Here is a 266,683-nt window from a genome sequence, read left to right on the forward strand (position 1 = left end):
TGATTGAAACCCAAAACCCCACTGGCTGCATCCAGCCCATGAAGGGAACCCAGCCAAGGGAAGGAGGCAACCTAATCCATGCAAGGCCAAGGGGTCCTATCCCTTGGGAGTGCCCCTGGGGCTAACAGGCAGCTTGGGTGCTGCCCTGCCACCGTGCCAAGTCTCAGAACGCAGTGCATTGCTGTCACTCAGAGACATTTGTCTCCAACATGGCACCAAGGGTTTCTGCCCTGTTTCCTGTGAGTCCCAGGCAGTGCCAAGGCAGGGGAGCAACAACGATGGCGAGCTGCAGCTTGTCTGTGACCCACTCCAAATGTACCCAGCCTTGGGGAAGTGAGTGTGTTTTCCTGTGCATCTGCACCCCACTGCAGACAGGCCAAGCCCCGTCTTGGGGCAGCCCTTGCTCTCCCAGTCTCCTCTCCCTAGAAGTGGGGCATACCCGGGAAGGATGGATGACCATTGTTTTGTAGCCTGTCCCTGCTCCTTGCTTCTCACCCCAACCCCACGTGGTTGTGTCCCTCTTCCACCCACCCTTGATTCAGCTCTACCCTAGTCCTATCAGGCACTGCGTTTGCCTGGTCTGGAGCAGGGTGCGGGCTGAGGGGTGCATGGTGTGGATTGCACGGTGTGGGGTGCAGGGTGAGAGTGCGATGTGCATGGCAGGGGGCACAGTGTGGGAGGTGCGGGGTGTGGATTGTGGGGTGCGGGGTGCGGATTGCCGGGCGCAGAGTTCGGAGTACAGGGTGCAGATTGCGGGGTGCAGAGTTCGGAGTACAGGGTGCAGATTGCGGGGTGCAGAGTTCGGAGTACAGGGTGCAGATTGCGGGGTGCAGAGTTCGGAGTACAGGGTGCAGATTGCGGGGTGCCGGGCTGGGTGCAGATTGCCGGGTGCAGATTGCGGGGTGCTGGGCTGGGTGCAGATTGCCGGGTGCAGATTGCGGGGGGCGGATTTCGGGGTACAGGGTGCAGGGTGCGGATTGCAGGGTGCAGAGTTCGGGGTGCAGGGTGCAGATTGCGGGGTGCTGGGCTGGGTGCAGATTGTCGGGTGTGGATTGCGGGGTGCCGGGCTGGGTGCAGATTGCCGGGTGCAGAGTTCGGAGTGCAGGCTGCAGATTGCGGGGTGCCGGGCTGGGTGCAGATTGCCGGGTGTGGATTGCAGGGGGCGGATTGCGGGGTACAGGGTGCGGGGTGCGGATTGCCGGGTGCAGAGTTCGGAGTGCAGGGTGCAGATTGCGGGGTGCAGGGTGCAGATTGCGGGGTGCTGGGCTGGGTGCAGATTGCCGGGTGTGGATTGCGGGGTGTGGATTGCGGGGTGCCGGGCTGGGTGCAGATTGCCGGGTGCAGATTGCGGGTGCTGGGCTGGGTGCAGATTGCCGGGTGCAGATTGCGGGGTGCCGGGCTGGGTGCAGATTGCCGGGTGCAGATTGCGGGGTGCTGGGCTGGGTGCAGATTGCAGGGTGCAGAGTTCGGAGTGCAGGGTGCAGATTGCGGGGTGCAGGCTGTGCGATCCTCCGTGCCGGCAGGGGGAGCCGGGCGGGCCGGCGCGGGGCGGTGGCGGCCATGCAGGTACCGGGTGGGTGGCGGGCTCGGGCGGGCTCGGGTCGGTGCCGCCCGGGACGGGGGTCCCCGGTGCGGCGGGGGTCCCGGCCCGGGGCGGGGTTTTGCCGGCGATGTGCGGTGACGGCGGTGCCCGCAGGTGGCGGCGCAGGGCTCGAAGGCGGCGGCGCAGGAACTGGTGAAGTTCGTGAACCGCAGTCCCTCGCCGTACCACGGTAAATAAACACCGCCCGGTGCCCTCCCCGGCCCTCTCCCCTTCCGCGGGGGCGGCCCTGACGGCTGTTCCCCCCGCAGTGGTGGCGGAATGCCGCAGCCGGCTGCTGCAGGCCGGCTTCCAGGAGCTGAAGGAGACGGAGCACTGGGACGTGCGGCCGGCGCAGAAGGTGGGCCCGGCTGGGACGGGGCAGCGGGAGCCGCGGGTGGACGGGGCTCCTCGCCGCTCACCTCTACCCCTCTGCCTCCAGTACTTCATCACCAGGAACTACTCCACCCTCATCGCCTTCGCCGTCGGCGGCCAGTTCCAGCCCGGCAATGGGTTCAGCCTGATAGGAGCCCACACCGACAGCCCCTGCCTCAGGGTAAGGTCGCCCGGTTGGGTGCTGAGTTCTTTTCTGGGGTCCTCCGGTTTCAAGCCACAAGCAAAAACTATCCTGACTACCCCTGTGCCCTGCAGCATCATTGTCGGCTCCCTACATCTCCCAAATCTGTCACCCAGAGCAGCCCCTGCATTGCTCTGCCTGGTGCTGTCTCCTCTGTGTCCCCTGTCCTGCAAAGCCCCTCACCGCACCCTGTGCTGGCAGCATCAGCGATGAGGCTCTGGGCACGTGCTGCCCACTTCCCACCAGCTGCTCCGTGGTGCCAGCAGTGACACCTCTGCTGTTGCCCAGGTGAAGCGTCGCTCTAAGCGGGGACAGGTGGGCATAGTGCAAGTTGGTGTGGAGACCTATGGAGGGGGCATCTGGAACACCTGGTTTGACCGTGACCTCACCGTGGCCGGGAGGGTGATCATAAAGGTGAGTCTGAATTTTGGCACACACGGTCGCATAGCTGTGTGTCTGGTACTGGGTCGCTGACCCCCACACGCAGTGGGACCTGCTGCAACCTCTCAGCTCGGCAGGCCTGGCCGCAGAAGTCCTCCTTGTGTTTCAGGACCAAGCCACGGGGCGCCTGGAGCAGCGTTTGGTACGTGTGGAGCGGCCCATCCTCCGCATTCCTCACCTGGCCATCCATCTGCAGCGCAGCATCAATGAGGGCTTCGGGCCCAACACTGAGCACCACCTGTAAGGCCGGGCTCAGCCCCAACCCCTGGCCACCCCTCGGGAGGGCTGGGACCCAGCTAGAGCGAAGCCCCGCCTTAGCTCTCCCTTTGGCAGCCGCTTCTTGCAGTGGGGAGATCTGCAGTGGCTCTTAGCCCCATGGAGTCCTTCCAGGAGATGCTTCCAAGCATAGGATTTGGGAAAGGACACTGGGGTGTCCTGAGGTGGCACAATAGATTTGTATTTAAAATATGCATTCTTGCTCCGTTTGGCATAGCAATCACTCCCTGGAGGAGCAAGGCAAACAGCCCAGGAAGGGTTGGAGGTGTGTGACCCAAGCAAGTGAGGTGAGCAAAGCTCTGGGAGCTAATGTTGCTGACCCCCACAGGGTTCCCATTCTGGCCACTGCAGTACAGGAGGAGCTGGAAAAGGAGGTGCTCATGGAGTCTACACCTTGCAGTGCTGCAGCCCAGGTGAGCTGTATGCCAAGGATCAGCAGGGATGCTTGCAAGTACCTCATACTTGTCACCTTTGAGTCCTGAGGGACCTGCTACCAGGTTCCCCTTCTCCTTGTGTACTGCTGGTAACCTTTCACACTGCCTCACAGTTGTGTACACAGCACATCTGCTCATCCATCTCTCTCTTCTCACCCTTGCCTGCAGCCAGTGTGGAAGGGGTGCATCTCCTTGAGGAGGCAGGGCAGGGAGGGGGCTAGCACAGGGGCATAGGGCTGTCCTGGGTGAGGTGGGGACTTGAACACAGGACATGTTAGTAGGAAAGAACACTGTGCCAACATAAGCAGTGTCAGAGACAGCTTTGCAAAGGGAAACTGGGAGTTTCTCCTGTCATCTACTGCCTGTCCTGCCCACGGCTCTGCTTTCTTCCCAGGCAGAGCGGCATAGCCCTGTTCTTCTTTCCCTGATCTGCCCCCAGCTGGGGGTGAAACCAGAGCAGATTGTGGAGCTGGAACTATGCCTGGCAGATACACAGCCAGCGGTGAGTAAGGGCAGGAGCATCCCTCTGTCTGCGTGCAGCCTATGGGCTGGCACTGCACAGGTGCTACCTGGCACACGTCCTCTGCCTGGTGTGTGCCAGGGCTGGGAGCTGAATGGAATGAGAGGGAGCTGCTCCTGAGGGGCAGACATAAGGCTACTGGAATGGAGAATCAGTGGCAGGGACTTTTTGGTGACCCAAAGCCTGTGCCCTACTCCTCTTGGCTCTCTGCAGACAGTGGGTGGTGCCTTCGATGAGTTCATCTTCTCCCCCCGTCTGGACAACCTGCACAGCTGCTACTGCGCCTTGCAGGTGAGAGGGGAAACAACCTGGAGGCTGTAGAATGACCCCCACCCAGCCCAGCTCAGCTTTGGGCTGGCCAAAGGCTCTGCAGGGAGTTGTGTTCTTGTGGAATGGGTCTAGATTGTTGGAGGACCTGGGGTTGGATGCCCCCTTTGCTGGGCATGTGGGGTTCCCAGCAGCTTTCAGGGGTGACTCCTGCTGTTGCTGGGCAATGTGTGTGGCCACAGCTCCCTTCCTCCGTGCTTTGGTCTCTCCTGGGGGATTTCCCGATGGCTCAGTCCTGAGATTCCCAGGATGGAGTGGCACTCAGGCTGGTGTCCATTCCCCCCTAACCCTGCAGGCCTTGATTGACTCATGTGCAGCACCCTCATCCCTCTCCCAGGAGCCCAATGTGCGTCTCATCGCGCTCTATGACAATGAGGAGGTGAGCAAGGGGCACAGCTGTGGGGTGGCTGGCATCAGAAGGGACTCGGTGTTCTCTGCTCTTCCCCAGCCATGCCTAGCAGGAGAGAGATCTCACACCCCAGTGGAGGAGGCAGGCATTTGCTTACACCCATATGGAGCATGGCCCAGGCAGGGTGGGAAACACTGGTGTGGTAGGAAGCTGCTTTGCTGGCTTTAGGGAGCACCCTGTCACCCATCTGGCCCATGGTGCTGCAGGATTGTGCTGATGGTGATCCTTGGCAGGTAGGGTCAGAGAGTGCACAGGGCGCAGAGTCCTTGCTCACAGAGCTGGTGCTGCGCCGGATCTCGGCATCGCCACACAACCTGACAGCCTTCGAGGAGGCAGTGGCCAAGTCCTACATGATCAGTGCTGATATGGCCCACGCTGTGCACCCCAATTACGTGTGAGTAGTCTGAGCCACGGCACAGGTGAGAGCAGCCTGCCCTGCCACCTGTGGGACGTATCCCCATCACTCCCCAGGTAGTAGACACAGGACAGTCCTTGTTGCTGCAGGGAGGGAAGGCTATAGTGGGAAACTCTTGCTTCTCTTTTGCAGCGACAAGCATGAGGAGAATCATCGTCCAGCCTTCCACAAGGTGAGGGCAGCCCTCTGCTTTGGTCTAGGATGGTTGCTGTCTGTCTGTCCTGCAGCGCTGTGGATTGCCCAGCTGCCCCCAGGGTACAACTCGGGTATTCAAATGGGAAACCTTTATCCTGCAATGGGATTTAACTATGCCACACGTCTGATGTTAATCACTTGGGATCCCAGTCTTGTCTGTGGAGCTTCTCCCTGCTCTGAGCTGGGGCTGTCCCCATGGAAACAGTCTCCCCATCCCAATGGGCTCACCCAGGAAAGGGAGAATGGACTGATACGTTGGGGTGGAATGGCATTGCCTGGGCATGGGTGTTTCCTATTCCTGGGTCCCATCATGGGCCCGTGGTGCCTTCTTTTGTGCAGGGCCCTGTCATCAAAGTGAACAGCAACCAGCGCTACGCCTCTACAGCTGTCACTGAAGCCGTAATCCGGGACATTGCCGCCCGCGTGGGTGTCCCTCTGCAGGTGAGCAGGGCTGGGTGAGCCCTCCTTGAACATCAGGAGTTTGGGCTGCAGCCCTGCCCCTGGGTTCATCAGAGGGGCCCTGTGCCAAAGCTCCACCCCTGCTACCACGTCTGACCCCACTGGGGTCTTGGTGCTGCCTGTTGCTCTGGGGCTCCAGCTCCAGGACTGCCTCAGGGAGCAGGCTGGTGAACAGGATGGGAGGCTGGCCTGAGCATGTCCTATCTCTGGAGCATTTTTTGAACCCTGGCATGGGTTGGTGCTGCTTCCCTGTCCCATGTCACCTCCCTTAAGGGCTGAGGGCCCTTGTGGGAGCCATGGGGCAGCACGTAGAACTGCTGAGGTCTTGCCTCCATGCAGGAGTTCATGGTGCGCAACGACACACCCTGTGGCACCACCATCGGCCCCATTCTGGCCTCCCGCTTGGGGCTGCGTGTGCTGGACATTGGCTGCCCGCAGTTGGCCATGCATTCCATCCGGGAGATGTGCTGCACTTCAGGAGTGCTTCAGAGTATCACCCTCTTCAAGGTGAGCCCTGTGTCCCCCAGCTTGTGCTAAAGCCTGCTCCCTGCTGCTCTACAACCCCCACATCCCCGTGTCCCCATCCGATCCCTGCTTTGGGGCTGAGCCCAGCCATCCCACAGAACTCCCCAACTCTCTAGAGCAGCTCGGGTACTGGCTGCTTCCGGAGGTGCCCCCTCTCATCCCAGCCTTCCCCAGTGACTGCCATCCCTAAGTAGTTCCTATGGCAACCGGTGCTAGCCTTGAGTCAGCGATGGGTTACTATGGCGACATGGTTCTGCTTTCTGCTAGTAGCTGCCTACTATGACGCTGTGACAGGGAGCTGCTGCCTGCCCCCACTGCCTGTCACCCCACCCCACACCGCCTTGCTCAGCCCACCCCGACAGCCTGTCTTCTTCCAGGGCTTCTTCGAGCTCCTACCGACGGTCAGCAGCAGCCTGGTGGTCGACTGAACATGGCGGAGAGGGAATAGCAGTGGGTTTAGTCCTGGGGCCATTAAAGCATTTCTGTCTCTCCAGCAAGTGGTCCATGACTGGGGCTGGGGCTGACGTACGTGGCTCCGCCTGGGGACTCCCATGGCTCCCACCTGTGCTCTCCCCTGGAACTGTGAGCAAGACCTGTTCACTCATCTACAGTGCCTTGTTGAGAGGTGCTGGGGGTCCCAGCTAAGGGGCAGAACAGGGCTCGGCTCCTGCCTGGGGAGAGCTGGCGGGAGGCTGCCGGCTGTAGCAGCGCTGGAGCCGCCCCTTTCCTTAGGGATGAGCCTGCCGTGTGCTCTGGGATCTGCCAGCACCACCCCTGGAGCTGCTCGCCGGGGCCGGGGGCTGCCCTCTCCCCGCGGCCGGTCCCCGGGCGGTGCCGCCGGGCGGGGCACGAGGGTGCGGCTCGACGCTCGCCGCTCATTGGGCGGCTCTCAGGGGCGTGTCCCACGCGGGAGCCAATGCGGCCGCAGGGCTGGGAAGGGGCGGGCGCTGATTGGCGGGGGCGCTGCTGGCGCTCTGGCACACCCCCGGGGGGCGCGGCTCGCCCCCGGAGACGCTGCGATTGGTTCGGCGCTCCACCGCCTCTCCCCGGAGCGAGGCGTGATTGGCTCCGCTGGACAGCGGGGGGCGCGGCCGCGGCCTTGAGGGCAGCCGCGCGGGTCTGTGATTGGCTGAGGCGCGGAGGGGCGCGGCTCCGGCGGCAGCGCGCGGCGCGCCATTGGCGGGGCGGTGGCGGCGGGCGGGGCGCGCGGCGCGGCGGGGCGCGGGTTGGCGGCGGCGGCGGGGGCGCGGCCGGCGGGTGCGCCATGGTGCGGCCGTGAGCGGAGCATGGGGCGGCGGCTCCTCCGGGCGCTCCTCTGCCTCCTCCTCCTGGCCGGCCGCGGGCAGCTGCGTGACGGCGCCGCCGCCGCCACCGCCGCACACGGTGAGACCGCGACCCCGGGCAGGGCGGCTTTGCCCCGGGCTGCGCGAGGGCCGGAAGGAGATTCCCGGGGAGTGGCGGGGCACGGGACTCCGAGGCCGGTGCGGTCGCCGCCGCCGTAGGGTGTTGTCACGGCGTGCAGCGGCGAGTCCGGTCCCTGGCGGATAGCGGGACAGGGCGGCCCGCGACCGGCACCGCGGGTGCGCCACTGGCACCGGGGGCGCCCCTCTCCCGGGGCCGGCGGGTGTGCTAATCCCGGGGCACCCCGCCGGCTGTAGAGTTGCCACCCTGCGGGCCCGAGAGCCAGCAGCTACGGGACGGGAGCAGAACGGTGCTTGCTCATGGCCGGGGCAAAGCCAGTGCCTGGGGCTGCCGCAGGGTGGGAAGCCCGGGCCAGCGACCCTAAGCGTGGCTTCCTCCGAGACCGTGCCGCCCTTTAGCTGCCCTCCGCCTCTAAGTGCGGCCCGCCCGGGCCGGTGCACCCGCTCTTCTCCTGGTCGGTTCTTGCGGTCCGTGCTTGGGGCTCTCGGGAACCCGAGCGTCGCTGTCGATAGCAGGGCTGCAGCCCCACGGCACGGCACGGCCCCGGCTCCGCTGACTCACTATCGGGCGCCCGAGGCTGCTGCGCCCCTCGTCCTGCAGCGGCCCGGGAGTGCCGGGATGGATCCGGCTGCACCTCGGGGTCCCGCTGCCCCCGGGAGCGAGCGAGGAATGGTGCCGGGACGGCTGCGGCCGAGCACCGGCCCGGCCGGGGGAGCCTCCCCTGTGCTGGGGCCACCGCCCCTCCCGGCGGAGCGGGGCGTCTCGGCGGGAGAGCGCTGCGCCGTTTCAGCACCGCGGACAGCGCCGGCCCTGCCGCCCCGGCCCGGCCCGGTCCCCCGCTGCCGCCGAACCCGGGTCTCCGGGTCTCTCTCCCCCGGCAGCGGGATCCTGAGCCCCGCACCTGCGTGGCCTCCGCCCCGGGGGACGCTGGCCCCTGGGTGTTGGGGTTTCGAGGACCCTCATCCCCACTAGCCCCCTTCCCCCGCGGCGGGCTTGACGGGCCCCTCCCTCCCCTCCCCCCGGTTGTTTTCTCGTTCCTTCCTTGCCATCCGGGGCTGAGTCATCGCCTGCTGCCGTCTCGCTGCTGACGGTCTTGGACCGAAACGGGGGGGGAGAGGAAAGGGGAAGCCACCCCCTGCCCAAGTGCTGCCCGCCGGAGGGGTTGGAGAGCTACACGCCCCACAGCCCCAACACCGCTACATCCATGCTTTGGGGTCCGCCTCGCGGGGAGAGTGGATTCCGGTGTCACTGGGTTGCATCCCTTCCTCGTAGTACCACATGTAGGAGGGCAGCAGATGTGGTTTTGCAGGTCTCTGCTGCCTCAGTCTTACCTAACTGCCAGCACCCCAAAAAACTCCAGGCCTTCCCCACGGTCCAGAACCAAGGGCGTACTTTCTATACAGCCCCCATCTTGTCTCTGAGGGGCAGAAAAGACTGGCACCGAGCCTCTGGGCTACAAAGCTGTGTCCCCTCCCACCATCACCACATTGCATCCCTGTGCTGCTTTTCCGGAGCGTAGGGATCTCCCAAGCAGCTGGTGTTGAGTAAATTCCATTGGAGTCTTCCTTGGATGCTGTGCTGACTGGCCTGTCTGTCTGTCTGTCCCAGGCTGCCTGTTTGACCGAAGGCTGTGCTCCCCGCAGGAGGTGTGTGTGCAGGGTAAGTGGCCAGCAGGGGTGCAGGGATCCCCTCTCCCTTGCCACGTGTGTGTGAAGGCTACAGGGGTGCCTTGCAGGGGAACCTAGGGTGCAGTGCAGGGGGGCAGGGCAGGAGAAAGGTGGGGCTGTGTCTGGAGATCTTCACATCGGGATGTTTGTTCATCCGGTCCCGCTGTCTCCCTTCTCTCGCAGATGGGCTGTTTGGGCAGTGCCAGGTGGGCTCCGTGCAGGACAGACCCTACTTCCAGGTCACATCTCCTGTGCTCCAGCGTCTGCAGGATGTCTTGCGGCATCTCATGGCACAAGGTGAACGGGGGAGCGTGGGGGAAGTGGCTGCAGCCCTGTAGGGAGGGGGGTCAGGTAGAATTGCCTAGTGGCTCTAGAACTGTCTAAGGTCCTGCTGACCCAGGGGGGCAGGGTGGGCTGAGGAGGAATGGGGTCAAACCCGGGCCATGGGACACAGGGTCAGAATATCAGGATGGCATCCCATGCACTCACACCATGGTTCCCAGGCTGCCCCATGTCTCACAGCCTCCCCCCATGGCAGGGCTCTCGTGGCAGGATGGCATCACCCAGTATGTGATCTCTCAGGAGATGGAGCGCATCCCCCGCCTTCGCCTGCCACCCTCGCTGGAGCCGGTGGCTAGGGACAGGTAGGACAGCGCCAGCAGAGCTCAGTGGAGCAGCTAGGGCTTTGTCCACCAAATGGGGTTTAGGGGATGGACCTCCCCCTTTACCCAGGTGAGTTACCCCAGCACTGTTTGCCTCAAGGTTCCTGCCTCTCCGCAGCGAGTCCCGGCGAGCCCCACTAGCCCCAGACCCCGGCCTTCCAGCAGCTCAGCATTTGGAGCAGCCCACACCACTGCTGTTTTCCCCTCTGGTGCAGCGCTACCTGGAGCACGTCCTGCTGCCTTCCCCCCCCCAGCTGGGCTACGAAGAGGCTCTTCTCAATCCCTACTCCTACCACAAGGTAAGCTGGGGGGTGAGCGCCTCCATCTGGGCAGAAAAATAGAGATTGGCAGGGAGTTGCTGCACTCCCAGCACCTTTCTGCTGGTGCTGGGGTACCCCCTGCCTTCACCATGGGGTGACAGGGGACCTGTGGGGTTTGACATGTGTTTTGGTTGCAGTTCGGCTATCAGGATGGTGCTCACCAGCATCCCGGCAGCTCAGCCAGGCAGAGTTCTGAGACCTCCTCACTGCTGGGCCGGGTTCCTGCCCAGACCCTTTTTGGGGCTGGCCCTGTGCCCTCCTATGGTGGGCAGCCAGGAGTGGATGGGGGGCATCTTTTCCAGGACTTGGGCATGCTTTCCCTGCCCAGAGAGAAGGCTGGCCGCCCGGACCCTGCCAGCACCAGGCTTCAGCACAGCTTGCGACTCCCCAGTGACTACAGAAACATGGAGGAGAGGGAGCAGCAAGCACCCCTGGCTGCCCAGCCACCCTCTGCACAGACGGGTACCTTGTTCTCCAGCCAGCCACCAACCCTTTTCCTTATCCTGTACCCACAGTCACGAGTTCCTCGTGGCTCAAACTTTCCCTCTTCTTTGGGTTTATGCCCATGGGCAAAATATACCTGCAACCTCACCTGCTCCATCTGCTTCATTCCTGGCCCCTGGTCTCCATGTGGATGCAGAGCATCCAACATGATGCTATGTCCTCTTGCAGATGCTGCCTTGAAGAGACTGGCTTCTCTCCTGGCCAGCTATGGCCTGGGGCTGCCAGAACTGAGTCCCCAGCAGATAAGCAGCCTATCCACCCTCCTCCAGCTGCTCCAGAGCTCTGGTGAGCTGTGTGCAGGGATGGGACTGGCAGCAGCAGGTGCTAGCATGCCCTGTTTCAGGGTAGGGAGTGTTGCCTTTTGGGGTGGGTGCTGCAGGACCTCTGTCTCTCTCCTTTCCAGGTGTTACTGGCCCTGAAGTGCCCACAGCAAAACGGGTGGGTTTGCAGCAGGGTGATGCTGGAGGAGGTTCCATGCCACAGGTGGGATGAGGGGGAGGAGACATTTCCCCAAGGCTCTCCTCAGAGATTCCAGCTTCTCCCTTTTCCTTCTTTCAGGTGATGGAGGGGAACATGCAGCATGGAGAGGAGCCAGTGCCCCCTTCCTCCACAGTGCCACCTCCCAAAATCCCAGCCAGCAGCTCTCCAGGGGATGGAACAAAGGGCAGGGCAGCATCTTCACCGGCTCCCCGGGCTGAGCCACAGCAGGGACACAGTGGGGATGTTCTCAGCCCTGAAAAGCACATTGTGGTGGAGAAGAAGAGCTACACAGAGATGAAGGACAGTGGGGCACAGCAGGGCATGCGGCCACTAGATGAATATGGCTACATCATCACAGACCAGAAGTGAGAGCTGGGGGTCAGACAAGGGGGTCTGCATGTGTGAAGGGTCTGTATCTCCCCACCAACAGCTGTCACAGCTTCACATGCTTGACCAAACCTGTTGGGTCTGTGGTAGGGTCGGGTTTCTGTGGGGTCAACTCCCCTTGATCCATTTTCTACCCACAGCCCTTGCTACACCCCAAAGCCTTCCTTTCCCAGCCCCCACCAAGGCCAGAGCTCAGTGTTGCAGGATGGCAGGCTGGAAGTGTGTGTGCACAAGTGTCTCTGTGCACACTCGTGTGCAAGGGGGGGTCAGCTCACCCTCAGCACCACACATTGCCACACTCTTACCTCCTGCCTTCTCCGACACCTGCTCTTGCTGTGTGCTTGGGACTCCCTAAGCTGCCTGTCCCTGTTCTCTGACTATGGGGTGCACGGGGCTGTCCCCTCACCCCTGACACCCCCTCCTCACCCTGACACTGTCCCCACAGGCCCCTGGGACTGGCTGCTGGTGTGCAGCTGCTGGAGCTCCTAGCCAAGCACCTCCACCTCTCCACTGCCAGCTTCATCAACATCAGGTGAGGGGACTGGTACCATGGGGTGCTGCTGCCTCAGCCCTGGCCATGCTCAGCACTCCCAGGCAGGGGGACAGGAGGGACTGGGATGTAGTGAGGGTGGGGATGGCATTTCCAGGTCTCACACTGTGTCCCCCTCTTCCTGGCAGCGTTGTGGGTCCTGCGCTTACCTTCCGCATCCGACAGAACCCCCAGAACTTTTCACTGGCAGATGTGGCCAGACAGACTGGTGAGTTGGGCAGTGTCCCTCTGATCTTGTTCCTCTCTTCCCTCCCAGTTGTGGGGTGCCCCTTCCCAGGGACCAGGAAGAGAGGACTCCTACCATACATCCCTCCACCTTGGGCTGAACTGGGGAGTGAAGTGGGCAGCTGTCAAAGCTGTCCTTTGGCTCTGTTTCTGGAGGGTCTCTTGTGTGGAGGGGAAGCATGCCTCTGACCATTTCCTCCCTGTCCACAGAGCAAGTGAAGGGAGAGCTGGAGCATGAGCTGGGCCTGAAGATTGTGCAAACCGGAGTGGGAGAGGTAGGAGTGAGCAAGAGTTCCGTCCCTTGGGGCTGGGGTGGCCGGGGATAGGGGAGTGGGGATGCTGCCACTGGGTACAAGCCAGGAGCCCCCAGCCCTGGGCTGCAAGGGCCTTTGTGAGTGAGCTGTCCCTGCAGGTCTGTGGGGCAGCTGAAGAGTAGAGGAGACTGGGCAGTGTTTGGGATGCTGTGTTTGAGATAGACTCCAGTCCTGTGTTGGAGGACTCCTGTTGGAGACTGTTCCAGTCCTGTCTGTCCATCATCCCCCTCCACGGCCTGGCAGCGCAATCCTGCCCAGGGCTCTCAGCTCTTTGGAAAACAAAAGCTCCAGTGTTTGAAGGTGCTTTGAGAGGGACTCCCAGAGGCTTTTCTTCCCTCCAAGACTGGGGGGCTGCAGGCTGTATCCCTCAAGGCTCATCCTCACCCTTGCTTCCCTCCAGCCTGCACACCCATCTCAGCTGTGGCCTGGACATTCGAGCACTGGGATGTTCCCAGAGCACCCCACAAACTATAGCTAGGCAGGCAAAATGCCATCGTGTCCCCAGAGAATGGCAAAGCAGCTGGAGGCAGGCATGGAACAGGAACCATCTGTTCAGAGAGAGGTTACCCCTCCCCGTGCTCCTCTGGGGAGCCACAGGAACAGTCTCCTGGGGCAGGGAGCAGGGGTTGGAGACAGGGACTAAGCCTAGCTCTCGTATTTGCAGCCTGAGGAGGAAAAATGGTGTAGCACATCCCCAGCCCAGTGTCCCCATTTCTCACTTCTTGTGATATGGCTGTAGTTGTGAGCAGGGAAGGAGGAAGGAAGAAAGGGGGAGCTTTGGAGGAGGCCATGAAGAAGGGGTGGCCTGGCCACTGAGGCATCCTGTCTCTATCAGCAATATGCAGAGTGTGCCTATGGCAATGCCTTTTGATAAGGCAGATGGCCAGAATTGGGAGAGATGTCAGAGATGACAGAAATGGAGCTCAGAGGAAGCTGAAGCAGCTTTGCAAGCCCCCTGACCTTCCCAGTTCTAACCAACTTGTGCTTTTCCTTCATTCCCTCCTGGGTCTGGGACTGGTGCAAGATTTGAGGAAGAGGATGAAGGGAGGCAGGGAGACAGCAAGGCCTGGGCAGGCCTTGAGGGAGAGATCCCTTCTGTGCCCCCTGGCTCTGCTGACACCTCCAGGGGCTGCAGGGCTGCTCCTGCTTGGGTGCCCCGGGGAGCTGGGAGGTGCAGGGCCTGGTGGGTGCCCTGGCTGCAGGACTGGCTGGACCTTGATGGCAGTCAGCTGCTGAGGGGCAGGTGGCAGCAGGGACACCTAGGCTGGGGACATCCCCAGGCGATGATGATGATGATGATGATGTAGTTGATGATGGTGCAGTGTTCCCTCGGTAACCTCATCAGGCTGATAGCCAATGGGAGGCTGTGGCAATGAGGTAATGCAGGGCTCTGGCAGCTCATTGGGCACAGGATGTTTGAATTGGTGATGCCTCAGCATCCCTGTGCTGCCCTAGCTGGACCTAAGCAGTCATGGCATTAACAGGAAAGTCTTGTCCAGCAAGGCCTGAGCAACATCCTGTTCCAGCATGGGACTGGCATAGATTGGGGTGTCTCCCACAATCACAGGGAAGGAGCCCTAGAGACACTACCTGCAAGGTGGCAGGGGCTGCTCTGTGACCTATCTGAGGAGGCCAACAGGGAGGACTTGTCCCCTAACTGCTACAGCTGGGATGGTACCAGCAGTACCATCCCCACCCTGCCTCCCTCACTGTTCTGCTGTGGAGCAGTGGCTTCAGGAGAGAGCCAGGCTCAGTTGGGAAACTCTCCTGGAAGTAGTGCACCCAGCGCTGCAGTTGCTTATCTTACACCATTAACTCCTTGGGTTCCTCAGAGCTGCCTTGTTGATCTCCAGCTGGGCAGAAGGAGGTCATGGAACCAAAGTTCTAAGGGGCTACTGCCTGCCTTGTAGAAGGGCAGTCCAGGCTGGGTCTGTCCTCAGGCAGCAGCCCTGAGTGCTGGAAGAGGGGAAATAGGAAGTTACTGCCACCTGGGCTTGGCCAAGCTCCTCCAGCTCCAGGGACACCACTGTAGCAGTCCCCTGTGTGACACGTAGGTGGGTGCACTCCACCTCACCCCAGTGACACCAGCCCTGCCCCAACTGGCGGTGCTGGGAGAATCAGCAACCTCAGGAAAGGGAAGAAAGAGCCCTTGCTCTGTTTTGACCCCCAAGCAACCCCAAATGTGCTGCAGAATAAGGTCTCTGCTCCCCTCAGCCCCATGCTAACTAACGCTTACCTGGCTCGGTCCCCAGCGAAATGAAGCTGCTGCCTACTCACGCCCATCCCGCTTTGGGGATGGCTTCCACTCGGTGCTGCTGACCTTCATCGCACTGGCCTGCCTGGCTGTGGTTGCCATCGCAGTGTCTGCGGCCTTCTGCCTCCGGCGCCATGCCAAGCAGCGGGAGAAGGAGCGCCTGGCTGCCCTGGGGCCGGAGGGTGCGGCCGACACCACCTTCGAGTACCAGGTAGGACCCTGCGGGACGTGGGACCCCGCAGGATGCGTCTCTGCCACGCGTCAGCGTGGCTCGGGGTGCGTGGAGCTGCCCTGTGGCAGCGTTGTGGCCAAGGGACAGGGCTCTTGCTGGGCTTCCCCAGGAGCTGTGCCGCCAGCACATGGCTGCCAAGTCTCTCTTTGGCCGCACTGAGGCACCGGCGGCACCGGCGGAGACTTCGAGGGTCAGCAGTGTCTCGTCCCAGTTCAGCGATGCTCCACAGCCCAGCCCCAGCTCCCACAGCAGCACGCCCTCCTGGTGCGAGGAGCCTGTCCAGTCCAACATGGACATCTCCACCGGACACATGATCCTGGTGAGCCAGCCTGGAGGGGTGCCAGCCCCCTCCCCAGCCCTGCATCTGCCCCTCTGCTGCTGGGCTGACTCCCACCCCTCTGCCCCAGGCCTATATGGAGGACCACCTCCGTAACAGGGACCGGCTGGCCAAGGAGTGGCAGGCGCTCTGTGCCTACCAAGCTGAGCCCAGCATCTGCTCCGTTGCCCAGAGTGAAGCCAACCTGAAGAAGAACCGCAACCCTGACTATGTGCCCTGTGAGCATCCCAGCCACCTGCCCCAAGGATCAGCCCCAGGGACCAGCTGTCCTGCTAGAGCAGGGTGTGGGGCATGGGAACACTCAGGGCTGTGGCTGGTTGCAGCATTAGTGTGCCTGCAACTCCTCTAGCCACTCACCAAACCTGGCCTGTTCCCCCAGATGATCACGTACGAATCAAGCTGAAAGCCGAGAGCAACCCATCCCGCAGTGACTTCATCAATGCCAGTCCAATCGTGAGTGATCACTGGGGCCTGCTGCCCTGCCACCCTGCTCCTTGATGTGCCCAGCCCAGGTGAGGTTTTCACTCTGGGATAGAGCTGGACTGAAGTTACATCCCTGAGGGCTACAGATGTGAGCTTTGTGCCTGCCCCATTGCTCAAACAATTGTTAAATCTCATTTTCCTCCTGGCTGGGGCACCTGAATCTCCCTTCCCAACATTCCTATAACTCCTGGAGTATCTCCCTACTCTTTCAAATGTCACCAGCCCCTGGCTGAAGAGCATGAAGTCTGATATCCCCTTTCCTGCTCCAGATTGAACATGACCCACGGATGCCAGCGTACATTGCCACACAGGGGCCGTTGTCCCACACCATTGCTGACTTCTGGCAGGTGAGTGTCACACAGCTCTGCCAGCCCATTGGGGTCCCTTTGTGTGCTGGCCCAAAATGGGTCACAGGGGCTTGGCTGCTCTCCCTCCTGGGCTGTCCCCCAGCAGTGAAACCCCCCTTGCCTTGCCCACAGATGGTGTGGGAACATGGCTGCACCGTCATTGTCATGCTGAGCCCCCTGGCCGAGGACAGTGTCAAGCAGTGTGACCGCTACTGGCCGGATGAAGGCTCCTCTCTTTACCACATTTATGAGGCAAGTGTGGCAGGTAGCCTGGGGCATGGAGCATCCTCCAGCCCCTGTTCCCCTGAGCACAGCCCCCTTGCTCAGCACTGATGCCCACTGTCTGCCTCACTTGAGCAGGTAAACCTGGTATCAGAGCACATCTGGTGTGAGGATTTCCTGGTGCGCAGCTTCTACCTGAAAAATGTGCAGTCGCAGGAGACCCGCACCCTGACGCAGTTCCACTTCCTCAGCTGGCCGGCCGAGGGCATCCCCACCACCACCCGGCCCCTCCTTGACTTCCGCAGGTGAGTGCCCACCTGGCACTGTGCCAGCCCTTGGGGAGCCAGTGGTGATCCCAAAGCAGGCCACTGATGGGCAAGGACATTGCTGTCGCGATGATGAGGGTCAGGGCCGTGGCATGGACAAGGTGCAGGGACTAGGAGCTGCCATGGATGGGAAGGAGCAAAAAAGACAGGTTTTGCCAACTTGGGATGAGGCTCAATGGAGTTTGGTGGCCAAGAAACCTCTGGCTAAGATTGCCAGGGCTCTCCAGCCTTCACAGTGAGGGTGGGAAAGTGCTCTTCCCCAGAGCTGGCATGGAGGGAAGCATTGACTGGCACCTTCCTCAGCCATGGGTGCAAGAAAAAAATCCCCAGAGCCAGCCTTAAACCAGCTGTGACCCATTGCTCCCAATGCCCTACAGCCAGTGGTGGATCCCCAGCTAGCCCAGGGCAAGAGCTGCAGGACTGGGACTGCTCCCAGGAGACTTGCCTGCCCAGGTCTTTAGGTCCCTGGGTGGTGGTGGGCTCTTGCCAGGCACAGGCTGCTCACTGTCCCTAGGTTGTGTGGGGCAAGGAACCCAGCCTAGGGCAGCGGGGGGTTCTCTGAGCATGTCGCCCTCCTCTCAGTCCCGCTCACGCTCTCTCTCTCTCTCTGTCTGTCTCTGTCTCTCTCTCGCAGCTGCCGGCGTCATTTTTGTGATTTGCAGCTAGTAATCTGGCTCCAGTTGCATAGTCACAAAAGTGATCGTTGGCAGCCGTGCCTGCTGCATGGAGCATGCCAGGAGCCCCACCGGCGCCTGGCCCCCAGCTTCACGCCCCACCGGACCAGAGCCTCTCCCTGGGGGTCCTGCCACTGCTCCCCTCCCCAGGCTGGGCACCTGAGGAACTGAACTCCTCTCCCTGCCCCGGCCACTTTCCACTTGTGGTCCCCATCCCATGTCCAGCACCATTGTGGAGGCAGGAGGAGCCATGAGCGGGACCCCCAGGGCCACATCATGGTGTGCCGCTGCCCTGCCTCACTGAGCACAGCAAGGGACACCTAGCACAGCCTTGACCCTGGCACAGCAGGGCACTGATCTGTTCCCTCTTATCCTTGCAGGAAGGTGAACAAGTGCTACCGGGGTCGCTCCTGCCCCATTATCGTGCACTGCAGGTACTGCAGGGGATGGAGGGGCATTTGGGCTTGAGGGTGACTGAAGGCTGGGTACCTGCTGCCCAGGACCAATCCCATTGGAACCAGCTCCCCTGGACCAAGCCTCTGTGTTTTGCAGTGACGGTGCAGGCAGGACTGGGACATACATCCTTGTCGACATGGTCCTGAACCGCATGGCCAAAGGTAGGTGCAGGGAAGCACCGTTTCTGGCCTGTCCAAGAGCTTGGCCTGTAAACTCCTCTCCTAGCACCCCTCTCTCCCTCTGCCCCAGGGGTGAAGGAGATAGACATAGCTGCTACGCTGGAGCACATCCGAGATCAGCGGCCTGGTATGGTGCAGACCAAGGTACGCCCCAAACTGGGGATCCTCTCCCTCCCCATAAGCATGCATAGCCCCTGGGGCTGGGCTGGCAGGGACCCTCACTCTGCTGCTGCTGTGCTCCTGCAGGACCAGTTTGAGTTTGCACTGACAGCTGTGGCTGAGGAAGTGAATGCCATCCTGAAGGCACTGCCGCAGTGATGGTGAGGAGCCCTCTCTCCCCCCTCTTGTCTGCCCCCTGCCCTGCGCTTCGCACTCTCCTCACTGGCCTCTGGGGCTGCTCTCCCTGTAAAATGGTGTCTGTGCTTCTGGCTCTGTTCCCCCTGCCCCCAGGCGCCCCTTCCCATCTCCCCAAGGACACTGACCTCAGGCCCTCTGTGTGCAGGAACCCCATCACACCCACTGTCACCCCAGAGGGGACAGGGCTTGTGGCCCCTAAGCCCTGTGGTGGGGGACACCAGGTGGTGCTGCTGGGAGCTGGCAGGAGGACTCCCCAACCTGTCAGCTCTTTTGTGTTAGCCCTTGTCATTTCCTGTACCCATGTGGGGGGCAGAAGTGGAGGCAGGGGTCCCCTCCACAGTTGGGGGGAGTATGGGGTGCAAGGGGGCCTGGCCCAGCCCCACTCCAGGTCCTATTTGTGTGCTCCCTGCCTAGTCATTCAAGCAGAAGAAAAATTTCTAGAGAACTATAATTTTGTATCTTGATGTGAATAAAGTTCTTGTGTCACGTTCGTGCAGCTGCAGCCAGGCCTGGCCTCTGACTGTGTGTACTGGGATGGCACAGGGAGGAAACATCACGGTTGTCCATCTCTATCCCTGCACTCGGCAACTGCCAGACAAGTACAGCTCACCGCAGGCAAAGATGAGAACCCTGCATCCCCAGCCCAGAAAAACCCCACAGGCAGAAGCTACTGCAAACAGGTTTATTGACAGCTGTTAGCAGAAGGTGGTCAGAGAGAGGGGGCTAGAGCGAGGAGGAGGGCAGAGCCCAGCCCTGCTGGCTGAGCCCAGCCGTGCTGCCCCTCGCTGCGTACAGCCAGCACCCCCCCAGCAGACTAATCTACAGCAACCCCCCATCCCCACCCTCTCCACCACGCTGTGGTGCCCAGGGCCTCTCCCCACAGCCCCAGGTATTGCTCGGCCACAAGCCCTGTCATGCCCCCCCTCACCGCATCCCACGGAGCCAGAGGGTGCTGGGGGAAGGGGGTGGCAGGGGGTGGCCGTGCAGGGAGAAAGCGGAGTCCTGGTTGGGAGAGCCTCCGTGGGCGAGTGGGCGTGCGCAGTCCCCGGGCGCAGCAGCCTCAGAACACACCTGGGGAGACAAGCGGAGGGGGGTACACAACAGCACCTGTGAAATCCTCCTCGGCCATGGGCTGGGGAGAGGCAGGGATGGAGGGAGGAAGGACACAGGCAGAGGAAGAAGATAGCCAAGGCAGAACTACAGGCACCGGAGAGGGTAGAAACACTTGTGAACATCACAGAGGGTCACTTCTGCTGCTGTGGGAAGCAAGGAGAGACAGTGCCCTGGAGGGTGTGCAAGGCATACGAAAGGGAGTGACCAGGCAGAGTCTGCAAGGAGACAGGAGGAGGGAGTACAGGCAGGAACAGCATCCAGAGGGAAGAGACAAGACACAAGGCACCAAGCAGAGGCTATGTGTGCAGCCCTCCTCGCAAGGAGGGGAGCTCAACTCAGCACTCCCCGCAGCCTGGGCAGGGGCAGGCCGCAGCCAGGGAGGCACCTGCTGGAGACCCTGCCAGCCTGCAGGGCTGGCAGGGAGAAAGGGGCAGGCACAGCCAGAGCATGCCTGCCCATGGGCCCCCCATGCTTCCAGAAGCCAGGTCAGGGAGCTGCCCCTCTTCCTGGGGCCCCATCAAGGAGGCTCCTCTTCAAGCCACTACCTCCAAATCTGGGAGCCTCCAACACTGGATGCCACTAGCCATCCACTCACCTGAGCAAGGAGGAAGGGCAGAAGAGACCCCCTCCCTTGCTAGGGGAGGCAGGAGCTGAGTTCCAAGCAGTGGGACTCCACACCTGCTTTCCTCTCCCTGCCCCATGCTCAGAGCAGGGGGCAGTGCCACAGCTTCACTCTGGGGGCAGGTTCGTGCCCCACTGTAGCAGAACTGCTGGCCCCCTGTGGCTCCTGCTCCAGCCTCCCCCGGGCACCACGGGATCTGCGGGTGGAGGAGGGGCTGCTGTGGCTGCCCCCCGGTGCTGACAGGGAGCCGGGGCTGTGCCCACCTGCTTGGTGGTGCCCCGCAGCTTCCATCTCAGAGAGGCTGTAGGCCATGGCCAGCTGCAAGTCCTCATCCTCATCCTCGCTATCCGTGTAGAGGCAGACAGGTGAGGAGCTCGAGGTGTGGTGTGGGGCCGGTGCTGGCGGTGAGGGGGGCCGTGGCCTGGGGAAGGCTTGCTGCTCCCGCCGGCTCAGCTCCAGCCCCAGCGCCATGTCATCAGGAACACCTGCAGGAACAGGAGCAAGGGCTGGAGGAATCATCCACTCCAGTTCCCCAAAGCCGGTGTGGGGCCCTGGCACCTCCAACCCACCCCACCAATACTTAAGAGCAGAGCTCCAAACCGGAGCCAATAAAGGCTCAGTCCAAAAGAAAGCCTGGATGCAGCACCTCCCAGCCACCCCTAAGGGAAAGGGCACTGATCTCAACAACTCAGTCTGCAGTGCCACTTCTCACCATCGATGTGGATCGACTTCAGCTCCCCATCCTCCTCCACTTCCACCCGCTCCCGCCCGTTCTCAATAATCCTGCAGACAGACAGACAAAACAGATGGACAGTCAACGGCCACGCAGCCAGTGCACCTCAGCAGGAAGTTGCAGGATTGGGAGCCTGCAGCTAGAGGGAAGTCTGTGGGAGCAAGGTGGGTTGGCACTGCCCTCACCTCTTGGTGGTGATACGCCTGCCGTTAACAAAGGTAGTGGAGGTGGAAACAGAGCGGAAGCCCATGCCTGCATCCGCACCAGAGCTGAAGGATGAGGCGAAGAAATCTAGAGAAGGGAGCAACAAGGTTGGTGCTAGGGTGGGTGGCAAGAGGAGGGACTCTCTTGCTGTGAGGAATGGCAGTGTCTCCTACCTGAGGATCCTGGGAAGGGGGAAAAGAAGTGGCCTCCCCCATGGTGCCGAGGGCCAGGTCCTCGCAGCTCAGAGAAGGGCAGCATGTCGTCTGAAAGGCAGGCCCCTCCCATCAGCATTACCCCATCAGCTTGTGAACCAGAAGCAGGGCACTGATGTGGGGACCCTCTGCCAGGGCCAGCCATGAGCTCTATCTCCAAGCTCAGCAGCTGCCCCACAGACAGCGAGATGCCCACGAGCCAGCCTCCCCTGCCCCACACGCACCAAAGAATTCAGCAAAGGGGTCTCGTCCACCAAAGAACTCCCGGAAGACGTCGTGAGCGCTGCGGAAGGTGAAGGTGAATTCAGGGGCCCCAGCACTGGCCCTGGAGCCTCCTGGTCCTGCTGGAGGGAAGACACTCATTCTTAAATAGAGCCCTGGGTGACCTTTCCCCTGCAGGGTGGGGAGCCCTGGTGGCACTGACCCACACCTTGTCTTCAGACAGGGATATATCCAGAGCTGTTCTAACCACCATGGCCCTACTCACCTGCTCCCATGAGTCCATCCTTGCCATAGCGGTCGTAGACATCACGCTTCTGCTCTGGAAGAAGAAAGGGGGCTGCAGGGAAGCTGGCTGCCAGGCTGGGACAGGAGCACTGACACTTCTCCCAACCAAGGGAGGTGCAGAACAGCAGGGAGCAAGAGGAAGCAGCTGGCACAAGCCCCTGCTACCCCAGCACTGCACCCAAACCCAAGTAACACCACTGGGCAAGAATGCAAAAGCTTCAGCCCCATTGGGGAGATCCCATTGTGGATGCCAAAAGCTCAGCATCTCTCCCAAGGGCTTTTTTGGGAGACATGTGAGGAAGTAACCACGCCCCACAAGCTATGTGCTAAAGCCATAGGGATCCACTGCCTCCTGGGGACAGCCAGGGATGCAACCTGGGTGAGCCCAGAAGCAGGACATCCCAGTGTGAACAGTCCCAAGGGCAGACACACACACACACAGAGACATCACTGTAGCCTCTTACTGTCCGACAGCACTTCGTATGCCTCGGCAATCTCCTTGAACCTCTGCTCAGCGTACTCCTTGTTGTCTGGGTTTTTATCCGGGTGCCATTTCAGCGCAGCCTTCCTGTACCTGCAGAGAGGGGCAGTGATGGGCATGCAGCAGTCCTTGGGGCTCTGGGGCCAGGAACCCACATCTGAGCATGCACCTCCCAGCCTGTGGGCAGGGGCACCCCAAGCCTGCTTCACCCAGCACCCTGCAGCCTCAGGCACCGAACAGGAGCTTCCTGGACTGGTTCTGCCTCCCGAGAAGAGTATGAGTTTTCATATACAAATAAATACGTATATATACACATATATAAACATATTTCTGCACACACACACCAATACACACAGACTAAATCAACAAAACAGAAATTACCCCAGAACTGCAGCACAACCACAGTACTGCAACATGTGTCCACCTCAGCTGCCCTTATTGATGGTTCTGGACAATGCTCACAGGTTTGTTCTGGAGCCTTCATGGGCTCCACTCTGAGTGTGCATGGACCAGGGGTTGCTAGGAGCCCTCTGGGGCCAGGAGAGCACCAGCAGCCATCTCCTCCCCACTGCAGCTAGATTAACCCATACTTTCCAGCTTCTCCCACTCACTCTTGGGAAGCACCCCATGGGGACCTCTGCCACCTGTTGGCAAGCCAGCAATCCACTGGCATTCCCCTCTGGCGATGCCTCACCCCAGTGAGAGCAGCAGCATCTCAGCAAGGCACCAGGCAGGAGTTGCAGAGATTCAGGAAGCTCTGTCAGCTCCCCAGTAGTACCTGGGGCACAGCACCAACCTGCACAAAGGGCCCACATCCCTAAAAGGGGACATGCTGCTCTTCACCCTGTGACCTCGTCCCCTGACTTTGATGCCAGCAGAGTCCCTGTGCCCCAACCATCTGCCATCCCTGCACCCTCTGGCAGAGAGAGAGGGGACCACTGACACTTGCCTTCCAGCTGACAGCAGGGAGAAAGGCACCAAACCCTACCAAAAGATGCCTTTGTACGGCAGCCCAACCCCGCTCTGGCATCCATACAAAGGAAACAAAGGCTGAATTGTCACCTCTGGAGCTGGGCCCTGTCCACACTGCTCCAAAGGGAGCCCCCGACTCGCTGGCACCAGGAGGGGGTGGCTTGGGGGACTGTGCCCCACAGGCAGGGGCACGCTGCCATACACTTACGCCTTCTTGATGTCCTCAGCGGTGGCATTGCGGCTCACCCCCAGCGCTTCGTAGTAGTCGACCATGACGTGAGCTGTCCCACGGGGTCGCTGCAGGGGGAGAAGGCAAAGTCAGGGGTCCACAGGCACAGCCTGGTAGTGCTGGGCGTGAGACAGCAAGGGCACGCTGCTTACCCTCTCCAGCCCCCCGGCCACCCCACTGCCTCCCGAGAGCAACTCAGTGCCACGCCATGCCCAGCTCCCCAGCCCCCTGCCCGCACCTGGGAGCACCTACAGCCCCACTCGGTGGGACCCGTGCTGCTGACACAGCGCCGTCCCTCCGGCGTCACCCCAACTTGCCCGGGCAGAGGGAAGGGGTCCCGCTGCCGGCGCCGCTCCCGGACCGCTTGCCCCGGGGGCTCGGCCGCGGGCCGGGGGGGCAGCGGGAGGGCGCGGCCCGCTAAGGTGCTTAGCGGCTGGAGCGGATTAAGGGCTCAGCGGTAACCCTCCCCGGGCACGCCGGGACACTTCCATCGCCCGGCCCGCTCCGGGTGGGGGACAGGAGCAGAACGCGGCCGTCGCAGCCCCCCGCGACCCCCCGGGGTACCGTCCCGCCCCCGGTACTCGCCCCCGGCCCGTGAGTCCCAGCTGACGGGAGGGCGGTGCTGCCGCTGGCACCGGCACCGGTACGGCGGCACTGGCACCGCCCCCCGGCCCGGCCGTAAACACGGCGCTCCCGGGGCCACCCGCTGCTGCTGGAAGTTTCCGTACCCCGCCCCGCCGCCACCGGCGGGCGGCCCTGGGCCGCGGCCAGCGGATCTGGGGCACCGGGAGGGGCGGTGGCGGCGGCACGGCGAGGGACAGCGCCGGCCCCGCTCCCCCCGTGCGCCACGGGCCGCCGCTCCCCGATGGTCCCTCGCGCCCCGCTCCCCTCGTCCCGCTCCGGAGCCCACCTGAGAGCCGCCGCCGAGCCCTCCCCGCCCGCCCGGGCCGCCCGCGGCCGGTGTCGCGCGTCCCCCGCGCCCGGGCCACCGCGGGCCTGGAGGCGGCGCCGCTGCGTGACGGGCGGCGGCCGCAGCCAACCGCGGCCCCTGACGTCACGGGCTCGCCGTTCGCCGGGTGACGTAATGGGAGACGCGTTGTGCCGCGAGCGCGGCCGCTCCGCCGATCGGGCCCGCCTCAGCCCGGTGTCCGTCCCCGCGCCTGCTCCTCCGCTCCCGGGGCCGCGCCTGGGCCCCGGACAGCGCCGGCGAGGTGCGGATGCGGCGGCACCGAGCTGTCCCGCTGCTGGCGGTGCTGACAGCGCACCGCACCGGGGCACGGCCGCAGCCCCCGGCGCCGTGTGCCGCTGGCGTCCCGCCGAGTCAGCTGCCCGGCCGGTGCCGCCGGGAAGGAGGAGCCGGCCGGGGGGGACAGCTGAGGTGACTCAGCGCTTTGTCGCGGCGGGGGACGTGACGGGGCGCAGCTTGCCCGACAGGCGGGCACGGGTCCCTGCCTGGCACCGGCAGCCGGGAGCGCCAGGGTGCCCAGGCCCCGGAGAAGCGGGACCGTGCATTAGGAGCTGCGTTGTTGACTTTTCTCGTTCATGACCCCTCAGCTGCTGCAGAGGGGCTGTGCTCACCCATTCTCAGGGTCCGGGGCGGTCTCGCCCACCTGCACCTCTGAGTGTGTCCTCGCCACGGAGATCTGTGATTCTCCCTCCCTTGGATGGGAGAAGGAGGGAGCTTGATCTCTCTGCAGGGGCAGAGCTTTTTGGATCCACTGCCACACCTACACACAGCAGGAATCTTCCTCAATTCCCATAAATTCCTAGCTGGGAAGGCTGGCAGAATCGGGAGGCCTGAACCTGAGACAGGCCATTCCCAGCACTCCTCCGGGACACGTTTCTGGACAGATATCCCCGAGAAGAGCCTTCCCCAGCCATGAGTCGTGTACCTGGGGTGGATGAAATGCCAAGGGCACCATCTCGTGTGTCAGAGGCATTTCTCTCTCCAAGGGATGGGAGACTATTGCCATCAGACAGCTACTTGATGATTTCCCTGAGCAACGGCTTGGAGTATTTCCTGCCACCGGGGACTTTCTCCTGAAGGCCACTGCAGCACTGTCCTCCTGTACCTGTTTGCCCACGGGCAGGGAGGGGGTCCCTGGGGGCTGCCTGTAGCCAGGGTGCTCTCCCCGCCTGCCAGGGGCTCTGCTTGGGCCCATCTGCCCGGCAATGGGTGCGGAGCCGGCATGGGCACTAGATGGAGCCACAGGCTGCTTCACAGGGATCCCATCCTGCTGCTGGGAGGGTGAGGAGGAGCCACCAGAACGTAGCCGAGTGTTGGCACCTTGCTTTTCTTTCCGTGGCTTTTGCAGCTGATGTGAGGACAAGGAGGCCCCCGAGACGACAGATCTCAGCTCAGTCTGTGCACACCGGTGGGGACGCCTCTGTGCTGGGACAGGAGAGAACTCCACATGCTGGATGTGAATCTGGAGCCGGGGGAGCACATTGCTGATGCCTTCATGGCAAAAGTTTCCTTCACCCTTGAGATCAGGATATGGAGTGAGGAGGATTGACACCTCCCCAATATTCTTAGGGGAGGCCGTGGAGAGTTGGGCAGTAGCCCACCACAGCACTGGTAGGAGAGGAGATGTGTATCAGCAACACCTCATCCCAGACCTGCCACAGTCACTCTGCTACTCAAACCTGGCAGCAGCCAAATGAAAGCAGCCCATTGCCCACCGGTGCCTCACCTTCAGCTGCAGCACCCTGCCCTCTTTGCCTGCCCTTTCCTCTTAGGTCTGCCTGAAGTCCTGATGTACCAACTTGGCTCACATCAGCTTTGAATCAAGCACAGACATCTTGAGTGTGTCTCAAGAAAACCCTTATTTCTTAACAAATTCTGGGGATGCCTGTCTTGCAAGCTTGTTTTTGGCTTTCCAGGGTCTCAAAAATGCTCATGAAATACTCTTGAGGCTTTCTGAGGAAAGAGGTTTTGGGCGAGCAAAGCAGGACCCCAACGGACCAAATGTTTTTATTCTGGTTACCCAATCTCTCAGGAAGCCAACAGGATTGCATCATAAACCTATGCTATATTATTATGCAAACCACAAATTAAGAGATATATTTTTTACAGCACTGCACAACATTTCAGCTTTTGATTTCCACAAGAAAACGCAAGCCCTTTCACAGCCTCAAGAAAACTGGCAGTTATGTACTGAAAAATTGTATTCTTGGCAATTTCTGAGCTATGAAGTGCTCAGCAAGTCGTGTGCCTGCTGCTCCCCTCATCTCATGCAGCTGATTCCCTTCCTCTTCTCCCCACTCCCCAAGGAAAGGTCCCTGTTCCTCGCAGTGGAGCTGCAGCAGGGGAGGAGCAGGAGCCAAAGCCACTAGGATGGAGTGAGAGAATTTGAGCAGAGTGAGGCAGGCTGCTGGGTGCCATTTCTGGGCCACCTTCCTCTGCCTGCCTGCTGCTAGGACAGATGGTGACGCTGGCCATCTCTTGGCATGGCCATAGCACCGGTGCAGCCCCCAGAAAAGGGGTCAATGGGAGCTCCAGGGCTTGCTCACCCCTGAAAGGGCTGCATCAGGGTGGGGATCCCCAAGTACAGGGGGGCTGGTGAAGAGCAGGACCCCTGTTTTAAAAATTCACCTTGGTTCTTTTACTCACAATCCTGCTGTCTCATCCAAAAAGGCCTGTCCACTCTCCCTAGCTTCCCTGCACAGCTAATTTGTTCACACCTTCATGTTTTTAATGCTGTGCATGTTTGGCTTGGTGTCCAGGCTCTCAACCACCTGCCCATCTCCTTCTTGTCCACTCTGTTCTCATATCAGCTGGCTGTTTTAGAATTGTACTGTCTAGAGACTAGGGAGAATCCGGGGAGGCAAAGTCATGCAGCTGCTTTTAGTTTGCATAGCAGAACAGAGAAGTGAGAAACAACAAAGTCAGGGTGACTTTTGTTCAAGCAGGGCGATGACTTTGAGCCAGATTGAGCAATGTGACAGACCCAGGCTGTGCGTCCCAGGCTCTGCCTTGCAGGGATGCTTGCGTGTGCTGACAATGGGGCTGCTGCCCCAGCCAAAACCCTGCAAAACCGAGGTGCTTGCAGATTTTAAATCAACAGAGTCAGAGGCTGGCAGAGGTGGCAGAAGCCCATGACTAAATAGGTTATCTATGATGAGCAGGCACACAGGCCAAGGGAGCAGCTAAGCTTCATGGCAGCAGGGTTTTACCACCATCCCTGGCACGTGGTTGGTGACAGGTTGGGCTGGATAACGCTGTAGTGCACAGGAGCAGAACACCCCAAACTCATCCACGGTGAAGCTGGGAGCTGCATGGCCTGGATCAGATCCCAAGGGAAGGGAGATGAAAAATAATGAATAGACTGATATCACACACCCCCTCCATATGCTAGGGAACCCTCCAGCTGCAGAGAGGAGCAGAAGCTGCAGCTGACACTGGACAGGAAGGGATTCTATTGTGAAGGAAATCCTGATTTTTCTCATGCACACCAACATGTCCATGCCCACATTTTCCTAAGCTCCACAACCCTCGTGTTCATCTGACTTGGCTAGGATTCTCTGCAGTGCCTGGTAGGACTGGGGTCACAGGCTAGGGCTAGGCTAGCTGCCACAGGACAGGGGTCTGGTCCTCACCATACCCTCCAGCTACAAGCCCAGCCATGGCCCATTGTCTTCACCTAGGCATGGCTCAAAGGCTAATAATGAGCCAAGAAGGAACAAATGAAAAAAAGGAGATGAAGTATATTCATTTGCATGAGAAGAAAACAAGAAAGAGGAAAAAAGAATGCCAGAAAGCAGTTTTCTTTGGTTTTTCATAGCCCACGGTGCCTAACTACCAGTGCAAGAGTGGAACCTTGGAGAGTGAGTGTCATTGAGTGCTGTGGATGCAAAGAGAAGACTGCAGTTTGGATACCATCTGTAGCAAACCCACATGTAACGCATTACCTGCTATAACTGACATTTGCAGTCTGTCAGGCCCACACTGAGAGTATTAGTGGGCCTAATTGAGGGTCTTGCTGAGCTGCTGATAGCAATTTTTAACAGAGCTGGGAAAACTGGGGTAATTCCAAAGGTCTGAAGAACAGACATCACTACAGGCATTAAGCAAATAAACTGGTTGACCCAGAAAATTCTAGATTACTGATAATACCAGAAAGAAATAACAGCAGAATTAATTTTGATTCTATCAGCAGAGAATTAAATGCTGAAAAATGTATTTACTACTGATATCCTTGTCTCAGGTAAGGAAAGTATTGCTTTGCAAACTTGTCATCACCTTCAGCATGATTACATGTCTGGCTGATTCACATCAACACTGCTGGTATGACATCCTCACTTGGAAGCTGGCAGGAGATAATGATAACAGTATTTGTATAAATCATGACATTGCTGCAAAGAAGGGTGGAACAATCAGTTTTCCGTGTCCACAGATGAAGGAAGCTCAGAGCTGCTGCTGCCGATGGTCTTTCGAGATCTACTTTTCATGTTGCCCCTGAATATTTGTCTTGGCATGCCAAGCCAGCCTGTTTTGCACCAAAGGCATCAATAGCAAATGTGTGCTTGTTAGCCAGGAGCTGTACTGCTGAAGGCCTTTGCAGTGGGGATCCCCAGGGCTGATTGCAAGGCCCACTGTGATAAGAAATCTTTACTAGAAAAAACTGGGATAGTGCTAAGCCTGGTAGGGTAGTAACTATTGAAGGGGACACTTAAATCTCAGAGACAGTTAAGAATTGACTAATTAAAAGGCCACATTACAGCAAAATTGCTTGAAGTAATTAATTTAACAATTTTAGGAAGGGGCAGACTTGTCACTTCTTACTCTGTACATCCTCTAGTCACCCTCACACCTTATCAGTGGTAGCGTGGGATTCATGTCAAGACCATTGATCAAACCACGGAAGCCAGCAGTGCCTGGCCGGAATCCCTGCAGAAGCCTAGCAGCTCTTTGCTAATGATTCACTGTTTCCAACCAGCACTTGGGTTCTGCTGGCTGCCTCACCAGGCACCACACCCTCCTCACGGCAAACCAGTTACATCCCTGCCTTTTTTCCTGAGCAGACCTGTCACCTCAATAATTGAAACCAGGATTGTTTGGCAAGGGGGTCTTCCATGTTAATCAGCACCTAATAAGGGTGCTGAGGGTGCCCCAATATATGCAGGAGTGCTTGGTGCCCAGATCTTGCCAGACTCTGCATCCTCCTGCCTGGGAGGTGGTAAAGCTCTCCAGAATGTGTCCAGTGCCAGGCTATTAAGTGGCAGAAGGAGAGTCACGCTGTCCAGGCCACACCATCGCAGGGAAGGGCACAGCAGCAGCCCTAGCTGTGCTCGGGGTGCCTGGAGATGGCCTGTGCTAATCACACGGGAGGGTCACACTAGGCATGAAAGTTCAGCAGACCTGCTCCAAGACCTTGCAACAGGGAAATTCTGCCAAATAGCTGTTATTTCACATGCACAGCCTCTCATCATCTGGCTTAACTCTGCTAGGAAGCTCTCAGGTGTGTGTTCGAGCCAGGCATCCTCAAGATGCCCATTGAACTTAAGGTCTCAGCCCAGGGACTTGAAGCTACTGGTTCCCTGCACCCAGGCCCTGGGATGGGCTCAGGGAGGACAGCCCTTATTTCACAATATCACATTCTGCAAGAAAACAACTCTGGGCAGGAGGACCCTAAATGCATCTTTCAGCACATTAACTGTTTCCCTCTGACATCCAACAGTGCTTGGCCAGCTGCCAGCACTCCCTTTCTACTTTTAACAGCTCTACAGCAATCCCAGGACTCCAGGCTAGTTTCTCCAGGCCCAGCCCGGCCCTTGGCTTGCCCTGGGGCCAATAAGCTGTTTGTATTATTATACAACCCACTGCCAGCTGTAAAACAAAACACCTTGCAGACATCTTTCCAGCCATGGGATGCTCAACTTCTCTCCAAAGGCCAGGGCACAGCAGGGTCATCATCAAGAAGCTTTTGTGACAGGAATTGTTTCCTTTCCCAGTGTGGAAAAACCACTGGCCATGGTTTATGTAGCTCAAACGGGGAGTGCACCTGCAGAGCTGCTCCATGTGAATCTGCCATGTCCCCTCTGCTGCCCAGGGGCTCAGCTGCAGTCCCACAGGCAAGACATGAGCTCCAAGGAGCAGGGGAAGTGGCAGCCACTTCTTGTCCCATCACTGCCAGCTCACAGGCATGTCTTTGGCACTGTGACAGAGCTGGCCACAGCTTTCTTGCAGTTCTGAGAACTCGTAAGACAGGAAGGCCTAAAGGGCTGGGCATGAAGACAACACCATGCCTACACTTCTGTCTGGTGTTTGGAGAGCCTCTTCAGCCTTATGGGGTAGCTCACATCCCTCCAGGAGTTCCTACCACCTACAACCTTGTAGAATTCATTGCACTTCTATTTCCAGGTATTCCTGCACTGCTTGTGCCATCACCAGCTCTGAGAGCTGATTGAGAAGAGGAAAAGCATCACTGGCACCTCCACAGAAGCCCATCAGCACTGCACACCAGTATTCCCTGAGAACATGGGGCCACCTCAGCAGGCTCAGTCCCTCTGTCACCCGCCTGGAGGCAGATTATTCACACCAGGCATGCTCAGAGCTCTGACATGAATTAGACAGGGGAGGTTTTATTTTGCTCCCGTGGGTGTGTAGCTGCCTTTCCCAGAAGATGAAGAAAGGCAGGTGACAGGGGCAGCCAGGGCAGCTGGCTCTGAGCCAGGAAGGCTGCTCACCCAGGGCTTGCTGTGCCTGAGAAAGAGCTCGTTCTGACTTGTCCTACAGCCCCTTTTAGCCTCGCAGGTTGGGGCTTGGCCTGCAGGGCTGCCTGTGTTCCAGGGAGTGCCTCCCCGCTCTTGCCACTGCCCCGTGATTCAGGGTTTAGGACTGTAGGGAGATCTAGAATTAGCTTCATTGTTTCTGTACCGAGGCACACGCTCTGGGCAATGCAGCAGGCGTTGCACAATTGACTTCATTATATCTGAACCAGCAATTATGCTGCTGTTGCTCAGCTGCAACAGAGAAAACGTCTGTCAGATCACTACTGTGCCCTACATCCCAGCAGGTCTCTAAGAGTAAATGCCATGTGGATTGCTGAAGATGTTCAATGAGGCCTTTATGGAGTCTCTGCTTGGTCTTCTGATACTCCCCATTCTTTCCTTGCAGTCTGTGGCATCCAGCCTTCCAGTCACCCTGTCTTCTCATCTCTGGATCTGCTCTACCTACCCCAGATGAAGGGTGAGGTACTCAGAGGACCCTTTCTGACCTAGACAAGGCATGCATATATTAAGGAGTGGCAAAGGGAGCATTATCTGCCCATCTCCATTCTGTGCTAGGATTTTTCAGGGTGGCAAAATACGTCCCAAATGCTGCTGTAGTAGAACCACAGCAGCACTCAGCCATCAGCAGCAGCCAGCTGTGCTTTAGGGACCCTGCACAATGGCTCAGTGGCATACTGCTGAAGCAGTTAGCATCACAGGGGCCCTGGTTGAACTCACAACATGCAGTCAAGCTCCGTGCTTTCAACAGACTTATGAATTTCACCAGCCAACCTTGTCCAGCCTGTGGCACTTCTGGAGAGCAAACTGCACAGGGCACTGACAGGCTGGAGGTACATCCTGTCTTCCCCAGCTGACCACACTGCTAAGAGGATTAAGGGCAGAGCAAGGACGGAGTAAGGGGTAAGCACAGATACAACCTCTTTGGGAAGCTCCTTGCTGAAGGTAGAGACACAGACAGGAGCCCTGTCCTGACGCACCCGTCACTATCTGGTGTATGCTTTAAAGTGGAGGGCACAATGAGCTTCCTTGCCAAACCCACAGCACAGCTGTGTTCTCTTCTACCTTCCCAAGAAGGGCATGTCCCCAAACTGCCCTGTGACACTGTTTACTCTGCCTGGAACAGATGGGGTGGAACTGAGGTCTGAAAATTGGGAACAATAGTTTGGGCTTTCCACAGCAAAGAGAGCAGGGAACTGGGGTGTGGATAGGAGGTACCAGGCTGGACTCTGAACTCATCTCCACAGTTTCAGCTCTGGGTGCTTTAGGTGTGGCAGTCTTTAACATACTTCTGGAAGACAGCTATATGAGAGGCTTTGTTTGAGTAACCGTGAGCTTTGCTCACAGGTGTTCCTGTACCAGCAGGTACCTCCCAAGAGCTGGCTGGTTTCCGATGGTGGCAAGTAGGGGCTTCACCTGCAGTGGGTAGGGCTCTGCCCCTCAGGTATCTTCAATGTTTTTCCCATCCTTCAACAAAGAGATGGTTGAATTCTGACTCTACAGCCTAGATTTTTCCTTGCTTGCTCTTTGCATCTCTCTGTTGCTGATGCTGGGTCTGACTATGTTTGGACCACCGATGAAAATGTTTCCAGTGCAGTTCTTGTCATCTTGTGATTTCTGATGTTGACTGAAAACGTTTGCAGGATCCTCTTAGATGTGTGGGTAACATCTCTATAAGAGAGGGGTCGCCTCAGGATAAATCCAGCCAGAGTGAGCTCAGTCTCTGCTGTGTGCTTTCAGGCTGCTGCTACCAGCATCTGGCAGGCTGCTGAGCAGTTGGGCACTGACAAGATGCAGCCGATTGGTGCTCCCTGGATTTACCCAGATGTTCTTAAGCATTTCAAAAAAAGCTTAGACATCTGTTTGGGCATTTCAGATCAGAGGCACGTGGGGATGCGCAGCTCCATATGACTCATGGCTCTCTTGTTAGTCATTCCCACTTTGATTGTCCAACAAAACAGCATCTGAGTGGGTAATTTCACTGTGAGCGCACATTTGCAGCAACGACAAACCAGGGACATTTCGGTCTCAGCTCTCCACCACCATGGTACCTAAACTGATCCAGGAGTTTCTTGAAGTATCACATGATTTTGCACCCCTAGGTACCACCAGATCATTATGTGAATTCAGAATTTGGGTGAAGTGCTACTCACTGCCTAGCTCTGCTTCCAACCACACTGCAAGGCATTCATGCTATAAATGCCCCAGAATTAACTGGCACCATGGAATTAAGGAGGGTTCTAAGGCACACCCAGTGAGAAGTGACTCCCTGGCATCCACTATGCATTACAATGAACACCTTAGTGAAGATTTTCACGGGGAAAATGATACCATCACTCCTTTTCACTCCAATTAACTTCTGGGGCTCAAATTCTGATGCCTCAGTGCTACCAATTACTCTCTCACTCTCATGGACTGTCTGCATCAGCATGGTCTGTGTTATCTAGTGATCTCTGAGGTCACTCAAAGGACATTTATACCACAGGAAGGCATTTCCAGAGTTATCCAGTCACCAGAGAATCCTGTGCAAGTTCAGAGACTCTCACTACCTGGGGCTTCTCTGTGGAAAAAAACCAACCCTCGATATTTTCCCATCAACTTGATTAAATCCACTCTGATCCTCTGGCTCAGCCATTTCTGCAGGTCTCAAAAATGTGTTGCTTAGACACCAGCACAGGCTTTGCAGCAGTACTCTCGCTTTCAGTCACTTTACACACGCTCATCACTGAAGGTGACACTTGCCAGGTGACTCAGGCACAAAGAAACACTATTGTGGGTGGATAATTTAGGTCCAGCTTTCAACTTTCAGATCAACTGAGAGATGACAGCACTTTTCACTGAAAACTCATTAAGTCAGAGTGCTGAGGCAAATGCAGGACTGGTTCTGCACTACAGTGGATGCTTTGAGTATTTTGGAGGGGGCAGGACACTGTTCATTGTAGTAAGGCCTGACATCAGTGAAGTCACTGTAAACTCCAATAAAACTTCTCCAAGGTGCTCCAAGCTCTCCCTACATTTCATTACATCTCACTATTCATTTAATAAAGCTTTCTGAAATCAGATCAAACCAGTGAAGGCAATGCAGAACCAGGATGGAGAAGTAGCCCTTTGACAGGGCATTCGACACAGCCCTGGGGCACAACTGTTCTTGAGGGGCTTGACACAAAGGACAGGACTGAGTTTTCCTGGTTTATTTGCAGTGATCTCCAAAGAGGTTAGGAGAATTTGGGCTCAACTCGGAAGGGTTTCCTCTACCAATGCTTCCTCTAGAAATTCTCCCAGGTGTTTCTCAAGAAGTTATCAGCACCTAAGTCCACCAGGAGGGAAGACCTGGGCCAAGTTCTTTGCTGGCTTTCCTGCTTCAACCCCCGAAGTCTCTCCTGGTTAGTGTCTGGATGGTGCCTTTCACCAGCAGGACACCAAGCCGGAAGGTGCCATCTCTGTTCTCGAGCAGAACCCCTCTGCCAAGACTGGCAAGCATAGCAGGAACAACACTTAACCCCAGTGCCCTTTCTCGAGGGCAAGACCGGATCTCCCGTGCCCAGTCAGGGGATGCTCTTCCCCGAACGTCCCACCAGTGCATCCCGCCAGGCAGCACAGCCCCATCTATGCAAACCTACGCAAATATGCTCAATGCACGCAAATCTATGAAAGCTCTCGGGGCCGTCTCGGGCGGGGCAGCCCGCCCCGGAGCGCCGGTGCCGCCCCCGGTATAAGGCGGTGGCGGCGCGGCCGTCCCGGCGTGCGGAGCTGCTGCAGTCCGGGGACAGGCAGGTCGTGCGGCAGCGGCGGCATCATGGTGAGTGCCGGCCCCGGCTGCTCTCTCCCTCCGGTCCCGCGAGTGCTCCCCGGAGCGCGCTGGGCTCCCCGGGGCTTCCCGGAGGGCTCTGCCGGGAGCCCAGACGTGCGGGAGTGCCCGCTGTGCTTGCCCTGCCTTTGCCTGGCTTCAGCCTCTTGCCGAGCTGCTCCCTCTCCGGCTCTCAGCAGCCTCCCTTCTTTGAGCATCCCCTTGTACCTGTGGCAAGGAGGCCACCAGCGAGCCCCGCCGGCTGCGGAGACCGGCGCTCGGGCGGACACGTCGCCTCTCATCCCTCTCCCTGTTATAAGAGTGTCGCTTCATGCCCGTGGCCCGCGGTGCCATCCCCGGTTGCGGGGAGTTCTCCCCGTCTGCCAGTCCCCCACGCTGCCGGCAGTAAGCTGTGCCTTCCTCCACCCACTGCTCCAAGAGTGAGCATCATTGTGCGTGGTCTTCCAGGCAGCCCTGCCGCCGTGGTCTTGCGGCGATCTCTGGCTCATGAGCTCTCCAGCTGCCCTGGAGAGCATCCCAGCCCCAAGGTTTCCTGGGCACCCTGCCTGCTGTCCCGCGGAGCCATGCTCCCAGCCCTTCCTGCGCCAGACTTTGCCGTGAAGAAGGCAGAGACTGCTGGCTGGTGACCAGCATTGCTGCCTCCTGGTGCTGCTGGGCTCTGCCCAGCCTATTGTCAGCACTGCGTCCCACAGAGCCGATCCTGGCTGCTGCTCGTTGTTGGGATGAAGTGCGGTGAGCAGCATAACCCCTTGCCACCTCCACGCTGATTCACAAGTTCCTTTTCCAGGGAGGAGTCCGCTCTCATCTCCTCTTCCTTGATGTGCTTGCATCTGTGCCAAGAGTTTTCTGTGCCCTTCTGTAGAGGATCCTGGAAGATTTAGCTCATGTCTTAAGTCCTCAGGTCTTACCCTTGGCTCCTTGTGTTACACAACGTTTATGGACGGGAGGGAGGGATAGGTGGGGTATTGCTTTGCTCTTCTCGCACCTCAGCTTTGGGAAAGGTGAGGAGATGGGCTTCTGCCTCTCACCATGGGGATCAAGAGCTTATTTTTTTGCTATCCCTCACTGTCACTGCTGCCTCTGAAATGCAGCACTGAAAGCAGTTTAGATGCAGAGAGCTGGGACATGCTGCGCCCTGTGCAACTTCCTGGGCCAGCACTGCCCTGCTCCTGAGTGCAAAATGTCTGCTTCCACGGCTCCCTGCCAGCTGACTCATAGCGAGCCACCATGACTCTGGAAATCCAGTTTGATTTGGATGCTCTTCTGACTCAGTTTTGCCTGATGACACATCCAAGTTCTTGGCAAGAGAAAGTCTAAGGCACTGAATAATTCTTATTCAAAACAACTGCTGGCTCTGGGGTACCTCATCTGAAGGGAGTGAGGTTGCAGAGCCCACCTGGGTTCTCCTGAGGGACTTGAGACTACCTGTAAAGCTGTGAGCTAAGAGACCCCCCCACTTCAGCCTTTCCATTGACTTCAAAAGTACAACTAAATGTTCCTCCTCCTCCAGAGCTAATTTAGGGAAGCTGAGCCTCAGAGCATGGCAATCGTTCATGTTTGTAAATCCCCTCTCTTGCAGGGCATCCATCCCCAGTGCCCTCAGCTCCCAATGTCCTGGGAATCCCAGGGTCCTGGTGGTGCTCTGCCATCTCAGCCTCCAGCTCTATTGCTGGAATTGCAACAGGGACAGTGCCAGATTCTGCGGGGCCTCAGCCCTTAAGCCATATGGATGTTTGGGCAATGGAGGAGATGCTCACTGCATGCTAGTGCTGTGGGTGGGGCCAGTCCAGGGGATGGGTGGCCTGGTATCCTGGGCTCCTGCAGATGGGTCTCCATCTCCTTGGGCCCCTGAGGTGGCCAGTGCAGTGATGAGAGGCAGGGCACTAGGTTTGGGAGAAAGAAGTAAATTGGAATGGACATAGGGCACCCAGGCACGAAGGCAGTGTGGCTTGTCCAAGATGGCAAGGGCCAGAACTGCCCTTCCAGGGCTGTGCACTTCCTGCAATGATTGCATTTCTGGTCTCTGCCGGGATCTGACCCTGCCTCCCCCTCCCCAGCGTGAGTGCATCTCCATCCACGTCGGCCAGGCCGGCGTCCAGATGGGCAACACCTGCTGGGAGCTGTACTGCCTGGAGCACGGCATCCAGCCCGACGGGCAGATGCCCAGCGACAAAACCATTGGTGGAGGGGATGATTCCTTCACCACCTTCTTCTGTGAGACTGGGGCTGGGAAGCACGTCCCACGGGCCATCTTCGTGGACCTGGAGCCCACCGTGATTGGTGAGTGCACCCTGGTTGGGCAGTGATAGTGGTCATTATTTCTGGGAATAACCATTGCAGGATGCTCCTGGGAGTGGTTCCTGCTACCTTTCCCCAGATGCAGTTAGCACATCTGTTATGCTGCTCTCTCCTAGATGAGATTCGGGGAGGCGTCTACCGCCAGCTCTTCCACCCTGAACAGATGATCACTGGCAAGGAGGATGCTGCCAACAACTACGCCCGTGGGCACTACACCATCGGCAAAGAGATCATTGATCAAGTGCTGGACAGGATTCGTAAGCTGGTAAGCGACTGCAGCAAGGGGATGTGCCTCCCTGGACTGGGGTCCAGCATCATTCAAGGGGTAGGAGTGTGGTGTGAGCTCTGCTGCACCTTGGGAGGAATCTGCAGCCACCCGAACAAAACTCTGAAATTTCCCTCCAGCCAAATCAGTGCTTGAGGTAACCTTACTTGTCTCTCTCCACAGGCTGACCAGTGCACAGGCCTCCAAGGATTCCTCGTGTTTCGCAGTTTTGGAGGTGGCACGGGCTCTGGATTCACCTCCCTGTTGATGGAGCGACTCTCTGTTGATTATGGCAAGAAGTCCAAGCTGGAATTCTCAATCTACCCAGCACCACAAATTTCCACTGCTGTGGTAGAGCCCTACAACTGCATTCTCACCACCCACACCACTCTGGAGCACTCGGACTGTGCTTTCATGGTGGACAACGAGGCCATCTATGACATTTGCTGCCGGAACCTGGACATCGAGCGCCCAACCTACACCAACTTGAACAGACTCATCAGCCAGGTTGTCTCATCCATCACAGCATCACTGCGGTTTGACGGAGCCCTGAATGTGGATCTGACCGAGTTCCAGACCAACCTGGTCCCCTACCCTCGCATTCACTTCCCCCTGGCCACCTATGCCCCTGTGGTTTCTGCTGAGAGAGCTTATCATGAGCAGCTGTCGGTAGCCGAGATCACCAACTCCTGCTTTGAGCCGGCTAACCAGATGGTGAAGTGTGACCCTCGCCATGGCAAGTACATGGCCTGCTGCCTGCTGTACCGTGGGGACGTGGTGCCCAAGGACGTCAACGCTGCCATCGCCACCATCAAGACCAAACGCAGCATCCAGTTTGTGGACTGGTGCCCCACGGGCTTCAAGGTGGGCATCAACTACCAGCCACCCACGGTGGTGCCCGGGGGCGACCTGGCCAAGGTGCAGCGCGCCGTCTGCATGCTGAGCAACACCACGGCCATCGCCGAGGCCTGGGCTCGCCTGGACCACAAGTTTGACCTGATGTACGCCAAGCGCGCCTTCGTGCACTGGTACGTGGGTGAGGGCATGGAGGAAGGGGAGTTCTCCGAGGCGCGGGAAGACATGGCCGCTCTGGAGAAGGATTACGAGGAAGTGGGCCTGGACTCCTATGAGGACGAAGAAGAGGGTGAGGAGTAGAGAACCTCAGCCTAAAAAGGACCACGCTCCTTCCCCGTGTTACCTGCAAACCCTTTGCAATAAACGGTTTCAGATCCTCCGTGTCTCCCAGTATCGGTTTATTGCCAGGTCAGGTGTGTGGTGACAGCTTCAGCCCTGCTACTGGTGCTGCTATGCTTCCTCCCAGTGCTCTGCTCCAGCTCCAGCTCCCCGCATAGGTAAGAGCCCCATACCAGAGGGGTATGTCCAGGACGCATGGCAGACTCTGGGAGGGTGGTGGAGCACATCCACCAAAGGGATCCTGGAGGAGTGCTGCTGATGTGATAGAAGTACCAAGCTTAGGCAGGGGGTCCTCTGTCTGGGACTACCTCTGCCCTCAGCCTACCCTGTTCTGTCAGTGCTCTGCCTTCCCCCTGGGGCATATGGCCCCACTCTACCTGGCCCAGATCATCTTCTGCATTGTCCCCATTCTGAGTCCTCTCACTGCCCTGCCTGGTGTTAAGTAGTCCCAGCATCAGTGCCTGGCTCCAGCTACAAACTGGAGATTTCTGTTACCCATTATCCAGTGTGCTTGTTCTAGAGATTAATTTTCCCTGCTTACCACTAATGCTCTAGCTATATTGACCCACAGGGGCTGTCCTCCCCTGCCCTCCTCCTCCCGGCATGCACCCGTGTCAGCTGGAGGGGAGAGTGGGGGCCAGCTCTGGCTGCTGGAGTGCAGCCAGGCACTCATCCCACTGCACAGGGCTGCTGGCACTGCTCTGCTTGCCTGTGTCTGGAGTGCCAGGCTCAGACTGAGTGGTGCCTGCTGCTGCTATGTCAGGGCAGGAGTCACTGCCCCTCACACCAGATGCTGCACTGATCTTATGTCTTTTCTGACTGTGGGGAAAGGAGGGAATTTGCTCCTTCAGAGTAATTCCATTGCTCACATCTCCCTGTGTCTTCACAGACATGACTGCCACCAGAAGGATGCAGGAGTTGAAATTTAACTTTTCTAAAAGTTATCCGGCACCTCTGTCCTGGAGAAGGGACCCAGTAGTGTCTCCTGGCACTCCACTGAGCAGCAGAGGCCCATCTATCCCCATGGCCAGGGAGGACAGCTGTGTGACCCAAGGCCCTGGCAACAAAGACAGAGCCCTCTCTACTCAGGCAGCATTCAAGGCCGATGGTCCAGGCATCCTCAGCAGCATGATCAGCCCTGGCCTTGGCAGGGGTGGCTGCACTGGCCAGGGCTCAAACAGAGCTGCTGCTCTCGATGTAGTCACAAGTTATTAACAGCAAGCAGGCTGCAATGACCCTTTTTTGGCAGCCCAGATTTGTAATGCAGATCTGCAGCCTCACGGGGTTGTGCAGCACTGCCTGTCTGTCCCCACTGGGAGAGAAGGGCAAACTTTGGCTAGAGCCTCCCAGAGCATCGATGGCAAAGGGAGGTTTGGGGGACAAAGTGGGCTCCTGAGTCTGATACGTGTCTCTATCGTGTTTCTCCTCCTTTCTCTTGTTCTAGAGACCCAGATGGACTCGGGGTCTCTCACATCCCTGGGGGAGCTGGTAGCAGAGCAGGTTAGGGATTGTTCTACCTGCTCTGCCTCGGGTGCTGGTGGCTCAGCACTGCCTGTCACCCCTGAGGGCTGGTCCGCAGGCCTCCTGCCGGCAGCCTGGACCGATGCCCCCCCACCACCTCCCGGCGGAGAAGGGCGAGCAGCTTCGGGCCCCGCACCTCGGGGCTCCTCCGCAGCCGAGAGGACCCCCCAGGCTCCCGCGGCCCCCGAAGGGGGTACTCCCTCCCCGCATGCAAGTGTACCCAAATAAGGGGGCGTGGCGGCACCGAGCCCCTCCCACCTATAAGAGAGCGCTGCGGCGGGGATTGCAGCAGCCGCAGCTCCGCGCCGAGCCCCGCCGCACAGAGCCGCCGGGACAGCCCGCACCACCCGCCGCAACATGGTGAGTGCGGGCCGGGAGGCGGGCACGGCGGCGGGGAGGGCGCCCGGCAGCCCCCCGGCAATCCCCCCGCAGCACCGTGCCCGGCGGAGCCGTCGCCACACGCCCCCTCCTTCCCGACCGTGACCTTGGGCAGCCCTAGCGGCCCCTGCCCGGGGCAGCCGCGCCCCCATCGCCCCGTGCCCCCCTCCCGCCGCCACCGGCACTGGGGCGCCCGCTCCCCCCGCCACCGCCGGCGCAGCGCGGGGGGGCGCTGGGGACAGAGGCGGGTGACCTCTCCGGTGGGGAGCGGTGGCCGCGGATGGACGGGAACAGCTGCCGAGGGTGGGGGCGGCAGCCGGGCACCGGGGCCCGGAGCCGGGCGTTCGGCGGGGCTCCCCCCGCGGCAGTGCGCGCCCCGTCGGGGCTGGCGGCGGAGAACGGGTGCGGGGGTCCCGTCCCTCCGGTCCTGTCCCGCGGGCGTCAGGCAGCGGCGGAGCGGGCTGGGGACGCTCCCCGAAGCGGGCAGTCGCCGCTGCCCTCGCCCGGGGCCGGAGCTGTCTATATTTAGCGGCTCAGGAGTGGGCCGGGGCCGTGCCAGAAGGCGCAGCGCAGCGCTCTGCCCGCCGCAGCGCTGGCCGGGCCCTGCCGGGGAACCTGCCCCCAGCTGCCCTCTCTTCCTCTCTGTGGCTGGGGCTGCTCTTGGACCTCCCGCAAGAAGCAGGAGCTCTTGTCCTACCCGGGCGCGGGACCGGGGCACGGACCCCATGGCGGCTAAGGGCACTGTGCAGTCAGGGAATGCAGGAGTGAATTGCTCCAGGACCTCGAGGCTGAATCGGGGTGTCCTGCTCAGGGAGGCAGGGATCCTAGGACTAGCAGAGGCAGGGTGCCAGGGACAGCAGAGAAGGGATGCTGGAGTAGCAGAACAGGCCTGCACCTCCTGAATGGGAGGGCATGAGGCACATCTGCAGCTCACAGCCTGCTTCTCAGCACTTCTGCCAACATGGGTTTTGCAGCACGGGGTTGGGACTGTGTAGCCCAGGGAATCTATATTGCCTCAGAAACCGCCGGTCTTCATTGCCAGGCTGGCTGCCACCTAGCACCCCTGCATCCACAAGGCTACTCACCCCACAATACTGCTTATCTGGTTCTGGAGCAGCAAACAGAGAGGTTTTCCCATGCTGATTGCCTCTCATGGGTTAAGTGCGTGCCCCTGTCAGCTCAGCTCCTCACTGGACTGCTGTTGTATGGGGAAGGGGCTGAGGCTGCCAGGCACCCCGGCAGAGTAGCTGGGCCAGGCTCTGCTCACCTTGCTGCTGGAGGACAGGCCCAGCCAGAGCCCATTGAGGTGGTGGCCCACAGCGAGGGCAGGGGCAAGAGGGATGCCAGAGCTGCCTCTTGATCCAGGATGGTGCCTGTGCATGGCTGAGGGCAATGCCAGCTATGGGGAGCCCCTGAGAGTGATGCAGGAGGTCACCCAGAGGAAAAGGTGCTCTCTGGGACCACTGACCAGAGCAGATCCAGCGTGGGTGACTGTGTGGCACTTGGCACCGGGAGGAGCCCTCCCTAGAGCAGGCAGGACAGAGCTGTGCCGGGATCTGACCCTGCCTCCCCCTCCCCAGCGTGAGTGCATCTCCGTCCACGTCGGCCAGGCCGGCGTCCAGATGGGCAACACCTGCTGGGAGCTGTACTGCCTGGAGCACGGCATCCAGCCCGACGGGCAGATGCCCAGCGACAAAACCATTGGTGGAGGGGATGATTCCTTCACCACCTTCTTCTGTGAGACTGGGGCTGGGAAGCACGTCCCACGGGCCATCTTCGTGGACCTGGAGCCCACCGTGATTGGTGAGTGCACCCTGGTTGGGCAGTGATAGTGGTCATTATTTCTGGGAATAACCATTGCAGGATGCTCCTGGGAGTTCACACAGCCTGAGGTGCCCCAGTGGGTGGGTAGCAGGCAGCTGGCACTCCTGGTCTTCTGACAATATCCTGCTCTGGATTCGACCCGAGGGCCCTTTTTTTTTTCCCAGGAGGAGCCACACACATGAGCACCTGCTTTTGTTCTTGAAGTGTCCTAGAGTCAGTGGTGCTTGTACCACATGTGCACAGAGAGAAACCAGCCCAACCGGCACGGCAGCTCCTGCCGCGCTGTGGGCAGGCAGCTCCCGAAGGCTGGGAGAAGCTGAGCTGCGCAGGGAGGTGGCAGCCACCTCCTGATGCCAGAGAAACCTGATGCTGGTGTTGGCTTTGCTGACGTGTGGGTCCTTGGCCGTGCCACGGCAGGCGGAGCCAAGGTGAGGGATGGCTGCTAGCGCCCATGTGTCTGCTTGGCGGCCGGCTCAAAGCAACAGCCTCCACTGGGCTCAACCTGCCCCTGTTCTCTCCTAGACGAGGTTCGGGGAGGCGTCTACCGCCAGCTCTTTCACCCCGAGCAGCTAATTACTGGCAAGGAGGATGCTGCCAACAACTACGCCCGTGGGCACTACACCATCGGCAAAGAGATCATTGATCAAGTGCTGGACAGGATTCGTAAGCTGGTAAGCAACTGCAGCAAGGGGATGTGCCTCCCTGGACTGGGGTCCAGCATCCTGCTGGGGCTCAGAACATGTTGCAAGCCGTGCTGGCCCTGGGAGGGATATGCAGCTGACCAGGGCAGGGATAGACCAGGTCCTGAAGGGACTTGTGGACAGCTAGACTTTCATAAAGAAATGTATCTCAGAGCAATCTCTGCTCATCTTTCTCCACAGGCTGACCAGTGCACAGGCCTCCAGGGATTCCTTGTGTTTCACAGTTTTGGAGGTGGCACGGGCTCTGGATTCACCTCCCTGTTGATGGAGCGACTCTCTGTTGATTATGGCAAGAAGTCCAAGCTGGAATTCTCAATCTATCCAGCACCACAAGTCTCCACTGCTGTCGTAGAGCCCTATAACTCCATTCTCACCACCCACACCACTCTGGAGCACTCGGACTGTGCTTTCATGGTGGACAACGAGGCCATCTATGACATTTGCCGCCGGAACCTGGACATCGAGCGCCCAACCTACACCAACTTGAACAGACTCATCAGTCAGATTGTCTCATCCATCACAGCATCACTGCGGTTTGACGGAGCCCTGAATGTGGATCTGACCGAGTTCCAGACCAACCTGGTCCCCTACCCTCGCATTCACTTCCCCCTGGCCACCTATGCCCCGGTCATCTCCGCAGAGAAGGCTTATCATGAGCAGCTGTCGGTAGCCGAGATCACCAACTCCTGCTTTGAGCCGGCTAACCAGATGGTGAAGTGTGACCCTCGCCATGGCAAGTACATGGCCTGCTGCCTGCTGTACCGTGGGGACGTGGTGCCCAAGGACGTCAACGCTGCCATCGCCACCATCAAGACCAAACGCAGCATCCAGTTTGTGGACTGGTGCCCCACGGGCTTCAAGGTGGGCATCAACTACCAGCCACCCACGGTGGTGCCCGGGGGCGACCTGGCCAAGGTGCAGCGCGCCGTCTGCATGCTGAGCAACACCACGGCCATCGCCGAGGCCTGGGCTCGCCTGGACCACAAGTTTGACCTGATGTACGCCAAGCGCGCCTTCGTGCACTGGTACGTGGGTGAGGGCATGGAGGAAGGGGAGTTCTCCGAGGCGCGGGAAGACATGGCCGCTCTGGAGAAGGATTACGAGGAAGTGGGCCTGGACTCCTATGAGGACGAAGAAGAGGGTGAGGAGTAGAGAACCTCAGCCTAAAAAGGACCACGCTCCTTCCCCGTGTTACCTGCAAACCCTTTGCAATAAACGGTTTCAGATCCTCCGTGTCTCCCAGTATCCCCCCAGCTGTATCGGTTTATTGCCAGGTCAGGTGTGTGGTGACAGCTTCAGCCCTGCTACTGGTGCTGCTATGCTTCCTCCCAGTGCTCTGCTCCAGCTCCAGCTTGCTACCTGTGCAGGTAAGAGCCCTGGGGTCTAGTCCCTGGTGCTGTGGCACACATCCCACCCCACTCGTTGCTCCAGCCAGGGGTGGGTACCGCTTCCTCGTGTGATATATGGCCCTGTGTTGTATCCTGGAGCTCAGGAGAGCAGATTTAGTCTGAGCAAGAAAAGAATAGCAGCTCTTGGGTCTTCTCCTCAGGTGCAGCCCAAGGGTAGGTGGGCTGGCCTGGAAAGACAGTTGTTGAGGCAGTGGGAGCAATCTGGCATCCCTGCCCCTGTGGTGACCATACAGGGCAAGGGGTATGCCTGGCTCTCTGGTGCAGTGGGTGCACCCTGCAATGGCACCCAGCACGGCACAAACCCCTGTGGCTGCTCTTCTGCTGTGTGAGGTGAGAGGATTAAAAGAGGGAAATGCTCCCTGTGAAACTGCTTGTCTGCATCTCTTTTTTTACCCCCTCTCCGTGGGTAGCCCAGCTGCTGGAGCCTCACTGAGCCCCTCCAGTCAAGGCTGCCTGCTGGGCTGGGGTGTCCTCAGTGCTGGGGTGGTTGTGCTGTCCCCATGCTCTGCATACCCCCACCAGAGCAGAGCTGCTGCTCCTGCCTCCCATGGTCTGGCAGCTCCCCGGTCTGGCCATCCACCTCCCTCTTCACAGGTAGCAGAGAAGTTCTCCCTGTACCCCTGCCACTGCCTGCCTGCCTGTGCTGATCCCTGCCCCGCAGTGCCCACTGCCAGAGGCTCTCAACAGCAGTGTCTGGCTCCAGCTGCAGCGTTGTGTTAGCTCCCAATAGGAGCATTCTGGGGCCAGGGATTAACTTTCCCTGCTTACTGCTAATGCTCTGGCTGTGCCGCCCTGGCTGGCCTCTGCTGCCCTTCCCCTCCAGCAACGCTTGGCTGCTTAACCCGGACAGAGCGCGCTGCTCTCCCCATGCCGTGGCAGGACCCCTCCCTGCAGACACGGACACAGCCACACCTCCGCAAGAACATACTTTACTTCAAACACAAGGCCACATCGGTGCCAAGAGCAGTAGCAGAGTGGGCACTTCCTCTGCCTCCCTCCAACACAGCACCGGGATCCGACCCTTAGGAACAACCCTCCTGGGACACAGAGCTGCAGAACAGCAGCTCCCATCCCCAGGAGGGGTCCCACAACATCCTCTTCTGCCACCCCCGGGGAAGGTAGCAGCTGGCAAGGGACCCACGTTTAGCAGCAGATCACGTATCCACAGCTCAGGGGCTCAGACCAAGGCCCAGGCAGCAACATCCAGGGCACAGAACACTCCAAATCCAACACACCTCTGGCACAGAGCAGCAGCTCTCCCCCAGGGCATCAATCCCCTCTGCAACAGGCCTGCAGGGCAGCAGGGATTAGGGCAGCTGCTTTTCCCCTGGCTCAGCCAGCATCACCACTGGAAGGGGATGGGATCAGATCTGTGTGGTGTCCTGTCCCACCGGTGCTGGTTGCAGCCCCTCCAGTTGGTGGAGGACTTCATTTATGCTGGGTCTCTCCTGGGGGTTCACTGTCATCATGGAGAAGAGCAGGCGTTGCAAGGCAGCCGAGTATCTGGAAGAAAGACAGCAAGGGAAGAACCCATGTGGTGCACGGGACAGGGCCCTGGGGGGCCACCCAGGAATGGGGTCACCCTCCCCAGCCCCTCACCTGGTTGTGGAGGGCAACGTGAGGGGGTTCTGAACTGCCAGAGCCACACTGTCACCCTTCTGGAAGATGGCATCATAGGGGCCCTCTCCAAACATCATGCAGTACAGCACACAGCCTAAGGACTGGAGAGTGGTGGTGTCAGTGCAGCCCTGCAGCAGTGGGATGGGGAGGGCCAGAGGGCTGGATCCTTACCCAAATATCTGTACGCTCATCTATGATGCACTGGCTCGGCACTGTGAAGAGCTCAGGGGCACGGTAGGAGATGGTGCAGCGCTGGGCAGCCCAGTCCTGCAGAGAGGAGTATGGGGTGAAGGGACTGGAGCAGGGACAGGCTTGTGGGGTGACATCCCAGACCACCCACCTGCACAGCCATGGCCTCATGAGAGCTGTTGACTTCGATGCGAGCTTGGTTCATGGAGCCCAGGTCCATCAGCACAGGCTGGTCATCCTCATCCAGCAGCACATTGGTGGGCTTGAGGTCCCTGTGGGGATGGACATCACTGAGTGCCCACTGGAGCCCCTGCCAATCCCCCCAGCCAGTCCTGCCACCCCTCACCTGTGTGCATAGCCCTTGCTGTGGATGGCTTGCAGCCCACGGCAGATCCCATGGAGGATGTGAAGGATCCGCTGCTCTGGCATGAAGGTGCCTTTCTCTCGCAGTGCTTCCACCTCTCTCCAGAGGGTTCCCCCCTGGCAAACACAAGCAGCTGGTCACCACGCTGCTCCTGGGGTGGTGGGGCAGTCAGGAAAGGCCCCCTCACCTTCACATAGGGCAGGAGAAGCCAGGCTTCGTGCTTGGCACCCTTCTCCACCATGCAGTGGGCCACCAGGCGCAGGATGTTGGGGTGGTCGAAGAGGCCGTGCATCTCCACCTCGTGGAGGGCGGCCTGGCGGTCTTCCTTGTCGTGGCACAGGATGCGCTTCAGGGCGTAGAAGCGCCCATCCCGCAGCCCCTCCACCAGGTCCACATAGCTGAAGCCCCTGCAAAGAGTCAAGAATAGCATGAGTTGGGGGCTGTGACATCCATGTTGGGGCCTTGTGCCCAGTCCCATCTATGAGCACCCAGGGGCGAGGGATAGAGGGCAGCAGGAATTCCCCAGGTATGCACATCCCCCCCACCCTTCAGGCACCTGTCAGGAAACCAGACCATCCCCTCTCTGTACGAAAAACCCCACTGGCACAATCATCCCCACTCTCATGGCTTCAACCACCCACTTCTGGGAATGACCGACCCATCCCTGTCACACAGCATGAGAATCATCTGTCATGCACAAGCACCCCCCCATGCCGAAGCATCATCCCTCGCCAGGCCCAAGTACTTCCCCAAGCCCCAAGGTGACCTGAGCTCAAGCATCTCCCCACCTTGCCCGAGCATCCTGAGCCTGAGCGTCACCCCAACGCCAAATCATCGCCCGTGTACAAGCACCCCCGTGCCCAAGCGTGCCCCCCGCACCCAAGCACTCCCCCCGTACAAGCACCCCCAAGCCCGCGCACCTCCCATGCCCGAGCATCCCCCATACACGAGCACGCCCGTGCCCAAGCATCCCCCCCTCTTTCCCGAGCATCCCTCCCGGAGCACGGGGACCCCCGCCCGAGCCCCCCGCGCTCCAGCCCGCCGCGCACCCCTCTGCCAGGCGGTGGAGCAGGAGGTAGCGCGCTCCCCCGAGGCTGACGGTGCCGCGGGAGCAGACGCACAGCGTCTGCCCCATGGCCCGCGCGTCATCGCCCGCCGCCGCGCGTCACCCGCCGCGTCACCGCGGGAGGGGCCGCTCCGCCTCCGGGCAGCGGGCTCGTCCTGCCCCGCTGCACCTCCCCGCACCCCTGGCACCGGCTCCAGCCCTCACCCCGGGCCGTTCTCCTTCCCCTCACCCAGCAGCAGCAGCCCTCCTATAAAAGCTGCAGCCGAGCTTCCCATCACCAGCCCTCAAACAGAACAATGAGCTCAATGGAAGGGTTCTGCCTGGTGGCGAAACTTTGATGAGGCTCCTTGTCCCCTCACTTTGTTTGTCTCTCAGCACCCCGCTGGGCACCAGGGGTTCATGTGTTGCGTTGTGCGGCGTTGTTTCGCCTGCATCCCCTGCTGGGCTGGGCTTTGCGGGGCTGATGCACGCCGGGCCAGATGTGGAGGGTCGGAGCCGCCCACCCCTTTCCCATGGTCCCGCCCCAGCTGCTGCAGCTGCGGGCGCTCGGCATCGGGAGGAGGAAGCGCTCGGCATCGGGAGGAGGAAGCGCTCGGCATCGGGAGGAGGAAGCGCTCGGCATCGGGAGAAGGAAGCGCTCGGCATCGGGAGGAGGAAGCGCTCGGGATCGGGAGGAGGAAGTGCCCGGCGCTGGCCAGGAGCCTTCTGGGCTCACTTGATGGTGCTGGCCACGTCCGGCTTCGTCCCCGGTCCCGGGCCTGCCGAGCACACGGCGACGATGGCGCTGCCGGCCCTCGCCCTGCTGCTGGCAGCGGGGCTCCTGCACACGCAGGTTAGCAAACGAGGGTGGAAAGTGTGGGAGAAGCGCACAGAACTGAGCTGTGAAGGAGCCGGTGGGACGCCTCCGGAATCTGCCTTATTTCCCGATCCGTCTCCCTGCTCGGCATGCTATAGATCCCTCCTGCAGCAGCCCATGTCCAGCCCCGATGTCCCAGATTACGTTCCCAGCTCCTTCCCTGCCCTCGCTGCACCCACCCCAGCAGCACCCGACCCCGCAAATGCCACCGGCTCAGCCGCCGGGTGTTTGATTAGCGGGGAGGTTCAGCTCATCCCTCCTGCTCTCCCAGAAGGACAATTTGGCACCAGTTTTGGGGGAGGACTCCTCCAAGAACCAGCCCCATCAGTGCTTGTCCCAGGAAGCATAGGAGGGGGCGGCTGGGCTCGGGGAGGTTCTGCAGCCCTCCAGCTCTGCCCCTTTCCTGCAGGCCTCCCCTTCGACACGCTCCTTCCAGCTGGATTATGAACACAACTGCTTCCGCAAGGACGGTGCCCCTTTCCGCTACATCTCGGGCAGCATCCACTACGCCCGCGTCCCGCGCCCTGCCTGGAGGGACCGCCTGCTCAAGATGTACATGAGCGGGCTCAGCACTGTGCAGGTGTAAGCCATGGCAACAGCCCTGATGGTGCACAGCCCACAGCCACCACGGGCTTTCTGGGATCTGTAGGAACAGAGACAAGGGTGTTGTCTGACGACAGGGAGCAAGGACCAACACTTGCACTTGGCTGTGACCCCCCCCCAAGTCACCTCTGCCAGACACAAGCATGAGTGTGGGCTAGTTCCAGTCCAGCCCGAGTTGCCATACTCAGCTCAGGCTGCAGGCCAGCTCCCAGAAGCAGAGGGAGCAGCTGGTGGGATGGCTCCTTGTCATGCTGGGGTGTTCTTAGCCCCTGCATGCTGATCTCCCCTCTCACCCCAGCTACATCCCCTGGAACTACCATGAGACACTGCCAGGAGTTTATGACTTCACTGGGAACCGGGATGTGGAAGCTTTCCTGGACCTGACAGCTGAGCTGGGACTTCTGGTGATCCTGCGGCCAGGGCCCTACATCTGTGCAGAGTGGGAGATGGTGAGCTCCCCAGCTGGCACAGAGGGGTGACGGGTGGTCTGGGGAAGGCACAGCAGGGCTGGCCCTTCGGGCTGTTGCACTGACCCCAGTGCCAAGCCTGCTGTGCCCAGGCTGCCATCCCACAGACCACTTGCCATGCTAGCATTGCTTTGGCCGATTTCAGCTCTGGGCAGGCCCAGGCTGCTGAGCAGTATCTCTGCCTCCCTCTCTGCCCTGTGTGTTTCTCCAGGGTGGTTTGCCTGCCTGGCTGCTGTGGAAACCAGACATCGTCCTGCGCACTTCTGACCCTGGTGAGGCTCAGCACAGGGCTCTGGCCACCATGTCCTTACAGCCTGGTGCCAGTCCTGGCATTGTCTCCACACACCTGCTAGCTCTGCCTGTGTGGTCTTTCCCATCATCTTCTCATCCTTTGAGAGCCCCAGAGTTTGTATTCCATCTCCACTTCCCCATCTCGCTTGACCCTGCCCCATCTGCTGTGTCTTCCTCCTGGCAGGCTGGCTGCAGGTGGGCTGAGGGGGATGCTGCAGCCAGCCCCTGCCCTGCCTCTCTCCCTCCAGCCTACCTGGCAGCTGTGGACTCCTGGCTCCATATCCTGCTGCCCAAGATCAAGCCACGCCTGTACCAGCAGGGAGGGAACATCATCAGTGTGCAGGTAAGGTGCTGTGAGGCCCAGCACTGTGCCCTTCTCTCAGTCATCTTTGGATGTGCCCCAGAAAGCCAACAGTATCCCCTACACAATGACCTTACCCAGCAAAGCTCAGATAAATCCCTCCCAACTTCTGGACCTGGATCTAAATCCAAGGGCTGGGAATCGGAGGTACCTGCTATCACCACAGCTGTGGTGTGAGACTGACAGAGCTGGAGCTCATGGTGGGACTGGAAGGTTGTGCTCAGGACCCACCTGGGGGTTGTCAGGACACCTGATGATCTCCAGAGAAAAGGGGGGAGGTTGATGCTCAGCCCTGTGGGCAGTGGGACCTGTCTGCAGCCCTGCCATGTGCACACTGCACACCAGTCCCTGCCCTGCTCACAGGTGGAGAATGAATATGGGAGCTACTATGCCTGTGACTATGGATACCTACGGCATCTGCTGGGCTCCTTTCGGGCACTGCTGGGGAGCGAGGTGCTGCTCTTCACCACCGACAGCACGCGAGCAGAGGAGCTGCGCTGTGGCACGCTGCAGGGGCTCTACGCCACCGTCGACTTTGGGCCAGGTATCCTGTGGGAGAGGAGAAGGAGCAGAGGGGGATGTGGGTCCCTTCTCTCTCCTGCTCAAACCTCCCACTCTCCACCTCCACAGGATCCAATGTGACAGAGGCATTTGGTGCCCAGAGACATGTGGAGCCAAAGGGGCCCCTGGTGAGCTTGGCATGGGTGCTGTGGGAGGAATGACCCGTGACAGCTTTAGGGAGGCAGAGGCGGCAGGCAGTGAGGCAAAGAGGGGTGCAGGTGACAGTGCCTTTCTCCTCCAGGTAAACTCTGAGTACTACACAGGTTGGCTGGACTACTGGGGCGAGGCACACGCCAGCACCAGTGCAACAGTGGTGGCCCGGGGGCTGGAGGACATGCTGCAGCTGGGAGCCAGCATCAACATGCAAGTAGTCAGCTGGCAGAGGGCACAGCCACCAGGGGAGTGGGTATCACCTCTTGCCTTCAGCCCGTAGGGATCAGGCCAGCAGGGCCTGTGGGGGCTGGAGGGAAGGGGCAGTGCCTGGTGAGCCCCTGCTGGGTCTGTGGGGTTGCTGACCAGGCTCTCTGGGGTCTATCATAGGTACATGTTCCATGGAGGGACGAATTTTGCCTACTGGAGTGGTGAGTAGAGTCTTTTCCTAGGGAGGGAGTGGCACACTGCAGGGCTGGGGATCTCTCCTTGGTCATCCCTAAGAAGCCTGTTTCAGGCTCTTGTTCTGTCTCATGAGGCAGGCTGACACACAGCCAAGGGCCCTTGAACCCATGCTTGTCTTCTCTTGGGGACTATCTCTTGGGGACTACTTTTGTGCCTATGCAAGGGCTCACACTTCTGGGTCATGCCCCACCACATTGCACTGGAGCCAGCCTGGGGCTGGGTTCCGTGCCTTGGGCTGTGCCAGAACCCCTTCCTCCAGCTCACACCACTTCCTTGTCCAGGTGCTGACTACAAGGACCAGTACAAACCAGTGACCACCAGCTATGACTATGATGCCCCCCTCTCGGAGGCAGGAGACCCCACCGAGAAGCTGTTTGCCATTCGCACGGTCATCAGCAAGGTAACAAACCTGGCAGGAATAAGGGGACAGTACTGGGTACCCCTGCCTGTGTACCAGCAAGGCAAGGGACATCTCCCTGCTTGCCATGGGGGGCAGCTGACAGTCTGCTGTTCAGTTCCAGCCCCTGCCACTTGGTCCGATGCCGCCTGCCACTCCCAAGTATGCCTATGGCAGGGTGGCCCTGTGGAAGGTGAGTGCCTATCCCAAAGGCTGTACTGCCCCAGCATGGCACTGCTCAACTGGCCAGCACCCATCCCTCTCTTTGTAGTATGCTGACCTCCTGGATGTCTTGGATGTGCTGTGCCCCTCTGGGCCCATCCAGAGTCAGTTCCCTCTCACCTTTGAGGCCGTAAAGCAGGTGAGAGGCTGGGTGTAGTGGTGGATGCTTGAGGTGATCTCCTGTCTGCCTGGCCCTAGCTCTGGGTCAGAGGAGTAGAGTTCACTTCCAGCTCCGTTTCCTTTCCTGTGCCACTGCACTGTGTCCTGCAGGCCCATGGCTTTGTGGTGTACCACACACAGCTGCCCTGGGATGTCCCAGACCCAGCCACGCTGGGCACTCCTCCCCACAGCATCTGTGACCGTGGCTACGTGATGCTGCAGAAGGTGAGGCTATGGGAGCACACACCAGTCCCTGGGATAGTGCACCAGAGGGCTGTGGGACCTGCTGGCAGCAAGACTGTGCTGTGCCAGGGCCTTGGGGACAGCCAGGGTGCCAAAAGCCATACTGAGCCTTTGTGGGGTAGCTCCTAGACCCAAATTTGCCCCCTTTAGGGGCAGAGAGCAGCCCTGGCAGGGCTGGCAGCAGGATGCTATGTGCCTGCTGGCAGTGTTTGGGGGTAGTGGGATCTGAACATGGGTCAGCAGCACTGAACCTTAGAACTCACCTTAAAACCACTGACTGTGGCTTTAGGAGTACCAGGGAACACTGGAGCGGGACGGGCAGACAACACTGCATGTAACGGGCAGGGCAGGGGACACCCTGGACATACTCCTGGAGAACATGGGCAGGATCAGCTTCGGGGCCAACACTAGTGACTTCAAGGTAAGGGGAGAGGGCCCTGCAGCTCCAGAGCAGATGGTCTGGCAACCCATGTGACCAAACACTCCCCCTACTGCCACCTGAGACAGAGTCCAGCCTTGGTGGGACCAGTCCCAGTCCTGCTCCCTGGTTCACCTCAAACCTGCCAAGATAGGGCTCAGACTGGCATCCTTCTCCCACGTATCCTGCCACAGCTGCCAGGGCCCTCTGTTCATCACACTTTCACCCCTGCAAGGGGAATGCACTCTGGGGTTGCCAAGTGTCCTGACTGTGGCAGATACTGCTGCTTCATTTCCCCTCCTGTTCTATCTCAGGGCTTGCTGGCAAACCTCTCTTTGAACTCCAGGCCTCTCAGCAACTGGCTGATCTATCCCCTGGCCATAGACACTGCAGTCCAACAGGGCTGGCCCCATGCTGCCCTCCCAAAATCAAGCAGTGGGGGCAGAGTGGGGCCAGCCTTCTACACTGGGACCTTTGAGACATCTGGCATTGCCTGGGACACCTTTGTGACATTCCCAGGTTGGAGCAAGGTAAGGCAGTGTACAACGGGGAAAGGGGATAAGAGTGGACCAGGACACAGTTCAGTCCCATCTCCATCATCTTTCAGGGGCTGATGTGGATAAATGGCTTCAACTTGGGCCGGTACTGGACCTGTCGTGGGCCCCAGCAGACCCTCTTTGTGCCTGGCTCGGTGCTGCACCATGGCCACCCCAACAACATTACAGTGCTGGAGCTAGAAGGGGCACCTCCCACTCCTCTCTTGCTCTTCCTTGACCGACCCCTTTACAACAGGACACTTGGCTGCAGCACCATGGCCACAGAGTAAACACTGCTGGGCACTGGCCTTGTCTCTCCCTGGGGCTGGGGAGAGGGCAGGGGGCTGATGAAGCAGCAGGGGGCTAAGGAAAGTGGCACAGGTCCTGGTTCAGACCTTTGGGGACTGTGTTAATAAGTAAAGGACCCAGGACTGAGCTTTATTTGCATGTCAATGCCACACTCATCCCAAATAGTTCCAGTGACCATGCTGACTCCAGCCGTGGCCAGGGGGTCAAGGCACCTCTTTATTGACAATGTAGGCAAGAGGAAATATAATGACTGAGATGCTGATGGCAGCCATGAGAGGAGAGGTAAAAGCACAGCCTTGAGGATGTCCACAGGCATGGCTGCAGGCAGCTCAGGGCTGCAGGGTCTGTATATGTCAGGATCTGTCCTTAACACCTACAGATAGCAATCCACGAGGTAGCCATGAGAAAAGCTGGCAGCAGGACCTGTGGCTGGACCGAGGCCACCAAACAGTCCCAGCCCCTCACACGAGCACATGGAGACCTCTCAACTGTTAACTTTGCCAGAGTCACCACCCAGAGTGATATTCATGCCCAGAGCCTTGCCAGAGCTGCCATGGAGAGTGACATGGCCAGCTCAGTCCCTCTGACCATCGCTGCTCCACAGGCTCTCTCTTGCTGCACAGCCAGTGCTCAGCCATGTCCCCACCACACCTGGCAGGTGGCAGCTGTCTCCAGCGCTAGGTGCGGCCAGCCTGGGCCCGGCGGTGGGTTTGCAGGCAGGCCGTGGAACAGAAGAAGAAGTCGAGGTAATGGAAAGGGATCCGTCCCAGTAGGGACTCTCCACAATGCCAGCAGCGGCTGCAGGAAAGAGCAGAGCAAAAGTGACACCATCCCCTGAGCAAAGGGGACACTTGCAAAAGTGTTAGAAGAGGAAAGGATTCCCTGCCTGGACTGGGACACAAGACACCAGCAGCATGAGGGAGCTGGGGCTCCTCTGGTCTCTCAGGGCTGGCCAGGACATGATCTCTGGGGGAGATGCTCTTTCAGACCACGATGTGAGGTACTTTGAGGCAGAATGAACACTGAGGAGCTTGGCCCTATAAAGGTTGTAAAGCCCCTGCCCAGATAAGCACGGGGAGTGCTGGCTGCCAACAAACCTGGTGGGGTGGCAGAGCAAAGTAAACAGGGACACAGGAGTGGCTGGGGTGTTGGCTTGCTGTAGATCTGGCTGCAAGTGGACCAAGTCATCCTTAGCAAAGTATTTCAGGGGAACAGGGCAAGAGAGGGAGGAAACTTTTATACAAGCACAACTGGGAATTGAGTGGGCAGGAGTAGCTTTGGACTGGAAATGAGAACTGGAGCAAGAAAGGCAGGGAACAACTGTGCTGACACAGGAGAATTTGTCTTCAGAGCCATGCTGCTGGGATGGTTACCTGATGTTGGCAGGAGTCGTGCCAGTGTCCAGCAGCTGTGCAGCCAACCTCCGCTCAGCAGCCAGTGCCCTCTGGGAAGCAGAGACAGCTCAGCCCCTGCAGCTCCTGGGAGCTGCTGTGCCCAGAGCCCACCACACCAGCACTGTCCTATCTGGGCTGGATCCCCTTCCCAATCCTCACCTTCTCCCTATCAGACAGGGCTGCAAACTGCTGTTTCTTTTCCTGCTCCTGCTCCCAGCGCTGCTGCTCCTCCCGCTGTGCTTGCTCCCGTTGCTTCCGCTGGGCTTTCTGTGCCCGCTTCTTCTCCAGCTTCTTGGCCTCCATCTCCTGTGTCAGGGGCCCTGGCACCTGAGGGCAGAGGGCAGGCAGCATCTCCCACTGAGCCTGGGGCAGCAGCACAAGCGGGAGAGGAGAGCTTTGCTCTGGGGTCCCCCTGCTGGTGAGGGCAGAGGGCAGGCACCCACCTTGGCACGGCTGTAGTCATACTTGTCTGGATGGACCACCATGAACTTGCGGAAGGCATTGCGGGTCACTCTGTCAGCAGAGACACAGTATGGGGTCCTCTCCTGTCTGTCCCTGTGAGACAAGGGAGACCAGTACACTCACACTGCCATCTTACTGTCTGCATCCCACTGGGCTGTGAGCCCCGAGGCTCCCCAGAGATGAGCAGTGTGTACTGCAGGCCCTGGCATCACAGCCAAGGAGGGGAAAGTTCCTTATTCCTACACCAGAACCCTCCAAATCTTTCTTGCCTCTCAAAGCCCCTGCATGGGGCTTTTGTCTCACAGCCCCTGGAATTGCCAACCAATAAACCTGGGTGCACTTTGAGGCACTGCCCACCTGCTGCCATGCCAGACCAGGCGGGCAGAGAGAAGGGTGGTTCAGCCCCTAGGCCTCCCATAAAACCCCCAGATGTCCCAGGTCATAGAGACCAATACTGGCTGTCCCAGGACAAGAGTAGCACCAGTTTCCTGTGGCTGAGACAGGAGTGAGTTGCTGGACTCCCACAGCAGGGGCTGTGAACCACTGGGTGCCCTGCAGGCACACCTGAGGGCAGGGTCTGCCCCCGCCTCCAGCAGCAGACACACAGCCTCAGCCTTGCCGGCCCGTGCCGCCACATGAAGCAGGGTGCAGCCACGCTCGTCCACGGGCTGGTTCAGCAGGGAGCGGGCCATATCCAGAGATTCCCCATCCTCACTGTCCCCTGGCAGGCCCCCGTCCTCTGGCACACCCAGGAGGTGCCGCAGTGTCCGAACATCCCCTGTCTTGCAGGCAGTGAACAGAGCATCACAGAGCTGGGTCTGAGGGTCTCCTGTGAGGGAAGAACAGGACAGGAGTGACAGCACTCTGGTCTGACTAGGGAACACACACAATGCATCAGCCTGCTAGATGGATTTGGGCACTGTGGGATCTCCAGCACCTTCAGAGTCTGTGGCAATGGGCTATGGCATTGCTAGGCACTGTTGGCAGCAGCCAAGTCCTCTCCTTAAGTAAGACCCACTCCAATTCTCCCAACACACCTGGCTTAGTCAGGTGCTGCCTGCTCCCCTTGGCTCCAAACACACAGTTCACTCAAAGGCACACGACTGCACTAAAGACTTCTCACACCCAGCTGTTTTGGGCACCTGCATGACGTGCTCTTCACCCCACTGAAAAGCCACCAGTAAATGGGACAGGCAGCCAGCCAGTGCAGCTCAGCTCCTGACCCCACTTACCTCCATTGCCCCAGGGAAGCAGCCCAGCCTCAGCCTCCCCCTGCAGCTCTGTCACTGGCTCCAAGCCAGGCTGCCCACACTGGTATCCAGTCTCTTCAGCACAAGGCCCTGCACAGGCAACACGTGGTGAGGAAGAAAGAGGGTCAGGGTCAGCCTGTATCCCAGCCATGACCTTCCTACACTGCACCTGCCAGTTCTTCCCCCTCACCTTTCTCCACCTTCTTATCTCTCTTCTTCCTCCTTTTGCGGTTTCGCTTGGGCATCACTTCAAACTCTCGGAGGTCCAAGGTCCCCAGTGTCACTTCCACAGTCTCCAGTTCCCCTGCAGGGCTTTCTTCCTCCTCTTCCTCCTCCTCCTCTGGGGCTGAGGGGGGTGATAAGACTGGGGCTAAGGACCCACACACACAGAACTAATCATCTGGGGCTCTCAGCCAAGAACACCCTGTCTTTCTCCTGTCCAGCCACGCTCTGAAGCTGCAAATCTGGCCCATACCATAACATCAGACCCCTCCGGCTTGCTCAGAGTCACATCTTCCTCCATAGTTCAACTCACCAGTTGTGTCCTCCTGCGGGGGATCCACATCTGCCTTCAGCTGCCTCTTTTGCCAGACCTTCCGGGGGGACCCAGTGATGTCCTCCAGTGGCGTGTCCTTCCCTGGGCAGCAAGGGTGCTCTTGTCATTGCCTGGGGACAGGGAGCACCCCATGTCTCCAGGGACTGAGGGCTGAAGAGCTAGCACCTCGATCCCATAGGGCAGCATGCCCTAATGCACAACGAACCATGTCACCCCACCTGCCCTGACCTACAGGCACGAGGGCTGGTCCAACTCACCATACACCTGCAGGCTGGCCAGCGTGCTGTGGACTCGCAGCACCTCTCGCAGGGTGGCCCTGCGGGTGCTGAGGGGGATGTGGCAGATGCGAGGGTCCCCTCGGGTGAGAAGTGGGTTCCTGCCACCAAAGAGCAGAGCACGATTTTGACGAGGGGCCCGGAGGAAGATGCGCTGAGCTTCATTCAGGTGCTGTGCCCAGGCTGCTAGGAGGTCCTGAATATCCTGGGGAGAAAAGGGAAGCTTTATGGAATCCTGAGCAAACGTAGTTCTGGAGCAGGGACAAATCCAGAACAGAGTAGCCTTGGTTGGGCTCTTTTCCAGAGCCCATTGCCCCTGCCATGCCCTCCAGCAGCAGTGTGGTGCCACCTGCCAGAGGCAGCCAGGCCCCCTCTCCCTGCCGAGAGCCCAGCGCTGCGGCGCATCCTCACCTTGAGCAGCGCAGCCTCGTTGTAGCGGCGCAGGGAGGCCCCAGCTGATCTGGGTGCTGACCCTGGGGTCTGGGCATCCCGAAGGCCCTGGGCTGTGCCTCGCCGTGCTCGCACCGTGTAGCGGTGGAAGGTCTTGTGCTCCTGCACCTGCAGGCTATGGAGAGGGGCAGGCGTGAGCAACAGAGCTTAGTGTGCATGACATCAATGTGAGAAAGTAGCTCCAGCTGACTGTGCCCAAAGGGACAATCCTGCTGTCCCCCTGTACTCACCCCCGGAACACTGCTCCTGCGAAGTGCCCGCCACCCATCATCAGCACAACCCAGCACGTGCTTGCACTGAAGCTTTGCAGTGATGCTGTCAGCTCCATCGGCTCCTCAGTGTCACCCTGATACACAGACACCCTTGCTAGCACCCATGGCATCACCTCCTTACCTCTTGCTGTCCCCAGGATAGAGACCAGCCTCTCTGTTAGCACCAGAACTGGGTTTCTGGGAGCACCCCAGAGCCAAGTAACAGGCCACTAACCAGTCTGTGGCTCTGACCTGGCACCAGAGTCCTTCCTATCACAGGAGGCAGGAGACTGTCAGAGAGACATCTACACCCCAGTGCCACCCACCTTTTCTGGAGTCCCTCCCCCAAAAAGCTGGGCTGTGACTTGCCTTCCCAGTGACCAGCACGCAGCGGTACGCGGAGATGAGCTGGCCCTTCGCATTGCGGAGCAGCACCTTGTGGGAGCGGGGAATCTGGGGGGGCCGGGCAGTGTCACTGACAGAGGGCAGCGACTCTGACTCACTGCTCACATCAGAGCTATCCGAGTCAGATCCTGAGATGCTGGAAACATCACCTGCAAGGAAAAGAAATGATGCAGTGAAACAAAGCAAAGATTAATGAACAGCCTCTGGGCTCCATTGCAGACAGTCCAACTCCTCACCTGCGCGGGTTTTCTCCTCAAACACCTCTGCAGGCAGTGTCTGGCGCCCCAGGAGTCGCTGCTTCAGGTTGAAACGGTGCCAGTCAAGACGGTAGTGCTCAGTCTGTGGAGCAAAAATGTATGAGCTGGCAGCACCTTGGTGGTCAATGAAAGCCATCACCACCAAAGGGCATGAGGTAACAGATCCCAAGGACTAAACTGATGCTAGGCTCCTTCAGTGGTCCTGACTCTAAAATCACAGTATATTAAGGAGTTACCCATGAAAGAGCTAACCTGAACAAGTACAGGTTTGTGCTACACTTACCCTTCACATCCAGTAAATGGTACTTTTAATTGATAAATATAGGGATATGGATAAAGTCATGAGCAGCAGGCAAACAGCCAGCACTAGGCTGCACCGTGCTGGGGCTGAGCTTCCACAGCAGGATGCCACCAGTCATGCCAGCCCCACTGCCTCTTCACACTGCTCAGCTCTGCTCACCTGCTCCTCCCGGCTCCCAAACACCTGCCCGCAGGTCAAGCAACACATCCTCTCTGCCACCTCGGTGACCCCATGGGCCTTCTCCTCACAGCTGGCTGCTGCAGGTTTCTCTGGAAGAACAAGGAAGGGCTGTGCACAGGCAGCCCCACAGGCTGCACTGCAAGGAGTAGAGCCTCCTCGGTCCCCCCTCAGCCAACCCCAAGAAACCTATGGTTGAAGAAGCTTCGGGGACCTGGGGGTGTCAGCAAAATAAAGTCCATCTACCCACCCGCCGGGTAGCTCCCATGGCCAAGCTCCGGGGTGATCACCCAAGCTGAGCTGGGGACAGAACAGCAAATCTGTGGCGGACACGAGTCAATTAACTTCCCTCCCCACGCACCGTGGCTCACAGGTGCCGGCTCGGCAGCACGCACATCCGCAGCGGCTCCGGTGACAAGGGTCAGCCCGTGCAGGAACTCCGGGTCCCGAGCGGCCTCAAACACGGACCTGCTCTCCGGCATCGCTACTGCTCCCGCAGGACGGGCCAGTCTGAGTAATGGGCCCGTCGGGAACCACCCGCCACTGACCGCCCGGACACCCGCCCCACGGGCCCGTCGCTCTGCCCCCGAGCCCTCACTGCGTCCGGGACCCTCCCGCCGCCGCCGCTGCCCCGCCAATCCCGCACAATCCGCCTTCCCCGAGCCGCTGCACGCCCGTCGCCGGCCCCCCGGACCCCGCTGTCCCCCCGGACCCCGTTGTTCCCGGACCTCGCTGTCCCCCCCGGGACCCCGCTGTCCCCCTGACCTCGCTATCCCCCTGACCCCGCTGTCCCTCCCGGGACCCCGCTGTCCCCCTGACCCCGCTGTCCCCCCCGGGACCCCGCTGTCCCCCTGACCCCGCTGTCCCCCCCGGGACCCCGCTGTTCCCCGGACCTCGCTGTCCCCCCCGGGACCCCGCTGTTCCCCGGACCTCGCTGTCCCCCCCGGGACCCCGCTGTCCCCCTGACCTCGCTATCCCCCTGACCCCGCTGTCCCTCCCGGGACCCCGCTGTCCCCCTGACCCCGCTGTCCCCCCCGGGACCCCGCTGTCCCCCTGACCCCGCTGTCCCCCCCGGGACCCCGCTGTTCCCCGCTGCCCCGCGCCCGCCCCGCCGCTCACGCACGGCCACCGCTGCCCGGCCCGGAAGCGCTGCTCGTCACATCCCGCGCGCCGCCGCGGGGCCCGCCCCCCGCGCTCCCATTGGCCGCCCGTGTCCCACCCCCCGCTCGCCATTGGGCGCCGTGCCCGCCAGTCGCCGGCGGGGCCGAGCGGGCCGGGCCGGGCCGCGCCGGGCCGGTGGCGGCGCGGGGCCCCGCCATGGCCCACTTCGAGACGCAGTACCAGCGCCTGGAGAGCTCCTCCACCGAGTCTCCCCCCGGCGGCGGCGACCTGCTCGTCCACGTCCCCGAGGGCGCCAAGTGTGAGCGATGGCACCGGGGGCTGGGGCCTGGCCGGCGGCGGGGTGCGGAAGAGGCCGGGGCGCAGGGGAGAGGCTGGACACCAAGGGGAGCGGGTGGCGGCTGCGGGGCTGGCCTGGGACCTCGGGTGCCAGGGGCAGCGGCGGAAGGGGTGGGTCGTGCTGGTCACAACACCAAGGGTGGGTGTGCTGAGGGTCCCTCACTCTGTGCTGCTTCTTCCTTCAGCTCCGTGGCATCACATCGAGAACCTCGACCTTTTCTTCTCTCGCATATCCTTTTGCAGGGCGAGGGTCAGCCCCTCCTCCCGGCTCTAAGTACAGGGAAAACATGGAGCTTCGTGTAACTCGGAGCTTGGCCAGCGTCAGCTCATTCCTGTAGGACACTAGACAGCTCCTGATGGGCTGACAGGACCCCCGCACTTTGGGATGCTGTCATTTGACACAGGCTCGTACAGGTGCTTCTAGGAATTCTTGGGCAAGTGACGATGGTACTGTTGTAGTTACAGTTAATGTGTTATATTCTTAACAGGATTTTATTGCTAGTGTGGCATTTACAATCAGAGTAGCACAGGATTTCTGTAGGAATAATCAGTGTAGTACAATTTATAAGTAGCAGAGAACAGAATTTTACAGTATCTCTTAGTCTGTGGTTTCTGACCATCTGGACTCTTTACAGATCTGGTCATATCTTAATATATGGTTTGCTGTATCAATATAATGTTCATAATATAGACTCAAAAATCACATAAAAGAATTTTAGTCATTCACTTAGCCCTCAGAGGAAGCAGATGACCATGGGTGTACCCCTGGCTACAGAGGGGTTCTGGGTCTCACTATCCACCAGCAGCTGTGATACAAGTTCCCACTTAGGATTTGTAACTCCTTGATTTTGTGGATAGTGCTCTGGGTGTTGCTAATACTTCCCTCTTCTGTGACAGGGTCATCACCTCTGTTGGGTTGGCCAGGTGCCTGGGACTTTCAAGGACAGCATGAAAGAGAGTAATCAGCCTGGTGCCAAGGAATCTTGGGGCTCGTAGGAAGGGAAAGCAGAAACCCATTTGATTTATCTACTTGGTTCACAGGACCTTCAGCGCCTGATAACTGGGAAAGGGTGACCCCCTCGGTGACAGAGAAGGGTTGCTTGCCTTATAAAATGGTGTTAGCTAACCTGGCCACATTGCTGGGGTCAGGAGCAGGTGCCAGGTGCCACTAAATGCATTTTTGTCTGTCTCTGTCTTGTCCTGCCCTGCCCCATCCACCATTGTGCAGCCTGAGTGCAGGCTGAGTTTCTGCTCTGTGCTGAACAGACCCCCACTATGGGTGTTGAGTGCAGGAAGAAAGGAGCATGAACAAAGCCAAGTCCTTCTACCCTAGCTGTGCTTTACCTGGGGAGAGTGTGTTTTCGTGGGGAACCAACTTGCTGGTGAGAGAGATTTTCTCTTGGTGGTGAAGGGAGACTTTGGCTGAGGAGCTGTGGGATACCAGTGGAACAGAAGGCTGTTTGTCCTTCATCAGAGAGCAGTCTCCATGCTGTTTTCCTTGACTGTAGCTTTCACGTCTATAACCTGCATCAGAAGAATGGCTTCACTTGCATGCTTATTGGAGAGATCTTTGAGCTCATGTAAGTGCAGGTTCCACTCTCTTGTGGCTGTGACAGCTGCTGAGGAACAGCCACAGGCACTTGCCAAGCTGTGTAGGTGGAAGGGCTCCTTTCATAATTGTCCTGTCTCCCCTTCATCAGGGTTTTCCATGCCCCAGACCTGCATTTCACTTTGAGGAGCCATTGCCTGTGAGCTTCCCTGCTGCCATGGCTGTGGGATTGCATCTACATGACATGTGACCCTGGCTGCTTCATGTTCTGTGGTGGAGCAGAAGGGTGATTCCCTCACAACACTTCTCTTTTTTCACAGGCAGTTCATCTTTGTGGTGGCATTCACCACCTTCCTTATCAGCTGTGTTGATTATGACATCCTCTTTGCCAACAAAGCATTAAATCACAGCCAGCATCCCAGCGAGCCCATTAAGGTGACTCTGCCTGATGCCTTCCTGCCTCCAAATGTCTGCAGTGCAAGGTAGGGGCATGTGAGCAACTTCTCTTGTTTTCTTAAGTACTCAGAGCTCCTGTCTGGGCCTGTATCCCACTACTTGCCTCTTCTTGCTTGCAGAATCCAGGCAAACAGCTTCCTCATCTGCATCCTGGTGATAGCTGGGGTTTTCTGGATTCACCGACTCGTCAAATTTATCTACAACATTTGCTGCTACTGGGAGATTCACTCTTTCTACATCAATGCCCTGAGGATCCCCATGGTAAGTCGCTGAGCCAGGGGCTGCATGCAGGGCTGCTGAGGGTCGTGGGAGGCATTTGCTGGGTGGTTGCAAGTTGCCTTCACGCCTCTCCTCTTCTCAGTCAGACTGAACGCTCTTCCCTCTGCTCCATAAGCACATGATCTCCTTTCAGCCTCTTCTCCAGCAGCCAGTTTATTCCATGTTAACCCTTCTCTGCCCAGTCTGCCTCTCTGCCTGCTGGCACATGCCTCTGCCATATGCCACACAATATGTGTACTCTCCAGCAGTGGCTTCTTCTGTGATGCCTTCCACAAAGAAGGCATAAGCAAGGATATCCTCGTAACTCCCTGGGGTGTGGACAACCTCAGCTTCCTTGTTTACTTGGGAGGCTTGGAGCTACTTAGTTGTGAAGGTCACATAGGAGATCAGTGTGTCACAGATGGGGTTTGAGGCTTGCATATACATCCTAGTCCAGAGTCCTCACTCTGATGAACAATATGAAAAGGCATGTGTGCATCCTTTGGAGGGATAAAGTGTCTTGAGAAGGGTGGGGTGAGCTGAAAGGCTTGGTTTGCCCCCACTTTTTCCATGGGCTCCCTCTGGGACACTGCTTAACTCCCATCATGTTTGTTTCTCCCTGCTGACTCCAAATGGCAGCTCTGGGAGGACCCATAGAAGCCTGGATCTGTGTTTATGCCTCCAAGGAAGCTGGTGCCTGAATGGCTGGTAAACAGTCATCTGTGCTAATCTAGGGGCTAAAGGGCACTGAGGCGAGGCATGGGGTTTGCCTGCTGCAGGCTGAAGTGGTGCCAGGAGGTTCCTCGTGTCCTGGTGTTGCATGCACTTTGTCAACACCCCGAAGTTTGTGCTGGGACCTGCTACTTCAATGGGCTCAGCCTGGCTTCCTGTGCCTGGATACTTCTTGCTCCTAATCTTGCTGCTTGTCCACCTTCCAGGCCACCCTGCCCTACTACACGTGGCAGGAGGTGCAGGCCCGCATTGTGCAGATCCAGAAGGAGCACCAGATCTGCATCCACAAGAAGGAGCTGACAGAGCTGGACATCTATCACCGCATCCTCCGCTTCAAGAACTACATGGTGGCCATGGTGAACAAGTCACTGCTGCCCATCCGCTTCCGCCTGCCCCTGCTGGGAGACACCGTCTTCTACACGCGTGGGCTCAAGTACAACTTCGAGCTCATCTTCTTCTGGGGTCCCGGCTCCCTGTTTGAGAACGAGTGGAGCCTGAAGGCTGAATACAAGCGGGCTGGGAACCGCCTGGAACTAGCTGAGAAGCTCAGCACTCGCATCCTCTGGATTGGCATTGCTAACTTCCTCCTCTGCCCGCTTATCCTCATCTGGCAGATCCTCTATGCTTTCTTCAGCTACACAGAGATCCTGAAGCGGGAGCCGGGCAGCCTGGGTGCCCGCTGCTGGTCTCTCTATGGCCGCTGTTACCTCCGTCACTTCAATGAGCTGGATCATGAACTGCACTCACGCCTCAGCAAGGGGTACAAGCCAGCTTCCAAGTACATGAACTGCTTTATCTCCCCGCTTCTCACCATCGTGGCCAAGAACGTGGCCTTCTTTGCTGGCTCCATCCTGGCTGTGCTCATCGCTCTCACCATCTATGATGAGGACGTGCTTGCGGTCGAGCACGTCCTGACCACGGTCACCCTGCTCGGGGTGGGCATCACGGTGTGCAGGTGAGGTGGGTCTGTGCTGCCCCCGTGCTCCTGGCAGCGCTGTAGGGAGCAGTGGGGCTGGCAGCAATCCATGTAAAGGTGCTCTTTGCTTGCAAATGGATGTGAATCAGGGGCATGGCTGGGGAGAGGCAGCACCAGGCTGGAGAAAGGGGGTAGTAGTGATCGTGGCTGTAGTGGTTGTATGGTATGAGGGTTGGTCTGGTTGGAAGGTTACAGGTGGAGCTGTGATATGGGCCAGTCACCCTGCCCTCCCAAGGTGACATCTCCCAGGAACCGAGGTGTAATGCTGTGATGTTTCCCTGTCCTATCCTGCAGGTCTTTCATCCCTGACCAGCACTTGGTGTTTTGCCCGGAGCAGCTGCTGCGAGTCATCCTGGCACATATCCACTACATGCCTGACCACTGGCAGGGCAACGCCCACCGCTACGAGACCAGGGACGAATTTGCCCAGCTCTTCCAGTACAAAGCGGTGAGCTTGGCTTAACTTTGGGGCCGGGGACTTGCCCCCATCCCTGCAGGAGGGAGAAGGTGCTGGAGGGCTCAACAGCTCCTGGACTCGTAGAGGAACAAGGCAGCATCCTCAGAGATACTCTACCCCAGAAGATAGAGGGCTACCTGTGGGGTCTGTTTTGGGATTGTGGGCTTTTTGACCCTCAAGTTTGTGCTGAACCCATCATCTCTGTGCTCAGGTCTTCATCCTGGAAGAGCTCCTGAGTCCCATCATTACCCCCTTGATCCTCATCATCTGCCTGCGGCCCAAGTCCTTGGACATTGTTGACTTCTTCCGTAACTTCACCGTGGAGGTGGTGGGTGTGGGTGACACCTGCTCCTTTGCCCAGATGGACGTGCGCCAGCACGGCCACCCTGCGGTAGGTCCTGGGCTAACCACCAGCATGTCTGGTCCTTTAAACCCATGAGAGACCCAAACTCACCACTCCTGGCAGCCCACAGCCCAGCCACTCACCTCTTGGTAGGGTGTCTGGGTTTGGCAACACAGGTCACCAGCTCCAGAAGGCTCTTGTGGCCCAGCTGTGATTATTGACCAGATCCTTCAGGAATCAGGCTGTGTCATTTCTTTGATGTCATAGCCTGTTTTCATAGCCAAGGGTTCTGTGTCCTCAGGAGAGTGGAATGGGAACATTCAGAAAGCATGAGCACTAAGAAACTGATGTGTTTGTGCTCAGGAGAGAAGCAGTCTAGAGGAAATGGGAATTATTTTCTATTATGCAAAATCTACGATGGAGAGAAAAGGGGTCTATCTGTTTTGTGTGCCTGGGAATTTAGATCAGTTGTCTAGGGAAAGACTTCCTAGTGACACAGTCATGAATTAGGAAGGAAGTGAACTCATTGTGGCAGGAAGCTTTTAAGAAGTATCATTTGTTGACTGTAATTTTTCCTGTCTGTGTGACTGTTCCCAGCTCCCCAGTTCCTTTGTAGCAATTCATATTCTGGGATGGAGGTGGAACACAATGTGCTTGTTGTTTCTTCTCCAGGCTGAGATAGCTGAAAGAGAGTGGGGACTTTTGGGGTAGCATCTGCTACATAGGGAGCCATGGCCTTGCATGGGCTGCGTGCTGCATGCTTTTCCCAGACTGATTGCAGGATTCCCAGGGCTGGCAGGGTTGTAAGGCAGATCCTGTCTCTCATTACCTGTCTGTTGTCCACAGTGGATGTCAGCAGGAAAGACGGAGGCCTCCATTTACCAGCAGGCCGAGGATGGCAAGACGGAGCTATCCCTCATGCACTTTGCCATCACCAACCCCAAGTGGCAGCCACCCCGTGAGAGCACAGCCTTCATCGGCTTCCTGAAGGAGCGGGTGCACCGGGACAGCAGCGTGGCACTGGCTCAGCAGGCTGTGCTCCCTGAAAACGCCCTCTTCAGCTCCATCCAGTCCCTGCAGTCGGAGTCAGAGGTGCCCAGGCTCAGGGCATATGTGGGTTGTTCTTGGGGTGCTTGCTACACGATGGCAAATTCATCTTCAGGCCCTCTGGGTAATTTTGCCCTTGCCTGGGATGTATCTGGGGATGAAAATGTGGTAGATCAGCATTATCTGGGACATTTCTGGGTTTTAGAGAAGGTAACAGGCTATCCTAGAGCCCTGTGAGGTGGGAGAGGGGCCAAAATAGCCCAGATCTGTGTGTCTGGTGGGATCAAGTCCTCCAACTCTGCACAGGACAGTGATTCTCTCTTTCAACTCTGCAGCCTCACAGCCTGATTGCCAATGTGATAGCGGGCTCCTCAGCACTGGGCTTCCACATGAGCCGGGAAGGACAAGCTTCCCGCCATCTCTCAGAAGTGGCCTCGGCTCTGCGTTCCTTCTCTCCACTCCAGTCTACCCAGCAGCCTTCCAGTGGCTTCCAGGCATCAGGAAGGGATGGAGAGGGAGCTCAGCCTCGTGGCGCCAATGCCATGACAGCCTCTGGGTAAGCTGCTGGCTAGAGAAAGGCAGCCAGACACCTTGGACATTCCTATAGCCTTTGCCCAAATGCCATCCTGTTGTGCTAGACACATGGTGGCATTTATCTGCAGCCTGGACAGCAAAGGACATTCTTAAGCAGAGTTAGACTCAGGTCTAGGTGCCAGGTGCTAAGGCTGGCCCCAAAGGAAAGCCTAAGGCCCTATTGTTCTCCTGTAGGTACCACAGTGGTGAGAGACCCCTGTGTAGGGAAGAGGCAGCGCCATAGCAGGGCTCGTGTATTTTGTGAGATGCAGCAGAGGGCATCTTCATACCCAGTTCAGGAGCAGATCTCTGTGAGCCTGACGTTAGAGAGGGGATGGGCAGTGTGGGGGCACTTGGGCAGCAAACACTACTGGTGTGTTCCATGGCAGTGCTGATGCAAGGACCGTGAGCTCGGGGAGCAGCGCCTGGGAGGGTCAGCTGCAGAGCATGATCCTGTCGGAGTACGCCTCAACTGAGATGAGTCTTCATGCACTCTACATGCACGAGGTGAGCAACCCAGAGCTGGGCTGGCCAGAGGGCCATGGAGCAAGGCAGCAGGACTGGGCTGCCCTGTCCATTGTGAGGAGAACACCAGGGTGTGTGCAGTGCCGCGGAGAGGGTGTGTTCGGGCATCTGGTTTCTCCCACACAGCTGAGTCACTCATGTTTTGGCCTGCAGTTGCACAAGCAGCATGCGCAGCTGGAGCCTGAGCGGCACACTTGGCACCGACGAGAGAGCGACGAGAGTGGGGAGAGTGCCCACGAGGAGCTGGACACCCAGCGGGGTGGCCCCGTCCCCATTCCCCGCTCTGCCAGCTACCCCTTCTCCTCACCGCGGCAGCCTGCCGAGGAGACGGCCACGCTGCAGACTGGTTTCCAGCGGCGATATGGTGGCATCACAGGTACGGGAGCCAGGGCAGAGGTCTGAGTTCAGGTCAGAGCTCTGTAACTGATACCCTTTATGGACTGGCACGAGCAGCCTGCCTGCTGCTAGACACTGGCAGTCCCCCAAGTAGCTAATCTAACTTCTTGCCTCTCTTGCAGACCCAGGCACGGTGCACAGAGCCCCATCACATTTCTCCCGCCTTCCTCTGGGAGGCTGGGCCGAGGACGGGCAGTCAGCGAGGCACCCAGAGCCCGTGCCAGAGGAGAGCTCCGAGGACGAGCTTCCACCACAGATCCACAAGGTAAGGGTGATGGCTGTGGCTGAGAGGGGCAAGGTGTATTCTGATGCCAGGTGCTGGCAGCTGGTCCCAGTAGGTGCCACATTCTCTCTCTGCCTTGCAGGTATAGCCTGGTAGACTGGGGAATCTCATGGGGCTTGCAGATTGGGAGCCACCTGGACAGCAGGATGTGGCATCGGCTTGATTCTTCTCCTGCCCTGAGTGGACATTTTGTTGCCATCAATTATCAAAGAGACAAAGCTGCCAGGCCAGCATCTTTGCTGTGGCACCTTGTGTCCAGCCATGTGTCAACACCACTCTGACTTGTGGGGTGAATGCGTGTGTGAGTACATACCTGTGTTTGTGTTCACATCTGTGTCGTCCATGTTGGAGGATCTCTGCAGAGGCTGTGGAAGCTGACGTGATGGGACTAGCAGTGAGGAGCTGCTGGTGGACTGGTTTGGAGGTGGCAGCAGCAGCTGCTCTTCAAAGGGATCTGAGATGGCATCAGCTTCATCCAGATGTGCGCCCGAAGCTGGGACCTGCCACCAAAATGAGGGCAGGAGTTGTTGAGGGTGGTCTAGCTCAGCCTGTAGCACCACACTGCCCTGCCTGCAGCCCTGAGAAGGTGCCTAGGACCATGTTCGTCCTCCCAGAGAGGACCAGTGTTGTGCCTCTCAGCCCAGAGCAGGATAACAGTGGGGCAGTCTCACACCCCTCTGTCCCAGCACCCTGCAGAGGGATGGGGCCTGGTGGCTACTGCTGGTATGAGTACAGATAGAAAACAGAGCTGGTGGGAACAGCTCTCCTTCGATCCAGGGATGCTGCAGCTCTTCCCTGACTCATGACAGCTGGCCCATTCTCTGCATGCAAGAAAGGGTCATTGGAGTGACACCACTGTGCCGGGGCAGCAGCATCCTCCCCATGTATGTCAGCCATGGGATGTGGGCTACTAGTGGGCCCTCCTGCAGTGCCAAAGAGACCCCAGTGTGGAGCAGCCCCGCATCTTCCAGGAGTGCTCACAGGCCCCTCAGAGCCCAGCCTGAAGGACTTGTGCTCTGTGTGTTGGTTCCTTTTCTCCAGGCACAAAAAAGGCCTTTTTCCCCATGTCCAGGTGCTGTTCTACTGGGTCTGTCCTGATGCAGCTGTTCCTGTGGAACTGGGCCTTTCCTTTTCCCCGGCAAATGCTTTGGTTCATCTCAAATCTTGCCCAGAGGTTCCCAGCTCCTTCTTTCCCCTGAAACCTTCCTTTTGCTTACAGCATGGTTTCAGCTGCTGTGAAGACCATATACCATGCAGCTCTCTCATGCCTGGCAGAGCAAGGAGGGGGAATCCTGACCCCAGGAAGGAGAGGCACACCTCAGCCCAGGTTTGGGATGGTGGTGGGGAATCAGGGTCCCAGCTGTACAGTGTGGCCCCAGACAAGACCTTCCCACCATCCTTCTGTTTTCCCTCTTTGCAGCTTCTGGGCAATTGCATCCCAGCTAACTCCTGCCCACGATTTACTTTCTATTCCCCTTGCCTCTGGCAGGGGCTGCTTGCTTTTGCCACGCCCTCTGCGAGAACTGCACATCCTGGTCTGCTGTCTCTGGAGTCCAGGGCCATCCCTCTTCTCCTGCCAGAGTTATTGCCCTCTGCCTTTGGGCCTGGGACAGCTCTAAGCCACTGCTGCCAGCACTTCTGCACCCAGGTAGCTGGGGCATGAGCAGGGCCAGGGGGCTTGCACAGGGACAGGCAGGTAGCAGGCTCTTTGTTGCCTCAGGGAGGGCTGGGCAGGGCTGGAGCTATGACTGCCCTGGGGTCTGTATGAGATCAGAGTGTTCTAAAGCAGAACTCAGGGTGGAGATCAGCTCTTCAGTGCTGGGGTCAGGACTCTGTGGACCCTGCTGGGGTCCTTCCATGGAAAAGTGGCTGCAACCGCTCCACAGCAGCTTCAGCTTGGGGCTGTCACAGCTTGGTGAAAGAAAGCAGAAAGCAAATCTCCCAAGAACCCAGATTTTCCAGTGGCTTCTCTTGATGCTCAGGCTGCTGCCTCCCCTCTCTGGGCCTGTGGGGCACGGTGTCTGGACTTGGTAATGGCGTTGCTGCTGGTCTGTACAGCTGAACAGCTGGAGGCAGTGCCCTGGGGCAGGGGTAAACTCTGGATCTTTCCCCGGGTTGGCAGGAGGGAGAGGCCAGGCATAGCAGGCCCAAGTCTTTGCCGCATGTTTTGCTTGTGTCGTGTCCCATGTGCATGGCGAGCCACTCTTCCTCATCTCCTCCTGAGATGTGCGGGCACGGGGGTCCCTGGGGAGTGCGCTATCGTACCCCCGTGCCCTCGCTGTACAGCTGTATAGCCGTCTAATAAAGATGGGGTGTATCATCCCTGCCTGTGTCCGAGTCTCCCTTCGCTCTGTGGTACCGTGTAGCCCACCTGGGCCCGGCCTGCGATGGCAGCAGAAGGCTGGGAGGAGCCTGCCGGCTGCTCCGGCGGCACTGGGAGCTGCCAGGAGCGCGTTCGGAGCCGCGGACGAGGCAGCGGCTATATTTATCCCCGTGAGGACAGTGCCCCGTCCTGCCTGACCTCTGGCGGGAGGCCCCGCGGGGCTCCAGGGGCTATCGCGGCCCCGCAGGGCCGGGCTGCCGGCGCCGATAAGCGACAGCCACCGGCCCCTCCCCATCCCCGGCGCTGCGGGGGAGGCCCGTGCCGCCCGGGGCTGGGCACCGGGGCCCGGGGAAGGGACACACGGCGGGCTCGCAGAGCCGGTGCCGGGAAGGCGGGCGGGCAGGAGCCGGCGGTGCCGGCGCGGGGCGGGGAGCGGGGCGGGGCGGGGCGGAACGGCGCTGGGGCCCGGCTGGCGGCGGCGGACGGCGGCGCGGGGCCCGCAGCGAGCCGAGGCCGGCGGCCCGGGGCAGGTGAGCGGGCGCGGCGGGGCCGACACGGCGGCCGGGCCGATACGGCGGCGACGGGGCTGCGGCCGCCTGTCCCGGGCCCGAGCGGCGCTGGCACCGCCCGGGCACTCACCCGGCGCGGCCTCTGCCTTGCCCTCCGCGAGTGTTTCCTCGACGTGCCCCTGTCTTTGCCCTTGCCTCTCCTCTGCACGGCCCCGCGGTTCCCGAGCATCCTCCGCATCCCCGCCCGCCCCCCCCCCACCCGCGCTCTCGCCGCTGCATCACTCCCGTTGCTCCCTCCCACTTGAGACCGGTCCCAGCTTCATTCTGCCTTCCTATCCCTGCGGCTCCCGCTGTTCTCATGTCCGAGGACATCCTCCGGAGCTCTGGGGAGCCCGGTCTAATCGTGCTCCCGTCCAGGGCACACAGCAGGTGTGGTGCCCGTGGCCATCCCCATGCAAAGCTGGCCCTGCTTGCCTGCACCGCTGTGTGTGCTGCATGCAGTGTGTCTGGTGTGTCCGTGTCCAGCCGTTCTTGCCCCTGACCTATGAGGGCCCTTGCTGCTTGGCCATGCCATCCCACTGTGAGTCCCTCTGTGCAGCCTGTACCGCAGCCCATCCTGAAACCTTGCCTCGGGCTCTCTTCTCTCCACAGCTGGTGATCTGCCAGGATGGCCGTACTGGGGGGCTACTGTGAGGGCAACAACTCCATCACCCAGGCCTGGGTCCAGCAGGGCTTCCAGCCCTGCTTCTTCTTCACGCTGGTGCCATCCGTGCTGCTGAGCGTCTGCCTGTTGCTGGGCGCCCTGCAGTATGCCTGCTACGCCCGCTTCAGCCGTGCCATGGAGCCCAAGTACATTCCCCGCTCTCGCCTCTACCGTGGCCAGGTCCTGCTGTCCCTGTTCCTGGCCCTGCAGCCCTTTGGTGGGCTGCTGTGGCAAGGAGTGGGGCTGAGACAGCTCTATGGGTATATGCTGCTGCATGCCTGCCTCTGGGCCCTCAGCTGGGGCTGTGCCATTGCCCTTCTGCAGCTGGAGCATACCCGGGTGCTGGCCCATGACCGAACACGGGGCCATGGCACTGTCCTCCTCCTTTTTTGGGCACTGGCCTTTGCTGCTGAGAACCTGACCCTGGTGTGCTGGAGGAGCCCTCTGTGGTGGTGGGCACTGGAGGACACCAACCAGAAGGTGAGCTGGGGGGCTGTGGCCAGGGAAAGGGGACGAGACACTTTTGGGGGTGGGAGGGACTGCAGCATCATGGTGTAGGGATGGATAATGCATATCATGACCTGCCATGCCCAGGTGTGTGTTTGCACCCACACCTCTGCCAGATATTTCAGTCCCAAGCCCAGATATCACACATCTCTCCATGCCACCACCCAGTTCAGGTTGTGCTTCTACCCGCCCAGACCCAGGTGCAGAATTAGGGGTGTTTCCCTGCTTCCCACAGCCCTTTGCCCTCATGTACCTCTTAGGGTAGGTTCACCTTGCGCCAGAGGGCATGGAGCCAAATGAGGCGGGGAGGAAGGAGGTCTGGGTGCTGCCTGAGATGCTGTGCTCAACAAGCTCCCACTGAGCTGCATGGGGTGTCCCCTGGCACACTGCACCCCATCCCCATGCTCTGTTCATTATCTCTCTCAGATCATAACCATCCCATGCTCAGGGTTGTGCTGAGGGCCACCTGAGATGCTGAATTCTCACTCTCCATTCAGGTGCAGTTTGGCTTCTGGCTACTGCGTTACATCTGCACGTTCATGCTCTTCATCCTGGGCATGAAGGCCCCGGGGCTGCCCCGCAAGCCCTACATGCTGCTAATCAATGAGGAGGAGCGGGATGTGGAAAACAGCCAGGTGAGTCCGGGGACTGAAGCAATTTTAGGATATAGTCAGGAAGGAGCTGGGGATAAAGTGTAAATACAGCTGCCCTGGGATCAGTATCTTCGGGACATGTGGGACATGTGGAACAAGGTTTAGGGCTGCCCCAGGCTCCCTGCTTGTTGTCACTAGGATGCAGTCCTGTTCGGAGGATGGAATGGGCACTCTGGAGTGGGGCTGATTTTCTTGGGGTGTTGTCCAGGGCCACTGCCAGCTGGATTGGAGTGCGGGTGCCAGGACAATGACTCCTTGGTCTGTTCTCCCCCAGCCACTCCTGACTGATGCCAGCAGGAACACTTCCACCTGGAAGGATTTCCTGAGGAAGCTGCGGTTGCTGGTGCCATACATGTGGCCGAAGGGCAACCACCTGCTCCAGGGGCTGGTGCTGTTCTGCATGGCACTCATGGGGCTGGAGCGGGCCATCAATGTCTTCGTCCCCATCTACAACAAGAACATTGGTGAGGCACCTGGAGCTTGATGTGTGAGGCTTGCCACAGGTTCAAAAAGTGCTGAGCTGCAACTTGGAGGGCTGCAGGGGTTTAGCAGGAGTGGAGCCCAGGGGATCAGGGTCCAGCATTGGCTGGTTCCCACAGGCACCCTGGAATGCTCCTTGTCCCTCCATCCTGACCCTTGGCATGCTTCCCACAGTGAATGAACTGACAGCAGGCGCTCCCTGGCACACCCTGGCCTGGACTGTCTGTAGCTATGTGGGGCTGAAGTTCCTGCAAGGTGGAGGTGCAGGTAAGGACCATTGGGAAGGATGGGGCACTGACTGACTGAGAGATGATATCAGGCATATCATACCAGTGCTGGGCTGGCCAGGGAAGCCCATATGCTCCATCACTGATACCTTCCTGGAATCAGCAACCTGGGCTGGTCCCAGGTTAGGAAGAGTGAGTGGGCTTCATCCCAAATCCCCCTTTCCTAGCTGGACTTTTGGAAGTCTTCTGCATGCCCCAGCAGGGCTGATCTCGGTTAACCTTTCCATGTTGCCCTGCAGGCTCCACTGGCTTCGTGAGCAATCTGCGCACCTTCCTGTGGGTGTGGGTGCAGCAGTTCACCAACCGGCAGGTGCAGGTGCGGCTCTTTGCCCACCTGCACGGGCTGTCCCTGCGTTGGCACCTGGGGCGTCGCACTGGTGAGGTCCTGCGTAGCGTGGACCGGGGCACCAGCAGCATCAACAGCCTGCTCAGGTCAGAGTGTGCCCATGGGGGCTGGGGGTTGGCCAGGCAGCCCCACCGAGCTGGGCTGATGCCCCATCTCCCCTCCCACCCCCCAGCTACATCGTCTTCAGCATTGTCCCCACCATTGCGGATATTGTCATCAGCATAGTTTACTTCACCTCGGTCTTCAGCGCTTGGTTTGGCCTCATCATCTTCGTGTGTATGAGCCTGTATCTGAGTGAGTGGGGGGGTCAGGGTGCAGAGCTGCCAGGCTGTGGGGTGGCAGGAACCTTCCAATGCAGCTTCCTCCTGTCCACAGCTCTGACCATCTTCATCACTGAGTGGAGAACCAAATACCGCCGAGACATGAACACACGGGACAATGAGGCCAAGTCCCGGGCCGTGGACTCGCTCCTTAATTTTGAGACGGTACTGTAGGAGTTTGGGGGGGGCACTGAGGACTGCTTGGGTGCTGATACCAGCTCTGCTCCTGTAGGTGAAGTACTACAATGCAGAGACCTATGAGGTGAACCGATTCAACGATGCCATTGTCAAGTACCAGGTACGGGGTTCTCAGCACCATTGGGGGCACCAAAGGGAGAAGAAGCCAAACCTCACAGGCACCTGTGGGGATGATAGAGATCACCATGGGTCTGGTTTGGAGGCAGCAGTATCCCACAGAACTTTGTCTCTTCCAGGTCTCAGAGTGGAATGTCAGTGCCTCGCTAGGCCTCCTCAACCAGACCCAGAACCTGGTCATTAGCCTGGGGCTGCTGGCAGGGTCCCTGCTCTGTGCCTACTTTGTCACCGAAAACAAGCTGCAGGTAAGGCTGGTGTCAGCCTGTGCAGACCCCTGCTGGGGTGGGGCCCTGGCACTGATGTTTACAGACCCCTATACCCTGTTCCTTTCAGGTAGGGGATTTTGTCCTCTTTGGCACCTACATAATCCAGCTCTACACGCCACTCAACTGGTTTGGGACTTACTATAGGTAATGCTGGGAGCTGCAGAGGTGCCTGGTGTCCCCCTCTCTGTGGGTGACTAGGTCGATATGTGCTTCCCCAAACCTTTTTCTCTGGTCTTTGCCCTCTTCAGGATGATCCAGAACTCCTTTGTGGACATGGAAAACATGTTTGAACTCTTCCATGAGGAACAGGAGGTGGGTGCCACCTTTTCTGGACCTTGCTCCCTCACTTGGCCTGTGGTCCTGCCCTGGGGATAGGTTGACTCTGAGCCTGCGCCTCTACTTCGACAGGTGAAGGATGTGGTGAATGCCAGCGACCTGCGCTTGGATGCTGGGCAGATTGAGTTTGAGAACGTTCACTTCAGCTATGTGGATGGGTAAGTGGTACTGGGCACAGGGTGGGGCCTGCTATGGAACCTGGCACTGGGATGTGGGGCTATGGAGTGGCCCTGAGCTCCTCTCCATGTCCCTCTTCCAGGAAGGAAATCCTGCAGGACGTCTCCTTCTCTGTGATGCCTGGGCAGACCCTGGCACTGGTGAGAACAGGACTTTGAGTGTGAGTTCACTGTGGGAGGGAAGGATGGGAGTAGAGAGACTGGAAAATAAGAAGATGGGAAGGACAGCCCCCCAGCAGGACCAGCCCTTTCCTGTCCAGCCCCTGGGAATTTGCCATCTCCAAGTCCCTTTTCCTTTGTGTGCAGGTGGGACCTTCAGGCTCTGGAAAGAGCACCATCATCCGCCTGCTCTTCCGTTTCTATGATGTACGGGGTGGCTGTATCCGCATTGATGGGCAGGACATCTCCCAGGTGAGGGGGGACGGCCTCCAAGGGGGACACACCAGCTCATCTAGGCCTCACAGCACTGCTTAGTGCAGGCACCTACACTTCCCCAGGGCAGGGGTGAGCACACAGCCCTACAGCCCCTTTGCAGGCTGATGGCTATGCCAGAAGGGGCAGAATGGGGCGACTCCAGGACCCCAGGCTGAAATGCTGGGTACTGACCAGGGCTCCCTAGGAAGGACTAGGGCACTGTCAGGGCCCCCCACTGCAGAGTGGAGATTCAGCTGAGCCTGTGGTGCAGGGCAGCCCTACAGCACATAGCTTGCAAGGAATGGGGCTCATGGCTGAGGGTAGGATTGGGTTTTGGAGGAGTCTTTGCATTGGGTGTGGGTCTGCCTGAGCCCTCTCCCCTGCCTCCCAGGTGAAGCAGGATTCGCTGCGTGCTCACATTGGGGTGGTGCCTCAGGATACTGTGCTCTTCAACGACACCATCGCCAACAATATCCGCTATGGACGGATCCTGGCCACTGACCAGGAGGTACAGGAGGCAGCCCGGGCTGCTGACATCCACGACCGCATCCTTTCTTTTCCTGATGGTGAGACCCCTGCAGTTCCTGCCATCCCATGGTCCCCTAAGACCTTCTAGCTGCCTTCACAGGTATCCTTGGGTGACAACTCCCATGGGGACACCTGTATGACTCTGTGTCTTGCTTTGCCTTTCCCTGCTTTCTCTCCAGGACTAGATCAGCCCCTGGACAGGGACAAGCGGAGGCTCCACCATGTGGCTGTGTGGCCACAGTAAGGCCTCCCAGGGCAGCAGGTCCCCATCTCCATTTCAGAGGGCACCAGCACATCATGTTTCTGCTCTTGTGCCTGCAGGATACAACACCCAGGTGGGAGAGCGGGGGCTGAAGCTGAGTGGGGGTGAGAAGCAGCGCGTTGCCATCGCACGCACCATCCTGAAGGGTCCCCACATCATCCTGCTGGATGAGGTAACAGCAGTGGCCCCAGCCCAGCCTTACCCAGCCTACCTCTATCCCTTCCACATGTTGTGTCTCCCCTTGCAGGCCACATCTGCACTTGACACAGAGACTGAGAGGAACATCCAGGCTTCTCTGGCCAAGGTCTGCACCCACCGCACCACCATCGTTGTTGCACACAGGTAGGGACGACGGGAAGGGCTGATCTGGGAGGTGCTGGCCAGACCCTGCAAGAGGGGCACACAGACCTGCCCCCTGCTCAGGAGGTGAGAGCCCCTGGGACTGCATCTCCTGGCACCATGCAAACCCTTAGAACTCCCTCCCTGCCAAGTCAGGGTAACACCTGCTTTTTCCTGCAGGCTCTCCACTGTGGTAGGTGCAGACCAGATCCTGGTGCTTAAGGATGGGCACATTGTGGAACGAGGGAGGTGAGCACAAAGGGAGAGCTGGGGGAGGGCATCCCCTTCCTGGCTCTGGGGCCAGCTCAGGACCCTGCATCTCTCCACTCTCCTCACAGGCACGAGGAGCTGCTGCAGAAGGGTGGCGTGTATGCTGGCATGTGGCTGCAGCAGCAGACCGGCGACGAGGGCGAGAGCAAGGAGCACTGCACTGAGAAGCCCCAGGGCAGCAAAAAAGAGTCATGAACATGACCAGGAGTTCTGCTGTGACACTGACTTGGGTCCAGGCCCCCACACTGCCTGACAGCTTTTTGCTGCTTGCAGCAGGGGCCCCAGCTGCCCTAGAGGTGCAGGGGCTTGGTTGGACACTCCACTATATTTGTACATGTTTCTTTTGCTGTTGTGCAGTTTCTTAAACCAGGTCCTTCCCAGCTCCGTGCCTGTGTGCTTTGGGCAGGGTACGTGCCTCTTGGCAGGGCAGGCAGGGTTAGTGCCTGTGCCCTTGGGTCAAGCGGCAGCTCTGCCACAAGGCTGAGCTCCTTGGGCTGAGGTGAGCAAGGGGTTGAGCAGGTGGTCAGCACCTGCCCCATCCCCACACAAAGGGCTGAGCTTGGCAGGGAGCTGCACCCCAACAGTAATGGAAGAGCAGGGCAGCTGGTGTCCCCTCACCCCTGTGCGTCCCCCCCTCCAACCACCATTGACAGAGATGTGCCACTCTGGGCTGGACACCAAGTGACTGCTCCCTCAGGTACCTCTGTACCTTGTGCTATGCTTTTATTTTCTCTCAAGCAGCACTTTGACAAGTCTCAGCCTTCCCTGGACCCAGCCTGAACCCCCCTCCCTCAGCTGCTCAGAGCAGGACAGCCCAGTCCTGTGCAGAACCAGGCAGAGCCCTGCAGCCAAGATCCCCCCCACCCAACCAGGCTCTAAGTTCAGGGCTTTCTTTGTAAGGAAGGGTTCTGTGCTATTGCTATCCAGGAGGGGATCCCCAGCAACACAGCTAGAAGAAGGGAGGCATTCCTACCCCAGCAGCATTTAAACAGGGCCCTGTTTAAGCTTAGGGCAGCAGAGAGCAGCCAGCAGCAGGAAGGCAGCTGCAACCATCCCATGTGAGCGATGCTGGCATTCAAGTCACTGCCAAGGTTACTTACTATATTAAACCAGAAGGGAAATGCAGCTCCATTCAGTCTCAGAGGTTGTGCCCCAGCCGAGCAGGGTAAGGCCCAATGTGCTCTTGTGCATGCAAAGAGTAGGGAGGCACCGAGGGTGTGGGGAGCGGGGAAGGTGCTGCCTTCATGCTGCTGGGAGGCTGCACATTCATCCACGCCATGCCCAGGCAAGAGACCATCCCAGCCACATTTGCTCTTTGCTGAGGGGCTGGCACGGCCCTCCCCACAGCATGGAATCCAGCCCCCCTCTATAGAAGGCAGCTACATCCCAGCTGTATGTCTGAGCATGCAGAGATGTCCCCACACAGCTCTCTCCCACAGTCCCAGCAGTGTTGGGATGTGGCTGTGGCAACTGTGGGTAAGTGCAGACCCTGGGCTGCTGCTTGCTTTGGTCAGTGTGTACCCAGCCCTGTCCTGTACAGTCTTCACCTCCCCAGGAGCATCAGCAAATTGCTGCACTAATTTTATATAGGTACTAGGGCTGAAGTGCCAATGTATATTTGGTGGCTTACAGCTCCCAGAGAGATAAGCTGTCCTTGGCAAGGGGCTCTTGGTACCAGTGTCCAGGCCAGAACCCCACGGGATCCATATGGGAGGCCAGAGCCGCTCCTTGAGTCACAAGCAGGATCCTGTGTCTGCTGGCACACCCTGCCTCACCTGCCTATGACATGCTGCAGTTTGATGGCTTTGAACTGTGCGCCTGGAACAGAAAGAAGCACACAGTGAGCAAGGGCAAGCAGGCTTCTTCCTATCTCCTACAAGAGGGCACATCCAGTGCTCAAGTTCTCACATCAGTGTGCTCAGCAGTGATGCTGCCACTGCCCCAGGCTGAGCCACCCTCCTGGTGAAGAAACCCAGGCCAGACAGACCCCAGAGTAAGCAGAACCCAGGGAGGCCCCCACCCTCACACAGCTAGGCCAGGATCAACCCCACGACAGGGCAGAGCCCATAGCCAGCCTCACCTGCCGCTGCAACTGCTGGTACTCGGCTTCGCTCGCTGACAGTGCCTGGGCCAGTGCCAGATCCTCCTCCTCCTGTGTGCTGCTGGGACAGTGGTGCATTGTGTGCCTCAGCCTCCCTCAGGCTCATGGGCTGAGTGCTCAGAGCCCTTCTGGGTTACAGCATCTCACTGCAACCCCCCAGCCTGTCTTAGGATAGGGAGCAACTGAGGATAACTTTCAACAGGCATGGGGCTGGGGAGGGAGCAGAGCATCCAGCTGGGGCAAGCAGCCAGAAATCTGGGCCAAGGAGAGCCATGTTAAGTCCAGTCTGTAAGAGGGTGCTTTTAGCAGCACTGGGCACTGTGCCTGGGGACATGAGCTCCTGGGTGTCCTCCATGAACACCTCTACTCTACCTATCACGCTCCAGCCAAACTGACAAGTGGTCAGACAATGGTTTGCCCTACTCTGTGTGTCAGTCACTGTCCCCTATGAGCACCCCTAGGGCAGAGGGCTTGCTTGCTGAACAGAGTACCCTGTTGGCTCTGGACTCTTCCTTTTTTCCTCTGTCAGCCACAGAGAGGCATCACATGGAAACATGTGCTGAGAGGAATGTTACCCCAGAGCCACATGATGCTTCCCAGGCACCTTTCACACACACAGGATGAGTGTGCACCACACCACACCATACCATGTGTTTTGGGGCTGTACCTTGGTGGCTGTGCTGAGCTGCGTGCTGACTCTGCCAGGGACATCTCCAGAGCTCGCTGCAGTGCCTCTTCCTCGCTCTGAAAACAAAACACCTTGTCACCAGCTTGGCCATGGTCAGGGGCAGGAGGCAGCCCTGAAGCACATGTGGCAGGTAGAGTACTTCCTAGCCAAGCGTGGGCTTCTCTCTCCAGGAGGCCAGACACAGCCAAGGTGAAAAACTGGGGCTCTAGACAGACTGGCAGAGCTCTCCCCCTGCCCAAGGGGACACATCCCTGCTTGCAGGATCGCCTTGGCAGGATTATGCCAAGAATACCAGTGGAAAGCAACTTCCAGTATTGTCTTTGCTTGTACTACAGAAAGACAACACCCAAATAAATGGCTGGTGCACTTTGTCCCTTTGGGGAAAGCTAAACACCAAGCACAGCTGAGAGCTGTCATTCGCAGCCACCAGAGTAACCTCTGATTTCCCACAGAGCAATCAGGATCGGCCTGCCAGAGAAGGCACAGCTAGGAGCATAGTCACCTGCAGAGTGTGGGCTAAAAAGCATTTGTTTCAGTCATTTCCTAGGGGGCACAGAAACCATCCCAAATGCCCAGGCCAAGCCACTCACCAGCCCATTCTGCAGCATGACAGCTGGAGGGGAGGTGCTGCGAGTCTGCGACACAGCCGCTCTGCCTCCTCTGCAAGCAGAAGAAAAGCTGCGTTATTGTCAAGGCAGGGAGCCCTGGTACAACTATCAGTCCTGCTGAGGCACAAGACGAAAGGAGCTGTCACTCTGGTGCTCCACAGAGAACCAAACTAAGCCTGGTCATGCTCACCTCAGAATTACAAGTCAGGCAATCACCTTACCTGGCACAGGCTGGAGAAGAGGAGCTGTCTGCTGGCCAGGCAGCTCCGCTGCTTGATGCAGTGACTAATTTGGAGGAGGATGCCTGGGCTCTGGTAACTGCAGCATGCCTAAGACAGATAGGACACATGTGAGAAACTGTTTCACCATCATGAGCAATTCCTAGGCATTGAACACCTGGGGATATCAAGCTGGGTAAGCGAGACACCTCCCTGGCTCCTCTTGTTCCCATGTTGTGGCTGTTATTCCCAAGAGTTTCAAGTGCTGTTTCTCTCCCTGAAACCCTGTACCAGGACAGGCAGAAACCACTGGCTACAGAATAAGGGATTGGGGAAAGAAGCAAGAGCAAAGCAGTCAGCACTGACAGCTTTTGCTGCGGGAGAGACCGTGCATATCAGTGTGCTTGGTGCTGCAGGAGGACACCTCAGCACACAAGGCAGGGAGTGTGAGAATGCAGCAGCCCCAGACAATGGGTCAGGAGGAGCTGAGCTTCTTCCCTGTCAGCCATCTGGCAATCACAGCCCCACCCCTCCCAACCTATGTGTTCTCAGGTCCTCACCCTGCTTTGGAAAGGGGATGCCCTGCCCCACTGCAGTCATGGTCCAGGGGGTGCCGGTGCTTGAGGCAGTAATTCTTGTGGCACTGGTCACAGATCACCTTCATCATCTCCTTCTGCTTGCAGCCAGGCTTCAAACACTTGTTGGTGAAGATCTGAAACATGACACGGCAGTGGTGAAAAGGAGCACATGCTGAGGGGCTGGGGCTGTCCCTTCTCTCCATACCAGGCCCTGGGCACTGACCAGCCCTCCCCACCAGTGTATCTTCTGCAAGGCTCTGAAGTTTGCCTCTGAATACTTCCTTTATAATTTCTTTAGATAGATCATTAGTAATTCACTGATGCTTCAGTCTCCACAGAAAAGGGTTTCCACAACCACAGAATGCACAGCAGGAGAAAGAATGCCTTGCCCAGGAACTTCTGCCTTCCATGCCAGTGCAGTGGGGATAGCCCAGAGCACTCCAGGGCATGCTGCTGGGTTGGATTTTTGCAGGGCCAGCTCCTTGCAGCAATTTAATCTCCTGGAAAGATGGGGAAGCTAATTGCAGATTGCATTTTCCTAATAGCAGCATGTAGTTTCCCATCCTTATGTCCCAGGTGGCTGCCCAGCCCCACTCCATCACCACCTTGTTCCCAGACTGCCTCCACAAAGCCCTGCAGATGCGCACACTTCCAGCTCGCCAACCCTCTCTGCCATCAGCCTGTGCCAGAGATAGCACTGGGCAGGGCTGAATCTGTGCTGTTTTAATCCCATTCCCATTCCAGAGACCTGGAACCAGAGTTCACCTGGTAGAGCCATGGGGTACATACCTTGCGCTTGCGTTGTGCAGGGTCAGACTTGCAGTCACGGTCAATGTGCTCACCCACCACAATATCAGGCATCTCCTCCCGCCTCACAGGGACTGGGGTGTTGCAGAGGGGACATACTGGGACCTGCACATCCTACAGAGACAACAAAAGGGAGCTGGGAACAGATAGCTGGCCAACCTTGAGTGCTGCACAGTCATCTCTTTCCCTTTCAGGACCTGCCAACCATGGCTTCCACAGCTTCAGCTGCAGTTTGAGATCCTGCTCATGACCCCCCAGCCAGCTTGCACAGCAGGTGCAGAGGCACAGGCATAAACTCTGGGAAGTGGATATGGTACGGCTGGGAGATGCCCAAACCACTTCACCCAGTGGGAGAGGGAGGGCTGGATGTTTGTGGCATTGAGGTGTATATCCTGGCTTTCAGGTACATCTTCAGACTCAGTACACATCCCAAGGGGGACTGCTCAAGTGACCAAAGTCACCACAGATTATTATGACTGGTGGCTAAAAAAGCTCAGCAGCTCCATGCAGGAGAGTGGATGAGATCTGCTTTCTGCACTTACCTTCTTGTAGGCAGAGGTGCAATCGTGCTGGGCATAAGCAATGTGGTCGGTGCAGAAGATCTGCTCACAGGCATCACACTTCAGGGGAAGGAAGTCTAGGGGCAGGATACGGCACGGGCAGAGAGCATGGAGATCAGCATTGCCCACCCGCAGCTCGGGGGCCTCCCCGGCTTCCCGAAGGCACCACAGTGACCCACGCCAAAGCCAGGGCCGCACCTCTCATCCCCCAGCACGAAAACAAAAGGGTGGCTCCAGGTCCATAGCCACGTCTTCAGAAATACCATGGGCTCTCCCTCAAAACGTGCCGTCCCCGAGATCAGGAGTAGCACCCTGAATCACACCGAGCTCCCCGTAGGCTGCCAGCCTCAAACCGGTGGGAAGTGATGCTGCCACAGCCGCCACGGGCTTCGCCCACCGGGATAACCGGGATACGGACCGGCCCCAGCGGCCCCGCCGCGTGCGGCCTCCCCAGCCTACAGCCCGGAGCTCCGGCAGCGGGGGTGCCTGCCCGGGCCCTGCCCCGCTATCCCCGGGCAAGAGCCGCAGCCCACCCCGGTAGAGCCGTGCACCCGGACAGAGCCCCCGGCCGAGACCCGGTCTTCGGCACAGCCAGCCAGCCCCGCTCCAGCGTGGTGCCGGCGGGCAGCGGGAAGGACCAGGGACTTCTCCGCCAAGGGCAGCACGGGCGACACGGCCCGCCCTTCCAGCCCCGCTACCGAGCGGCCGCCCGGCGCCGCCCCGCCGCCTCCCCGCAGGCCGGGCTGCCCGGTCCGCACCGCCCAGGCCCAAGGCCGCGGCCCTCTCGCCGGCGTGCGAGCCGTGCCCACCCCCCGCGTCCCCCCGGCGCTCACCCAGCCGCTGGCAGGCGGACCAGGAGCAGTGCGCGCCCAGGTCCGGGAACTCCATGGCGGCACTGCCGCCACCGGCACCGGCGGCCCCGCCGCGCCCGCTTCCGGCGGGGCGTCACGGGGCGGGCGCAGCCACAGCCCCGCCCGCCGGGACTCACCCCGCCCCGCGGCTCCGGCCGGGCCCCCGCACCCCTCCCTCCGCACGTCCTTCCTTCGGGAGCGCCGCTGGGACCCCCGGGAACACCAGCTCCTGAGATCTACCCCCGCGCTGGGGGAAGGCTCAGGGCAAGGCGGAGTCCACGAGGGCCAGCCCCAGAACCATCCTGCCCTGCCAGGCCAGCAAGAAGCGTCTCTGCTCCCATGGGACAGCTTAAACTTTTCCCTCCATCCTTCCTCCCCTGCCCCAAGGGACAAAAAGCACGGATTCTGCCGTGTAACAGAGCTCCTGGCTCTCTTCCAGTCACCTCGGAGTCTCCAGGGGCCATGCTACGATGCCCAGCAGAGCACAGATGGGGTGCGAGAAGGGTCAGTGGTGCGGAAGGCAAGAGATGCCACAGCACCAAGAAACTGGAGTACTGAACAGGGCCAGGAGTGAATTTCATTGATTGCAAAAAAGCCAACTCCATAGCCACCCAGTAACAGAACTCGAGGCAAGGGAATAAAAGCGGGTATCGCCCAACACCCTGTTCCAGCAGTGACACAAAAGACAGTAACAGTCTGCAGAAGAGGTCTCTTTGCACAACACCCATCTGCCCTTGTCCCCTTACTGCTACCCTCTGCTCCAAAGACCCCATTCCCTTTGCTCGCCCCTGAGAGCCACATTTGACTGTGCACCCCATCCCTCCCCCCAGACAAAACCAATGAAAGATAAAATTATTTACACTTTTAGCCATTTAAAAACCCAATAAAATAAGATTGCATATGTCCTACTGGGGATGTGGGTATTAGCAGCAGCTACAGCTAGCTCGGTACTCAGCGTGCAAAACAAAAGACAAACAGAAGACAGACCGAAATACTGCACCATTACTAGGAAGCGTTCGCTGGGGTTGGTGTTTCAATTGTGGCATAAGGCTTCTAGGAGCCAGCTCCTCCCCAGCTGCAGGGCCTCCTGCTCAGCCAGTGAAGGCAAGCTCTAGAAGGATGGAAAGGATTCATACACAGCACATTAACACTGATGCATTTCCATCCCAGTCAACACAAACATCTAAAAACCCACTGCACGTTCACTGTGTGAGTTTTTCCTTCTTTCCAGTGATGATAGAGGAAAAGGGGGAGCACAGGTAAGACCTAAGACATAGATGCTGCTGTCATCACTGCCTCCTCCTCATCTCCTTGCTTTGGCAGCTCAGCAAGCATGGGAGAGGAAGGAGATGGAGCAGCCTCTTGTGCCTCCTGCTCCTCACCAAACCCCAGCTCTACATCCATTTGCTCCAACTCCCCCTGATCCAGTAGCTCAAAGTCATCTGCTTCCTCCTCGTCCTCCGGTGAAGCTTCTGTCTCTGTCTCCACCACTTCGCTCTCTGACAGATGTGCTTGGAAGCTCAGTTTCTCTTCAGGCTCCGTGGGGAGGAACTCGGAGAGGGGAGGTCCCTCACTGGCCTCTGAGGACCGCAGGAGGGCAGAGAGGGTGTTCTGCACCGCTGTGGTGATAGCAGTGGTGACGATCTCCTCGCTCAGCGTGTTAATGCAGATGCCCAGGCCTGGGGCAGGGACAGTCTTTGGCTCTGCGTTGCCTCCTGCCACTTGCCCACTCCCATTGAAGTGCGTATTTACAAAATGGAGAGGAGACGCGAGGCGAAGGATGGAGAGGTCAGAGTCTGTGGCCTCTTTATCTGCTGAGTGCAGCTCACAGGCAGCATGGGCAAGCTCAGGACCCAGAGGCACATCAAATGCGTCTTCATCACTCTGTGGTCCCAGGTCTCTGGAATGATATTCTTCCACAGATGGAAACTCTGCCAGGTCCTTGGAAAATGACTCCTCTGGCTCACTGTGCAGGCTCTGCTGATCCAGGTCTGAAAGGCACCAGCATTAAGGCACAGGCTCCCTCGCCCTGACCTTCCACCCACCTTCCCCCAGCTGACACACCACAGCTGACTTTCAGGTACCTTCCCCATCTTTGGAGCAGAGCAGGAAGAAGTCTACAGTTATTCCCTTCTGCCAGTGGCATGATTTACACAGAATGTTTCTTTTGTGATCCTGTTCTATGTGCTCTGTGCTCACAGAGCACTTCCAGCTCATGCCCTCTGCATTTAGAGCTCCCCATTAAAATTCCCAAGGTCAGGGAAATTGTGCTTACATCACTTGCCTGCTCCTTCCCAGACACCCAAGTGACCACTGAGTGGTTACTTCCATGTTCCTCACAACCAACCAGTCCTTCTCTGAGCTAGTAAGTGTCTGGCCTGCTTCACCCACCATCATATATGGGTACGTGACTATCCTATTCAATTATTTCTGTGGGACGTTGTGGGTGCCCTTGCTCCCTTGCAGGAGTCACAAGATGGTATTGCTTTGTGGAGCAGCAATTAGAGGCTGATGTCCACTCAGGACCAGCTTATGATCAGCCATGAAGTCAGGGCATGCTGCACTGCTTTTCCTTCCTCCTTTCAAAGCATTTCCCATGCAAATAGCTAGGTTCTCTCCCTGTCTTCCCATTTGTAAGACCCATTGTTCTGGGCCAAAACACTGAGGATAAGGGGGTGGCAAGGTGTCCCATCATGTACCTTCAGAAACGTCCGTCAGTTGTGGGGTGGTAGCCCTTGAAACAGAAAAGCCCCCACTCTCCAGGATAGAAGCCTCCTCATCAGAGAGCTCAGAATCTGTGATTGACAGTGCTAGGGCAGTTTTCTTCACATCCACCTGCATGGGATGAAGGCAGAGAGACAAATTCCTGTGTGCCAAAGTACCCATGCCGCCTATGGGCACCTCCACACCTTCCAGGCAGAAGTCCTTGCTGGAGGGACAGTATGCTGGCAAAGTGCTCCCTACACTGGAGGGAAGGGCAGTCTCAGCTCTCTGGCTTTCCTGCAATAAACCACTGCCCAAAGGTTTGCCTGCTCTCAGTGAAGAACACAAAAGAGGCAGCACAAGATGGGATGAGACTGTAGGAGTCTAAGAAGGCTTTGATCCTTCTTCCTCTCCTGGGATTACCAAGGAGAACACCCCTTTCCTCTTGCATTCACAGAGAGCACAACAAAGCCTTCTACAAATAGCAGTGGTTTAAATATCCACATTCCTTTGGAAACAAGCTTCCCACCTCACAGCTCAGCTACATGCCCAGAGCTGCTGCTTGGCTTGTTTCTGTGGTCACAAATATAGGAAGGTCACACACAATCTGAAAGCAGAGAACTGTGTAAGAGTCACCAGAGCTGTTCAAACTCCCTTTTCCGGTTTTGAGGAGCCCCTGCACATTACAGCAGAGGAGTTAATTTCTTCAGGAGACACTCACATTCTCTGAGCATGAAGCATAACCATCAAAGTAACTCTGAGGTCAGCAGAAGGCTGGGGCATGGCTGGCCCTGCCCTGCTATGGCATCACCAGCTCTGTGGCATCGAATTCTCAATACCCAGATTAGAGACGATGGCCTCCATCAAACACATTCACTTCTCCCCTTAGAATTATGCAAAGAAGTGATTTATTGCTCTGCTGTGTGTTATCACTGTTGCTGTAAACAGACTACCCCCTGTCTCTCAAGCTGCTATAGACCAGAGAGGAGGGACTGTCTTCTGTTAAACTCTTTGTGCTCTTACCACTGGGGAGAAGCCTGACAACTCTGCTTCGCTCTCACTCTCCGTCTCTGCTGTTGGCTCATCACCTGCTGCAGGCTCACTCTTCCCTTGTCTCTCTGTGAGAAAAAGAAGAAAGGCTTTACATGACACTGAAGGAATTTTCTGCCTTTATACATTACTTTCCCCTACTTCCCCTGTGAAAGTGCACAGGGTTCCTGGAGACAAGCATAATCTGTTGCTCTCATGTACTGTTCTCAGGATCACCTGGGAGAACACAGTTGCTCTCTGCATAACCCTTACATTTCCAGCTCTCTTCCCCTGCTCCTCTGCAGCCTGTCACCACACAGGTTTTTTTGTGTGACACCACATGGTCTCCTATTGTCCTTTTGCTACTGCTCCACCCTAGGAATGCAGCATCAAAAAAAAGCTAAAAGGTGGTTCCTTACTCTTCTTCTCATGCTTGTGGTGCAGTGTCTCTGCCTTCATACTGTAGTCCAGTTTCATCAGGACAGGCTCCAAACGTGTATACATCTTCTGGATCAGCTCATGGTAGACCACCAGAGGCCAGAGCAGAATGCTGAGCACTGTGGACGTGGAATGCAGGGAGTGTGAGAGGCAGATCAAGCATAACCCAACTCTTCCTGTGGTGCCACTGAGAAAGTCTTCACGGAAAACACATCTCAATGGCATGTGCTTTCCCATCTGACTGCCTAAAAATCCTCATCCATGGCTCTTCTTACTCACTGCAGAGCTGTTTGATTAACCAGGTGTTACTGCCAGATCTTAGCATATAGATTTATGTTAAGATGAAGCATAAGCCCTTCTCTTCAGCCACTGCACCCTAGACCAAACATGCAACAGAAGCCCTGAAATGAGCTTAAATGAGAATTAAAACTAATTATTACCAAAACTTTTATACAGGTAGCTGCATAGAGCTCATGTGTTGATGCACTCATAGCAGAGCACTAGAACAGAGTTATTAGGGACTCGTGATGCAGTGAAAAAGGTCTGTTTACCCAACATGCAGCTTTGTTCACAACACTCTCAATATGGATTTGCCCACGTTAGGAACTGAGACTGTAACTTCCTACTTTCCTGGAGCCTCGGCCAGCACAGCCTCAGCAGTGGGGAACAGAGGGCACCAATGTTTTAGTCACGGCTCCCTCTCCTGCCTTTGCAGTCATACTGCAAGCATGCGCTTACAGAGACTTCCTGAAATACATTCCCTGTAAATTGATTCATCATCTAGCGCAGATCCGCTTGAGAAAACTACAAATCTGCTTTTACCAGCCTATCAACAGCACAGTTATGTCATGTCTTAGCTTAAGTCTGACAAGAGCACTGCTTATACTCACAAATGATGTAGGAGATCATTATGCCTGGAACATAGTGTCCAACTACAGCCAGAATCAGGCAGCCTGAACAGACACTCATGCAGAACTGAAGGAAGAGAGAGGAACAAACAGAAGTGACAAGAGGCAGAGATACATCTATGCAACCCATGCCAGAAACCCATTTAGCGCAACATGAGAGATGGTCCTAACCAAGTCAGTCAGCCAGCTCTGCACCAAGTACATTCAGGTGCTGACAGTCACAACTCAGACAGCTCGGCTGGGTTAAGCTGTAAGCATTAGAGGTTCAAGCGCAGGATGACCAAGGTAACCCAACGCCCCAATAAAACAAATCAAAACTTTATCAGTTCTTCATAAAGTAAATTACATTCCTTGAGGATATGATGGGATATTGCAAAGTGCCACTTGTACATCTCTCTGTAGAGCTCAGCACTTCAGCAAAAAACTGTACTGTCCTGACAGAGACAGGAATGTTCTACAGAGTCACCAAACGCTGTACCACTGCTGTGCCATAAACCAGCTGGCAGAAGCATTAGCAGAGCCCATGCTCCCATCAGACTAGGACCTTTCTCCTCTGGAAAAGGTGAAGTATAATGGTGCAGCCCTGATTGCTTGTCTTACATTCTCCTGGGGACAGGGAGTTGGAGGGGGGGGGGAAGTGAGACTAGACAATCTGCAAACCAGGGCATGGGTTCAGATATGGACTACATCCTGCAATTAAGAGTTTAATTCATAACAGAGACTATCTACAAAAGCTAGGGTTTCTCTATGGGTTTTGCTCACAATGAATTAATTTTTTATGGGCATCTTCAGACCTGGTCTTCTACTCCCTGTGACTGGGACAGAAAATGAGTAATAAGCAGTGTTAGAAACCCACTCCTTTTGGCACACTGAACACCAGGAAGACTGACACAATCCTAGTGGTTGGTCTGTCCTACTTTTTATGATGCTAAAGCAGTTCCTGTCTACAAATCCTTTCCAAACAACATACATCACAGCCATTAGGACATGTTTAATGACAAGTTTCCACAGCACTGCGTTTGGACTTTGCTAGCAACAATCTTGGCTAATGAAATAGGACCAGCTTAAGAATGGAACTCATGAAAGGGCCAGAGACTGTAGACTTCCCATTTTTTCTCCCCAGTCCCAATCTAAGAGCTTCCTTTGCACACTAAGAAATGAAATCAAGTATACAGCAAGCCATTCATAGGAGGGGTTAAATTCAACTCCAGTTTACAAATACTGGAAGTCAATTACTCATTATTTAAACTTCCCATGGTACAGAATCTGCAAGGAATGAACAGCAAATATTGGTCAGAGATAGCAATTGTAAAAATATTGAATTTACATTCTTCCATCTCTTAAGGCACTAGTAACGGAAATAAAAGCCCCTGCACAGAAGAGTAGGTATCTCCAGCTTACCTTGGCAGGATTTTGCCTCTTGTACTGTAGCAGTTCCTGCAGGTACAGCCTGAAGGTGACCCAGCTCTCTGCCAGACAGTGGCACAGCTCAGGGACACTGAGCAGGTGAGGCTGTGCCCCTGAAGTCACCCCCTCACTAGAGACAGACAAGAGCAAGAAGACAATCTTTGAACATGGTCTGTTTTCCTGGGGGAGAAGAACAGCTGCACCAGGAAGCAGAGTTCCCTACCAAAGGCTTGACAATACTGACTGCATTTTCAACTGAACTACAGAAGATTCTTGATTTGGAGAGTTTTTCCCTTCAACCAGGAACAAAGTCAAGACACCTGAGCAAAGCAGCAGCAGATACCATGCCACAGAATCCCCATGCCACAAGCCCAAGATGCAAAGCAGTTTACTCAAAGCCACACAGACAGAAGCACTGGAGGTGGAACTCCTCTAGCACCAAGTCCAAGGTAGACAGAATGTGGTGCTCAGACCTATAACCACAGCCAAGGACACAAGCCATGCCACTAGAGAGAGCATGTTCAGCCTGTGGAAGTCAGTCTCAGTGATCTCCTTCTCTCTGGAGGACTCTTAAAATAGTTCAGGACAGATCCAGGGAAGAAACCAAAGAGCTCCTAACATCAGAAGTACTTGAGCTTTACTGCAACTGAAAGAATACTAGCTTTCCCCAGAGTCTCAAACTGCAGCTCCTGAGCTGATAAGCAGCTACCAATGCAGAAGTCACTAGGGATGTTTCACAGCAGGAGCCATGCAGTTTATTGACAACAGAAAAAAGGACAGGTGAGATCACCATACTAAATTAAGGCTTTCCCACTCTCCCCATGGAACACATCTGTGAGCTTACCTCTCTCCTCCTGGCTCCTCTGATGGCTGTGCTGTAGAGAGAACACAGCAGATTAGTCAGCCAAGTAAAAAATACAACCTGACATTTTTACCAGTTGAACAGAGCAGAGCTGGAGATGTATCATCCTTAGCTAGGGATGCACCCTGGGGACCTTCTTTGTACTCTCACGCAAGCAGAAATCACTGGCTTGGAGCCTGAGCTGCAAAGGCTTTAGTGAAGCATGCCTGGAGACTTGGAGCAGTGGAGTACTGGTGTCTGGGCACCCCAGCACACCTTGCAACGCAACACACACACAGCAGGGCACTCATATCTGAGGTGTATCCTGGTGCTTACTTGGAGCTCTCTGCTCCAGGGATCATGCAGGTTTTGCTGGTGTCCCACATGTCTGTACAGTGCCATTCCCACAGTGCGTGCCAGCAATTGTCATTCAAAGGGGGCTGCCAGCACAGCTTTGAAGCTGGGCAAAGCTTCAGCTTCCATCTTGGAGCTAAACATGGCACCAGGAAGTCTGAGCTGCATTTCTCACTGACCAGCCCAGTCCTTGGCAGGATGCTATGTACAAATACCAGAGATGTCCCTGCTGTTTCCATCCTCTCTTTGTTAAGTAACAAATAGCAGTCTTGTGCATAATTTTCTAATTTTAGGGCTCTTTTATGCCCCCGACAGCCTTTTGTGCCAGGCAGATATAACTATACTCCTGAAGTCCATCACTCTGGTTAAGGACATGGGAAAGGCTGTCCCATTTCTCTCTGCACTGAATCCAATGATGATCAAACAGGGACTTAGCTCACGCAGTACTGAAGAGAGGAGTGTTGTTTCAATAGCAGAGGTCATGTATGATTATGCTCTGCTTTCAGATACACTGAGAAAAAAAATTTCTACGACAACTGAAATTCATGAGCCTGGTTGCTCACATATTTGGATACACATCACGGCAAGCTGACTAGTGTCTCAGGATGTACAGGGCTCAACCAAAGCTCTTTTATTAACACAGTCTTTGTAAGTCTCCTGTGTTTCACAATGCCCTGTTCATGCTGTGATAGCTCATTGAGGTCTACCCTCCTGTACCAGTCCACCCACTGTCCTAGATCTGGCAGGGACTGATACATTTTTGATGCTGTCTGACAAGCAGCAAACTTGGTGCATGAAGTTATAACCCTAACCCTGTCCACCACACTGCATGTCTACTATGTCAACAGAACTAAAATAAAGGAGGAGAGTTTAACCTCGGAGACCAGGCTTATAGTTAGAAATGGGCTAAAGAAACGCAACGGGTGCAAGAAGGGGTTTGAATCCTCCCTGGAGTCACCAGCCAGGAACAAAGCCCAAGAGTGGCAGTGGCTCCCTCAGGGAAATGCACCAAAGATGTGAATAACCATCACTGCAATACCCAGTGAGACTTCAAACTCCACCCAGCTCAAGCCACAGAAGAGGCCAACCGCTTGTAGCAGCCCTGCCACCTTCTCCCAAGACACAGGATGTTGGGCCAAGTCTGCCAGACTCCTCCTCCTGCTGCAGGCACTGCACCAGCCGGCTCAGTGCGCTGGAGCAGGAGGCCAACCACCCAGGGAGGAGGCGATTCTTTGAGAGCGTGACCCAGATTTCCAGTAATCAGGCCTGACAAGAGGAGTCAACTGCTCTCAGACTGGGCTGCCCATTCGCTCCTCTGCCCACGAGCATTTGGCATGGCGGCTAGGGCAGCTCACAGAGGGAGCTTGGGCTGCAGTGTGAATATTATGGATGCAGCTCCATCCTCACAGGGCAGCTGCTTCCCTCCTGCAACCACCATTGCTGTGTTTTGTTATTGTGCTCAGGAATCTAAAGCTGCTTAATCGCAGCACACAGAAATCCAGCTCTATCTCTAAGCCTCATCTATTACCTGCGCTAAATCACCAAATGCATTACATCTGGCACTGGCCAGTCTTTGAGGGCTGGCTACACCAGTTGTACAGTGTAACAAATGAGGAGCTGGGATGCTTGCCACCTCTGCTGGACAGATGTGCCAGCAACACAGTAAGTGGGATAGCACAGGAACCCCACTCCTCTCCGACTGGCTGCAGTCATCCAAGCCATCCAAAATACACCAGCAGAGGGAGTGAAACAATTCTCAGTTGATCCTGAAGGTTTCAGAGACACTTTGGGGAGCAGAACATTTCAGCAGGCTGCAGGGTCTTCACGTGATTTCAGCTATATGGCAAAACACAAGCTGTCTTTAGGATCAACAGTATGTTGATCCTGTAGTAGAGCAGTCTGCCTACTGGCCATCTCAAAGCACTGGAGTCTCAGACCAGTTGTAAGAACAGCCCAATCCCAAAAAACCTAGAGCATTTCCAACAGGAAATGGTCCCTTAGTTAAGGCATAACTCCATCTGTGCTGAAATACCGTCAAGCACCAGTATGACTAAGTTGGCAAGCAGGACACCCAAAGCTGGCCTCAGATTATCAATAACTGGCTGAAATATTTCTGTCAGCATTTCACACTGGACTGTGCATTAATACAAAACACTTGACACACACCAGATTCTTCTGAGAGATCAGACAGCCATGCAGGAGTTTAGGTTACATATTGGTACTGACAAATTATTCCTGATGGATTCCTTGGCTCTTATAGGTTTTCAATGCTTGTCTGAGAGACATTGTTCATCTGTGTGCAAACTTTAGCTAGGAGGCAGGGGCCCTTTTTAAGGACTACTAGCATTGAATTGCAACACAACTCCTCCTAGAGCTCTTCACACTGCACTCTCCTGCAGTGACCAAAACACAGCTGCCAAACAGTGATGCCACCAAAGCATCCCTACTTGATTCTCATTTCAGGTGAAACTGGAGATGCGCCCTAAGTCCTTAAATAGTATTTAAGTGGAACTCCATGTATATATTGAGAAAATACCCTGCATGGGAGCTGTAAATATTCGGATCTGTCTGAAAGGGCCTAGAAAGGTTGCACATCTTAGCATGACCCTAATCACAGTGTGGAATTGCAAAATACATGCCAAGGTTTTAGCATTCCTTCGGAAGTCATCTTATAAGCAGTCATCTGAGACATACACAACTGTCACAAGCTGAGGTTTGTGTGTGCACATGCTGACTCTTGAAGGTATGGTACTGACCCATCCCTCAGAACTCCAGAAAAAGCCAACAGGAAGCATTAAGGAAGTAAGCCAAAAAAGCACAGCTCTAACCCTAACCCTGCTTCAGCAGGAAGTGGGAGCCAAACAAGAACCCCTAAGTGTTCAGGAGTACCAATTCAATGGGAGGCCCCTCAGGAATGCAGAGCACCACTCCTTCCTCGTGGAAGCAAAGGAAACACAGACCAGTGGATCATGTCAAAATCAGGGCTGTGACCTAAAGAGGCACATCAGAAAGGTGTCCCTGTTCTCTGCAGCAGAAAAGCAGGAAGGCATGAAATATATGAAGACCACTGAGGAGAGGTGCAGTGGGATGTGCACTGACTTCTAGCAGACCTGATGGCATAGCATGAGCCTAATCCCTGGTGTTGCTGTTTTGTTTGCTTTTCTTTTTCATTCTTCATGGCTCTGCATCATATAAATTGATTTCAGTATGAATTTCCTATTTCTTCTATGACAACACAACTTTTACAGGCCAAGTACTTGGTGGAATGATTCCACCCCCACCTGCCTCAATGTCACCATTCTGTACTGGACACCAGGCTTTTGCATTTCTGGACACGTTTCAAGCGAGGTGGTTTGGGTTGGCTTTAAAGTATTCCCTTAAAAAAACAATGTGAATAAGCAGGAAATTAAATTGGCCAGTCCAGTTTAACTGCCTGGTTACCTGAACCACACAAAGCAAACAGTTTCAAGACTACATCTATAACATACCTAATCTTATCAGGATTTCTCTGAAAGCACCCTTTAAGTCAGTACCCTTTTAGGTCAAATAAAGGGCACCTTACAAACACACATATAGAGCGGCTTTCATTCAGAAACTCTGCCTAGAGTAGAGAGGCAGGGATGGAGGGCCCTGAGCTGCCTGTGAACAGTAGCACTAGATGCAGTAGGCAGGTCTGGGTTCCGTCATCTAATAAACTCTAAAGAAGGAGGTACTCAAAGCAGACAGCAGTAAATCCATGTCTATCATCTTTATGAGGCTATTCCTCTTGCTGCTTTCATGTCTAATGTTGGCACAGACCCTTCAATAGATGGGAAAGATAAGACAGGTGATCGCTGATTAGCTGGAGATCAGATGCTGTTCAGTACAGGTACAATACCCTAATTGTTGCTGCAGTCAGACCTCATCATCCACTCTGCTACCTGCCACAAGAAGTGGCTCTCATTTAACTTAACTAAAACCAATACTTTTCTATCCCCTCCTTTCCTTCCCTCAGCTCAGCTGGCCGCAAGTGCTCAGACTTGGAATGATCTTTTTGCCACATTTTCAGGAGAGAAAGGACACAGCAGAAACACATCATCCTGGTCACTAGCTTCCCTAGTAAGCTAGCTGGGCCCCTTCAGTCACTCTCAAAATTAGCCACTGCCAGAATTTCTCAGCACTGGGAGCAATTTTCCCAGCAATTAGGATACATCCTGATCCTCTGACACACACAGGTAAGAGGCAGCACCAGTACCTGGACCGCAGTTAAAGTAGGAATGGGGCTTACATGACTGCTGAGAGAGCCAAGGAAGGGCCAAAGGCATAGCCCAGCAGCTGGTAACACTAGAATCAAGTCACTATCTACAGTGCTAATCTTCACATACCTGAGAAATCAAACAGGAATCTGGGTTTCCACTTCTCCAACAAGAGGATGCCAAGAAGGGACATGCTGAGGAGAAAGAGGGGTCTCAGGGAGGTGGAGGAAAACAACCTAGAAATGAAACAGAAATTGTTAGACGGGGAAAAGACAGCAAATCATGGCTCTTCATGAGCAAATAGATATAGCTCAAAGCAGAAATACCCAGCTGCTATGGGCCACTGTAGCAAGCATTGTACTCTGCAGACACCTACCTACACCACAACACGTTCTCAAATGGTGCCTTTGCCCACCACCAGACAGCTGACTCCCAGCCATCTCCCAGTGCTTTCCTCCCCTGCTTCTGAGCTCCTCCCTCAGTTGCAAAACAAAGCTAATGCTCACTTGTACAAGTCTCTCCAAAGCCTCAGGGTGGAGGTTCTAGATAACAAAGACAAACTGCTGTAGCAGAAAACTGTTTGAGACTCAGAGTGTTTGCAGAAAACCTACATCCCATTTGTCACGGCAAAGTCCAGCCTTACATGCAGGTAATTCAGCTTGCCATTCTAGATGCCCCTTCTCTTATCACAAACCTCTCCCTGTTTCACCAGAGCCTAGCTAGCACTTAAATGGTTTAGTTGCTCACTTGACTTTATCATAAAACCTTTCATATCCCACATCCACACACTGGCACAAGCCACTTGCCAGCTCACACAATACTACTCACACACAGCTGTGCAATGCCACTCAAAGAGTTTATCTCCCCACTCCACAGAGATTTGACAGCAAAGGTGCCAGGGTGTCACCTATGCCAGCAGTGGCTATCTGCATTCATCCCTTTCTCTAGCTCAGAAGAGCTGCTTTCAAGTCACTCCAGAAAAAAATACCAAGGAAATACATTCACCTCTTTAATGAATATTCCTTTCAAGAAAGGAGGAGCAGTTTTGCTTTTTTACCCTGCTCCTCTTCAGTGACTATTTCCCAGTAACTAATGACAAATACACTGACGACTGGAGTCAGAGAATCTCACAGTGCAGAGCAGGGAGGGCTTCCAACCAAGTCACAGGTAAAGAACTGGAAGTGAAATGTGCCTCACTGGGCAGCATAGAACAAGAGCTGCACTTTCCATGGGCTCACAGCCCATGTTTAGCCTTTAACGAGCTAAACAACATTTGTACTCCTTCTCACTGAACACTGTAGCTTAACACATCATCTCTGGAAGAATCGCCTATTCTGTCTCATTTGTGTATTGCAGTTAAAAGATGCTGGCTGAATCCTCCATGGGACCCTAAATGATTTTTCCTCCTCTGTGGTATTTAAATCTCTCTTTGCTGTCCCATATTCTAGGCACTCTTTGTTCACCTCGACCTTTTCATGCATACTCCCTGGGCTGTCATTGTGTACTACCCCGTCATCTCCCCTACCACCTGCACCTCTCTCCTCCTTCTCACTTCATAGCTCTGCTCTCACACTTCTCAGCTGGTAGAGTGGTCCAAAAGTTTATGTATCTGGCTACCACGTACACTTCTGATAATCACACGGATGAGAGAACAGAACATAAGCTGCCTCATCAGAGAGACTTCAAAGACCGCTTGGTCACTTACTTTTCCCTCCTCTGACTCCACAATCTGCCCCTTCCTATTTTATCTGCAATCAACATTTAAGTCTTTCCCAGGCCACTTCCGACCTTTTCTACTGGGAAGACCACTGGCTGAGAGCATTTTCATCAGTAAAACTGACTCACTGTTTCTACAAACAAACAGGATGTTTTTCATTCCCATCCACAGCTGGGCTCTGCCACTCACACTCCCATCTCTTCATGCTGCTGCCCTGCCGGAGAGGCAGGGAAGGGAAAACAGAAAAGGGGGAACGCTGTCGCGCCAAAACCGAATGAAAAATCAGCACCTTCCGGGAAAGATTACCGAGCAGAAGGGCTTAAATAAAACGCCCCAGGGCAGCTGCCGATGCAGGAGGCCGTGGAGCTCTCTGACCGCAGTCACCGAGTGAAACGAACTGATAAAAACACGGATGCAAAAATTAAGCAGAAGCGTGCCTGGGCGAGGCTCCAGTTGGGCCCATCTGCATTTTATTATCGCGGGACAAGGCAAATCCTCCTGGCACTTTCTCCCCTCAGGGAGGGGCCTGTTTATGCCTATCAGAGGAAAACAGCGCGGCTACTCCCGGCTGTGCATATCCCACGGCGATGCGGCTGCGGGAGCACACACCGCCGGCACCCCGGGACATCGCCGCGGGCCCCAAAGCCGTCGCACGCTGAGGGCACGGGTATGAGCCGGACGGGCGGCACCGACGGCCCCCGGTCCCCCTTCCCGCCCCAGCTCACCAGAGGGCCCCGCCGAGCGCGGCCGCGGTGACCAGGCTGTGCAGCGGCCTCTCCCACACCAGCAGCCGCTGCGCCGTCGCCAGCGCCGCCTCCCAGCCCCGCAGCCGCTGCCGCAGCGCCGCCGCCAGACGCGCCGCTGCTGCCGCCGCCGCCTCTTCCTCCTCCTCCTCGGCCGCCGCCGCCGCCGCCGCCTCCTCGGCGCGGCCGCTCGCCATGGCTGCGGGGGGGGGGAGAAGGCGGAGGTGCCGCTGTCACCGGCCCGGGCGGGCGGCACCGCCTGAGGGACCGGCGGCCGCTGCCGCCGCGCGCGTGCGCCCGGGGAGGGACGGGGGGGAGAACCGGGTGGCACCGGCCGCGCGTGCGCCCGGCGGCGGGAGGGGCGGGGAGCGGCCGCGCCCCCGCGCCGGAACAGGAAGGGCGGAAGGGCGGGCGGTGGCGGTCAAGCCTGGCAGCGGCTTTGAGGGCTCCGCTCCCGATAGTGCGCCGGGCCTCGGCCTCGGAGCGGACCGGCACCGCGCCCTCAGAGCCGGCCCCGTATCGCCGAAGGGGATCGGTCAGCCCCCGCCCTGTGAGCGGGCAAGATGGAGCTGGACGAGCTGCTGCTGGACGAGGAGGGCGCCTTCTCCCTCAGTGGGTTCCAGGAGTTCACGGTGAATATCCGCGGCCCAGCCTGCTCTTAGCAGCCCCTCGGGGTGATCCCCCCACCATCCCCCGCTCCCGGGGAGCCTCATGTGGCCGCACGCCCCGGCCCGGTGTAGGCCTGAGCTGGGTTGGGGTGGAAAGCACCGTATGAGGAATGCACTGGGCCTTCCTCACGTTTCTCTGTCTGCCTTCAGTTCTTGCCCAGGCACCAGCAGCTGAGCGAGAGAGTCCGGAAGCGACTCTATTATGGCTGGGACAAAGACTGCAGCCTGGATAATCTCTCCAGCCCCGTGGCAGGTGAGTTGCTGATTGTCCCTAGATGGGAATGCTGAGTCAAGGGGGTTGGAAGTAGCCCAAGGGGCCGAGACCAGTAAGTCACCTGCTTTTTCCTCAGCGCCAAATCCCACCCCTGATCAGCCTTTCCCACTTGCCCAACACAGCAGGGCAGGATGCCAGAGCCTCATGGTTTCTGTTCTCTGTTTTGTTGCTCTGTCTGGCCCGTTGCTGCATTTTTGACATCTCACTGGTGTATAAAGTTCTTTAGATTGCTTGTGAATTCATTGGCAGGGCAGGTTGTGAATTTGTGCCTGATGAAAGCTGTCTTAGATAATTGCTTCTGCTCTGCAAAACACTCAGGGCTTTGTTCAACTTCTAGTTGTGAACACTATGGTGAAAAGTTCTTGCTGTATTTGTCTGGATTGCATTTTTCTTCCTGTCCATTCAGCAGTGTTTTGGGGAGCAGAAGGACATGGCTGGGTTAAGACTGAGGAGCTGGTGCAGGTGATGGTGGAGAGGAGTGGAAAAGGGCAAGCAGTGGTTTGATAGAGGGCTTTCACTTTGTGGTTGCCTTAGCATTTCCATTAGCTGCTTGCTAGGGAAGTGGTATGAAGTTGCCAGGAGGCTGTGTGCGATGTGCCTTGATGAGAAGGATGCTGAGTGTGTGGTGCCAGGGCAGACCCAGGCAGAGCAGCCAGCTGCCTGAGCACTGCTGGACGTAATGAGTTCCAACACAAGCTCAAGGCAGATGTTGCACCAGGATGTGAGGTGGTTCCATGCATGAAAGTTCAAAGGGTACAGTCATGCAGTAAAGCTGTTGGGGGCTGTTAACTCTAAGGATTGCCTTGTGCTCAGGAAATGCCATGACTCCAGCAGCTGTGGGTAGGAGTGGTGCATGTCCATGGGCTGGTCTGCTTTCCTTCACCAGCCTTCCTTCACCAGCCGCTTTCAAAAAATGGGGTCCAGGACTATAATATCTGTCTTGGTACAGCTGTGTCATTGCTACATGGCAAGTTTATGGCACTGTTCTCAAAACAAGATAGAGGCTTGTTGGGAGAGTGGAGTAGCAGGATAAGGTCTTTGGTATTGGGAGTTGGTTGCAGAAGGCAGTAGGGAGCTGGTTGAGGAAAGAAGTTGAAATGTGAATTTGTTCCTTTGGAAACAGAAGAACAGTAACCACACTTAGTGTGCTGTGAGATGGGGAAACTGATCACCTGCTCTCCATTCCCTCTGGGGCAGGACACTGTTGTGAGTTGGATTTGTGGGCTGAAGAATTTGGTTTCATATCAAGACATAGCCTGTAGGGATCACTTGGGATGTTGGTGCTGCCTCTGTGCCGGCACAATGGTGGCCAGGAAAGGCAGGGAGAGCAGCAGCAGCAGTGGAAGAAGCTGGGAGTAGCCAATGGGTCGCTGGAAGTCTGTCTGCCTGGCTGTACATCATGGTAGTGGTGTGGCCTGGATGGTGTAGGGAAGTTCCTCAGAGCAGTGTTTTCCTGGGCTTGGTGGCTGCTCTTTAGGCAAATCACTCGTGTTAGTGCAGCCATTCTCTTAGTTGCTGGAGAGATGTAGAAAGGATGATGCTTCCCCGGTAGCTGGAAATGCAAGGCTGCTGGGATCGACTCTGCTCTCAACTCTGTCATCCAAGGGCTCAGAAACAAAATGGAGTTGAAATTTCCTGTCTAAAGCACTTCTTGCCTAGCATCAGACTGTAGTGCTGCTTGGGATGCTTCCACGTGGTCCTATAGTATAGGTAAGTGAGCTGGGAGCTGCTGGAGTCAGTGTGTCAGTGTCTGGCCTTTTCAGTGCTGGAATGCTGAGGCATGTCCTTGAGTGCAGGGAAAGTTGCAGGGGCTGAGCTGCAGTTACACTGTATCCCTGCTTTGATAGCTGTTAGTGGTTTCAGGCTCCTGCTCACATGGGTACCTTGTACTTCATCTCATTGGTGCTGGGGCTGTGGTATAGGGGAAGCTAGATCAGTGCTGATGAGATCTGAAGGGGGAAGATGCTGCTGGTTAGAGGGGAGCAAAGCACCATGAAGATGTGGTGTGATGTAAGGTCCAAGAAGGCCTCCAGAAGGGCTGTCTGAGGTCTTGCAGGGTGTGAGGGCAGGGTGTTTCTCTGCAGCTGACTGCTAGTGGTTCCCCATGACACAGACCTGCTGATCTGGCACTGCCGCAGGGCCTTGGTCACTCACATCCTCTTCCTGCTGTGATCTGCCTGCCCTGCATGTTTGTTCCTCACTTGTCCCTGACCTCTGATAAGGCCTCACAGTTTAAATTGAACTTGAAGGGCTGAGCAAACACCAAGACCTGATGGGCTTGTATGGAGAAGGGGAAGGGTGGGCATGGACCGGGCCACAGGGGATTAACTCTTTTGGTGCTTTCTCTCCTAGATATTGCTGTGGAGTTGCTGCAGAAAGTGGCTCCCAGTCCTATCCGCAGACTCCAGAAGAAATATGTGTCTCACGTATCTCGGTAAGAAGCAAAACCTGTCCCTTCATGGCCAGTGTCAAAACTTGGAGCTCTGGTCTTACCTGTGACTCACTTCTGTCCCCTGGGCCAGTCCCTGGCTTTGTGCCTAGGCCTGATTAGTGTCAAAGAGAAGCTGGAGGCGCAGACAGCAGGCACAGTGACTTCCTGATGCAGTTGAGTTTATCCTGCTTTCTGGGGTGCATATACGCTCTTACTAGAGGGAATCTGTACTGGCTAGATCTGCAGCTCCCTAGGCAACCAGGTTTGAACCTGGAGTCTCTTCTTGGCAGCTGAGCCCTCACAGCATGCCTTGCTGCAGGCAGGGTTGCTCTGTTTGGAGCTGATTGTGCCTAGGAACAGAAACAAGTGTTTTCTGCTCTCCACCCTGCATCCCCTGTGTCTTCTGTAGCTGCAGCTCAGGATAGCTGGCACAGAGCTGGCAAGGCTGTGACCTATCTAGTGATTTGCTAAACCTTCCTACCGTCTGCATGGAGAGGGAACAGCCAATTTGTGCCCTGGTGCCTAGGATGTTTCTAGCATTGGTTCTTGTCCTGTCCTACAGGGAAGCTTGCATCTCACCCTGCTCCATGATGTTGGCACTGGTTTACATTGAGAGACTCCGGCACCGGAACCCTGAATACCTCCAGCAGATCTCATCTTCAGACCTCTTCCTGATCTCCATGGTGGGTGCTGGGCAGGGGCGTAACTAGGCTGGAGGGAAGCCTTTAGGAGTGCAGTGGAGACTGAGATCCTGTCCTTTGTGCTGCCTTTAGATGGTTGCAAGTAAGTACCTCTATGATGAGGGTGAGGAAGAGGAGGTGTTCAACGACGAGTGGGGAGCAGCAGGGAAGGTGGATGTCCAGACCATGAACACACTGGAGATGAACTTCCTGAGTGCCATTGTAAGTGAAATTCACTGCTGCCAACTGTTTCACAGAGCAGGGGAAAAGAGACATTGAGGGGAGTCTGGATTTCTGTTTTTCCCCCACATGATCCCTTGATGGGATAGAGAAAGATGTGTCTGGGTGCTGGGTGACCTGCCCTGACTGCACTGACCTTTAACTGCTGTCCCGGCAGGACTGGAGTCTGTACACAGATCCTCGGGAGCTGTTTGAAGTGCTGAGCTGGCTGGAAGGACGGTAGGTGTCTAGGGTGGGGGTGATCTTTTTATCTGTGTTGCAGCCTGCCTCTGCCCCTGCCTGGAGATAGCCCTGCTGCAGTGAAAAAAGAGGTTGGAACACCTGTGAGCCTTAGCTAGGCTCTGCAGCTCCCTTTTACAGAGCTTAAGCAGGGTCTTCTCCCAGCCCACCTGGGCTGAAGCTGGTTTGATTGGGAAGGTCCATATCATGTGCACTATTCTTTTTTTTTTTTTATATATATTTCTTGCAGTGTGGCTGAAAAACAGGGCATGTGGCGTGGCTGGTTCACCTACACAGATCTTTGTGTTCTTATGGAGCAGTCCATGTGGCAGCATGTGCTGAGCCAGTTCTACCAGCAAGTGGTGAAGGTAAGGGCATAGGAGAGAAGTTAATTGCAAGAACATGGTGCCCAGCAGGCTGTGGATTTGGAGCAGGATCCTCTCTTCCACTGAGAGCAGCACCTTGGTTTATTCCCTGTTGAAAAGGGAAGCTGTCAGAAGATGCTGATTTGCAGCTGCACTGCCTGAGGACTGCAGCCTGGTGCTGGATAGTGTGCCCTGTGCTGGACCACAGCTGCACAAGTCATGGTTCAAGGACATGGTGGTGGCATGGAGGCAACTGGGTACTGGCTAGGGTTTTAAACAGGAACTGTTGGATTTTAGCTGGGACATTTTGGCTTGTGATATTTAGGCCCAGCTTTGGGCAGGTTGTGCGCTGCCCACTGTTAGCAGTGTGGCTGCCTGCTCTCAGCACCCAGCCCCTGGAGCTGGTGATGCCTTTTCTTATCACGGCTTCTGGGTTGATTGTGGCCATGCTGCATCATGGCTGGCAGGGGGTGCTGCTGCTGGGGGTGTCTGGGCTAACATTTGGCTTCTCCTTAGCTGGCCTGCCTCCTGGGTGTAGTGTACCTGACGGGCTTCGCAGCCATCTTCGCCTCCATCACTGTAGTGCACCGGTCTGTGTGCACGAGGAGCGTCAGCGCCGCAGGCCCCCGGCCTGCACTGTTCCCCGAGGAGGGGAGGTGCCAGCTGGATGCCCAACCAGCCCCAGCCCCTGGCCAAGCCCAGCCCGAGCTGCCCAATGTGTCCTCAGCCAGCTGCACCTGTTGCCTGGGAGAGAATGAGACGACCAAGGAGCCACGTCGTGGAGGTGTCACAGCGACTGCACTCTACCTGTGGGGTAGTGTGATGACAGCTCTGTCCTACCCAAAGGCACCTGATCTAGCCCAACACAGGAGCCTCCCACAAGGTCCTTTCCGGAAAGTGCCCACTGCCTGTGAGAGATCCAACCGTACCACCCCCACTGCAGCCCCCAGCCAGCCTGGCCCCTTCGGACTCGCCGTGCTCCCGGCTCCTCCGGTGCTCCACTGCCATGCTTGCTCGGCCACTGCGGGCCCCACATGGGATGTAGCCCCCAACCGTGAGGACTGGCTGGACCCTCTGGGGCTGAAGCAGTGCTTCTTGCATACTGCTATGGATCTCAGTAGAATCAAGAGCTTCATTTTTCCCAGTTAGGAGTATAGGACAGCAGCCCCTTTCTCCTTCCCTTCTAGTGTGGCACAACTCACTTCCTTGCACTTCTGGGACCCCTGATCCCTGGAACTGCATGGGGCTGAAGGCCTCTGCATTACTTTCAAACCAGCACTTGTGTCCCCTCACCTAGGGCAGGGATGTTCTTCACTTAGGGGCTGCTGAGGCAGGTTGAAATAGAGCTGGCTTGCTGGGGTGGGAACTTAATAGCTGGAGGGTAAATATGGATTGCCTTTGGGCTGGGGTGCTTGTACAAAGGGGGTATTGTACCTCTTCCTGTAGTGAGTGGTGTTGGACAGAGGTGGCATATGGCATGTTGGAGGCTGGGACTGTGTGTGCAGGGTGGAGGGGCTAAGGTAGTGACCCCAGTGAGAAGGTGGGGTGCCTGGGGTAGGGGTGAGGAGGTTGAAGGAGGTGAGAATGAGCTGGCTGGTCATAGCAGTATTTGCATTTGGGGGATGTTAGGCCACTTCTTGGAACTTGCAAGAGTGACACCAAGCAGGTACCCTGATGTGGCTATGCCCCGCTGGGCTTGGCGGGGATGAGGTGTGGCTAGAGCTGAACTTCCTTATCCTGCTTGTGTTGGGTGTTTTGAATCTGGGGTGCTCTGTGACCCCCTCCCAAACCCCAGCTGTCTGTATCAGTGAGAAAACAGTGCCTGACTGCTCCTCAGAGCTGGAAGAAGGCACCTTGTCTTGCTGACCAGCCCAGCTCATCATGCCTCTTCTTTTTACTGTGGATTTTACACCTGTTTTTCACTCTTTTGTAGATGCAAATCTCTTCCAATAAAAGTAGTTCTTCTTGTGTGCCTGCCTTGTCCTGCTGAGCTGCTCCGTACTGGCAGCATGCCTGCGCCAAAGCAGAGCCATGTCCATGCAGCTGCACTTGCCTGTGGAGCTGCTGTGAAAGACAGATCCTAGGTGCTGCCAGTGAGCCCAGGAGACCTGCAAGGCCTGTCCTGCAGTCTCTCGTGACAGGAGGGATATGCCTGGTGCAGACAGGGACAACAGCAGAGAGGAGGATCCCCATCCTTGGGAATGTGGGGAATGCATGTTCTCCACTGCTCTTTGCTCTCCAAAGTCTTACCTGTTAATGAGTGAGCCTTGAGCAGCAAGGGCTTGACCAGGTCACTGACACAGCCACCTCTGCCCTGTGCCAAAAACATGAGCATCCTGTGCCTGTGTGCCCTTGGGATCCTTTCCAGCCAAGTAGGCAGCTCTTGTCCCTTGCATCCTTGTCCAGTGGCAGGATTCAGTACTCTCCTAGGAGAATGGGGGGTATAAATAAACCCCCATTGGAGACCAGGCAGGACCACGAGGGCAGCAGATGTTGTGCTGGGAAGAAACAAGCATGAGCAGGGCATACTGAAGCTGAAGTATGCTGCTTGTGGGAATAGTGGAAACACATGGAGGAAGAGGTGTCAAGGCCGTGGCCTACCTAGTCCTTGCCCACAGAGGCGGTGATGGGACCTGGGCTGTGGGATAGTTTGCACAATAGTAGTCTGAGGACCTGCTTGTGGCTGCCTGTCACCTGGCCCTTGTGGGTGACAAACCAGGGTGACACTTGCATTCCTGGCCATAAGGGCAGGTTACTCACCAACTCAAGTTAATGACTAACCCTGGGGCAGCTCCTGCAGAAGGTGGAAGTTCAGCATGTGTGGATATGCAAGGAGCTCTTGGGGGTGGGAGCCTGCCCACTGTGAGCAGTGTGGAGAAGGCAGCAGCATGAATGGGGGCCATGGCAGAGCACCTGGAGCTGGGAGCCCCATGCTCACATCCTGCTCATCCCAGAAGATATGCTCCTGGCTACTGAGCTGCTGCTTAGCCCTTCAGGTAAGGTGGGACCACGGTGAGCAGCCAGAGAGATGGGATGATGAGGAGAGGGCTGGGATACTCTCAGATTGCAGGGCAGGGGCTGCATCCTGCCAGGCAAAGGGTGTGCACAGCTCTGGTCAGAGTGTGCTGGGAGGGGAGTGGGCAGTAGGGAGTGCTGCCCAGGTGAGGCCAGTGGGCCTCTACCTTCTCAGGGGGTCTGGGCATGGGGAGCTGCAGCTCTGGCTGCTGCAGGGACTTGTGACCGCTCCATCTCTTCCCTGCACAGCATCTGGCTGTGCAGACCTCCTTGCTCTGCATCTTCCACCTCCTCCTGCTGCCCACTCTGCCCCAGGAGCCACCTCGTGCCCAGAACACCAGCAAGCTGCTGGCACGAAGCCTCTTTGCCTGCGGCATCTCCACAGTGCTGCAGACCACCCTGGGGAGCCGGTGAGCAAGGGGGATGAAGGGGGAGCAGCTGTCACCAGGAGGATGATGATGCCATGGAAGGGCATGTCTGTCTCCTCCTAGGATGTGGGAAGATGAGCTTTGCTGGAAGTGGGAAGGGGCACAAGGAAAACCTCTTGGTGCTGCATCTCTGCACAGTGGTCACAGATGTCCCCTCCCTCTCACACACACTTCTAGAAAAACTTGTATGCTTTCCCTCTATCTCTTCACTGCCTTGCTCCAACATCAGGCACAGCTCCTTCAGACCATCTGCTACCTGTGCTGTCCACGCAGGCTGGGTATGGGATTCAGCAAGGCCTCTGACCTCTGCATCCATTCTGTGTGCTGTCACTTGGGATATACTAGGACACATGTAGAATATGGGGTGGTACCCTGCCACTTTGGGGTTCCTATCGGCTTCCCTTCCCACCCCTGTTCCTCTGGCAGCCTGGGCTTTGGGAGCAGCCCTGTTCCCTTCCCTGTCCTTCCTCCCTAATGAACCATTGTTGTATCCTTCCTCAGGATGCCCCTGGTTCAAATCCCATCCTTTGAGTACTTGGTCCCTGCCATGGTGTTGAGCTCCCACCTGTCCTCCAGTGCCAGCACAGACAGGAATGGTAAGCACAGCCCTGGAGCCTGTGTCCCTTGGGGCCTGGGCCAAGCTGGTGCCAGAGGAATGGCAATGATGAGGTGCCTGCTAGGTGAAGTAGGGATATGAGGGGTAGCAAGGGGTCCTGCCTGCTGGCCCTTCTGGTGATGGTGCACAGCACCCTACTCACTCCTGAGTGCATTTGCAATGTATCTGGTCACTTCCCCAGGGCCAGGGCTGATGGGGATGGGGATGCTGGCATACTTCCCCTTGTATAGCCAGCAGCCTCCTTACTGCATCCTCTTGGACATAGCTCCAGGACCTCAGGATCCATGTGTGTCACACCCTTCCAAAATTTCTTTCCAGGCACAGCCATGGCCAGTACATGCCTTGTACCTCACTGCAGAGACACAAGGAGTTGGGCTGAATCATTGCAAGAGGTGGGTGCTCCTGTGGTGGGAAGGGGGTCTCTATCCTGCTCCATCAGGTTTCCACTTGTCACCTATATCCCTATACCCCCAGTCTCTTTTCGTGGGATTTGCCATGAAGAGAGGTGTGAAGGCAATGGGGATCATGATGCATGTCCATGTATATTTTTCTCTGTGCTTGGGGTGAATGGAGCACGTGAGACAAGCACTTGTTTCCAGCTGCTGGGGCAGTGGAATGGGGCCAAGGGAAGGTGTTGGACTACTCCATGCATCCTGCCCCACAGGCCCATCTTTTCTTCTTTCAGGTCTCTGGAGCAGTGCTGATCTCTGGGCTGATTCAGTTGGTGCTGGGAGTATCTGGCGTGTGTGGGTGGGCAGTGCAGCACTGTGGGCCCATGGTCCTGGCCCCCACCCTCTCCATCATTGGGCTGTCCTCATACAAGGAAGCTGCCTTCTTCTGCTCCACTAACTGGGGTGTAGCACTGCTGTATGTGAGCCCAGGGACTGTACTGGTGGGTGGCTCCTGGGGCTTTCTTTCATCAGTGGGACAGCAGTTCATAGTGCACATTTGGGACCCCATCACTGACTGTGATGCTGTGTGGTGACCTGTGCTCACTCTCCTAGGCTCATGTTCCTTGCCGTCACCTTCTCCCAACATCTGCGTTCCTGCCGCCTGCCCTTCTGTGCCTGGCCCCATGCTTGGGAGGGCTCCACAGAGTATTCAGTTCCTACCCTGCGCACATTCTCGGTACTGTGGTTTGTCTGCTCTCTTCACTGTCACCAGGGTTCTCTCTCTGAGCCTGGCTCTTTGCTGTGGGGTTGGGTGAGACCTGGACCACAGGCAGGGAAGAAAAGCTCTGGTACAGCTCCCAGAACATGGATGCTTCTGGAGAAGCACTGGTGTCCTACAGTGTTGGAGCAGAGCATCTTGGGATGCTTCCTGCAGGTGTAAGGGGAAATGTGGCATGACTCTTTGGGAGATGTGACAGGACAACTATGGGGTGCTGGCCAGAGCAGGCAGGGGAGGAGGGTCCCCTGCTGAGCGTCCTCTTTTGCCTTGCAGGTACTGCTCCCATTTGCTGGTGTCTGCATTGTCTGTGCCATCCTCAGCTACTTCCACATTCCCTGGGAATCACTGGATGTGACCATGGCACGGCTGTCCTGGGCCAACAGCACCTTCAGTGCCCCTTGGATCCGCATCCCCTATGCAGGTGGGGGGCAGCAGGGCTGAGTGCAGCCATCCACTTTTGGACAGGATTTCTATCACCTGTCCCTTTTCCCTCCTCTGCAGGAGAGTGGAGGTGGCCGCTGCTCACCCCCCGGGCGCTGGCAGTGGGCATTGCCATGGCCATCGGCAGCAGCATGAACTCTGTGGGCTGCTACGTGCTGTGTGGGAGGCTGCTGCAAGCCCCTCGGCTACCCCCTCACGCCTGTAACCGGGGGCTTTGCATGGAAGGGTTGGGCAGCCTCCTGGCAGGACTGCTGGGCAGCCCTGGGGGCACAGCCTCCAGCATTGCAAACACCTGTGCCACTGGCCTCACACAGGTATGCCAAAGTGGGGGGGAACGGTTGGCAGGGGACGGGGAGGCAGTCAAGCAGGTGTGTGGGACTTGCAATTGCCAGGATGTCACAGACCCACTGCTGGGAAAGGCAGGTGTGTGTAGCAGAATGGGGCAGGAGAGGAGGGGGTAATGCTACGTATCCTCATTTTCCCACTCTTCTTTCTGCCAGGCTGGCTCTCGCCTCTCAGTGCAAGTAAGTGCCCTGGTGTGCATGGTGCTGGGCATGTCCCCGAGGCTGGCAGGGCTCCTCACCCAAATCCCACTGGCAGTTCATGGTGGGTACCCTGCCCTGCCCCTTGTTGCCACACCTGCAGCCTGCCTGGCACTGCCTGACTCCTGCCCCTCGCAGGAGGGGTGCTTTGTGTAACCTACGCCGTGGCTGTGGGCACGGGGATCTCCTACTTCCAGTACACAGACATTGACTCAGGGAGGAACATCTTCATTGTTGGCTTTGCCATGTTCATGGCACTGTTGGTACCGCGGTGGTTCGGCATGGCTCTGGCTCCCCTGGCCACAGGTATGAGGGATGTTCCCCAGGCAAGGCAAAGCCTTGAGTCCCATGGCATGGTGACCACACATCTCCAGTGTTCTGGGAGGCTGGGTTGGCTTATGGTAGCAGGCAGTTACCTCTTCAATCCCCAGTTCTGCCATGGTTGCTCATGCCCCTTTCCCCTGGCTGGGCTGGGACCTCCTGGCTGATTCTGGCTGTCCCTGCAGGCTGGGTGCCACTGGACCTCCTCTTCCTCTCTCTGCTTATGGTCCCTGTCTTCTTAACTGGCTTCTTGTCATTTTTTCTGGAGAACACGGTCTCAGGTAAGAGGCTGCTCTAGGTGCTCTGCATATGTCCTGCTCTGAGGACTGGATCTGTCCATGGGGCAAGCCACCAGCTCTGCCTCAAGGCAGTCCTGCTAAGGGGGCTGGGGCTGGTGTGGGCTAGGAGGAAGGGGCACCCATTTCACTGCTTACCTCCCTGCTTGCAGGAACACTGGAGGAACGAGGGCTGCTTTCTGAGCAGCCATGGAAAGCCAGAGCTGGTGACTGTCACCTCCGTGGAGAGAAAGGGGAAGCATATATGCTCCCCACTAGGCTGAGGAGGCTGCTGCCATCTTCCTGCAAAGCCTTTCCATGCTGCTTCCTCTGCCCGAGGAGTGAGGAAGAGGAGGAGGGCAGCTGTGCCATTGAGGAGGGGACTGCTGACCCAGGGGAAGGGACACACCTGCTCCCCAAACCCAGCTCTGGGGAGCTGCAGCCAGCAATAAGGCCAAGCCAGACAGACATGTCTACATGGCACACGGTGGCCTGACCTGTCATCTTGGGGATGCCTCATGCAAAAACAGGGCTGTGCCCGCAAGGCAGCTTGTGAGCCACTTCGTTCCTCATTTCTGAAGCCCTTGAGGACTGGAGGAACCTGAGCTTCCACTCTCCTAACACAAATCTAACTTCGCTGCTTGAGAGCGAGATATAAAAATCTTCAACCAACTTTGCCTTTTCCAGGGGGTTTTCTTTCTAGATGGGATTTACCTAGGGGATCCCCTGTTGCCCTGAGGACTGTGACAGGAGAGCAGAGCCACCATGGTGCCATTGCAGCTGAAGATGTGGATATCTCCACCATCACCCTGTGGAGATGACTAGGGGAGAGTTCAGTGCTTTGACCAGCCCCAAAGGACTGTCACTTTGGTTATGCTCACCTGCTGGCAGTGTGCTCAGGAAGAATGGGCTCTCCACCTCCTCCCTGCTGTGCCCCAGTTGTGCCTATGGCCCCTCGCTGCCCATGGCACCAGGTGTATACCAATGCTCTGGCACTCCAGGATGCTCCAGGCTGAGGGTGCAACTCGGCTCAGTTTCCCAAACAATGAACACCCTTTCACCTACAGATGGATAGCCCCAGTAGTGCTCACCATATAAACACCCCCTAGGCAGTGCTCTTGTGACTGCACTAGCCAATAGTGGATTACCCTGGAGAAGAACATCTCCCTTCACCTGGTCCCAAGGTGCAACACCCAAAGGTGGATGCAGGGTGGGAGGGATGAGGTGGCACTGTGTGTGCAGGTCCCTAGGTGTGAGCTTTCTTTCCCCATCTCTCTGTGACCCCCACAGCTGTGCACAACAGCATAAATGTACAGCTCATCCTCATCCAACCAGCACCCCCACCTGACCCTCAATTTCAGCTGTGCCCAAAGTCCAGCTGGGTCCTGTACCACAAACCTAATCATGCAACCTAGTCTGTCCTGCACTACGAAGTCCTTGCCTGCTCCCCTGCTCCCTGACACCCTGTCTGGATGCAAACCCTGTGCGATGATCACAGTCCCCTGGCACTGCTGTGGGAGGAGGCCGCAGCCTGCATGCTGGGGAGAGGGGTTAGCAGAGGGGTGTGTGCAAAGAGAGTAAATGGGAGGCTGTCCTGGGGTGACTTTATGATACTGGTATCCCCAATCGTCTGGTTTATGTTATATATTAATTTCTGCACCTTTAAGACTGGCTTTGAGAGCAAGAGAGGGGGAAGAAGAAGCACGCAGTTTGTGTTAAGGAAAAACATCACTCCCACACACCCCGCTCCTGGACTGTGGTGTCTGCAGCACGGACAGACAGCGGGACAGAGCTTCTCTCTGGCTTTTAGTTAGTTTTAGCTAGCTGAAACAGAAGAGTTCCCTGGACCTTTGGTTTTTTTTTGGATCTGTGCAAGCCTGCTCTGGACTGAACACCCAGCCAAACCCCGGGAGCTCAGGCCTGTGGCCCACCGGGGCCTGGGCCTCGGCACTTTCCAGCGCCGGAGGGACTGATAAGAACCTGAGCGAGCCGAGCTACACCACATGAAAAGGACTTTTCTTCCTAGACTTGCCATCCCATCGAACAGCAAGAGGTTTTATTATTTAAGATTATTCAATTTCTGTTAAATAAACAGCTTTTTCCACTTGTCTCCAAGAAATTTTTTTTTTTTTTTTTCCCGGACCAGTTGGTGGGGAGGGGCATTTCCCTGGAGAAATTCCCATTTGGAGTTTTCCTCCCTAATTTGCCCTAAACTAGGACAGAGACAGGGGCAGCTCAACGGGAGCAGTTTGTGGGCCCAGCCTGGATGGCCTCAATGCACGGTGTGCTGGTGGGGGATCACAGTCAGAGAACGGGTGATGAGGTCTGGAAATCAGTGCCTGCGGTAAGGGTGGGCCTCAGCGTGGAGGGAGCTAGGGGCTGTGTGGTGTACCAAGCTGGCACAGTGCTGCTCTGTGCCGGACAGAGGCAGCTGCAGCCCCAGCTATGCGGGCTGGCTGCGGTGCAGCAGCCGAGTTCCCGCACAGCCTGGGAGAGCAGCGGTGCGGGTGCGTGCCCCGGCCGGGTCTGCCCGGCAGCCTGGGGCACAGCAATAAACCTGGGGACACGGAACAGGAGGAGCTCCCCGCTGTCGCTGCCTCTCCTGCTGCAGCGGGCCCTGAACCCAGCAGGGCACTTGTGCCGGGACATTTCGTAGCAGGCGCAAGCGCAGAATAAACTCCTAAGGCGTTTCGGTCCCCATCAGCATCTTGGCCGTGACACCCCTTACGGCACCCGCGGACGTTCTAGAGGGACACGGCAGCTGGCTTCGCTGTCCCTGTGAGCAGACAAGGGAACAGCAGCGTGCTCCCGGCGGCTCTGGGGGGGATGGCGGCTCCCGCCCGTCCCGGCGTGCCCCGGCCCCGCCCGCCGCGGAAGAGAGCAGCATGCCGGGAGCCGTAGTCTGCCCTCGCCTCCGGCCCGGCGCCGCTCGCAAGCCCGTGCCTCTGCATCCTCCGGCCGCCTGCTCCTCCTGCCCTCGGGTAATGCTGCGGCTCCGCAGAGCTCCAGGCCTGCGGGCGCCCCGCGGTCGCTGTGTCCCCGAGCGCTCCGGGGGGCGCGGAGCCCGTCCCGGGAGGAGAGGGAAGCAGCAGAGGGCTGCCGGCACTCTGCCGGGGTCACTGCAGCCGGGGACGGGCTCGCGTGGAGCGCAGGGATGGGCTGCCCCAGCGGGAGGAGGCTGCAGCGCCCTGCTTCCCGCCCGCTGCCGCCGGGGCGGCCCAAATGTTCATCTGGGAGTAGAGATCTGGAGGTGTGAACGCCAGCAAGCACCGGGTAACCCGGGGAGGCAGCAGTTCCACTGCCCTGTGCCTGCTGGTGCATCCGGGGTGCTTCTTGTGAGCTGCTGCAGGACCTGCCCTGCAGAAAGCTCCCAAAACACACCTCCCAGCTCTGCTGCTCGCATGTGTGAGCACAGCTGGCTGAGTATCCTCACTGTCGTGCCATCAGGTGGGACTGCACCATAAACGGGCCAGCCGGGACTGAGGGTCCCTGTGAGGCCACCCCAGGGACCGGGCCTTCCTGGGTGGGGGTTGAGGCAGAGACCTGGTTGTTCTCTTGCAGATGGAGGGCTCTGAGGAGCTGGAAAGCAGCCTCCTGACTCAGCCCTGGGCTTCTGTTCGCTTTGGCGAGTCCACTTTTCTTGCCAAAGTGTGCTTCGTGGACACTGGCTATATTCTGCTGATCTCTGACCTCAGCAGTGTCTGGTACGAGAGTGCAGATGCCGAAGCTGTGGGACAAAGGTCCAAGGTGAGTATTTGAAAAGGGGCCTCCTTTTCTCCTCCCAGCAGCTGACATTCCAGCATAAATTGCTTGGTGACACAATGGCTGTTGGGTCTGACTGGGCTCGGGTGCAAATACCCAACCTGGGAAGTCCCTGCGTGGATGTGCCCAAGCCCTGTCACCCCACCTGGCCAAACACCGTTCTGCTGGGAGAGTGGGCCACGCTGTTTAGGATGCCTGGGGCAGCCAGGTGGGTCTGCATACAGAGGCTGGCACAGTCTCTTCACTTGTGGGCTGGATGGGCAGCTGGTTTCCCCAGGGTCAGTCTACTAAAGAGAAGCTTGGAACAAGGCTGCCTTCTACTCATGACAGAGAGATTCTGTTCACATTCATAGCTAGTACAGTCTCTCATGGGGCATCCTGTCAGCTTGGCCCCCAAAATGCATAGAGCTGTGCCTCATTTCCTCAGCCCATGTGCCCAGGGCTTCATGTGCCATTGGAGTGGCATGTTCCTGTGTCACATAATGCTGTGTGACTGGTGGCAAGAGGGATGGGCAGATGCCTGCAGCCATCCCCTGGCTCTCAGCCAGGCCATGGTGCTTGTGGTGGCATGCAGAACAGATGTGCTAGTGCTGACCTTTGCACCCTGCCCATCCTGGACCGGTGGGATAGGGGACTCTTCCCAGCATGGCTGGCTTCAGAGAATCAGTGAAGAATGTCATGTCAGAGAGCTGGAAGCCAAGGCCCAGGGATGGCTTTTTGCTGTGAAATATGCAGTAGTTTGTCTCCTTTGGCGTTGGGATTTCTGCTGTTTTTTCCCCAGTGCTGTGCCATGCCCCCTAACCTTGCCTTTTCCCAGGAGCTGAACAAGCGGCTGACAGTTCACGTGTCCTCCTTCCTGAACCACTTGTGCAACCTGATGTGCCCCTTGCTGGCAGGGCGGCCGAGTGCCACCACCTCCTTCTCCTGCCACCACTCTCCCAGTGGCCTCAGGCTGCACGTCAAAAGCGAGCTGTCAGGACTGCCCTTCTACTGGGACTTCCACTGCTGCCCTGCTCCCTTGGAGATGGTGAGCAAAGCTGCAGAGAGTTCAGGGAGGGGAGTGGCCAAAATTCAGGATTATCTCCTTATGCTTAGATGCTTTTGAGTAGTCTCCAGCCACGCTGGTCACTGTAGGGTGCCTGACTCTGCCTTCTGCCTCTCCTAAAGTTTACTGTCCCCATTTCTTCCCATTGAGGCTTTGGTCTGTGCTATGCAGTGACACAGGCCCAGCACATGGCATGAGTGAAATGTCCTTGTGAGAGCCCGTCTGGAGTTCTGCATCCAAATATGGGGTGCTTGGTGCAAGAAAAGCATTGACATGTTAGAGGGGGTCCAGAGGAGAGCCACAAAGATGATAAGAGGGCTGGAGCTCATCTTCTACAAAGGCAAATTGTGAGAGATGGGATTGTTTGGCATGGAGAACAGAGGACTCCAGAGATACCACATTGCAGCCTTCCAGTACTTGAAGAGGGCTTATTAAAAAGAGAGAGAACAGCTTTTTGCATGGGCAGATAGCGATAGGACAAGGGGAAATGGTTTTTAACTAAAAGAGGAGACATTTAGATTAGCTTCTAGAAAAAAATCTTCATTTTGAGGGTGATGAGGCACTGGAACAGGTTGCCCAGAGAAGTTGTGGATGTTCCTTTCCTGAAAGCATTCAAGACCAGGTCGGATGGGGCTTTATGCAACCTGATCTAGTGAGTTGTATTGAAAGTCCCTTCCAAACCAAACCTTTCTATAATTCTATGTCCAGTGCAGGGTGATGCCCTGCCAGCACCCTGTGGAGCAGAGTGATGCTGTTCTCTTTAGGAGAAAGCCACGAAGCAGGGCAGAGGGCGGCAGGTACCCCCAAATGACCCGCAGCTGCTCTGTCACGACGGGCGGAATTACCGGCGAGTCTCCCGGCTTTGACGGGTGTTCCCTTTCACGGCACGTCGCGTTTCCAGCGGCAGCCCGTGTGGCGGAGCCGTGCCGCTGTGGCAGCGCTGCGGCCGGGCTCCCTGCGGCCCTGCGCGCACAAGAGGGCGCCCGGCGCCCGCGAACCGCCCGCCCGAGCCCCGGCCCCGGGCCGGCCCCGCCCGGCACCCCCGGCACCCCCGGCACCCCCGGCACCCCCGGCACCCCCGGCACGCGTTTCCTCTGCCCCCACGGCCGAGCTTGGGCATCGCGGGCCGAGAGCCGGGCTCCCCAGCTGCTGCGGGGGCTGTTCTCAGCGTCAGGGTTCAACTGGGGAGCAAGTAACCGGGGTCCTGGCTTGGCTTGCGCCAGGAGCTTGGTGTCCCTCGTCGGGCAAGATGCACAGAGGCTGAGCTGAGGAGGTGCAGAGTCTCCGTTCCCGGCTGCTCCTCTGCTTTGTCTTGGACGCACACTGGATGTCTGCAGGACACCACGGAGGTGGGAAGCAGCGGGAGTCCTGAGTGTGGCTGGTTTGGATGCAGTCATGGGGGTGAATTCTGCCCCAGCCAGGGGCTTGAGGAAGGCATGGAGCCCACCTGGCTTGGCCCATCGCACCTCTGCTGCAGGTGGTGCGCTCCAAGTGCTCCAGTGGGTGATGGACACCACCTCTGGGCTCAGAGGTGGGCAGAGCCCACTGTGGGCTTGCCATAGGAGTGAGAATGCTTCAGGAACAATGCCGGGTTTGCTGTCTTCTCACCCATGGGCTCAGCCTGGCCACAGAAATAAGGGGCACAGTAGGCTGGGAGATCTCAGATACCCTTCCAGAGACTGAAGGAGGTGATAGGAGAGAGGCTGCTTCATGTGCCTGCTGGGCCAGGGTGGCTTGTGACAGAGGGCTTGCCCAGGGCTCTGTGAGGGGCTTGTGTGGGTGTAAGCTTAGAGGGTATGCTGGTGGGCTGCAATGCACAAGCCCTGCATGTTGGGATCTCTTTTGCTTTTGATCTTATGTCCCTGGGAGTGTCTCTCCTGGTCATCAAGCTGCAGTTTGACACCTTGCGTCTTTCTGTTTTTTCACCCAGCCATGCCTGTTTCCTGCATAGCAACATGCCATGAGGTGTGCAGAGCCATGGGGAGGGTCTGGGTGGCACATGGGGGTTCTCTGTTTCCTGTTGCAGCCCAGGTGGTGGGTGGGGCATTGCCTATCCCTGCACTCTGTTTCCATCGGGCTCTCCCACCTAAGCTCTCCCCTGCTACAACCCCCAGCTGTGAAAGGATGGGGCTGGGATGGAGGGATGTGTCCCAGAGCATCTGGTCTGCCTTCTTCCAACTCACATCTTTTGAGCGTTTCCCACTGGATCTGGGTGAGATGTGAGGTATTTTGTGGAGCCCCGTGTGACCTGGGCTGCAGCTCTTGGTAAGACCTTTCTGGCTGCCCTGCTTTGACCACTCTGTGGACAGCTGTGTGCCTCCCAAGACCTGGACTTTTCCTAGTGCATCCCTCCTCCATTGTAGGTGTTCCGTCACCTCGTGCGGCCCCTGATTCAGATGAACCTGGTGCTGCAGTGCCAGGTGCAAGAGCTGACTTCCCTGCTGCTCCAGAAGGATGCTGAGATTGAAGATTACAGGGAGAGTGGGGCCACTCTCAGCAGAGGTGAGGAGGGATGCCTGGGGCAGGGAGCGAGTTTCCTCCTTAGCACTGGGCTGGCGTGCTTTGCTCCCACTGGCTATTACCCAGCCAGGCTTGTGTTTCATGTTTAGCTGAGCCAGCAGCACAACAGTAGCCAGAAGGCTGGGAGCAGCCTCTGGGGAGAGCTGGGGGAGGAACAGCCCTTGACCGATAGCTGTAGAAGTTGGGGAGTAGCCAAGGGGCTCTCCACTACTCTGAGAGCACCTGGCTGGTCCCCAGGAGCCAGCAGGGATGCCAGCAAGGGCTGGCCCTGCAGTGGTGTCAGGCGCCCTTCCCAAGCGCAGTAGCTCACTGAGTGCTTGGAGAGCAACCAGGGGCTCCCGGCTCTCCCAGACGTGGGAAGTGCAGCCGTGCTCATGGGCCCCCCTCCAGCACCCCATCGGGGTGATGGGCAGACAGTAGCCCCCCTGGGCAGGACATGGGTCAGGACCTGCTGGGGGAGCCACCCTGGGGAGTGGTTTGTTCCCTACCTATGGAGGTTGGCTGGGGTCATCCCTTGCTACTGCCATGCTTTGTCCTGCTGCTGCAGGTGATAGCTGCACTTCTGCAGGAACCTTGCACCCTGAGCATGCAGGGACTAGTGGGGGTCAGCCCGGGCTTGTTTATCACATCCAGGAAGATACTGTGGCCCAGACCCTGTCCCATGCCCCACCACAGGAGCCTGGATCTGCCCTGTAGGTGGACTAGAGTTACACTGGCCAGCTGTACTTCCCTCTGTCCTGCTGCATGCATTCTCTGCAGGGCTTGGAGCAGCCTGGACATCCTGTCTTGGGTCTAGGGACTGATGCTGGTGAGCAGCTGGCCTCTCTTGTCCCTTACTTGGTGCAGGGCAGAAAGCTGGGAGGAGGCATTGCGCCCTAGTGGCTGAGCAAATCCAGCCAGCTGCTTCTCCAGACTGCATCTTAGCAACAATGTGGAAAAACTAGTGTTTTGGAGAAGGTGCAGAGCAGAATATAACAGGTGTTTGTCCCTGTCCTGTAAGAGGAGGACACAGGCTGGCTCACCACTTCAGATGAGCAGCTGAACAAGCAGTGCCCTGTCCCACAGACTCAGCTTGTTCCAGCTGTAAGATTTGGGAATGGTGTTGAGCATGTCCTGCCACCATTCCCTACTGCTCAATGAGATGTGCTGGGACAAGTGTGGATGGACTATTGGCTCTCCCTGGCTGCTGTGTGCATCAGCAGGCTCAACCATGTTTTTTCCACTTCCTTGTGGTACTTGCACCTTCTGCTAACCAGGTGATGTGTCCCTAATCTAAGAGGCTGTTTCCTGCTGATTCCTGGGGAGAGTGTGCTGGAGCTTTTCCCCTGCAGCATCCTCACCCCATGGTCAGGGAGAGGGGAAGCTGGGGTGGGAAGTCAGCCAAACCTGCCCAGGCTGATCCCTCTCTACCTTGCAGACCGCCTGCGGACAAAACCCTTCCAGGAGGAGACGTTTCAGCAGAACTTCATGGCTGAGGTAAGGAGTGGTGCAAGTCCTCTCTCCTTTGCCAAAGGGGTGGTTGGGAGATGCGATCAGCAGCTGCAATGTGAGGTGTGCCTGGCTGGATGGGAGCACTGGTGGGGATAGCTAGACTTGCCTAAAGAGGGGTCATGCCCTCTAGCTCTCCCATGGCCCTCTCTGTGTCCTTGCACCTCATCTCTAGGGCTAGCAGAGCTGGGAACAAGCCTGACATGCCCAGATGGGAACTACCTGCTTGCTGGGAGCTGCCAGAGGTGCGAGCCAGACTGGCTGCTCCACAGGAGTGTGCCATCACTGGGGCATATTCACTCACCTTCCACACTTGCTCTGGACCTAAACATTGCTGCTGATGGCAGGCAGGGATCAGGTGAATGAGGAGAAGCTATCTTCTTTTAGTTCACCTGTTGCTTTTAGAGGTGGCTTTGCAATGACAGATTGTGGGGACGAGATTTTCAGCATGTTATTCGTGCTCTGCATATCACTGTCCCCTTGGCACACTAAGCTCTGAAATCAGATGTGTGCTTTGGAGAAACTGGGACTGGAAGGAGAGAGTCTTTGATCCTTTTGCATTACTGGAAATCATCACAGAAGCACTAAAATGATGCAAACTGATGTGTCAAAATCAGAAATGCTTGATGCCCATTGATGCAGAAGGACTTGGGACGCTTCTGAGTGTTCCTGTGCTTGCTGTGAAGGCACAGGAGTGGGGCACAGTGCTACCTACTGGGGACCAGGGTGTCAGCCAGGGTGCCAGCGCTATCACACGGGCTTTGGGAGGATGTTGCTTTATGAGATGAGCTGATGTTCTTATGTAGCCAACAATAGATGATCTGCAAGAGTTTCTAAAAATTAGAGATAATCCCTCTTTTGTATGCGAGGCATTGCATCCAGTGCAGGCAACTTTCGTTTCTCCTGGATTATGAAGGATAGACATGAATTTGCTGCTGGACTGCGACTTGAAGGTTGCCTAGGGACCAGTGATCATGACCAGATTATATTCACCCTGGGCACAGAAAGGACATTCCTAAGCAGTAATTTATATCCTTCATGCCTTGAAAGAGCTAATTTCCCATAGCAGGGGGAAAATTATGAGTGAAATCAGCTCAGAGGAAACATTTAGATAGAAAAATGTGAATGAAAATGGTGAGCTCTTTCAGAAGAATTTCAGAAGCCACAAAAAGCCACAATTCCACAATCAAGAAAGAGGGCAGCGCTGGCCCAGAGCCCGTTCTGGTTCAGCAGCAAAGTGAAGGCAGCAATTAGAAATAAAAGAGCAGTTTATAACAAATGGGAGAGCGGGAGTAGATAGCAATCAATATAAATTAGAAATTATGAAGTGCAGAAAATGGGTAACAGAAGCTAAAGACATCAGGGAAAAATCATGGCGATGAACAGAAGGAAAGGCTTTTATTTAGTGTAGTAGGAGAAAAACCCAAGCTCCCAGCAACAGGATAAGCTTATCAGTAGACAGAGGTGGTAAAATGATTTATACTGGACCAGACATGGCAGAAGCAGTCAATAAATGTTTCAGTGCTGTCACTGGAAGGGTGCAGGCAGATGTGCAGGATAGGGGGATGGTAAAGTGTCTCTGTAGAAGAGTCATCTGAACAACATCTGCTAAAGATGAACATCGGGCTTGAAATTCAGAGTCCTCCAAAAGGTGGTAGGGAGTGGGACATGGGGTAAGGTGCAAAGTGGGCAGGAGGGGAGTGAGGCAGCCCTGCACAGAGCCTGGCAAAAGCAGCTGGTGTGGAGCACATCTGGCAGGGGCTGAAAAGATGGGATGTGATTGGTGCTCTGTGTCCCAAGAACAGTCCAGGATAGGGAATGGAAGGCTCTGGGACATGCTGCCCCTCTGTATCCTTTGGTAGCCAGGTCTGAGCACTGACTGCAGGGGAGAGGCTGGTGGAAGGATGCAGTTGTGCATTTGGTCTGCAGGGAGGATGTGTGTCCTCCCTGCATTCATCCCATTCTTTATAAACCCGCTGATGATGCCATCCTGCAGCAATGAGCTGCGAGATGCGAACAGCTGCTGCCTTTGCTTTGAATGTGGTACCCCGCTGTTCCTCCTGATGCCCCCTACATCTTGTGTTAGTCAGAAACACCAAACATGGCTTTTCAGCTCTTCACCACCAAAACTGGCCTTTCACTCCTGTCTCCCATCTTGTGTCAGAAAGGTGGTATGGATGACCTCATTGTCTCTGTGCAGTTATTTCAGAGCCTCCAGGCAATTTAATACTCTCTTTGTCAGCTCCTGAAAGGAGCAGCACAAGGGGCTGGGGTCCCTCAGGACATGCTGCGGGGAGATGGGAATGCTGCAAGCAACTCCCATGTCTAGGTTTTCAAAAAGATGCTGGACAATCAGCACAGAGTCCCAGGAATGAATTGAGGGCTGGGGGGAGAGCCCGTCATTGAGGGACTTGGAAGGGAAGAGTTCTGTCTAGCTTATCAGGGAGAAAATTGAGAGGCGCCTTGATTACAGTGTGTGTGGGTCTTTACAAGGAGAAAATGCTGGTTAGTGAAGGACTCTCTTTAATCTTGCAGAGAGCAGTGGAGCACAAGCCAGGCACTGGGAGATAGAGCCAGGGAATTTTAAAGTTAGAATGGAGGTGCTTGGGTTTGCTCCTGCCAGTGATTGGGGCACGTTCCCAAGGGCAGTGGTTAATCCTCCATCTCTTAATGTCTCTGAAAGTGGACTAGGAGCATGCCTGGAAGAAAACCAAGCTGCTGGGTTTGGTCTTGAGATGCACATGGTTGAACATCAGTGGACAGGAGGTCAAGAAGAAAGACCTATTGGTCCTTCCAGTATCTCCACCTGTGAAATGGGGCTACAGGTTCTGGATGTTTGGTTGTGGTAAGCACCTCTTGGCTGGAAGGGATTGTGATGACGTGGTACAGGGCTGGATGTGGTCAAGTGCTCCACAGCTTTGCTCACTTCCCAGATATTTGCTGTATCCCGTGTGGAGAGGAAAGGAGCTGTCAGTCCCCCAGGGCAGAGCTGCAGAGCCTCTCAGCTTAGACATAACCTTTATCTGGGCTTGTGTGCACTTGGCTGTCCAGGGCATTTTAACTAACCATGGGGAGTTTTCCAGCAAAGCCCTGGTAATATTTATACGTTTAGGAAATGATGCTTTCACACACACGGTTTTTGGCAAGGGTTCACTGCTGAGCAGCTGCCTGGGCTTGAGCAGAGCTGGAAGGAGAGCAGTGGCTGTGCACAAGCCGAGGCAAAGCTGGTGGCTTTTATTGGCAAGCCCAGGGGTTCACACCATGAGGGGAAGGAGCAGGTGGCTGGAGAGAGCTCGGTGCCTTCGAGGCTTCCCCAGCACCGCTCCCAGCAGTCTAGGACGCAGCAGGTTTGGGGATATTTTGTCCCCGGGTGTCCCTCTGGGTTACAGAAATAATGCCACAGGGCAGGGTGGGGTGCCCACCCATGGGTTTTGAGACCCTGCCCTAGCTTGGCTATGCTCAGAGCTTCATGACAGCTTATGCCAGAGTCTGCGTCCCGACTTAGAGGGAGAAGGGTGAGCAGGTTCCTGCCATGCCTCCTGCTCTGAGGAGGGCAGGGACAGGTACATCGAGGACACGCTCACGGATACCATCAGTGCAAATATAGCCCCCGCTCCCCAGGATGCTCTGCCCTGTGTATTTTTATCTGCTGCGGCTGGCCCGCGGGGGCGGCTGCTCGCACCTCCGCAAGCGGAGCGCGGCACCTCGGCAAACAGGACGCGGCGGGTTCACGGCTCGACCCCGGGGCCCGGCGAGGAGGAGGAGGATGTACCATCAAAACAAGCAACGCTGGAGAGGAAGATAAACAAACAGGCAGCTTCCAGTGCGGCCCCAGCCGAGGGCGAGTGGGAGCCCCGGGGCCAGGGCTGCCGGTGGTGCCGGCAGCGGTGCTGGCTGACGTCAGGGCGCCCGGGGGTCAGCATCCCTCTTATTGTTTCCCACCGGGGCTGGGACCAGGGCCAGGCACCCGGGCCCCTCCCGCTGGGGACACAGGCCAGCGGGGCAGGTGGAGGATGGCCAGGACACGCTCTGGAGCCACAGGCTGCTGCCACCACGGGGTCCAGCTGGGTACCTGGCTGCTCACTGCCTGCCTCCAGCACCCTGCCTCTCCTTTTTAACAGGAACTAAAAATAAGCCCCGGGTAGCGGAGTGGCCACGGTCTGGCCAAGGATGAAGGCGGTGGTGGCCTGCGTATTTTGCAGGGTGGGGACGGCATCCCTGAAACCCACGCCAGCTTAGTGCAGTGGAGAGGAAGCAGCCCTTTGGCTCCTTCAAACGAGGGATATTTTTAATTAGCGCAAGGTAGCTGCGGCTTTGCAGCTGCGACTGGGCCAGAACGGGGCTGGTGGCGTGCGTGGGACGTGGACTGCTCTCACGCAGGGTGCCTGGCTCAGGGAGAACATTCTGTGGGTGCTCAGCTCGGCTGGAGCCCCTTGGTGTGGGGCTGGGGAAGGAGCTGGTGGCCACAGTGCTGTTGCTAACAGGACTGAGCGGTGCAAAATCTGCACAGCCCTGAGCAGGTTGGCTCAGGGCAGAGGTGGCAGCATGGGGCTGGCTTGTCGGGCAGCTTGGATGAGCAGAGCAAGTTCTTGTGTGCTGCCAAGCATTTGTGCTGTGAGCCTCATGGGTGATGGTGTCTTGTTGTGGACTGGGCCACCTGGGCAGTCCTCACTTCACTCCTGAGCAAGCTCTGGTAACATCATCCCATCACTGCCCTGGGGTCTGATTCCCACACTGGAAATGTGGTGGGCCATGGCTGTGCTGAGCAGAGTGGGACACACACTGCCCTGCACACGTGTGTGCTCCAGGAGCTGCACACTGCTGCAAGCAGGCATGGAGCGAGGGCTGCTTGTACTCGGTGCGAGCATGGGTACCAGAGCAGGAGCGTGAGAACAAGGCTAGGAATGTGCATGCTGGCACTGATGGGAACAAGGGGCAGAGTGCCACATCTGCTGGCTGAGGAGGACAGGCGACAGGGGCCAGCACTTAGTGCCCACAGTGGTGCACTTGGGGAGATGTGTTGGTGGTCACCACGGTGTGGGTGCTGACCGCCGCCTGGGCACCCGCCCCCTGCGGTGTTTGCCATAGAGGCGCATGGTGGTCGGCGCTGCGGTGTTATTTATTTGCTGAGGCCCCATCAGGTGAGGGGCACCCAGCCAGGATGCACTTTCGGGGCTGCCACTGTCAGCCACAGGCCGCTTGCACAAGCAGTGAGTCAGTGGAGCTGCATGCTGCTGAAACCAGACTTGGCACAGGCACCCCAGAGCAGCAGTCTGCCCCAAAGTGCCCAGACCACGGGCAAGCAGTGAGTCCCTGGCTGCTGGACCAGGGCTAGGCTGGCTGTGACTGCTGTAGCCCTTGCCTCTGCCAGGGATGTGGATGCTGGCTCAGGAGCCCTGAGGCCATGCTCCTTCTGGGGATGTGGGGGTTTCACTGCTCAACCCCCTGTGACTGTGGCTGTGCCGCTGTAGGGAGTGGGTGCACCTGGACCAGGTACAGGCAGCTGTCTGCTTGGTCCCAGCCCACTTCGGCCCAGCATCACCTGGTGGTTTGTTTGGGGATGGAGGGATGGACAAGCACCATGACAGCCACCCTCCCTGGGGTGCTGCACAGCCCTTGTCTGGTGTATGTGGTCTGTCACGTGCAGGGAGCCCTCCTTTGCAGTCGAGCTGTTCCTCATCCTCTCCATACCATACCATACCATGCTGTGCCATACCATGCAAAGCTGTGCCATGCTCTGCTGTGATGTGCCAGGTTGTGCCATGTCATGCCATGTGCTGCAGGCAGGAAGAGGGGTGTCACAGACCTTCTGGCAGAAGGGGCCAAACCCTGCTCCTGCGGGAGAGGCCCCAGCCTGTGCATGGGCACTGGCTGGAGGAACAGCTCAGCTCGGGAAATGATTGATCTCGTGTCAGCAGGCGGTGGTTTGAGCCAGTGCCAGGCCTCAGCTCAAATGGGAGCATTGAAGGGGGAGAACCCCTTCCCCCTCCTGAAAGCAAAGCAGCAATCCCCCTGCCACCACCCCCGGCTCTGCTCCCACATCTTGGCCATTACTGGCCCTGTGGCTGCAGGCAGTGCCCAGCCCTGGGGAGCACGTGAGGGGCAGCAGGGAGCATGGAGGTGTCTGAGGTCCCATCCCCACCAGGCTGGGCTCTGTGGCTGTGTTTGGGTTAGAGGAGGGCAAAGGGGGCATGCAGGGATGCTTGACAGGGGAGAAGGTGTGGAGCATGGTCTGCCCACCTCACCATTGTGCCTTGTAGTCACCTGTCCCAGCTCAGGATGTGGCAGCAGCTCCTGGAAGCAAAGGACCTTTTGGGGAGGAAAATGGTAGACTTTGATGTGGCACTAAAGGCACTGCTCTGTGTCAGCAAGGGATGTGGCAGCATCTCTGTCCCCAGCTGATAGGGTTTGGACTGGGGTATTGCCATCCCCACTGTCTCCAAGGGCAGAGGAGCAGTGCTGCCTGCACCCCTGGTGCTGCCCTCTGCAGCTCCCAGCACCCAATCTGTGCTTGAAATGGCCTGTCAGGCTTTTTCACCATGTCCCTGTGTGTCCTGAGCCCTTCACTGGCTCCCTCCATACCCACAGCTGCATCCCTTCTCCAGTGGCATCCACTGGCAGCTTCTATTGGTGTTTCTGAAGGCTGATCCCTCCCTATCCCATGGGCCAAAGCCTCTGTAGCCTCTTCCAGTTGTGTCAGCCCATGCAGAGGTGATAGTGAACAGCTGAGACACCTGGGCAGACCGCAGCACCTGGGAACGGGTTGCTCCGCACCCCAGGGAATACAGCCATTGGATTCCTGAGTCTGCCTGCTCCGACTCTGCTTGGACCTTTGCACTCTATGTATCTGTGTAAGGAAACAGGGCCATTCATGTATTTCTCTCTCTATTTATACCTCTCCCTTTCCGTATTTAGTGTGTGCGCAGGCAGAGGGGGCAGCAAATGCTGGGGCCACTGATGTTCTTGGCTCCAGCACCGGCTGGAATTTCGTCCTGGAATGTATCCTGAACCGCTCTGAAAACACGAATAAATCTCTGTGTGTTGTGTGCATGTGTGTACACAAATACAGAGACAGCGTATAGACCTGGAGCCGTATAGGGCATTTGTGAGCTTTGCTATTTAAAGGAGGGAGTAGTTAGAGGGTTCTCAGCGAGGCAAACACCTCTGGATCAAAGGGATGCAGGGTACTCTGCTAGTGACCAGGCATCTTAGAAGATAGCTGGCACTCACTTTGTCCTCTCCAGGGACCTGAAGCCACCCTGTTGGTGACATGCCCAAAGCAGCATGTTCTTCAAACCCCAAGCAGTGCTCTGATCCCGTGGTGCCTGCATTTGATTGGAATCTCTGCTTCCTGGCCTCCAGCTTCTCAGTGAGAGCCCCAGAGAACCAGCTCCTGTGCTGCTAACACAGGCTGCAGAGCCTGATGGGGAGCTGTGTGATGTTAGGCAAGGATATCAACCCCTCTGTGGCGCGGGATGGCCCAGGAATTCCGGAGCATCAGGGGTTGTCTCCTGAACATCAACTAATGCTCACAGCCCTTGAGGAGAGATCATGTGGGAAAGGAGGAAATAAATGCTGGGTATCAGGTCCCAAGTAGGTGCTGAGCTGGGCATCTCCTTGGGATGCTGCAGCATCTGGTGCTCATGGCTGTCTGGAAATGACAATAAAAAGGGGAAAATAGAAATTTGGTACTAGGTCCCCAACAGGACGCTTGGCCATGCCAAGAGGGCAGTTCTTCAGGAGATGCTGGCAGCTGCCTTGCTATGGGTCCTGGATGAGGTCCTGCTGGGAGCACCACTGAGTCTTCCCAGCACCTTTTGGCCAGGAAATAGGCACCCTTTTTTTAGCCCAGCTCAGGGTCATGGTGGCTTCTTGTCTTCTGGATGCTGAAAAACCTGATATCTTGGGCTGAAAATGCCCATGTTTGGTCTCTGGCCAAAGACGATATGTTTGTGGGTGGGGGAAATTGGAGCAAATTCCTGCTGTGAGTCCTGCACGTGTGCGCGGGCGTGCGGATAGGGGAAATATAGTTTTCCTTTTGAAAAAAAACCTGCTTATTTTTACACAGAACTCCAGAAGGGCTGAAGGTGGAAACTTCGTCTGTCAGCAGCTTTCACAGGGGAGCAGGTCCCTGCCTGAGTTTGGGGGGAAACCACAGCTGGGTGTTAATGGGACTGTTAATGAATTAATGTTGGCTGCTGGGGGCCAGCAGGGAACCTGGCTCAGTGCAGCCTGAGCACATGGAGCCCTGCCCGCGCATGGGCTCCGGCACAGCTGCAGAAAGCCCCAGCTCTGGGAGCCATGCACTTGGGGAGGTGTGAGTCTCTCCCAGTCATGTCTCACTCTCTGGGTTGTGGAAACACTTGGAAATGTGGCCGCATGGCCAGTGGAGAGAGTGTCCTACACACGGGAGTGTGGAAACAGCCAGGGTGGGTGTGCTACCTTTCCACTACAGGCGTCGGCTGCCCGAGATGGTGATACCATTTAAGGGTCTATGTTCAGCTGCTGAAACCAAACCTTTAAAGCAATTTAAAGTGAAGTGCAATCCCCCCAGGTTTATTTATGGGCTGGAAGCCTGTTGCTCGGTTTCTGTGCCTTCAGCACCACTGGTCTCTGCACAGCACTGCCTATTTGCAGGCCTTTTTGGGATTATTTCTCTTTCTCCCCAAAATGTGGAGGAGCACCCATGTGAATGTGATGAGCACAGCTATGCCCCATGCTGTGGACTTAGCAGTACCTTTGCAGATTTTTCACAGGTGGTTTGCTGGGAACAGCTCTAGATGATACCAAGGAGGTCGTGCTAACATGCTCACCTGATGGCAAAATGGTAGGGTATGGTGAGGCTGAGAAATAGCTCTGTATCCTGCTCGGACTGGAAATAAGAGGAAAAATGCAGAGATGGTCTGGGAAAGAGAGAGTAAATTCTTTTCTGTAGACTTTTTCTGCTGTGTCCTTCAGGCTCTGTGAATGAGATCTGAGCCTGTGAGATCTGAGCAAGCCTTTTGCATCTCCTGGGATTTCTCCCTCTGGTATCAGACACCTGGTGAACCAAGGGGGAAGATTTGCCATGCTGAGGGACAGGTGACTGTGCAGAGGAAGGGGTGACAATGCCAAAGAAGGAATGGCCATGCTGAGGAAGGAAAGGCTACACAAAGGAAGGGATAGCTGTATTGGAAAAGTGAAGATCACACTGGAGTAGAAATGACCACACCCAGCATGGGACTGTGGATAGACTGTTTCTCCAGCAGAAGATGCTGTTATGGATGGAGAGAGACAGAGACAGAGCCCCCTTCTCAGCTGAGAGGAAGGCTGAAATAGCCTGAGCCCTTGGGGACTTTGCTTGCTCTCCAGGGATACTGTGCTTGATGCAGAGACCACTTGGAGTGTCTCTCACCTCAGTAAGGAAACCTCTCTGAGCATTTGGACCCAGTACCTTTCCTGGGACGCTGTGCTGGTTCTTCTGAATCAGTCTCCAAGTTGGTAGCCAACATGTGCTATTCAGCATCAAAGCAGTGGGGCTCAGCGCCTGGATAGGGCAGTGGCTGGGCCCCTCTGGCAGGACTGCTCTTTGATAGGGTTGGCTTTACACAACTTGCTCCCCAACACTGGAGAAGGTCCTTCAGAGGATCCCAAATTCCAGCTGGGAGGGACTCTGAGGCGCCTCTGTGCCCGGCTGCCCACTCTTGCAGTCCAGCTCTGGCTCCACTGGGCCTAGAGCCCTTCCCAACTCTATCTCAGACAGACGGATATCCCAAAACCCACTGGTCCCAGGGGCTCCCGCTCTGGGTCCCTCTGGCTGAATGAGGTGGTGTGCGTGTGCCCAGACTGTCCCCTCCTGTGACTGTACAGTACACACAGCTAAATATATGTCCGTGCAGATACAGGAACTCAGAGGGGCTGAGTGATGCTCCTTTTCTATACCTCTTTTCATGGGGAGAGCTAATGAGATTCATGTCATTAAAGGGCTGATGTTTTGTGGGATGGGAACCTTTTAAACGGGATGTGTCCTAGCTTAGTCATGGCAAATATTTACCAAAAAAAAAAAAAAAGAAAGAAAAAAAAAGAGAAAGAGAAAAAAAAAGGGACATACCGTATAAAATTAGAGTTCTGAAAATAGTATTTAGACCAAGTGAGAGAGAGGAACCTAAAACAGAAAATACAGCCCAGTCTGTTCAGGAGTCAGAGGAAGAGAGAGTGGGGAGGCGGGGGAAAGCCAGAGATAAAACGAGAGAAACCTCGGCAGTAAAAACAGCATCTTGGTAAATAGACTATTAAAAAAATTCTGACCCGCTTTATGGCTTTCTTGGCTGCCGTTCAGCTGTGCTGCCCTGGCCGGCACGGAGGGAAGGTAGCAGGAGCCGGCGTCTGTGTGGATGCTCAGAGCCCCAGGACGCGGCTTCCCCCCGCCCCGGAGCAGCCGCACAGGGCGTTAAATTTAGCCACATAATGATGGCCCTGAGGAGGCAGCCTTTTGTAGCCACACTGTAATTACTGCCTCGCTTATAAATTTTATTTTTCTTATTATGTTTCCTCCTCCTCCTCTGCTGGGGAAGGGGTGGGGGGGGGTCTCCCACACTCCCATCAAACCCACAGCTCTCTGAAGAGAAGGGGGTACCATGGGATATAGGGGAAGGTGGGAATGACTGCCCAAACCCTGTGCTGCTCTCTTGCCCCAGTACAGGGCTTGTCCCTGCGTTTGGGGATGGTGGAGGTGTTGAGCTAACCCCGGTGGGTAGGGTCCTTGTAACCTAAAACATGGGTGTCTTGACCCCCCTGATAACTCACTCTCTCAGACTGCTTTGGAGATTGACTTGTGCAGGCAGGAGCAGGGGATCTCTGGTGGGGCTGCAAGCCCATGTCATAGCCAGGCAGCCAGGATCCCCACCAGGCTGTGGGGGATGCAAGGAGAAGCCGTCTGGCCCTGCTTGGCAAGTCACTGGTCCCAGCCCTGCTCCTGTCAGAGGTGGGGAAGGTGAAAAGGGCCACCTCCTGCCAGGAGCGGGCAGAGGGTACGGCTCCTCTCCGAGCCGGTGCAACTGGGGGACAGCTTCAGGCCGGGCAAGAACGTGCCAGAAAAGGTCTCGTTCCCCTCTTGTTTTCCCAAAACAAAGGAAACAGCCTTGCATTGCTGGAAGTCGCGTGCTCGGGCTGTGCTAGCTTGTTATCATCCGATAACCTGGCGACCTGGGAGCTGCCCTGCTCCTCACCCGTCGAGCCTGCACTACGGGATGCGAACAGCTTCCGCATGAGCTGCCCTTTGCAGAGATCCGTTTTCCGCTCCCCGGGCTGGGGGGGACAGTGGGGGGGGTGCTGCCACGCACTGGCCCCAGCCTCACCATGTGCCACATGCCTGGGAGGAGATCTGCCCCTGTCAGTGGTGATGGATGGTGAGGGCAGAGGAAATGCAGAGATGGCAAGTGCCTTGGCATGGCCCATGTGCTGCCATCCCATGTGCAGCGTAGAAGGAGATGTGGGACTCTGCTATATTTTGCTTTGTCCCATGCAAATTCCTTGAGAGCACCGTGGCCAGGCTTTGCTGTGGAGCAGGATGGGCAGTGTGCAGGGCTGGGGGTGGCAGGGGTCTCTTGGGGCATACAGTGATGCCTTCAGGGAAGGCAGCCTTGCAAGCTGCCAAGGAAGGCGGTCCAGCACCAGGACTGCCTGCTTTCCGTTCCAGCTTTGCCCCTTCTCCCAAGCTCTTGCCTTGGGCAGTGATGCCAAGGTGCCCTAGGGACTTTGATGGGGCTGGTGGTCACAGTGGTGTTCAGCTATCACTGTGGGGACATGTTTGGGGGAGCATCTCCTCGGCAGGGCTGCGTATGGGGCACGTGTGGAACCACAGCAGTCCCACCAACTGTGCCCAGGGGAGCCGGCTCATCCCAAAGCAGCCCCTTTCTCCTGCCCTGTGCTATAATGGCTCTGTTCAGCATGATGATGACCTGAAGCAACCTCCATCCCTTGCTCAAGTACCCATTTCAGGGCAGGTAGGACAATACTAAATCAACTCCTTTAAAGCCTCCTGACCTGCAGCCCCACAGACGTGCCGGTCTCCATCCCTCCCTCATCTCCTGTGGGCACACTGGGGTCTGGTGCGCTGGCCAGCTGCCCGGGCACGGGGCTGCCTCGGCTGCTGGCCAGGAAGCTCCTGGCCTGGCTGGGTCTGTGCCCTGATCCTCCACCCCACTGCGGGGTCCGTGGCTTGTGCCGGGCGCCAGGGATTCAGCACCGAGGTGGTCGCAGGAGTCCCCAGAGACAGCAGCCACCACCTCACTGGTGGTGGCTTGGGAGCCTGGAGAGCACCATGGAGCAAGAGACAAAGTGCCCTTTCAGCCTAAGCCCTGGAAAGATGTCTCTGTGTGTGTGCAGAGGTTAATGCCTTCGGCCCTGGGGAGAGGAGTGGAGAGGAGAGAGTACGAGCTGGCTCCATCCCCACCGGGAGCTGGGAGCCATCCCTGCACGTGTGCCTCTGCATGTGTCTGCGTGTGCCTCTGTGTGCAGGAGGCTTATGCATTTCCGTCTCGGTATATTTACATGCGTCATGTGTGCATCTTACTCATCACTGTGTTTTTCTTTCCTTGTTCTTGGGTCTTTCCCCCACCCCCACCATGGATCTGTAATTCTTATGGCATTTTATTCTTCGCTTTTATTTTTTTGTTCAAATCTAGTTTTGGAAGTTTCTGCCTCCTTAGGAAAATAAACTGTATTTTTAGTGCCTGTCTGTAAGGCTGCTGATGCCACCTGCCCCTGCTCATCGCTTACTCACTACTCGTTTAAGCTTTTATTTACCCCTTTGCCTCGTGCTGGGGTGTGGGGGCAGCCAGCGGCGTGCTGGAGCTGAGCAGCATGGCAGGAGCACGCCAGAGTTGTCAATGAGTGAAAGGCAGCTCCAATCTGGCCTTTATTGAGGTCTGGGTTTGCCTAGCTCTGGAGCAGCCTGCCCTGTAATCAGTCAGCCACCAGAGTTGGCCAGCCTTGTAATAAAGTAGCTCTATATTTATTTGTTCTGTTTATACGCTGCTCTGTAATAAGTTGGGAGTCTTCCCCACTCGCCCCATTTTCTTTGGGAAGTTCCTCTGGGTCTCCGAGGGGATCTGCCATGCTGTGTCCAGTGGATGCTTGGGGCCCTGCATCCTGCGAGCTGCTCTGGCCACGTCTGGGCCATGTCTCCCCATACACCCCAATGTCCAACTGTTCCCAACCTCTCCCCAGCATTCCAGCCCCATTCCCCAAGGCAGAGAGCCCCAGTGCCTCCACTGGTACCCCACATCTCCCCATGGCCCCTTCTCCATCCCTGTTGCAGCCAGCGCTGCCTCTGTGAGTCCCCCTCCCTCCCTCTCCATATCAACCTTGGGTCTTTTTAAAATACATTCATTAAAGGGAGCTCAGTTGCCCTTTCCCCAGCGAGGCTGGAACACTGACAGCCTGTTCACCCGCGTGTCTGTAATTAAACTCAATCTCTGGGTGAATACAACAATGTGACTGCACAGAATAATTCCTGGAGATCCTGACGCCGAGGAGGAGTGTGGCCTGTAAGCGGCCCATTCACGCCTGGCTTTCTATAAATACTTTACTATGTGGCATTAAGAAAACTTCAAGCCCTTTCTCCCCCCCTCTTTTTTTTTATTTTTTTTTTTTTATTAGTGCTACATAATATAGTAATTGTGTGACTAGAAGGTCTCCCCTGTGCCTGCCTGGGTTCACAGGCCTGGGTGTGACCTTGCACTGCACTGGTCGAGCATGGGAGCCATGCCCAGGGACTGCTGTGCCCAGGGACCTGCCAGCCTCACCAAGAGGATGCAGGTGGCCTGCAGAATCCTACATCCCAGAGCTCTGCCAAGATAAAAGGCTTACATCCCTAAAACCCTCCCCAGTGGTATCCCTGCTGGCAGCAGTGCTTGGCTGATACGTGTTCTGTGATCCTGGAAGCTGTGGCTGCTGGAAAGAGATACTGATGGATATTGGAGAAGGGAGAGGAAGGACAGGCATGGGGGAGCATCTCTACATTCCCATGGCTATCAGTGTGGCTGCTTCTCAAGTTCCAGCCTGGTAGCTCTCTAACCTGGGATGTTTGGGAAGCCACAGGGGAACTCCACAGATCCCATCATGCCCAAGGACAGGGTTAAGTGTGTGTCCCAAGTGTGATCACTTCCTGCGTGCTGTCCCCTGTGCTTCCCTGAGGCCATGCCTGTCCTCCCCTCTCCTTGAGCCTACTGATGGCATTGCTGGAAAGGTGCTCAAGCATGCCCGGGTCCCTAGGGAGTCCATCCTCTGGCTCTGTAACCTTCATGGATGATGCTTTCCAAATCAGACACACAGAGCATTTTTCTTCAGCCACGGGTGTGCCAGCCCCACACACTGCTCAGCTCCGCAGGCAGGAGCCCTTGGCTGGTTCCTGGGACACTGGGACTACAAGTGCCTGTCATGGTGCAGAAGCCACGGTCACAGAGCAGTCAGCTCCCTGCCTGCCTGGCTCTTTCTCCCTGTATTTTGAGACCTTGGGGTTGCAAAGAAAGCAGGGCTCCCCCACCCCACTCCTTTAGCCCTCTGAAGAGCTGGAGCACAGAGACTGAAGACATGGGCATCCCATGCTCACTCTGCCACCTGGTTGACATGAGGATATCGCTGTGTTTGCATGGCCAAGAGTGATATTAGGTCTTTGTGCTGTGCTGATGTTCTTGAAAGCCACAATGAACATTAATATTCATGAGCCCACTCCACCTCATCCATAGTCATGTAGCATCCCTCCACAGTGTGGTCCCTGTGTGTTTTTCACTTGTGTGGCAGCGTAATGCCCCAGGGAGTGGCAATGTACAGAGCCAGAGCTGAGCAAGGGCCATGGCTGCTGGTGCAGGATGAGCTGTGGAAATTTGGGGACTGCCTCTCCTCGGGTGCTGCACTATTTTGTGGCTGTCTAGTTGAGCTTGAAGATAAGCAGACCCACAGGTCTAGAACAGGGACCTCCAGTGTCCCTGCTCTCCCCTGCAGCCAGGCATTTCTCCAGCTGCTGCAGCCGTGTTCCTGCCTTGGCACCCCTGCCTTGGTGGGGTAGCCTCTAAATTTGTCTCGCAAAAGCTGCCCAGTGTCTCTGGAAGCCCTGGTGGTGCAGATAAAGTGCCAGGAGAATTTCAAGTGCCTCCCATCCCCTCCATCTCTCACTCCACTCTGCTTTGCTGCTGAAGTTTCCCTGCACGGCCCCCCACCTGCTCCACTTCCCAGATTTATTTTGTGGGACACCCCAAACTGCCTCGCCCCCAGCCCCAGCGCTAGGGACTTGGAGCCCAAAGGAGGAGCATTTTCACGCTCATCACTGCCACGCTGCTGCAGTGTGGATGCGCTGGGTGTCGGGGCGCGGGGCCGTGGAGCGGTGGGTGACAGGGACGCGGCAGATGGCGCCCTGGTTCCGGGCACCGCCCGCCCGATGGATGGGCTGCGGCGGCGGGGCTGCGCACCCGGCACTGCCCCTGGGGCGCTGCATCCTGCATCCCACCGCTCCTCCGTGTCCCGGGCTGCATCCCGCGCCCGCAGCACCGCAGCTCTGCAGCGCTGGCATCGCCTCGCCCTGGCTGCAGCCTCTGTGACAGGGATGCTTCAAGGCAGCAGGGCTGGTAGCCACATTGTGCTGCCAGCCCGGTCAGCGGTGCAGCAGGAGCTGAGCAGGCTGTCATGCAGCCGAGGAGCTTTCCCTCATCACTGCAGCATCAGCCCCGTGTGGGTTAGGAGCAGGGGTGTGCCTGCAGCTGCTCTTGCCCTGGTCTCCCTGCTGCAGGGGTTCCTCCATGCTTACTTTTCTCAGGTCAAATGAATCAGGGCAGATGAGTGGGGTTAGGCTCCAAATTAGGGGGGGTCTTGGCCTGTTTTTTCCTTTAGGAAGGCTACAAGAAGTGAAAGCAGCTCCCAGCTCCCCAACCCCTGCTGAGTCAAGGCAAGGACTGGAGCCAAGTAGGTGCTGCCCAGCACGGTATGGGGAACAAATAGCATCAGTGGCCACAGCACACCTCCTCACATTATTTATTGCTTACAGAAGGGGCCTCTGCCTATTTGTTTATGATTTTTCTGCAAAATCTGTTGATAGAGGGATCAGAAATTTTACTAAAACCTCAACTCTTAAGTGGTGGTACTGCTCCATCGACCATGCTCAACCAGTGCTCAGCCAGTGCTGGCTCTTTCATTCCAGCTGGGATCAGCAATTATTCTCTCAGACATCAATACTACTGTGGGCTGTTGTCATCCACAGTAGAGACCTTTGACCATTCCCCCTCTCCAGCCTTCCACCTGTCACTTTGATAGCTCATCTTCAAGCTGCCCCCAAGTTCAGGGGTACTGGCAGGGTCTCTCCACAGCCAGGTCTCCTGCCTCTGCCCATAGTGAGGGTTTGAGCTTCTGGGAAGCTCTGAGAAGGCTTCCCAAGACCTGCACAGTGGTCTGTCCCATCTAGCTCCACAGAGAGCTCCCTGCATTCTGGAGGTTTCCCATGGGCTCAGATCTCAGCAAAGCTGCACAGTGTGAGCCAGGGTGCCCTTCCCCTGGCTCCTTACCGTGCCAGCCTGTCTGTGCAGCTCCCGGTGCTGCTGCCTCCCCTGCCTTTTACTTACATGTTTTTATGGCTCAGAGGGAGCCGTCCTGCCCCAATTCCCCTCATGCTCCTAATTTCATAGTTCTCTCCATATATCCATATATATCCATATGGCATTTGATACAGGTTTTATGGGCATTTCCATACGTTTTACAGACACAGCCATTACAGAGCCAGGTTTCACCCGAGAAACCTCAGGGGAGCAGAGCACTGAATCGCCTTAGTCTTGGCCCCAGAACAAGGCTCTCTTCTCTCCCTTGCTGGGGCTGCCGCTATCAGTGCTGCAGAGGGCTGGGGGACGGCTTGGGGCTGGTCATGCCAGCCTTGAGAGCCAGGATGCTGCCTGCAGCCTCATCCATCCTGCTTCTTGCAGCCTCATGCTGCAAACCCCAGGGCTGTCACTTCTGCCCTTTCCAGACGGATGCCACTGGCAAGGAACTGCTTTGAATTCAGGACCACAATCTTTTTGGCTGGGTTGCCAGCATCCAGCCTGTTTGCCTGCCTGTTGGGCTGTGGGGACTGGCAGGCCCTGGTTGTAGTGCAGAGAGTGATGCCATCCCAGCTGTCCGGACAGGGACAGGGACAGCGACACACAAGCTGCATAAACTGCAGCTGCTGCAGTGCATGCAGAACATCCAACCTCTGACACAGTGGCTTCTGGCTGGTGGAGGGGCAGAAAACAGATCCAGGTGCATGCAGCTCTCTGCACATACTTTGTCTTACTACAGAGACTGCCAGCACTGCAGTAATGCCCAGCACTGCACAGGGGCTGATTGTGTTCCTTGCACAAGGGAAGAAGCCTCAGATCTTATTTAAAAATAAGTTGGGTGACATTGTTTTCATCTTCACTGTGGCCAAACCCTAGAGCAGTCTGAAGTGCAAATGTAAGGCATCACCATGGCATGGTCTCTAGGTGCAGGCAGGGTTGCATGCACTTAGCACCTCTTAGCACCCCCACAACCTATTGCTACTTGACAGGAGCGAACATAGCAGCATCTGGCCTCACTGCAGGTCCCCAGTTCTCCTGGCCTCACGCTGGACTGATGGGATGAGGAATTTTCCACCCTGTGTGTGAATTCCCATTTGCAGGGCAAATGCCCACTCCCACCCAGCACTGCCTCAAGGACTTCTCCTTGATGCTCAGCCATCCCAAACACGGCTGTGGCATCATCCAATCCAGCCCTGCATGTGAGCAGTGCCCTGGATCAGCTATTAATAGCAGCTCCCCTCTCCCCTTTTGAGGGCTGGTGGGAGTCCAGGGTACATCCCACTCTCTTTTCTTGAACAGATCCTGAAAGCGGGAACCATTTGTGGCTTCCCCGGCCGGCGTGTCTTTCCTTGGCCTCCAGCATGTTCTATTTTCTGTGCTGTTTACTGTTCTTCTGTGGGCTGTCAGGTTTCCACGCTGGGGAAAGGCTTGTAAATGGGGGGGTGGGCAGTGAGTCCGCACGGAGTGGCTATGGGAAGGCAGGGATGGGGGAGCACAGACATGGCCTTTATCACAGCCTAGGGGATGTGTGGCTCATAAATCCAACCCAGGCAGATAGGGGATAAATCATCCCAGCTGGGACACTGGTGGTTACCCATGGTTAGAAATTAACTTTGTGTTGGATGGGTCCCAGGCTGTGGGATGGGAAGGGAAGGCTGCTCTGGGCAGCGTGCCTCCTGCCTGCACAACCCTGGAGCCAGTCTGCAGGCAGGCAAGGAGATGCCCACTGCCCTGGCCCAGGAAGGCAGAGCTGGTGGGCACAATTAAAGCCAGAGTGATGAAGCAAACAAGCTGGGGTGGGTGCTGTGGATGAACGTGTGCTGTGGGTGATGATGCTCTGGCATTCACTCTGACCTGCGTGGACTTTGGCACTTTGGTGAGTGTCTGTAGCCACTGCACTCATCACCGTGGGGCTGCAGCACACTGGGCACTAGGACTGGTCTACTTGGGAGGGGGCAGGGACCCAAGATGGAAGGGAAGTTGGCAGGGTGTGCTTGCAGGGCAGGAGAAGGTGTGGGCTCACAGCAGGACTGTCACCTTCCCTCCTCCCTGTTTTTGGCAGAAATGGAAGCCTTATCTGGTATCACAGGGACATCCAGGCTGGGGCAGTCTCTGGCCTGGCTCCGTTCCTCTGAGGGTAGAAGGGGGCAGTGAAGCCCACAGACCCTGTTTCTCTCTCCAGCTGCAGTATCCTTCTATCCCCAGTTCCCCTTTCTCCATCCCTGGTGTTCCCTGCCCAGCTCCATGAACATCCCCAGACACTACTGTGTGTAGGGCCAGGGCTTCCACGACAGCTTTTAGGTATGCAACTATAGCAACCTCTTCTTCTGCTCAGGTCAAGTGCCCACAGTTGGGACCATGTCACTCATGGAGTCTCAGAGCACCCACTGAGGAGGAAGAGGGGAAGGGGCAGGGGTGATGAGGACACCCCTCCTGCAGTGGTCTCCAGGCATCTGGCTCCGCTCACTCCTGGCCAGCTCTCTAATAGCTCCCCAGCTTTCCTTTCTAATGAGGCTCTAATTGGAAGCCGGTTGTGCTTCCCTTCCCCTCCTCTCAGAGCTCTCCAGTCCCAGTGCTGCAGGGTGATTAAGCTGAGGTTTTGGGTTTTTTTAATATGGCAGAATTATTTTGGAAGGGCCAGGATCGTTACATGACGGGCTTCTTGAAAAACCCCAGGCTTCGCCTTTCAGACGAGGCCTTTTCAAGTGGTTTTGCACAGTACACGTCTCTGGGCAGCGACCGTCTCGAACAGTTACTGTTAATTATAGATGCCTCTTTCCCGCTCGCCCATTACTCAAAGGATTTTTGTGTGTTTTAACAGTGTTTTACATCAGCCTGAATAAGACTCTATTCAGTATTTCCAAGAGCTGGAACTTGGGCATCCCCTGCTGTATGTGTCGTGCTCTCCTCCCTGCATCCCTGGGGCCAGACACCAGGCAGCCAGCCTGGGCACAAGCCTTCTTCTCACTGCCCAGCCAGTGCATGCACTGCTCTGGGTGCAGCAGTTGTGCCTGCTGCATGCACAATCTCTTGGCAGCCTTCTCCTGGAGTCAGCGACAGCCTCAGGCACAATCGTCCCATCCTGGTCTCCTTGGCATGTGCAAGGTCATCTTCTGGCTGGTGTGTTCCCCTTGCATTAACACAGTAGCCGGGGCTGTTCCCCAAGTCCTCCTTCAATGCCAAAATATTCAACAGCAACTTATTGCACTAATGTCCTTGACAACGCTCTTGTCTCCCATGCCACCTGATTTGTACCCTCTGCCTTCAAAAGCCACCATTTATTCCAGCCTGCCTCCTGTGTTTAACCTTAGGTGTAGGCTGTGATAAGAGATTGCATCTTCTCCCATGACAGCCAAGCTGGTTTCGCTGTCCTCCTTTTGGAAACATCTTGTCCTAAGTATTTTCCCATTCCCACTGCAAACCCCAGATGCTCAGCTGGGCATGCTGGTTCCTTTGGAGTGCTCTGGTGGGTTTGAGGCGGGTGATTTCCCACTGCAGAGCAATGCTGTACCTTCTCTCCAGCTGCAGACTGGTGTTTCTGCTCCTGAAGCATTTCCAGATGAAGAACCAAGCCCTGGGCTCTGGGTCTCTCTTGAGAGATGGGAACCCCCCCCAGGCTGTGCTGAGCACTCTACAGAGGGGGCACAGACTCGTGGGCAGAGCCACCTGCCCAAGTGCTGGGCAGCTGGGCTTGGCAGTGGGTGCCCCTACCACAGTGAACCTTTAGTGAATGCAGAAGTCTAGAAGGGTTGGAAGATAAGAAGCAGCATCAGGACTGTTCTGCTGACAAATTTCACAAGGCCAGAGGTGACAAGAGCTTCCCCCGTGTCCCCTGTGAGCTCCTGGCTGCTCCCCCAAGAAATCACAAGTTGGAGGGAAAAAGTGGATCCTCATGCTCACTATCCATCCTCCTAAAGGCTGTAGTGGGGACTGGAGATGGTGGGGGGGCATCTGGGAATTCAGTGGCATTATTAGGGAGAGCCCCATTTAGGGAAGGGGGGGATGTGCCTTTGCAGGATGTGCCTGCAGCCCTCACCTCCTCCACCTCAGCGTACAGGGCACTGTGGTCAGGCCCATTTATAAAGCTGGTAAATATATTGGCAGAGTTTGTGTCCCCTCCAAAGGTCAATATTTGTGCAGAGTTTAATTTTAACTTAACAAGCAGTTGTTTGCAGAGGCTGCCCTGTTTGTGTGTGTGTGTGTGTATGTGTGTGTGTGCTTCCCCACTGATCGATGCCCGTGGGGAGGAGTGTGAGTGGCTTGGGTGTGTGCACTGACTCACTGGGATGCACAGGGGGTCGGTGACACTTCCCGCTCCCAGAGATGCTCCGGATGCAGGGGCAGCACTATGTGGTCCAGAAGATAAGGTCCAGGGTCTGTGGCCAAGTCTATAAATGCAACCCACAAACCTCTCCGGGAGGTGACAGCAGGCAAAATGCGTGGCTCCAAACAGCAGCCAATGGGGACAGTGGCTTTCCCAGCCTGTTCTGACCGGTGCCCTGGGCTTGCTACAGGCAGCCCTGCAGCCGCACAGCCCCCAGCCTTGCCCCTTCTGAACCCGTGTGGCTTTTGTGGCTCTCGTCCTTGTTCTGGCAGTATGGGTCTCCCAGCTGAGCACATTGTTCAGGCTGGTTCCAGGGCTCTTCCAGTGCCACTGCCCATGGAGTTTTATACCCCCTGTCCACCCTCCCACCCCACCAGGTAAGGCAAAGCCACATCCCACATGCACCTGCAACACCTCACTGAGGCTGGTGCCTCTTCTTTGAGAGGTCTAGAGCCAAAGTGCCCCTGCGCTGGCAGGGAAGAGGGGTGAGGTTCTGGCCTGGTCTGTGCCCAGGCACCCACGGCTTTTGCTTCTGCTACTCCCAAAGCTCCTCTAGCTGAAACGCCAGGCTGTGCTTTACCCAGGGGCAGGTCCCCTACCTGGGGACAGCCAGTGTGCCGCTCATTCACTCCAAGCATCTCATCCCTTGGAACAGAGGCCAGGATCTCTCAGGTGCCTGCGGTGCATCCTGGCATCCTGGGGCAGGATAGATCAACAAGCTGGATCCAATACCTCCCCCCAGCCCATCTTGCCCAGAGTACAGAATGTGTTGTCTGTGGGAAAACAGGAGAATAACAGTGGGAACAGCTCTGGCTTGCAGGAGTTTTTCCAGGAGCCTAGGGGCAGGAAGGGGGGTGCAGCTGGGGGAGAGACAGAGAGGACAGAGCCCACCATCCCCACAGTGTGGCTGCTGAGGCTCCGTGTTTTGCAGCCTGCCTTGTGGGCGCTGAGGTTTGGTTTCCTTCTCTCTACTCTTTTCCTCTTCCTCGCCAGGCCCCGGGGCTGCTGACTGACCTCAAAGGGAAAAGCAGGCTCCAAGGGACGGCAGCAGGGATGGGCAGGGGTAAACACGGGACTGGGGCTGGCCAGGCAGTGGGTGATGGAGGTGAAGTCATGGCGTGACGTCAGCCCTGTGGCTTTGGGGACAGCCGTGGTTAGGCTGCTCAAGGAGGGGCTGCTGTTTTTCTGCAGCTCTGCCGCTTGCTCCTGGTGCCCGTCTAACTTATAAACTTTAATGGCCAGTTTTAAAGGTTCCTGCCATGGGCACCTTGTTGCCAGATTTAGGTTTTTAATTTGGAAACTTTCCCCTCTGTGGTCAGAGGAGGAAGGACTCGGGTCCGCTCAGGGCCAGTCATCAGGACACGCGGGTGCCAAGGAGACAGTCCAAAAGGACCGTGCTGTCGTCACTGGTGTCGGGACAGGGTTGGCCACGCATGGGGCAGACAGGCTGGAGGAGCCCCCTGGTCCCCTCCCGCTGCCCACATATTGGTGGAATAAATTTAGCTCCTCCTCTGCTGCTGGCCGGGGGAGCACCGTCAGCTGGCACCTGCTCCCGATCAGCCCAGCCGTACCCCTGAGCCCCAGGGGTCACCGCAGCGCTGGGCTGTGTGGGCAGCGTTCTCATCCTGCAGCCCTTGGGGGACACCGGGGGCCACAAACCTCAGCTCGCGGGGGCGACTGTTGGGCTACAGCCACGTTTGCTGCCACAGGTGCCAGCAGAGCTGGGCTTAGACACAAAGCCGGGGTTAGACAGAGCTGGGGCTAGGTACTAGAGATGGGATTGTGCTCAGAGGAATGCCTGGATGTACTGCTTGGCAGGAGGAGAGCATGCAGGGCCAGCTCTATGGGAGATACCGAGGGCATGGCACTGCTGCTCTTCCTCCTCTTCCTCATGTCCCACCTTCCCTGAAGCCCTTTGGCAGCTCCTGTGAGGTGTGGGTTAGCAGAATCACATTTCCCTACTGCAAACTCAGCTCTCCTCTGCCTGAAAAGACTCAAAAACCTTTGCGATGCCCAGGAGTTGTTTGGTGCTGGGTCGTGGGGTGAGACCTTACCCTTTACATTCAACAAGGAAACCAGCCTAGAAGCTTGATGGGAGCCTCCCCACCATCTTTCCACCCAGCCCTGCGGAGAACAGGGACATCTTACCCCATCAGCTGCAGCCACCTGGGGTTACTAACAGTGGCTCCAAAGAGTGACCATGGCTTGGCTGTGTCTCTCCTTGTCACCAGACTGGTGTGGCAGGGTTTGTCCGCACATTCATGCTGTACAGGCTGGTTGTCTGAGAGCACTGCATGAGGGTTGGTCCTCCCAGTGCATGCTGATGTGTTCATGCTGTGATGGGCTGGATCAGAACCCGCCCTGGAGCATCTTAACTACCAGGAGGGTCCAGGACTTTGCTGGGGGTCTGGGGAGCTGAATGGCAGACAAGGTGGCTGGCTTGGCAAAAGTCTGCACCCCGGGGGTTGAACCTCCCCAGGGTGGGCACCCAGAGCCCTATAAACAGCACATGAAGCCAGAGAAGCAGAGGAGTGGCCCTGGTTTACCAGAACTTTCATACCATGGCTTTCAAGTGGTTCCCCTGCCTCTTCCCCATGAGCCAGTGGCACATCTGCACCCAGCCGGCTGCCTCCAGCGCTGTGCCACGTGCTCTGCGGCCAGAGCTGGAGCTGGTGCCACGTGCCAGCCCTGGAGCAGCCCTGCTGTTGCCAGCCCTGTAATTGATTCCTGCTCTCCTGCACGGGTGGAGACTGCAGATGCGTAGCCTGCTAGGAGGCAGTGGGCTGTGGGCACCAGCTGCAGGAGCCAGCATGAGCAGAGTGAGGAGCATCCCAGTCCTCGCCTTGGCTCTGATGTCGACATGAAGAGCTGCCTTTTGAGCTTCCAGGTGTTTGAAGAGGTTCTCTGCCAACCTCAGTTCCTGGAGGCAGGGCATTTGAGGGAACCCTGTTCCCTCAGTTTGGGGCTGCTGGAGGAGCTGGGGTTATTGGGCAGCAAAGAAGGAGCTCCTTGACTACGTGATGGCAGCTGATGGCAGAGCAGGGTGGGTCTACAGAGGTCCCTTGTTATTCCCCCGAGCCTACAGAAAGATCTGGCCATGGTGATGGCAGGGGTTTAAATTGAGGAGGATTTTGTGGCCTGGCACCATATAAGAGACAATATATTTGAGCATGTTATTGTGAATAAGGTTGAAGATAGACCAATTTTTAGACTGGAGGGTAATGTTGTTCCAGGAGAGAGAGACTGCAAACAGATGAAATTTTATATGAGCACAGGGCAGCTGGAATCAGAAGTCCTTGGCACCTTGTTTTTCAGTTCTGCTGCTGACAGATAGTGCTGCATGGAAGAAAACACTGAGAAAAATAGGGATGAAAATGGTGAGGCTTTTAAAAAACACTGTATTTAGCCAAAGGGCACGGTTTTGCTGTGTGGAGATGGCAGGGGTGAGTGAACCCTTCTGAGCAAGGTAAGCATGAATGGAGAGAGTGATGTGATGAGTGGGCAGGAGGGGGGAAAAGAAGCAGATGCCAGAGATGAGGAGGTCTTTGCTCCTCATTGCCCAAGGGGGAGTGGTGAAGCTCCGAGCATCTCTCCCAGACCAAGCTGGGATCCCTGCCCTTGAAGCCAAGGAGCAAATTGGGCTGCAGCAGCTGAACCTGGCAGGACAGAGATGAAGTAGGCTGCAGCAACAAGGGGAAATCTGCTTGCCCAGGTGGAGTGGCACAGCGTGGGGCAGGGTTGGGACCATGGCTCCCATCTCTCCCAGCCCTCTGTGCCCCCCAAGGTATCACCACAGGGACTCTGTCCCTCTCTCCAAGGGCTGAAAGGGTGAAGGTGCCCTGACAGAGTGTTTTATTTGCAGCAGGTGCCTGAAACCCAACCGTGGTGGTACAGCAATCCCTCCCCTCACCTGGAGATGAACCCAGCTTGAGAGACACGGCTGTGCAGGGTCAGGCCCTGCTGGTGTTGGAATTGTCCCTGCCATAACCAGAGCGTCTCCCTAGCAGCCTGATGGGCTGGTCCTGCCGCGGGAGACAGGCGCGTAATGCCTGATTTCACAGCACTGGCATGCTCTGTTTGACTGTGGCAATGATCTCTCCTGCCCTGTCCAGCCCTTGCCAGACCCCAACCTGCAGCTCTGTCAGCTGGGATTAGGTACAAGATTTGGGCTAAAACATCTTTGCTCTTGGCTGGAGCAATTACAGAGAGGGGAAAGGTCAGCCTGTCATCTCTGGAGATGGAGCTCCTGCCCTGCCACCAACCCATGTGTGGTGTTCACAGAACTGCCTTCAGCCCCCGCAGCCAGCACTGGGGTTTTATAAGCCCCACACAAAATAGGAGGGGGAAGGCAAAGATTTCCCTGTCTCTCTGATGCTGAGGTTGACCATGAGATGGGCATAGGTCCCTGGGTTGTCTGAAACAAACCAAAGGAATACTTGGAGAGAGGAACAGGAGCAGTCCATGCAGAAAGAGCCTCCCATTTGCTGTGTGCTCCCAAAGTGCTCCTTGCTGTGTCCAGCTTGTTCCAGCAAAGCCATGTCTGACAGGAGGAGCTGTTCTGTGGGATGGCTGGCAGCCTAGTGCAGGTAGTGCTAAGGGAGGCAGAGCAGGATCTGTAGCACTCTGGCAACCTCCAGCCTTGGACTTACGGGAGCACTCTATCTGTGTCTCACTATTGCGTAGTGCTGAGCCCAAGCCGAGGCTTCTTATCACCTCATGGCGAGGTGCACAGCCCTGGGCAGCCCTCCATGTCCCTGCAATCTTGCCCTCTGCCAAAGCACTGCTTCCTGCTTGTCTTGCTGGACCCTGGCTTTGTTGGCTGAGCTCGCTTAGCTTTAACAAAGTTTATAGCGCTGGAATGCAGAATGGCTGCTGGCCTCCCTCCAGCCTAAACATCCCCACCCCACAGTGCGACAGGCGCTGATAAGGGTGAGTGCCACAGCGGGCAGGTATCTCGTGCCCAGCCCGCGACCTTACAGCCACACGACCTTGAAGGTTGTCATTTATCTCACACGCGTGTGTGCGCGCGCACGCGAGCTGTCTCCCATCCCCGAGAAATGTTCTCCGCATCCCTGGTTTTCTCTCCAGGCCAAACCCACATGCACGTTGCCCGAAACCGACTCCGAACAGACTCCTTTGATGAGCAGGGCTTAAATATATATTTGGCATTCCAGCGGCAGCGTGCCGAGCGTGGCCAAGGGTGTGAAAGTGTTTGCTTGACAAACTCCGGGGGCTCTCGCCTCTCTGCTGGCTCTGGGGATTTGCAGGAGAGAAATATCAAGGAATTTTTCACCTCTCTGTTTTGTTTTGTGTTTTTATTTTGTTTTCCTTCTGCGAGTGCATTTTTAGCTCTGGTGAAAAGCCCCTGATTGACAGTCATAGAGACTGAGTCCCCTCTCTTTGCTGACACAGGGACAGCAGGAGCAAACAACCCAGCCTGGGCCCAGATGGGAGATAGAACAGCCCTGCGAGGCTTTCACTGAATGTGGGGGCTCCCATCTCCTCTCCACTGTCCCTGTCCCCTCCACAAGTCCAGTGCTGTCATGGACTGATTTGGGTACCAGCAGGATGGAGATGCCCCAAATCCTGAAGTCCCAGGCTGTGGTCTTCTCAGAGCTGGCTCTTTTGCAAAGACCTTCTCTCTGCTGAGGGCAGTGGGTTCCAGTCACCACTCAGCTGGCCTCAGAGAGCCCCAGCATCGCATTGTGGGGACACCCATTCCCATTGCTCCACCGAGGATTTCCCAGCCAGTGTCCCCATGTGCTGTGGCACCAGCTTGGTGTATGTGCTGGTCTCCAGCACCTTTGGGGTTGCAGAGGTGTTACCTTGTGCCTGTGGGTGGGGACATGGAGCAAATGGAGCAAAAGAGTGTCTCCATGGACAAGTTGCAGATGGACAAGCTGGCTGCTTGCAGCCTCCTAAAATGATGCATAGGAGGTGTGGGGAGCATGAAGTCAAAACCCTGAGCTTCACTTCCCACTCAGCTCCTTCTGGGCTGCAGCCATGATGGGGCAGGAAAGGCAGCTCCATTGCATTTCCATGTGACACAGGATCCATGGAGGGGCTGGGATGTGCAGAGCTGGAACCCTGGGCTTGGATGTGAGCCCAGAGATATCTTCTGCATGGGGAGGAGGAAGGCAAATCTTCCTCATCAGTCCAGCCACTGCATCCTGTACCTATGGAAGATGGGGAGGGGAGCCCTGGGGAGTGGATTTGGTTTCAGGGCCCATGTCTGCAGTGCCTGCCAGAGAAGACTGAGAACCTGGCTAACTCTTGGGAGGGGGCTGGGGGGGCTGCATCTGTGTGTTCCCAGCTGTCCCCAGTGTAATCCTTCATGAAAGAGAACCCTCTGCCCTGCTGCATCCCCATTTTCAGGTCACAGGGCTGCCTGATCCTAAATCACCTGCCACTCCCAGCCTGATGGATCACCATGGAAATAGGGGTGCCGCCCCCCAGACCAGAAGAAGGAAAGGGTCTGGGATCTGTGGGGCAGAGGTGCAGACTCTGGAGGCTGCAGGGCATGGGTTAGGATGTTGGTAGTCTGTGGGGAGAGGCTTGGTGCCCAGGGACTGCAGGGTAGAGGTTGGTACAGTTTTGCAGAGGGATTGGGCTGCTGTGAATTACAGCTGCTGGGAAGGGGATATCGAGGGATTGTGGAGCAGGGTTGGGGATCCTGGGGGCCCACGAGATTGGGGGCAAGCTGTGTCCCAGGGGCAAGGGCAGGCTTGGCTTGGGCTCCTGGAGGTTTCCTTCCTGGCCCACTGAAGAATCGCTGGCTTGTCTGAAGGATCATTGACCTGTGGATTTCCTGGGCAGCAAGTCCCTTTCATGTGGCCGCTTGCAAACTCTCATGACATCACCACGGGCTGCTCCTCCTGGAGACAAGCTCAGTGCTTTTTAGGGTTTTGCCTTCCCCCCGCCCCAGCCTGTGTGTTTTGGCCAGGGGGGACCCGGCGAATCACGTCCAAGAGCAGCCACTCTGGCAGGGAGATGGTGTGCAGGGCTGGGGGGCAGGGAGAGGGCAGTGTGTCCCCCCCGTTTTGAATAAACATGGGCTGGCCAGGGATGGAGGGGGCTTTTCCAGCCCGCACCACACCCCGGGGGGCTATTTTTTGCCATGAATGAAAGGGCTGTGTGCTCACAGGGCAGGCTGGCCTCCTGCCGCTGCTGCTGTGCATGGAGAGTTCTCTTGACACTCAATCCTGTGCCTGGCTGGGGACCAACATCTGCACTTGAGCACAGCTGGGCACTGCCCGTGGGACACCTGGGTACCTGGAACAGCTGGGCACTGCCTGGGGGGACACCTGGGCACCTGGCACAGCTGGGCACTGCCCGTGGGACATCGGGCCACCTGGTACCAGCTGGGCACAGCCCAGGGTGCCACCAGCAGGCTGCCATGCCTGGGAAACACAGTCTGTCACAGAGCAAGGGGAAGTGATGGTGACTCAGTGGCTATGCCAGCAGCAGTGCCAGGGCTGCTGGGGCATGTTGGACCCAACCCTACTGGGGCCATGTGCCTGGGGACCTGCCTGAGGCAGCTCAGCAGTAAGCCCTGCTGCCCCCCTGCCCCACACAGAAATGCTTCCTGATGCAGTTTCGGGTCACAATGGGGCAGCATCCCCAGGGGCTGCCCCTAGGGCTGCACCCCTACTTGGGAGGTGCTGCAAAGCCACAAGGGTGGAGCAGCTGCCTCCTGCTCAACCTTGGTCCTAAACACACCCAGATTCCCCCCAAAAGCCCCTAATCCCACCTGGCTCAGCACCAGCTTCCTCTCTGTGCCCTGTTAGCTCAGCTAATCCCTTGTGTGCCAGGTTTAGGGATATACTGGGTAAAGTACTTCCATGGTTGCCCCCCTGTCATCTCCAGATTTTGTTTCTCAAGGAGTATGAGGGCTACTTTGCCAGTTCCCAGCCCTGACCCTGACCCACATTCCTGTGTCTCTGCCAGCCTCAGTGCCCCACAGGTCCCAGGGGACCCATGAGTGCTTGTTCCTGTGAATGAGTGGCCTGTCCTCGATGGGTGGAGCCGAGGTGCTGGATCCCACCCTTCGATGTTCCTTATCGCCACACAGCATCCTTGTGATTCACCAGGTGTGGTTCCCTTTCCATCACCCCACTTTGCAGGAAGTTTCCTGGCCAGCCCCCCATGGGCTCTGTGCAATAATAACAAGCTGGGATGAGCTGGCTGGCCTTCCTGAGCAAGCCTACAATAACAGACCAGTGCAATGTGTCCAGCTTTCCTGAGCAGACAATAATAAACCCGCATGAGCTGGCACACTTTGCGGAGGAGCCCTACAATAATAAGCCTGGATGATGTATCCATATTCACCGAGGCAGCCTAAAATAACCAGTGTGAGCCACCCAGCTTCCTCACAGATAAGTGGGGTCACTGAGCTGTCACTCTGGGAGAGGAGGCATAGTGGCCACCAGGTCTCTATGTCTGCTGCTCTTGACCCAGGAGAAGGCAGCCTGTGTCAGTGATGGGTCAGGCCGGTAGAGGTGAAGGCCATAGGTACTATCAGCCTGTGACCACCTTCCTGGAAGCAAGTCCTCACTAATCCTGGCATGCTGGGATCTGCTACACTTCAGGGCATTCTTCTTGTCCATTTCACTTGTCAAACTGACACCCAGTGCCAGCTTCCCCAAAGGCTCTCCTGATGTCACCTTGGGCTGCTGGACAGGGGGACAAATGCCCATGGTCAAGCTGGGGGTGGCAGTGCTACACAGCTGCCACCAGACCCTGCACAGCGAGGCCCAGCATCTTCCAGCATTACCTAGCTGGAGAGGCAATGCTAGGCCGTGCCGGACACAGCTCTTTTCCAGGGAGTTTGTTGGCATTTGGGCAGGGGGAGGGTTTGGATACCCATGGGTTTGCTTGGCAGCATGGCAGGAGGGCCTGTTTCCAAATGGGATAGGGTAGAAATTGCCCACTGGGGCTGGAACCACTCACCCTCCACCAGGATCTCTGCCAAGCCCCAAGCAGCTCACGGTGGCTCGGTCTTCACATGACTGGGGAGGAGATGCTGCAGTCTCCTGCCCTACCTCTGCTCTGCCGCTGACCCTCCTTTCCGTGGGATTTATCCCTGCGCGTTGGATGCAGGAATGAGTGGGCAGGGCAGACACAGAGCCCCCCCAGCATCCCTTCGTGGGGGGAACCAGCATCCACCCCGGCGTGGCGGCGGCACAATGCAGAGCCCCCGCTGCCACCACGCCCCTCCGCTCGGTGTCTGCGAGAAAGGCTGTAACCCAAGCCACAAAAACAGCGCAAGGAGAAAAGAAAAGGGTATTGAGCGGCGGGGCTGCTGCGGTCGCCGGCCAGCATAGACTGCTGGTTGTTAAGCGAGTGGCTCGCTTGCAAAGGCTGCCTTGATGAAGTGTGAGACAGCACTTACGGAGGGACGCGGGCAGGCATTCTCGCTCCATCTTCCGCTCACAGTGCCGCTCTTTATGTGCCTGACATTTGCTCGCTGGAAAGGCCCCTGAAGTCAGAGGGAAAGGAAAACATTGCCGGCAGCAGGGCCGGAGCGGTGCTGGGAGGAGTGCTGTGCCATGCCGGGCCGGGCTGGGCTGGGCTGGGCCGGGCTGGGATGCTCCTCTGTCCCGGCCTCACCACCCGCTCTTCCCCGGGGTGACCCCTTCACCTCTCAGCAGCTCTCCGGCTGCCTTCCCCTGCCGGCACTGCCGCTTCCTGCCAGGTGTGCTCAGCCTGGCTGCCTGCCTGAGAAACCCTGGCCTTGCTGCCCGTGCCTGCTCCAAGGGCGGGCTGGCAGCACCACCAGCTCTCCTTACTGCTGCTGCTGCTGCTGCTGCTGTTGCTGCTGCTGCTGCTCTGCTGCTGCTCTGCTGCTGCTGCTCTGCTGCTGCTCTGCTGCTGCTGCTGCTGCTGCTGCTCTGCTGCTGCTCTGCTGCTGCTGCTGCTGTTGCTGCTCTGCTGCTGCTGCTGCTGCTGCTGCTCTGCTGCTGCTCTGCTGCTGCTGCTGCTGCTGCTGCTGCTGCTGCTGCTGCTGCTCTGCTGCTGCTGCTGCTGCTGCTGCTGCTGTGTGTCCCCTGGGAGTGCATGACAGGGGGGATGGAGACAGTGACAGTGCTAGCTCAGAGCTGGTCCTTTCGCCACCTGCTTCTGGGGTATGCAGTGTCCCACGTATTGCTGCAGCCTGGTGGGGGGGTGGAAGTAGATCTAAGGTCTGGAGGAGCATCAGTGGTCAGTGTAGGACATCTCGGGGTGCCTGGAGGTGGCTCTGTCCCCAGGGAGAGAGTCATTGCACCACAAGGGAGCTGGGGCAGGAAACTGGGCTGATGTGGCCTGTTTCATCCCAGGGAATAAGCACCCCCTTTCCCTGCCCTTCATAGCAGCTGGAAGGGGACAGTTCAACCCTCTCCATCTATTCTCTTGCAGACAGATACTCTGCTGCTGGTAGAGGACAGGCAAGCATGTCTCTGGATCCCAGAGGAGGTCTCTCCCTAGCCTGACTGGCATAGTCGATCAGAGATGCCCAGCACAGATCCAGTAAGCCATTCCAGCCCCATTCCCAGAAGCATGCACAAAGCTTGTGGCACGGTAGAGTGCCAAGGGCAGCCTGGCTATGAGGCACAGGAATGCACCAGCCATGGAGCCCTTCCCCTGCCCACCATCAACTGCCACAGCAGCACCAGACTTCATCCATGGCAGTGTGGCAGCAGCTGTGCCCAGTGCCAGAGAGCCAGTCTGCCATTCCTGGTCTGTCACTCCACCACGCTGCTTCCATGGAGTCCGCTGGCAGGGGCAGCCTGGGGAAGCCATCCTCCCCCTTGGGGCACACCCCTTGGCTCCAGCCCTGGCAGGAATTATTAAGTGTGCCCCTGTGGAGCATGTGCTGAGGCTGGCCACGGGAATGTGGGCAGATCTGACATACAAGCCACAGCAGCCAGGCTGTAATTTCCAAACAGGCCCCATTCGCTCTGTTTTCCAGTTAAAAATATATTAAAAAATAGGAATGTGGGATTTGTAGTGAAGAATGTTGGTAACCGCTTCGAATGTCTGGTGTGATAATGAAAGGGTCAGTCCCCAGCTTTGAGCATGACCGATTTAGACTCTGGTGCTTGGCAGTGGCGCGGGGGCCCAGCATGATTCAGCCTGCCTGCAAACCCATCCTGGGCCAGGGAAAGGTGATGCTCCTGTGCTGGTGGCATGGTGCTGGGCTGGGTGATGTGCCCCTTCTGCTCATACTGTCAAGAGGACATCCAGATTGCTGTCCCTTTTGGCCCCTCGAGAAGAGAGTCTGGGCAGGGGGTGGGTAAATGCAGAATGCCTTGGAGATAAATTTTGTACCCTGCCCACCACTGACCCTGCTGCGTCTCTGCACTGGGGTGCAGCCCCACAGCAGAGGCCTCTGGGCTGGGGGTCACTAGCGAGGCTGCAGCCCAGCTCCCCCTGAGGTGCCCCTCCACACGGTGGGGCTGTCAGTGAGCTCACAGTTTGCTCACTGAGGTTGGGCACCTGCCCCCCTGTGCTGGGCACCCCCCCTTCCCCAGTCACAGTTCAGGGTGTGCTGTGGAGTCTCCCGTGCCGCTACCGCAGCCTTGAGTCCCTCCTGATACTGGGGCATCCCACTTGGCCTTGTGGCCAGGTAGTCATAACAGGCCAGACAAGCCATGCCAGCTCCAGAGGCATCACTCCCTGCTGCCTGGCGACTCGTGTGGGGCACCCCGGCCAGCACTCCCCCAGCTGCCAGCTCTCTGCTGCTCTCAGCTCCCCGGACCTCAGACATCATGTTTATCCTGGAGATGGGTAATCAGGGAAAAACAAGTCACCAGAGGCCAGGGCTGATGTTGCAGTGGGGACAACTTGTCTGCAGCAGGGTTCAGCGTCGGAATGGAGCAATGGGGCAAGGAGGAAGGGGAAAATCAGCTGTAGCCAGGGCTTCTCCCCCATCCAGCCCTTTAGGGGACACTTCGTTGTCCCTCTCAGCCTTCGAGGCCATCAGGTGGCCGGTGGCTGGCACAGCACGCTCTGCTCCCTGCTGAGTCATAGCTCTGCAGGGAAACGCTTCCAGCTCTGGTTATAACCCATTTCCCTCCGGGGCTGTGAAGCGCAGCCTCCCAGTCCCGCCGCGGGCCAGCTCCGGCCACCCCATGGCCCTGAGCCCGCGGGCTCCAGCCGCTGGGAAGGGCAGTGGCAGGAAGTGGCCGCTGACTCCCAAATTCCACCCTGGGCTTGCTGGAGCTGAGCCCTTCCCGCAGGCGTGGGCAGCAGGTGCCCTGCACCTGCAGACCCCTGTGCCACCCCGGATGCCAAATCCCCTCGGTGGTGCTGGGCACTCTTCTCCCACTGCCTCCCCAAGGTGCCACCTCAGTGGGTGGGTGTGTGATGCTCTTGGGGACACTAGGTGGCTGCCAGGATGGTTTACCCCATCTCCAGGGACGCCATGGGGACACTGTGCTGGCTCTGGGCAGCTGGGGCTGAGCACTGAGTGAGCAGCTGCCCTGCCAGATCCTTGCTTGAATGCTGTGAAGCCTGAGGAACCCTGGGGCTTGGGGCACATCCCAGGTGCCATCCTGGATGGGTTGGAGCAGAGGGGATTGGGCAGCACCCTGCACCCCTGCCCCATTGCCCTGGCATTCCCCAGGCATGCACTGGTGACAGAGAAAGGGGGTGAGTGCCATAGTAGTGGCACCCAGAGCTGGCCAGCTCTGCAGGGGACTCTCCTGCCCTCCTGGGGCACTGACCCACGCAGTGCTATCTAGCACACTTTGCTCACTTCACTGCCATTCCTGACTTTCCTGGGAACTGCTGTTTGCTTTTCTCTGAATTATGACTCCAGCTTGTGCCTTTGATCTGGGTTGTGTCGGCCACCCGTGACCAGGCCCTCTTCTGCCTTTGAAGTGCAGTCACCTTCCCAGCCTTGGATGCTGCTTTTGCAACCTTGGGTGCAACCCTGGCTCTGTGGGGTGAGACATGCAGGGCAAGAACATCTTTGGGGTACCTGATGTGCTCAGCATTCCTCCTCCTCTCCGGAACCTGGTGATGAGCCAGCACAGCTAATGGCTCGGAGGCTGGGCAGTGAGGCATCAAGAGGTGTGCTCGCCCAGTACCAAGCAATCCCAGGGATGCTGGTGGGATACTGGCAGCAGAACATTGCTCCCTCCGGTGGTAATGAGCAGGGACAGAGGAGGTGATCTGTATAGCAGCTGGTCAAAAAGCAGATGCCAGTGCCATGCATTTCCTACAGCCAAAGGGCCTTTCATGCCTGTGAAAGCAGAAGAGATGCAACCTGCATGGAAAGTGTCTGTCTGGGCACCAGCCAACCCGTCCTGGTATCAGCCCTATCCTGTCACCCTGTCTGGCAGGGAGCAGTGAGGAGGGCTCAGCCTACCTATTCTGCCACTGGGAAACTGGGGTCAAGCTTTGGACTCTGGCCTTGAGTGGGTCTGAGCGTCCCCATCCCCTCCCCACTTTCCTGGCCCAGAGAGGATCCTACCTTATCTGTTACACTTTGTTCTCCTGCTGTCTGGGTGTGGAGCAGGGCAGAGATTAGTGTGTTCAGACCTTTGACACACACACACACACACACACACATGCACACACACACACAACCAGCCATGCATGCACCCGCAGACACACTCATCTGCACACTGCTGCACGCACAGTCCCTACGCACGTCATCCTGCTCACACTCAGCTGCACTTGTGGGCCCACACTGTGCCCCCTGCAGCACCCCCTCCGGGGCACATACGCTTTTCCCCATCCCTGTGAGTGTTTGTTTGAGCACTGTGAGCTATGTTATGTTCCCAGTGGAGTGTGGCGCTTCCTCAGCCTGCCAAGATCTCTCATGTGCATCAGCATGGCCCAGCTGGAAAGGTGGCATCCCACTGGCACGGGGTGCAGGCAGGAGGAGGGGGGGCTTCCCGTGTCAAGTCTGGAGGGAATAAAAGTGTGTGCAGGGAGGCAAGAGCTGTTCTGGCAGATCAGGAGCAAACCTGGGCATCCCTCATCTCACTGTCACATCGTTTTCACTTTCTGTGCGGCCACCGGAGATGCCGTGTTCTGGAGGCTGTGGTGGGCTACCTGTTCCCACCTCTTGCTAGGTCATTTCCCTGTCCATATTCACAGGCTGCAGCCTGTGCTGCTCCAGGCAGGCAAGCCACAGCCCTTCCAGAGCGATCTTATCTCCAGCATTTCACGAATGACCCAAAAGCTTCTGCAGTCTGCCTCTCAATGGGAAGGCAACCCACTGTCCAGAGCAGGGGTGTGTGTGTGTGTGTGTGTGTGTGTGTGTGTGTGCACAGCTGGGAGCAGCCACATCCCACCCAGTGCCAGAGCTGCCTGTTCCCACAAACTGCTGCAGTCCTGGGGTGAAACAGATGTAGCCTGGCAGGCAGAGGGGGCACAGCCCCTTCTCTGCCCCACAGCAGCACCATGGCAGGGTGACCTGGCAGGTGATTTCCTGGCAGGGTGATGGTGCCTCTGCTTTCTCCCACAGACCCTGCCCCGGATCTGCGGTGCGGGAGAAGGGCAGGCGTTTGCCTCTGCTCTGCAGCAGCTCTACACTGCAGTGACACAGCAGGAGGCCAAGCAGGCTCGGAAACGGCATTGCTCTGGTGAGGAGCTCCTTGGCTGGGCATGGGGAGCATGTGATGCAGCTGTCCCCTCAACTGCTGAGCCCCATATCCTGGGGTAAGAGAAGTGTGGCCCCAGGTGCAGCTCACTCCATGCAACAGTCTCCCCCTTTGCTTTCCCCCCCCATGGGCTGGGCTCACAATCCAAGCACAATTCCTGGAGTGGGTTTGGGCAATGCCCCATGCCCCTTTATCTTAATCCCAAATTGCATCTTTTTCTGGTACCAGAGGACAGCGTGGATACAGCACCCATTGCAGAAACCACGGAGCACCCCCATCCACCTGCTCCATCCCAGGAAGATGAAACGACATCTTCCAGCGAGAGAACCTCGGTGAGTGCAGCTCTAGGAAGTCTCCTGTACCAAAGGCAGGATGGGGCCCACATCTCCTTTCCCTCCTCTCATCCAAGCACTGTGCCCATCCAGGATGGGCTAGGAGTCTCAGCTTGGTTCCTAGCCCATTCTACCCCATGCATCCTGACTGGGGAGTGTGTGATTGCACGTGTTGCACTGCATATTTTGCAGTCCCACAACACGGATGACAGGAATGTCACTGCTTGCACGCTTGCACACATCCTGCATGACTCCCCAAGGTGAAACTGACACTGCCTCCTCTTTGTTTCCAGCCAGCCTCCTCCCCATCTCAGAAGCCCCAGCTGCCTGCAGCCAAGGCCAAGCCAAAGAAGGCAAAAGGGCTCTTCAGCTGAAAGATTGCTGAAGGCTCTGCTTCCCCCAGCATCCAAGAGATGGAGTGCAGAGCAGCCATTCATCGTCTGCCTCTTCTCTGCATCTCCTGGTGGACCCTACCCAGGTCACGGTCCCCTCCCAAGATGTCTTCAGTTGGGCAGATGGAACTCCTTTCTTCAACAGTGTTTCAGGAAACAGCTTTTCTAACTCTTCCCTGGTCCAGAGCTCGCCCAGGCTTCATCTCGTGGCAGAGCCAGTGCAAGACATGGGAGAAGTGGGAGGGATGCTGCCAGTGGGTGTGGGACAGCTGGGGCTCTGGCAGAGCCAAACTGTGGGGTTTGGCTGCTCTTGAGTGGGTTTTCAATAAAGGGCTGTGTCAGGGTGAGATTCCCTCTCTTGCTCTGTCCCACCAGGCCTATAGTGTCTAGGAAGGGATGTAACCTCTGGTGCTGCTGGGTCCCCCTCAGGCCAGTCCTGATGTCCCAGGGCCTTGCACTGACTCTGGACAGCGAGGTGACAGCAGCTCGTTGCTGGGCACAGCACACAGCTCCCAGCCATGCTGTGCCTCACCCTGAGCAGCAGTATGTGTTTTGGGGTGTGCACAAGAGGATGCCCAGATCATGGGGGCACAGCATGCTGAGTGGGCTGAAGCCCATGTTCTTGTCCCATACCAGGATACACACTGTGTGCTGGTGGCTGCAGAAGCAGGCTGGCAAAGGCCCTGGGTGGGCTGCAGAACACCCTACATTTGCAGGCAAGAGCACCATAGTTACTGGGCAGGTGATAGAGGGTTGATCCACACTTTGGCCTTCAAGGAGCAAGAGACAACCAACACTGAATGCTGCCAAGCCTGGGAGCAGCCCTGGAGCAGGTTACAGATGCTCCCTGGACACAAAACACCACTTCCATCACTTCACACTCCATCCATCCATCCATCCATCCATCCATCCATCCATCCATCCATCCATTCCTGCTCTCCTCTTCCAGCCCCTGAGTCCACATGCTTCCTGGGACCCCATTCCTGTGCCCAAGCCAGGACCCAAAACAGCAGGCAGAGAGCCAGGCAGCAGGCAGGCTGCAGCCAGTGGTTCTGCTCTCATGGGATGGGGACCCATGCCCCCAGCTGCCCTGGTCCCTGGGCTAGGCCAGCTGCAGTCATGCTGCCTGTTCTCCTGGGCAGCAAGGGGGAAACAAAAACATCCGGAGCAGTCCCTGTGTCTGTGGAAGGGGAATGAAAGGGCTTTTGCTGGGCCACAGCCGACCAGTCCCAGGGTGAGTGCAACCAGTTGCTTTTTATATTTCCTTTCTGAGGGAGCAGCATGCAGGGCAGGGTGGGTGGTGAGAAGGGAAAGCCATGGGATGGGGAGCTTGTGCCGACTGCCATAGCTCACATATCCTGCATTTTCCCATCTGCAAACATCTTATCTTGGCAGCTTTGAGTCTCCCTGCTGAGCACATGCCCCCGGAGAGGTCCTGCTACTATCTGAGGGGTGGGACCAGGGCAGCAGGAGCTTAGCAGCTTAACAGTTTCCTCTATCTTCTGTCACCAGGTTGTCCCCGGTGCAACCCCTGCCCCATCCATATGGAGTCCATCTCTGGCACAGGAGCTGTTCTGTTGTGAGCCTGGCTCCTCAGCTCCATGCTGGCTCTGGGGTTTCTTCTGTTCCCCCATGCCTGCCATCACATTCAGAAGGAGTGCTTATCACCTAGTGAGGGCATCTGGCTTGTCTGTCCCCTTTGGGTCTGGGGAGACATCACAGGGAGAGGCAGGGCTGAAACAATCCCGACCTGGCTGTGCCAGTGGCTGGTGTACTCTATAGGGGAGGAGTGGGTGGTGCAAACCAGCACCTGCACGCCTGGGTCATTCCTGTGAATTACTGTGTCTCTGCTTCTCCCTGGGGTACTCAGCTCAGGGAAGCCAGTCCCAGGATTGCTGCAGAGATGTTGCTCCTGAGCCCTGTCCTGCTGCAAAGTCTCTGGAGTGTCCAGCAGCCCTGAAGACCTGCAGCAGGGACAGATTCTGTTCCATTCACCCCTCTCCGAAGGCAAGGGGAGGTGGGGATGCAGGAGGATGGATGGGGGGTAAATAAAAGCAGGGGAGTGAAGGCAGTAGGAAAAAGAGCTTTGCCAATGTCCCCCAGGGAACCGCAGGGACCCTGGCCCTCAGGACTCTAGCTTGGGGTCACTGGTTCCTTCCTGGCCCAGGCTGTCGCCAGCTCCAGGGAATGTCACTACACATTGTCCCATCCTGTCCTGCTGGGGTCTCCTTCACTGTCCCCACCCCCTCCTCCCTGGAGCCAGCTGGATTTGAGCTCCCGACACACATTAAAGGCCACAAGTTCGGCCTCGGCCTCCATAAATTTGATTCCATAAATATTAGTTTTCGCAGGGTTTAATGAAGCCGTTATGCTGGGCACGGCCCAGCACCCCGACCCGTGCCCTTAATAAGGGCTCTGTGGCCTCGATTAAAGGGACCTTTCAATCGCTGTCAAGTATTTTTAGAAAAGGAAAAGAAAAAAAAAAAAAGAGAGAGAGAGAGGGAGAGAGAGAGAGAGAAGAAGACGACCAAGGCAGCGAATAGGGAGAGGAAAATCCCAAACCCGTCCAGTGCAAAAATAGAGAAATAGCACCACCTAGACTGCCTGGCTCGGCTCCGCCGCCCGCTCCCCCTGCGCAGCGCCCAGCTCCGGGCAGCCCTGGGAGCCCAGCAAGGGGTGTGCGGGATGCTGCGCTGCCGCTCGGGGCAGGGACAGTGGGATGCGGTGGTGGGGAGAGCCCGAGGGCAGAGGAAAGAGGCGCTGGTGCCCTGTCGGAAGGCAGGCAGGAGCAGTGTGTCCTGGAGTGCAGGCCAGGAGCCCTGGTGGTGCCTGAGAGCGAGCGAGTGTTGAGGGAAATGCCGTGTGATCCAGGGACAGATGTTGCAGCTCTCCCACCTCCACTGTAGCAGCAAGGGTCCCTTCCCATCAGTCGCCTTCCCCAGGCAGATTTCTCCCTCAAGCACTAGTTATCCTAACGCAGTCTCAGCCTGCAGCTGCCTCCCCATACACTCAGCTTGGCTCCTTTATTGTGCCTGATATCCCTGTCCCACTCGGCCCTGTGTGCCCGCAGGCTTTGCCGGGCAGGAGAACTGTCTGATGCTGGGAATGCTGCATGGAGAGGTGGTGGACTCTGCACCCAGCAACAGGGCACTGTCACTGCTTGCTGTGGCCAGAACCAATGCACAGTGCCACAGCCCCTGCATGGGCACAGCAAACCCAACGCCCTGTGGTCTAAGCTGGGCCTCCATAGGACGTGAATACTATTACCAGCAAGGGCAGGGCTAGGCTGCTTACTGTGAGCCTGGACCTGCTGGGAGGGGGACTGCGGCTTGTGCCACGCACACTGCATGCTGGCAGGCTGCAGAGGTTATTTGGAGGTCTGGGTTTGTGACATTGGCATTCATAGAGAACTTCTCCCTGGGGAAGTGCTGCAGCCTCCAGATGCAGTGCTATCCCACATCATCCTGCTTCACAATCTTGTGATGCTCAAAGTGGGAAGCTAGGCTCCTTTTCTTGGGAGTACAAACCACCTGGAGGATCCTGTGAATCTAGTCCAGGGTCCATAGGGTCTAATTTTCCTGGGCTAGTGATGCACAGAGAGTTGTGTTCCTTCTGCATCCCTGAAGAAGCCAGGGACAGGGGTGGAGAATGGTGCTGTGGTACATCCCCTGTGCTCTCTCTGATGATGCCCTTAGGATGCTCCAATGGAAGGATCAACCAAAGAAGTGTAGAAGTGGGGTGGCCTGGGGCTGCTGGTGAGACTCCCTAGCTCCATCATGTACAGGAGCAGTGGGACAGCTGCATCTCACCGTCCTGCTCAGTGGCAGGTCTTCACAGAGGCTTTGGGCACTGGTTTTGGATATGCAGTATGAAAACCAGTACAAAAACCTGATGGACCATGGCTACTGAGTATGGAAATCTGATGGAGAAACCTCTGGCCAGCTGCACTTTGATTGCAGGTCCTGCAAAGGAAATGGTCTGCCAGAGGCGTTAGATAGCAGCATCCCAAGTCTGTGGCTGATGCTGGCTCCCCAGCCTGCATCCTTCCTGCCCAGGTTGCTTGGTCAGCTGAGAGCAGCAAAGCCCTGCAGCCAGAGCTGGATGTCTTGCAGTGCTATTCCAACCTGGCCACTGTGTATCCCTGTGAGTGACCTGTGCCCTGCACTCAGGGAAGAGCTGGTGAGGGAACATCCCTGAGAGAGTTTGTGTGTGTGTGGGCATCCCAAGGCACTGCCTCACCTGGGAAGATCCTAGGGAACCAGAGGGTGTGCAAGTGGACCTGTGCAGGACCCCTCCCCGGCACACAGCTGGTGGAGAACCCGGGGGGGGGGGGGCCTTCAAACCCTCGCTCCTGAAATCAGGGTGTTATATTTACTTTCCCCTTTTGGCAGCTAGAAGGGGAAGCCCATCCCAGCCCCTCATTGTTGTCTCAGCGAGTTAATCAGATGCCATAATCCTGTTGTGGAAATATCGGGCCTCCCTGGAAACAATGGGGAGCGAGAATATTGTGGTTAAATTTCAACCAGCTGCCTCCCTGCTCTGTTTGATCCCCGCCCGCAGGCCCGGGCCCCTGGCGAGCAGGCGGCGCGGCGGGGGCCGGAGCCCCGGGGGTGCCACCCCGAGCCCACTCGGCCGCAAGGGAGCCCCCGCAGGACGCCCCGCCAAGGGGGGCGAGGGGTGTGCGGCGGCCCGGGCGCGCCTTGGGGCTGCCCCGGGGGGCAGGTGGCGGCGGGCACCCCCGGCGGGGTGGGCTGCGGGGCTCGGCAGGGGGGAGGAGGCTGCGGGCGGCCCGGGGCAGGTTCCACGGGGAGGAGGCGAGAGAGGGAGGGCGCTGGGAGGCTGGGACACGGGCAGGGTGCGGTCCTGGCGGTTCCCGGTCCCGGATCTCTTCAATTTCCCCTCTCACTCCTGCCCGGGGAGCGGAGGCAGCGGCGGCTCCGGCTCCGGCTCCAGCCTCGCCGCGCTGACCGCCGAGGCGCAAACCGCGGAGGGCTCCGGCAGCGCCGAGCCCCGCGCCCCGCGCCCCGCAAGCGGCCGCTCGCCTGCCAAAACAAACGGCCCTTCGCTATTTATTGCCGCCGCCGGGCCACGGCAGCTCAGAGCGGGCCGACGCCAGCTCGCCGCACCGGGCAGCCGGAGCGCACCCGCGCCGGGCAGCCGCCGCGCCCCGCCGGCACCGGCACCGGCACCGGCACCGGCACCGGCACCGGCACCGGCACCGGCACCGGCACCGGCACCGGCACCGGCACCGGCACCTGCCCGCCGGCTGCGCGCCGCATGGGGAGCCCCGGGCCGGGCGGCGGGAGCGGCGGCAGAGCCTAGTGGGGACCCCGGAGCCAGCGGTGCCCCGGGCCGCCCCGGGGCCGCCGGGCGCGCCATGAAGCCGGCGCGGCTGCTGCTGCTGCTGAGCGGGTGCGCGCTGCTGCTGGCGCCGGCCGTGCGCGGCTGCGGGCCGGGCAGGGTGGTGGGCAGCCGCCGCCGCCCGCCCCGCAAGCTCATCCCGCTCGCCTACAAGCAGTTCAGCCCCAACGTCCCCGAGAAGACGCTGGGGGCTAGCGGCCGCTACGAAGGCAAGATCGCGCGTAACTCGGAGCGCTTCAAGGAGCTGACGCCCAACTACAACCCCGACATCATCTTCAAGGACGAGGAGAACACTGGCGCCGACCGGCTCATGACCCAGGTACGGCACCGCTGCCGCCCGGTTCTACCCCCGCGCCGGGCATCTGCGGGTACCGGGGCTGCCCCGGAGCGTCCTGCTCGCCACTCTCCGGGGACCGTGTGGGCCCCGCTCTGCGGCTTCCCCGTCCTGCCCCGGGCATCCCGGTGACGGGTCCGGGCTGCCGGCGTGCAGCGAGTGCATCTCCTTTCGTCGGGCGCTGCAAAGCTCTGTCCCTTCGGCTGCGCTGTGCGCGTCGGACAGCACGCTGCGCCTTGGGACGGCAGCACCCTGCTCCCGGAACCGGCGGCACCTTGCTCCCCGAGATGTCAGCACCCTGCCCTGCTGCTCCTCGGAGCCTGTGGCACCCGTGTCTGGCTGGCTGCACCCCGAAGAACGCCCTTGTGACTCCCGAGCTGGCAGCATCCTGCGTTGCTGCCCCTCAACTCTTGTCCCACTGGCCCCCATGCTGGCATAACCCTGCACTCCAAGCTGGCAGCTGCTGGCCCTGGTGCCCCTGGGCTGTTCCACACTGCCCCCGATCTGGCAACATCCTCCCACATCCCCTCGATCTGGCAGGGCTGTGCCGCGCTGTTCCCTGCTCGGGCAGCACCCTGCTCCATGTAGCCATCCTGCCCTTGCCCCTCTACTCTGCCTACCCACTGGCAGAGCAGGCAGCCTGCCCGCTGCATCCAAGGGACAGACCAGAGTCGGGAGTGCTGGCAGGGAGGAGAGTAGGCTCCAGGAGTGCTCTTGCTGACCTTGTCCCCACTGTGACACTGAAACCCTCAGTGCCCCCTCTTCCTGCTCATCTCGTGTGGGATGATGAAGGGTGCTCAGTGGGAGCTGCTTGCTGTGCTCGGAGCTGGGGACAACCTGTTACTGCAAATGCCCTGTTGCAGTCAGCTTACAAGTGCCCTGGGCCAGCAGGAAGGATGGGGGGGTGGACGGTGCAGACGACAGCAGAGGAGGGGGGGTGATGCTGGACGAAGGTTACTCTGTGTTTTAATATTGCCAGGAGAATGCCTGAGGGTTTCAGGAATGCAGATAAGGAGCCGCACGGCCTTGCTAAGAAACCTGGCCACCAGCCTCAGCAGGGTTACAGCCTGAATGAGCTGCTGGGGGAAGCAGAGGGGAGCTGGGGCTGCCCTTCTGACCACTGCACCCCTGGTTAGGGGCTGGCAGGTGGGTAAACATGAGTGGCTACGATGGTAGGCACTGGGCAAGACCCTAGTTTCTGACCAAGGTGTTCCTAAGACTGGGAGGAGAAGCTTCTTGGGTGCTTGACAGCTCTGCAACCCCGTGTGTCCTGAGAGCAAGTCCCTTAGGGCAGGGACCATAGACCAGGTTGGTTTTTGGGCTGGGGACTGTAGCAGAGGGACCGGGATCCCCTGCAAGGCAGCAAGCTTGCACAAGTTGTGGCTGTGGGTGACTGGAGCCCTGGGGCTGGGCTGTAACCTGCCTCCCCTGGGGAACAGCTTCAGGGATATTTGAGGAAGCAGTCAGTTCCTCTGGTCCTTGCACTGGGGAAGTGGATGACATTGTTTGAGACAGGAGAGAGCTTCTTGCTGTGTTTTCTGCCGAGATAGCTCCCACCACCTTCTGTAACCCAGCCAGCGCCCCTCAGCACACCTGGGCTGTGTCCCACATGTCAACCTAACATTTCATGCCATACCACTGCCTTGTTGGCAGGGTACCTAGAAGCATCCTGGTCGTCTTGGGCTGCACAAATGAGGGTTCTTACTCCAGCAGGGTCCCTGGCCACCACACATCCATGCAGAGATGGGTACCACCATGCCTTGGGCAGCTCTGCAAGGAATTGTTCCTCTTGCTATGGAGGTGGCATGATTTCTAGTAGCTTGATGTCATCCCACAGCCCTCTGGGATTGTCCTGTGGCACCTGGCTGTGGGAGATCCCCCCAGATATGGGAGTTCTAGCTCTGGCACCATGTCCTGTATTGCTATGGGTTGGGAAAGGCCATTGACCCAACTCCTTGTCCCTTCCCCCAGAGCACTGGCTTTTACTGCTGTTGACTCACTTCAAACCTGTTTTCTTTCCCCAAGTCCAAGGGTCTGGGTGTCCCAGGCAGCCGGAAGATGTCGCCTGCTTAGAGGAGTGGGTTGTGCTGCTCTCTACCTGCCTTTCCTTTATCGTTTCATCTTCCTCAAGAATTCCAGTGTGTTTGCTCTCACTGGTCCCACTCGGAGGTGCTGAGATAAGGCTGGAGGCAGAACCCGCCTCACCTCTCCCCAGCAGCCTGGCCCAGGAATGCCATGGGTCCCCTGCCCCCATGGAGTCCCAAACCCAGCCTCTCCCTACCCCAACCATCATCCCTTGCAGCCACTACTTGTCCAACTGACACGGAGACCATCCTTGCAGTGGTGAGGAATTTCTCATGAAGACCTTGGGGTAGGACTTTTGGCTTCCTTTGGAGGAAACCTCACTTCAGGAGGAGATGCTAGTAAGAGCCCTCTTCTCCTGGCCAGGCTCTGGACATGGGAGTAGCTGTGGCCAAGCACACTCTATTCACGACACCTCTGTTGAGACTGTGGTCACACCTGAGTGTCTTTCATACTTCCCCTGACACGACCCTGGGGTCCCTGCTGACTGCACCCCATCTTGGACCTGTGCCCTGCTGCCTTCCCTAAAGTGGTTTGGCTTGCCCCACAGGACATGGTTCATGTCCCCCATATGGACACAAAAAGGGAGATGCAAAGGGCAGAAGGTGGGTAGAACTTCTTTGCTCAGCCCAGCTCAACCTTCCCATGATCTTCACCGTGAGGTGCATGGGACAGCAGAGCCACCAGCTTAGTGTGTTCATATGAGGCCCCATTCTGCATGTGAGCTGGGGGTGTCCGGTCATCTGCACCACTACAGGGACAAGCTGTGCCCTCCCTGCAATCCCCATCAAACACACACCCTGTGGACGGCCCATGTTTATGAGTTTTCTGGTCCCTGCTGACTGCTTGTGCAGGCAACAGAGCCCCTGGGCAGACAATGCCCATCCCTACCTGCAGCTCATGTGTGCTCCCTGACCACTGGTGCCTGCTCCTTACCCATCCCTGTCCATCCCTGTCCATCCCTGTCCTTTGTTGTCTTTCCTCTGTCTCCTGTGCCTGCTCCCTGTGCATCCCCGCCTGCTCAGCCTTGCCTATCACTGCTTGCTCCCTATTTATTTTTGCTCATCCCTGCCTGTTTCCTCCTCATTGTTGCTTCTTCCCTGACGATCCGTGGTTGTTCCCTGTTCGCTGCTGCCCTGCTCACCAGCTCCCCACCCGTTAGTACCTGCTTCCCTCCCGACCTGCCTGCGCCTGCCTGGTCCTTATCCATCGGTACCCGCTCCCTGCCGGTCCCCTCCGGCGCTCTGACACCTGCTGGCCACCGATGGCACCGGCAGAGCGGGGGACAGGGTGCTCCAGGCCTGTGGCCGATGCTCTCCCTGCCTGCGGGAAAAGGCTTGCACAGTCTCGTTGTTTTTGTGCGTGCAGGGTGCCCCTGGAGGACAGAACAGCCGGCAGTGAGGGCCGGAGGGGTGCCCAGAGCGGGGTGCTGGCATGGTAGTGGCAAGGGAATGCCTGGAGTGATAGCTGGGGGATGCAAGGGAGCTTCAGGGATTCCTTCCTTGCTTCCAGTGCTGAACTCCCTTCCTGCAGGGTCCCGGTGGGGCTGGGGACCTCTGGAGCAGCTTGTCACATGTGCCAAGTGGCACCATGGTGGTGCTGGACGGGGACAAAAGTCACTCTCCTCCCTATTCCTCCTCCCCTCACCTAGCAAATTGTTTGTCCAGCAGCTTCCTGGCTTATCTCCCCACGCCCAGGGAGCTGTGGGATGACGGCAGACCTCATGTGGGGCAAAGGCCTGCCTGGCACTGCCCTTCCCAGGGCCTGGACCCTGCCAAGTGAGAGAGGTTTCCTCAAGAGCAGCAGCACCCACCTTCCTAGGATGGGAGCAGGTGTTTGGGGATAGGGTGAGGACCCACATTTTTGGTCCCTGCACTGCTGAAGCAGTGTTGGGGCATTTCTGAGCCTGGGGATGTAGCCAGCATCAGTTTTTAAAGCCCTGGCTCATGTTTGCTGTGTCTCAAGACCCACGATGTACTATGGTGGGGAACTCCAGTACTGAGCATCATGCAAAAATGCCCAGATTGGGCATCGTGCAAAAACACCACCAGCAGTGGATGTTTTTTAAGCTGCTGGCCAGTCATTTCATTTAATGCTTCCCAGGATTGGCTTTGTGCATGACTATGAATGCTCTGTCCTCTGCCTTGATTTTAAGGTAGTCCTTGTTTCCTGGGGAATGGCAGTGAGAGGAGAACTGGAGGCAGAGTTCTCCCAGCCAACAAGCAATGGGTGGTGACAATGGGACTCTTGATCCAGCTGGATGCCTCAGAACCAGCTGTACCTGTACCTGCGAACCTCAGCCTTTGGAGCCAGTGTAAAAACACCCCAGTCTCAGCTTGTCTCTTTTAAATTGACTTAAGTTTTATACACAGTTTCACTTGGTGTGATTCTTAGAGTGTGCTGTGCAGGGCCAGGAGTTTGATACTATGGGTCCCTTCCAACTCAGTCAACTCTATGATTCCTGAGGACCTCACAGAATCTCCTTTCTGGGCTGCGCAGTCCCAGCCCATTCACCTGGTTTTCTGTAGAAACTCCCATTTTCCTTTTCCTGCACCTTTTCTATCTCTCCTCCATTCCTTTAGGAGCAGGGCAAGGGACCAGAAGCTGGGGTTGTACTTCTGCAAGTCAAGCATGCAGAGTTTTGGTCTTTCACTGACCTTCAGCTGTGACTGGGGGATGTGGGGCAGGGCAGGATAAGGCTGGGAGGACTGCAAAACAGCCATTTGGGTCTGGCATCCCTCTGCTTGCTGGGGAGGACTGCCATGGGCACCTGTTTCCATGCGTGACCTCTGTGGCCACGAGGTCTGGGGCTTTTAAGATCTGCCGCTGCTCCGTAGCCCAGGATTTTCAGTCCTTATGGCATGGAGAGCTTCACTCTACATTCTTTCTGTTCCAGCCCAACCAAGCTTTTGGGCAGGTTTGGCATTTCCCATAGGAGCAGAGGCCGGCTGAAGCGATGAGGCTGCCCAGTGCTGTGCCTTTGTTACACAGGACTTGAGGAGCCATACCAAGCAGAGCTTGTTGAGGACGGGGCAGGTTGTTTCATTTGTGCCTGGAGACAGCCCTAGGGTCCCTGGGACCTCCTCCCAGCCAGGAAGCAGCAGGATTCAAGCTCCTGTATCCTTCTCCTGTCAGATGGGAACTGATAGTTAACTACAGTTAGCACAGGGCAGGTATCTGGTGAGCAGAGAGGGCGTTTCGGCCCAGCCCAGGCTCTCAAATGAGCCTGGAATTAGGGGAGCGAGAGGGGGAGAAGGGAGCCCTGTTGAGTGCACACTCCTCTGCCCAATGGTGGAGTATCAGGCTCTGCAGTTTGGAGAATATGGGATAGACAAGGCACCTCATGTTCTCAGATCTTCCTCTGCTGGACCAGCCCCCAAGGACCTGAGGGCCCAGGGAGGCTTGATGGAAGCACGGTGGGATGCAGCCTGCCAACCAGGCAGCTAACTCCTCTCTCCAAAAAGCTTTTTCTGACTCTGTCCCTCTGTCCTACAGCGCTGCAAGGACCGCTTGAACTCCCTGGCCATCTCTGTCATGAATCAGTGGCCAGGGGTGAAGCTGAGAGTGACGGAGGGCTGGGATGAGGATGGGCACCACTCGGAAGAGTCGCTACATTATGAGGGCCGAGCTGTGGACATCACAACCTCGGACAGGGACCGCAACAAGTATGGCATGCTGGCTCGCCTGGCCGTGGAGGCTGGCTTCGACTGGGTCTACTACGAATCCAAGGCACACATCCACTGCTCTGTCAAGTCAGGTGGGTCTGGGGTGGGGGGCTGTGAGCAGAGCTGGGGGCCAGACCCCTCTTGCAGCATAGCTGGGGAGCCTGGCTGGCTGAGTGGGGTGCTCCTGCAGGGGGTGCCAGCTCTTCCATCCTGATTTCCCTATCTGGGGCAGACAGTCAGGTGGGGAGTGAGTCACACACCTGTAGCCAGCCAGTACAATGGGGCAAATTCCCCATCTGGCTCCCATAGACTACATCTTGACCCAGTCTCTCTACCCTGCTCCTTTTCTCAGCCCACATCCCTTTCCCCCCCAGCCTGCCCCACCAGTATGCCCATCGCACCTGTCTCCCCTGCCCTTGCAGTCCCTTAGTGCCCATGCTCAGCCTCATCCAGCCCCGCCCTGCTCCACTGCTGGCTGCTTTTGAGCTTCTGCTGTCGTAGCAGCATCTGTCCATCCCTGCCTAGCCGGGGATGGGGTCAGGGACATCCAGACAGGGACAGGCCGGGGTACCCCGGGATCAGCTCTTGGCTGTGCAGCCCCATCTGCAGAGGGGAGCAGAGCTGGCCGGTGCTTCGGGGCATGCTGTCGTCGCTGGTGGTGTTTTCTTCCTCCTGTGCGGTGCAGCGGGGGCTGCGGGGTGGAGGACGGGGGGAAAGCGGCTCTCAGCTCCGCCCGTGCTGCGGAGGGGATTGCGAGGGGTGCAAGCCCCGCCGCAGCCCGGGAGAAGCGGCCGTGCCCGGGACGCGGCTCCTGCAGGCTGCAGAGGGCAGCAGCGCCCCGCGCGCGGCAGCCGTGCATGCGGCGGTGCATGGGCCGTGCTGCGCCCACTCTCCGCAGGCTGGGGCGGGCTCTGCCTGTGCCTGGGCTTGCGTGGGCAGGGGGGCAGCCTCGGCGGCTGCCGGCACACGGGGCCAGGGCAGTGCCCGCACACGCAGCCCTCGCACACGCAGGCACGGAGGGCCGTGCCAGCGCACACAAACACAGCCGTGCCCGCGGCCCCGCTGTGCCTGTGCCGCCCCGCGTCTCTCGTCCCCGGGCTCCGTTGCCACCGCACTGTGCCTGTCCTACTGCCCTAGCCCGCAGCCAGCGGCTCGACACCCCCAGACGGCAGCCGGGCCCCCCGCGCTGAGCCGCTCCCCGTGCTGATGCCAGGACGGGCACAACGCCGGCCGGCGATGGAAGTGGGGCCGCCGCGCCGCAGAGAGGGAGTGATGCGCCCCCGAAGAGGAGGGACAAAACGTGGCCGGAGGACCAGGACTCCCGTGCCCCGGGGCACCCTGTGGGGCTGGCAGGAGGAGTGGGGCCAGGCTCCGAAGCAAGGACCGTGATTCCACAGCCATGAGGCTGGCCAGAGGAGTGGGGCTGCGCCCCTGGAGAAAGACAGAGGCTTTGAATCCTGGGATGCTCCCCTTCGACCAACTGAAGCGGGATGCCATAACCCAAGCAGCAGACTGGGGCCCTGAGGCCCTGAAGGGCTTCTAGAGGCTGGTCATATTCCCTGCACTCTGCAGCAGCTCCTCAGGGCTCTGGGTCCCCCATATTTATCCCCCAGGCCGTGGGCAACCCAAGATTGTGTGGTGGAGGCTGTGGGGTACACATCCTGATCCCCTCAGGACTGCGTACAGAGGGCAGCCGGGCTGCCCCTGCCTCTTAGTAAATGGCTTTTATTTTTGTATGGATGGCCACATGGCCTGTTGTATGTATTGTGTCTCCTCGGGTCCTTCCCTGCAATCACCTACCCCTCTGTGCCCAGCACCTATGCCATCCACTTCTGCCAGGCACCCCTCTCACCCTCCTGCAACCCCTCCCCACAGCTCTGCTGCCTGTCGGGAGATGCAGGGTACAGGATTTGGGACCTGGCCTCCGGGGCAAGGACAGGGCAGACACTGCACCTCATCTGAGCAATAAAAGGATTCTGTCCCAGAGATGGATGCCTCTCTTCATGGGCTTGGGGGCTGGGATTTGGCTCTGCCCAAACCTGGGGAGAGATGGGGGCAGTGCCATCTGGGTGGGGACATTCAGGGATTAGATGAGAGAGCTGGGAGAGGGCCCTGAGAGGGGACTTAGAGCTCAAGGAGTGAACTGTGCAGCGCTAGGAGCAGGACCCTGAGGTGAGATGCCACTGGCAGAGGGTGGGAGGGTGTCATACAGACACTAAGATGGGAGTTGCTGGGATTTGAGGGAACACCACTGCTGGGGTAGCTAACCACCATTCCTTGGGAAGCCAAGGTTCCACTGCTAAGTGCCAGAATGGGCCCTTGATGACAGCTTGCAGCCTTCATCTGGGGAGAGGTAGGAGCTTTGTGCCACCATTCCAGGAGACAAGCCCAGAGAGTTTGGGTCATTTATCCTGTGGCAATCACTAGGGAAGCCCTACCCAGGAGGCTGGTGGCCTTTGCATGATGATGGCCATGGGTTGTGACAACTCCCTACAACCCAGAAAAGCAGGAGCTGGCTGACATTGGTGGTGAAGGGCTGAGCAGGTGGGACAAGTGAGCAGGACAGCCACATGGGGTGGAGGGGTGCTGCAGTGCTGGGGAAGGGTGCTGCATCCTGCACTGTTCCTTGCAGCATCATCCCAAGAAGTACCCAAGGCCAGCACTGCAGGGAACAGGGATGCTGTGAGAGTATGCAGAGTGAGACCAGGCACTCTGCTCCTCAGCCTGACACCATCTCAGGGCTCTGCCTCTGCTTTTTAAAGCTTCAGGTGTCCCCTGGTAGTTGCATTTCAGGTTGTGGTTGTGTCCCACTCCCCCTGCCTATTTTGGGGCTTAGGATCTGGCTCTATACAGCAAGCTCAATACCCTGGGACCATGCTGGAGTCCCCAGGTACCACCTCAAGTGACATCCTGGCTGGGGGATGAGGTGCCTAGGGGAGATCGGTGGCCGGGGGTGTGATGGGGACAAGCTTACATTGGGGATGCCAGGGCAGGGTTATGCCTAGGTGGGCAAAGCAGGGCAGACTGGGAAGATGTCTATGCACAGTGGAAACGTGGTGCTGAGGGTCTGGCTAATGGGTAACCCTCCTGTCCTCTCTCTCCCTGCACAGAGCACTCAGCCGCTGCGAAGACAGGGGGCTGCTTTCCCGGGCGGGCACTGGCAACGCTGGAGGACGGTGCCCAGACGCCACTGTGGGCACTGCGCCCAGGCCAGCGAGTGCTGGCAATGGACGGGGCAGGCAGGCCCACCTACAGTGACTTCTTGGCTTTCCTGGACAAGGAGCCCCGTGCCCTCACCACCTTCCACGTCATCGAGACACAGGAGCCACGCCGGCGCCTGGTCCTGACGCCCACCCACCTGCTCTTTGTGGCAGAGAACGCTTCGGCGCCCACCGCCCACTTCCGTCCCGTCTTTGCCAGCCTCGTGCTCCCGGGACATTTTGTGCTGGTGGTGGCTGGGGGGGGCAGCTTGCAGCCTGCTGAAGTGGTGCGGGTGCGGCACCGGAGGGATGTGGGAGCCTATGCCCCGCTGACACGCCATGGGACACTGGTGGTGGATGGCGTGGTGGCCTCGTGCTTTGCTCTGGTGAAGGAGCAACAGCTGGCACAGCTGGCCTTCTGGCCACTCCGGCTCTACCACAGCCTACTGGGGTGGCCAGAGGTGCAGGGGGATGGCGTGCACTGGTACTCAGGGCTGCTCTACCGCCTGGGCAGGCTGATCCTGCCCCCTGACAGCTTCCACCCACTGGAGATATCCCAGGCAGAGAGCTGAGGGTGCACCACAGCCCCAGCCAGCACAGCTGGTGGAGATGGTGGCTGCAGGGTGACTCACTGGGGGCCAGTACCCCCTCCCAAAGCTGGGTGCCCATGGGGAGCTGCCTCCAGCCCTCTGCCTGCTTGGGGTACAACCGTCTCCTGGTTGGGGGGCACCGAAGCTCCATGGTGTGCCTCGTCCATGTTCATCACCCCCTCCTCAACCCCTGTTCCTGGGGACAGGAGGGAGGCATGAAGGGTTTCCCCCGGGACAGGGGGCTGCCCCCAGCTGGATCCACATGCTGCTATGTGTGTGTGTGTGCAATGTGTGTGTGTGTGCAGAATTAGCTGACGGAGGTCTGATAGACGAGTGGGAGGGGCAAGAGGAGAGAGCCCTGGCTGCTCCACCGGGGCTCCCACTGTGTCTGCACCCAGTGGAGAAGTTTTGGGAGAGGGGCCCAGGGCCCTTTGCTAGGCAGCCTGGGTGGGAAGGCAGGCAGTTCTATTTTCAGCTCTGGGACATGGCGGCTGCGAGGAGGGTGACCCAGGTACTGGGACTGTGCCTTGTTCTTAGCCCAGGTGCAGGGGGCACCCAAAATAAGCAGGGTGGGGGGGTCTGGCACAGCTCTGGCACGAGACCTCCGAGCTGGTGACACAAGTGCCACTGGAGTGATACTGGGGAGTGAGGTGCCAAGTTCTGCCCAAAGCCAGCACCAGAGTCACCCATCTGGGCTTCCTGTGGGGCTGCTGTGACAGCATGGGGCGCTCTGGCTGGCAAGGGGGGCTGTGGAGGCAGACACACGGGCAGAAGGGTGCAAATGCCAGCCAGGCATAGACACACTGGTAGGAGCAGGGGTGGAAAGAGTCAGGGCTGCAGCCCCAGAGTGCTGGGGCCTGAAGAAAGAGGCAGAGGAGAAAACCTTCCCAGCATCTGGCCTTGAACTGGTTCAGCCCAAAGTCTTTCCCCGCCCCAAAGCTAAAAAAACTCCTCAAGCTTCAGACTCTGGCTGGCCTGACCTCCCCAAGCCCCCAGTACCCCAAACCCTCAGGGTAATTCGTTGCTGCTCACCCACTTCTGGGACCTGGGGAGAGTCTCAACAGAGCTGCAGCCACAGTTCCCCCACTCCAAATCCTAGCTAGAGCCTCAGCCTCCCCTAGCTCCACATAAGTGGAGGGGAGGGGACTGAGGGAGGCTGTGACCCATGTCCCCCATGTAGCACCACGCATCTTTATTTATTTATCTGCTCTTTGTATGTACCATAAATGGGAGGCAGCGTGGGCACGTCCAGGGTGAGAGGAAAATGCTGGGTGGGGGTGGGAAATCGTTTGGCTGGGTGGGGGGCGGGGGACGATTTTTTTTTTTTAAAAAAAAAGCAAAAAGCAGAAATTATTTAAAGATTGTTTTAAAGCACAGCTTTTCTGGTGATTGTTGTCCAGGATGAAGTGAGGGAGCGCGAGCGTGGCCAATGACAGGTGTATTTTTGTCTCTTCACTGGATGTACCTCTCCTGGTTGGGGACACAGCCGAATAAATCCATTGTCTCCCTGGTGGGAGCTCTGAATTCTGGTGCAGGGAGGGTAGCCAGGGATCAGGGGTGCTTACTGCACCCACTGCTAAGTGGCAGGCAGCACTAGAGAGCATCATGTGCTTCTCTAGGAGCAAGATTTGGTCACCCTTCCAAAGTGACCAGTGCCTTCCAGTGCCTTCCACTGGGAAGGATGACATCTCTCTCACTAGTTAATCTGTACCCAGGGGAGGTGGGCAACTGGGGGCTGTGGGATTGACCCAGTCTACAGGACCAAACTGTCATTACAGCCACCTGGAAACTAGGGCAAATGGGACAGGATGTAGTAGGGACAGCCACTGCGGGACTGCCAGGGATACCTCCCCATCCCAGTCTGGATTCACCTCTTCATTGCCTGTCCATCCTTCTGTACAACCCCCAGTCACCGTAACACCCGCTAAGATGGAGCCTGTATCCTGCAGACAGGTTTCCAGTGTCACCAGTGTTAGTCAGTGCTGTCCCTCACCCCTTGTCAGCCCTCTCGCACCCCTCTACCCCATCCCCATGCCAGCAGAAGGAAAGTCCACCAGCCAGCACCCCGTACAGCCTCCCCATCCCTCTCCCACCCACACACCTCTCTGTACACACCCTGCCACTTCTCCAGGCTGCCCTGCCGTGCTCTCCTGGGCCATGCTGGGATCAGGATCTCCCCAGGGCTTTCCCTGGACCCCACAGCCTGGCAAGTGTGAAGCAATTCGGCAGCAGGCTGTCAGCGAGGGCCCTCATCACCGGGCTAATTTAAGCGCTCTGCAAGGCGGCACAGCTAATTTAATTAGGTTCTTATTACAGAGAAGGACAAATTGGTCCCCAGGGGGGCCACAGGGTCAGGCTTTCGAGAAGTGCTTTATGGAGTGAAATTTCAATCAGGCTGTTGTCGCAGGCAGGGGGAGCCAGAGGCAGAGGATGCATAAAGAGATTATATGCTCTTTGGGGTGCCCGCTGGGGGAAATCATCTCCAGGTCCAGGTTTTTAAGGAATCAGTGAACGTGGGGCAAGAATTCTTTGCCCTATTAGAAGGATGCTGCAGGGTATACGGCAGCTGCTTTGGGATGGAGGGAGGGAAAGCAGGGAGGGCCTGGCTCTGAGCTGGCTTCAGGGCAGTGAGAGGAAGGGAAAACACCCAGAAGATGCTAGGGTCATTCTGAAGTTCCATTAACTCCCCCACAGCTCCATAACCGCACATGAAAGGAATGTTGAGGACAAAATTATGTCAACCTGACAGACAGGACTTACGGGGGTCTCTTCCTTGCCTGGGTGTCATCTTCTGTCTCAGCCCCAGGAGAACCAGCCTGGGAGCTGCCCCACTGCCCGTGGGCAAGTGAAGCAGTCCCATCTCCCAGCGTGCCAGTGCCAGGCGAGGGGTGGTCCCAGCAGCGTCCCAGCTGGGCGGTGATGGATGGGGATGCTAGTGGGTGGCCGGCAGAAGGGCCGGGCTGGAGGGTCCCACAATGGATGTCTCTCCATCAATTTGTCCTCATTACCATATAAATGGTGGGTGGGAGGGAGAGGAAGGGCATGTGGCGACAGGAGACACCCCCCACATGTTCCCATCTGGGGTAGCACGTCCCCGCCCCCATCCTTCCAACCCTGTCTTAGCGTGTTAAACCAGCTCCAACAACTCCCGGCCTCTAATTCAGCAGAAGAGAGGTACCACCCCCTATTCAGAGCCTTGAAAAGGCTACAGGGTCCGGCGCTGTTAACAAGGGGGGACATGGTCCCCGTCCCCGCCTCTCCCGTCTGTCCCCTGCCCCACGGCCTTCTGCCGTGGCAGCGCCAGCCAAGCCCGTTCCCGGCTCCCAGCTGAGCTGCTGGGTGCTGGGGTGCCGGCAGCGGAGGGGCAGGGGAGCACTGGGGCCTGGGCAGCGGGAGCGGAGCCTCTTGAAAGAATCCCCTGTTTGTGACAGTTCCGAGTGGCACAAGGACGACAGCGGGGTGGGATCCTACCCGCCTCCCAGCCAAACCTGCCCTGCAGGGGGACAGTGTCTCCGGACATGGTGTCCGTGGCATGTCCCCATCGTCCCTGAGCTCCAGCCAGGTCCCCACGGCCGGGCTGTGACGTGATTGGGGTGTCACCCAAAATATCCGTGCCTGCGGACATCGGTAGAGCAGGTTGCAGGGACCCCCTTCCCAGCGAGGGCTGACCGACCCATAGCTGCTGGCCAAAAATCCCCGGAGGGGCTGCCCAGCCCGGCTCAGCCCTGCCCGCTGCCCGCCGGCAGGTGCCCGAGGACGGAGCCGCTACCAGCTCTCACTTGCATTAGCCTAATGAAAGCTGATGGCTTTTCGGAGCGCCGCTGCTCCCTGCAGCGCTGTCATGGGGGGAGGTGGGATGTCCCAGTACCATGTCCCCGAGCCCACGAAGCCCCGGGGGCAGCGTGGTGTGTGCTGCTGAGCCCACCCTGCACCCCGAATTCCTCCTCTACCTCCCCCTCTGTCCCGAGCCCCCCACCTCTTGCCCCTCTCTCAAGCGTGGCACCTGGGTGAGAGCGACGTCGGGAACATCCCCCCTACTACAGGTGCTGCAGAGCCCCTCTGCCTGCTCGTGGCAGCTTCTCCTGGGCAGGGATGGAGGTGTTTTAGCAGGCAACAGCCTCTGGGTGTCAACCAGAGCCTGCTGTGCCTGTATGGACACCGTGGACAGACAGACACATGCACGCATCCTGTCCCCTATACACAGGATGATCTGTCCCCTGGACAGATACCTGCCCACCACTGCACTGGACACACAGCAGCTCTCAGAATCGCCATCCACACATTACCACAAATTACTTTTTTTTTTAGCTTGTATCCTTTATATCCCAGGAGCACTCCCATGTGGCTTTGTCCCTGATCTCTGTTCCCTTCAGGAATAAGCTGTACATGCAATTGGCCTATAGTGACAGCAAGGCACTGTGAGGACAAGAGGACATGGGCAGACCGTGGCAGTGCCCACCCCTGCAGCCATGCCCACCCCTGCAGCCATACCCACCCCTGCAGCCATACTCACCCCTGCAGCCATACCCACCCCTGCAGCCATGCCCACCCCTGCAGCCATGCCCACCCCACATCTGCCAGGTGCAGAGAGTACTCTGGACCCATGGAGGGGCCTGACAACCTCTCCCAGCACACAAGGTGAACCCTGCCAACCCTCCTGCTGGTGGGGCACCCTTAGCTCCTGCTCCCGCAGTGTGGGCTACAGAGCTGACACGACAAAGTCACCCTTTCCCTCCCCTTCCCCCCTCCCCAGTGACCGGGGCACACTCAGTACCCACAGGGGGTCCCTGCTGCAGAATTGACAGAGCTGGGGGTGATGCTGGTGGTCCCCACCCTCCAAAGAAGTGAGAGGCAGGCAGGGGCAGCTGGGGACAATGCAGGGGGCAGCTGGCATCAATTGCTACCTCATGTTCCAGTAGGAGATGGGGGACTCTGAGTGCTGTGAGCGCAGTCAGCAGGGTACAGCCCCAGGAGCAACGTCACCGCCATCCAGCACTGACTTCCACGAGTGTGGTGCCACAGGGGCACTGGGTGGGGGTGTGTGAGTATGCAGCCACACGCTGGGGACGAGTAAGAATCTAATCAGGGTCCTTTTCTGTAATAAATCATTTGTCTTAATCCAACGCCCTCCCTCCTGCTCTAATAACTCCCAGCACTGGGCCCCACAGCCACAACAATGCAGCTAATGGAACAATTTATTTTCATAATGGTGCTGGTGGGGAGAAGGGGTGGCCGGGGTGGGGGCAGCATGGTCTAGGGCAGGAGTTTCTAATTAGTGAATGAAATTTGATGTAAGGCTGGAGGAAGATGGATTTGCTTCCTGACAAGGGGCTTTTCAGCTCATCAAAGCACCCGAACAGGGAGGTAAATTAAATTATTTCTAATTCTTCACTAACCTCCAGGGAGTCACCCTTCCACCAGCAAAAGATGGGTCCATTCCTGAAATGAAGAGGCACTTGAAGGACTGAGGTTAGGTGGAAGGGACCAATGTAAGAGATGGGGATGACAAGATGGGATGGGGTGAGACAGAGGAGCAGGACAGGCTGCCATTGACTTTGCTGGAAAAATAGGGAGGGAAAAGGTGGTGATGGAGGGAAGAGTTGCAAATGGTCAATAAATAAACAACTCCAGGGACTAATGACTAATTTGCTGTGAGTTTTCCATTCATCCCTGTCACCGAACTAGACCTGGAGCAGGACTGAAGCACAGCTGGTGCTGGGATGGAGCAGAGCAGCCCAGCATCAAGGAAACAGCCTCTCAACCCTCAGGGAATTTGAGCAGGGACAGCACTTGATTGTGAAGGGGTGACTGATGCTGAAGCAGGCAAAGGGCCCAGTGTAGGGGATTGCTTCAGCAAAGGCTCTTGTTCTCATGTCTTTGTATAATTTAAGGCCAACACCAATGAGGTTAATGCTCGTGGCATAAGGCTGTTCTTGGGACACACAGTGTTATTTTTTCTAAATGCCCAGCTCACACAGTCCTGTGACAGAGATTTGTTCTACAGAACAAGTGCACTCCCTCCTAGTTTTCCTCTTCTTGCAGAGAGACCTTCCAGTGTCAACCTGCCACTAGCCCAGATGTCCCCGGTACCGGAGTGGAAAGAAGTCTTGGTGCTGTGGCTGAAACAGCCCCTGGCTCTACGTGGAGCAGGGAGCATTACGAGCTGTCCTGAAAGCAGCCAGGGCTATGTCACAGGTCCATTTCCTGTGGGGCCAAGGAAGCCCATTCAGGAACAGCAGGTGGGTTCCTGGGGGACTTTCCATATGAAATCCATATGAAATCATGGACTGCATTTCCTGCAAGATCTGCCATCCCAACCATCCTTAGCGCTGCCAAGCATCACGAGTGCAGCACAGCCCAGGGAGTGAAACGGGGGAAATAGGGGGAGTAAGAAGGCTGTGTCTTACTGCAGGGAGCTGGGGAGGCACGGCAGAGCCAGGGCCCTGCAGCAGTGCCCGGGTTTGCTGCAGGCTGGGCAGCACAGTCCCCTCCCCACGGCTGAGCTAGATGGAGCTGGGACAGGCGCAGAGCCAGCTGTGCTGACCCAACACTCCAGGAATTTAATTTGTTTAATATATTCCCTGGGAAAGAAGAAAATAAATAAGTGGCACCTTGCTTGCCCCCATGTCTCACTCTCACAACGGAGGTGTCAGCTTAACGAGCCGAGGCCCTCAGCCTGATTAACCAGCCGCTGCTCCCGCTAATAGGGAGCCGCCGAGCATCGTGATTGATGTATTGAGTGCATTAGCCCCCCCAGGCTGGTGCTGGGCTGCAGCACCATGCCCACCCCAGCCCCTTCGCTCCTGCACTCTGTACCCAGGCCTTGGTCAAGGGCATGTCAAAAGCTTTCTCTTGCCCCAGGACAGATTATCCTACCCCATGGCTCTGTGGCATAGACAGTAGTTGGGGACATGAAGCTGGGGCTGTTTTCAACTCTGGAGGTAGAGACAGACACTGGTAGGTCTGCCTGTGGGTCTGTGGGGCACCTTATCAAAACGGGCTGAGAAGCAGAGTTGTGCAGGGCCTTTGTGCTGAGCTCTAGGTCTCATTCACACTGTCCCCCGTGGGATGGGGTAGGGACACTTGGGGACACTGAGTCACGGGATGTGCTAGAGGTGATGGCGACAACGCAAGGGGAGCCCACGACTCTTGGCAGTTCCTTTAAGGCTTTTATCCAGTGAGACCTTGCCATACTAGTAGGGAAAGATACTCCTCCTTTTCCCATCTGCTCCTCAGCCAGGCTCCTTTGCAGTCCTGTTTGGCTATGCCTTCATCTCCCCCCTCCCTGGGTCTCGCTGCAGGGACGTCACTTTCTCCCACCATTCCTGTACCATAGCATCACCACCCCCTGCCCCCACCTTGGGAAAGGGTTAATCAGCAGCCAGGGAGACAGGGAAATAAATGGCCGTTATCTTGTTAATGAGCTGACATTAATTAGAGCCCAAGGTCCTGGGAGGAGCAGCTGATTCATCCTGTCATCCTGTGAGCAGGTTAGGTGCTGACTCCATGGAAGGGCCATTAACAACGAAGAGGTGAGGCTGTGTTTGTGGGGAGAAGTGGTGCCTGTGAGGGTGTTCCTCCCCCTCACTCCTTCATCCCCAGACCCCAAACCTGGCTCTGTTCTCCCACAGACAGCAGTTCTGGCTTCGGGACAAGACACAGTGAAGCCAAAACAGAAGATTGTGGAGGTGACAGGAAAAATCCAAGCTGGGGGATCCCCCTGGTGCCAAGGGGAAGGGGAGCCTGCCTGTGCCTGGACACAATGTGCTGGAGTGCTGTGCTGGGCAAGAGCTGTGGAAATGGGGATGTGGGGAAGCAGCAGGAGGGACAGTCACTTCCCTGCTTTCCTGGATGATGCTGAGCTATGGAAGATGCTGGCTTGTTTAGTCTGTCTCCCCCAAGAAGGCAAGGCCTGGGGTGAGGACAGACACTGAGGACGAGCCAAGGTGCTGTTCCCTCATTTGGGGACAGTAGGATGAAGGAGATCTCTGTGTGGATGCTGTGTGCTCATCGTGTTTCAGGATCAGATGTTCCACAGTGGTCAGGGGCTAACAGGACTGGAAATGTAGTAGTTATATAGTCTGAGTCCTTGTAAGAAGTAGATCTAAGCTGTGTCCCTGTCACTCCAATCCATATGTGGATGTGTCACTCCATCCCCATGTGTTTATAAGGGGACAAGCCCTCTGAATCCACACTTGAGCCCATTTGCAGTGCATTGCTGAATCCCAGGAACCTAACAGCTCTAGGGCATCCCCTGCAGCCCTCTGGCTGATTCTGAGTGTGCTGGGGATCAGGTGTGACACTCCAGAGCTGCTCTGGCTGTTTCTGCTGAGGCAGGCACCCTCCCTTGCCCTGCCAGCCTTCCTGTGCTGGCTTGCTGTTCCCTTGCTCCAGAGTGGGAGCTGTTAACATGTTTTTCTGCTCAGCCTTGCCATGTCCCATCAGAGATGAGGCTGCTTATTTGAGGAATTGCTTGGCTAAATAAACAGCTGCCCAGAAATCCCTGCAGGAGGCCTGTCTGAGAGGGACTGAGGCGTGTTTGCTTTGCCTATTAACCCCTTCGCTGGGGGCTGGTACCTGGGGCTCGGTGCGGAGGGAGGGTGGAGGTTGGGTACGGTGGGCAGGGGGATGGAAGCATGGGGATTTCTACATTCCAGGACAGATCCCCACCTGTTGGACTGAGCAGCTGATGTGCCCAGACGAAGAAACCCTCAGGATCCAGTGGCTGGCTTGGAAGTCTCTGGGGTGGGTAGGGTCAGGCCAACACACGTGAGAGGGGATCCAGGCAGGGACAGAGCATGGCAGTGACCGAGCACAGGACCTTGGAAGCAGGCAGGGAGGCGGCTTCATTGACTTGTCCGCTGTCACCATCAGAGCAGGGGGAGTCCCCTAAAAACAGACGAGAAGCCCTATGAGTGTTTCTGCAGACTTCTGCTCTGCTCCCATGGCAGTGGTGTGGATGCCTCCACCAGTGTTTCTGCAGAGGGAACAGCCCCCGAGCAGCCTGGGACCTCAGGGCTGGCTGTGCCAGTTCTGACACAAGGTAGATTTGGCTCCCACCACTGCAGGGCTGATTAAAACCTATTATCTGGTTGGTTAATGGCCCCAAGCCGCTCACAGGTAACTTAGACTGTTCATTTAGCCACAAATCATCACAGGGCTGGCAGTTTATTTACCTTCCCCACCAGCCTCCTGTGGCTTCCCAGACCCTGGAGATAGCGGGTGGCCTGGCTGTAAGGGGCAGGACAAGGACAACTTCCTGCTGTGGGCAATAGTCAGGGCTCCAACAAAACCCAAAAAGGGGCTCTTGCACCAAGCACGTCTTACCAGGGGCTCAGCCTGTTCAGGGATGAGAGTGGGGTGCTCCCACAGCCTCTCTCATGGGGAAAGAGCTGAAAACACTTCTGAGTAGGCTCACATCCTGTCTCCAATATTAGTGGTGACTTCAGGCTGTATTTCCTACTAGCTGGCTACAGACTTTGGAATGGCACAAGGTGTCCTGAGGCACCAATTCCACAGCAGCGAGATTTCTGCTTCCTCAGAGATGCTTTAAGCAACGTTGACACACTTGGGTTTCTTACTGAGAAGTAATTTCTAAAGGTGGAAAGCTCTGGGGGCTGTGACCTGCTGAGTAGTTAATGCTTAGCAAACAGGTACAGCCATCCTGGAGACAGACAGGGAGATCTTTCAACACCCAAAAGCCTAAATAGCCTGGTTAGAAACCAGAGTTTCTGTCACCTCTCTGGGATGGGCTAAGCACTGATTCCTGCACAGTCTGTGTGTCAAAGGTAACTTCTATTGACTCAAAGCAGGAGGCAACCCAAAGCTGACAGAAGGACCTGGTGCTAAATTGTCCATCTAGGATTGTCCAAAATGAAAGGTTAGGTGAAAATCAAGACATCCCAGCATGGGTCATGTCATATATTGTGTCTGGGATGAAGACTCGACCCTGGGAAAATGGAAGTCTGGTCCCAGTTGGGAATTTTTTTATCAAGGTATGGATTTTCCTCGGCACCCTTGGCTTTGATCTTGGAGCAGTTGGATTTGCTGGGGGACATTACGTTGCTTCCCAAGGTGATACTGAGGAAGTAGTGGGGCTGTAAAACTGAACTGTGCTCCCAAATACTACCTGTGATCCCCATAGCTTGTTTCTGAGGGCTCAGGTACTACTGGCAACAAACTGGGGAAGTATGTGAGGTGCTGTTGGTAGTGTTGTGGGACCCTAGAGCTGCCAAAAACTTGTGTACCCCAGACCTGAGTGTTTTTGGTGGCAATATGGGGGTTTGCCCTTCTATTTTTACTCCTGGTGCTTGACCTTACATGGATGGGAGTCACAATGGAGTCAATTCACTAGAGGCTGTGGACACAGTAAAGAGCTCCAGCTGTCTAGCTGTGTACCTCCTCATCAGAAGTAAAATGCTTTGCAGGGCTTATGTGTACCTGCAGGGGTGCTGCTGTGAGTGCCTCTTTCAACTGACTGAAGGAGGACTGAGCTCTGAATGTCCAGATGATGCATCTAGAAAATTCCCTCTGAAATACAGCAAGTGAAAGAATCCCAGGAAGCTCTGAGCTGTGTGAACACTCCTGGAGATGCCCATTGCCCAGCGTGGGATGCTATGATCAGGGTCTGCCCCAGAGATGTAGGGAGCTTAGGAACTTTACCGCTGCCTGGGCAGCATGGACTTCTCTCTGCTCTGCACTTTCTGGACAGAAATAGTCCAAGTGGTTAAAAGTGGAGGTACCTTTAGGGCAAACTGAACATGAGGTGCATCAGGCAGAGGACAAGTGGAGATGTTGATGAGGTAGGTTTTAGCACAGGGGAGCTGTGGGGGGGACTGGAAGCAATATGATGCTGACTGGAAACATATCCCTTTAAACTCCACCTCATCCTGAACTGGGGTGGTTTCCTGGGAAAGTTTCTGTCCATAGTGCCCTGAACCCTCAAGCTGGAGGAATGAGCTCCTTGGGGTCTGCCACCTGTGGCTGATGTTTATGGTTGCCTTAGATCCTCCTGTGCAGGAAGGATGCTGGGCAGAGGTGAGGGGCCAAGCCACAGTCACATTCACTTATTACAGTCCTCTGATTTAGTTAGCAACCAGGTGAGCTGTCACTGGAGGATCTGATGGATGGGAAAGAGAGTTCCCTCCTTCCTGAGGCGGGAAATGAAGCTAATCAGACCTCAGACACCTTAATCCAGCTCTGATCTGATTAATGACCCTGAAGACTGTGAACTCATCAGCACCCTGGCATCTATCACTGCCTTGCATCCTGCCCCTTCTGCTGTCCACCACCCAGCCCAGCTCTTCTGCACACATCCCTGGATTCCATCTCTCTGCCCTGCACAGCATGGGCTGTGTGCCAGCTGCTGTGGTCCTGGACAACCCTCTTGTAGGGTCTCAGGGTCTAGTCCGTATATCTCCACTCATCATCCCTCCATGATTTTTCTAGATTTCTTTATTCAGATACTTCCAAATAAAGAAACCAGACAGGTTTTATGGCTCTGTCAGCAAAGATTTCTTGTTTGTCCAATTCAAAGGATGCAGCCTGGATGGTTGTACTTGCATCACCCTAGCATCAGTGAATTGGGCACTAGTGTGAGCTGCTGATCCTTGGGGGAGTTGCTTGTCTTTGGAAAACCTCCTTGGGTACTGCAGGGGACTTCCATGAGGCTGTGACTAAGAGGTACGACCCAGACCCCTCTTTCAAGACCTGCTCCCACTGCCTAAGCTACACACTGGGTACAGTCACAAGTGGTCTCAGGGCTTGCCAGGAGTTACCTGGGCTTTCCTGGGCTATCTACCTGCCTGTCTGTTCCCCCATGGTGGTGATTGAAGCCGTGATTTCTCTGTTGTGACTTCTCTGCTCCAGGTCACAAGGCATATTCCCTGTACAGAGCTAACAAACCATTGCAATCCTTGAAGTCAGTCCTGAGGGCTCAGGTAAGGAAGTGATGGCTCCCCTCTTCCCATGTAGGCTATTGATCTGCAGCAGAACTGTTCTACCTTCACTGTGCTCTCTGTTCCCTGGATACTTCTTTCTCCTCTCTGGGCAGCTGCTTGCTGCCTCTGTGGCACACGGGATTAAGTGGGGTGGACCCATCTCTTGCTCAGGGAATGTGCTGGAAATGCTGAAGGAAGAAGGAACACAGGGAATTTCCAAAGAGCGGGACCCACCATATGGCACTAAAAAGCAGAGGCTTGTGTCACTGTGTCATGAGGACACAAAAAAGTGGGAATCAGAGACACACGGGTGCAGACCCTTAATGGCAGAGATTCCTAAAGCACTTGCATGCACTTTGCCTCTCACTGAAGGCCAGTGCCAGGGGATGTGGACCAGCTCTGCTCCTGCTAACCACCATTCCCAGACAAGCCAAAGCTTTCCTCTATCTGTCCCACTTGTTATTCTCTAAGCTGTATCTTGCCTAGGAAAGTAAAGACCAGGCAAATGAGTAACAATCTGCTGGGTTGGTACCTTGGACAGACATAGGTGAAGGAGGGTGGTGATCCTGTGTGTGTCCAGCTCAGGTCCACTGGTCTTCCTGGATGGCAGTGATGCAGTGGGAGACAGCACAGCTGGGCACAGCTGGTGATCCCAGGTACAGGATGCAGAGGAGCCTGCTGGTGAGTGGGTGCCTCTCCTGCCCTCCCAGCTAAGCACTCTGCCCTCCAAGTGCCGGGGGGCTCCACGGTGCCAGGGCAGCACTGGAGCTTAGCAGGGCTTTGCCTATGTGTGCTGAAGCCTGTCTAGTCATTCCAGATCTCCTCCAGTCGCTGTAACCACAGACTTGCTTCCCTGCCTTGGGACTCTGGCCTTGGGACGATGGCCTCAGTGCCCTGGGTGGGTCCTGGCGGCTGGGGGGACTTCTGGGTGTGGAGGGGCTGGGGAAGGGGCAGAGTAGCGCGGGTCGGTGGCCGCCGTGTGCCCACTGCTGTGTCCGAGCGCTGCGGAAGCCGGAGGAGGGCGGCCTGTGGGGAGGGCGGGGGGCCGGAGCGGAGCCAATGGGGAGCTGGGGTAGGTGGAGGGGGGGTTAAAACCCACCCCGGTGCCGTCGGGCGAGCGAGTGCCCGGGAGGCGGAGCGGAGAGGAGGGCTGCCCTGGAGGGCAGCCCCGCGGAGCGCGGCCCCGCCGGTGCCGGTGCCGGGGCTGGCCCGGGGCTGGCCGGCCGGCCTGTGCCCTGCCAAGGGAGCGCTGGGGCGCCGGAGGGCTCGACGGCTCCGCACGGGGCAGGGCGATGCACAAGCCCATGGAGAAGTCCCAAAACTTCCGCATCGAAGCGCTCCTGGCCGAAGAGCCGGCTCGGAGCGCCTCCCCTCCGGGGCTGAGCCCCGGGAGCCCCGCGGCGAGCCCCGGCCCGGCCGGGCGCTCCGACACCCCCTCACCGCGGGCGCTCCCGGCCGCTGCGCCCCTCGGCCCGGCCGGCTTCGTCCCCAAGCCCGGCTTGCTGCATCTCTCTGGCCCCGGGCTCGGCGCCCTGCCTGCCCTCTACCCGCCCGCCGTGTACCCGCTCCCGACCCTGGGGGGCCAGCACCCCGCCTTCGCCTACACCGGCATCCCGCACCTGCCGCCGCCCGGCGCAGAGCACCTGAAGGCGGCCGTGGCCGGCTCCTTCCCGCTGGAGCACTGGATCCGAGCTGGGATGCTGGTGCCGAGGCTCTCTGACTTCAATGGTGAGTGACCCGGGGACTGACCCTCCCGTCAGGCGGAACACGGCTCCGGACCCTTCCAACCCCCGGGGGCGTCCGCCGGCACATCAGGGTGCAGGTCCCTTCGACAAGCCCGGACTGAGGCCCCTGAGGCGGTCCGGGTCGGGACCCCGCAGGGACACTGAGCCCTCCGGGATGCCCCCGATGCGTGGCTCTTCCTGTACCCAGTCCCGCTGCCCGGCTCCGCAGGGCTGGGAGGCGGGTGTCCGCTGCTGGGGGATGGGGGGGCACGACATGAATCGCCCTCCGGGAACCTCCGAGGGCTGTGAACAAATCCGAAGGGAACAAATCCTGGTGAACAAATCCGAAGGGCAAAGTCTCGCCTTGGGCCGGGCCGGTGTCCCGGCCCAGCCCCGGGAGGCGCTGCCAGCGGCTGCTGGCCCCGCACGGCGCCGCGGGCTCGTTGGGCTCCTGCGGGGCGGGAAGGAAACGAAAATAAAGAAACGGCGGCAAAAACCTGCACCGGGAAACGAATAAATCCCTCCCGGTACGGCTGGGTACGAACCCACCGGATCGGCCCCCGTGCAGGGTCCTGGCTCCTGGCTAGAGGCGATCAGGGCCCGGTGAGTTCATTGCGGGCGGCAGCTGCAGAAAGCGGCCGGCCCCACAGCGTGCTCGGCTCCAGCCCTGCCCCAGCCCCTCCTGGGGACACCACCAGGGCTGCGGGCAGGCACCGGATCCCGCACTGCTCTGATGGGCCAAGCCGTGAAAGGTCCTGCGGGGCACGGACGGAACAAGAATTGACTTCAGGCACTTGTCCCGTTGGGGACCCCTGGCAGGGTCCCCTGCCCTGTGCTGGCCAGTGCAGAGATGGGCGTTAAATCAGGAGTGACTGGTTAACAAAGCCCCATCAGAGCATCCAGATTTGTTAGCTGAGTGTAGTGTCTTAAAAATCTGGAAGCCCGTTTGTAAAATAATAATAATTTTAAAAGGCTGGATAAATAACGGTGCAAAAAATTATAGAGAATTAACTTGAAAAATCCCATTTATTACCTGGTCAGGGAAACAGGCTGTTTTTTTCCCCCATGCTGTATCCCTTTACCTGGCTTTCCCTAGACCTTAAGAAAGGTCCATCTGTGAATCTAGAGGTGTAAATAAGCCTCCAGTGCTATGGGTTATGTGCACTCTTCAAACGTGTCACTAAGACAAGAAAAAAATAAATATTTATTAGTTATAAATCTTTATTATTTATTACATCTTCTTGCCTCTTTGCTGAGGCCATGTTATCTTTGAAGGGTCTGTATCTGTTGGTGTATCTCAGCATCCTGGTAGCTTCATACAGGGTTGTGTTTCACCAGAGTGGGAATGCTCCACTGCATCTGATCCTGTAAGTGCAGTGAGATCCAGTGAGTGCAGCTTCTGGCTGGGATAACATAGAGGTATTTATACATCAGCCCCATTCCTCTCAAAAACAGGATATGCTCTTCAGCTGCTTGTATCCAAAACCTCACCAAAAGGAAACAAATGCCAAATTAGTGGCATGAGAACAACTTGTGAAGAGAGCTTTGCAGAATGCACTGGATTAGAATGTCAGTGGGTCTTGTGGGGAACACTGAACAGGGCTCCTATGAAAGCTCAGAGGGAGGAAAATCAGTTTCTGACCCAAGTATTACTTACCTCGGTTCTGGAGATCCTAAAGCAAGGTAGACACGTGGAGGTGTAACAAGGATACAGCAAAAGCTGCCAAAACTGTAAATTTTTAAATCAGAGTAACCACTGCCCCAATGTCCTTACTAAAACGTGTTTGTTCCCAGTTCTGAGGAGCCCTTTGCAGTAGGGATTCTTTCTCTCCAGAGTGTCCTGTCAAATACTCCAGCAATTCTTCTGCTGTGCAGATGAGAACCTTATCCATCTTCACATCCTTATTTCTGTCCATTGGTAACATTAGGGTTCTCAAGTGCATCTTCAGCCCTTGCTCATGTGGGCTCACTGAAGCTCTGAAATCAGGGTCCTTTGCAGCATGCCTTCTCCTTGTGCTTACCAGGACTGCCTCCAGCTGCATGTTATGGCTGTGTCTGGGCTCATATTGCCCCAGTGTGCTGGCCATGCTGTAGGGACAGGGACAGTGGTGCTGGTAGGCAGGGACAGCAAAGGGCACCTTCCTAGGATGTGCTGCCTCCACAGCCCTTCCTCATCTCTCTGAGGAGGCTGGTGGGCTGGGCAGGAGCCTTCCATTGTTGGCATAGGGCTCCTGGGATGCCTGTAGTTTGTGGGAGTCCCTGTCCCACCACCCAGCCTAGACAGACAGACGGATGGACCTTCATGGCTGACATGTCCAGAGTGACTGTATATAAGTGTCAATGCTGCTGGTGCCAGTCATGTTTAACTCTCCCAGGAGCAGTGGACAGATGGCTGTAAGAGATGAATCTGAAAGCGTTCTAGGACATATTATGGATCATCCCAGGGGGAGATTGCCCTTGACATTTATTTAAAGGGAATTCCAAGACTAAATTCTGGGATAAATTCCTTCTTTGGGTGCATGTGTAGCAATGTTTTGCAGGTGTGGTCTAGTTTGATCTCCTGGGGACAGTCAGGGAGGGGGAAGCAGCAGGACAGCCCATGAACTGTAAGCTCAGTGGTATTTGTGGCACACAATCTCCCTGCTATCACATGTGTGTGGGGAGGTAGGATGCCAGGGAGACAGTCTGAGACACTTGGTACCCTTAGGAAGCTAGCCTGGGCTTGGGCACTGGGCTCACTCAGAGCAGTGCCCCCGCTGCGAGACAAGCAGGTGCCGTGCCTCCCTCGCTTGCTGCCTGTGCAGAGCCACGTGCAGTGCCTGGCTGCCTCTGCTGCAATGCGGAGTGAGAGCTTGTGGAAGGCCTGGGTGCAGGAGCAGGCGTGCCCTTGCTGCAGAAAGCAGGGATGCTCCCTGCCCAGGTTCCGCTATCCCCAGCCTGCTCTATCCTGGGACTTTGAGCACCCCCTGAACCTCCCAGGGGGAGCATTTGGCACTGGACTGCCATGCCTGTTAGTTTCTCTGGGAGCTGTGATTTATTTGCCCTGTTTGTCAGTGTGGAAATGCTGTGCAGAGGTGGGAGCCAGGTGCAGAGACCCACTGCAGCTGAGAGCTGTAGAAGTGGGGAGCAGTGACATACAGCTGTAGACTCTCAAGAAGAGTGAAGGATCCTCTCTGAGGGACCCAGTGCTTAGGTGGCTTTCCTCGCACACCACTTCCTTGCATCACCCACTCACTAACTTGATGGCCTGGAACCCAGATTAGACCCTGCCCATGGTGGCAGAGAGCTTACTGATGGGCTGTGCTGGGCTAGGAGAGCTGTCAGGATAAGTCTTTTTAAACTTATTCAAAAAGCAATGCCTTCCAAGGCTCACCAGGTGCACAGTGGTCTGGTGTCAGCTGGAAATATGGGCTGGGAAACAGCTGGCAAGCAGCAATCAAGGTTTAATGGTGGAGCAAGCAAGGGGCTAGCAGAAGTAGCAAGTGCCCTTGCACATGCTGCCCCACAGATAATGGCCAGGGCTGCTGGCAGGTCAGAAAAACCCTCTGGTAATGACCCTGATGATGAGACTACCTCCCTCCTTTCCAGCTCTGACATCTGGAGAAACACCTAAAGCAGTCAGGGTGTTAATTTCCTTTCCTTTATCTGCCAGACCACAAAGTTAAGTGAACTATAGTTAAACAAACCAAATTAAAAACAAGTGAGTTAATATCAACCTAGGATTACCCTTGTTATCAAGTAGGCGGAACTGTATCAAATAAACCAACAATTCTTTATAAGCTTTATCTAATTATCCAGGAGGCAGCTGCCTTGCAGAGCTCCTGGCCTCAGACTTGGAGGGCATTCCTGGCCCCAGGCCAAGCAATTTATTTACTGATACTGCAGCCAGATGCCAGGCACCCATCAGGGGGTCCAAGCCCTGCCAGGCTGAAGGGATGTTGAGACAAGGTCTGATCCTGGATGGAGTGCTGGAGAAGATGGCAGAGCAGATAATAAATCCTTTGGTAAGCAAAGGTGTGATGCTGAGGCAGTCACTGGTCTTCCGGTAGGAGGCGGATAACATGGAGAGCCTTCCCAAAGGGTAGTTCTTTCTGAGATGCTGATTGTGGTAGGGGTGGGTTCACAGCTTGGTTGACACTTACTGGAGAAGGTAAGCCCTGGGAAGAATGCTTCCTGTCCACCCCATAAGAGGATTCTTTGTCCATGTGGCAGCCTGCCACAGGACAGGGAGGGATGGGACTCAGCAAAACACACTGGCAGGACAGGCTGGAGCTACCAGCAGCCACTACTTCATTCCCTCAGTCTCAGCTTCTACCTCCTTCCTTTTTTCTTTCCCCAGTGAGAATCAGGAGATCCTCTTCTATCATACTCTCTCCACACAAGAGCTAGAGTCCTTTAGGGAAGGTAACAGCAGAGCTGATGCCGGAGATGTTGGTCATTCAGGTCCTGCTGCCGTGGGTGGCTGAAGGTCAGCTGTATTGGCTTGGGCTTACTCCACCTGGTGTGGAGATCAAATCTTGAACAAGTCACAGTGGGGGGCAGTGGTGATGGATATTTACAGCTTCTGAAGGGTGTATTGTCACAGATTAGATGGCCAGCCACATTCTATAGGCTGGGCATTGGATTGGTGGTGGCTTGAACTGGTGGTGGCAGAGGGCTTTGAGGACTGGGGGGGTACTTTTGTCAGCACTGGGAAGGAGGCAGGATGAGTTTCCAAGGAAGTTAGGCTCTGTACAGTGTTTGTAATGGACACACTGCACTGAAACTGAATTGCATACTGAGAAGGGGAAATCAGGGCTGGCAGCAGGACCATTCTCCAGAAATCAGTCCCCTGCATTGGTAGTTATTTGGGATATATCCTGTTTGTATTTATTTGACTTTTGAACAAACTTTCTGTTCTTCTTTTCCCAAGTAGTCAGCAGCTTACCTGGGGAAAAGTGAGTCCCTCAAGAGGGTGCTGTCCAAGCAAGCTGCCATACAGGCTCCTCTGAAGCTGGACAGACCAAACTTGCATTGCTTTTAGGACTGAGATTCTTCTGTGAGGCATTTCTGTACCTCTGCTCTTCCCACGTCTGGTTTTAGTCTGGTCACATATGACCTTGCTAGACGAGGCACAGAGGAGACTTTCAGGTTTATCTGAAGGATTTCTGTGCACCCTAGAGCAGGATGCAATGCCCTGGGAGCTGAGGATGCAATGCCCTAGGAGCTGAGACCTGGGTTTTCTGCACTGGAGTGGGGAATTGAGACTGGGAATATGGTATCTTTTCACTCCTAGACCCTCCAGCTCCAGAAAGCACAGAACTCCTGGATTATTGGATGCTGAGAGAGCACAACCTTTTCTCTTCTCTTTCCCCAAAATGTTCCCTACAGACCATGCTCAGAAAGAGGAACTGCTCAGAGGGGCCCTTCCCTGACCTGGTACAGCCAAACTGCACAGTGCAGCTGCATTGCAGGGAGGGACTCGGGCTCCAGATGCTCCAGCCACTCTCCTGTCTCTGTCAGCAAAGGAGGCTCACTGAGACCCAGAGTCCTTGGGCTGCTGGACACTGCCCAGGGCTGCTTTGTGTTGTGCCCCCCACCAACACAGAGGGAATTAATTTCATCTCTGAGATTAATTGCATCTCTGGCCTTTCCTTCCCCAAGGAGCTGCAAAGAGTGTTAGCTTGGACTGCCCCATCCCTGCAGATGCTAGCTCCCATAACACCTCCTTTCCTTAGCCAGAGGAAGCCTTTGCAGACCTGTTTGATCCTGTCTCCATGGAGGATTTGTACAGCCAGAGCATCCACAACCAGTCAGAGCCCAGATGGCTTCCATACTCTGCAGAGCTGAGACTGGATCTTTCATCTCTATGTGTCTTGGAAATCTTTTGAACCTCTCATTTGGTTTTAGGCTTGGATATGTTTCATATGCAAAATAATCAGCATCATGTTCAGTCAGTCCCTCATTTAACTGGCTGGTGGTTACAAGGTGGGTCCCACAGACTGTCTGTCCTGACGCTGAGGCGCTACAGGCAGAAGAAGGGGTTGTGTCTATCCTGCTCCCATGAGGCGTTTGCCCTAGCCCAGCCTGTGTTCTGTCTGTTTGACCCACCCAGCATCCAGGTCCTTAGGATCAAACCTGTGTTGTGATCAGTTAATACCTCTTTCATAAATTCCTGCCTCATGCGTCATCACTGTTTGTGAAGGGTTTGGTGGACACCTCAGGAGATGGGCAGGTTGGGATCAAAGCTGGAATCTGGGGAGATAACATGAATGGTGCCCCATGCCCAGCAAAGTGGGTGAGTTGGAGTGGCCTTTGCCAAGCATGACATACTTTTAGGGCCAGGATGGTCCATCTTGTTGCCCAAAATGTGTCAGCAGGGATGTGCCAAGGTCCTTTTGCATTAGCGCCCACCTCCACCCCCAATTCTCCCCCAAACCCCTTCCTGCTGCTCCAGCACTTCATTCCCAGCTGCAAACCCCTGGGTTTGATTGCCACTGTGGTGCTGGGAGAAGCCGTAAAAGCTGAACCCCAGGGGGACAATAAAGCCAGTGGAGAGGAGATAAGCAAGGATCAAACAGAGTGCGGCAGCCACCCCATGCTGGACTCTCAAAGGTCCCTTTGTTCCTGCTGCCTCCTGATTCAGTGCCGCTCTGCCTTCAAGGGCTGCGGGCGAGATAGTGGAGCTCACGGACAGCCCCGCTGCAGCCCCTGGCCGTTGAGCTGCCACCTGTGCGGCCCAGCAATAAAAAAAGAGAATTAATTTCAGTCACAGCACTGATCCCAGTTGTACACTGAGGCCTGATAACGTATCTCACTGGTTCCTATCGGGCAATAAAGCCATTATTGGGGTGGGAGATGATGGAGACATTTGCCTTCCTCCTTCATCCTGCATTTGCTGAGGGGTTGTCCCCCTACCAGTCTGCTGTCCCCTGACCCCTACCCACTGTCTGCTCTACAGCTGCCCCACAATCTGGCTTGATGGGGAAATGCCGTCGGCCCCGCACAGCATTCACCAGCCAGCAGCTCCTGGAGCTGGAGAACCAGTTCAAGCTCAACAAGTATCTGTCCAGACCCAAGCGCTTTGAGGTGGCCACGTCGCTGATGCTCACTGAGACACAGGTACCTTGGTCCTGGGGGGATGGAGCATAGCACCATGGAGCTGCCATGGGGGCAGGTCAGGGTCATGGGCAGTGCTAATGCTAATGCCATCAGCCCCACACCCCACTGCTCCCATCGGTGCTTCTTCAAGGGCATCTCCTGCAGAGGCCTGCCTGGTGGGCTCCAGGCTCTTCTCTTGTGAAGGGTACCCAGAAATACTGCTCCTCTTTTTACCTGGCACCCCCAGCTTGGGTTTCAGAGCCTTCCCATTCCTCAACATGCTTTCTGTGGGGCTAAAATGGAAGTGTCCCAGTGCATATCCTTGGCTGGAGTCTGGACGGGGGAAGGCAGCAGCCCCCATTATTCCTCTCTCTGTGACAGCCTCAGCCTCTTTGCACATACTTGTAGCACCATGGGATACCCCACAATGAAGAGGTTTTGGGGGGACCCTCCATGCAGGGAAGGTGAGGGGGTGAGTGGGGACAGGATGGAACAGGGTACATCCTCTCCCCTGGGGGCTTTCCCTTGGCAGGTGAAGATCTGGTTCCAGAACCGCCGCATGAAGTGGAAGCGGAGTCGCAAGGCCAAGGAGCAGGGGGCTCAGGTGGAGGCTGAGAAGCAACGAGGGCTCAGCAAAACCTGTGAGAAGTTGCTGCCCGGCGAGCCCCAGGGACAAGCTGCTGAAAGCCCCGAGTTCATGGGGCACAGCCCTGACTCAGGCTGCCTGCACTGCAGCACCGCCGAGCTGAGCTATGGTCCGGACTCGTCTTGCTCGGGGGGCGAGGAAGAGGAGGAGGACGAGATGGGTGCCACAGAGAGGAAGATTGGCTCTGTGTTGTGAAAGGCGAATGGAGCCAGCTTGGGAGAAGGGCCAGGCTGTGTTGTGGGGGGAGTCTCTTTGCTGGCAGACACAGACTGTGCCTGGAAGGAGCAGGGGGCTGCAGGGCACCTGCCACTCTTTAACTTATGTGTGTTTGGATCCTATTTAACTTGTAATTATTCCTCTGTGTGTATCTGGAGGAGTCCCCAGATCCTTCCCCTATAAAGCTGTTATCTGGATGCCTGTGCTTTTCCTTAGGGCACGGGAAAATCCCCTGTCCTGCTACTGTGCTGTCCTACCAGGTCTCTGGGGAAAAGGGTGAGGAGAGCAAACTTGAATAGCTGGCAGCCTGCTGGCACAGCTGGAAAACAGAGACCTGGACCTTTCTTTGACTGCACTGCTACTTTCCTACAGATCTGACAGTGCCTGGAGCAGCACATCACAGTGTGGTGCCAGCTTGTCCTTCCCCTTGGTGGCATGAAGAGCTGGGAAGGATGCCCAGGTTGCATGCCAGCCTGCCTTGCCTCCTCCTGCACCAGTTGCATCCCTGGTAGGGTCTGTGCTTTGCAAGGCAAAACTGTCCTGTGAAGCAAAGCTGATTTCCATGCTGCAATTAGCCTGGTTGCATTGGTGTGGCATTTCCCCAAGTAAGTGGGGGTGAAGGGAGGCAGGAAAGTGCTCAGGCTGCAAAGGCTCAGTGCTGTGGTGAGCTCCCCTTTTCCCATGGTGATGCTTAACCTATCTAAGTTCCTTTCTGGGCTTGTTTCATTAGGCTTTTGGGATCTTGCTCACTCTGACTGATCTGAAATCAGCCTTTGGTAGCAGGAGGATGACTGACACTCTCTACCACTTCCCTAGAAACACTAGGGTTAAGCACTGAGTTCCCTTAAGTAAGCAGATTGCCCATGTCCTCACAGGATGCTGGAGAGTTCTGGAAGGCCCTATAGATCTCCCATGCTTTCTGTGCACTTACTGGGTCTCCCCTTGGGGTGCTGAGATGGCCGTGAAGGCAGAGGGGCCAGCCCGAGGGGGCAGCCCTGCTTCACCACTCCCGTGCACTGCAGTAGAGCTGCAGGGGTGGAGCAGGCTGGGCCGGGGGGGGTGACCCATTCCCAGACAGACCATGATGCTCCTCCTGCTGAAGTGTAACAAGTCCCTGTGGAATCCTGGCTCATCTCTGGCAGTCAGTGGTGGAAGGGACGGGTTAGCGTTGGCGTGGGGCTGTCATACATCGCAAGGCTGGGAAAAGCCTGTCAGTGGCTGGAGGGCAGCACCCTGGGCAGGGGGACACAGACAGGTGAGCAGGGGAAGCAGGTGACAGGAGAGAGGAGCATGGGGACAGACGGACAGATGGATGACGGTCCTGTGCGGGGGGACAGTGACCCACAGTGGCTGATGGCAGCTCAGCAGTTTACCCCTGGGGACATGGCATCCTCACTGCCCAGGTTCCCTCTCCCTAATCAGTCCATCTCAAGACATGCAGGTGTCCAGACCCCTGGAACTGCACGGTGGGGACCTCTGGTTCTGGGGAGGCGGCAGCCCTTGCTCCAAGTGGGTAGATACGAGCCAGGGTAGGAGCAGGTGCCAGGAGCCTGCTGTGGTTGGTGTAACGTGGGGCAAGAGAGAAATAAAATGTAGAGGGGGACAAAATACAAGGAAAGGAGGAAGGGATGGGGAAGCATGAAAGGATAGTACCTAATTCCCTGCCTTTGCTTGTCGGGACAACAGAGGAGGAGAGACCCATTGCTCCAGGAGAATTGTGCCAGCTCCCAGCAGGAACACAGAAGGACTGGGCAGAGAAATGGTGGCACCTGCCAGGCAATGGCTGCTGAAGATACCTATCACCTGATATGCAACCTGGCTCAGCAGGAGACCACAGGGAGTACCACACACTGGAGCAGGGCTGAAATGGGGGGACAGGAATTGTAGAGGCAGAGAAGAAAAGGCAAGAAGGAAAGCCACAAAAGTGCCAGGAAGGAGGAGGGGAGCTGAAGGCGTGTCACAGGCCTAAAACGTTCACCTTGATGGGCCATGACAGGTTTAATTTCCAGAGTACAATCATTAAAGTGATGGATGGGAGGCGTTCATCTCGCGCCTGGTGCACTCAGGCCCACCGTGGCTGCAGGAGGGTTTGTTTTGTTGCTGTTATTTATGAGGTTGTTTCTGGAGGAGCCAGGCACTCGTCCAGGGCTAGGGGGACAAAGGAGGGGACGCAACTGATGCTGGAAGAGTTAGAGTGCTGATTTACAGCTGGGCTGCTTAGCTGGATGACTCATTTGTAAACATCGACAAATGCCATTAAAGCTGCATCTCCTTCCTGCCTCTGCCCTGTGCTGTTTGATGTGGCCAGCCTAAATCTCCACCATAGCACTGCCTGTGCACCCCGGAGGCACTCTCTGTCTTTCCCCACCGGAAAAATGCAGGTCCTGTCTCCTTGAGGGTCACCCAAGGCACTGGGAAGATGTAGGACTGTCCCATAGTGATGGCTGGTGGTGGAGCTCCATGAAAATGATACCTGATGGGCTCTTTCACCCAGGGCTCCCCACCCTCTGTGCCTTTGCTGCTCTTGGCCCCCTCACCACTTTTGGCAGCCGTAACAACAAACCAAGGAGCTTAGGGTGACCTGGTCCCTTTACGGTGTCACTCCATCCCTATGAGAGCACTCTCCACCCTGCTGCAGCCTGCAGCCTGACCCCTTGCCACCCTGCGATCTCACGCTGTCCTCACTCATCCAGCCGCTGCACACACGGACTTCACGGCCCCTTTAGCTGCCTCAGCTTTATGCTGCTGCCCACCGCTGTACTCATCCTCAACACCGCTCATCCCCCGCTCTCTCCTGCAGCCCCGCATCCCTCCCTCTTCCACCCGCTCTCCATCTCCTTGCCCCCCAACTTCCCACCTGCCCTTGATCCCGGTCTCCCCCCTGCACTCCTGAGAACTCCTCACCGGCCTCCTTCAGCCCTCCGCGTTCTCCCGACCCCCGCCCGCCCGTTCCCTCTCCGGGCCCGGGCCCGTTCCACCGCCGCCTCCCCGCGCGTCCCTCCGCCGCCCCCTGGCGGCCGCCGCCGCCCGCGGCAATTGACCCGAGCCGGCCGCCGTTGTCGCTGCGGGAACCGCTGTGTCCGGTCTCCGTGGCAACGCGGGCCGGCCCGCACGGCGCTGCGGGACCGGGACCAGGGCAGGGACGGGACGGCACCGAGGTGTCCCGGGATCCCGGTGCTTTAGGGAGCCGGGCTGGGATCGAAGGAGCCGGACTGGCCCGTGGGCAATGGTGACTCGGGGCCCGGGCTTCCGCTCCGCTCCCGGGGCAAGCAGGGTTATAGCGGAGCGGGCCGTGCCCCAGGGAGCTGGAACAGGGAACAGGGTCCTGCCACACTCATGCATACGGGGCACCAGCGGGCAGGCCAGGTTACAAAGGCCAGCTTTGCTGTCCTGTGCTCTGCGGGCCGGTAGTGGGCAGGGCTGTGCTGTCCAGCGCCGTGGAGAGCCCTTCCACAGGTGATCGGGACAGCCGTGCTCTGTGCAGAGGGCTGGGCTCAGCTGCCAAGCGGGGACACAGCGGGGGCTGCTCCCCTGCAGGAGGAGGCTCAGCGCCGCCAGGAGCCTGAGGAGGGGCTTCGGGTGGCTGGGAGTGCCCAGCTCCTGGCAGAAAAGGCTTTGTGGGTGAGGGAGCAGCACGTGTGAGGACTTTTTCCTCTTGTTTCCCAGATGCTTCCTCGGGTGCATGACGAGCCCCAAAGCTCTGACTCTTTTCGGAAGAGTGGCTATGACAGGAAGGTGAGCGGAGGAGCAAAGAGTGCTACTGACGTGGGTGGATTGTCTGTCAGGCAGGGAGAGGAGAGAAAGAAATAAACGTTTAGCCTTTGCATCCGTCGTTCATCACACCTTTTAGTATCTGCTGTTTGGGCTGTGGCCAGGAGGTGTCCTCTCTGGGCCCCGGAGCAGGGCTTTTGGAGAGGCCCCGAGTTTTGCCGCCGGGTGGCTCCTCTCATCCGGTGCCAGAGTCTGAAGCCTGTAGCGTAGAGAAAAGGCTCTTTGAGTGATTTCTCCTCTCTTCCTCCAAAATGCTGCTTGCTCCCTAAGGTGTCGGCAAGAGAGGCAAAGAAGAAGAAGAAAGTCATAATCTGGGGCATTGAGGTGCCTGAAACGCTCAGTTGGCATGGCTGGGAACTTGGAAAAGAGATGATCAAACACCTGACCTTGAAAAATGTACATGGGAAAGCCCAGAAGCTGAGTTACAGGTGCGTGGGAAAGTTTGTTTGTCTTTTGTACTCCTCGTGCTGTATCAGTCATATCAGCACCTTTTTTCAGATTCACCTTCCCTCTCTCCCCTTGGGTGCTGTGCTGGAGACAATGTGTGCACCCTTACGTTGCAGGACAGAAACCTGCTAATTCAGAAACACAGGCCTTGTTCCTGGCAAAAGTCTGTTAAATGAAATGCCTTGTTTTAAATTCTGTTTTGCTGATACTTCTGTCTGTGAGGCATTTCCAGTCTAGTGAGATTTTAATTGTGGATGTATGCCAGCCAGTCACTAGTATGACCTAAAACCATTCCTCTCGGAGTCCCTCTGGATGCTGAGCCATTCCAGCAGTCCCTGTGACCCTCCCTGCTCTGAAACTCAAATGTGTCTACCCTATATGTTTTGCTCATACAGCATCTCCTGAAAATGTAAAATATTGTTCAAGGAAGGGGTAGGTACTTAGAGCTGGGAATAGGTTTTCTGGACACCTGAGTTCTGTCCCTCTCTACTGTTTTGCTGCCAAAGTACCCTTGAGGTTCAATGTGTAAAGTGCTTCTAAATTGTGGGGTGTGGAGGTGTTGGTTATTTATTCTGTTTCCTGCTAACTTAAGCTCCCTATCCTTAGACAAAATCTCTTGTTTTGATTTTGTTATCTAGCTCTCCTTCCACGCCATTCTTCTTCACTGTTTTCCCGCAGCTGATTACTCTGAACCCTGGTATGTCTGTAACTCTGCCCATCGTTTTCCGGCCCAGTGAAAAGGTAAAGTAGCAACATCACAACTGCTCTCAGTGCTCAGGCTGCATTCTGGGGGAGGACAGTGGGCCTCTGCCTCTCTTGTCCTTTCTGATTTGTTTTCACCTGAATGCATGAGTCCTTGGGGAAATTTTAGCATAGGAGTGGGCAGAATGACCTTCCTGTTCTCTCCACATCTTCATTACCTGAGGGAGCCCTAATCCCTGACTTCTCTGTAGAGTTTGCCAGTAGTTACGAGAGGAATCCTCACAAAAATTATTCCCAGTTTTTCATGTACTACTTTTGCCTTTCAACTCAGTAAGATAAGGTGCTTAAACTGTCCACACCTGGTTTGAGCCCAAGGGAACACATCTGGGTGCTTTTACTGCAGAACCTTGGGTTGAGAGACTCACTTTCTGCCTCCGAGGAGATTCCAAGGCCTCTACAGTCAATGGCTACCAGTTTTCTAAGGGGATATGTCAGGGGCCTCCCTTCTTTTGGATGGAGGGTGTTTCTTTAAGCTTTATTTTAAACAGCAAAGATTTTAGCCAGGCTCTTTTCTTGATTTTCAGGTTGTTTGTAGTGTCTGTCTTGGCTCTGAGTGTTGATCTCTGGCTCTTGTCAATAGCTGTATGTCTTTGATGTGTATCTCTGTCCTAGCCATAGAGCATGGTCATTGGACAGATTCCCAGTACTCTGCTCTCTTGGTGTCATGATTTTCTGATGACTGTTCAGTGTTTCCTTTATGAAATAAGCTACTGGCCTTGTTCCATTTTTAGTGAATAGTTTGCCTGCAGCACATCAATTGCTAAAGCAGCAGGCTGCCTTTCTTAGAGAGAGCAAGGACTGTGTGTGCTGCAGTGTCCAAGGTCTCCCCTTACCTGCATAAGTGTTACTCAGGAGGGGTGACAAATGGGAAGCATAGAAAACACATATCTTTCAATTCCTTCTATCTTGGCTGGTTAGCAGATGTCCTGAGGCTATTTGTACACAGTGCTGTCAACGCTGCATCTTTGTGTGTTATGTGCTTGGATCTCTAGCTGACAAAGCATTTAATCAAAGATTAATACTTCTGTGCTCATGGAGCTCAAAGAAAGGCTGTACATGCTTCAGTTCAGCTGAATTGGAATCTTGAAAATACTGAAAGAAATTCATCTGCATTGAAACAAACCAGGTGAAACTAATGTGGCCTTCAATTGCTCTCCATGAGGGTGTTTGTGTGTTCCCTGACAGAGGACTATCCCTGAGTACCTTCCACACTGCCTGCCTTTTCTGAGTGATTCATATCCTCTCTGTCCTGCACAGAGGCCCCCACTGCTGCCTCTGTTGCCAACATTTTTTTCCCCAGCACTTGCAGAGGTGAAGGTGACAGTTATTCATGGGTGGAGCTGCAGCACCTGCAAGGTGGAATCCATCTAAGTGCTGTCTCCCTTTGCTTTTCTGTGTGCAGAGGGATTATGAAGACCGTATCCACTTTCTGAAAGCTGAGGGTGAGTTCTCTGTTACCCTGCGTGCTATGCTTCCACGCTTCTGTCTGTCCATCCCGGCCACTGTCCAGTTGCCTGTCTGTGCTATCCACAATGTTACGGAGGCGACGTTTCCTGTGTGCAACACTGGGTGAGTGAGAGGTGGCTAAGCAGACGCTCTTTCTGTTTTGTCAGGTATTTTTGCTACTTTCTTGGACTCCCTAGTGAATGCAACTCATTCCAGTGGTTATTAGTTCTGTTGGCTGCCTGAACAGGGAGAAAACTCTGCCTTCCCTAAGGTCTCGGCAGAAAAGGCAGCAGAATGGTTGTTCAGGTCACTGTCGGCACATCTTGGCATCTCACATCTGTTTGTTGCCAAAATACGCTGAGAACCATTCATGCACAGGAACTAGGTGGGGACAAGCACAGTGTCCCACTGAGAACATCCCACATTCACTGGAGAGACCTGGGCTTCCATTTAACTGAAGGCAACCTGCCCAGCATGAACAGGGAGGGATGAGCTACCAGCTGGAAACATTTTAGTTTTTTAGGAGCAAGGATGCTCCCAGTTACCAAGGTTTGTCCTATTTTAATGAGGAAGGATAGTACTGCAAAAAGGAATGCAGTGAAGTTCCCAGGCAAGAAGGAGGTGTACTTCCAACCAAGTGATTCCAATCATTTCAAGTGTTTCAGTGTCCACTTGGGGAAATAATCTATTACAAGTGAGAGGCCCAGGAGGTTTGAGGATAAGGATGGTAAGCCAACACACAGCTTAGATCAACAAAACAGTAAAGGCTGATGGCATATAATGTTCTTTGCAGAAATCAAACAAGCAAAGGAGACTCTGGAAAATTGAAGGAGATATTAGGGAAATAGCTCAGTCCTCTCTTCTCACTTGAGAATATAACAGAGGAACAAATGTTCATTTGGAATTAAGTAGCTGCAAATTTAGGTGCAGGAAAAGCAAATACTTAACTGGGGCGCTGATTTGCTTGTTATCACCTTACGGTCATTTTTAGAGTTCTAAGGTGTAATAACTAAGATTCATTAAAGTGTAAACAGAGCATTTGCAGAGACTAGAGACAAATTTCTTCACAGCATCACATATTTGTCCAGCTACATTTGGGATTCTTCTGTTCAGCGCTGGTTGCTTCACGTTCTAACTGAATAGCCTATTGGGAAAGGTCCATCCTATGGATGATTGCATAGGCAGCAAATGATCCATTGACCTACTAAAATGTATCTCCATTTCCTAGTGATCTCGTTAGCGTCTTTGCCTGGGAGACACCAAGCCCTTTCTCAATGATTCCTGATAGCGCCACAGTGAACCCAGGTGCTGAGCGTATGGTCAAGGTGATCTTCCAGCCCAAGGTGGCCGGGGTGCATGATGCAACAGCAACATGCTGGTTTGGAGGTGAAGTGAAACAAAAGAGGACAATCCAGCTAAAAGCCCTGGGTGAGTCTTTCTTGTATTTAACTTTCAAAGAAATGTGTATTACCCCTAACTGCAGAATAGCACTCCACAGGGATACATGGAGGGCCTGCACTCTGATTAGCACTCTGTGATTAGCAAGTAAAGCCCATGGTTTGAAAGCGGCCTGTGAAATTTTCTAATATACTTTTGCCAATTGACAAAAATTTGGAAGTGTTATCTGAAGAGGCAGGGGTCCAATATGCCCTGTGGCGTGCTTTGGCCAAACCAGCATTTCCAAGGCCTGTTTAAGTTGATAGATGCGAAGAAATGAGAGGAATTCACTGGGAAGAGCCTCCACAAACTCCTGGCTTTGTCTGCACTCAGCATCTCCTGTCTGTCCCTGCTAGACAGAGAAGCAGAGGGAAATTTATAAAGCTTTCTGGATGCAACCTAAAATAAGCAATGATTTCATTAGCAAGTCCTTGCTTGAAGTGACTTGTGTGGCCACCGACAAGCAAAAAATGTGATTCTGAGTTAAGTAAATTAGGGCTTGAAGGGAGCTTATTTGGTTCAAAACAGGGCCAACTTTGAAGGCAGATCTAACTTCAGAGTTATCTAAGGTTCTTCAGAGGCTTGTCCAGTTGAGTGTTGAGTATCCAAGAATGGAGGTTCCACCTGTCTTTCCTAATCCAGTATACTATTCTTTTTAACAGCCAAATACCCCTGGCTGTATGTGAGCGTGACAGGAGGACAGTCTGAAGGCATACAGCCTGGAAAGTTTCAGGATGTCCTGTGTTTTGGATCAGTACCAGTGGGGACAACTGCGGAGAAGTCTGTGGAAATCTTCAACATGTCTGTGGTATGAGGAGAGGGAGGTTGACTTCTTGTGAGAAGCTGGCAAGCTGATATATTTCTCTGGGAAATATATCTCCCTTAATGCTGCAAAGATAATCTAAATGTGAATGTGAATGAAGCAGAGGTGATGAGCCTTCCCCTACCAACCATGCCATTCACCCTTGCCTTCCAGATACAGTGCTGGCAACTTAGCCTGCTTTCCCCCTGCTTCCCTTCTGTGTTTGGTCCAGATCAGGCAGCCATGTCCTTCGCATTCTGCAGCTCTCTTGCTCAATCTGGACAAGCCCATCAGTCCTGTGTGGTAGTTGTGTCAGTCTTAAATTGGTGTGTGTGTGTGCGTCCTAGGCAACTGATGGATCTGTCCTCTGTGGACTGCAGCCCAGTGAATTGTTCAAAAAGTCAAATGGATTTGGGCACCTTGTTACCTGTGCCAGCTCAGCCCATCCCAGCCTCTTAAGCATTGGATGTACTCAGAGACTGCTGACATGGATGACAGCAGTGCTGACTCCTCCACAGGCCTTGCAGCTTGGGAGTGGAAAAGACACACTCATTTTTGTACTGTTATTATTCACATTGCAGTGGTGCCCAGCATTGCCAGGCAATGATCAGGACAGTTTTATAAAGGGTCTTGAGTAAGGTATCAGAGCACCAGCTTTTTTTTTCTTGGGAAATGAAGACCCATAAACAAGGTAGAACTGTGGACAGAGGGAAATGAGTTACCTGCCTGCATGTTCCCCTGGTGACAGCCAGTCACTTAGGCTATTTTGTCCCCTAGGGACACCTTGAGCCATTTTTCCACCAACTAGGAAGGGCACTCCAACCCCAGAGATCACCAGGAGTTTTGCTGTAGTCTGCTGATTTCTGAGCATGTTGTGAGCTTGTTGTCACCCATTCTCCATCAGAACAAGATGGCAGAGGTTTGCTGCACAACGATTCTGTGGTGGCCTTGGTGTTCTTGGTGGTGTTCAGCACTGCTGAAAACTATAGCTCTTACCTGATTAGTGTCCTTCACTCAGAGCTATCCTGGCTCATGTTGGCTCCTTTGTTAACCTATTTCTTTTCTACTTGTAGGTTGATGCACCATGTACAATAGAACGAGCAAAAGACCCTCTGCTTTGTGATTATGTTTTCTCTTGTAATGTGTCCCATGGTGTTGTCCCTGCCAAAGGGAAGCTGGTCTTGTGCATACAGTTTCAGCCTCAAGTAGTAGGAGAGCACAGTACTGACTATTTCACTATCACATCTGCTGGATACCACTTGGAGACTGTTCTGAAAGTGGTTGGCTCATGTAAAGGTACCTAAGCCTTTCCTATTTCTCCCTGTCAGCTTCTTACCAGTGGAGGGAAAAGTGCTTGGGAAAGGACTAGGAATTATCATAGCCTGCAGTCACAGACTAAACTCCTGTTGGGATTCTGGCTGTCCCTGGTGTGCCATTTGGGATTTATACCTGTTTTAAGTGAATGTCCAACTGTTTTCTAGGACTAGTGGTTTTGCTGAAGAGTTGAATCTGTTTGGGAATATCAGTTAAGTGCAGAAGTGTCTTGTGACCTGTTGGAAGAAACAGCTATGACAGGTCCAGGATCTTGTCTTGCATGTTGTACTAGGTCCTTCCGTGTCCCTGCACCAGTCTTCTGTGGACTTTAACTGGATCAATGTTGGAGAAAGTTTGATGCAGACACTGAAAATCAGCAACACATCAGATGTCCCGGCCTATTATCAGTTTGATATTGATTGCGAAGGGAGCGTCTTCTCCTTGGATTGCCCCTGTGGAGTCTTGGAGGGCACAACAACACTAACACTGAAGGTCATCTTTCGACCTACTCACCCCATGAATTATCACCGCAGAGTCGTGTGCCTTGTCCACCACCAGGTATGGGAGGCAAAGGGTAGTTTCATTGCTCTGATACTTTAGAGGCATCTTCCAGTGTAATCCAACAAGACTGGCCTGTCTCAGTGGTCCCTGCAATCTCTTCCCACTGCATTTTCATTGATACCTCTCATAGAACTGTTAAGGTTGGAAAAGACCTCTAAGGTCATTGAGTCCAAGCATTAACCCAGCATTGCCAAGTCCACCACTAACCAGGTAGTGCCTCATCTACATGTCTTTTAAATACATCCAGGCATCACGATTCAACTGTCAACCTCGGCAGACTGGGGTGACAACCATTTTGGTGAAGAAATTTTTCCCAATATCCAATCTAACCACTGCCCAAACACAACTCGAGGCCATTTCCTCTTGTCCTATCACTTCTTACCTGGAAGAAGAGACCAGCCCCCACCTGGCTACACCTTCCTTTCAGGTAATTGTGGAGAACAATAAAATTCCCCCTGAGCCTTTTTTTTTCCAGGCTAATCACCCCCAGCTCCCTCTGACATTCCTCATAAGATTTGTGCTCCAGACCCTGCACCAGCTTCATTGCCCTTCTCTGGACACACTTCAGCCCCTCAATGTTTTTCTTGTACTGAGGGGCCCAAAACTGAACGTAGTAGTCAAGACATAGTCTCACAAGTGCTGAGTACAAGGGGACAACCACTGCCCCAGTCCTGATGGCCACACTATTTTTGATACAAGCCAGGATGCTCTTGACCTTCTTGGCCACCCAAGCCATCAGAAGGCATGTTCAGCTGTTGTCAGACATCATCCACTGGTGCTTTTCTGATGAGCAGCTTTCCAACCACTCTGCCCCAAGCTTGTAATGCTGTCTGGGGTTATTGTGTCTCAAGTGCAAGACCTGCACTCTTTTTTGAGCAGAATCCCCATGGTGCAGGTTCCTATCAGCAACAGGACGTGGACTGTCAGTAATGCCTATGGATAGGGTGAGGTGCATCCTTAGTGATCTTGTCCATTTAGGTCTCTGTCCTAACTTTAGTTTCATAGCTATTCACTGAGTGCCTTCAATTTTCACTCCAGTTTCAAGAAAGTTCTTGTCTCACATCAAGACATATAGTAAATGACAGCCTAAAACTGCAGATGCTAAGCCTTTCCCAGGCATAGTTTTGGAAGTGAGATACTAGTATAATGTAACTCTTAAAGCAATCACAGGACAGTTTGTTTATTCTGTCTTGTGTTTTCCCAGGAACCCATGTATGTGGACTTTTTTGGTACCTGCCATTCAGATACAGCTAAACCAGTCACCCTTCAGGAAAGACACCTCTCCTGGTACCGAACCAACATGGTGAGGGGACTGACCTTCTACCCTCCTGATATCCTGAGTATGATGCTGAAGGATGGGAAGTTGCAGAGGGATGAAAAGGGAGCCCTCATGCTGCCCCCTGAGGTATGAGCTGCCCCCCCTGGAATCTAAGACACTTCTCTATATATCCTGGGTATCTGTCATACAGAAGACAGATCTAGAAGGGCTTGCTAGTGACAGACTGATTTCTTTAGTATTTCTGCTGTTGATGTTCCCAGCACACACCAACACTATCTTTGTCAGCTGGCTTTTACCCTAACTCAGCCACAAAGCTTCTTTCTGGCTTTAACTCAATCATGGGGTTATATTTTGCTTGATCTTCAGTTTCAGATTGAGGCTTACAAACAGAAGCCTCCTTGAAGCCTACACTTTGAGCTGTCCTAGGAACTCTTACTGAAATGCATCTTGGATGCCTTCTTGCTCATGAAGACAATCAGTGCCTGGTGTCTCCCAGAGGCGAACTTTCCCTGCTCACACTGAGATATTTCCATCCTGTAGATTTCTGAGGACCAGCCGCCCAAGGAATACTTTGAACCCAATGCTATGACTGAATATTTCTACGATGGTGTAAGCAGTGACCTGGCCTCATTTCCTGTTCATGTTAGTGTCAGCCCCAGAGAGCATGATTTTGGATGTTGCATACTACCACACAAGGCAGAACCTCTTTCTCTCTGTGTGACCAACCATACCAAAGGAAGTATCATTGTTGCCTGGACTCCAAACCATGGCAGTGCCTTCCAAGTGCACCCCAAAATCTGTGATATGCCACCACTGAAGTCTTCAACCTTCCGTGTCTTTTGCAAGCCCACTCAGCTCAACAGTCTTTATGCAGCAGAGCTGGAAGGTTTTGCTGTTTACAAGGTTAGTAGGAATTACTAAGATCAGAGATGACCTAGCAAGCAACTGTTTGCAGAATAAAGTATTTTGGGGGGGTTAAAATTCAGTTTAAATCCTTAATTTTGAATTTGGCTAGCTAGCATCTCTATTAACTATTTTGGCCACTGCTTTGATACACTGTTGGGTTAAAGTTTCTCTTTCGTCTGTATCCTGGCAGAGAAATTACAGAAACAAGTCACAGCTCATGCATGTGCACAGTACACTTGCTCTTACCCCTAGGGAATATGAAGCATGGTACACCTCACTGAAGAGGAAATTACTATGAATTATTGCACTATTAGTGTAGATGTGAGCCTGCACAAGAATGGTTATTGTGACCTGGGTGATGGGCAATAACTTGGTCTTAGTGCCCTCAGCAGCTTTACTTGTGGAGGGCCAGATACAGTCGCTCTTCTCCCAAGTGACATAGAATTCACATTGCACGAGTCTGCAGTTACAGGAGATTTAGCACCCAGAAATATCCTGGTAAGTAAAACTTAGCATTTACAAGTCTCTCTCTCTCTCTCTTTGTTTCTCATCTGGTACTGGTCAGTCCTTCTTCCCTGAAAATGTCAGTTCTTTAGCCCCAGGCATGTCATTGAACAAGCAGCTTCTTGACCATGTACACTTGGTTTCTTCCAACTCAGATTAATCTGTGATTCTGGGAAGTTCTTGCCACACTCCCTGCACACACTGTGCTGTCCCTTGTATGTCTGCAGGTGATGAGACACTACACCAACATTGAGAATGATGCCACCATCTGTCCATCATGGTGCCTGACTGTGAGGCTGAGAGCACACACATATGAAGCAAAACAGGAGCACTTCATTCCACAGTACATCCTGGATGTCCCCAAAGTGTGTAATAGATTTGCCTCTGGATCTTTGCAGAGACACTCAGTGTTTGTCTGAATTCTTTACTTTGTCTCCCATGGCACTGAGATGTGTCTTTGGTGGTTTCTGATAGTGTGGAGGCTTTTGCTGTGGTAGTAGTATGTAGTACACTGTTTCTTCTGCATTAGCTTCCTAGCCTCCACCATGTCAGATGTACTGACCATCTCATTAGCTCTGCGAGAAAAGCTGTTGGGATCAACTTCCTTGCTGTCTAGGTGGACCTAGACATTAATAAGGGTGTTCAGCTCCCTCCCAGGAGCCTCAAAAACTCTGCATGCACTTGGGCAAACAAAATCCTCACGAAGGAGAAGTGGTTGTAAGATAGAGGGGAAGGTTCTCTTGAAAATCTCTTATAAAATCTCCTCAGCTAATCTAAGCCATGCAGCCTTTATTTGATATGCATGAAGTGGAGCAAATTCTAGCTTGGTGGAATTCTTCATCCAGGATGTCACTATTTATGCAGAAACTGCAGGCAGCAGCAAGCAGTTCACTTACTGGATGGGCATAAAGCATGGCATGATGGAAAATAGCTTCACCAGTCCCATGAGCCCATGAGGGCCACTGTGGGAAGGGAAAAGACAATAATTTGTGAGCCCTTGGGTGGTTTAATTTCTTTCCTTGAAAAGAAACAGTTAAAAAGTTCTCCATAGTCTCAGGATAGTGCTTATTGGAACCTGGAATTGAATATAGTGAAAACTTTTTCTTTAAGCTGTTTTTTAACCCAGTGAAAACAACCCTTCTTACTTATCTCCACCAGACTTTTCCTCCTGTGGTTTGTGATACTGATAGCTACTGCAGCATGCTGTTGTGCAACACAAGCACCTCTTTGATAACCTTCAGTGTGGGCCAAACTGCCTGTCCCTCTGTTTTGGTCAAGCCCAGCTCAGGACATATCATTCCAGGAGGCCACCAGATTTTCTTTCTCTCCACTCACCCAGTTAACACAGTCTTCCAGAAGCATGCCCTGCCTTTGGAGCTGAACTCTTACCCTGCATACACCAAGGTAAGGAGAGGGAAGATGGTGAGCAAAGTTTTGTTCCCTTGTAGTCTTCCGTTTTCACGGTGGCTTGCACTGTGATGCCTATTACATCTCCTAATGGTTAGTTAATATTTTGCTCTTTGGAAATAGGAATGAAAGAATATTTTCAACATTTAATATGGAGTCAGCATTGCAGAAATAAGGCCTTTGTGGTGCCAAATATCCCATACCCCTTGTTCCTTGCATTTCCATGTCTTAGAATACACTATATTATGCTAAGGGCCTGACTTGACACTAGAGCCTAAAGCCCTTCCCCTCCTTATTAAGATCCAGTTTGCTCTTGCTTCTTTCTTGGAAGGAGCAACATCTTTGGTTGAGCAACATCTCTGGTTCCTCCAGAGGTAGCTGAAACTAGTAGCTAATTTCTGTTACTTTCTCTGTTAATTCCACAGGAGATTGTTCTCCAGAGTTGTGGGCAATCCCTTCTTTTGCTCTTAGAAGGTGATGGAAATCTCTACTTCAAGCCTCTCCATATAGGGACCTCCTCTAAACGAATGTACACCATTAAAAACTGCACAAGGCTGCCCGTAGTTTTCACATGGAAGATCCATCAGTCTGACAGTAAGGTTCTGTCTGTCAGCCCCACTGAAGGGGTCCTCCAGCCCTATGAAGCCATGGTAAGTTCAAGTTCTACCAAAGCTGTAGTTTTTTCTCTACAATACAGCCTCAACCTGGCTTTGAATATCTGGATGTTCATTCCCAGTGTGAATCTTTGACACAGATGGAGGTGGTATGTCTGTAGGGAACTAGGTTAGCTGTAATAGAGGAAGGGACTGTGCATTAAATGCAGTTGTTGAGGTGTTTGGGTTTATCTCTGGACTGGAGCTCCTATGAATACTTTTCCCTCTTGTGATTGCAGGCTCAGGCATGGACTTTTACTCCTGACAAGGAAACCAAGTATGTGCTGCGAGCTATGGTGTTTGTGAGATGGAAAAGCCCAGACCCTGCATCTTCCAAAGGTGTCCATTATGTCTTACGGGTCATTGGAGAAGGGGCATTGGGCACCATGAGGGTAAGGAACAGGGGCCCACTGAGTAGTGCTAGAGGGGACTAGGGTGGGATGGGGGTCTTGGACTTTCCCTTTTTGCACAATCTGTAGTGAAGGCAGCCAATAAGGATTTCACAGAAAAATTCCCAAACACCATTTTCAGTGTAAATGACAGTACTCATTCTAGTGGCCTAATGGCAACATGTTGTAATCATCCTGCCAGTTCAAATATGACCTTAAAAAATCGTCTGGGATTGCTCTGTTCCAGCCTAAACCAAGCAAACCATTTGGCTCCTTTGGAATCATGGTTCTCTCTTCTTGTTCTGTCTGCTCTCCTTCCCTATTTGTTTTGCTGTTAGGCTGATTTGTAAGTGCAATGGATCTTTTAAAGTGATATAGCACCTCCACCTGGCTTTCCTCCTGTTATCTACAGGTCTGTGAAGCCACTTTCTTTTTAGTCAGGTTTCTTAATGAACCAGAGATAAATAAAATAATACTTTGTAAGTCATTGTCCCATGTCAGTCATGTTGATTGATGGGTGCTTAGTCATTTTAAATTGTATGTGAGTGCACAGCTGGCCAAAAGAGAAGGGGACTCTTTAAGCAGTCACAAAAGGGCTAGCAAATATCTCTCAGCCTTGGCCCAAGTGCAGTTGGCCAGCTAGTGTTCTCACAGCCCTGGGTATGCTACATCCTACCCAGCAACCAGCCTAAAAAAACAGTAGGAGAAAACATTTGGAAGAGGGATTGAGTCCCTTGCAGACCTGTTTCACATTTTATCATGCTCCAACTACCTGAAAGGAGTTTGTAGGAAAGTGGGTGTTGGTCTCTTCTCCTGAATAATAAGGCAAGAGTAAATTACTTAAAATTTTGCCAGGGGAGGTTTAGATTGGATATTTGGAGAAATTTCTTCAGGAAAGGGGTTGTCACTCATTGGAATGGCTGCCCAGTTAAGTGGTTGAGTCATCATTCCTGGAAGTATTTAAAAGACATGTAGACGTGGTACTCAGGGACATGGTTTAGCGGTGGACTTGGCAGTATGAGGTCAATGGTTGGACTCAGTGATCTTAGAGATCTTTTCTAACCTTAACAATTCTATCTCCCAGGGCATGCCAGGTCCTACACAAAGCAGGGAGTCCTTTGCACTGCACTGCATGTGCCAAGGGATCAGCGTGTGGTGAGATAAGTGGTGGCTGCATTCAACCACTACGCTTGACATGTTAAAGTGACCTCAGCATGGTGGGTTTGTATTCCAGGCACAAAAGGAGCATCTGGACCTTGGAAATATTCTAGTTGGTGATCAAAAAAGTTGCAGCATTGTACTGCTAAATGATGGGATCTGTAACCTGAATTACATCCTCAGTGTGGAACAACTCATCACAGGGCCCTGTGACCCCGAGGAGGTCCGCAGCGATCCACTGGGTACTGTAAAGGAATTAGCATGGGACAGGACCTTAGTTTTCTCCTCTTTTCTCCAAAAATCAATCTAGAATTAACATGGAGGTTGGACTGCTTGCTGGCTGGCTTGCACTGATTCTCAAACCTTAAGTTGTCTGCTCCTTTGCATAGGAAATGACTTTTCCATCTTTCTGGAAAAAGCATTATCCAGAGGTCTGACAATTGAAGTTAGACCAATCTGAACCTTGAAATAAGATATAATTACCCAGCAGAAAAGGAAGTTAAATGAAGGACCTCATCAGAAGAAATGGTGGAGCTCAGCTCTTAGCTGCCTTTCTAGAGGATCTCTGGTTGGGAAGTTCCCTGTTCTTTACTGGTCAGAGGCAATCTGGGTACTCCTAATGAGATGCCTACAGTTGTAGTCTGGGAATCCCAAATTCATCACCTGAAGCTAATCCTAACAATTAGGCAAGGGGTGGCAGTGGCTAGAGTGCAGGTAGACTTAGTGATCTGTGTGTCACAACATGTGTGGTGTAAGAGACAATAATGCCAAGAGCTTATGCCACCTCTTGTATCCCACAGCTCTAGAGCTGGAACACTCTGGAGGAACAATCCCCGCAAGATCAAAAGCTTTTGTCCAAATAAAAGTAAGGCCAGCCCGTCGGCTACATTACACCTGGTCAATCAAATATGCTATTTGCACACCCAGAGGTGAGATGGATGTTTTGGGATGTTCAGAAGTGGGGGATGGTGTTTGTAAAAGAAGAGACTAGCAAGACAAGACTTTTCAGCTTTGAAGGTGAAAGATGTAAAATCATATGAATGATAGGGAGAAGACAAGATATAAATGTTTATGATTTTTTCAGTGTGAAAACAAGGGACACTTTATAAAATGATTAGGCTGTAGGCTTAAATCAAAAGAGGGTGTTTTCACATAGTGCAAAACTAAATTGTAAAAATACACTATTGAAAAGGATCACATTCATAGTCTTTTGGGGATGTCTAAATGCAGGAATCAAGATACAACTAGAAGTGGGTGGTTTAGGGGTTTTGAGAGGCTGCCAAAGAAAAGAATTTATACAGGCCAATTCTTCCTTTCTTTGTTCTGGTAGGGCCTCTTTCCCCTTTGCTGCAATCAAAATGACCCAGGCATCCGCCCCTTAGTGGTGCATGACTACTTTTTGGTGTTTCTTTCTCTCCCAAGCTGCAGATCTTACAAGCACAAAAGAGGAGCAGCAGCCCCTCTGCTGCATTGTAGCGGCAGGCGTCTACCCAACTTTACGCATCACAGATGCTTGTACAACAGGGGTTGCCAGCAGTATCAGCAAGTTGCACCTCTGGAAGCTCTTCTCCTTGGATGCACTGAATGAATTCTTGGAGCGAGACCCAACTCCTGGCGAGCTCACCTACAAAGTTCCCACAAGGCACAGGTGAGATGAGGAAATGGTTCAGAGGATTTTTGAGTTCCTTGCATGAGCCAGACAGATTGGCATGTGTTGTAGCTCCCTGCTGTGTGTCACCCTGTTATTCCATCCTAACTGTTGCAGGCAGTTGCTCCTCTCCACTTTTGTGCTTGGGCTTCCTTGAAAGGAGCCATAGAAACAGAGAATAATTTAACTGCAATGGACCTCCAAAAGTCTCTGGTGTAGCCCCTTGCTCAAAGCAGGGACATACAGATAAGGTTGCCCAGGGCCTTACCCAGCTCACTGCTGAGTATCTCTGAGGATGGAGAAACCACAGCTTGTCTGAACTCCTGTTTAACCATTTCCATGGTAAAACCTTTTTCTTAGTAACTTATCAGAATATCTAGTATTGCAACTTGTGCAGTTGCTGTCCATGAACCCTGGCTTCATAAGGCTGAACAAATCCAGGTCTCTTTGTCATCCTTGTAATCACAGAATGGTTTGAATTCAAAGGGACCTTAAAGATATCTAGTTCCAACACTTCTGCCATAGGCAGAGGTGCCTTCACTAGACCAAGTGCTTGGAGCCCCATCCAATCTGGCCAATGTGCTTCAGCCCTCAGCCATTTTAGTGGCCCTCCATTGGGCCTGCTCCAGTATGTCAGTGACTTCCTTACACTAGGGAGCTAAAGAGACTTCAGGCTAAGCAGAACTCTTTTATGTCACTCACTCTCATTAGACATACATGAAAGATTTTTAAAAGAAAACCAGAAGGTCTGCCTTATGCCCAGTATCCTTGCTCTCAAAAGGGCCAAGAACATAAGGTCAGACAAGAATTATAAGGAAGGCAGCCAGTGTAGAATGACCCTTCTTCCTGTTTCAGTTTAATATCTTCTTTCTCTCCTGTGAGCAGCACATGCTTGATCCCTCCAGTGTATACCCCTCTCCTGCTGGATTTTGACTTTGGGTCTGCTCCAGTGGGCTCAGAGCCTACCATTGTGATGCTTCTGCTGGAGAACAAGGGTGTCATACCTGTGGACTGGTAAGCAGTGCTCGATGGAGCTCAGCGTTTTTGGAGGTCTGGAAGTGCTCAAAGGGCTGTGAGAAATTTTCAGATTAGTAGGGTGGGTTTTGTAGGTACAGCTGCAGCTGAGATCTGTTGGTGAGTCTGGGAGGGGAAGCAATTGGTGGGAGCTGCATATCAGACCTGATGAAATGTGATGTAGCCACCAGCTGGGCTAAGCCTATTTGGATTGAATATGCTGACCGTAGCCTTGGGGAAGTTGCATATCCTTGTTGCTGACCAGTTGATTGGTTCCCTAGGGCCTTCTTGTTTCCTTCTGATCAGAAGATGGACATGGAACGCTGGGCAGAAGATGCTGACTTTACCCCCCAGGAGCTGCACCAGATGAGAATTCAGGATAACCAGCTCTTCAGTGTTTCCCCAAAGTCAGGAACACTTCTTCCAGGGCAGGATAAATCTGTCCAGCTCTCACACAGGTGATGACAAGTACCTGTTCTTCAGAGCTTCATGCTGCGTGCCAGAACATCACATGCCATCAGTCCCCTGAGTTTCCATGCCAGATTTTCCTTCCTCATCACATGTTCCTCAGCAGAGGCTGGACAAGTAAAATGTTCCTGAGCATGTCCAGTTTCTGGACCCCACAGAACTTGTTTTCCTCAGGAGAATGTTTTCATGTCCTTTAACACTGCAGAGCAAAAGGTGTTTAGTGTGACATGCTGAGGACACTGGTCTGCCTTGACCTGACAGTTGAGGAAATGAACAAGATGCTGCACTTCCTGTGCTTTTGATTATGTACTGATGTTTTTATTTTTGTCATCAGCTAGAGCTGCTAGCCCTTGTGTGCCTGTAAAAGGAATGAAAAAAGCTGAACACTTTCCCTTTCAAAGCAGACTGTATCTGAGAAGTACTGGTATTTTGTTGGCCTAGAAACTTGCATCCCTAAATAGGTGTATGACTAAAATCAACAGTGTATCACTCATTCCCACCCAAACACAACTGGGTCCCCCCACACCTCCCCCAGGCCCTTACGCAACAGTGACTCTTTAGCTGGGAAGTGAATTGTCTCTAATGTTCTCTGTTACTCTGACTCTATCATCCTGGACACAAGGTTGATTTCTACTGTTTTCCTCTCTCTCCTCTTTCACTGTTAGACATGATTTCATTGGCACTGATCGCCTCCCTGTCCTGCTGAAAATTTCCTATGGCCATGAGATTCTGGTAAGGTAGCAAGTGTCCCTTCCTTCCATTTGCAGAACAACAACAGGTAGGAACTGAATTAAGAGGTGTTTTCCCCAGAAGCTGCACAGTGTACAGGGGGATGTGGCCTTCCCCTGGAATTTGCACTAGCCAGTCAGTAACAGAGGACCAAGCAGAGACATAGAAACAGTGTTCTGACAAACTTGTGGTTCCATCACAGAGTAATGTGGGCAGTGCACTGGCAGAATGGCCCTTGGGTGTTGCATGTGCTGTGTTCTTCAGCAAGAGGACTATTATTTATTTATTATTAACCTTTGTATTTTATTAATGGTCTTAGTGCAGAATTGCTTCTTCCTTCAAGACAACTCCAAGTCCAGAACAGCCTTCCTAGGTTTTATAGTCCCAATATGTTTTTACTCTGTTTTTCACTCTGGTGTAACTCATGGTCAGGATTCCTGTGCATGCTTCCCCTCATTTAATATGTCTCACTGTGAGTTGTTCCATGCAGTTCCTGGAGTTCAGATCTGCAGCCTATCCTGCTTCTCTCCTATGCAGCTTTCCATCTCATGGAATCTCTCCATCTCATCAATCCTCCATACTCTTCAACCCCTTAGGAATGTGCTTTTCTCCAAATATACCACCTGCTGTGATGGTAGTTTGGGAATGCACAGGGTGGCAGCATCTTCCAGCAACATCTTCCAGTGTCAGCTTCTTCCCCAAGCCCAGAAGATACTCCCTGGGTTCCTGGTTGGCTGCAGCCTTTGTCCACCCACTTATTTCTCTTACCAATGGTAGAGGAGGTTCTTATTCTTCCTGCTTCGCTGCTTTCTAAAGCATCCCAGAGCTGATCTGTGGTGTGTTTTCCCTGAGCATCTCCTCAGGCTTGGAACTAATTTCTCTCTCTCCCCCTCTCTCAAACTGTCAGTTAGAGTCAGTCACCTTGTGCTCTGCCAGGCACCGCTCATGCCCGGCTGAGCCTTCCTGTCTGTCTCTGAAGTTTCCTATGAGACCATTGTGTTCACACATCTCTTTTATTTTTCTTTTCTTTCAGGACTGTTGTCAGCTGAAAATCCAGCCCTTTGACCAAGCTGTTCAAACACTGGCTTAACTGTGCCTTCCCTCAAAGCCCTTGGACAGGCTCCCTGTGCTCTGCCTGCCTGGCACAATCCTGAGAGTGACTGTGAGCCTTTCACCAGTTGGCCAGTGAGGGGAGAGGCTTTGGAGCACCGAAGCCTGTAGGCCATACATCCTTTCTTGCCATATAGCTGGTGGCTTTGGTGGCTACCAGAGGCCACCACCCTCCCTCATGCTGTCACTGCAGAAGGGGCTAGAAAAGTGTGGGATGTCCCAGGGAAGGAAAGATCCCATGGTGCCTTTGAGCTCTGGAAATAGGAGCTGTAGAAGCCAGTCCAAGGACAAGGAGCAGTGCAGGTGATTGCAGCCTACAGAGATACAGTGCCACTACTGAAATGCTGATATTGGAAAGTAGGAGTGGGAGATGTTTCTTCTGCAGAGAGGGCAGCTGAGGGACTCAACACAGCATGCCTGCTTTCCTTGCAGTGATGGCACGAAGCACACAGAGTTTCTAGCTTCTGTGGCAAAAACTGCTCTAAGTGTGCTAACATTCCAGGGGTGAGCAAATCCTCACCTGTGATTCTGGTGAAATGTGCAGAACATATCTAACATTAAGGGAAGCAAATGCTCTAATGTTACCCCAGAAGCTGGAAATTTCAGAAAGCAACAATAAACAGAGGAGACCATTGGGCTGGGGTGTTGCTTTGTCAAATTCCAAATTACTTGGCTTCAGAGCCTTGGGGTTAGCCACATGCAAGCCAATGCCTGTTTTTCCTTTGGGTTTAAATTCACTTCTGTGATGACTTTACCTACATGGATAGATTTTGACCTCCTGCTCCTCTGTTTCCCCAACTTAATTTTCAGGAGAAGCTTCTTCTCTGTCATTCCTATTCAGTGGCCAATTTTTAGTTCTCTGATGATTTATATGTACTCTAAAGGACCCAAACTGATTTCCCATTGGCAATTTCTTCTGGCTGTAGGAGGAGACATCTGTAGGGCTTGTTTATTACCCAATTCCTCGTGCACAGTGAAACAAGGCCTCCCACTGCCTAATGCTTTCACATATTGTCCTTTGCCTTTTCACCCGTAAGACTGCTTGTTCTCAGAGCTCTGAGATCATTTAGTCTGGCAGAATTTTCAGCCCCCCAGCAGTTTTAGTAGGAAAAGCCCAGCCAGCTGCATCTGTTGCAGGCTGAGGTAGGCTGGTTCACAGAACTCCTTGGAGAGAAGGGCTGGATCCCAAGAAGAATCCCTGAGCACACAGGTTTTGTAAACTGCGAGTGTTTGTACTTTACTTCATAGCTGCTAGTTAGGTTCTGTGAGATATTATCACCTGCATCATGTGTTCTCCAGGCAGCTGTCCTCCCTGGGGAATCTGGCATCCCTCTTATGCTCTTAAGTCTTCACTGTGGGATGAAGTCAATGCACTCTGGGAGAATTGATTGGAACAGGTCTTCACTTTTCTCCATTTGTCTCTCTTTAACTGATAATCCTCTAAATGTCATATCCTGTGTCAAATGGAAACTGATTACAGTTTTTCCTGAGCAGTTGTGGTCTGTTGGAATGCAAGCTGGCTTTTTGACTGGGAGCTATGTAAATAGGTGTTTTCCATTTTCCTGGGAGGTTCCTATCCCTTTTTCCCTTGAAGTTTGAAAGGAAAGTTTTTGTCTTTCTCCTACTCTCACTTCATCAGGAAAGCTGTGGTTCTCAGGAGGCTGATTACTCATGTAGTGCTTTGAAAAGATCCCATGCAGGACCTTGCCAACATTTTATTTCTAGTTCTTTCTTCCTTCTCATTTTGCTTATAGATCTGGACTGGAGTGGGTTGTGTAAAAGGAGTTGTCATTCTCTGTTCTTTTTTAAGCAGCCGATACATTATCTCCTGCAGGTGTCTATCTTTACAAATATTTTCTGTATTTTACACATATATTTGAAAAATAGCCATGCTTCAGGCTTAACTTCCTGTGAATTGCAGCAACTTGTCTCCTGTTTTCCCACACAGAGACATTACTGGGTGACTGCTTTGCAGCCTCTACCCCAAAGCAGACAGTTCAGGGGTACTTTGGGGTGATCCTGCAGAAAACAGTGCATCATCAGTGCATCTTCAGCCTGATTGTGGTTTTCTCAAAATGCAGGAGCCTGTATGAATGCAAAATCCTTTCTATGAAATAGCTCTGTAAATCTCTTCATTTTGCTTGGAGTGCCTGCTGGCTGCTTTGCCAACAGGATACTGTTGATCATCACTTGATCTCTTAAAGTTCAGCTGGGATCTTCTTGCTTTTGGACGTGCTTCTACCTTTTGGACTGCTAGATACATTCTTGGAGCACTCTAGAGGACATCCAGGTGGTCCTTTCCAAGAGGAGGCCATTACTTACCTAAATCCTGTCTTTCCAAAGTATTTGCCTGTCATGGCCACACACTTTCCTATGTGCAGTCCAGGTACTTTCATTCATGGAAGATTTCGACCACATGTTTGCACAGAGAAGCACTGATGTTGATGTCTGGCATAGCAGAAACAAAAGTACAGTCTTTCTGATACAGGAAGAGAACCTTTCAGAGAAAATCTGGAGTAGGTTTTTCATCTCCTTGATTTTTTTTCTTAGGACATGCTATCCTGGTATTACCAATTTAAGTTTGTAATTGTGTGGCCTTCAGTTTGCAAAGTACTTCAGAATCCTTGTGTAATTGTTAGTGATGGGACCAAGGCCCTGTGAGAAAGTGACTGCATTTCTTTGCACTGTAGCTGACCTTCAGCGGTGTGACAGTGGAACACGACCAGCGGTACGTTCATTTTGCATCCACTAAGCACCTCTTCACACCCATTGCTGTTGGACGCTCCCACCCCCCCACACAGGTGAGCATCTTGGAGCCAAACCCAGCAGCAGGTGTAGGGAAGGAGCTAGTACTAGTGTATCCCAAGGACAGGCAGTGTCTGAGGCAATTCTCAGAAAATGGAATGGCCTTCATTGGAAAGCATCTCAGGAGAACTTTGAGGATAGTTCAAGGCAGTGTCTGGAAATAGCTGCTGGGACAGCAGCAGGAAAAGTACTTTCACCATCTTCAGTTTGACTCTAATGAGAATGCTTATGAGAGATGTTGGGTTGTTCACTTATTCTCTTGCACTGGATCTGAGTGAAAACTTGCCTAGCTGCTCCAAGTACTCTGGAAATAAATCCTGATTATCTTTTTAGTAAATTAATTTAACTTCCTTAAACACTTATTCAGCAAAAAGGCAGCTTTGATTCTGTTCTGCCTAATTTACTTGGGAAATGAACAAGTCTGAATTGAATTAAGAGCACTTTAATACAAGTGGTTTTGCATTTTAAGTAATCCGCTTAAAATGTGATCCCTTTAGCTAATCTGTATTAATTTTCCTCTAGTGTGAAGTGGCAGGACACCATTTGGAGAGGCACTTTAGTTATCAATGTACGTGTGTGGTGATAAACCTTTAGCACAGCTGCCTATCAGAGCCTCAGTGTTAAATCTTGACACTATGAGGTCTCCTCATTCTTAGGAGATAAGCTGATTAATTAAATATTAATGCTTATCAGCATCCTCTGGGGAAGTGTTAAATAGTTTAACTTGTACCTGGTATAATAAGCACTGCTCTTTCTGACTCACTTCAGATTTATAAACTTTACAATGGTGGCTCCATGCCTGTGACATTTGAGGTTCAGTTGGACAACATTGTGAAGATACAAGAGAAGAATTTTCAGCATCCTGTGTTTGTCTGCCTGACTCCTAGAGGAGAAATACCCCCTGGTGAAACAGGCCACATTGAGTGGATCTTCTCACCACTGGAAGCTAAAACATACATGGTAACATTTTCACGACTGAAAGAAACAGATTCTGTTGTTGATCTAAAATTCTTTAAAATTCTTTTAAAATTCTTTTAAAATTCTTTTAAAATTCTTACTGATGGTTGGTCCATGTGATGCTACAACTGAATTCAGCTCTGTGCCTCAAAGAAGCAAAGAGTCTTGAGAGAAAATGAGTGGCTGGTCTGGTCTGGAAATGGAGCAGATAAATTTGTGTCATAAGTTTTTTCTTCCCAAGAAGAGATATCTTCCACTGCCAGAGTCATCCCAGTATATATTTTTCAAGGATCAATCAGTAACTGGGGATATCAGTAGTATTGGTTCAGATTTGTGGTTCATTGTTTGCCTCCAAAAATTCCCACCAAAGAGACTGAAGTCAGTGTCTTCTATCATTGCAGTGTATGCTGCTGCAAATCTCTGAAAAAAGCTTTCCCAAAGACCTCTGTCCTGGGCAGGCAGGCAAGGCCAGAGCTGTAGCACTTGCTTCAGTCCGTGGTGAATGCATGGATAAATAAATAAATTTAACTTTAAAACTCGAACCTTTGCTCCAAGAGGGAGTCTCCATCTATCTCATACTGTAACTGGCTAATTGACTATTTAACCAGCTTTCCCGGGCTAACAAGAAAGGCCAAGGCCTGAAAGAGCAAAAGAGACTGGATTTGTCTTTATCCATGCATGGGGTGTGTTTAGACCAGTCCATTAGCAAGTGTGCTAGCTTACTGCACATCTCTCCCAAATATGACTCTGGACTTAAAACTTTTATCTTGTCTGAGGCAGGTTGACATTCTCATCAACATCCTGGAGGGTGACTCGACCCAGATTACTTTCCAGGGAGTAGGCTTCAATCCAAATATTGTAGGAGAGGCTGCCACATCCAGCCAATTTTTTTCTTCTGCAGTCATTCCAGGTTCTGCCAAACTAACTGTGCCTGGGCAGGTAAGTCCAAGTGTGGGATATGAACAATATGATCAGTCCAGAAATGTGTGACAGAGATTGAAATATACAAGTGATCCCATCTTGCAGTAGCCTGTGTTGCCAGAGCATTCCTTTGCCATGAGATAGAACAAGATATTTCCCTTCCAGCAGGTGATCAAGAGCTTAACTCATGGAAGCCAAAAGGTGTTTCCCTTCCAGCTTGTCACTTCCATAGCCATTAGAACAAAGCTTAGTTTGGGTTTGTTCATGTACTGAACAAATTGTTTCTTAGAAGTTACCTCCCATCACAGCTGCCTTTCTTCTGTGCAGTTACAACACCTTTTTCTTTGCTAAATCATTCTCAAAAAGATCATTGTACTCCTACCATACTCTGGCAGGGCTTGGCTGCCACCATTTCTCAGCCAAACTCAGGTGATTCATAACTGAATGCTGACTGCAGGATGGTCACCTATTCAGGCACATGCAGAGGAATGCACTTGTTTGACGTGCCACTGGCTCAGCAGGGGTTTGTCTGGCCTGGCTAGAGCTGGCCTGCGCCTGGACAATCTGTTGTTAAATTCATCCACACATCCAAGTGCAGTGAATGAGCACTACACAGCAGCAGCAGATGCTTTCTCCTGGCAGGTAAAGGATTCAACCTGTGTGACATTAGCATGCCTTCCTTGGAGCCAGCCACAGCTCCTCATGCTCTTTCACTTCCAGCAGGGCAATCATATTCCTGAGAACAGCAAAGAGAAGATGATTGAACACTGTCTCAGGCTGACAATGAAGATGGCATTCTCCAAGGCTCTGTTGTCTGAAATCAAGTTTCTTTTTCTAATGATTACTGTACTTAACCAGAGATTGCATTGTGCCTGGAGAATGGGGCAAACTAGTACCATAGTAGTAACAGGATGTATTAGGGATCAATTTCCTAAAACTCACAGTCACGTTGATAGGGATTTTGCACAAGCACACATCTCATGTTTCTCAGCTGGCATAAGAAAAGGCCTGGACTGCAAGTGCTGCAGAGAAAATTGGGATGTTACTGCTCCTCTGTGCTCCTGAGAGCCTTTCCTGTCCAGCAGCAGTGTTATGTCTTATTCATTGCTCACTCAATCCCACTGCAACACAGCTGGCCTTTTGATGTAAAGTCATTGTAACCAGAGCAAAATTGAGAGAATTGTTACATCCTTTCAAGTTGTTATAGTAAAGATACCTGGATAATTTTATCTGTAAATTGCTTGACAACTTAGAGATGACTGTATGATTCCCCTTCCCCAATGGCTAGGTCCCATCTTCCCTCCCTGCTGTTCCTCCTGGTTTCTCCTTGCTTCCTGCAGGCAGCCACCTTGTCCCATCACAGGATTTGCCTTGGAAATATCCCTGACTGCACCAAAGCTGGTCGACTTGTCTTTCTGAACAATATCTTGAAGAGCAAGGCAGTGGTGTTTTCCTGGCAGATAAGCTCCTGTAAAGAGAAGGTGAGTCCTCGTTGATTTACAGCCTTCCTGCCCATATCTATTATGCCATGAAAGGACCTTACAGCTCCATTTTCAACAAGACACTCAATTCTAGAGAATTGGCTTTCTACTAGATGATGAAAGGAAAAGTGAAGGCAAGGGTTAGGGCAGGGGGAGCAACTGGAATTCAGAGGGAAATCTGAAGACTTTGATGGGGTTATATGAAGCTGGAGCTACAAAATGTGATAACAAACCTCAGGACTCTGACCACCAGCAGAGGCATGTTTGTTCTTAGAATATATTAACTGCATCTCTCTTGTGCCACATACCTCTGAGAAGGAGAGGTGTGTTCCCTACAAAGACAAAGCACACAGGAAGGTCCCAGGACAGTGAAATAGCTCCTCTGGGTTTTTCTCTTTTTTTAAAAAAAAATTTGTTTTCCTCCCCCAACCCTACACCCAGGTGTTGGAGATTTCTCCAGAGTCAGGGATTGCACAGCCTGGAGAGAGTATCCCCTGCTTCATCACACTGAAACCTACAAGGAATCCCTCCTTCTGCAGGATAAATTTGGTGTGTGAGGTGAGACCCAAGAGGTACCTGTGTATTACCATGACCTGAGCACATTACTGTGGTTCACAAATGGCTGACCCCAACAGTCAGCTGCCTACTGCTTCCAGCTGAAGGAATCCTTCTATGATACACACCTCTCCTTCCTGAAGACACATAGCTTCATCCTTCCTGATGCTTTAAACATCCTTTTGTCTGTGTGACTCACTAGATGAAGTATAATTGTGCAATGTATAGCTTTGGGAGGGGAACCCAGCTGCTAAAAGTGATGGTTTGAATGGGAATGGCTTTCTGTGAATGCCAAAGACTTGATATCTGTAAAAAACAAGTCTTGCTGCTTTAATATTACTGGGGGCACAGACTAAAAGTAGTGTCCCCCTCTACACTTTCCAGGTTTTCTTTGACAAGAGAGTATATCTTCTCTGTATGAGTCTTAAAATACCACTGTTTTTCCCTCTTCCTGCCACTGGAATACATGGACAGCAAGTGGGTTTCTTTCTGGGACCTCCTGAAGGGGAGAAACAGGCATGGACTTGAGCCAGAGGCTGTTATTTGCAACTCTTTTCTATCCCTGCTTCCTTCATTTATGATTTGTTTCATAGGTGTACATCCAGGAGTCCCTGGTTCAGTATGAGAGGGACCTGCACGAGTGGGAAAAGGAGAAGGAACGGCAGGCTGTGGAATTCACCATCACAGAGAAGGACCTTGGGACTAAGAAGAAGCTAATGTCACCTTCAGTGGTAAGGGCTCTCAAAACCTTGCACCAACTTAACTTGGCTCAAGAAACAGCAGCCAGTATTGACAAGAAACATTCTTTAGGAAAACCTAGGCAAATTGTTAAGAGGACATGAGGCTCTGATCTGCTAAAGACCTCAAAGCTTATCTGTGGCTTGTGGAAAATGAGATACTGTTTGCTAGCCAAAAATCTTCTTACAAACTCTGAAATTGCTAGTGACCATCTGAAATTTGGAAGTACATGAGAAGCCTTTGGAAAAACAAAGCCAGTGTCTCTGGAAACCAATGGTTGGATTTTTAACCATAAATAAACACTGGAGAGAAATGTGTAGCTAGCAGTAAGAATGTGGTCTGAGTGAAGAATGGAGGGTGAGATCATTGACTCTCAGCTGGCACAAAGTAAAAAAAAAAAATCCTAAGGTCTTATTCTGCTCCATGTCTTTCCCACATGGTATTCTTTCTCCTTTCCTTTTTTTTTTTTTTTTTTTTTTTTATATATTTTATTTTATTTTTCAGAGGTTATCAGATTCTGCTGAAGCAGAAAATCTTCCTGAATCCTCAGCTGTGGTCAGGAAATACAAGGTAGGTCAGGCCTGTCTCACTCACGGTAGAATCAAACTGACTGCTTTAGAAGAGCGGCAGATGCTGGATATCAGAGTGTGGGAGTCTGGACAGAGAGCACAGCAGGATTTGTAGCTTCAAGGCTTTGGGAGACAGACTGTTTGGAGGAGCCAGAAGAATCAGACTGACTGGCTGTGTTCTCTGGCCAGTAACTTTCCAGCTGAGGTGAATGGGAACTGAAATTGGCACCAAACATGCACCCATGACTGGAGAAAGGGAGAAAGGTTTCAAATAAGCAGAAAATATGCACATAGACAGGGCAATTGGTACCTGTACTGGTTTCATTTTGGGGCCACAGTGGAATGTGTGCCGCAGCAGAAAGCAGCAGGACCCTGGCAGAATGTGGTGCAGACTTTGCCCTCACCTCAAGAGAGCTGTGCTCTGTTCCTCAGGAGAAGGTCCAGGCAGGAACTGCCTTGTTTTAAATACACAAAAAGTTTTAAAGCTCAATTTGCCTGGCTCATCAGTTTCCATTCAAATGCACAACTGTATGCACTGCTGTAAGACAGCTTTTCCAGCAGTGGTGGGAAGGTGTGAAACAAGATCCCAGTGAGTGCTCTGCAGAACTACCTGGGCCCAAAGAGCCAGCAGTGCCTATAGCCATCAGCAGGATGTGCGGTAGGAATGACAGGCTCAGAGTTAACCCAAGATGTTGAAAAATTTGGCGGAGCTGAGGGGAGGCTGGGCCTGAGAGGATTGAGGCAACAAGGAGATGCAGCTTGTTATCTCAGGAGTGCCACCACAGTGAGGCTGTAGCTCCTGAGACCCCGTGGAGTGCCTTTGCATGCCCTGTACTGTTCCATGTGAAAGAATCAGCTCAGGGCAACTCTAGCTTGGACTGTTTGCCCTGTGCTGTTTGGTGTGATTGGTGAGGCAGGTCAAGGCATTCACTGAATGAGCATAAGGATGGCTGCAGAAAGGTAAAAACAGTTTCATTTAGTCGCCTTGGGTTTTAACCTTTAGTGATAATTTGGAGCCTGCTGTGTCTGTGTAAGGAGCAGTGAAGGCCCCTAGCCTCATTCCCAGAGGCAGGACAGCCATGTCTCAAAGATCTTTGAAGTCCTGCAATGCCTGAGGATTTCTCCAGATCTTGGTGGTGTCCTCCTGGCCCAGGCATCCTGGCTACTGCTCTTAAGAAAAATCCTCCAACCTGACTGCTGGTAATGCAATCCCAAGTTGGCCCATGTAGTGTGGCTGGAGCCAGTTCCTGGTTTCCCTTCAGGTTTGGGGGGAGGCCAGTTTCCCCATGTATTCCATACATGTATATCACTTCTCCTGCGGCACTCCGGGTGTGCTTGCAAGAGCTTCCACAGTGGTGGATTGGAGAACAACAGCCCCAAATACCTTCGGGAGGCCCTGAAGCCCTGTTGACACTTGGGGCTGGCACACTGGACAGTGAGAAGGGAACAGGCCTGATTTCCACTGTGGCTGTTCATGCCTGTTATCAGTACTGTGGTGATAAGCTCATTTAGACACCCAGGATCTGGTGGCTCTGGCTGCTGGGCTCTCAGTTCTCATGCCTGTGCTCACACCTACACCAGCCTACTTGTGGCCAAAGGACCAACTATATACCTTCCATTTCTTTCTCTCCAACAGACATTACCCCCTATTAAAAACCACCCTACATCCAGTCAGCCACCTGGACACATTAAGAGGGGGCTGCTGTTGGACAAAGACACCAGCCAGGTGCGGGTCAAACCAGAGCCTCCCACACCCTTGCTCTTACATCTTGATGTGTCAGCCAGGTCCTACGCTATTGAGGACTTTCTCAGCAACTTTGCCTTGGATTTTCCCAGATATTTCTTGTCCTGGTAAGAGATAGAGTTTTTTGGATTGGCAGCTTCATCTGAGCCAGGGCTACCCATGCTCTGGTATGTACTGAACTTGGCTCTCTGTTCTGCTCTGCTTCTCTCTGGTGCCTCTGAGTTAGGTAAGAGGTATCTTGCTTTTCCCAGCATTAGCTGACAAGACCTGTTTCTCTCTCCACCTCAACTGCCAGAGTTCACTGTTCCTCTTTTATGTCAGTGTCCCTGCTCCTGTCACAAATATGACAGCTCCCACCCCTCCCCTGCTTGCCTGCACTCCTTGCCTGATGTGCTGCTGCAGTGCCAGGAGGGTGCTGGTCTTTGAGATCTTGGTTCTATAGTGCTGCCACTGATGGAACAACTCCTTTCCCAGCCCTTTCAGCGCCCAGCCCTCAGAGAGCGAATCTGTGGATGGAAATAGGCATGGAAACAAATGGCTATCCCTGGCTACTGCTTCTAAACAGGAGCTGGAGATGGTGACTGACATACTCACAGGTGTCATCAGGTGCGTGTCCCTCCACCCTCACCTGGTTTGGAGACCCTGTCCTCCAGAGAATACGTGCAGCATGGCCAGCCCTCTGCTAATCCTAGAGAAATCTGTGCACTCTAGTTGGCAGAATGGGGGATCCACCTGCCAAAGGCTGTCTTGGGAACTATGAGCTTGGATCCTGGGGTAACAGCCAAGGCAGGGACTTCCTCCCCAGATACCAGTTGACCCCATCTTTCCAGAGTTCCTATGAACCAGGGAACTCTATTGGCTGTGATCTTGGAAACAGGCTGCATTGGGGTACACCTGTTTGGTTTGTGAGCTGTGCAACTGTGAAGAACCAGCCCTGGGGAAACAGAGGTAGTTTCACTGGCTCAAACCCCCTTACTGCTTCCCTTAAGCCCAGAAAGCAAGAAGGCACAGACTAAACACTGATATCAGTCAGTGGTTTTCTCTGATTTGTGCTGTCTTGTAATAATCCTCTGGGTCATACAGATAGCAAATTTGCTGGAACTTACCCTTTATTTTCCTCTTCCTAGAAGCCTCTTGGAGAACGGCCACTTCCAGAAGTCAGTGAGAAAAATCCAAGATGAGCCTATTCCATATTTCTCCCAGTTCAAGTCTGCAAAATCAGCAGAGCTCCAAGACAGTAGACAGGGCTCCAGGGTCTCTGCTTCAACAGATATTGACCTTGAGAAGGATGGAGAGAAGAAAAAAATTAGTCAGGAAACCTCTCCCAGTGATTTGCTGGAGACTTGCGAGACTTTTCACCATAAGCAGTTGAAGGAAAAGGAGATAATAAATAGGTGAGGAAGAGCTCACAAAGCCAAGAGCTGCACAGTCAAGAGAACCATGGCAGCACACTGCCTGGCCAGAAATCCATTTCTCCTGCAGCCCTGCAGTATTCTGGTGTGTTCTGTGTTGTTTGGGTGGAAGTCGATGCTAGCCCACCTAGCTGCTGTCTCTTAAATGCGGTTTGTGAGGAGACATGGTTTACTGTGTCTGGGGTTGAGCCATGGGCAACCAGGATGCTGGTAGTGAATGACATCTGCTTTACTCTCAGGCAGTCCAGGCCATATTAGACATTAGGGTGCAGTATGTGCTTACCTTTTCTTTTCACTGCAATATTTCACCACCTTGCATTTGCTGTGGCTGCTCCCCTGTACACTGCTACAAGCTGCAAGCATTAATCACTAATAGCAGCTACAGCACAGCTTGGAGGGAGAAACCAATAAAACTGTAGTCACCCAGCTCTGTCTGAGGTCAGGGGCTGATGCCAGCTGGTGACAGTTCTGGAACTATGGTCAGCAACCCATTGCTTAAGTCTTTGGTTCATTGGTCTCAGTGTGCAGGAAACAGTGTATGCTCCACTGCGGTGCCTGATGATTCCTGGCAGGAGTCACAGCAAGCAGCCTGCCTTATCTGCTTTCTGATAGTTGTCCTCTGCTGTACTTCTGTCCTTCTAGGCAGCCAGCTGTTGGGAACCTTGTGGAGCTGGTGCTGGAAAATACACTGCAGAATATCCTGATTGAAGCCAGCCGTGGAGAGGTGGTGCTGACAGCCCGGCCCAGGGTCATTGCTTTACCCCCCAACCGCTCCCGAAGGTAGCAGAGTATATCTGTGCTCTGGTGGGGGACAGGACCTGTCCTTAACATGTCAGGCTGAAGCACAGCCCATTTTCTAGCCCTTATGGGTTAGCTGAATCCCTGACTATCAATGCCAAGGCTGCCTGTGCAAAATGAAGAATCTACTCCCAAAGTCTCTGCTCCCTCTTGGCTTATCCTAAGCCACAGAGCAGAGGTGGTAGCGGTACAGCCCTTCTGTGGACCTGAGACCATCATGCAGCTCTAGGGCAGGGCTAGAACATGTGTGAACATGTGTGAACAGCTAGGGCTAGGGCATGTGTGAACAGCTGGTCTGAGGCACTGGAGTGTCCAGCAAGGATGGTGCTTTGGGAAAACAGGTCAAGGAGCAGGCAGCGCAGTCTCTGACAGCAGAAAGGGAGAAAAGTTTTCATAGTCCAAGGTGGTGTGGGATTTAGTTAGGTTGAAGGAATGGCCACTGGTGGGGAAAGTAGATTTGGATCTGGGTGAAAAGCATAAGGGTTTTCCTTAGCCTGGGCAGAACTGTAGAGAGATGGGATTGAGGGTTAATGGAAGAGGGTTGTTGGATGTAGATGTCATCTCCAGAGCTGCTCTTTCTTCTCCAGAATCACCAACCTGGCACCCCCGCCCTCCAGAGCATAGCTGCTGGGTACTGTGCTGCTGAAACTCTTCAAGCACATCAACTCCATTTCTTTATCCCTGTGATGTCCAGAACAACTTGGACCCTCCCACACCATGACCTTAGCTCAGCATGGTGGCTTTCTCTGAAGAGGTATGTCCTGATTATGTTCTCAGCAGCGATTTAAATCCTCCAACGGCTCCACAGCAGAGTTCATGAGATCTTTCTGTGGCTGGCCACATCACTGGAGAAGAACTCTATGCTACAGGGAGCACATGGACAACCACTATGAAAATTCTCACTACCCTCAGTCTGTACCAGCTGAGAGGAGTGGAATCTGCTTTGAAATGACATCTGGGCAATAAGGTGATGACATCAATTGCATGCAGGTACTGAATCTTCCTCCTCTCCTTGCTCCAGTGGCGGCTGCAGGCTCCCCTTACAGTGACCAGCTCGAGGGGGCAGCTGCAGCACCATCAGCACATGCACAACCCAATAAAAGCAACTTGAACTTCAGACACTGTCACTGTGTGTAACATATGTAATTCATGCATCTGAGTTTGTGAGCCCTGGACAAGGTCTTCCCTTTTGAAACTGCAAGGCTGTCACCTAGGGAAGGGGATCCTCTGAGCCTTGGCTTGTGGGGGTCTGTCAGGCTGTGAGGGGTGTCACAATGAAGGAGCAGGTTTGTCACAGCCGGGAGGTGGCAGTGTGAGATGTGAGAAATCCCAGCAGCCAGCACAGAACAGGCTGGTGCTGGGTTCCAGCTGCTGCTCCCAGGCAGGAGCTGCAGGATGGCTGTGCCAGGCAATGGGGACTGCGTTTGCAGCTTCTCCCCTGTTCTGCCGTACTGCTATGGACTCTGCAACATGGGGCTCATGCAGCCACCCAGCTCTGGTGAGGATGCAGCTTTGGTGTCCCCCTCAAAACCCTCATGCCTTGTTTCCCAGTGCCAGGACCCAGCCAAGACCAGAGCTGCATCTTCTTCCCTCGCATCCTAGAGAAGACTGTGCAAAAGGCACAGTGGAGGGCTTTTGCCCTGCTCAGCAGAGGGCAGTTGCCTGCTGTGGCAGGGGTACTGCAGCTCACCCAGCCTCACCCCAGCACTCCTCTCTGTGCAGGAGCCCTGCCTGCGTAACCAGTACTGAGCCCCAGGGCTGAGCTGTCCCTGCTGTCAGAGATACAGCAGAGGCACTGCCAGCTCCTGAACTCGGCCTGAGTGCCTTGGGCCTTCACGGCTCCTGGATACTCCTCATGAGAAATGCAAACCCTCTCCTCCCTTCCCAGTACTCTGTGTGCCAGGTCTCCTGTGTCACAGCAGTCTTTCTGTATTTCTCTGGGCTTTGGCTAGTGCTGAACAGGTAATGCAGAACCACTTCCTTCCTTCACAGCTCCAGGCAGCAGCAGGGCCTGGCTGTTTAGTCCACTTGGACTGATTCTTCTTGGTCCAGGCTCCTTGCTAGGATTTGCTCACTACAGATGCTCTGTAGTCCCACAACAAAGTTCCCAAATGGATATCAAAGGCAGGGGCAGAAACCTCACTATTGCCCTAAGGCAAGTTGAATCCAGCTACCCAAGGGCAGCAAGGAGCAGTGAAGACAGGGTCAGTCAGTTTGTCCATCCTCAGACCTGCTGTGTGATCTAATGCTCTCTGGGCTGCATCACTGCAGCTGCACCATTGCATCCACTACCTGGAGGAGTTAACATGGGAAATGCTGTGTGTTAGTCTGGTGTAACACCCAAAAACAAATGGAGAGAGCCCAAGTGCCATCAAATGTGCAGAGAATTTTTTTGTTTTGGCCATTTAATTTCTTATTCTCCCCACTCTCCTGTGCTTCCAGCCTGAACCTGGAGAAAACAGAACTCACACTCTGCTTGCCTGTTGGAGCACTATTAGAGGGAAATTCACTTGTTTGATAAGCATTACTCTAGTAGGAGAGATCTCAAAGATGATGCCTTAAACAAGTCAGGGAAACAGATTTGAGACTATTTACACCTTTTGAGAGAGAATTTTTTCTTAGCTCTTTCTGGGTGAGATGGTAGTGTGTCACCTCTGTAGGTCTTCTCTGGTGCCTGTTAACCAGAACCACTCTGAGTGCACTAAGCAAAGAGAGTAGCAGCTGTCACACACTTCTTTTATCCTCATGCTGAAGTATCTATACACCAGGGGCAGCCTCTTTCCCAGGTTGAGGAAATTTCCAATTCTTCTTCTCAGGCTGGGAACTAGACCCTGACCCTGGTTTTGGAAAACACTAATGTGTGACTGATCCACATCACTGTCCCGTTAGCAAAGAGAGCAGCACTCCCAGATGGTGCTGGGGGTGAGCTCTGCATAGTGTGGAGCCTACAGTGTGGATGTGCTCACCTGAGGGCTTCTACCTCGATTGGAGCTTTGGGGCAGTGGTGATGTGAGGAGACAGCAGAGATGTGCAAAGCTGGCAGGGAGAGACTTTCCCTTTGCAAGAGGTTTCGTTGGTACTCACTGCCAAGGGTGATGAACTTGTGGGACTATAGCAGGTCCAGACTCACAGCCCAGCTCAGCTCCCAAAACAGGGGAGAAGTCCTGTTTCTGCTAATGACATTTGGGTCTCAGGCAGGAGGAAGTTTGATCTTATTGTACTGTCTCTCAGGGCTGGATTTGGCCCCTGCCCACCAGAGCTACGTTTCTAATGCACGTCTCTCCAATAGAAATATGGTAGGTACAGGTCCTGTTTCTTCCCACTGGTGTTGAAATGGGTGATGTTCCCACGGGACTGGGGTTGGCAGCCAGGTAGATGGCCGGTACACCAATGGCTGAGCATGAGCTTGGCAAGCTAATGGGACTTGCCCTCTCCTTGTAGGAATTATCGGGAGCATTCAGTCATCAGGCAGTTAATGCAACACACAACAGGCACTTTCTTCTTGGCTTTTACTCCTGGTTCCCGGGGGGAGGGTGAGATGGCCTTGGGGCAGGGGCGCAACAGAAGCTATTCTGAATCCCATTAAAACATTTAACACCTGCTGAATTGAGCTATTGTGTGGGAGATAAAGGGAAGGGAACAAAAGCTGCTCTTGGGCTTCCCTGACGGGTGTCTGCTAAGCTTTGCTGTCCCATTGCAGCTGGGAGGACTGAATCTCCTACAAAGCCCCACTTGGCGGGTCTCTGCGTCAGTGTGGGGAAGGCAGCAGTGTTAGGGGATAAGGAAGAAACCACTCCCTGGTTGGAATCGGCCTCTTCTCCCTCTGTACAGCATATGAGGTAGGAACCTGGGGAAGTCCTGCCCTGACCAGCTTGCAGTGGCTGAAGAGCAAAAGCATGAGGGTGATCCTTCCAAAACCCTTGGCAGAGCTGAACAAATCCTTCACCCCTGGCCTCCTGTCTTCAAGATGCTGGGCTTTGTTGGCTCAGCTGTGTCACTTTGGTGTTTGGGAGTGGGGGCCATGCTCAGGCCAGGCCAGGGCACCTTGCTAGCTCCTGATGGACACAAGAAGTGCTGTGATGTGAGCTAGTCAGTCCTCATCGGACAGTGAGGGCAGCACAAGCCCTTGGCTGCTGCAAGAGGAAGCTGAGGCTGCCTTTCCAAGGCCAGCCCTACTAAGAGCTCGGTACCAGTGCTGCCCACCTGCCTGACAGGGAAGGGCACAAGCTGGTAGATGCTGCCCCAGAGATGCCAGAACAGGTGGAAAATGTTCCCCAGGGTAGCAGTGCAGGGCAGGGCACTCTGCAAGCTCAAGGGACCTGTTTATCTCCTGTTTTCTGTAGAGAAGCCCTTCAAGGACAGTATTCACTGCTATTTGGAGAATGGTGGGGCCCTGCCCTTGCAGTAGAGAGGCTGGGGTGAAAGAGCATTTCTGACACAACGCATAGGTTTGGAGATGTCTTCTGGTACTGCAGCAGCACCTGTGGTATTCGGGATTTTTTCTTCTCTGGAAAGAGAGGGGGAAGCCAATCAGCCTATGCCAGGAGCTGCAGCTCCGCTGTGCTGGTGTGTGCTGGGGCAGGGAGGGGTGGGAGTCCTGTCCCGCACATTTCCCATACTAGGAAAGGAGAAATACGCAAGTCCAAGCATCTGTACAGCATCAAAAGGATGGGGAACATCGCACTTCTTCACTGCACCACAACCCAGAGTATTGGTGGTATTGCATTTCCTTTGCTGCCAAAACTACTGAAAAAGGACCAGGATGAGCAAGGGCAGCAGGTTGGCATCACTCCAGCTCTTTCCAGTGCCAGACCTCAGGGACCCCAGCCTGCAGATGCAGCAGCAGGCACAAGGGATGGAGCCTGCCTGTCAAAGTGCTGAGTGTGAGAGGGTCAAGTCTCCAAGGAAGAATTGTGTGGCAGTGGCCACTAAGGATCTGCCACTATCCTCTTACATTTGGGAATCCATTTACTGCAACCTGCAAGTACATTCCAGCTCTGGAGGGAGCAATGGTGATGGTTTCTAAAGCACACCCAAGACCAGGATTCCTGCAGGTGTACACTGTGGGGGTTAAAGCAGTGTTACCCCCTTCCCCACCCACAAACACACCCATCTACACAAACAAACAGGCCACTGCACTTGCACAAAGGAGCTTCTCCTGCCACCGCTGCTGCGCTTCATGCTCTGTTATCCAAGGAGCTGTGGGTGCCAGAGTAACTGGGAGAGAGAGCCCAGCTCCTGTTGACTGGCTGAGATCAGCAGAGGGCTGTCAGGGCTGAGCAGCGTGGCTGGGCACTGTAGGAGTGTGTCTAAACTTCTCCTGGCTTCCGTGAGCTCTGCACCCTGCTCCCAGAGCCAGCACGGGGCTGTCTGCACCGGCTGCCCTGCTGGGCAGTGGCACAGTTGGGACACAGGAGTGCTGTGACTCTGGGATGCAGTGACCCACAGGGAAGCATGTGCACATGCTGTACACATGTACACATCCTGTTCTTGTTGCTGTGTTAGGACACCTGGCTCCTGGCCTGTGTGGCCATGCAGGGGACACTCCCAAAGAGAGCGTTCCCAAGAGTTTTGTTGAGCTTTGCTTTACTGCCTAGCTCAGAAGTTTGTGGACTGCTCTAAATGAAGTGTGAGCATTGTCCTGGTGTGCCATGGGGATTTTCAGCATGAGCAGGGGGATTGGGCTGACAACAAGGAAGACTTTTCTATCGCTGGCACTCAGACTGCTTGGGCTAAGCACTAGATTTGCTTTTCTGCCCTGAGACTTCACAACTCCCTGACCTTTCTGCAGCCCAAAACACTGCAAGAAAGCCACTGCCATCCTAGAGCTGCCCAGGTAGGGTATCCTCACACCTGCTTCCCCTGGCCCCCCGCTCTCCTCTCATCTCGGCTGCAAAGTGAGCCAGGCAGGTGGGTGGAAAAGTGACAGCTGGTGTTGTTCCAGTGCAGGTTAATGAATGTCTCCTCCTCTCCCCCCCACCTCCTCCTCCCCACTACCCCAGCACCCAGGCTCCTGGCTCCTATCAGCCCATCAGGCTCCCATTAACAAAGGCAGCCCTGGAGAGTTTGCATAGAGACCTGCTCTGCCTCTAATCTAGGTGGGCTAATCGCCTCCCTTGCCCAGCCTGCCTTCCCTGGGTCAATATTTGCTCTGAGCAAACACAGAGCTGTGACAGGTGTGCTGGGGAGAAGGCTCGCCGCCGCCAGCCCAGCCCTCTTGCCTGTCTCTGCTCAGTCACATCTCTCCGGCCCCCCGATCACCGGCCAGCCAGCGCTATTTTTATCAGGACTATAAAAGCCCCATCCAGCCAGCGTCACCCTCATTTTCTGCTCGTGAGCCAGCGGGGGAAGGCGAAGCCACTCACCTGACAGCTGCCAGCGTGTCACCGGAGCCAGGTGAGCTGCTATAGCCCAGAACACCTTGGCCAGGGTCCTGCCTGCCTGGCTGGGAGCAGGGCATGGAGAACATCCTGGGGACTTCCCTGGGACAAGTACTGGGAGTCTGGTCACACACCCGAACTCCCGGGAGGGACGGGGATGGGCTCAGGAGACACCGTCCAGCCTGTCCCCTTTCCTTAACTCTTTCACCTGTATTTTCCAATCCTTTCTGTTCCCCTCCCTTCCTCCATTTACTTCCTTCCTTCCTTCTTTTCTCTCTTCCCTGTTCTTCACCCTGCCACGCCAGTTAAAACTGCCCTGCTCTGTTTGGCTTTCCCAGGCAGCAGGTGTCAAGCATCCACTTTCTGGACTTTCCCCCCGGAGGAGCCGGTTTGGAGCGGCGTGCGCAGCAAGGACACCGTCTCCAGCCTGGAAGGACCCAGCTCGGGAGGAAGGGTGCGGAGGGGGCTGCTGGCAGCCCAAGGCAGAGCACCCTTCCAGCCCACACTATCCAAAGTCGGAGCATCTCTGCACTTGCCTGGCGTCGAGCCCCACGTGCAATACCTGACCTGAACGTTTTGTTCGTTCGGCTCGCGTTAGGCAGGTCCAGCCCATCTGCAAGCGCACGGCCGGCGCTCACAGCCGGCAGCACCGCGCTCCGTGCCCTGCAGCCCGCGGAGGGAGCGCACGGCCGCTTGCAGCTCCTGCGTGCCAGGACGAACATCCAGTGTGTGTGCGGAGCAAAGCGCGCAAGGGACGTGCACAACACGCAATCCCACCCAAACACACGCAGCAGTGAGCAGCCAGTGCACAAAGGTGAAGCGATCCACACATAGCATGCGTGAACACTATGGGACTTCCACGTGGCACTGTGGAACATGGGACCCAGGTGGCAGTGGTACACATGGCATTTGTGGCGCTCAGCTTTTCAGGCCGTGACGCACGGGACCCATGTCCACGTGCCCATGGCATGGCAGGCACATGTAACACACTAGGCACACGCATCCTGCCTGTGTGGCTGATCGCTGCTTGTAGCAGCCTGCTGGGAAGGGCAGCCTGGCCCAGGCAGTGCAGCAGAGCCGTGGCAGGCACAGAGAGCCCTGGCACGGTGTTGGCCCAGGGTGGAGTTTGGCAGGCTCTGCCAAGCACCCAGGTAGGTCTCAATGGTCTGCTGGCACCAAGGGAGCTTTAACTGCTGACAGTGAAGCAGTGGGGAGGGAGGGCAGGAGCAGGCAGCAAGGAGCAGGGCAGAGGATGAGGGGTATCACATCCTTTCTTGCACCCCTCTGCCTTGATTCACTCCCAGTACCTGCACTTCCCAGCCCCCCCAGGGACTGTCTGACTGTCTAGGGCAGGTGTTTCCTGTTGTGCACCCTAAGCCTGCAGGCCAGGTGCCAGGTCCTGCTGGTGGCAATCCCTCTGCCTGTGCTTGCAGTGGACGGGTATGGGGGGTGGTGCTGGCAAACTGGTGGGTCTCTTTCAGGACAGCCCCGCTCACTCCCTGCCTTGCTCTCCAAGCACAAGTGCTTGACCTGGACTCCTGTTCCATTCCATGTCCTGTACCATCCCTCTCCCCCAGCAGCCAGAGCAGACATTCAGAGCCTGGGGTTGCTTCTAGCACCGTGGAGGCTGCAGGGAGTCACAGAGAGCTAGGAGATGGGACAGCAGTGAACCTGCTTTCCTCCCACCTCAGGATATTGTTTGGGAATAGAAAGATCCCTCACCTCCTGACTGTCTACGCCTGGCTCTGCCTGTGATTTCTCTGTCAGCCCTGAGCTGCTTCTGCCCCATCCTCAGGCACAGGTACTTCTGTAGCACAGGATCCAGTTCTGGTCCCACCATGCTCAGGGATGCTCTGAGTATACAGGTGGATCCTGAGCCCATATGCAGCCTTTCTGCAAACACCAAAAAGACTCAGCCCATCCACCCACTGTGGATGGAGGAGAGGCTGGAGGTGGAGGAGCTCAGGAGTGTGCTAAGGGACAGGATGTTTCCTGCTGCTTTCCCTCATCCCCATGCAGCTATTCACAGGACAAAGCTCAGCAGCTTCAGTCTCAGAGCAGGAGGGTCCTGTTCCCTCCTTGGGATGCTCCTGCAAGGGGAAGAGATGAGGCACCTCCTAGGCTTCCTGTTTGGGCAGATGCTTTGGGAAGTTTCCAACAGGTGATGTAGATAGGGACCAAAATCAAAGAGCATCTCCAGTGTTGCCATGCTCCCTTCATCCCTCCAGAGCGAAGTTTGCATCCTAGCCTGGGAACAGCCCCCAGATGGTGCAGTGATTGGCCATCATCGTGATCATGGGCTCCTTGGGGCTGTGTCTCCAAGCTCTGTGTCTCCTGCTACCAATCCTGGCAAAGTTGAAAAGCTGAGAAAGCACAACACATCCCCCGATATGCACAACCCTCTGCAGCTGCCCTGCTCAGGCTGGGATCAAACAGAACACGATTAATAACTCTGAGCAAAGCCAGACCCTGCTGTCCATGTGCTCCAGTCGCTGCACGTGTGTTCCTGTGAGGGCAGAGCCTGGTGGAGATGGTATCTGGCAGAGCAAGGCTGTGGAAATGTGGCCATGCCGCCTCCACTTTTGCTTGGTTGCTCCAGCACCTCTGGGCTGTATAATGCCCTAGCGTAATTGCCCCCCTGCCACCTTCCCAGCCTGCTCTTACTGCCCCAGCTCTGCCCCGCAGAGCACTGTTTCCCAGTTTCATGGCACTGGGAAGCCATGAAACTGTTCAAAGGTGGGATGGTTCTGGGGAGCCACATTGCCGTGAGGGCTGTGTTACCTGGCAGGATTAGCACCTAAGGGTGAGATGCTCCTCTCTTAGGCAGTCAGAGGCATTAAACACCCACTCTGCACAGCTGCTACCGAGGGCTGCACCAGGCTGGCATGGGATGAGGCACAGTGGGGTATTGCTGTCTGTACTGTGTGGTGCTGTTCCCCAAGCCCCAGGCTCTGCATGGTCAGTGGCACAGCTTTGGGGACCTAGGGACCTGGGCTGGGGATTTCCGTGGCATGGTTCTGCACCAGGAGGATTTGCATGGAGAGGGCAGGGTGCAGGAGGAGTGCTGGGGAGACTCAAGTGCCCAAGTTTGGATTTGCACATAGGTGTAGTTTCACACAGGTGTGTATGTGCTTTCATGCCTGTATTTGCATAGGTGTTTCAACGTGTGTGCCCTCCCTGGCAGGCAGAGCAGAGCTGGTGCATCCCTATCCTGTGTGTGTGTGTGTGTGTGTGTGTGTGTTCTCCTGCTGAGCTGGACGGGTGGTGCTGGCCATGCCCCTGCTGTGCTTGCTGCTCTGCTTCCTGGTGTGCGTGCATCGGGTGAAGGTGGGTGTGAGCAGAGGTGTGCACTGCTGCTGGCAGCCTCTGGGCTGCTCGTGTCCTGCCCAGGCCGGATGGGGTGTGCCATCCTGGGGCAGGCACTGCTTTACTTCAGGATGTGGGAGAGGCAGCTGGTTGTCCTCAGCACACCGGTGCCCTGGAGGGGACCAGTCCACAGGGCTGTGTGGGCACCTCAGGGGCTGAGAACCAGGGTGGTGTGAGCATCCCTAGAGCTCAGCTGATCCCAGTCAGCCTGTTTGGCACATGTCTGCTGTGCCTGAAGGAGGTGCCCGGGCTGAGCAGGAGCTCCCTGCCCCTGAAAGGCAGTCTGTCCCAGCACCACTGCAGGTACCCAGTTTGCACAAGGAGACAGGCTGCTTGTGTCGCTGGGGATGAGCTAATGTTGGAGGCCAGGGTGCTGCTCCATCCTGCTCCTGGCATGGCCAGACCTGGGCCAGGGAGCATAGGGACTGTCCTCACTCTGTGCTGGGGTCCTGCACTCCCCTTGCCAGGCTGTAGCTTCAGATACCAGCTTCACTGTCACCAGACAATGAGTCCATCCCACACATTACCCCCAGCTGAAGACAATAGGAAGACGCACTCTTCAGTCCGCCTGGGCTCTGGGACAAGCTTGTCACCCTCTGTCAGACCGGGTGGAGGGGAGAGGTGGTTCCCAGGTGTGGATCTGCATTCTGCTGAGGTGAAACTACAGGCAGTTCTGCACACTCCAGCCCCTTACTGGCCGTGGGACAGTACAGGGACAGCATAAGTACAGCCTGGCATCCTCCCTCCTGCACCCACAAGCCACTGGGGTGAGGGGACATATCTCACAATTGCCCCCAAAAAAAGCCTTTGAATGCCCGTGAGAGAAAGGAATAAGGGAGAGCCCTGATGAAGGATTCAAGCTGCTGGGGGAAAAAACAGAGCTTATACGAGTCCTGCAGCTTGGAGCATATCAGCCCCATCCTCCCACGGGGCCTCTAGGGAAGGGGTGAGCGATGGGGCTCCTCTCTTCCCAGCCGGTGGCTCTGGGAAGTGCGTGGGCAGCCTGCCCAGGGGGGACACTGAGCAGCTTTCCAGGGCTGCTGCTTCTGGCCCAGCTATTGCTGGCTTCGGGAGCCCTGAGGCAGGATGTTCTGTTCTCGCGGCAGCGCCTGGCTCAGCCCCCGCCTGCGCTGATCCTCGGAGCTGCTGGAGGAGGGGACCCGCCACTGCCAGCCTTTTCATCTGCCTCCTGCATGAGCACCACCAGTCTTGGGGTGCCTGCCACTACAGATGTGGCCAACAGGGCAGTGGAGGAGCACAGGGGTGGAGTGGGACTTGGGCCAGGTGCCAGCTGAGCTGGTGTCCCCTGGCTCTGAGGCTGCCAGGGACTCACAGCCTTTATCTCGCACTCTGCACCTCCATGACAACACCCTAGCTGCTATAAAGCTGGCATCTGGGCAGCTGTGCTCACCCCTGGTATCCCTCCAAATATGATACAATGCACTGAAGGAGATGCATCAGCAGCTGCATCCGGGCCAGACTGGGTGTGGGTTGGGACATTCTCCCCTGTCTCCATCACCACACCCCTGGGACTGGTCTGCACTGGGGACTCTGTGAGGACCAGCAAGCTTCTCCATGACACTGAAGTTATGGGGTGCCCTGGAGGTGCCAGGCTGGGGTCACCTGTGGTAACAAGCAGGAGGGCACAGTGGCTGGCACCAGCAGGCTCCGTTTCAGGTCAGGATCTGGACCAGATGACCTGATACTGGCTCCTCTTCCCCAGTGCCTGGCATGCCCAGCTGGGTAGGGTGTGTCAGAAGAGACACCTCAGGCTGAGAGGGACATGCCACCCTGGGCTCCCTTTTGGAGCAGTCTGGCTTGATTTTATGCTGCTGTCAGTTCGCTGCCAGGGCTGGGCCAACCTGGGGAGACAGCCTTTGCCACCTGCTCACACCCAGGCTGTAATCCACACGCAGGAGGTAAGCAGCTGGCTGAGCCTCCCTGACCTTCAGGTGGGATTAGTCCCCATGGGAACAGTGGGGAGCAGGCAGGTGAGGCCACAGCTCCCCTGGCAGTTCGTGGGGACTGAGCAAGGCTGGCAGAGCTGGGGACTGAGCACACCCCCATGCTGGGGGCAGCCAGAGTGAGATCAGGAATGGGTGGCACAGGGTGAGCCTGTGTCTCACCTGGGAGTATCCTTTGTCATGGTGGGTTGTTGCAGGTGCATCTCCAGAGCTGTGGGTGCCACAGGGAAGAGTGAGCAGCCATAGTCCCACAAGGAGGGGGGGGCCTGGGGTGGCCACGGTGCCAGTGGGGGCAGCAGGTGGGCAGATCTGGAGAGCAGGTTCCAGTGGGGGTACTGGTGGCTGGCTGAGGCGCTTGTGGAAATCTGAGGCTGGGGTGAGGGCTGCTGCATGGGGGACCATCTCATCCAGCTGTTTGCAAGACCCAGCTGTGAGTGAGAACATGTGGGTACCCCTTGCACTGTGTCCCACTTGCTGTGACCTCCACTGTGTCCCTGCCCTTCCCTAGCTACTGGTGACAGTACCCTGAGACCAGTCAACATCCTGGTCCCCAGTGCACTCCCCTGTCTCTGGGCTCATTCTGCCCTGGGGGCAGCAGAAGCTGCATCTGGTATTCGGGGAGCCCAGCCTTGGGGGAATCCGAGTGCCTGGGATTTCTCCCAGCATGGAACAGCTGGCAGCCCGCGGTGTGCGTGTGCGCCTGCGTGGGAGCTAATCCCAGCAACATCTGCCAGGCTCTCTGTGATCCCAGGAGGTTCTGGCTGCAGGGATGGGGTGGATGGGTGCACAGGGGACACGTGCATGTGGGGCAGCTGGCGTGTGCCAGGGCTCCCTGTGCAAGGCAGTGCCTGTGTGAGGAGGCTTCTGTGGCAGCTGTGTGCCTGTACACACATGGCTCTTGTGGCCAGCAATGCTCCTGGAGGGGACAAGTGGCACTGGGGATCCCAACAACCTTCTTGGCTCTGGGATCCAGGGATCCAGCAGGTGGAAGCAGGGGTTTGGGCTGAGATTAACCAATCCTAGTGTGGCCATGTTCAGAGAATCCCTGAAGTACAGGTGACTGGGGAGAGAAGGAGAGTGTTTGCATGCTCGTCAAGGAGGATGATTTCCCACAGAAATGAGGCTGGGGGAGAAAAGGGAGGAAAAAGGGAGAAGTGAGGCTGTGTGGGGGCAATGGCACATCACCTCTGATCTAATCAGCCAGACCCTGTAAATAAAAGCCACCTGTTTTGGCCCTGACAGCAGGAAGCCATCCCCAGAACAAACAGAGCACCAGGCAACTGGGAGAAAGACAAACAGGGGCCGGCACCAGCTCCATCTGCTCCTGTTTGGCCCAGCCCCCAGACCTCCAGCCCCCTGGGGTGGCAGTCCAGCCCCTAGCAGGGCTGGGGAGAAGGAGAGAGCAGCTAGAGGTGCTTGCAGGGTGTGACCAGAGCTCAGCCTGTGGTAGCAGCCGGGTGGACCGCACACAGATGTGCTGCCTTGGTCAGCTAGCCCAGATATTCATAACATCAACGGATACAACATCAGGATTCCTGGGCAGCACCTGGCTTGTGGTTGCCTTTCAGCCTGCTTGGCTCCCTCAGCTGTGCACTGTCCTGGGACCAGTGCCTGCACAAGGCACGGGGTTACAACCCCATGGTTGGCTTGGTCTGGGCTTGGCATGGAGCACCTGAGTGACCTTGTGCTCCCACCATGGCCCCGGGCTGCTGGCTGCCGTGCTGTGCCCAGTGGCACTGAGAAACATGATCTGTTTTGCTAGTGCAGGGAACAAGCTGAGCCGGGAGCCACGAGGGGCCCTTATTAAATTAGCCTATGCAGGAGGCCCTGGGCAAGTGCTAAGCAGCTCCCACAGCCAGTATTAGCAGCTGCCCTTGAGCAAGTCACTGCCAGCCCCCGCAGCAGCCTCCCTCTGGCCCTGTCCCCAGCTGGGCAGGTGTGGCTGGGGGCTTGCAGGTGACCTAGCCAGGGGAATGCTGGCTGGTGACAGAGACTATCTGGAGATGGCCTGGGCAGGACAGGCTGTAACTGCATTCTGGGACGCAGTACTGGAGGGCTCCTCGTGAGTGACCCCAGTGATCTGCCGTGCCCTGATGTGGCTGTGGCTGCCATGTGGCTGCCCTGAATGTACCAAGCGGGAGGCGAGGCACATCCCAGTGAGTACAACGTGCTGAGGAACAAGGAAGGGGCACAGTGCTCCCCTGCACCATTCCCCTTCCAGTGCTTTCATCCAAAATGTTGCATGGGGATGACTGAAGGGCTTGCATGCTCCTCATGGCACAGCCAGTGCCCCATAGATCCTGCAGCACACCATACAGTGCCCCACACCCTCCACATGCACATCCTATAACAGCTTACAGCATCCTACGTATTCTGTGGTGCCTCACGTACCGGCACTCTGTAACATACCCCACCTGCCCTGCACCTCAGAGTCCCCAGCTGCGCTCATGCCTCAAGCACACAAAGCACTAAGCAGTGCCCCACACCTCTGTTCACACAGCCCAGGCAAGAGGTGGCAGCACCGTGGGTCCCTGCAGTCCACTAGCTCTGCATCTTTCCTCACCTTCACCAAGGTGATGCCTTCCTTAAACTGTCCAGACCTATCTCCCAGCATTTTGAGAGATGTCCCCAGGCCACGAGGCTGCATCGGGGTGCTGTTCCTTCTCCAGGGAGCATGCCTATCCTTCCCTCCACCTTCTGCTTCCCCAGAGAGCTTTCAGAGGGTCTCCCCCTCCCTGCTAGGACCGCTTCAGGCAACGCAAGCTGAGGGTCGCCTCCCCAGCGCCTGTCCCCGGCCGAGGGCCACTAATGTCCCTGAGCTGGAGCCTGCTCCAACCGCTGCCAGGCTGCACCCTCTGCTGGGACCCGCAGGCATCGGCGCGGACTCTCACCGAGCCTCGGAGCCCTCGAGCACTGGGGAGGACACAAAGAGGACCCCCGAGTCCTGCCCCCAGCCTGTCCTTGCTGTCACCCCTCCGTCCCCGATTCTTGTTGATGCCAGACGTACTAACACCACCCCTAGCTGTCCACACTGCATTCCCCATAACCAACAATGTCCGGGTCTCTTGTGATGCTGACCCCATGCCCAGGACCCCCAGAAGGGCTGGAGTTTTCCTGGGAAGGTTTGGGGTGCTAGGTCCAGCCCTTGCCCAGTGGCCAGAGTGGCACTTGCCCAGCTGAAGCTGGGAGTGCCCGGCCTCACCACAGACTACACGGGGATGCTGCAAGTAACACAGCTCAACAGGGCACTCTTCCTCCTTTCCAGCCTGTGTTGGCCTCATCCATCCCAGGTGCCGGTAGGAGACATCGGGGATAGCTGCATGGCACGGTGCAGTTCCGGGCAGGGCTGGTCCTCTTGTCCTGGTGAAAGACACGGATCTGTCCCAAGGCTGGTCCCCTCCCCCTGTGCAGTGTCCCCTGCCCGAGCGGGAGGTGAATGGGAGCACAGGGAGCTCTTTATCAAGCCAGGGGAAGTGCTCAGGGCATTACAAGCATGTAACTGGGGTCTATTAGCGCCCAGTCTGCAGCCAACACGGGAAACCCTGCAGGGCCTGGCTGGAAAAGGCAGCCATGGTGGCAGAGCTCCGTGTGGAGGGGCAGAAGCAGCCCCAGATAAGCCCTGTGTTCCAACAGTGAGGACATCAGTGCCCCTCAGCTCCCAGATGGCAAATCCCCACTTCACCCTGGCACCTCCTTCCCACAAGCCTCAACCCTGGCAAAGGCTGCGGGTGCCCTGGGAAAGGCTGGGTCCCTAATCCCTGGGCCAAGCGGGGACATTGTCCGGGGGCAGAAAGGAAAGCGGCGCGTCAGGCCCTTTGCCCATTGTGCCCTGAGCCCCTGCGCAAACACAGCCCAGCACTTTCATTGTCAGCCTCGCTGGGCGCGGGGGGGCCGCTCTCGCCACACTGCCTAAGTGGAATGGACAGCCGGAGTCTGGGGTGGGTGAGCAGCCCGTCCCCCCCGCCGGCCCCTGCCTGCTGACACAGCTCCCTGACCGCCTGCACCATCGGCACTTCAGCGCCCGCCTATAAAGGGCCACGGGAAAAGCCGGCACCGGCACCGCCACCTTCGCCTCTGTGCCCTGCCCTCCGACCAAGTAAGTACCAGGCTGTGAGCCCCCAAGACCCCAGTGCACAGGCGCTGCCCCGCTTCCTTCACCCCCACACCGAGCCCCCCAGGCACCGCTCACCTGGGGAAGGGCAAGCGGCGGGGTGCTGTGCGGCACAGCGCGGCACCGTGCGGGCAGGAGGGACCCTGGCAGGAGGGATGGAAGAGCCGGGCTGCTCTACCCCAGGGCTACACTGAGCCTGAGTCTGAGCTGGGGTCACCGCCGCCTCCCAGCAGTGGGTACGGCGCCACTGCACCCAGACAACTCCTGCAGCCGTCACAGGGAACTCGGGAGAAGAAAAACTGAGGCAGTCCTGGGTACATCACACGGAGAGATGGGGCGTTGCAAATTCCCCCTGCAACTCGGGGTTCACCGGACAGAGATTCCCCAGCACCGAAGGAAAGGGAATGGGAAATGCCCCCGTGCCAGCCTGGGAGGGCAAGGGGCCGGTGGCATGGGATGTGCCAGGGCAGCACCACCGGCATCCCGGGCTCAGCGGCAGGCGGCAGGGCGGCTGGGGGCTGATGGTGGGCACCGCCCTGGGGTGATACGTGCGGCTCTGCCAGCAGCCGAGAGACCCGTATGACCAGCAGTGAAGCCATGGACACCCTGGGGCAGTACAAGATCACGGTGTGGGAGGAGGAGAACTTCCAGGGCAAGCGCTGCGAATTCCTCATGGAGTGCCCCAGCATCATGGAGCGCGGCTTCCGCAAGATCCGCTCCATCAAGGTGGAGTCTGGCCCGTAAGTGCCCCGCCAGCCCCGCGGCCCCTTGGCACACCCCGCTCCAGCAAAGCCACTGCTCCCAGGGGACTGTTGGGAGCTGCTAGGCAGCCAGAACACCCAGGTTCTTCCTCAGCTATGACACAGCCTCATCACACGACCTCCCTGCTCGCGCTCCTTGTGTTTTCCCATCTGCCGATCAGGCAGTCAGCTTAATAACCAAGCCAAGGTGCAGGTTGGAGGCAATGATGTGGCTCTGGGGAGAGGGGTTCCACTTTCAAAAGGGACATTTGCTGCTAGCCAGGACCCCAGCATCTGTGACAGACCTGTAATCTGCCAGAATGTCTCTGTCCCCTGCCCAGGAAGGAGAATCTGACCCCTGACTGATCCTGGGGACTGTGTCACACATCCCTGAGGGTTTTCCTCCTCTTCCCTCCAGCTGGGTAGGCTTCGAGTACCCTGAGTACCAGGGACAGCAGTTTATCCTGGAGAAGGGTGACTATCCCCGGTGGGAGGCCTGGAGTGGGAACAGTGGCTACCGGACCGAGCACCTCCTCTCCTTCCGGCCTGTCAAATGCGCAGTGAGTTGCTGGGACGCCACAGAGGGAGGGCTCAGGGCAGGCAGAGCCTCCTGCAGGCAGCCCAGCATGGAGGCGGTGTGGGACAGACTGGAGGATGCCTTACACGGGGCATGGGATGGAGGGGTGAGGTGTACACGGAGGCTCGTGTGAAGTGCAGGGGTAGCTGCACCCACCAGCTCCCACTTCCCTGCCAAGACCCTGGGATGCTTTTTAGATCTAAAATTTAGCTTGAATCACAATTCCAGCTCCTTCTGCCTTGTGCTTTGGAGAGCCACCTCCCAGACTGGGGTCCCAAGGTCTTGTCCCCCAGCCCCGACTCCCGGGGATGGGATGAAGAGAGAGGAGCTGGCAGGACCGCAGAGATGCTCGGGATGCAGGGTCCGTCCCCCTCCCGGCCAGGGTACCTGAGGCGTGCCCAGGCAGGCGCGGCTCTATCGCTCCATCTGCAGAGACACTGGTGCTCGCAGCAGCGGCACGTCTGCGCCTCCGAGCGGGGGGTCCCCCCCCAACTTTTAATAATCACCAGGCAGATATGTGCAGGCTTTAATAAAGGGGATGCGATAAGATCACTCCTTACTGGCAGGACTGCTCCTCGGTGCAGATAGATGCATGTGGGGGCTGGGCACGGGGGACAGTGCTGCATCACTCAGTGTCCCAGCCATTAACCCCTCCATGTCCAGCACCCAGAAAGGCCCCACAGAGCTGAGGGGACCTCTCTCAGCAATCTTCTTTGCCCTGAACCCTCCTGCAGACTTGGGGAGCGTGATGATGCTGAGGGCAGCAGTCCGTGTGGATCCAGAGGTTGTAGCCACTAACTCTCACTGACAGTTGTGCATTGGGACCACAGGGAGATGAGAGCAGCATCCTCGGGGCACTTCTGGGGTGTCCCAGTGAGGGGGTGCCAGGTTGAAGGACATCCCCAGGCATTGCACCAAAGCTGGTCACGGTCCCAAAGTGCCTTGGTCACACTGATGCCACATCCCCTATCCCTGGGCAAGCCAACCCATTCCTGCTGACCTCCAGGTCTGTCTCTCTGTAGAACCACAATGACAGCAAAGTCATCCTCTACGAGGCTGAGAACTTCCAGGGTCACAAGTTTGAGCTGAGTGACGACTATCCCTCGCTGCAGGCCATGGGCTGGGGCAACAAGGAGGTGGCATCCATCAAAGTGAACGCCGGAGCGTGAGTGCAGCCAGTGGGGCTGGGACTGGAGGGTGCCAAGAGCAGAGGTTCAGCAAGCACCTCCCTCCTGCATAAACACTGGGATGTGGAAGGGGGACCCCCTCAAAAAATGGATGCCTTCCTGCTACCTTTTCCTTGAAAATACAAGCCACTGGGTATTTTCTGTCCCTCTCCTCCCAGGGCAAGCAGAGGGATGAGATGGGATGGGATGGGATGGGATGGGATGGGATGGGATGGGATGGGATGATTTGGCTTGGGGCTCTGAGCCAAGGGTCTGCCTGCAGGTGGGTGGCATACCAGTACCCAGGATACAGGGGCTACCAGTACGTGCTGGAGCGGGACAGACAGAACGGCGAGTTCAAGAAGTACAATGAATACAGCAGCCAGGCCCACACCAACCAGATCCAATCCATCCGCCGCGTCCAGCACTGAACAGGGGCAGGGCTGTGTGCCCTGCAGCCTCCAGGCTGCTGTGCAATAGACCTCTATCCAGTAGCAAATAAAGGCATTTGTCAAAAAAAAAAGAGTGCTCCTGCCTCTGCTCTGCTCCTCAGGGGGCTGCCATGCTGGGAGGGCCCTCGGTGGGGTGGAAGGTGGGGTTTCCCCTTCCCCAGGCAGTTTTGGGCTCATGGCCAGCTCCACCCTGGGCTGAGCTCTCTGCACCCCACCTCATGTCCTGCACAGTTCTGCTGCTGTGATGCTCTGGCTGGGAAAATGGGAACTTACAGAGCAAAGAAAGGGCTGGAGGTGGGAAGGGGCATCCAAGAAGGTTGTGCCTGGGTTCTCCTCCTGGGATCAATTGATTCTCTGCCAGGGAAATTGATTGCTACAAAGTCTGCAAACTCAAGGTTGCCCTCCTCTGCACCCCTCTGTCAGAGAGAAGGGTGTCCCTGCTTTCTGTGGGCCTGGAAAGGAGGAAGAACATAGGGATCATCTGAAGCAGGATGGGACACTGACAACAAATGGGGCAGCCACAGTTGCGTCAGGTTTGGAGGCACTGGCTCAGAGGGGCTGGGGGGAAGGTGGGTTGTGCAGGGTCAGGGGAAGGAGGTCTGAGGGTAGTGCTCCACAAGTGGTAGGGGGCTTGGCTCGATGCTCGCAGGTGTGTGTGTGTCCTCCCCCAGCCTTGCCACGCCAGCATATCCGTGCCAGTATCCGGCTCCGGGACACCGGGAGCCCCACCCAGCCTCCTCCTCCTCCAGCACCCTTTCCCAGCCTCCTCCTCCTCTTCCATCTGGCTCTGGCACACTGAACCCTCCTGGGGTTCAGGCTATCCATCCCGAGGTGTTCCCTGCATCCAGGACATTACTTCCTCCTCCTCCTCACCTCCTCCTTGTCTTCTATCCTGCTCTGGCACTCCAAAGCCCTCCTGGGGCACAGGCTTTCGGTCCCTAGGTGCTTCCCACACCCAGGACACAGATGCATGCTGGAACAGTTCTGAGTGCCTCAGATGCTCACCCTGCTAAAAGCATGCTTGGCCCTGAGACAGGGAGTGTCCCAGAAGGGTTCCCAGCAGTGTGCAGAGACCCCAGCCCTGGTGTGTGTGTGTGAGCTGCACACGATGAGCACACAAGCGTATCCCTGCACGCCCCCTGTCCCCTCCAGCCCCAGTGGTGCTGTGCAGAAGACTCAGCAGCTGTGTATCCTCATCCCACATGGCATCCTGGCTGCAGGGTCACCCCAGCCCTGCCCTGTCTCCTCCGTTTCCCCACTGGCCCCACCCCAGCACGGCCCCACGGCCTCTCCCCCAGCACAAACACATTCCGGCACACCTGGCCAGGCGCTGCCAGCCCAGGGCCACGTCAGCTCGGCTCCGCTCCACAACACCAGCTCACAGGTGAAGCTTTCCCGGGCACCTGGCTGTGATGGGGGGGGTAGGGGTGCGCTGTGGGGGTCAGTGCAAAGTCTGGGGTCCTTATTGTTCCACCTGGGGTGGGAGGAGAGCTCTGGAGTAGGGGATGGGGGGCAGACTTGCAGCCTCTTGCAGCCAGAGGGACCTGCAGCTGCTTCTAGCTGGGTGTTCCAGATGTCAGGGCTCTGTCCCCAGTAACTCCATAGACCTGAAACCTCATCTCCTAGATTCTCCTAAGACCTACAGCCTAGTCACTTGCTCCCCCATGGACATGGGTCCCTTTTTCCTGGATTTCTCATGTACCCTGCCTTCCTCATCCTCTGGGTCTGCCCCAGCTCCCCCATGAACCTGGGGTCACATCACTCGGGTCCCCAAAGCTCCACATGGACACAGGGCTTGCCACATCTTAGGATCTGATATTCCCTGCCCTTCTGCACACCTCTGACCCCAGATCACTCAAAGACCCAGACCCCTCATGTCCCACTTTTAGCACCCCACCCACCGGCTTTCCCAGGGACCTAGGTGTCTCCATCCCCAGTGCCCTCGAAAGCACCCCCTTCTCCAGCTCCTGCAGCCCTAAACCTATTTCTCAGCCTGATCCCTACTGCAGCCCTCCCCACTCTGGGCTGATGCAATGTCCCTCAGCCCAGACCCCCCTCCATGCCCTCCACTGTGCAGGTTTACTGGAGGAGTATCATGGTCACCCAGGCTGCCAGAAGAGGACGGGGTGGTGGCTCTGGCACGCTCCCCACCTCACCCCGCTGTCTCCGGGGCTTGTTTTCCGTTGCCTGCGGTTTGTTTCAGTGACTCAGGCAGCGAAAGCAAGTCTGGGAGGCTGCGGAGCCACTGCTGGGAGAGCTGCACTTTGCAGGGCTGGGGAGGAGGAGAGGGATGCAGGGAGCAGCCAGGGCTGCTGGGCTGTACAGAGCTGGACACCCCACTGATAGGTTCAGGGGGGCTCAGGGGACAAGTTGGGGGAAGAGAAACTTTTTAAGGGCTGTTACATCCAAACAGGGTTGGTGGGGAATTTCTGGGGGAATACCATGGTCTCTGCTCATGTCTCCCCTTGCCAGCATCTGCTCTGTGCTCATGATGGAGACGGGCAGAAGAGGTGGAGCACGTGGAGCAGAGGTGGAACTCAGTAACCAAGGGACCTCCTGTTTCCTAAACATTTGGACACCCCCTGCCAAGAGGAGACACCAGCTCTGTTGGGCTGTGCCACCCCAACTGAGCATTGCTTCCCTTGGGCTGCAGCTTCCTATGCAGGGCAGGAACATTTTGGCTGCAGTAGAAATAATAACAGTGAGTCTGGCATGGCCATATCCTGATTCCCATTAGGTTCACATCTCACAATGATCACTTTCCAGAAAGGCAGCTAAATCCAGCATAAGAGCTCATCCTTTTTCCAGACATCAGTGAAACACCACAGGAGAAGTTGTGAGCTTGGCTGAACAGCGTTGGACTCATAGAGTATAACTGGTGACAGCTGCTGGCACACTGCCTGGCTGCCTGAAGCCATGGGATCCTGTGGAGGGCCCACTCCTGACCTGGGGGACAGAGACTCGACAGCACGCCAGAAGTGCATATGGCAGCTGGAGCCATGGGTGACAGGGAAGAACCTGGCCGGATGTGTCTTTTTGGAACTGTTACCACTTTTCTTCATTATAAGCCTCTCCACTAAATGTCCTCCTGTCTTCAGAATGTACCCTGCGCTGTCCAGGACAAGCAGATGAAGATGGGGCCGTCCTGGTTTGTGCAGGTGTTGGGGGTAACTCAGCTTCTATGAATCCTAATAAAGATGTGCAACAGGCTGGGATGGGGCTGGATGCTGTGGGATGGTCACAGGCTTAACTGTCCCTGGGGCAGGGACTGTTCAGAAGGGCACAGAGGAGCCAGTGAGGTGGCAGAGCTGTGGTATGACCTGGTACCACCAGCTGCCGGAGATGCACTCACCCACCCCAAAACTCTGGGCACTGCAAAGGAACCACATCACCATCGTCCTGGAGGTGGAGGGACCTGGTGGGGACTCACCTGGCCCACGCCAGGGCTCTGTGAACTCCAGGGAGACCCCAGGAGTGTGTCGATGAGTCTGGAGCTGGGGAAGGGGCAGGCAGGGACCCCCACGGGCAGCAGCAGCAGCACTGTGGCTGGGAGAGGCAGACGCCAGGAGGGCAGTGCCCATGCCCATGCCATCCCGATGCCGATGGCGTGCAGCGAGATGCAGCGGTCCGAGGCCGTGCTGGCCGACCGGCGGCTCAGGAAGAGAGATGCTGGTGGGAGGCCGGGCCCGGGCAGTCTCCAGGCAGTGTCCGAGCCCGCTCCCAGCTGGGATGTCAGCGCCGTGTTTGCGAAGAGTTAAGGAGGCGGAAGAGGCAGGAAGCGGCCCGAACCGCTCTCCATAGAAACCCGCGGCCGTGATTAAAGTCTGATGCGGGCCCGATAGCGGGGGGAGGGAGGGGGGGGCAGCGCCCGCTTTAATTACAGCGGAGGAAATTGCTGGAGCCGGGGCCCCAGCCCCTGCGAGTTGCCTGGAAACTCCCCCCTCCCCCGCCTCCCCCGGCCCCTGCCCGTCCCCTGCCCGTCCCGCTGCCATTTATTCGCCATCAGCTGCTCCCTGATAAAGTGGAATAATAATAATAATAATAGGGGCAGGAATATTAAAACATGCAGCCCGCGGGCCGCCCCCACAGCTGCCATGAGACACGGCACCGGAGCGGTGCCACTGCTGCTCAACATGTACCTGCCAGGTACGGGCGGATCCCTCGGCCGCTGCCCCACCGCAGCGCCCTGCACCGCACAGCAGCCAGCCCCTGCCCGCCCCGTCCCGCTGAGGCCCTGGGGCTCTCCTCTGCCCCATCTCCTTCCAGCGCCCACCCTGTTATCCCCTCTCCCTCTGTCCGTTCTCTCTTCCTGCCTTCCAGCACCACAACCATCCCTTCCCTCTTCCTTTCAGCTGCCCTCACGGCTTTCCACACTCGCACACTCACCTTCCCATCCTTCATCCACCCACTGTCACCCTGTCCTTCCATCTCTTCATCCCTTTTTTCTACCAACCCATCTTTCCACCCACCCACCCACCCTTCCCCTGTGCTTCCATCCATCCTTCCACCCCACCCACTCGTCCCTGCATCCCCCTTTCCATCCCTGCTACCGTCCAACCCCTCCATCTACCCAATGTCCTTTCCATCAGCCTGTTTTCCCGTCCTTTTATCCATTACCTGCCCTTCCATCCATTGATCTCTTGCACTTTCTTTCCTCCATCTACCCACTCACCATCGTCTCTCCTGTCCTTTACCCATTTCCTTCTTTCCTTCTATCCATCTATCCGTTCATCTCTCCTTTCCACAGCAGTCCACTCCCCAAATGCCGACAGATATCCTTGCTTCCACCCGCTGCTCCTGTCACCCATTCTGCCACCCACCCACCTCCTCTCCCTCTCCCCCTGCCCCACAGCTCTCTCCCTCACTCCCTCTCTCCTCCCCTACCCCAGCCCACGGGATCTTCTATTCCTATTTAAAAGCTTCCTCGGCTGGGTCGGAAATCGGATTTCCTTTTTCCTGGACGCGTTTCCTGGCTTCGCCGCAGCGGCGGGGCAGGCAAGGGGGAGCGGCCGGGGGCTGCGGGGCCGCTGCCCGCGGGTGGGCGCTGGGGGGTCGCGGTCCCGCCTGGCTCCAGCCCTCTCTCCACCCCACCCGCGCCCCCTTTTTCCCCCAGATCCAGTCGGGGAAACTTTGTTCAAAGACGGGAAGAGCCAGGCGTGGGGGTCTCTCAGCCCCGGCGTGCAGAAAGGTAAGAGCACCGCTGCCCCTTCCCCGGGACAGGCCCTGCTCCCCTCGGCCGGCACGGAGCGGGGACCCCCGGGGCACTCGCATTCTCTCCCGCCCAGCAGCCACCGGAGACCCTTTCCCGTCCTTTGCCGGGACTGCCCATGCAGGACGCGGCCACCGCTCCCTGCTGCTGCGAGTGCCTCGGGCTGGGAGCATCCTGCCCCAATTGCCGGGGGGACAGCGGCGAACCCCGACGGTCGGAAGCTCCCGTCCCGTGGCATCAGAGGGGAGCGGGGCACTCATCCCCCCGAGCCCCGCAGCGGGGAGAATGCAGGGTCCTAACTCCGGTCTCCCAGGAGCTCCGGGACATCCGACGGGGAGGGAGCTGCCAGCCATCCCGGGAGTGGGGCGGGCTAATCCGGGCTCGGGAGATCCGTTCCTGCGAGTGGAAGAGGAGAGTTGAGGCATCATTCGTGAGGGAGCTGCCAGCGAAGTGCTGGGGCTCGGACAGGGCTGGGAAGTGATGGGTCTCCGGGATCCGCAGCCATCCACCTGGAACAACCCTTGCAGGGGTCACGGGCATCGGCCGGTGCTGGCCAGCGAGCAGCCTGGAGCCTGCTCGGGAGCGCAGCAGCACTGGGCACCGCGGGGCCAGCACTGCAGGGTTTGGGCCGTGTAGCTCGCCCGTTTGCCAGGAGCCAGGGACCAGGGTGCTCTGAGCAGGAAAAAACGGAGCCCCGCTTTAGTGGTGGGACGGGGAGAAAAGACGGAACTGGGGGAATCCTTTTGCCTCTGCACTGCAGACTCTGCCCAGCCATATCCTAAACGCTGTGCTGCAGTGAGAAGGATCTTTTTGGATGCCTGGATGTTTCCTTAGGGAGCTCTAAGGTGCATTATCATGGCACCCTGCGGCAGGCAGGATTGAGCCTCACCACCCCACTCAGATGCACCCCGCAACACCTCCCCGACCTCCTTGCATGGGGTGGAACACCCGCAGGTGGGAGATAGCTGGAGGTCAGCGTGGGGGCTGTGACGATGGAGAGGAGGCAAGGGCTGCAGATGCACCCTAGGGAGGAGAGATCCCCCACCTCGGTCCTAGGATGGGGAATTAGGAAATACAACACCTTGGAAAGACCTGGGCTCAACTGCTTGATGATGACCCAGGATGTCTGGGTTTTGGTGGAATGGGGATGGATGGGGAATGGCTGTTCCCTGCTTCATCTAGAGCAAAATACAGGGAGCACCAGATAAAATATGGGGGTGTAAAACAAGCAGAACAAGTTGGGGGATTTTTTTTTGTGGGAAATGTAGCAGAGCTGTAGGACTTGCTGCTGAGGTCATGGGTGCTAAACCTCTGTATAGGATCCAAGTACCTTTAGTCAAAATAATGGTAGAAGAGCACAGGGATAACTGCAAAGGCACATCCTCTGCTTTGGAATGAGACTGTGCTGCAAGGACTGGCATCAGAAGCAGGGATGTGCAGGGGATGCTGCTCAGAGGAGGCAGAGTGGGGTGTCTAGGTAAGTGCAGGGCTGGTCTGCAGGGTGGCCAGGTCCCAGCAGTAGGACTCCTCCTTACCCCAAGATCCAGATTCCCTCTCCAAGGAGTATGTCCTTGTGCCTCACCCTGGGCATGTCCAGGTGTGTCAGGCTCCAGTGTGTGCACAGCCTGGCACAGGGCCACCACGGGCACCCACCGAGGATACTCCTCAGTGCAAGCTGCAGATGCAATGGCCATGGCTCAGGGAATTTTATTCTGTAAATAAGGAACATCACTGATACCTGATTCAAAACCACAGTAGGTCATACTAAGTCATACTCCCTTCCCTACACCTAGCTGTGTCTCTCTGTGGTGTAGTTCAGATCAGTGTTGCACCCTGACTTGAGATGACCATGGAGACATCTGTGCAGGGCACAGTGTCCCTAGAGCAGGGGCTGTGCTGTGAGACCAGCCCAGCTTCAAGCAGACATGGCAGTGGGGAATATTTGTGTTGGGATAGATCTGGGTTCTGCCAAGATACATCCTTCTTGGGGCTGCCGACAAAAGAGCAAGGCCACGTCCTCCCATGAAAACAAACAAACAGTGTGTGAATATGGGTGGGAGGGATGGGGAGACTCTGGATCCAGACCCACTGCAACCTGTGCTGACCTCTGAGCACTCCTATTCCATCCCAAGGTGCAGGAGCACCTTCTCCTAATATCTGAGGTGTAGGATGGGTTTGGGATGTTGCAAAGGAGACATAAACTAGTTAATATTTTATGTGTCTCTAAAGCAGGGAAGAGGCAATGAGGTGCAGCCAAAACCTGGCTGCGGGAGAGGGCAACATAACAGTGGGCCAAGGGGATTGGGGCACCTCCTGTCCCTTATTCTGTGCCCTGGGAGGGAGCTTTAACCTCTCTGGGGCCCGGCCTTGCAGGCAGCGGGCAGATCCAGCTGTGGCAGTTCTTGCTGGAGCTGCTTTCGGACCGGGCCAACCTGAACTGCATCGCCTGGGAAGGCACAAATGGGGAGTTCAAGCTGATCGACCCTGACGAGGTGGCACGGCGCTGGGGCGAGCGGAAGAGCAAACCCAACATGAATTACGACAAGCTGAGCCGGGCGCTGCGCTACTACTACGACAAGAACATCATGACCAAGGTCCACGGCAAGCGCTACGCCTACAAGTTCGACTTCCACGGGCTGGCACAGGTGTGCCAGCCAACCACCCCCGATCACACTCTCTACAAATTCCAGGGCAACCTGGCACCACTGCCCTTCTCGGGCATCTCCAAACTCAACCTCATGACCTCGGGAGTGACACCAGCTGGCTTCTCCTACTGGCCTGGCTCCAGCCCGTCCCTCTACCCTGGGCACGGGCTCCAGCCCTCAGCCTCGTTCAGTGCCATGGCAGCCTCCCACCTCAACAACATGAACAACCATTACCATTAGAGGCTCAGCTGTGCCAAGTGGATGTGTCATGTCCCTGGCAGCATGGGGCTGTGGATTTGGGAAGCTCAGTGGGGAGGGATGCGGGATGGGATCGTGCCCTACTCTCACTTGTCCCCCTTTTGGTTTGATGTGGTGTGGGGGATGGGGGTGCTTGCAGGATAGCTGGGTTGGTTCTTTGATGTGGGTGGCTGGAGGAGGGAAGCCATCAAAATTTGAGAAAGTATCCATGATCCTGGGAACAGATGTGGCTACCTAAAGTGGGGTGTGAATGGAAGGAAAAACCATGGGCTCCTCTCCTGGCAGGGACATTGCCCCACCTTTTCTTAGCAACATGCTGCCCATGCCATGAGTGTCCTTAGCTCTGCCTCCAGCCGTTGCCTACCCTCCCGATTCCCTGCAGAGAGGAGTCCGGAGCTGGGGCCCCAGGGCAGCTGTGTCCCTGAATGAGGGTCCCACTGAGCAGGGACAAATAAAGGGGACCTTCCTTGGCCACTTGGTCCCCTCACCTTTGTCTCCAAAGGCTTCCTTTTCTCCATCCTTCCTATACCTGCTGCCTGAAGGCAGCTTCCTTCAGACCTCAGAAGATTTGGTCTGGAGAGCAGATGCTTTCTATGGGTTCATTCATGCCCAGGGCAGGGCTCTGGGGTTGGAGGTGCCAGGGACAAGTGTGGGACTCACTGCCAGCCCTCAGGACAAGGCCAGAGCCTGGAGTCAGCATAGTCTGGTGTCCGCAGCTCTGCCCTCTCCACAGTGCCCAAGGATCACACCACAGACAGTCCCTGACACCCTGCACATGAGCCCGTGTCCTGCTCATCACTTCCAAGATTAACATTCCAGTTTTACTCCAGCTTTAGCCCCTCATGTGCAGGGCTGGGTGGGACACCCTCCATAAGTGGGAACATCCCCAGGGACAAGACAGCATGGGTGGTGGAGCAGAAGAAGGGATGACAGCAGGACTGGGAGCCCCAGGCATGAAGGGGCAGCCCTGGGTCTCTTCCCCTGGGTTCAAGGAGCTTCCCCCATCCTCTGGAGCAGGACTTTGGCCCAGTGGATGCACAAGAGCTGGGCACGCTGAGCTCCTCACTGGCTGGGGGGTGGGATTGGTCTTCAATAAAACAGAGAGGTGCTGTGACCTGTGTCCTCTCCTGTCTGAAGGGACCTGGTGAGGAAAAATCCTCTCCTATCTGAGACAGAAGACCTTCAGGGCTGGGGTGGGAAGGATGTGGCCTTTGTCTGCACCATCTTTTCTCCAGGCATCACCTCTGGTTCTTACAATCCCCAAGAGATAGGGCAGAGCTGGAAACCTTTGGGTTACTTGAGACACCCCTTCAGGGAAGCCACATATGCCATTTCCAGGCTCCCAGGCTTGCAACAGGGATCAAACTGACTGTGTAGGGAGATTCATGCAACTACCCAGCCCATGGAAGGTGTGGTCAGCCCCCACCTCCTCTCCCTCCATGCCCTAGATCACAGCAATTCCCAGATCTGGGGGGCTCCATGCTGCCCCTTCTGCATCCCTCCAGGGCCTGGTCATTCTCATAGCCTTGGTGGCATCTGCTCCAACGCATCCTTACTGCCCTAATCAGCTTAAGGGAGTGGGATCTGATGTCAGTGTGTCCTCTGGGGAGGGCTCAGGCTGTGAAGTGTGGGAGCCTGATGCTGCTAGTGGCGAATCCATGAGAGCAAAAGGAGTTGCAGGGACTGGGTGGGGGGCCATCCCTACCTCCAGGGTTTCTGAATGTTCCTAGGGACGGCAGGAGGTTAAGTGAAGGCTAAAAGGAGTAGTTACCCCCACACAACCAGCACCAAGATAGGCTGGGGACGTCCCCTGCCCCCAAGTTTCGCTTTGCAAGGACAAAATGGGGGAAATGGCCACAACCGGCTCCCTCAGAGACGGGGCAGAGGGCTGTGCCCTCGCCGGGGGAGCCTGCTCCAGGGCTTGGGTAACTGCGTGACGCAGGGCAGGACACGGATTAAGGGATGTGGGTCACTAATAGCTCCTCCCTTTCCCGTCCCTCTGCCAGTGTCTGCACCAGGGAAGCCCAGGTGAGTCCAGCCCCCGCCTCACGCCCGACCTTGCAACCCGGATCCCTGTTGGATTGGAGGCGGGACGTGCCAGGGAAAAGGGGGACTTACCTTTTTGTGAGAGGGAGGACCGCCGTCCACACCCAGCGCAACAGGCTGGCGGCTCGCTTCGCTCTGCTCGGAGCTCGCCTGGCACAGTCCCACCGCTCTGTCCCCAGGGTGCATCGCCAAACGCCGGGCACCAGCCCTGCGCTCCCCGGGGACGGCAGCCAGGAAGGGAGCGGCGGGGGGAGGGTGGGACACCCGTGCGGTACTGCACCAGCGATGCTCTTGCCTGCCTGAGGATGCAGGCGGTGTCACCATGGCAACTCGAGATGCTCCCGTCCCCGGGCCCCACTGGGAGCCACCTCCCCTTACCGCACGCTGAGCTTATCGGAGGGCTGGACAGAGCACCACCTTCACCCAAGCCGGCCTCCCCCCTCCCCAGAGCCCTAGCTGACCCAGTGCACCAGCAGCGCTGCTTTCTGCAGGTTTCTTCAGTCACTAAAACCACCGGCTCGGAGCAGACTGCAGCAAAATCCTGCCAATGGGCAAGCAGGGCCGAACCCGGCACAGCTCCCCATGGAACATCATCCCTGGCCCTGAGCAGGGGTGCCCGGCCCAGGGGGGCAGATGGGGGAGCACTGTGTCTGGCAGTGGGGAGCACCAGCTGGTGGGGAGCCAATTTTATGTGGCTGACAGCTGCACTCAGGGCACCCATGGGCTTCCAACCTACCTGTGGAGAGTCCTTGAGTGCCCTGTGTAGGGTGAGATGGGAAACACTGTCCTAAAGGGCTTCAGCCTGTGCTGGGAAGACTAAGGGAGCAGAGCACATGGCCTGGCAGCTTCTTCTGCTGCCCTGTGATTAAAAGAAGAAGGATTTTCTTTTTCCTACTAAAAAAAACAAAAAACAAAAAAAAAAACAAAAAACAAACGTATCTTTGTATCTGGCTTTGCTCAGCTGGCAAGAGGGCTGCCCTGACCTCAGCCTCTTGCCAGCATGACAGGGGGATCCCTCCAACCCCATAATGGATCAGAGAGAGAATGGATTAGTTTATCTGCTATTTTAGTGAAGTCATGTTGCCACTTGCTTAATATCTCATGCTGGGAAGAGCCTTTGCAGTACAGCCAGGCCATGTCTGCGGTGGGGGCACATGCACAGTCTGCCTCCCTGCCCACTCCTGCACCCTCTCCAGCGCTCCCAATTCCCACCTATTTCCTTCTCTCCTCATCCCAGCTGCACTGGCTCCTCAGCCCCCTAGCCCCAAGCTGCTGACTCACATCCTCTCTCCAGACACCACCTTCTTTTGGCCTGGCTCCCTGCAAAGTGCTTCATGACTTAGTGTGGCTCAGCCAGAGCCTGCAGGTGCAGGCAGCCAGGATCCAAAACCCCATGTGAGGAACCTCCAAGGAAGCAAAGGTGATGCTTCCAAAAGATGCTTTCTCCCCTGGCAGTGTGCTGAGGGCTGGAGCTGTACTGCCACCATAAACCCAAACCTTGTCCCTGCTGCCACCAGCTCTCTGGTTCCCATCAGGGGTGGCCAGGGAGAGTGTCCTGGTGCCACTGCTGCCCAGCTGTACACTGAGACCTTGCTGTGGACTTTGCTGAGGGCAGGAGCTGAGTAGCAGGAGGACTGGATTAATGTGCTAATGCCAGATTATGCTCTAATGCAGGACTTCTGATGAGGGAGCAGTCCCCGTTCCAGCCCAGGGGACACTCACTCCCTGGGGCAGACTCCCCACATCTGCCCTGGGTCACAGTTTGGTTCTGCCTGGCTGTCCTATAAGGAGCTAAGTCCTCAGAAGTGATGAAGGACTGTGAGACAGGCCAGGGACAGCAGAGGGATACCTCCACGCTCAGCTCTAAGTGAGCTGGAGGTAATGACCCAGACTAGGCAGCCCCAGCCTTCTGTTTTTCCAGGCTTTGTGGCAGAAGGATTAACCATCACAGCAGGGCTCTAAGGTAACCAATTCCCCTTCCTCGCTTGCCTCAGCTTCCTGGCACTGAGCTGTTCCCAGTCTGTGCTCTTCATTCCCAAACACGTCAGCCAGGCAAGGCCACAGGCCATGCTTTGGCTACAGTGGGAGCCAAACTGTTTGCCATCCCACCTCCCTCAGCCTCATGCCTGCCACTGGGCCACCCTAGGCACAGGCAGAGCTCTTGCAGGTTTCCACCCAACCTGGATGTGTTGTCCATCAGATGAGACCCTGTGGAAGCATCCTGCCCCTCCTGGAGAACAAATAACTCATCAGCCAATTTAGACTGGAACCTGTCATACTCTCTCAGCCATTTGCTGCCATCTCCCTGGCTCATTTTGGCCACGTGCTCCCCCACAGGCGCCCCATTAGCAGCTGTGACTGAAGTGCCATGGAGCAGGGAGGCGACCAGCAGCCATGAGCCATCTCCATTTCAACACAGTAGCAAAACTGCAAAATTGCAGCCCAAAGCTGCAGTGGAGTCAGTGTTTGAGCAGCTCCCACAGAGGCAGAAAAGAGACCTCCCACTTCCATCTGCCTCGAGGAACGTGTTATCCATCATCCTTGCGGGCAAATGAGGAGAGGCTTGCGCAGAAAGCTGGGCCAAGGCAGGTCCTTCACCAGCCATGCAGGTGCTGGGCCCACATCATCCAGAACATTTTCCTCCCATGGAGCATCTCCAAGTCACTCTGGGGGACGATGACAACTCTTAATAGCAAAACCACAGCTTTCCTGCTGTTTGTCTGACAGGAAGAGGTATGGCTTGCCAGGCTCCAGCTGCCTATCACCTCTCCATGCCCCAGTGCCATGGCCAGCTCATCTAGCCCATGGAGTTTGCTCCACAGACAGAGCAGTCAGGCAAGGAAAGTCCCATAGAGCTTTTTTCCATGACTCCAGGCAGGAACTCCCTTTTTCACAGGTGACTATGCATCCTTGGGATCCACTGCCACCCAGGGTACATCTAAGAGCCCCGTGCACCTTTGGGAAGGAAGATAAGGGAGCTTTGTCCTGAGAAGAGACCTCCTTGGGGCAGGAGGGGCTGAACCCACTGTGAGGCATGGAAAGGAGATGTGTTGCTGCTGGAGGAATTTCAAAGTAGGAAAGCACTGGGATCCCTCACCTAGATCCCTGCGGTGACTGATCACTGATTTGGTCCTGTTACTCTAGCAAGTCCCAAACCCAATGTGAATCCTCCCATCCCTGCAATCCCAGACACTGCTGGGCCCTGTGGCTGGTAGCACAGGGGGCTGCCCAGCCCCTCCTGAGAGGGTCTCAGTCCCTCACTGCTCCTCAGGGAGCACTGGTGGCTGCAGGGATCACAAGTTTGCAGACGAGCTCTATCCATTGCCCTTACTGCTTTACAATAGCTGCCTCCTGAGTCCAGGCCATCAATCATGGAGCAACACAGGAGTCTGGCATGTCAAATCACAGTTTTAAAAAGGGAAAAACCAAGTTTCCCTAGCCTGCCTGAGATTCTCACCCTCAGTACCCAGCCCTGCTTGTGTTCTTTCATATCTCCTTTGCCCTGGGGGGAGTAGAAAACTCCCAGACAAGGGAAGATTAGTGCTACCCCTGCCTCACTCGCCCCAGCAGCTCTACAAGTTCCTCTGGGGGAGGGAAAAAGCAGACATGTCTCCCTCCCTCCAGTGAGGCTCTGGCTGAGACAATGATGTATATTTAAATGCATGGGAGCATCTAAGCTCCTCTCTCATTCCTTGACATTTCCAGAGACTCCAAGCTGTCTTCAATTACCAGTCTGCAATTAGCTCTTCCTAAATCCCCCAGTGAGGCCTAGGACTCTTAATCAATGAAACACAAGGGAGGAGGGGAAGGACATGGCCTCACTGCAGCTGGAAGCATTTCAAAAGGCTGGGGCTTGAAGCTGGAATAACCCTGTGAGTGTATCTAAGGAGATCGGTAGGGTGGGAAAATCCTCCAGTGCTGGGAGGTTGTTCAGCTCTGGGGAGGAGACTCCATAAAGCCCTACAGCTGGGAACAGAGATCACTGGACAAACACCATGGCTCAGGGTGGAAACAGCTAGTACTGATGGCTCAGGTGTTACCCTGTGATGCAGCACAGCTCTATTGCTGATACACCTTGCTGTATTCATCTCACTGCGCCTCAGTTTCCCTCTCTGCAAAACACTGATACAGGAGAGCCAGGGCTTTCCCAGCAGCCCCATAGGAGCTATCAGGCTCCAATTCCACCAGTTTAAGCCAAAGTTCCCTTTCTCATGACAAGATGTGGATACAGCCAAAGTTGGGGTGTGTAGTGGATGCCTTGTGGCCCAGACAGCTCACCACAAGGTCACAAGAATGTCAAACTAAAGGCACAGACAAGAGCATCCGTTAGGAGAGGGAGGACGGGAGCAGCATTGGTCTCGTTGGGTTTACACAGCCAAGGAAAAGCCTTGCACAGCACCCTGCCAGGTCAGCCCCAGTCACAGGGACATCTGTGCTGTCTTCCTGGCAGCACAGCTTTGCCTGAATGAGCCAGATTGGGCCTAATTAGCAGCTCTGCTGATGCACACAAAGGTAGAGAGAATCCAGCTTACCCTCCATGACCTGCAGAGCCAGCACAGCTCTTCCCGGTGGAGGGGAGCCCGAATGCCTGGCTCAGGGGGCTGGGAAGCACTGGATGCAGACCCCTACCAGAGAGCATGTGTGGCAGCTTCTGCTAAAGAAGTCCTGGCAAATTCAGTACCCTGAAGCATAGCAACCAGTTTTAAAAAAAGACTAAGCTTTCTCATTCTACACCCCTCTCCCTGGAGGTCTGCAGAAGCACAGGGCTGGTAACAGGGATAGCAACACAGCTCCCACAGCCTGCTGCTGCCAGGAAAAGGGAGCCCAGCCCTGCAGAGCAGAGGTGGGGAGGAAGGAGGTGAGGGAGAGCATAGCTTCATGAAAAATAAAGCTAAATTAAAAAAAAAAAAAAACAAAACGAAACGGAGGTGACATGAACTGTGGCATCCTGTTTAAATTCAGTGTGACAGACAGGCTTTAGGAATTTCCATTTGGTATAGAGAAGGCCAGGAGAGCTCACAAGGGTCCAAGAGACACTTAGGTGGACCAGGACTGGCCTTGGGCACAAAGAGGGGTGAAAATTTGACCCCAAACTCACAATAGGGAGTATAACCCCCTTTGGGAACCAGGCCCCCCCCATCCCTCTTGGGGAGGAGTGGGTCATGACCAGGAGCTTAGGGTGCTACCCCAATTGCCCTTGCACCCCACAGCTCAGCAAGTCCAGGAGCCACCACCAGGCCCATCCAGGCCACCTCTTTATTCTCCAGTGAAGCAAAGCAAGAGGAGAGGAGCCCCCCCCACCCCCACCCCCAGCAGGCCCCCTCCGTTTGGGCACCCTAGGCCTCCTCTGGCACAGACCCCTCTTCCCGCAGCAAGCCAAAGTGGGGGAGGCATCACCTCCCGTTTCGGGGGGCACACCGGGGGGATTTACCGGCGGGGAGGGGCGTGGGCGCCCCCCCAGCGGCTCGAACAAAGGGGGATACGGGCGGCTCCCGCGGGGTGAGGGGCAGAGTCGCCCATGCTGGGGGGGGCCATATACAACACGTGGGCTGGGGTGGTGGGGGGAGGGCATCGCCCACGACACAGAAACCCCCCCAGCCTTGCCCGCAATCCCCGCCTTTGTCTGCTCAGGCGCGGCAGATCCAGCACCACGGACAGCACCGGGAGCGCTGCGGAGGTGCGGGGCGGCCCTGCCCGCGCAGGGGGACTCGTTCACATGCACCCTCTACCTGGGGCACCCGCCGCACCCCAAAATCCACCCCCACCCCCCCCACCCCCGAGCCCTCCTGCCCCCACATCCATTTTTTCACCCCTTTTTTTCTAGAGAAAACGCATCCAGGAGCCTCCGCTCCTCCGCAGCCTCTCCCTCCCCCCCTTAGCGAAGGTGGGAGGGCACCACTCCCCCTCCCCGGTCTTCACCGCCGCCTCGCTGTTCCGGAGCGCAGCCCCCAGCTGGGGTCGGAGGCGGGGGAGGAGGGCAGCCGGATCCGGAGCAGGGAGGGTCCAAGCAGCGTCTCCGTGGAACTGACGGCTGGGGAAGGGGGAAGGCGAGGAGGATGCGGGGGCAGGGGGGGGAATCCGAGAGTCCTTCGCCTCCCCCGCCCCTCGGTGCGCGGCCCCTTCCGCCCCCGGCGCCGGGGGCCTGGTACCTCCCTAGCGGTCCAGGCTGATCGTCCAGTGCTTGGACCCGTCTCCGCCCTCGCCCTCGCTCTTGAGGTCCTGGAAGAGTTGCGTGAAGTAGTGCGGGTCCGCGTTGATTCGCAGCATCTTGGCGCTGAGGCGCTGGATGATGCCCAGGCAGCGCTCCCAGAAGCGCCCCTTGTCTCCCTCCACCAGGAAGGGCTTGAGCGGGTAGGAGATCTCGTTGCCCATGTAGGAGTAGGCGAGATAGAGGCAGGTGAGGAAGGCGGCCTGCAGCTCGGCCTGGCTCCCGATGTCTTCGCCCCGCAGCGCTTCCCGGCACAGCAGATAGACGAACACCAGGTTGGCCGGGGTGATGAAGCCCTGGTCCTGCCAGCCCTGCAGCAGCAGCGAGCGGTCCACGCTGCGAAACCACGAGATGAGTTCGCCGGGGCTCAGCTCCTTCAGGCGGTAGCAGCGGCGGCACACGAAGTCCCCCAAGCAGCGCAGCAGCTCTCCGGTGGACGCCTGCACCACCACGCGGCGCGGAGAGCCCGGGGGGCGGCTGCTGGCCGGCGGTGGTGGCGGAGGCGGCTTTCCCCCGCCGGAGCCCGGGTGCAGCTCCTGCGGCGCCGAGGGCACCGTGGGCACCGGCACGGCCAGCGGGCCCTGCTTGGCGCCGTCGGCCGGTCCCACCACCGACTTGCGCAAGTTCTCGCGGTTGCGCTGCACCACCAGAGGGTCGGGCTGGCCCGGGGCCCCCCCCGGGGCCCCGCCGCCGGGCTTCGGCGTCACCTTCTTGGTGCTCTTCTTCTTCTTGGCCGAGGCGGCCACCAGCCGCTTCCAGGTGAGCGCCGAGATGAGCACGCCGGGGCGCTTCAGCCGGCTCTCGCCCTTGCCCGGCACCCTTCCCGGCGCCTTCTCCGCCAGCAGCCCCCCGCCGCCGCCGCCCTTGCCCGAGGAGGCGGCGGGGGAGAGGGAGAGCACCGTGCCCATGCTAACGCCGAGCGGGACGGGCGTGCGGGGGCCGGGGCGCCGGCACCGCCCATATGAGGCCGGGAGCTGCGGGGGAGGCGGCCCGCACCGGGGCCGCGGTGCCCGAGGATGCTCCGCCGCGCCCGCTCTGGGCTCCGCGCCCGCCGCTGCAGCCAGCCGCGGCCCCGCCGCTCCCCCGCCGCTCCCCGCCTCCCCGCCCGCAGCCAATCGCCGCCGCACCGGGGCCCGCTGCGCCCGCCCCTCGCCGCCGGGTGCCGAGGGGGGAGAGCGCGCCGAGGCTTTGCCCGGCGGCCGCCGCCCCGGCGTGACCTTCAGCCGTGCGGGGTTTCTTCGGTGCCCCCGCCAGGGCGGACGGGCTGGGACCTGCGATGCCGTCAAAGCCCCCCAGCCCTTTGTATGGGGGACGTGGGGGCGAGCCCAGAGGACAGGGGACACGGGAAGGGTCTAGGGAGGGCTTCTGAGCTCGGCTGCTCTTGCCAAGGCCGGCTCTGTTTTCTTACCTACAAGGAGAGGGATGAGCCTTCCCAGACCAGCAGAGCCCCCTGGCCCAGGGGTGCTAGGGGTACACGGTGGGGAAGAAGAGCCTTTGAAAATGCTGGAGGAAAGGCTGAGGAGGCGTGAGGATGAAAAAGAACGGGCGCTCAGCTGGAGAAGGCTTGGGGTGGGTGCAAGGCTGGCTGAGACTCACCAGCCAACATGAAGGGTTTAGGCTTGGTGGCCTCACCTGTCCTGAGAACGAACTCAACTCTGGGCATGGCTCCACAGGCAGAGAGAAAGTGCCGTGGGGGAGCACTCCCATGACTTGCTGGGCAAGTGTGGGGTCCTTCACCCACCTTGCCTCTTCCCACTCTGCTGTGGAAGGGAGATTTACCACCACGCTGACGGTCACCAGCATCAGGCTGAAGTCAGGGACCTCAGAGAAACAGGAGAAACACCTCCATGTTCCCAAGGCAACTCTGCTACCCAAAGCTCCAGACCCACGGGGAAGGAGGGGAGGGAAGAGATGCTGCTCTTCTGCATCATTGTAAATGGTGTGCAATAAAGCAGCCACATGCATGAGCATAGATGCTGCCTCCCCCTCTATGGATCAGAGCACGCCATAGATGTTGCTGCCTCTCTGCTTCATGCAGGAAGATTGTATTTCTGATTTCTACAATGGGTGCCAGGCATCCATTAAGAGCAAAACGTCCCAATTGCAGGGACTGCTCCCACAAGTGAAGCACTGGGAGAGGCAGCTGAAAAAGGCTCCAGGGACTGTGTCTCAAGGATGCATTTTGATACAGCATTTTATGTGTGAAATGAACACATGTCACTGCCAGGATGTAGCTGCTGCCGGATGGATCCAGGCTAACAGGCGGTAATGAATTATCAGCTGGGAGGAGCTAAACCAGCCCACCCTCTCCCCTCCCCACTTCCTCCTGCACTGCTGATGCTGGAGGTGTTTGCAAAGAAAGCGCAGACTCGGAGCCATGTTTCAGGCTTTTAGACTGCCTCCCCCGATGCTTGGGGCTGACCTGCCTCTCTGGGAGCAGGGGAGAGGCTATCCCCTCTGGGCCATGGCAGGGAAGAAGAGCCAAGTCTCATTTTCACATATCCTGCACTGTGGCCAGCCGCCATCCCTGCAGTGGCATCTGCAAAGAACAGACACGTGTACACACAGACCCTCAGATGCAGAGGTTTGCTTTAGGAGTGACCAGAATCAAAGTGGATCTGGGCCAGCATTACCTACTCAAGGCCAGCTTATGCTGGGCTGAAGTAACCACAAGGATTTGGTAAAGGGGTATAAACACACAGGAAGAAAGTCAGGACAAGGTTCCTGATGACAAATAAGTCAGCACCTTTAGATATACATAGCTGGTTTCAACCTAGCCAAGAAGATGGAGGAGCCCTAGGGAGGGGATAGGAAGGACCTTGTTGTCTTTGCTCTCTGTGTATTTAAGGATTTTCTTAATGTGAATGTACGTGATGTGTACACATGGTCTCATCAGAAACCCACAGCTGAATTTCTCAGGTGAGGAAGCAGAGACCTTTCTGCGTACTGCCTACTCCTGTTGAAGTAAAATTGCTCTCAGATCACTTCACACAGAGCCTCCCCCACGTTCTGTGAGCTCTCCCAAACTGGCTTCCCAGAACTCATTCATAAAGGCTATTCCTATTTGGCAGTGATGAGCTGGACTTCACAGCAGAGGCCAGAGAGTTCCCCAGCCCTGGCTGGGCTTGTGGCTCCTGCACCACTCTGCTCGGTGTGCATGCACCTCCTACCAATCCCAGGAGGGGACATTTGGCTGAAGCCTCTTTAAAAATCCAGCTCAGGGCTGTTTAGTAATGCAGCTCAAGGCCTCAGCTATGAGAGCAGAAGAGCTCCAGGGCGTTATTCCATTCTTGCTTGCAGCTTGTGTCCTGCTGCGGCAGCAGCTCTGGGGTAGAGGAGGTCAGCAGGCTCCTAGTCCTTCTCCAAGACAGCATTGCTGACAGTGGCAAGAGCTTCCTGCAAGCACTATGGAATTACCCAAGCCCCACAAGAACAGCAGGAAGAAGCAGCTTTGCAGCTTACATGGGAGGCAGCTGCACTTCCATGTGAAAGGGGGTAGATCTTTTCCCCACTCTCTAGTTTTATTCTTCAGGCTCAAGCCCTGAGGCTGGCAGACAATGATATGCAGGAATGACAGCAGGGGCTGTCCTGAATCAGGGGTGTTCCAGATGGGAAGCTGGAGCACTCTGGTTCCCAGCATAGCTGCCTGGGCTCTAGGGATGGAGACAGGTGGGAAGACAGCAGCACCAGGAGAGAGAAGCTGGTATAAAACCAGTACTGTAGGCAATACTGTAAAAAGTCTCTGAGAGAGCTATCACTGACCTGCAGGATCCACACAGTTCCCTGCAGGTGCCTGGCAGTCTCTCGCTCTGCTCAGGCTGACCTGAGCCTCCCAGCACATAGAGCTGTGCAGCTCTGTCTGCCTGCTTCAGGTGGGAATGTGGGGGCAGCTCAGGCAAGCTCATGCCAACTGTCGCATCCCCTCCAAACTGCCTCTGGCATAATGTTCCCATGCTGGGGCTCTGGCTCAGAAATGCACGGGCTCTCAGCCTGGGGCAGGGCAGCTCTCCCAGCACCCCCATGACATAAAAGGCATTTTGGAGGGTCCAGGGCCCCCTAGACATCTTCCAGGCTACTGAGCTATTGGGCACGGGCTTTGTGATGGGTCCTGGCTTAAAGCAGTTGGCACGTCCCCCTGCCTGCTCCAGAATGATGAATGAGCATGTGTTTGCTGGCTGGCTAGAGCTGTTCTTTAATAGCTCACTTGCTGTGCTGTGGTCTGTCTGTACTGGCAAAGGCAGGCAGGGAAAAGACTGTCTCCCTGGCAGCAGCTGGCCAGCCAGCTCCTGCACTGCTTTACCCATGGAGACGGAGCTGAGTCTCAGTACATCTCTCAGTGAGCGGGTCTGACAGCCCTGATGCTCCCCCTCCCCAGGTCACACAGCAGACAGCTTCCAGCTGAAGTCCTGCCTGTGCTAGGAGGGGCTGGGAAGCCACAGAGGACCTGGCAGGAAGTCTGCAGTACCCAGGGAGGGGAACCGGCTTGTGCTTCTGGATACCCCAGCCAGTTCCCTTTTCCATTCCTTATTACCTTCCACCTGTCTCCTGTCCCCATCCCAGCCCTCAAGGGCAGGGGGTGACAGCTGTGGGTCCACCAAGGTTTACCCTGCAATGCCTGCTTAGTGTGGCTCGGGGTGGGGAGCAGTGCCTACCCCCGGTGGCTGGAGGAGCTTGTGCAGCCCCTGCTCCACAATCGGCCCTGGATTACACAGTGGAGTGAAGCAGAGCACAGCCAAGTCGGGCAGCCCTGTTGCAGGCCCTGGAGAGAAGCTATTTTTGTCCAGCCATTTGCTGAACCGTGGTGATGGGAATGGCTCAGAGAGCTGGAGAAATGCAGCTTTTCTGGGTGGAAAACGTGCGAGGCAGAGGCGGGCTTGAATCCACATGAAAACACATCTCTGCTTTTTAACCTGTGGGCAGAGAGATGGGTTTTAGGACTGGGCTGCTGGTGGGGGAGGCAAGGCGGTCCTTGCCGACATAGAGGTGAGCATGTGGATTGATTGCCACCGAAGCGATGCTTCCCTCCCGCATCCCTCACAGGACCGCTGCCACTAAACCCCTCAGGGAAGAACCTCTAAGCGCTGGGTGGAATAGGAAGGAACAACGGGGAAGTACCAGGTATCGCCATGGGCTGCTTAAATGCCTGCCAGCACATCTGTAAAGTCTTGCGGCAGGAGAAAATCCACATAGCCGCGGGGTGATAGAGGTTGATGAAGGGCCAATTATCCTCTCTGCAACCAAGCCAGGCTCCATCAGAGACCCCCTGCCAGCCCAGCACGGGGAGGTGGCGGCGGTCTCTGCTCTGGAGCCCCCGAAAGGGTGAGGCGGAGCTCGGGGGCGGCTCCGGGGGGCTCGGGGGTGCCCGGCCGGCCGGGGCTGTGCTGCCCTCTCCCGGCAGCCGCCCCGCCGCTGCTCCAGCGCTGCTCGGGTCCCCTCCCCGGCTCCGGCATGTGTCTCCAGCGGCTGTGTGCCCGGCCCATCGCCCTGATTCCTTGTCTCCCTCCGCTGTGGGGATACGGGCTGTCAGGGGCACTGGCGTAGCCGTGGGAA

At 56.0% G+C, this 266,683-nt stretch overlaps 21 protein-coding genes and 3 long non-coding RNA genes across 114 annotated transcripts; 17 read left to right on the plus strand and 7 right to left on the minus strand.

Annotated features, from left to right (window-relative positions):
- Nucleotides 1–1,494: 1,494 nt before the first annotated feature.
- Nucleotides 1,495–6,650, plus strand: DNPEP (aspartyl aminopeptidase). The gene is made up of 15 exons (XM_086896918.1): nt 1,495–1,566; nt 1,697–1,772; nt 1,852–1,940; nt 2,022–2,135; nt 2,445–2,570; nt 2,707–2,837; nt 3,202–3,286; nt 3,702–3,809; nt 4,041–4,118; nt 4,450–4,533; nt 4,797–4,957; nt 5,111–5,150; nt 5,513–5,614; nt 5,972–6,139; nt 6,535–6,650. The coding sequence occupies exons 1-15, from the start codon at nt 1,561–1,563 to the stop codon at nt 6,583–6,585; spliced, it is 1,419 nt and encodes a 472-aa protein (XP_086753044.1). The 5' UTR covers nt 1,495–1,560; the 3' UTR covers nt 6,586–6,650.
- Nucleotides 6,651–7,379: 729 nt separating this feature from the next.
- On the plus strand, nt 7,380–19,057 carry PTPRN (protein tyrosine phosphatase receptor type N). Of its 8 annotated transcripts, none has more exons than XM_086896921.1 (23): nt 7,380–7,540; nt 9,188–9,238; nt 9,430–9,543; nt 9,785–9,890; nt 10,009–10,207; nt 10,366–10,690; nt 10,901–11,017; nt 11,136–11,215; nt 11,291–11,577; nt 12,045–12,131; nt 12,278–12,357; nt 12,585–12,649; nt 14,941–15,153; nt 15,284–15,493; nt 15,582–15,729; nt 15,891–15,964; nt 16,264–16,341; nt 16,474–16,593; nt 16,702–16,868; nt 17,944–17,997; nt 18,116–18,180; nt 18,269–18,342; nt 18,445–19,057. In XM_086896921.1, exons 1-23 carry the CDS (start codon nt 7,444–7,446, stop codon nt 18,514–18,516), a joined length of 2,883 nt encoding a protein of 960 aa, XP_086753047.1. In that variant the 5' UTR covers nt 7,380–7,443; the 3' UTR covers nt 18,517–19,057. The 8 variants fall into 8 exon arrangements, with proteins under 8 accessions (XP_086753047.1, XP_086753045.1, XP_086753049.1 ...); XM_086896919.1 differs by having other exon boundaries at nt 7,385–7,540; nt 18,245–18,342; XM_086896923.1 differs by having other exon boundaries at nt 7,385–7,540; nt 11,136–11,170; nt 18,245–18,342.
- Nucleotides 19,058–19,223: 166 nt separating this feature from the next.
- DNAJB2 (DnaJ heat shock protein family (Hsp40) member B2) lies at nt 19,224–37,982 on the minus strand. Of its 12 annotated transcripts, none has more exons than XM_023931141.2 (10): nt 37,898–37,982; nt 23,608–23,696; nt 22,411–22,520; nt 21,927–21,980; nt 21,664–21,783; nt 21,401–21,490; nt 21,209–21,314; nt 21,003–21,073; nt 20,554–20,775; nt 19,224–19,626 (listed from the first exon to the last, which is right to left on the minus strand). In XM_023931141.2, exons 2-10 carry the CDS (start codon nt 23,670–23,672, stop codon nt 19,616–19,618), a joined length of 849 nt encoding a protein of 282 aa, XP_023786909.1. In that variant the 5' UTR covers nt 23,673–23,696; nt 37,898–37,982; the 3' UTR covers nt 19,224–19,615. The 12 variants fall into 12 exon arrangements, with proteins under 12 accessions (XP_023786909.1, XP_086753063.1, XP_086753061.1 ...); XM_086896937.1 differs by lacking the exon at nt 37,898–37,982 and adding an exon at nt 24,539–24,675 and having other exon boundaries at nt 21,664–21,780; XM_086896935.1 differs by lacking the exon at nt 37,898–37,982 and adding an exon at nt 24,539–24,675.
- LOC111932170 (tubulin alpha-4A chain) lies at nt 24,709–38,964 on the plus strand. 5 transcript variants are annotated; one of them, XM_086896929.1, is made up of 5 exons: nt 24,738–30,649; nt 30,992–31,172; nt 37,225–37,447; nt 37,582–37,730; nt 37,914–38,964. In XM_086896929.1, the coding sequence occupies exons 3-5, from the start codon at nt 37,267–37,269 to the stop codon at nt 38,883–38,885; spliced, it is 1,302 nt and encodes a 433-aa protein (XP_086753055.1). In that variant the 5' UTR covers nt 24,738–30,649; nt 30,992–31,172; nt 37,225–37,266; the 3' UTR covers nt 38,886–38,964. The 5 variants fall into 5 exon arrangements, with proteins under 5 accessions (XP_086753053.1, XP_086753055.1, XP_086753054.1 ...); XM_086896927.1 differs by lacking the exon at nt 30,992–31,172 and having other exon boundaries at nt 24,709–28,455; XM_086896928.1 differs by having other exon boundaries at nt 24,749–32,262.
- An 849-nt stretch (nt 38,965–39,813) lies between these two features.
- Nucleotides 39,814–45,124, plus strand: LOC147652255 (tubulin alpha-5 chain). Its single transcript, XM_086896949.1, has 4 exons — nt 39,814–40,805; nt 42,404–42,626; nt 43,170–43,318; nt 43,529–45,124. Exons 1-4 carry the CDS (start codon nt 40,803–40,805, stop codon nt 44,498–44,500), a joined length of 1,347 nt encoding a protein of 448 aa, XP_086753075.1. The 5' UTR covers nt 39,814–40,802; the 3' UTR covers nt 44,501–45,124.
- A 546-nt stretch (nt 45,125–45,670) lies between these two features.
- On the minus strand, nt 45,671–48,114 carry STK16 (serine/threonine kinase 16). The gene is made up of 7 exons (XM_086896950.1): nt 47,980–48,114; nt 47,118–47,337; nt 46,913–47,046; nt 46,718–46,838; nt 46,549–46,644; nt 46,357–46,478; nt 45,671–46,260 (listed from the first exon to the last, which is right to left on the minus strand). The coding sequence occupies exons 1-7, from the start codon at nt 48,063–48,065 to the stop codon at nt 46,122–46,124; spliced, it is 918 nt and encodes a 305-aa protein (XP_086753076.1). The 5' UTR covers nt 48,066–48,114; the 3' UTR covers nt 45,671–46,121.
- Nucleotides 48,113–54,160, plus strand: GLB1L (galactosidase beta 1 like). Of its 2 annotated transcripts, none has more exons than XM_086896943.1 (16): nt 48,113–48,828; nt 49,262–49,434; nt 49,754–49,904; nt 50,134–50,194; nt 50,462–50,556; nt 50,938–51,118; nt 51,205–51,263; nt 51,377–51,498; nt 51,676–51,716; nt 52,032–52,150; nt 52,266–52,340; nt 52,419–52,508; nt 52,640–52,753; nt 53,061–53,192; nt 53,504–53,719; nt 53,797–54,160. In XM_086896943.1, the coding sequence occupies exons 1-16, from the start codon at nt 48,334–48,336 to the stop codon at nt 54,013–54,015; spliced, it is 2,343 nt and encodes a 780-aa protein (XP_086753069.1). In that variant the 5' UTR covers nt 48,113–48,333; the 3' UTR covers nt 54,016–54,160. The 2 variants fall into 2 exon arrangements, with proteins under 2 accessions (XP_086753069.1, XP_023786912.2); XM_023931144.2 differs by having other exon boundaries at nt 48,335–48,828; nt 51,377–51,537.
- A 70-nt stretch (nt 54,161–54,230) lies between these two features.
- On the minus strand, nt 54,231–61,005 carry ANKZF1 (ankyrin repeat and zinc finger peptidyl tRNA hydrolase 1). 6 transcript variants are annotated; one of them, XM_086896945.1, is made up of 16 exons: nt 60,936–61,005; nt 60,174–60,299; nt 59,795–59,904; nt 59,314–59,416; nt 59,042–59,226; nt 58,652–58,767; nt 58,383–58,536; nt 57,954–58,176; nt 57,676–57,777; nt 57,331–57,486; nt 57,123–57,230; nt 56,455–56,719; nt 55,872–55,983; nt 55,588–55,755; nt 55,408–55,478; nt 54,231–54,832 (listed from the first exon to the last, which is right to left on the minus strand). In XM_086896945.1, the coding sequence occupies exons 2-16, from the start codon at nt 60,292–60,294 to the stop codon at nt 54,712–54,714; spliced, it is 2,115 nt and encodes a 704-aa protein (XP_086753071.1). In that variant the 5' UTR covers nt 60,295–60,299; nt 60,936–61,005; the 3' UTR covers nt 54,231–54,711. The 6 variants fall into 6 exon arrangements, with proteins under 6 accessions (XP_086753071.1, XP_086753072.1, XP_086753070.1 ...); XM_086896946.1 differs by having other exon boundaries at nt 60,932–60,987; XM_086896944.1 differs by having other exon boundaries at nt 57,331–57,510; nt 60,936–60,981.
- A 44-nt stretch (nt 61,006–61,049) lies between these two features.
- On the plus strand, nt 61,050–71,187 carry ATG9A (autophagy related 9A). The gene is made up of 14 exons (XM_086896952.1): nt 61,050–61,232; nt 61,456–61,499; nt 62,786–62,850; nt 63,140–63,301; nt 63,395–63,536; nt 64,472–65,220; nt 65,536–65,689; nt 65,910–66,089; nt 66,888–67,133; nt 67,424–67,644; nt 68,051–68,168; nt 68,340–68,562; nt 68,705–68,847; nt 68,948–71,187. Exons 1-14 carry the CDS (start codon nt 61,130–61,132, stop codon nt 68,951–68,953), a joined length of 2,556 nt encoding a protein of 851 aa, XP_086753078.1. The 5' UTR covers nt 61,050–61,129; the 3' UTR covers nt 68,954–71,187.
- On the minus strand, nt 66,418–66,957 carry LOC147652256 (uncharacterized). Its single transcript, XR_015289021.1, has 2 exons — nt 66,871–66,957; nt 66,418–66,723 (listed from the first exon to the last, which is right to left on the minus strand). It is a non-coding gene; the product is annotated as an uncharacterized LOC147652256 (long non-coding RNA).
- A 447-nt stretch (nt 71,188–71,634) lies between the features above and the next one.
- ABCB6 (ATP binding cassette subfamily B member 6 (LAN blood group)) lies at nt 71,635–78,279 on the plus strand. Of its 3 annotated transcripts, none has more exons than XR_015289022.1 (20): nt 71,635–71,718; nt 72,349–72,880; nt 73,405–73,542; nt 73,835–74,024; nt 74,215–74,307; nt 74,567–74,759; nt 74,846–74,967; nt 75,049–75,158; nt 75,226–75,291; nt 75,428–75,553; nt 75,642–75,718; nt 75,823–75,886; nt 75,983–76,068; nt 76,170–76,227; nt 76,393–76,497; nt 76,892–77,066; nt 77,350–77,462; nt 77,538–77,716; nt 77,810–77,878; nt 77,968–78,279. XR_015289022.1 is itself a non-coding variant. In XM_086896953.1 (20 exons), the coding sequence occupies exons 2-20, from the start codon at nt 72,365–72,367 to the stop codon at nt 78,092–78,094; spliced, it is 2,523 nt and encodes an 840-aa protein (XP_086753079.1). In that variant the 5' UTR covers nt 71,635–71,718; nt 72,349–72,364; the 3' UTR covers nt 78,095–78,279. The 3 variants fall into 3 exon arrangements, 2 of the variants coding, with proteins under 2 accessions (XP_086753079.1, XP_086753080.1); XM_086896953.1 differs by having other exon boundaries at nt 77,538–77,632; XM_086896954.1 differs by having other exon boundaries at nt 71,712–72,126; nt 77,538–77,632.
- On the minus strand, nt 75,125–84,463 carry ZFAND2B (zinc finger AN1-type containing 2B). 8 transcript variants are annotated; one of them, XM_086896961.1, is made up of 9 exons: nt 84,293–84,417; nt 83,442–83,536; nt 82,882–83,013; nt 82,075–82,226; nt 81,518–81,625; nt 81,279–81,348; nt 80,668–80,744; nt 79,980–80,058; nt 75,125–75,353 (listed from the first exon to the last, which is right to left on the minus strand). In XM_086896961.1, exons 1-9 carry the CDS (start codon nt 84,345–84,347, stop codon nt 75,303–75,305), a joined length of 819 nt encoding a protein of 272 aa, XP_086753087.1. In that variant the 5' UTR covers nt 84,348–84,417; the 3' UTR covers nt 75,125–75,302. The 8 variants fall into 8 exon arrangements, with proteins under 8 accessions (XP_086753087.1, XP_086753086.1, XP_086753092.1 ...); XM_086896960.1 differs by having other exon boundaries at nt 79,980–80,061; XM_086896966.1 differs by lacking the exon at nt 84,293–84,417 and adding an exon at nt 83,658–83,731 and having other exon boundaries at nt 79,980–80,061.
- A 406-nt stretch (nt 84,464–84,869) lies between these two features.
- RETREG2 (reticulophagy regulator family member 2) lies at nt 84,870–98,979 on the minus strand. Its single transcript, XM_086896957.1, has 9 exons — nt 98,668–98,979; nt 96,355–96,461; nt 91,640–91,670; nt 90,790–90,925; nt 89,371–89,455; nt 88,462–88,599; nt 88,037–88,131; nt 87,010–87,145; nt 84,870–86,301 (listed from the first exon to the last, which is right to left on the minus strand). The coding sequence occupies exons 1-9, from the start codon at nt 98,880–98,882 to the stop codon at nt 85,577–85,579; spliced, it is 1,668 nt and encodes a 555-aa protein (XP_086753083.1). The 5' UTR covers nt 98,883–98,979; the 3' UTR covers nt 84,870–85,576.
- Nucleotides 98,980–99,029: 50 nt separating this feature from the next.
- CNPPD1 (cyclin Pas1/PHO80 domain containing 1) lies at nt 99,030–105,534 on the plus strand. Its single transcript, XM_023931154.2, has 8 exons — nt 99,030–99,317; nt 99,504–99,606; nt 101,980–102,061; nt 102,621–102,741; nt 102,832–102,960; nt 103,136–103,197; nt 103,448–103,565; nt 104,079–105,534. Exons 1-8 carry the CDS (start codon nt 99,249–99,251, stop codon nt 104,709–104,711), a joined length of 1,317 nt encoding a protein of 438 aa, XP_023786922.1. The 5' UTR covers nt 99,030–99,248; the 3' UTR covers nt 104,712–105,534.
- A 123-nt stretch (nt 105,535–105,657) lies between these two features.
- Nucleotides 105,658–112,489, plus strand: SLC23A3 (solute carrier family 23 member 3). 4 transcript variants are annotated; one of them, XM_023931151.2, is made up of 12 exons: nt 106,258–106,558; nt 106,827–106,987; nt 107,507–107,601; nt 107,940–108,013; nt 108,307–108,488; nt 108,626–108,749; nt 109,065–109,212; nt 109,293–109,546; nt 109,733–109,838; nt 109,913–110,080; nt 110,281–110,376; nt 110,544–112,489. In XM_023931151.2, exons 1-12 carry the CDS (start codon nt 106,379–106,381, stop codon nt 110,864–110,866), a joined length of 1,911 nt encoding a protein of 636 aa, XP_023786919.1. In that variant the 5' UTR covers nt 106,258–106,378; the 3' UTR covers nt 110,867–112,489. The 4 variants fall into 4 exon arrangements, with proteins under 4 accessions (XP_023786921.1, XP_023786918.1, XP_023786920.1 ...); XM_023931150.2 differs by having other exon boundaries at nt 106,257–106,558; nt 108,307–108,513; nt 109,065–109,546; XM_023931153.2 differs by lacking the exon at nt 106,827–106,987 and having other exon boundaries at nt 105,658–106,558; nt 108,307–108,513; nt 109,065–109,546.
- Nucleotides 112,490–113,031: 542 nt separating this feature from the next.
- On the plus strand, nt 113,032–155,736 carry NHEJ1 (non-homologous end joining factor 1). 2 transcript variants are annotated; one of them, XM_086896959.1, is made up of 8 exons: nt 113,032–113,351; nt 113,932–114,117; nt 114,950–115,159; nt 117,541–117,679; nt 119,115–119,173; nt 154,530–154,723; nt 154,894–154,997; nt 155,291–155,736. In XM_086896959.1, the coding sequence occupies exons 1-7, from the start codon at nt 113,256–113,258 to the stop codon at nt 154,967–154,969; spliced, it is 960 nt and encodes a 319-aa protein (XP_086753085.1). In that variant the 5' UTR covers nt 113,032–113,255; the 3' UTR covers nt 154,970–154,997; nt 155,291–155,736. The 2 variants fall into 2 exon arrangements, with proteins under 2 accessions (XP_086753085.1, XP_086753084.1); XM_086896958.1 differs by having other exon boundaries at nt 113,239–113,351; nt 154,530–154,647.
- Nucleotides 155,737–160,212: 4,476 nt separating this feature from the next.
- Nucleotides 160,213–172,145, plus strand: IHH (Indian hedgehog signaling molecule). Its single transcript, XM_086896969.1, has 3 exons — nt 160,213–161,069; nt 166,662–166,923; nt 169,942–172,145. The coding sequence occupies exons 1-3, from the start codon at nt 160,767–160,769 to the stop codon at nt 170,601–170,603; spliced, it is 1,227 nt and encodes a 408-aa protein (XP_086753095.1). The 5' UTR covers nt 160,213–160,766; the 3' UTR covers nt 170,604–172,145.
- Nucleotides 172,146–178,069: 5,924 nt separating this feature from the next.
- Nucleotides 178,070–179,138, plus strand: LOC147652257 (uncharacterized). Its single transcript, XR_015289023.1, has 2 exons — nt 178,070–178,153; nt 178,253–179,138. It is a non-coding gene; the product is annotated as an uncharacterized LOC147652257 (long non-coding RNA).
- Nucleotides 179,139–183,785: 4,647 nt separating this feature from the next.
- On the plus strand, nt 183,786–194,504 carry LOC111942997 (uncharacterized). Its single transcript, XM_086896994.1, has 3 exons — nt 183,786–184,288; nt 191,225–191,385; nt 191,897–194,504. Exons 1-3 carry the CDS (start codon nt 183,853–183,855, stop codon nt 192,203–192,205), a joined length of 906 nt encoding a protein of 301 aa, XP_086753120.1. The 5' UTR covers nt 183,786–183,852; the 3' UTR covers nt 192,206–194,504.
- A 704-nt stretch (nt 194,505–195,208) lies between these two features.
- On the plus strand, nt 195,209–227,128 carry CFAP65 (cilia and flagella associated protein 65). 50 transcript variants are annotated; one of them, XR_015289036.1, is made up of 35 exons: nt 195,209–195,682; nt 195,893–195,961; nt 196,268–196,425; nt 197,083–197,185; nt 198,609–198,775; nt 199,881–200,080; nt 200,752–200,897; nt 201,965–202,187; nt 202,498–202,763; nt 203,971–204,171; nt 204,586–204,948; nt 205,683–205,820; nt 206,614–206,859; nt 207,288–207,512; nt 207,755–207,907; nt 209,139–209,304; nt 209,863–209,991; nt 210,485–210,710; nt 211,596–211,724; nt 212,006–212,182; nt 212,858–212,924; nt 216,722–216,832; nt 217,605–217,796; nt 218,574–218,732; nt 220,055–220,195; nt 220,637–220,753; nt 221,344–221,481; nt 221,993–222,058; nt 223,694–223,908; nt 224,276–224,407; nt 224,679–224,749; nt 224,929–225,195; nt 225,856–225,993; nt 226,599–226,765; nt 226,881–227,128. XR_015289036.1 is itself a non-coding variant. In XM_023931158.2 (33 exons), the coding sequence occupies exons 2-33, from the start codon at nt 195,893–195,895 to the stop codon at nt 226,633–226,635; spliced, it is 5,265 nt and encodes a 1,754-aa protein (XP_023786926.2). In that variant the 5' UTR covers nt 195,235–195,384; the 3' UTR covers nt 226,636–227,128. The 50 variants fall into 50 exon arrangements, 25 of the variants coding, with proteins under 25 accessions (XP_023786926.2, XP_086753098.1, XP_086753101.1 ...); XR_015289043.1 differs by having other exon boundaries at nt 195,235–195,384; nt 210,491–210,710; nt 224,632–224,749; XR_015289045.1 differs by having other exon boundaries at nt 195,265–195,592; nt 223,694–224,027; nt 224,632–224,749.
- A 14,495-nt stretch (nt 227,129–241,623) lies between these two features.
- On the plus strand, nt 241,624–244,838 carry CRYBA2 (crystallin beta A2). Its single transcript, XM_086896682.1, has 5 exons — nt 241,624–241,817; nt 242,396–242,572; nt 242,991–243,132; nt 244,172–244,314; nt 244,599–244,838. Exons 2-5 carry the CDS (start codon nt 242,412–242,414, stop codon nt 244,744–244,746), a joined length of 594 nt encoding a protein of 197 aa, XP_086752808.1. The 5' UTR covers nt 241,624–241,817; nt 242,396–242,411; the 3' UTR covers nt 244,747–244,838.
- Nucleotides 244,839–246,091: 1,253 nt separating this feature from the next.
- LOC111945606 (uncharacterized) lies at nt 246,092–247,977 on the plus strand. The gene is made up of 2 exons (XR_002871730.2): nt 246,092–246,151; nt 247,534–247,977. It is a non-coding gene; the product is annotated as an uncharacterized LOC111945606 (long non-coding RNA).
- Nucleotides 247,978–248,758: 781 nt separating this feature from the next.
- Nucleotides 248,759–253,993, plus strand: FEV (FEV transcription factor, ETS family member). The gene is made up of 3 exons (XM_086897843.1): nt 248,759–248,913; nt 249,881–249,955; nt 252,350–253,993. Exons 1-3 carry the CDS (start codon nt 248,862–248,864, stop codon nt 252,859–252,861), a joined length of 639 nt encoding a protein of 212 aa, XP_086753969.1. The 5' UTR covers nt 248,759–248,861; the 3' UTR covers nt 252,862–253,993.
- Nucleotides 253,994–260,706: 6,713 nt separating this feature from the next.
- Nucleotides 260,707–262,191, minus strand: CDK5R2 (cyclin dependent kinase 5 regulatory subunit 2). Its single transcript, XM_086897844.1, has one exon. It carries the CDS (start codon nt 262,039–262,041, stop codon nt 261,079–261,081), a length of 963 nt encoding a protein of 320 aa, XP_086753970.1. The 5' UTR covers nt 262,042–262,191; the 3' UTR covers nt 260,707–261,078.
- Nucleotides 262,192–266,683: the final 4,492 nt, after the last annotated feature.

Source organism: Cyanistes caeruleus, chromosome 7 (assembly GCF_971803275.1).
Source record: "Cyanistes caeruleus chromosome 7, bCyaCae1.hap1.1, whole genome shotgun sequence".
NCBI classification, from domain to species: domain Eukaryota; kingdom Metazoa; phylum Chordata; class Aves; order Passeriformes; family Paridae; genus Cyanistes; species Cyanistes caeruleus.

Excerpts from the sequence above, each read along its gene's own strand:
- DNPEP (XM_086896918.1), top strand. Across the intron at positions 4,534-4,796 it reads CGCTCTATGACAATGAGGAG|GTAGGGTCAGAGAGTGCACA; the intron begins GTGAGCAAGGGG and ends GATCCTTGGCAG. Across the intron at positions 5,151-5,512 it reads ATCGTCCAGCCTTCCACAAG|GGCCCTGTCATCAAAGTGAA; the intron begins GTGAGGGCAGCC and ends TCTTTTGTGCAG.
- PTPRN (XM_086896919.1), top strand. The coding sequence starts at position 7,444 with ATGGGGCGGCGGCTCCTCCGGGCGCTCCTCTGCCTCCTCCTCCTGGCC. Across the intron at positions 11,018-11,135 it reads CCAGCTGCTCCAGAGCTCTG|GTGTTACTGGCCCTGAAGTG; the intron begins GTGAGCTGTGTG and ends TCTCCTTTCCAG. Across the intron at positions 12,650-14,940 it reads TGCAAACCGGAGTGGGAGAG|CGAAATGAAGCTGCTGCCTA; the intron begins GTAGGAGTGAGC and ends CTCGGTCCCCAG.
- DNAJB2 (XM_086896942.1), bottom strand. The coding sequence starts at position 23,672 with ATGGTCGACTACTACGAAGCGCTGGGGGTGAGCCGCAATGCCACCGCT. Across the intron at positions 21,981-22,410 it reads ATACGAAGTGCTGTCGGACA|AGCAGAAGCGTGATGTCTAC; the intron begins GTAAGAGGCTAC and ends TTCTTCTTCCAG. Across the intron at positions 21,491-21,663 it reads CCCCTTTGCTGAATTCTTTG|ACGACATGCTGCCCTTCTCT; the intron begins GTGCGTGTGGGG and ends CCTGCCTTTCAG.
- LOC111932170 (XM_086896927.1), top strand. The coding sequence starts at position 28,348 with ATGAGAAGAAAACAAGAAAGAGGAAAAAAGAATGCCAGAAAGCAGTTT. Across the intron at positions 28,456-37,224 it reads CAAGAGTGGAACCTTGGAGA|CGTGAGTGCATCTCCATCCA; the intron begins GTGAGTGTCATT and ends CCCCCTCCCCAG. Across the intron at positions 37,731-37,913 it reads TGGACAGGATTCGTAAGCTG|GCTGACCAGTGCACAGGCCT; the intron begins GTAAGCGACTGC and ends CTCTCTCCACAG.
- LOC147652255 (XM_086896949.1), top strand. Across the intron at positions 42,627-43,169 it reads CCTGGAGCCCACCGTGATTG|ACGAGGTTCGGGGAGGCGTC; the intron begins GTGAGTGCACCC and ends GTTCTCTCCTAG. Across the intron at positions 43,319-43,528 it reads TGGACAGGATTCGTAAGCTG|GCTGACCAGTGCACAGGCCT; the intron begins GTAAGCAACTGC and ends CTTTCTCCACAG.
- STK16 (XM_086896950.1), bottom strand. The coding sequence starts at position 48,065 with ATGGGGCAGACGCTGTGCGTCTGCTCCCGCGGCACCGTCAGCCTCGGG. Across the intron at positions 46,645-46,717 it reads ATGAGGCCATGGCTGTGCAG|GACTGGGCTGCCCAGCGCTG; the intron begins GTGGGTGGTCTG and ends TCCTCTCTGCAG. Across the intron at positions 46,479-46,548 it reads ATGAGCGTACAGATATTTGG|TCCTTAGGCTGTGTGCTGTA; the intron begins GTAAGGATCCAG and ends ACCACTCTCCAG.
- GLB1L (XM_086896943.1), top strand. The coding sequence starts at position 48,334 with ATGAGGCTCCTTGTCCCCTCACTTTGTTTGTCTCTCAGCACCCCGCTG. Across the intron at positions 48,829-49,261 it reads CGGGGCTCCTGCACACGCAG|GCCTCCCCTTCGACACGCTC; the intron begins GTTAGCAAACGA and ends CCTTTCCTGCAG. Across the intron at positions 49,435-49,753 it reads GGGCTCAGCACTGTGCAGGT|CTACATCCCCTGGAACTACC; the intron begins GTAAGCCATGGC and ends CTCTCACCCCAG.
- ANKZF1 (XM_086896944.1), bottom strand. The coding sequence starts at position 60,294 with ATGCCGGAGAGCAGGTCCGTGTTTGAGGCCGCTCGGGACCCGGAGTTC. Across the intron at positions 58,768-59,041 it reads GCGTGCTGGTCACTGGGAAG|GGTGACACTGAGGAGCCGAT; the intron begins GCAAGTCACAGC and ends TCTGTGTATCAG. Across the intron at positions 57,511-57,675 it reads CCCGCAGGAGGACACAACTG|CCCCAGTCTTATCACCCCCC; the intron begins GTGAGTTGAACT and ends GTGGGTCCTTAG.
- ATG9A (XM_086896952.1), top strand. The coding sequence starts at position 61,130 with ATGGCCCACTTCGAGACGCAGTACCAGCGCCTGGAGAGCTCCTCCACC. Across the intron at positions 65,221-65,535 it reads GTGGGCATCACGGTGTGCAG|GTCTTTCATCCCTGACCAGC; the intron begins GTGAGGTGGGTC and ends CCTATCCTGCAG. Across the intron at positions 65,690-65,909 it reads AGCTCTTCCAGTACAAAGCG|GTCTTCATCCTGGAAGAGCT; the intron begins GTGAGCTTGGCT and ends CTCTGTGCTCAG.
- ABCB6 (XM_086896953.1), top strand. The coding sequence starts at position 72,365 with ATGGCCGTACTGGGGGGCTACTGTGAGGGCAACAACTCCATCACCCAG. Across the intron at positions 72,881-73,404 it reads TGGAGGACACCAACCAGAAG|GTGCAGTTTGGCTTCTGGCT; the intron begins GTGAGCTGGGGG and ends CTCTCCATTCAG. Across the intron at positions 75,719-75,822 it reads TGGTTTGGGACTTACTATAG|GATGATCCAGAACTCCTTTG; the intron begins GTAATGCTGGGA and ends TGCCCTCTTCAG.
- ZFAND2B (XM_086896960.1), bottom strand. The coding sequence starts at position 84,347 with ATGGAGTTCCCGGACCTGGGCGCGCACTGCTCCTGGTCCGCCTGCCAG. Across the intron at positions 82,227-82,881 it reads CTGCACAACGCAAGCGCAAG|ATCTTCACCAACAAGTGTTT; the intron begins GTATGTACCCCA and ends GTCATGTTTCAG. Across the intron at positions 81,626-82,074 it reads CATCCCCTTTCCAAAGCAGG|GCATGCTGCAGTTACCAGAG; the intron begins GTGAGGACCTGA and ends TATCTGTCTTAG.
- RETREG2 (XM_086896957.1), bottom strand. The coding sequence starts at position 98,882 with ATGGCGAGCGGCCGCGCCGAGGAGGCGGCGGCGGCGGCGGCGGCCGAG. Across the intron at positions 87,146-88,036 it reads TGTCAGGCTTCTCCCCAGTG|GTGGATGTGAAGAAAACTGC; the intron begins GTAAGAGCACAA and ends CATCCCATGCAG. Across the intron at positions 86,302-87,009 it reads ACTGACGGACGTTTCTGAAG|ACCTGGATCAGCAGAGCCTG; the intron begins GTACATGATGGG and ends GGTGCCTTTCAG.
- CNPPD1 (XM_023931154.2), top strand. The coding sequence starts at position 99,249 with ATGGAGCTGGACGAGCTGCTGCTGGACGAGGAGGGCGCCTTCTCCCTC. Across the intron at positions 99,318-99,503 it reads GTGGGTTCCAGGAGTTCACG|TTCTTGCCCAGGCACCAGCA; the intron begins GTGAATATCCGC and ends GTCTGCCTTCAG. Across the intron at positions 99,607-101,979 it reads TCTCTCCAGCCCCGTGGCAG|ATATTGCTGTGGAGTTGCTG; the intron begins GTGAGTTGCTGA and ends TTTCTCTCCTAG.
- SLC23A3 (XM_023931150.2), top strand. The coding sequence starts at position 106,379 with ATGTGTGGATATGCAAGGAGCTCTTGGGGGTGGGAGCCTGCCCACTGT. Across the intron at positions 108,014-108,306 it reads GGGCTGAATCATTGCAAGAG|GTCTCTGGAGCAGTGCTGAT; the intron begins GTGGGTGCTCCT and ends TTCTTCTTTCAG. Across the intron at positions 109,839-109,912 it reads AATCCCACTGGCAGTTCATG|GAGGGGTGCTTTGTGTAACC; the intron begins GTGGGTACCCTG and ends TGCCCCTCGCAG.
- NHEJ1 (XM_086896958.1), top strand. The coding sequence starts at position 113,256 with ATGCCGGGAGCCGTAGTCTGCCCTCGCCTCCGGCCCGGCGCCGCTCGC. Across the intron at positions 113,352-113,931 it reads CCTGCTCCTCCTGCCCTCGG|ATGGAGGGCTCTGAGGAGCT; the intron begins GTAATGCTGCGG and ends GTTCTCTTGCAG. Across the intron at positions 115,160-117,540 it reads GCCCTGCTCCCTTGGAGATG|GTGTTCCGTCACCTCGTGCG; the intron begins GTGAGCAAAGCT and ends CCTCCATTGTAG.
- IHH (XM_086896969.1), top strand. The coding sequence starts at position 160,767 with ATGAAGCCGGCGCGGCTGCTGCTGCTGCTGAGCGGGTGCGCGCTGCTG. Across the intron at positions 161,070-166,661 it reads CCGACCGGCTCATGACCCAG|CGCTGCAAGGACCGCTTGAA; the intron begins GTACGGCACCGC and ends TCTGTCCTACAG. Across the intron at positions 166,924-169,941 it reads CCACTGCTCTGTCAAGTCAG|AGCACTCAGCCGCTGCGAAG; the intron begins GTGGGTCTGGGG and ends CTCCCTGCACAG.
- LOC111942997 (XM_086896994.1), top strand. The coding sequence starts at position 183,853 with ATGCACAAGCCCATGGAGAAGTCCCAAAACTTCCGCATCGAAGCGCTC. Across the intron at positions 184,289-191,224 it reads GAGGCTCTCTGACTTCAATG|CTGCCCCACAATCTGGCTTG; the intron begins GTGAGTGACCCG and ends TCTGCTCTACAG. Across the intron at positions 191,386-191,896 it reads TGATGCTCACTGAGACACAG|GTGAAGATCTGGTTCCAGAA; the intron begins GTACCTTGGTCC and ends TTCCCTTGGCAG.
- CFAP65 (XM_023931155.2), top strand. The coding sequence starts at position 195,563 with ATGCATACGGGGCACCAGCGGGCAGGCCAG. Across the intron at positions 198,776-199,880 it reads TTTCCTGTGTGCAACACTGG|TGATCTCGTTAGCGTCTTTG; the intron begins GTGAGTGAGAGG and ends TCCATTTCCTAG. Across the intron at positions 210,711-211,595 it reads AAAGTTCCCACAAGGCACAG|CACATGCTTGATCCCTCCAG; the intron begins GTGAGATGAGGA and ends TCCTGTGAGCAG.
- CRYBA2 (XM_086896682.1), top strand. The coding sequence starts at position 242,412 with ATGACCAGCAGTGAAGCCATGGACACCCTGGGGCAGTACAAGATCACG. Across the intron at positions 242,573-242,990 it reads ATCAAGGTGGAGTCTGGCCC|CTGGGTAGGCTTCGAGTACC; the intron begins GTAAGTGCCCCG and ends TCTTCCCTCCAG. Across the intron at positions 244,315-244,598 it reads ATCAAAGTGAACGCCGGAGC|GTGGGTGGCATACCAGTACC; the intron begins GTGAGTGCAGCC and ends GTCTGCCTGCAG.
- FEV (XM_086897843.1), top strand. The coding sequence starts at position 248,862 with ATGAGACACGGCACCGGAGCGGTGCCACTGCTGCTCAACATGTACCTG. Across the intron at positions 248,914-249,880 it reads GCTCAACATGTACCTGCCAG|ATCCAGTCGGGGAAACTTTG; the intron begins GTACGGGCGGAT and ends TTTTTCCCCCAG. Across the intron at positions 249,956-252,349 it reads CAGCCCCGGCGTGCAGAAAG|GCAGCGGGCAGATCCAGCTG; the intron begins GTAAGAGCACCG and ends CCGGCCTTGCAG.
- CDK5R2 (XM_086897844.1), bottom strand. The coding sequence starts at position 262,041 with ATGGGCACGGTGCTCTCCCTCTCCCCCGCCGCCTCCTCGGGCAAGGGC.